The sequence below is a fragment of the Euphorbia lathyris genome, chromosome 3 (assembly GCF_963576675.1).
Source record: "Euphorbia lathyris chromosome 3, ddEupLath1.1, whole genome shotgun sequence".
NCBI classification, from domain to species: Eukaryota; Viridiplantae; Streptophyta; class Magnoliopsida; order Malpighiales; family Euphorbiaceae; genus Euphorbia; species Euphorbia lathyris.
Genome location: NC_088912.1, coordinates 52,292,058 through 52,547,993, shown reverse-complemented (window position 1 = coordinate 52,547,993; position 255,936 = coordinate 52,292,058). Strand labels below are relative to the sequence as shown.

The 255,936-nt window shown below is 36.3% G+C and overlaps 9 protein-coding genes across 17 annotated transcripts; 5 read left to right on the top strand and 4 right to left on the bottom strand.

Moving 5' to 3' along the window:
- Positions 1–49,308: 49,308 nt before the first annotated feature.
- On the bottom strand, positions 49,309–60,007 carry LOC136222066 (alanine--tRNA ligase). 2 transcript variants are annotated; one of them, XM_066009544.1, is made up of 23 exons: positions 59,659–60,007; positions 59,007–59,245; positions 58,609–58,749; positions 57,512–57,658; positions 56,642–56,794; positions 56,315–56,444; positions 56,093–56,189; positions 55,784–55,904; positions 54,906–54,965; positions 54,690–54,740; positions 54,518–54,613; positions 54,210–54,311; positions 52,323–52,445; positions 52,049–52,192; positions 51,882–51,953; positions 51,724–51,799; positions 51,493–51,635; positions 51,301–51,409; positions 51,002–51,186; positions 50,603–50,692; positions 50,284–50,466; positions 50,028–50,207; positions 49,309–49,810 (listed from the first exon to the last, which is right to left on the bottom strand). In XM_066009544.1, exons 1-23 carry the CDS (start codon positions 59,972–59,974, stop codon positions 49,739–49,741), a joined length of 3,030 nt encoding a protein of 1,009 aa, XP_065865616.1. In that variant the 5' UTR covers positions 59,975–60,007; the 3' UTR covers positions 49,309–49,738. The 2 variants fall into 2 exon arrangements, with proteins under 2 accessions (XP_065865616.1, XP_065865617.1); XM_066009545.1 differs by having other exon boundaries at positions 59,007–59,264; positions 59,659–59,789.
- Positions 60,008–69,398: 9,391 nt separating this feature from the next.
- LOC136224966 (uncharacterized) lies at positions 69,399–80,677 on the top strand. Of its 2 annotated transcripts, none has more exons than XM_066013394.1 (8): positions 69,399–69,649; positions 69,737–70,132; positions 70,223–70,278; positions 70,387–70,794; positions 72,475–73,756; positions 75,330–75,421; positions 78,100–78,241; positions 79,834–80,677. In XM_066013394.1, exons 1-8 carry the CDS (start codon positions 69,481–69,483, stop codon positions 80,517–80,519), a joined length of 3,231 nt encoding a protein of 1,076 aa, XP_065869466.1. In that variant the 5' UTR covers positions 69,399–69,480; the 3' UTR covers positions 80,520–80,677. The 2 variants fall into 2 exon arrangements, with proteins under 2 accessions (XP_065869466.1, XP_065869465.1); XM_066013393.1 differs by having other exon boundaries at positions 69,400–69,649; positions 70,205–70,278.
- A 4,002-nt stretch (positions 80,678–84,679) lies between these two features.
- LOC136222105 (serine--tRNA ligase) lies at positions 84,680–94,554 on the bottom strand. 3 transcript variants are annotated; one of them, XM_066009586.1, is made up of 10 exons: positions 94,338–94,548; positions 94,052–94,223; positions 93,909–93,979; positions 93,642–93,803; positions 93,414–93,519; positions 92,882–93,075; positions 91,908–92,011; positions 91,637–91,820; positions 91,186–91,365; positions 84,680–85,161 (listed from the first exon to the last, which is right to left on the bottom strand). In XM_066009586.1, exons 2-10 carry the CDS (start codon positions 94,182–94,184, stop codon positions 84,952–84,954), a joined length of 1,344 nt encoding a protein of 447 aa, XP_065865658.1. In that variant the 5' UTR covers positions 94,185–94,223; positions 94,338–94,548; the 3' UTR covers positions 84,680–84,951. The 3 variants fall into 3 exon arrangements, with proteins under 3 accessions (XP_065865658.1, XP_065865659.1, XP_065865662.1); XM_066009587.1 differs by having other exon boundaries at positions 94,387–94,548; XM_066009590.1 differs by lacking the exon at positions 84,680–85,161 and adding an exon at positions 88,847–89,490 and having other exon boundaries at positions 94,338–94,554.
- A 14,574-nt stretch (positions 94,555–109,128) lies between these two features.
- On the top strand, positions 109,129–114,205 carry LOC136223177 (protein S-acyltransferase 11). 2 transcript variants are annotated; one of them, XM_066011049.1, is made up of 4 exons: positions 109,129–109,344; positions 109,903–110,146; positions 111,542–111,840; positions 113,211–114,205. In XM_066011049.1, the coding sequence occupies exons 1-4, from the start codon at positions 109,342–109,344 to the stop codon at positions 113,688–113,690; spliced, it is 1,026 nt and encodes a 341-aa protein (XP_065867121.1). In that variant the 5' UTR covers positions 109,129–109,341; the 3' UTR covers positions 113,691–114,205. The 2 variants fall into 2 exon arrangements, with proteins under 2 accessions (XP_065867121.1, XP_065867120.1); XM_066011048.1 differs by having other exon boundaries at positions 109,130–109,377.
- Positions 114,206–142,140: 27,935 nt separating this feature from the next.
- Positions 142,141–144,966, top strand: LOC136224583 (pentatricopeptide repeat-containing protein At2g32630). Of its 2 annotated transcripts, XM_066012948.1 has the most exons (3): positions 142,141–142,237; positions 142,335–142,395; positions 142,519–144,966. In XM_066012948.1, the coding sequence occupies exon 3, from the start codon at positions 142,766–142,768 to the stop codon at positions 144,629–144,631; it is 1,866 nt and encodes a 621-aa protein (XP_065869020.1). In that variant the 5' UTR covers positions 142,141–142,237; positions 142,335–142,395; positions 142,519–142,765; the 3' UTR covers positions 144,632–144,966. The 2 variants fall into 2 exon arrangements, with proteins under 2 accessions (XP_065869020.1, XP_065869021.1); XM_066012949.1 differs by lacking the exon at positions 142,141–142,237 and having other exon boundaries at positions 142,253–142,395.
- A 730-nt stretch (positions 144,967–145,696) lies between these two features.
- Positions 145,697–146,943, top strand: LOC136221880 (large ribosomal RNA subunit accumulation protein YCED homolog 2, chloroplastic). 2 transcript variants are annotated; one of them, XM_066009354.1, is made up of 6 exons: positions 145,704–146,050; positions 146,118–146,207; positions 146,286–146,375; positions 146,446–146,526; positions 146,601–146,646; positions 146,721–146,943. In XM_066009354.1, the coding sequence occupies exons 1-6, from the start codon at positions 145,763–145,765 to the stop codon at positions 146,804–146,806; spliced, it is 681 nt and encodes a 226-aa protein (XP_065865426.1). In that variant the 5' UTR covers positions 145,704–145,762; the 3' UTR covers positions 146,807–146,943. The 2 variants fall into 2 exon arrangements, with proteins under 2 accessions (XP_065865425.1, XP_065865426.1); XM_066009353.1 differs by having other exon boundaries at positions 145,697–146,050; positions 146,118–146,375.
- Positions 146,944–147,741: 798 nt separating this feature from the next.
- Positions 147,742–155,590, bottom strand: LOC136223032 (protein NUCLEOLAR COMPLEX ASSOCIATED 4). Of its 2 annotated transcripts, none has more exons than XM_066010814.1 (14): positions 155,124–155,590; positions 154,887–154,979; positions 154,721–154,794; positions 154,350–154,411; positions 154,220–154,271; positions 153,736–153,836; positions 152,422–152,564; positions 151,487–151,545; positions 151,235–151,409; positions 150,563–150,736; positions 150,160–150,289; positions 149,283–149,340; positions 149,094–149,199; positions 147,742–148,201 (listed from the first exon to the last, which is right to left on the bottom strand). In XM_066010814.1, the coding sequence occupies exons 1-14, from the start codon at positions 155,553–155,555 to the stop codon at positions 148,007–148,009; spliced, it is 1,854 nt and encodes a 617-aa protein (XP_065866886.1). In that variant the 5' UTR covers positions 155,556–155,590; the 3' UTR covers positions 147,742–148,006. The 2 variants fall into 2 exon arrangements, with proteins under 2 accessions (XP_065866886.1, XP_065866887.1); XM_066010815.1 differs by having other exon boundaries at positions 152,422–152,561; positions 155,124–155,589.
- A 7,375-nt stretch (positions 155,591–162,965) lies between these two features.
- On the bottom strand, positions 162,966–182,729 carry LOC136223202 (alpha-1,3-mannosyl-glycoprotein 2-beta-N-acetylglucosaminyltransferase). The gene is made up of 19 exons (XM_066011082.1): positions 182,453–182,729; positions 182,291–182,341; positions 181,706–181,793; positions 181,329–181,391; positions 180,410–180,438; positions 180,245–180,321; positions 180,116–180,161; positions 177,186–177,248; positions 169,040–169,106; positions 168,900–168,968; positions 168,747–168,816; positions 168,580–168,641; positions 166,325–166,414; positions 166,131–166,225; positions 165,820–165,882; positions 165,696–165,734; positions 164,992–165,162; positions 163,454–163,572; positions 162,966–163,299 (listed from the first exon to the last, which is right to left on the bottom strand). The coding sequence occupies exons 1-18, from the start codon at positions 182,546–182,548 to the stop codon at positions 163,456–163,458; spliced, it is 1,356 nt and encodes a 451-aa protein (XP_065867154.1). The 5' UTR covers positions 182,549–182,729; the 3' UTR covers positions 162,966–163,299; positions 163,454–163,455.
- A 63,769-nt stretch (positions 182,730–246,498) lies between these two features.
- Positions 246,499–248,074, top strand: LOC136221638 (amino acid transporter AVT3B-like). The gene has a single exon (XM_066009037.1). The coding sequence runs from the start codon at positions 246,697–246,699 to the stop codon at positions 247,966–247,968; it is 1,272 nt and encodes a 423-aa protein (XP_065865109.1). The 5' UTR covers positions 246,499–246,696; the 3' UTR covers positions 247,969–248,074.
- Positions 248,075–255,936: the final 7,862 nt, after the last annotated feature.

Sequence of the window (255,936 nt, the reverse complement as noted above, 5' to 3'; positions counted from 1 at the left end):
ATTATAAACAGTAAACACAGTTGATGTATTTGAAGATACATAATAACATAATACTCAGCATCATATAAAATAACTCAAGTTTGGATAAAAGATGCAAGTATTGTATTGAAATAAAGTAGTCAGCATATACAACAAAAAGATAAGCAAAAAGAAACATAGAAACTACAAAGTAATAAACAAACTGAGTTAGCCTATTTCTATTTCTTCTTCTTATGCTTAGACTGACTACTTCTAGCAGCCTCCTGCTGAGTTCTAGCTTGTTCTTTCTCCCCCATTTTGTCAGCATCGGGAGGAGGAGGAATTCTAAAGGAGTCAGTTAAGGCCGTGTTGGTCAGTACGGCGGACAACTCCTTAAGCTTGTCGGCACTTTCATTGATGCCGTCGAAGACAGCAACGCCATCATCCAAGACCTCTTTAGGTATACTGAGTTCAGCTGCGCTGAGCATGCTCAGTATGTAGGCTTGAGACTTACCCACCCAAGTAATTATATCTGACAGTGCAGCAAAAACTTAATGAAATGTCTTCAGCAGGGCTGAGTCATAATATTGACGCTGGATATTGTAGTGACGCACATGGGTGAAAGTCTTTTGGGTAGTGACCAGTATCTCATTCTGCTTCATCTGGTCAGTGTCCATCTCTTGCTTATTCAAGTTCAGCAAACGAACGGCTTCGCTAATTTGCTCCACCGAGCATTGAGAGTAGGACGCCAGCTGATGGTTGGTCTTGTTTTGCTCAGTGTGAAGCTGGGCAAAGAGCATCTTAACTTCAGCAGAAGTTGCATATTGAGTGTTCGAAGTTGACAAGGTCTGGAATTGTCCCTGAAGGGTGTTGAGATGTTGATCCATTGTTAGTTGGATCTCAGCCAGCTTCGTTATTGAGTCCTGCTTGGGCTGTTGTGTTTGAATTGAGATCATAACACTTAGCAGATCCTTCGGTCCTTTAACTTCATTTAAAAGCTGAGTGACTTGGGACAGCTGAGTTGACTCATTGTTGGTAGACCCAGCAGTAGGTTCAGCATTTTGATGAAGATCCTTGATTAATGACTGCACCGAGTTGATGAGTTCTCTACTAGACTCGGTGGCATGCAGATAGCTGAGTGATCCTTCATCAGGTTGCCTAGTTTCCTCAGTCTGACCAGTTGATGGAGGAGTCGAATTTTTCTCAATGACGACATGGTCAGTGACTGGAAGGGGTTTTCAATCTGCACTTGGTTCTCTTGTAGAGATGATTGATCGGCAGGAATGATTGTTGGTGCAGAAGTAGGCTGAATGGGTTCAGTGCTGATAGGGGCAGGAGTTTCCGGAGTCAGCACAGTGCTTGGAGCAGCAGCATTAGCGAGAACTTGCTCGGTTTGGCTTGTAGGGTTGGCAGAAGCGTTCAAGTCGGCTTGTTCCTGTAGTGAAGAAACAGAGGCTTGCTTTTCAAGAGAGGCTGGCAGAGAAGAAGAAGTTTGTTTGATGAAATTTTTTAGCCTAAGTGTAGAAGGGTCTTTGGTCGGCTTCTAGACAGGAAGGTCAATGACAGTTGTCTGACTTGCCTTTACTAGTCTTCTTCTTCGAGAAGGTGTAGTGTCAGCTGGGATAGACTCTACTGAGTGAGGAGGAGAAGTCTCTTCTTGATCAGCATTGAGCTGGTCAGTTTGTTCTTGTTCTTCATTTGCAACCAACTCAGTATTAGTTGGGTCAACAGTTTCCTCTTCACTGGCTGTCTCCTCAGTGTCATCCTGACCACTTTCTTCTTCCTCCTGTTGATCATTCCCTTCGTCTTCTTCTAGCTCTTCTTCAACCTGTGTGATGAACTGATCATCCAGTTGCACATCGTCTTCTTGATGCTCAGCTTCAGTTCCCTAACATTGTGTGAAGTGAGAATCACCAGGAACAATGAAGTCAGTGGGGATAGCATCAATAGGGGTCAGCTCTGAAGACTTCTTCTTCTTCAGAGGTTGCTCATCAGCATCCATTCTTTCTTCTGTATCAGGCTCATCTTGCCTGCTTCTCTTCTTAGCTGACTTAGGTCTCTCATGACTTTTTTAAGCAACTGACTTCAGCTTTTTGGGCGGAGACTCAGCATCTTTCGAAGGAGTCCCAACAGCTTTCCTTTTGCGGGCAGCTGGAGCCTTTATTCTTTTGCCCTTTTTTGGGACAGTCTCCTCAGCAGGCTGATCAACACCTTTGGCTTTCTTAATCGGTTGGTCAAACTTCAAGGCACGTAGCGCAACAGCTGTGATCTCAGAACCTTAGGCCTCAGTTTCCTCGGATAGGTCAATCTGATGGTCTATGAGGATTCTGGAACTGAGTGAGCCCAGCCTTAGAGTTCCAGTGCTCCTTTGGAAGCCGGCGATTAAAGAATACTGGCATGTTGATGGGCTTGTATGTCAGCATATGCCATATGAAGCATTGCTCAAAGTTTGTTGCTGAGCTGGTGCAATTTATCTTTGGGAAGATATAAGTGGTCAGCAGGTAGTGTGCCATCTTTTGGTGCTGGCCCATTGAGGAACTGGAGATTTCTCCAGAATGGCCAGCGGGCTTGCAAAAGGTGGCAGAGTACCCAGTTCCTTCATGATCACCAGTCCTCCTCAGTTTTGTTCCTTCATTCTTCAGTTTCAGCAAGTTGGCTAGGTAGGTAGGGTTGACAAAAATTGTTTTCTCTTTTACCACAGTTACTAGGTGGTCCTGGTTATCGTCAGCAACCCACAGATTATGGTAGAATTCCCTTACTAAGTCAGGGTAAGTTGGATCTCTGATTGAGAACATCTCGGTCCAGCCATTCTTCGATATCCATTCACAGAATGGTTGCTCGGTTTCTACGAAAGCCTCAGAGAACCACCTTGAGTGGTCAATCTTCCACTCTCTAACGTTTTCGAAGACCTTAGTATAGGTTCTGACTTTGGCCGGCTTTCCTTTAGAGGAGGTGGCTTGGCCAGCTTTGCCTTTGCTCAGTGAAGTGGCCTCAGTCGTTCCAGGCGGAGTGGAATGCCTGGAAGGTTCATCGGAACTGGTCTTAGAGTGACCGGCACCGGAGATGTTCAAGGAAATCTTAGTCATAGTTTCAGAGAGGGGTTTGGAAGTTTTGAGAGTTTTTAGAGAGAAAGTATTTATGCCAGAGAATTCGGGAAGTGTAAAGAGATAAAAATGGGGATATGCCCATTATTTATAGCTGTGAAAGGTGGATCTTATCGAATCCATGTGTCAGTTTTGCCTTGGGATTCTCAACCGATAAGGATCCTGGCATTTATGACACATTCGGCGCATACGTCATCCTAGGTGGCTATTCGCGTGCTTTAGCATTAAATGCAACGGATCTTATACTCAGCGTTTAGAATCCTAAACGTTCTATATTCTGAGTAGACAGTTTTATACAAACGGATGGTTTAAGTAGTTGGTTGCTCAGTTTGAGATAACTACTCAGTGCGCATATTTGCTCAGTATGTGATATTCATTCATTTAGCATTAAACACTCAGCATACATCTATTCACTCAGCAAATAATAGCATAGATCATTCAGCATGTTAATTCACTCAGCATGAATCTATATTTGGGACTGAGATTTACTGAAGAGGATTAAACATACCAATGGCTTCTCTCAGTATGCTGAACTGCTCACGAGCCAGTGGCTTTGTAAAGATATCCGCAAGCTGCTCATCCATTGGGACAAAGGTCAGCTTTATCTCACCCTTGAGTACATGGTCTCTAATGAAATGATGTCTGATGCTGACATGCTTCATCCTGCTGTGCTGAATTGGGTTCTTTGATAGATCAATTGCACTTTTGTTGTCACATTTGACCTCAATTGTCTTTATTTGAACACCATAGTCTTCAAGCTGTTGCTTAATCCATAGGACTTGAGCAACACAGTGTCCAACAGTAATGTACTCAGCTTCAGTGGTAGACAAGGCTACTGACGCCTGCTTCTTGCTGAACCAGGATACAAGACAGCTCCCTAGGAAGTGACATCCTCTAGAGGTGCTTTTTCATTCAAGCTTGTCTCGTCCATAGTCAGCGTTAGTGTATCCAACGAGTGTAAAACCATGAGTGTTGGCATACCATAAACCTGCGTTCACTGAGCTTTGCAAATATCTAAGGATTCTTTTTACAGTTGTGTAATGAGATTCCTTAGGGTTAGATTGATATCTAGCACAGTAGCATACTGAGAACTGAATGTCCGGTCTACTTGCTGTTAAGTAAAGTAGAGAGCTTATGATACCTCGATACAATTTGCTGTCTACCGACTTACCATTCTCGTCAGCACAAAGGACAGTGTCAGTGCCCATAGGAGTAGATATTGGCTTGCAATTTTCAAGATCATATTTCTTCAATATCTCCTTGGCATATTTAGCTTGACTGATGAAGATGCCATTTTTCCCTTGTTTGATTTGAAGTCCAAGGAAGAAGTTGAGTTCTCCCATCATTGACATTTCAAACTCAGTCTGCATTTGATTGCTAAATTCCTTGCACATTGACTCATTAGTAGCACTGAAAATAATATCATCAACATATATTTGAGCCAGCAGGGTATCTTTACCCTTTCTCTTAATGAATAAGGTTGTATCAGCTTTGCCTCTGACATGGTTTCTAGTCAGCAGGAAACTGGTCAGCCTTTCATACCAAGCACGTGGTGCTTGCTTGAGGCCGTACAGAGCCTTTTTGAGTTTATAAACATGGTTTGGGAATTTAGGATCCTCAAACCCTGGAGGTTGATTAACATAAACTTCCTCGTTTATAACTCCATTAAGGAATGCACTCTTAACATCCATTTGAAACAGTTTAAAGTTCATATAACTTGTATAAGCGCATAAAATTCTAATAGCCTCTAGCCTTGCCACTGGGGCAAAGGTCTCACCGTAGTCAATACCTTCTTGCTGACTGTAGCCCTGAGCTACAAGCCTTGCTTTGTTCTTGACTACATTTCCTTGTTCATCCAGCTTGTTGCGGAAGACCCATCTTGTTCCAATGGTCTTCTGACTTCTTGGATGTGGCACTAACTCCTATACATCGTTTCTTCTGAATTGATCAAGTTCCTCTTGCATTGCGCTCATCCATAATTCATCGTCCTCAGCATCAGCGAAGTTCTTTGGTTCCTGAACTGAGACGAAGGCTACGTTGCTGAGGTATCTCCTGAGTTGATTTCTTGTCATCAGGGTATTCTCAGCGGCATCAAGAATAGCACTCTCTGAGTGTCCTCTTGGTATCCTTATCTCCTTTGGTAGATTGATGTCTTGTGCTATCTGTGTTTCAACAATCTCTACAGGTGTAGACTGGTCAGTGAAAACAATTTGAGGTTCACTTTTACCTTTGGTCAGCCCTTGAGGGACTGACTCAACGGTTGTATCTTGATCAGCGGGTACTGAGTGTGGATCATCCTCGGTCAGCGGGAGATATCTTCCTGCAGGGTTAGTTGCGTCGAACTCAACATGTACTGACTCTTCTAAAACTTGAGTTCGTTTATTGAAAACTCTGTATGCTTTGCTGTTTGTTGAGTAGCCTAAAAAGATAGCCTCATCAGCTTTTGAGTCAAACTTAGCTAAGCTATCTTTGGTGTTTAAAATGAAACATTTACAGCCAAAGGCTCGAAAGTATCCAATGTTGGGCTTTCGTCCTTTCCAAAGTTCGTAGGGGGTTTTCTTTAGTATAGGTCTAACAAGAGCCCTATTAAGAATATAGCACGTTGTGTTAACAGCTTCTCCCCAAAAGTACTTTGGAAGCCTATGCTCACTCAGCATTGTCCTGGCTATTTCAACCAAGGTTCTGTTCTTCCTTTCAATAACCCCATTTTGTTGAGGCGTCCTAGGAGCAGAAAAATTATGGTCAATGCCGCTGGCTTCACAGAATTCAACAAACTGTTGGTTTTTTAATTCTCCACCATTATCACTTCGGATGTGAGCCAATTTTAGGTCTTTATCATTTTCAAGTTTTCTAACCAAATTTGAAAATTTCTCAAAGGTCTCATCCTTGCTACTCAGCAAGATGATCCAAGTGTACCGAGAAAAGTCATCTACAATGACCAAGGAAAATCTTCTTCCACCCAGACTCAGCGGCTAGACTGGACCAAAGAGATCCAAGTGTAGTAACTCTAATGGACGCTTAGTTGAGACAATGTTTTTGCTATGAAAAGATTGTTTGATTTGTTTTCCATCTTGGCAAGCGTGGCATAATTGATCTTTTTCAAATTTAAGTTCTGGCAGTCCCTCAACCAATTGCTTTCTTGCTAATTTGGCCAGGAGGTCCATGCTTACATGACCAAGTCTCCTATGCCATAGTCAGGAAATTTCTTCCTTTGATACTAAGCAAGCATACAGTTTTTGAAAACTTTTTCTCTAAGTTCAGCATGAAGACATTATCAATGCGAGGGGCAGTTAAAATTAACTCATTAGTTTTACCCTCGAGTATTTTACATCCAGTGTCATCAAATATAACTTTTCTCCCATTGTCACATAGCTGAGCTACGCTGAGTAAGTTATATTTGAGTCCGCTGACTAGGGAGACAGACTCAATAGTAGGATTACCTCCAATGGTTTCTGACCCTACTATCTTACCCTTTTTGTTGTCTCCAAAACTTACGCTTCCTCCTCGTTTACGCTCAAATGTGATGAATTGAGTTTCATCACCAGTCATGTGCCTTGAGCATGCGCTGTCAATATACCACATCTTTGACTTCTCAGCACACCTCAGGCTTACCTGCAATGTAACTAGTTACTTTTAGGTACCCAATTCTTTTTGGGTCCTTGCTTGTTAGGTTCAACAGGTAAAGCATCATGTTTTATTTTATGGCGGCATACTTGGACAGTATGGCCATTCTTTCCACAGAAGTCACAGCTGACTTTCCGTTTAGGATATCTCACTGACTGGTCAGCACCCCAGTGCTGAGCGTGCCAGCACACCTTTGTGGTGTGTCCTTTCTTCCCACAGAAGTCACACTGGACATTTCGCTGAGGATTCCATCTCTGCTGACCAGTACTTCGGTACTGAGTATTCAGAGGAATATTTCTTTTGTTTGGAACCTTTAGTTGGTTCTGAATGGATGTGACGTCCTTCCTCAGTTTCTTAGAATCTGATTGGACCTCAGAGACAAACTTTTGCATAATTCCAATGTTACTATGCAAATCCGAGTTGTCTTGAAGAAGATATCGAAGGTCACTCAGTTTAACCTCCTCAACCTCGTCACATCGCTTGCTAAGTGCTCTAACCTTTTTATTACACTTTTTGACAAGTGTGTAGAGGTCACTCAGGGCATTAACCATTTCATTTCTGAGCAAGGGTAGTGATATTACCTCAGTAGAATGTTCCTCATCGTCAGAAGCAATGGAGGGGTCAGCATTCTCAGAAACACATGGCTCAGCAAGTTCATCAGCCATGAAACAAATCTTTGCTGACTCAGTGGCATCAGCTTCAGATGATGATGAATCATCACTATCACTCCAGGTTGCCACCATTGCATTCTTGTCATTCTTTCTTTCTTTCCTCAGCGAGGGACAGCTTGACTTGATATGGCCAGTTTGATGACATTCAAAGCATGTAATGGGCTTGAGCTGTCCTTCTTGTACTTGTTGTCGCTGGAGTCAGCTTTGTACTTATCAAACTTTTTATAAGGCTTCTTAGAATATTTGTCATTCTTTTTGAACAGCCTTTTCATCTTTCTGGTGAACATAACCATCTCTTCATCTTCTGTTGAGCTTCCATCAGTGGAGTCAGCTTTCATGACAAGAGACTTTTGCTTCTTATCTTCAGACTTTTCCTTCACCTCGAAATTCTTCTTCGAGATCTCATGGGTCAGCAGTGAGCCGATGAGTTCATCATACTTATAGGTGGTTAAGTCTTGAGCTTCCTCAACAGCGGTCTTCTTTGCTTGCCAGTTTTTAGGAAGACTCCTAAGAATCTTCTTGACTTGTTCTTCCTCAGTGAAGATCTTCCCAAGTCTCTTGAGCTCGTTGATGATGTTTGTAAACCTTGCATTCATGTCAGAGATTCCTTCATCATCGTTCATTTCGAACAGCTCGTATAGTCTCATCTGCTAGTTCACCTTGGACTCCTTCACTTTGTTGGTTCCTTCGTAGGTGACCTCCAGCTTCTTCCAGATCTCTTGCGCTGACTCACAACCTGATATCTTGTTATATTCTGCAGCATCAAGCGCACAGTGAAGCATGTTTATAGCCGAAGCGTGATTTTGTAGCTTCTTGAGATCATCCTCTGTCCATTTGGCCTCAGCTTTGACAAAAGTTTGGCCAGCCACAACTTCAACAGGAACAAATGGGCCTTGGACTATTGAAAGCCATGCACTCATATTTGTTGCCTGAATAGAGTTTTTCATCCTATTCTTCCAGAAGATGTAGTTAGACCCGAAGAATAGGGGAGGCCGAGTAATGGATAGCCCCTCAGGTAAGATTTGAGTTGTCTGGTTTCCTGGAAGAAACCGAGTACTGTTTTCAGCCATAGTGGGGATCAGCTCAAGGTAGTTAAACCTTTCACAGTGAGCTTTTAAGCTCTAATACCACTTGTTGGTCCCTTATAACGCAACAAGTTAGTTCCAAGGGGGGGGGGGATAAGAACTATTTAAAATTTGAGTACGTTAAGGCTGACTTCTTTTTCTTTGAAAAAGGATTACACAGCGCGCTGAGTAAATTAAGACACTAGCTTAGTCAACTGGTGACTAAGTCAGCTTCTTTCTTTGAGTCAGGAGATAGCACTTGAGTCTATTCCTGAACTCAGATACTCAATTCACACAACTCAGCGTGACCTCTTTACTTGGTCAGTTTTGTTTAAGCAAGCAATATATATATTAAGGAGTTTAACGTTAGAAAGATGTTACTCAGCAGATTTATCCAGGTTCGGCCTCTAAGCCTACGTCCTGTCCCCGGAACACGTTCCGAGCTTTCGAATTCTCTACTGAGCTCTTTAACGGTAGAGCATCAAACCTTTTACAACTTAGAAGTTGATTATAACAAGAGTACCTTCCTCTATACCTCTACTCACTCCTAATCTCTCGCTGAGTACTATAACCGAGTACTCAGCCTCTCCTTTCTAATCTCTAGAAATGATAAAAATTTGTCATAAACAACAATTGCTAAGACACCTTAGATGATTGTTGAGCGATTTCCGCAAGTGCACGGTATACGCTTGTAGTAATAAAAGATATCGATCCCACAGGGAACGTTTTTTAACAAAACTTATTTACAATCGGTTTAAGTTACTTTTAGGTTTATAATGTGGAAAAATCGTTTAATCGGTTTTGGTTTTGAAATTGCTAGAATGAGAATTAGATTAGAGTATGAAAATGTTAGAAAATATTCTGATTTAAGAATGAATTTGCAAGATAGGAACGTTTAGTACTTTTTAGAAAAGTAAACGAATGTATTTGTTTGCATTAAGCAAAGAAAACAACTTTAAACTTTGTACGAATTATAAAGATGAAATAAATGACGGAACCTCTAATTAATTGGCTTTGAACATGACAAAACCCTTTCGGGATAGTTGCCCTTAATCAAATTAAAACTCTTTCGAGATAATAATTTGCCTAAGTGTTCAACAAAGTTTCCTTGTAAAGATTTTGGATTAAATACGTTTTAATGAAAACACCAGCAGTCACTTTAGTGGATTGGTTACCATAAGTGCTGCATAAAAATCTATCGAATAGAACGGACTTTATTAGATGAAATATAAATTGATACAAGTTTACAGAGAACATGGAGCATTGAATTCTTCGACGGCGTGCAAGTGAACGGGTTGATCAATCCTTTCCTTGGGTTTCGTTAGAGTTTGTCAGGCTTAGGGGCGAATCCTCTACTCAATCTTCTCGTTGAATCTTCATAATAGAGACTGGGTCGGTCCACTATCAAAATGAAAATTAAATTGGAACAATGTCTAAACGCTACTAAACTTGTTATTATTGAATAAACAATGTGTGTACATCATATTGTTTTGAACAGAAATGAACTTTCTAATCTCTGACTCATTTCTGAGTCAGAGTTTCTGCATAACTCTTGCACTAATCTTAAAATCTAACTCTCTCAACATTATGTTTTAACTCTCAAATCAATACTTTATTTATAGATGTTGAAGAGTCGTGATTGAAGTGTCGTGTCTGTTGTGAAGGATCGTGTCCGTTGCGAAAGGACGTCTTTATCCACCCGAACGATCGCGTTTCTTGGATTTTAACATGTGTTCATTGTACTTGGCAGAATTTCTGCTCTTACCGAGAATGGAAATTCTCTGCCGAGAATGAGGAACTGATTTTTCATCCTTCGGATGAAAGGGCGTGTCACGACCGAGAATTTGAGATTCCCTGTCGCGGCCCCAAATTCTCTACCGAGAATTTTGGATTCTCTGCTGAGAATTTGCATTTTTCTCTGTTTCTGACTTCGTCTTTGTCCTCGTTTTGGTGTAATTGATCTTTGTCGTTTTTGACTCCTTTTGTAAGGTTTTTCTTCTATTTTTGAGCTCTTTTCGTTCCTGTTTGGATTTTACCAAATATTTATGTACCTTACAAGAAAGAAACATATTCGAGAGTAAAAGCATTCTAAACAAGTATAAACAGCATGAATTCATAGCAAAACTGATGTAATTATTGATGATATATTAGGTATATTTTGGGCTTAACAAATCTCCACACTTAATCTTTTGCTAGTCCCGAGCAAAATTTCACTGAATTTATTCTCTAACTAATCTCTTTATGAAAATAAAACATATATCTCTGTATTACCTTTTGAATTAGTTAAGCCGAAAAGACTAACTTCGCATGGCAAATTTATACGCAAAATATCAATCTAACTTAGTATAAATACGATATATCATTCGTCTTGTATTTCCAATTTTGAATTGAAGCATTCAGGACGATATAAGCACGCATGTTAATGAATCTTTCATCTCAAAGCATTTCAAAGCACTAAAATTTTCTTTCCCAAACCTAGACTAATATACGAGATATATTAGTATGAATAAGTACTTAATTTTAATTTTTTTGCTTGGTTACGCCCGAAATAAGGGTGGTTTCAACCGTAACCTTATACGCATTTTTACTTTGCTTAGTGTTTGCTTAAGAGGTACCGACCATGCCATGGGTGGATGCAATCGTTACTTTAAACTTATACACGCTTATTATTATTTAAACGTTCCTTCCATACCTCGATTGTGATAAGGGTGGTCGCAACCGTGGCCAAAAGTAAACGGTACTTAATTTTCTTCCCTTTCATACCTCGATTGTGATAAGGTTGGTCTCAATCGTGGCCAAAAGTTAAGAATTCAACTAATTGATTAATTAATATGAAACATAATATTGAAATTGGGAAAAAGAAAGATAGCACATTCATCCTATATCGACTTAAAATTCAACATGTATTATGGCTAAAGTTTCCTTAAAAACTTCAATTGGTGTTAATGTAAGACGAAATCAAATCAAGCTAAACATTGTTAGTTCAATTTAATGCCTATAAACCTAATTGAAAACTTAAAATAAGATTTATTGTATCATGAATTGCATGATATAAAATAGAGATTGAAAATAAAGAATTTATTAACTTAAATACATTCACTCGAGACAATTTTATTAAAAATCGTTTCGAAGATTTGTGAAAAATTTGAAAAATATTACCCGTATAGAAATATTATTTCTATAGATAATGATAACCTAAAATAATCATATGTTAAAAATATTTTAAACATATGAAAATGTATGTTATGAAAAATAATGTTAAATACATTGTGTTGCAATATATGTTGTATTTGCATAAAACAAGTGTTGCATTTATAATTGTTGCTTAAAAATTGCTCGTTGCATTTATTCGTACTAAAAACAAAATGATATATGCAATATCTCCTCCCACACTTAAATTGGACCATGTCCTCATTGGTGCAAAAATTGATAAAATACGAAAAATTGTACGAAATATAGAAATATGAAATGGATTTTATCCAACAGAAATAGAAATTGAAATTGTAAAAAAAACATAACATAAGAGATAAATGAGTGGAGAAAAGATAAGATAAAACCTATTCTTGTGAAGGGAACCCGGTGGAGATGGTGTGGTCACGACGCCTTGACGACGGAAGCAATGATAATAACCGACATCAAGTGGACGTGTGCTCGCTCCTTAAATTATGGATATTGGCATCTACCGCGAAAATCCTCGAACTCATCTCTTCATTGTTTGTAATAATATCAGCTAACCGTAAATTCATTTGACGGTTGTGTGGAGGCATATGGTTCAACATTGTTGCAAATTAACTTGATCATCAATAGTGTGCTTTTCTTCAACATCCGCCTGTGCTTGTGCTTAGGCTTCAACATGCTCCTCCGCCGCACCTTCATCATCCTCTGCATCCTCATGCCCACTAAAATCTGTGTGCGCATGATCATCCTTCTGAATATCATTGCCATGTGAACTTGAAGTACCAACATCGAACTTGCAAAACTAGCCAACGGTGGCTAACCACTATGGATGTGTAAAATTGCGGCATAAACCAATATCGAACAACACTCGTAGCATCCATAATACTCGTAGCATCCAAAATAATACTCGTAATCAAAGTACGCATATGAACGTGCTTATTGGTGGAAACGGAAACATGGACTCAATTGTCAAAAGGTAATCCAATTTAATCTATCACTAAAACCAACGATCTTTAATGAGCGTGCTAGTAGCATGCTTGGGATTAAATCCATCCAAACTAGTCAAAGTATGTCCAAACTGGATTGGTTGGAAAATGGATGACTTAACAATAAATTATTTTTGTATGATATCCAAACCAAATACTCATCTTGTCATCCCCAACTTCATAAATTTAACTGAAATCCCTAAATATAATCCTCTCATTCCGTTGGAGCATGGGAAAGAGTAACCAATACAAGAATATCTGTGTCACTAGGCACTATGTCCATAATAGTGCTTGTACCATGTGCCCAACCCCATCTGAAATAAGGCTGAATGGAGGTAGAGGAAACCTGATGAGTAACCTTCTTATGTTTAGGCATGGTGTGGAAAAAAGGGTTAGGTTATGGATGTGGTGTTTGGGAAAGATGTATTTTGGAGAAGTAAAAATTCGTAAAAAGTAAAGGTGATATGGTGTGGAATTGAGTTGTGAAAAAGAAAATGTGTTTGAAATAGAGTTTATGGAATGTGTGTATAAGGGATAGGCTAATAGAGGTATGAATTTAAGGGTTAAGAATAGAAAAAGGTAAAAATTTGTTCAAATTCGAGCCAAACCCCGCCTACAGGTCGCGTGTCGCGACCGAGAATTGCCTAGCCGCGGTCGCGGCACGCGAAATTCAGAGAATTTTTCACTCTGATTTCGGCCTGTTTTCGCTGGACTTACCGAGAATTTTTAATTCTCAGTAGAGAATTGGTCAAAAGTGCATGATTTTGTGCATTTGGACTTGGTTTGTGCAATTTTGTTGATTAATTGTGTCTTGAACATAATATAAACTGTACCTGCACTCAAAAACTAAAATAAATAACATTAAATCCAAGGAAAATCAAAGGTTTATCCTTATGAAATTTTGAGTAATGAAACATTAAATGCTGAATTAGAGTTAATGTAGAACCAATGTTCATTAATTCACAGAAGTTGAATGAACAAGCATTTGAATGGAAATTAATCTTTTAAAAGGTAATAAATAAATAGTGAATGTATATCATCTCTTAAATACGAGTAATCATTTAATCATAGTAAAGTTTAGGTATTGGCAATGTATGTGAAATAATCAAATTAACACAGAAGTATTTAAACATGATAAACAGATTCATTGAAAAGATATACTGTTTCATTTTGATAAGTGCATACGGATATATGTTAAATAATTATCATGATTAACATAAATGAATCAACAAATAAAAAGTAAACTTGAGGATTTAATTTAAAATGAAAATTCACTATTATGTTCAATAGTTAATAATGATTATAACTTATTAGCTTTTAAGATATATGGATAGATTTATCTGCTAATAGTCTATAAATTGTAACAGACATAAACCAGAATAGAAGATTAAAGTATGAAATGAAATGAATTCTTATTGCAGGAACTCATATGTACATAAATTAACAAGAACATATATACAAGGACAAGAAAAACAAACCTATATACAGAAACAAACAAAAAAAAAGTAACCAAAACAAATTATTAATCATTTTAGTCATATTAAATCTGAAGCATTTGAAACTTATGCAGATGAATGAAATGATATACAGAGTCATTTTAACATTATATACATACACATTCATGTTTGAAGGTTATACTGATTCATGTGAACATATAGATAGAGTCATTCAAATAATTTGCATATATACTAATAATAAAAAAAATAACCAAAGAATCAAAAGTGGATATGTTTATCAAAATTGAAAAACATATGTACAGAACAAAACTCAGAATTATTATATAGAATGAATGTTCATGAACTTGTTCAATAGTTAGAATTATCGTATAAAATGAATTAACATATACTGTTCCGTATTAATTTGTAATATAATGAAAAGGTCAGATGTGCAGAAACATTTCTGAAATGAATTCAGATTTATGAAAAATAATTGCAGATTCTTGGACAAGGTTCAACTGTTTGAAGCAAAAAGAATTAAAGAATCAAACTTGACAGTTTTATAAAAATTAGAAGAACATATATACAAAGAACAGAAAGAACAAACACAAAAATAAACCTATATACAAACTATATACAACAAATAGTTTTATAATATCTTCGTTCTTCATTATGTGTGTAAATGGAAAATGGTGCATCATAGTATTCTGATAAATCAGGACGCTTGTTGCGTGCAGCAGTAATCTTCATGGAAGATTTATGCTTGGTAGTCATGTGTTTGGGTTTAGAAGAAAAAGTTTCTGTAACTTTTTGAAAGGTTGAATAATTGGAGAAGAATATCAGATTTTGTCTGAAAGAGATGAAAAGTATTGAAATCTGATCTTCTCTAATTATTTATAATGATGTTAGGATGAAATAAAAAGAAATCAGATTCTGCCTGATAGAGATGAATAAAAAATGTAAGAACAGAAGTTTGAACTTTGTCAATTACTTTATAATCAATCCAGGACAATTCAAGGTATCTGTTGGGATTAAAAAGGTGTAAATTCACACCATTTGAATATGAAGAAACTTAATTTTTCAAAACTTTCAGCAATGGTGCATGAACTGAAGAAGAAAGAAGAATACAGGTCAAAAAATGACCCGTGTCGCGACCGTGAATGGCGATTCGCGGTCGCGACAAAGTTCTTTTTTTTTACTCGCTGAAGTTACCGAGAATTTTAAATTCTCAGCAGAGAATTTCGATTCTCGGTAAGTTCAGAAATTTTTCTTCCTTTCCCTTGAAATTTTGAAAATTCTAAATTCTCTACTGAGAATTCATATTCTCAGTAAGTTCAGAAATTTATAAAACTTCAAAAAATAAAAAAATACTGTAGAGATTTCTAAACTAAAGACTAATGTATAAACTAAAATGAAATGAAATGTAAAAATTAAAATATGAAAAACTAAAAACTAAAAAATGTGATAAACCTTAAGAATTCTCAAGGAGAATCAAAATTCTTGACATAATCAATTACTTAGACCGGTTTTTAAATAATGGTTTTGTCCATATAACTTACCTGGGAATAATTTCAAGCAGTAATAAAAAAAAGTAGAACTGTACCCCAACTTGAAATTATTAATGTATATATATATATTTTTCTTCTTCTTTTTTTTATATTTTTTAAGTGCTTTCTTTTTTTTAGCATTTTCTCAATTTAAGGATCTAGTGATTTCGGTTAAATGCCCGAACTTCTGGTTCTGGCCTCAACAAAAACTACGCACATAAACTGAAACTTTCAAAACTAAATTAAAAGTATACAATTCCTTCCTGGCGGATAAGATAATTTCATCCTACTTCTGATATATCTGTCTGAGAAGAGTTGATCGGCTATTTCTTAGAGAGATAAATGTAGGTGTTTTAAGGAAATGATAAAAAGGAAATTATTTGGGTTTAGTGTAGGAATTGATATCTTCTTAACAAAAAGATATGATATTTTGGTGAAGGACTAAGTGTATAGAAAAGAGGTAAATGTGTTTGGGAAGAGGTAAATTTTCTGGAAAAATCATCTGTCACGTCTGACATCCTGTTTCATAAAATTTTCTTTTCCTTCTGATGTAACTGCATGCTTAATTTCTTTTCTGTAGACTCCTTCTGTGAATTTCATTGATAATCAAATCTCCAAGTTATCTTTGAAAAAACTTGAATTTTTTTATCTGCAAATATCTAATTGCAAACGTTAAATAACAACGAGGATTTAGTCCTAGTGAGTATCCTCAAAAAAAAAAAAAACTATAAAATAAATAAATACATATACTATAAACCAAGGTTCGAAAAAAAACACGAAAAAACATAAATTTTTGTTAAAAATTTGGCGTTCCCCGGCAAGGGCGCCAAAAACTTGTTGAGCGATTTCCGCAAGTGCACGGTATACGCTTGTAGTAATAAAAGATATCGATCCCACATGGAACGTTTTTTAACAAAACTTATTTACAATCGGTTTAAGTTACTTTTAGGTTTATAATGTGGAAAAATCGTTTAATCGGTTTTGGTTTTGAAATTGCTAGAATGAGAATTAGATTAGAGTATGAAAACGTTAGAAAATATTCTGATTTAAGAATGAATTTGCAAGATAGGAACGTTTAGTACTTTTTAGAAAAGTAAACGAATGTATTTGTTTGCATTAAGCAAAGAAAACAACTTTAAACTTTGTACGAATTATAAAGATGAAATAAATGACGGAACCTCTAATTAATTGGCTTTGAACATGACAAAACCCTTTCGGGATAGTTGCCCTTAATCAAATTAAAACTCTTTCGAGATAATAATTTGCCTAAGTGTTCAACAAAGTTTTCTTGTAAAGATTTTGGATTAAATATGTTTTAATGAAAACACCAGCAGTCACTTTAGTGGATTGGTTACCATAAGTGCTGCATAAAAATCTATCGAATAGAACGGACTTTATTAGATGAAATATAAATTGATACAAGTTTATAGAGAACATGGAGCATTGAATTCTTCGACGGCGTGCAAGTGAACGGGTTGATCAATCATTTCCTTGGGTTTCGTTAGAGTTTGTCAGGCTCAGGGGCGAATCCTCTACTCAATCTTCTCGTTGAATCTTCGTAATAGAGACTGGGTCGGTCCACTATCAAAATGAAAACTAAACTGGAACAATGTCTAAACACTACTAAACTTGTTATTATTGAATAAACAATGTGTGTACATCATATTGTTTTGAACAGAAATGAACTTTCTAATCTCTGACTCATTTCTGAGTCAGAGTTTCTGCATAACTCTTGCACTAATCTTAAAATCTAACTCTCTCAACATTATGTTTTAACTCTCAAATCAATACTTTATTTATAGATGTTGAAGAGTCGTGATTGAAGTGTCGTGTCTGTTGTGAAGGATCGTGTCCGTTGCGAAAGGACGTCTTTATCCACCCGAACGATCGCGTTTCTTGGATTTTAACATGTGTTCATTGTACTTGGCATAATTGCTGCTCTTACCGAGAATGGAAATTCTCTGCCGAGAATGAGGAACTGATTTTTCATCCTTCGGACGAAAGGGCGTGTCACGACCGAGAATTTGAGATTCCCTGTCGCAGCCCCAAATTCTCTAACGAGAATTTTGGATTCTCTGCTGAGAATTTGCATTTTTCTCTGTTTTTGACTTCGTCTTTGTCCTCATTTTGGTGTAATTGATCTTTGTCGTTTTTGACTCCTTTTGTAAGGTTTTTCTTCTGTTTTTGAGCTCTTTTCGTTCCTATTTGGATTTTACCAAATATTTATGTACCTTACAAGAAAGAAACATATTCGAGAGTAAAAGCATTCTAAACAAGTATAAACAGCACGAATTCATAGCAAAACTGATGTAATTATTGATGATATATTAGGTATATTTTGGGCTTAACAATGATTGAATAATCACTCTAGACTTTTACACAAAAGATATAGAATTTGGTGTAAGTATTTGCTTTGCTTTTTCTCACAGAACTTTGAGTAGAATTTTGGTCAGCGTAATGGCTTGATAAAGTTCTGTGTCAAATGAAGCAACTGAAAGGCCCTATTTATAGAGACGTCTGAGGCATCAGTCATTTCGAATTTCGAAATAACCGTTGGAGGGAAACAGCTTCCTGTCGTTGTCACTCAGTCCTGCTCAGTGCTCTTGGCCAATCAGATTCAAGTATCTCCTGTCTTCGATCAGAGCTGAGCAGCTGTTAGTTAGTCCGGCAGAATGTCTTTCCATTTATGGTAAGGTCAACTAGACAGCTTTCTGTGTCTTCTGAACTTTACCCAAAGTAGAAATACTTTGTCTGGAAGTTGTTCTTGCTCAGCTGCTGTCTTGTACTCTTTGTCGATACAACTCAACAGCTTCTTTCCGAAGTTGTTCAACGAAGGTCTTCTCGATCCTTCTTTCGCTGAGCTGCGTTTTGTACACAACGGCAGCGTTTTGCACACGCGGGCCGAGTGGTCTTGATCTGTTTGACTTGGGCTTTGACTTCCGCATTGGGCTTTAAGCCTTTTAGTCTTTATGTCTTATAAACAATTTAACTCAACATTGAACAAATACATTAGTGTAATAAATCAAAGCATTTAAACTTAGTGTGTTTAGAATATATTTAATTTTACTTAAATAATTTTGTCAAATCAAAATCATGTGGAAAGGTGTTTCAACAACCCTTAAGTACGTATATATTAGTGTGACAAATTGAAGTTTGTACACCAAAGTGTGATTTAGGGTAAATGTTGTACACCATAGATGAAATTTACCCTTGCTTTTGGGGTTGGACCAAACGAAAGCAATGAGGCATGGACTTGGTTTATGACCAAGCTTAAAGAGGGAATGTAGAGAATTTTGCCATAATTTCGGATAGGCACAAGGGAATTGATTATGTCGTGAATTTAGTGTTTCCAAATGGGATACATGGATGTTGTTATCAACATCTGAGAATGAATGTGAAAGATAAATTTTGGAAAATTAGAAAGATAGATGAGGTGTAATGGCGAGTTGCTAAAGCTTATAGAGTTTCTAATTTTAACGAGGCATTTTCTCGACTTCGGCAACTACATGGCCATGCAATGGAATATTTAGAGCAAGGCAACATCGAGAAATGGTTACGTGCATACTTCCATACTCGTTAGTATAACATGATGACCACAAACATAGCAAAATCATGGAATGTAATTATCATGGCAGGAAGACGTTTACCTAACATAATGCTGGTATAGTACCTTAGAGCTACTCTACAACGATGGTTTTACGAGAGACAACAATTGGCATATACACATTTCAAATATTGTAATTTATGAACCTTGAATGTTATACGTATATTACATCATCGTCCGTTACCAAATACAAGTCAGTCTCCAAGTATAGTAGCAAGTTCTGTAAGTTCTAGGACGTGATGTACTTTTAACGTCATTGAACTCATTATGTGAAACTTTCATTTTGTGTATATTTCATTGAACTCATTAAAATTATTGTGTGAAAATTGTACTCATATTTCATTTTGTGTATATTTCAAATTGTACTCATATTTCATTATGTAAAAATTGCAAATATATTTCGCAATCGGCTACATAACTTCACAGTTAGTGTAACTGCGTATTAGCATTAATCTTATAATGTGAAACAAATATTCAACTGTGAAGCCATATACTTCGTAGATCAATATTTTCTTTCGCATATATATGAACTGCAAGGTATAATATACTTCGCAGTTAGTATAACTGCGAAATGGTATTTGCATAAGGTGAACTTTCAAACCAAACAACATCAAATATATATGTACAAACAATATCAAACATGTATGATGTATATACAACCAATACAATAAAACTTTACAATATATATATTGAAAAATTTACAATGTATATTCAAAACTTTACAATGTATATTTAAAACTTTACAATGGATATAGTTTTTCATGAAATACCTCAAGCCCAACACGATATCTCAAAAAAGCTCATTCCTTTGGGCTAAATGTAAATGGCCTTCTAGAAGAGAAATATTGAGCGAAAATATAGATGAATAACCCACAATCGTTCGAGGATGTCACCTATTATGGATTATCCGCAATCCTACTCCAAGTGATGGGTCAAATATCATCATGTGTTGGCCAATATCCGGATTTTACAATGGCCTTCAAAAGGATTGAGAGGTGCTTCGCTAAGAATTCGAAAAGGTTCGCATCACTATCGGTTGCAATACAACTATCGTGTACATATAGATGCATAACCGTCATATCAAGGGCCCTTATTATCCAATGATTTCCCTTGATATAGATGGACCAGAACACCAGCTTTACCTCTTTCTATGGTCTCATATACATGTCCTCCTTACCATTGATCGTTGCCAAAATAGTCCATATCGGGGTTCAAACACTGCATCCATCCAGTGAATTGGCTATCACTCATAGTCCATCCCTGGGTAAACCAGATTCTGCCGACTAACGCGTTAAAAGCCAAAGGAACACATCGATGTGCTAATTTAAGCAAATAATAATCCATCAATCACAATATATAAGACAATAAAATATACATCACAACAACATCTAATTTGAGATTCCACTTACATCTCCTTCCCAATAGGTGTCAGACATCTCAAGAGTCTCAAACCATTTCAAGTTTCGAAATACATATGATAACCCTCTCATCTCTTTGGTAGTATTTGAATCAGCTTTACTTTTTTAAGTCTCATATAGCACAATATCTTGATAATCAAACTGATTTATTCATTCTTGGGGTTTATTTTTTACTTCATTAAGCACACTCTGATGGATCTTTTTCACATCCTTATTTTTCTTTCCCGGGCCCATTTAATCGAGTTTTCACCTTTTCCTCTTACTTTGAACTGTTTAATATCATCCTAAATGCTAATACACAGTCAACTAAAACATTTTAAGGAAATCGATACACAAAATATCAAAATCCTATAAGTAAATTATATACCAGCACAACTATGGATTGCGTAGAATAAAAAAACACAAATCTTTTATCGCTCATGTGTGTCATATTGTCAACACATAATCAACAAAAGTAGTTTAAGACATAATCAATGAAAACAGTTGAAGACATAATCAATGAAACAATTTAAGTCATAACTAATATTCAACATACCGAAAGCACAACTATGGATTTTGTTGTATCGTCACTACTCGGATTCATTTATTGCTCCAAAGTATCATCATGTCAAAGCATAATAAATGAAAACAGCTTAAGCGATATATTCTTCATGAAAAAATTAGTAAATAGTTTAAGTCATATACCATCATTAGAGTCTTTTGTTGCGTTTTGGTGTCACCGTCAACTTGATATATCTCGTGTTGAGGATTTTCTTCTTCTACATTTTCTTCCCTCCGTTCTTCCATCTGTTCTTGATATATAACTCTGCATCCTTGCCCTTTTAAGTTCTTCAATCTTTGATTATGCTTCCTCACTTGCATCTTCATTCTTCTTAAACCTCTTCTCGTTTTCCCTATTTTCCTCATACTCTACCTCTGCATCGTGTCCTTTCACTTGTTGTACCTCCTCTCCCTCTCCTCCTCCTCCTTTTACATCATGCTTCATATCCTCTATCTTAAGATCTATATCATGATCATCGATATAATCCTAGAGTGACTTATACCATTCATATTGCTTTTCAATTTCGTCAACCACAAGTGCAGCTTGTGGATTTTCGGCTGACTGAAAAACACAAAACCAATAAACACAACACCAATAAACATAAAACCAATATTGAAAACTATATTACTTATAGTAAAAACGTCTGATGCTTCTTTAAATGTTGGGTTTTTTTGTTGTTATCATCTACTTAAGTGTGGGAGTACGCCACTTTCTCTTGTCATATAGAATTTATGAGGCTCTTTCCATACCTCGAGGGTCCAAACCTGTAAAACAATTCAATTCAATTCAAATACAATAAAAATTTAAAAATCAATTAAATCAAATAAATATACAAAGCAAACCTGGAATGCTTATGCTAAACCAACTCATGTATCTATATTGGTAGAGGCTATGCTTACTTTGTTTTTGACAAAGTAAACTACTTTGTCAAAAACAAAGTAAGCATAGAAGACACCATCAATATTTTATTTATCATTTTTATGTTTGAATTTTTTTCTTAATATATATATATACACGGATGAATAACCAAAGAAGGGAGGTATTTTTTTTTTTGGTAGGTTTAATCTTTAAGTGTTTTGGGTTCAGAGAATTAGATATGCTATATGAAAAAGAGGGAGGTTATTTTTCTCTTATTATTCAAAATAAGTTAGAAACATTTGAAGATAAATTGGTATAAGGGATTTGTGACAGTTCTCGAGCCCATGGAATGTTGTCGTCGGTCCAAAGTAGCTATTTCAGTCTAAGACTTACTAATCGTAACAGTCCGGTAAGAATATTTTATGCTGTTTATATATAATTTTGAGTAATTTTAGGTTAAATTATTTTCTCTTTAGACAGTTATATATTAAAATAAATGATTTTTTTAAGGTTTCGGTTAGGGAAGGAATTGACATGGAAGGAATTAACGGTAGCTAATTATTAAATTATCACAATTTAAATTTTATATATTGAAAAATAAAATAATAATAATAATAATATAAAGAAATTGAAAAGAAAAATTTGTACCGATAGACTCGTAGTAGTGTCATGAGTCTAACTGAACCTTCGATCGGAATTAACGATACCAGTTTAGTGTTACACATTACAATTTCAGTGACGAACATAAATAGTCTGGTAAAAATGTTTGGTTAAAATTTTAGTTTTATATAATAATTAAGTGACTTTAATTTATCGAATTCAAATAAATTATAAATTAGAAGGACTAGTACCGATATTTGCCAATTAGAGTCGGTATAAAATTTATACAAAAACTTGAATATAAAATTAGTACAAATAGAATTATGACAATGTAACGAGTTGAATGTTAGCAACATTTAATTACTCTAATTTAGAGTTACTAATCCAGTGCTTAAGATAGTCGATAAGAATGTTTATCTAATTTTAAACGATATTAGATTTTATCGATACAATATTTTGAACAATCTAATTCTTGGAGTTGGATTAAATTATGAATCGGTGATTTTATACGAATTTTTGACAATTTTAGTTACATTAAAAGAGTATTTGATTTTTTTTATAAATGATTTTGTATTTTGATTGTACACTATTTTGAGCAACTTTAAGAGAATATTTGAATAATTGTGGTTATTTTTGCAAAAGAGCTAATTGAAGTCAAATGGTTTATGGTTATGAAATCATTTGGAAATTGATTGTGAAAAGAAATTTGAGCACGTTATGATTTTCTGATTTTTATATCCATCTAGGGTAATCCGGACCGGTGGTTTTGATATTTGAAGATCATGTTCAGTGAGGGACATGACTTGTGTACACAGTTGAAAGACCTATCTGGTATGGCAAAGAAGTGTTGGGTAAGACCATGCGGGATATGCAAGGTTAAAGAGACGTCTCGACTATATATGTGGTTTGTGGATTGATACATAAAGAGGAGAAACTCTAGGATGGATATAATGTTACGTTTATTTGATTCCGAGTTGGTTTGATAAAAAGTTTATTTGATTCCGAGTTGGTTTGATAAAACGTTTATTTGTTCATGAGCTAGTTTGATAAAACGTTTATTTGATTCATTTTGACAAAATGATTTGTATATGTTAGATTTTGTTCGATAAAATATTCATATAAAAAATATATATTTTAAGTAGATTATTAAATAAATTCGGAATACTAAACAGTGGTATGCGGTCAATAACACTAATATAGTGTAGTGATAAAATAAAATAGTAACTAAGTGAAGTAAACAATTAAATCATTATTGAGTCAATCAACGTCTTAATAAGTTAAGAGAACTACCTAACTTAAGAGAACTACCTAAAATAGGTAGAACTACGTGGCTTTGATTCTCGATTTAAAGATTAAAAGACGTCCAGGATACGTAGGAAGCTTGATAGAATTATTGGGTCCAAGCCAAATAAATAAATTTTTTTAGTCCGAATAAATTTTTATTTAATAGAAAATAGGTTCGTCTTTTCGAATGATAGGCGTTCGTTATTCTATCTTTCGTTCATATCTGATGCCGTTTTGGATCGGGTATGACAGTTTCATCCAACTTCCATCCTCTAGTACACTCCCTGCCTTCAGAGTCTAGATGGCAGCAAAAGAAGAAGCAAGACGATAGTTTCAGGCCGATCGCGACTCGTCGTTAGAAATGGTGGAGGACACAGAGTTCCTAGACGCCCAACAACAAAAGCTCTTAGTCATAATCTCTCGATGTCTAACAGAAAACATAGGATATTTCTATGACGTCATCAACATTATGCGTCAAGAACACGCCATTCACATTGTTAAAGTTACAGAAAAGTCGAAGATTTAGAGTAAACTCAATTCAAGGTACACTACTTCATTCATTTATTAAGCTTACATTATAATTTTGATTTATTGTTGTGTTCATACTCGAGTCTTACCTCAAACTGACTTAGGCATCAGAGCGGGTTAACCGCACAACGGCCCCCTTTCACCTTAAATTTGTCCAATTATAGGTTTTCAACTGGACTTTTAGGATTCAACTACATCACATGTAAACAATTTGACCCTTAATCGCTTGGAACTTGAAAATATGTACAATTTCCAAGAATATTCTTCATACTCATTCATTTATTTTTTTATCACTAAAATTACAATCCATTATTATATTTACTAATAGAAAAAATAGACTCTTTAATAATAAATTACTAATAAAAAATAAAATATGAAAATGAGAGGGACTCTTCCATAATAAGGAGACTCTTTGAGAACGTGCTAAAAAGACTCTTAGAGTTGAATTTTGACAAACTCCTGAAAATTTAACTTAACCCAACTGCAGGCTCGTTCTACACTTGGACAAATGGCAGGCATGGTCAAGCCAGGATTGAGAGCAGATTGGATAGAGCTATGGTCTCAGAAGAATTTTCTCAATTATGGTCTTATAACTGCACATCTCTGATCAGACACCATTCAGACCACCATCCTTTGTTGTTCCGTTTCTATTGTGATCAACGAAGGGTCTCAAGGTTTCGCTTCCAATCGATGTGGGTTACTCATCCGAGTCTAAGGGGTGTGATAAAAACTTCTGGGAGGCCGAACATCCACCCATGGGTCCTATGCAACTTCATAGTCATAAATTAAGAGGGCTCAGGTATGTCTTAAGGCAGTGGAACAGAGATTGCTTTGGTCATCTAGATCGGAACATTGAACACAACGAATCTGAGCTAAACGAGATTCAGTTACAGCTAGCAAATGGGTTTATGGAGGAGTTGCATGCAAAGGAACTTGAGGCTCACTCGAGACTTGATTTTCACTTGCTGCAAAAGGAAACTTACCTGAAAGAAAAGAGCAAGGTAAAATGGTTATCTATTGGTGACCGCAACAACACCTTTTTTCATCGAATGGCAACCCAGCGGAAGCCTTCCAGTGGCATTACGGCTTTGATGATTAATGATGCCATAGTTACTGATCAGAATCGGATTGCTAGTCATATAACAGATTTCTATGGTAATTTATTTGCTAATCCTGTCACGGGTTGGCCGGTGGATACTTCGAAGGTGGCGGAGGTTATACCGGGGTCAGTCAGCAGTGAAATGAACGAAGAGCTTCTCCGCTGTCCGTCTGATTCAGAAATTAGGCAAACCGTCATGGGGATGAGCCTGTCTAGTGCTCCTGGTCCTGACGGCTTCACGGGCCAGTTTTATCAAAGTTTTTAGGGGATTATTGGTCTCGATGTCTGTCACATGATTCGTTGGTTTTTTGAGAATGGGGAATCAGTACCGGTTTAAACTCAAATGTCCTATCTCTAATTCCTAAGATTGATGGCGCTCTCCGCATTGAACAATACCAACCGATAGTAATGAGCAATTTCAGCTTCAAAATTCTATCTAAAATCCTCGCTGACAGGTTGGCTGAAGTGGCAAATGTAATTGTCTCCCCTAATCAATTCGGCTTTATTAAAGACCGGAATATTCACTAGTGCATCGCGTTGGCCTCAGAAGGGATCAACACCATACGGAAGAAGTGCTTCGACGGTAACATAAGCCTGAAAATTGATATTGCCAAGGCCTTCGACACCCTGGATTGGAATTTTCTCCTCGCTGTTCTAAAAGCATTTAGCTTCTCTTTGAAGTTCAGGGATTGGATTCTTAATCTTTTATCATCGGCTAGGATATCAATTATGACTCATTCTGGTCTTCATGGATATTTTGCCTGTTCCCGCGGTGTTCGTCAAGGTGACCCGTTGTTCCTGATTTTGTTTAGCCTGGCGGAGGAATTCCTTAGCAGGTGGTTGGATCAATTGGTTGCAGAAGGTAAACTCACTCAATCAGCGTACTCAAGCTCTTTTAACTTCCCTACTCATCTTTTATACGCGTATGACATTTGACCGTTTTGCCGTGCAAGCATGGAGAATGTGAAGTCTCTTGCCGCTGCTTTTGATTATTATGGTACAGTATCTGGTCAGTGGGTGAATTGGCAGAAATCGGAGGTGTTCTTCGCTGACTCAGTAATAGCTAGGAGAAAGAGAAAGCTGACGGATGTGACAGGAATTCGTCAAGGTGAGCTACCTTTTAACTATTTGGGCATTCCGTTGTTCGTCGGAGTCCCTAGATCCTCTCTTCTAACCCCATTGGCGGATAAGATTGTTGGGAAATTCTCAAAATGGAAAGGTTCAGCTCTGTCCATGGCCGGGAGATTAACGTTGGTCAAAGCAGTGATCCATGGCTCTTTAACACACTCATTTCTGATTTATAAATGGCCAAGCAAATTGATCAAGAGAATATCCAGACAGATTCGGAATTTCATATGGTCAGGCTCTACTTCTGGGAAAAAGATAATAACTCCGCGTTGGATTGACTGTTACCCGTCGTTTAAAGAGGGGGGCTGGGTGTCAAAAAACTGGACATTTGGAATACTGCATTATCAGGGAAACTTGCTTGGGGCGTGTTGGCTGACACCTTATTTTGTTTCAGCATTCTTCGTTCAAGATTCATGAATACAGAAGGCCTTGTTAGGCCAATTGCCTCCTCCTCTGGCTGGTCTTCTATTAAATCGGCCTATAAGGCGCTACGGGATCACTGTAAGTGGTTCATCAGCAGCGGTTTAAATATTAACTTCTGGAATGCGGATTGGATTTCCCCAACGATGGCGGAGCGTTTTGGTTTAAGCAAAGCGGCAAGGGATAAATGCCGTGAGACAATTTCAGATTTTAGACATAATGGGGTATGGACCGAATTACCGGATATGAGTGATGAAAATATGGTGGCTATATGCGATGTGAAGATACACAGGGACACGACTGATATGTGCGCTTGGAAGCCTAGCTCCGATGGCATATTCACGGTTCGCCTGTTTTATAATTGGCTCATGGGCTTCAGACCAACGAACATAACACGACACCTCTGGCACCCTTTCATGCCCCCGTCCTATTCGCTAACCGCTTGGAGAGCGGTACAAAACAGCCTACCTACGCATGATCTGCTGAAACGGAAGGGTATGCTCATTGTTTCAAGATGTTGCTTATGCCGGATCAGCAAAGAATCGACAACTCACCTATTTATACAATGTCAATTCGCTGCTCAGCTGTGGGATTCGGTCTCGTCCCTTTTTGTTCGTAGGATGGGGGTTGCCATGGACCTCAAAACCAGATTTACTGATACCTTAGAGGCTCGGTTTAGCCCTCAAATTCGTACTCTCTGGCTTAGTGCTATAATAAACATTGTTTGGATCATTTGGAGAACACAGAATGATTGCTTCTTTGAGAACGTCGAGCCAAATATACACCGGGCGTTGAGAACTTTATGGACTAGGCTTCGACAGGCAGATTTAGTCGGGACTGGTACTGTTTGGAATTCGGAGGTTGAGAGAATTATTATGAATTCTCTGGTCGTTCGCCCTCGTCTTCGTCATATATCACAGATAATTCCAGTATGCTGGATGGCTCCTCCAACTGGGTGGGTCAAGGTGAACTCTGATGTGTCGGTCACTAGTAACTTGGCCGGCGGTGGTGGTGTGTTTAGAAATTGCATAGGGGCGGTCATCGGGGCTTTTGCAATGCCGTCTAAATACAGTTTCGCGGACATGGCTGAGCTTGAGGCAGCAATCATTGTAGTTCAATTAGCGGCAGAAAATAACTGAAAGCAGTTATGGCTTGAATGTGACTCGTCTTATGTTGTTGCAATGTTCCGTTCTTGTTCGAGGAGGGTTCCTTGGATGCTCCGCGGTGACTGGTTAGACTGTTTAGACTTGCTGTCTGGCCTCAGTATTGTGGTTTCTCACATCTTCCGTGAAGGAAACCAAATAGCGGATAAATTAGCTAACTACGGTAGTCTGTAGCCCCAGATTGTTCGTTGGAATACAACCCCGGACTTTTGTTTTGGTCTGATTAGAGATAACATGTGGAAGCGACCTTCGTTTCGTTTCACTTAGTTTTTCATTTTCTTTCGTCTTTTGTATGAATTTTTCTTTTTATCCTTAATAATATATGGGTCTGAGTTTTAAGGGAGGTGCCAACCTAGTTGGGATCTCTCTGCTCCCTCTCCATCATTAATCAAAATCAAAAAAACTTAACCCAACAAATAAACCTCTTGAAGGTGCTCTTATAATAAAATCGAGTCTTTCCAATTCATAATTATTTTTTTAGGAAAAAGTACAAAAATAAACATTGTGTCTTGGTCGATTTGCAAATATAATCCATTAGGTTTAAAAGTTGACAAACATAGGTTGGTTTCATTAGCAAAAGGATCCAAAATGCTGACAACGTCAAAAATTGCTTATGTATCAAATTTAGTCAAATGGTCATAGGGGTATTTTTGTAAATTAATTTTATACTCAATCAAGTGAAACTCACATTCAACACTCTTATTAACCATTCATATGCATTCCCCTCGCATATTCCTCCACCTCACATGACCTACTCCCTCCCTCTCTCTTCTTGTACCATTGAAGTTTTCGATCACCTAGATGTTAACATTGTAAATGCAGATGAGAGTCTTAGAGGTATCCAAAATGAGATTTTCTCTCTCGGTTTTTCTGATAGCCTTCATAGATAGAAAATGGAGGCGTGTGAGGTGTTAGATTATGCTTTGAAGACAGAAAGTGGAGTTGAGTTCGCTAGCTGGTAGTGGGGGGATTGAAACGTTTCCTTTTTCCATCCCGTTGCTTCTCCCAAAAATTCCAATTCGGGTATTTATTCTGTGAAGATTGACATAGATGCGAGGTTTTTATTCAAATTTTTTCTGTGATGATGTTACAAGGGGTAATTTTGATTTTTTTCATCAAAGTGTTCCAATTTTGGTCACTCATGTTGATAATGATTTTCTCACCTCCTCAAAGTTTGATTGACGGTGACATTAGAGCAACAATTTTCAGCATAGACCATCAAAGAAAAACACACGTAAAAGTATCGAATCAACTATAAATACAAACAAGTAAAGTATCAACTTGCAAAGTACAATAATAGGAAACCAAATAGCAATAAAATAGTAATAGACTCATGGTTGGAAGAAGAAAGATAAAAGGGGATTGAGGAGAGAGATGGAAGAGAGAGTAAGTTATTTGGATCAATGACATTGATTAATGTGAATGTTAAATGTGAGTTTTACTTGTGTATAAAATTAATTTACAAGAATATCCATTTCATCATTTGACTAAATTTGCCACATAAGCAATTTTTGACGGCCTATACATTTTTACGCCTTTTACTAATAGAATCAACACCAAGATCCTTGTTTATCAACTTTTAAACCATATAAATTATATTTAGAAATCAACCAAATCACAAGTTTTATTTTTATAATTTTAAAAGAATCTTTAGAGTTAAATTTTGACGAACTCTTCAAAACTCAACCCAACAACAACCCAAATAGTAAACCTCTTGGAAATGCTTTTATAATAAATAGTGTCTCTCCAATTCATACTTATATTTTTTTTATAGATAAAGAATTTATTTAAACCCCTCGTCTTTGTAACTTTTTGTCATATATACAAGGTGTAAGAAAGTTTAAGGACCAATTATGTTATTGGTCATTTCAATATTCTGATGTGGTGTTAGTTTAATTAGTTATTTTTTCATTTCTATTATAAGAATTATGCTTGCAGTGAAATATAGTTGTTATTCCTAGTTGTTAGACCTTTTTTGCCCTTAGAGAGTTGTTATGCCAGCTATCCTAGGAGGACCTGTATTGTAACTGTTTTGGCAGTACACTGATATATTAGTGTCTGACCTTAACTCATTCAAGGCATCAATTAAATTATACCAATTATCTTTCCTCATATCTCTTCTATTCTCTCTTCTACTACCTTATGCCTTAAATTCTTCTTTTCAACTAGTCACCAGATTACAACCCTGACATTGGTATCAGAGATTTCCTTCCTACCGCCACCCTTGTATGTTAAACACCCCTTATCTAAAACCAGAGCAACACAACAATGATTTAAGGCTTCCATTGAATCGCTGGAGAAACAACTTAAGGAACTCACTACTCAGTTCCATGATAGATCTGAAGCAACTGCAGAGAAGTTGGAGAAGATACATGCCCATTTTCAAGAGGAGCAAGCGATTTAGCAAAAGCGATTGGACTCCATTCTTATGGAGCAACATCAACTCCGGAAAGATCAAATCGATTCTCAACAGTCCTTGGAGGATCTGTTTCACAACTCCCTTTCCACTTTAGCCAAAATTATCCCAAACAATTCTGAATCACTTGTTATGCCATAAAACACTTTTGTTTCGGCTATTAACACTGATAAGGGAATTCTGGGAAGGCCACCTCTTAGTGCAATCACAGAAAGAACAACCCAATCCTAAGACTCCATATTTCCAATAACTCCTTCCAAAGTGTGAGCTTCTGATTTTTACAGGAGTTGAGGTTGAGAATTGGATCATCAAAAGCACTAAATACTTTCAACTCTTTGAGGTTGCAGAAGAGAAGAAAGTGGAGTTGGTTGGTCTATAGATCTAGGGAAAAGCTGAGAAGTGGTTAAAAAATAGATAACTTCTCACCCTGGCATTAGATGGAATGAGTTTGCAAAAGAGATTGGCAAATGATTCCAGGATACTAAAGTGACTGAGGTAGTGGAGAAATTAACTCAGTTACGCCAAAGAGGAACTGTGGTTCAATACCAGTACCAGTTTGAAGAAATTAAGTTGAAACTAGAGAAGAAGCACCCCAAGATCAAGGAGTCCTTTTATACCAAGAGCTTCATCGCTGGGTTAAAATCGGAGCTCAGAGCTGCGGTCAAGAAGCCTGCGCCTATGGAGATTTATGCAGCCATTAAGGTGGCCAAGTTAGAAGACAATTATCTAAGGGAAATTCTAGAAGTTCTCAAACACAAACATGCATTCAGATCACCTCTCACTGCTAAATCATGGACTTCAAATTCAGGCTCAACCTCCAAACCTAATTACATTGTCCCTAACCAAACACCTAAACCAATTGACACCAAACAACCTCCTAATCAAACTACCCTGAAAAGTGTTGAAACACCTTTCCACAAGATTTTGATTTGACAAAATCATTTAAGTTTAAACCATGATTAAGAGACAATTAAATTTAAGTGCTTTGATTTAATTGTACTAATCCGTTTGTTCAATATTGAGTATAAATGCAAAAGGAAATAAAGATTAAGACAGGACAAAGTCAGCATGAGAACACAATACAAGCTGAGTGAAGAGCGACTCAGCATAAGAGAAGATAAGTCATCTTCAAAACAACAGCTTAAGAAAGAAGCTGATCAAAAAAGCTGAGTGGAACGGAACTCAGCATAAAAGAAGTTTGCTTCAGAACTAGATCTTGCAGAACGAAGCTGACCATGGAAGCTGAGTGAAAAAGAACTTAGTATGAGAATTGGTGACAATCAAAGACAATGACTATCGAAGTGAAGCTGAGTGATCTTCAGGACAGCATGAATGATCCGTTAGCTAAAAGACAAATTCGACAACTGTCTGCACCAATAATAGAAGCCTTGGAATTACGCAAAAGCCAAATTCCGAGGTGTATGGGTCAACTGTTCTTTGCTATAAGACAAACTGCCACAAGAAGACAAAGCTTATAGGAAGAAGACAAGCCTGACATCTGAGGAAATCAGAAAACATGATAGGCCTGCACATTTGAAGCTGACCAGAAGCTTGTCCCCCAAAAGAGCCGTTTTGGATTCAACGGACAAATCAAATTCAAATCATTTGATCCTCAAAGTTTAACTATAAAAGGACAAGCAATCCTCTTGGATCATTGCCGAATTACAGAATATACAAGAGAGAAAAATACAAGTTCAAAGCACTCAAAAACAAGAAAGAAATCTTACACCCACTTTCTATTCCTTGTGTAAATGCTAGATTGATTGTTTTTGTAATCATCTAAAGTGTTCTTATTCCAAAAAGAGCAAGTTGTATCAATTGTGAATTGAGAGTGTCAAGCTGAGTGTTTAGTTGTAAAGACTCAGTGGTAGAGAAATCTAGGTACTGGGTTGTAGCACTTAGTAGGAGTTGAGTAGACGAATAGAGGAAGGTACTCTTGCATATTCAACTGCCTTGTAACCGGTTTGTGCTCTACCCTTAAAGAGCTCAGTATTGGATTCTAAAAGCCCGGACGAGTCTGGGGACTGGACGTAGGCAGAGAGGCCGAACCAGGATAAGTGATACTGAGTAATTTCTAACTCTCTTGAATTTGTATATATATGTGCATGTGTTGCTTGTTATATTTACTCAGCATATAAATCGTTTAAAGCTGACACTGAGTAAATTAGAGTGATGAGCTGGAAGCTGACCACAAAAGTGTCAATTCCCAACTCTCAAGTGAAACAGTCTTAGTCAGCATCTGACTAAAGCTGTCTTACATTAAGATCGGCCAAGCTGACAAAAGCTGAGTTAATAAACTCACCAAAATTATCAAGTCAGCAAGATTAATTAGGATAAAAAGTTATATTAGTTCCTAACCCCCCCATTGGAACTAATCACACGGAACCAACAAGTGGTATCAGAGCCTAAGTTCACTACTCAAAGATATAACTATCTTGAGCTGATCCCGATAAATGGCTGAGAACAACACTCGTTTCCTTCCCGGGAACCAAACAACACAGATACTCCCTGAGGGATTATCAATTAGTTGGCCTCCTCTATTCTTTGGATCCAATTATACATTCTGGAAGAATAGGATGAAGAACTTCATTCAAGCCACAAACATGAGTGCATGGCTTGCAATAGTTCAAGGCCCATACGTGCCATATAAAACTGTTAACAATGAGAAAGTTGTTAAGAGTGAAACTGAGTGGTCAGAAGATGACCTTAGAAAACTTCAAAACAATGCTTCGACTATCAATATGCTTCACTGTGCTTTAGATGTTGCAGAATACAATAAGATTTCAGGTTGTGAGTCAGCACAGGAGATTTGGAAAAAGCTTGAAGTGACCTACGAAGGCAAAAGCAAGGTCAAGGAATCAAAAGTAAATCAGCATATGAGATTATACGAGCTGTTCGAGATGAATGATAATGAGGACATCTCGGGAATGAATGCTAGATTTACCAACATTATAAATGAGCTGAAAAGACTTGGAAAGAACTTCACTGAAGAAGAACAGGTGAAGAAGATCTTGAGAAGTCTTCCCAAAAGCTGGCAGGCCAAAAAGACGGCAGTAGAGGAAGCTCAGGACCTGACTACGTATAAGTACGATGAGTTGATCGGATCGTTGCTGACTCATGAAATATCAATGAAAAACTTTGAAGAAAAAGAGAAGTCAGAAGATAAGAAACAAAAATCACTTGTCATGAAAGCTGACTCCACCAAAGCTGACTCATCAGATGATGAGGAAATGGCAATGTTCACCAGGAAAATGAAGAAGCTATTCAGGAAGAGTGATAGGAACAGCAAAAGGTCATTCAGAAGAAATGACAAATACAAAGCTGAGCCCAGTGACAACAAATATAAGAAGGACAGCTCAAAGCCTGTCACATACTTTGAGTGCCACAAAACTGGGCACATCAAGTCAAGCTGTCCCATGCTGAAGAAGGACAAGAAGGGCAACATAAAGGCTATGGTAGCCACATGGAGTGATAGTGATGAGTCAACCTCATTAGAAGCTGATGTAAATGAAACAGCAAATATATGCTTCATGGCCGATGATGCTGACCGCACTTATTCTGAGCAAGCTGGCCTCTCTGATGAAACTGACCAGGAGGAACAAAATAATGAGGTAACATCCTTACTCTTGCTTAGAAATGAGATGATAAACGCCCTGAGTGATTTATATGCGCTAACTAAGAAGTTCAATAAGAAAGTAAAAGCACTCAGCAGGCGATGTGATGAGATTGAAGAGGTCAAGTTGAGTGACCTCCGATATATTCTCCAAGACAACTCAACTTTGCATAGCAACATAGAACTTATGCATAAGTTTGTCTCGGAGGTCCAGTCAGATTCAAAGAAACTGAAAAAGGATGTCACTACCCTACAGAGCCAAATAAGAGGCTCAAATAAAAAATCCCATGCTGAGTACTCAAGCACTAGTCAGCATAAACAGTTCACACAGTGTGACTGTTGCGGGAAAAAGGGGCACACAAGAGAAGTGTGTTGGTACAATAAGCGGACTGTCCAATGTGACTTCTGCGGAAAGAAAGGACATACCACTAAGATATGTTGGCACGCTCAGCACAATAATGCTGACCACACTCAACATCAACCTCAAAGGGTAATTCATTGTGACTTCTGTGGTAAAAGTGGCCACACGATAAAAGTATGTCGTCATAAATTGAAATATGACTTTGCACCTATTTATGCTAACAAACGATGACCCAAAAAGAATTGGGTACCTAAAGATGAATAGTCTAAAATGCAGGTGAGCCTGAGATGCGTGGAGAAATCAAAACTGTGGTATATAGACAGCGCATGCTCGAGGCACATGACTGGTGATGAAACTCAGTTCATCACACTAGAGCTTAAACGAGGTGGAACTGTAAGCTTTGGAGACAATAAGAAGGGTAAGATAGTCGGCTCAGGAACTATCGGAGGTAACCCAACTATTGAGTCAGTCTCCTTAGTTAAAGGTCTCAAATACAATCTGCTGAGTGTAGCTCAGCTTTGCAAGAGTGGCAGAAAGGTTGTATTTGATGATACTCAGTGTCAAATACTCGAGGGAAAAACAAACGAAGTGATTTTAACTGCCCCTCGTGTAGACAATGTATACATGCTGAGTCTAGAAAAACAGTTTTCTAAAAATATATGATTAGTGTCTAAAGAGGATAACTCCTGGCTATGGCATAGAAGACTTGGTCATGTAAGCATGGACCTTCTTGCCAAACTAGCTAGAAAGCAACTAGTTGAGGGATTGCCCAAACTTAAATTTGAAAAAGATCAATTGTGTAATGCTTGTCAGCAAGGCAAACAAACTAAGAAGTCATTTCAAAGTAAAAATATTGTCTCAACCAAAAGACCATTGAAATTACTACACTTGGATCTTTTCGGACCTGTCCAGCCACTCAGCTTGGGAGGTAAGAAATTTTCCTTAGTCATTGTAGATGATTTCTCTCGGTACACTTGGATCATCTTGCTGAGTAGCAAGGATGAAACATTTGAGATGTTCACCACATTGATTAAGAAACTTGAAAATGACAAAGACCTAAGAGTAGCTCATATTAGAAGTGACAATGGTGGAGAATTCAAAAACCAACAGTTTGATGAATTCTGTGAAACCAGTGGTATTGACAACAATTTCTCTGCTCCTAGAACACCTCAACAAAATGGGGTTGTTGAAAGGAAGAACAGAACAATTGTCGAAATAGCTAGGACAATGTTGAGTGAAAATAGGCTTCCAAAGTATTTCTGGGGTGAAGTTGTCCACACAGCATGCTACATTCTCAATATGGCTTTAGTTAGACCTATTCTTAAGAAAACCCCATATGAACTTTGGAAAGGACGAAAGCCCAACATTGGCTACTTTCGTGCCTTTGGGTGTAAATGTTTTATACTCAACACAAAAGACAATCTTGCAAAATTTGATGCCAAAGCTGACGAAGCGATCTTTTTAGGGTACTCAACTAACAGCAGAGCATATAGGGTGTATAATAAACGAACTCAGGTTGTAGAAGAGTCTGTCCATATTGAGTTCGATGAAGCTGACCCTGTAGGAAAGTCAACTCAGCTCGTTGAAGATGAACCAAGCTCAGCTTCCGCTGATCAAAATGGAGCCTCTGAGTCATCAATACAAGGGCTGATCAAAGGTAAGCAAGAAATTGAAATAACCTTTACTGACCAATCTATTCCTATAGAGATTGTAGAAACACCTGTTCCAAACAACTCAACATTGCCCAAAGAAATAAAAATTCCAAGAGGACATTCGGATAAGTCTATTCTTGATGCTGCTGACAACAAGCTGATGACAAGAGATCAGCTTAGGAAGTATCTCAGCAACGTTGCCTTCGTCTCAGTGCATAAGCCAAAGAATTTTGCCGATGCTGAGCACGATGAATATTGGATCAATGCTATGCAAGAAGAGCTTGATCAATTCACAAGAAATGAGGTATGGGATTTAGTGCCTAAGCCGAGGAATCAAAAGACCATAGGAATAAATGAGTCTTTAGAAATAAATTAGATGAGCAAGGCAAAGTAGTCAGAAATAAATCCCGACTTGTAGCCTAAGGCTATAGTCAGCAAGAGGGAATTGACTATGGTGAAACCTTTGCACCCGTTGCTAGGTTAGAAGCTATACGCATACTGTGTGCCTATACAAGTTTTATGAACTTTAAATTATATCAAATGGACGTTAAGAGTGCATTTCTTAATGGCTTTATAAACGAAGAGGTATATGTCAGTCAGCCTCTAGGGTTTGAAGATCCAAAATTTCCAAACCACATTTATAAACTCAAAAAGGCCCTATATGGGCTAAAGCAAGCTCCAAGAGCTTGGTATGAAAGGTTGACCAACTTCCTGCTGACCAGGAATTATGTCAGAGGCAAAGCTGACACAACCTTGTTCATTAAGAAAAAGGGTAAAAATACCCTACTTGCACAAATTTACGTGGATGATATAATTTTTGGTGCTACTGACGATTCTATGTGCAAAGAGTTTAGTAAACAGATGCAGACTGAGTTCGAATTGTCTATGATGGGCGAACTTAACTTCTTCCTTGGACTTCAAATCATGCAAGGTAAGAATGTCATCTTCATAAGTCAGTCTAAGTATGCCAAAGAAATGCTAAAGAAGTTTGATATGGAGGAATGTAAGCCCATATCAACCCCAATGGGTACTGACACTGTCCTTTGTGCTGACGAAAAAGGTAAGTCTGTAGACATCAGGTTATATCGAGGTATGATAGGCTCTCTACTTTATCTTACTGCTGGTAGACCTGACATTCAGTATTCAGTATGTTATTGCGCAAGATATCAAGCTGACCCCAGAGAATCTCACTTAATAGCTGTAAAAAGAATTTTCAGATATTTGCAGAGCTCAGTTAATGCAGGTTTATGGTATCCAAATACAAGTGACTTCACACTGATTGGATATACTGATGCTGACTGTGGACGAGATAAGCTAGAACGAAAAAGCACTTCAGGAGGATGTCAATTCCTAGGAAGCTGTCTGGTTTCATGGTTTAGTAAGAAGCAGTCATCAGTAGCCTTGTCTACAACTGAAGCTGAGTACGTTGCTGCTGGAAGCTGTGTGGCCCAAGTCCTATGGATTAAGCAACAGCTTGAGGATTATGGTGTCAAAACAGAAACAATAGAAGTCAAATGTGACAACAAGAGTGCCATTGACTTATCTAAGAATCCAATCCAACACAGCAGGATGAAGCATGTCAGCATAAGACATCACTTCATCAGAGATCATGTACTCAAGGGTGAGATCAAGCTGACCTACGTATCAACAAATGAACAGCTTGCGGATATCTTTACGAAGCCCTTGGCTCGTGAGCAATTTAACATATTAAAGGAAGCTATCGGTATGTCTAATCCTCTTCAATAATTCTATGTGCTTAATTGAATGTTGAGTGATTACCATGCTGAGTGATTTGTGATAAATTAGTAACTGTTGCATGCGGAGTTAAAAATGACATCACTATATGCTGAGTAGACATATATGCTGAGTGATTTTCCTAAGTTGAGTTACTAAGTCCACAAACAAATATCCTGCGTAAAACTGACTACACAGAATCATAAACGTTTGATATTCCTAATGCTAAGTAAAATCCATTTAAAACATTAAATGTTAGCACACGCATTAATAGCCACCTAGGATAACGTAAGCAATAATGAGAAAACCCATGCGCCGAACGTGTCATAAATGCCAGAATCTCTATCGGTTGATAATCTCGAGGTTAAACGGCTAGTTCAACGAATAGGATCAATTAGCACCTCTATAAATAGTGGAAGTATCCCCACTTATCACTCTTTACACTCGAAACCCTTGGCATTCAAATCTTTCTCTCTGAATCTTAAAATCCTCTCAAGGAATTCATAATCATGACGAAATCCCAAAATCCTTCCGATGGTGGTAACAACGACGACCACCCTGATGCAAACCCTAAGTCTCCTCCTCAACAAGGTCAGCATGATCAAACTCCAAACAAGAACCCTAAAACTGACCTCGCAACCTTTTCAAAGAAGAAGAAGAAGAAGAAAAAGCAGCCAAATGAGAAATTCTTCGTTAAGGTGTACCCAAGTGTCAAGAATCATGCGGTGCTCAGATGTCGATGGTTCTCTCCAAGCTTCATAACACATGAGCAACCATTCTGTGAATGGATTGCGAAAAACGAATGGGCTGGACTCTTTTCGCTTGCTGGAAGAACCTATCCTAGGTTAGTACGTGAATTTTACTCCAACCTCTATGTTGATGGAAGTGATGCTGACCATCTAGTAACTCACGTTAAAGGTAAGAAGCTCACCATTACCCTTTCCTATCTCGCAACCTTACTAAACCTTCCAAACACCGGAACGGAATTCAGGACCACTAAAGAAAAGCTTGACCACACTGTATCATTCTGTAAACCAAAAAGTCACAAAGGGGAATACCCAGTACATGTATGGGTCAAAACCAAAAGATGGCTCACTATCTCCTCACTAACTTCATCTTTCCAAAAATCAACTCAGCATCATCAGCTTCAAATTTCGAGCAGTGCTTCATTTGGCACATGCTGACCTACAGCCCTCTCAACATGCCCGTATTTCTAGTAGGAGCACTCCAACGGAGTACTATCAAGCTCAAGCTGGGTTCTCTTATTACCAGAATCCTTGAAGATCACCAAATCGACTTGATAAATGAAACAGAAACCATGGGAACTGAAATTACGGCTGCATTGTTGTTTGGGTTAGTATATGACCAACCTATCAAGCCCAAAAAGGGAAAAGGGGTCATCGAGGAAGCTCAGGAGGAAGCTGATGATGAGCAACCTCAGGAAGAAAATATCGATGTAGCCGAAGCTGCTGTCCAAACTAAGCGAGACAAGAAACGCAAAGCAATCCAAACCAGCTCAAAGGATGTTGATGCTGTCCCCAAGAAAATTCGGGTTGTCTCAAAGGGGAAGAAAGTTAATGCTGATCAGGGTAAGTCAGCAGAGAAAAGAAAGAGGCAAGATGAGCCTGATGACTTGGAAAGTGAGGAAACCCCTCTAAAGAAGAAGACGAGAACAAAGCAGAAGAACAAAGCGACAATGAAGGTCAGCATGATCATGATGAGGATGTTGAGCAACATCAAGAAGCTTATGCTGAGCAAAAACAAACAGAGAATGTTGAGGAAGTTGAAAGTCCAGCTGTACAGAATGAGACAGTTGATGATGAGCTCTCAGAACAAGAAATGGTCAATGAAGGACTCAACACTGATCTCGGCGTAGAATCATCTCTTGATTCCATTCCTGCTGACCCGTCTCCCCCAAAGACCAAAAAGTTGAAAAGGCTTAAGAAGAAGGCCTACAGATCTCCAGTTATTGACCTCCTGGAAGATTCACCTTTGAGGGATGAAATCACAGACCTTACAGATACTCAATTTAAGTTCTTCTCATCGCATCCTGAGCCCTCTACACAAGAAAAACAAGCCTCTGTTACTCATACCGAGCAACATGCCAAGACTCCAGAAAATCCAAACCAAGCCGAGCAAGAGCTCGAAGTCCTATATGCTCAAGGAGACAAGCAAGCTAAGGAAAATCCTGCTCAACCTGAGGTGCCTCTCCCTGCACCAACTCAAGTCTATGTTGAGCAGGTAACTATCTCTGCAGATCCACCTCCTTCCCATCCTATTTCGCAGAACATTGAGCAGTCAGCTCCTGCTTCTCATCAACATCAAAATCCAGCTGCTGACCATACTGGCACTTCTACTCAAGGACAGCACCAAACACCTCCTCAATCAGGTGCTACTAGAATTCCTGCCACTGAGTTAAATCCTGAGGCACAATTTGCCTATCTTCATGCAACTGAGTCCGGACGTCGCATCATTGACTCCGCTCAACATCTTCTCCAGGACTTAAACAATTCTCATGCCGATGCTGCTGGGTCCGCAAATGCTGAATCACAAGAGTTTTCGTCTGTCACTCAGCTTCTCAATGAGATCAAGAATCTCAAAGATTTAGTAAGTGTCATGACCTCAGTCCAAACCCAGCAACCCAAGCAAGAATCCTTTGTCAAGCTGACTGAGCTGATATTAATGATGGTGAATCACATGAATTCACTTCAAGGACAGATCAATGCTTTACCCACAGTCAACACGGGCTACGCTACCTCTGCTAAGTTAGATCATTGTTTTACCAAGTTGTCTTCTGAGCTGACTGGTACTCATGACCTTCTCTCTTCATCTTCCCAATGTACGATGTATGAAATTAGTGAAGCTGTCCGTCTTCTGAATCTGAGTAAAGAGTAGATGGAAACTGATGTGGTTAAAACCAATATTATCCTCCAAACCGCTCAAAGCCTATTTCGCTATGTGCGTCACACAAACGCTCAGCGTGACATTTACGACAAGGTTGTACTTAGAATGTACCATCAATCTTATGCCCAGCTAGCGGAAGCAATGTCATGGCTAGCTAAGTCACAGGAATACATGCTCAGCATGATCAGCTCATCTATTCGCGTCCCAGGTACAGTACTGGATGATGGAGTTCCAGTGCTTGATGGGTTATATGAAAGCACGAAACGTCTCAAGGCATACTCAGTCAAACTGACTCGTGCTGCTCTCAATGATACCTTCATCCCTCCTCCGCCTGATGGTGGCAAAACGGGGGAGAAAGCACAAGCTGATGGAACTCAGCCAACGGCAGGAGAAACTTCAGGTAGTCAGCAAAAGAAAGCCAAAGACAAAGGCAAAGGGATAGCTCAAATCAATAAGAATTAGATTAGCCTTTAGCTTTAAAGATTGACTTGTGTATTTTGTGCTGACCATTTATATCAACTTAAGCATTTTTCATTCATACTGTTTTGTTGATAAGTGATGCTTATTTTTATACTATATGCTGATCTGTCTAAAAATTTGAACAAACAAATAAATTCAAAATATATACTCAGTACACATCAACTCTGATACATCCACACATAAACTCTGATACCAAAACTATTCATATATCAGACTGAGTAAACATTAAACCCTTCTGAAAGTTGACCTAGGTTCATCTGAATTAGATCTTAGAAAGTCTAGGATTGAACTAAGTCAGTATAAACATGTCTTCCCTAATTACTCAATTAAATCTTGAGAAGGTTTAGAGTTAAGCTAAGACAAAATATGCAACCCTTACGGGGGAGTAATTTCAGAAGAATAAAAATTCAATCATGGGGAATTCCAATACTGAGTTCCATAAATTAAATATTTTGCCGACATCAAAATGGGGGAGTTTGTCGAAACACCTTTCCACAAGATTTTGATTTGACAAAATCATTTAAGTTTAAACCATGATTAAGAGACAATTAAATTTAAGTGCTTTGATTTAATTGTACTAATCCGTTTGTTCAATATTGAGTATAAATGCAAAAGGAAATAAAGATTAAGACAGGACAAAGTCAGCATGAGAACACAATACAAGCTGAGTGAAGAGCGACTCAGCATAAGAGAAGATAAGTCATCTTCAAAACAACAACTCAAGAAAGAAGCTGATCAAAAAAGCTGAGTGGAACGGAACTCAGCATAAAAGAAGTTTGCTTCAGAACTAGATCTTGCAGAACGAAGCTGACCATGGAAGCTGAGTGAAAAAGAACTCAGTATGAGAATTGGTGACAATCAAAGACAATGACTATCGAAGTGAAGCTGAGTGATCTTCAGGACAGCATGAATGATCCGTTAGCTAAAAGACAAATTCGACAACTGTCTGCACCAATAATAGAAGCCTTGGAATTACGCAAAAGCCAAATTCCGAGGTGTATGGGTCAACTGTTCTTTGCTATAAGACAAACTGCCGCAAGAAGACAAAGCTTGTAGGAAGAAGACAAGCCTGACATCTGAGGAAATCAGAAAACATGATAGGCCTGCACATTTGAAGCTGACCAGAAGCTTGTCCCCCAAAAGAGCCGTTTTGGATTCAACGGACAAATCAAATTCAAATCATTTGATCCTCAAAGTTCAACTATAAAAGGACAAGCAATCCTCTTGGATCATTGCCGAATTACAAAATATACAAGAGAGAAAAATACAAGTTCAAAGCACTCAAAAACAAGAAAGAAATCTTACACCCACTTTCTATTCCTTGTGTAAATGCTAGATTGATTGTTTTTGTAATCATCTAAAGTGTTCTTATTCCAAAAAGAGCAAGTTGTATCAATTGTGAATTGAGAGTGTCAAGTTGAGTGTTTAGTTGTAAAGACTCAGTGGTAGAGAAATCTAGGTGCTGGGTTATAGCACTTAGTAGGAGTTGAGTAGACGAATAGAGGAAGGTACTCTTGCATATTCAACTGCCTTGTAACCGGTTTGTGCTCTAACCTTAAAGAGCTCAGTATTGGATTCTAAAAGCCCGGACGAGTCTGGGGACTGGACGTAGGCAGAGAGGCCGAACCAGGATAAGTGATACTGAGTAATTTCTAACTCTCTTGAATTTATATATATATGTGTGCATGTGTTGCTTGTTATATTTACTCAGCATATAAATCGTTTAAAGCTGACACTAAGTAAATTAGAGTGCTGAGATGGAAGCTGACCACAAAAGTGTCAATTCCCAACTCTCAAGTGAAACAGTCTTAGTCAGCATCTGACTAAAGTTGTCTTACATTAAGATCGGCCAAGCTGACCAAAGCTGAGTTAATAAACTCACCAAAATTATCAAGTCAGCAAGATTAATTAGGATAAAAAGTTATATTAGTTCCTAACCCCCCCCCCCTTGGAACTAATCACACGGGACCAACAAAAAGGACCTTTGGTGCTTGTTGCCACTGTGGAGAAAGGTATTTTCCAGGGCACCAATGCAACTCTAAGAAGCTGTTCGCTATTAGTGTAGAGGATGAAACAGAAGAATTGACAGCAGTACAAGAGGAAGGTGGTAATGAAATGGTATTAACAGAAGAGCAACAAGAGGAGGAGCAGATCCTGGTTTCTATTAATGCCCTGGATGGAGGCATTACTGATTCAACTATGAAATTGAAAGGTGTTGAAACACATTTCCACAATGATTTTGATTTGATAAAATTATTAAATCCCATTGATAAAATATTCCAACACATTAAATTTAAATGCCTTGATTTATTTGTTACTAATGTGTTTGTTCAAGTGTTGAGTATTTAATTCACAAGTATTGAAAGACATTAAGACCAAGGCCCAAAGCCCATGAAGACAAGTCTAAAGCCCAAGCTACAAATCCAAGCTTATGGATCAACCCAGCCCAGCGGATAGAAGGATCCAGAAGGCTTGCTAACAGCTTCATAATGAAGCTGGTGAGTAGAACGGACAAGAGACAAGAAGAAGTTGACTCAACCAACTTGTAGACAAAGCTAATCCATTTAAGGAAAAGTTCAGACGCAATAGAAGGCTGTCGAGGAGACTTTGCCATAAATGGAGAGACAACCTGACGCTTACTGACCAAAAGCATCTGAGCACTGATCAACGCATAAAATGCAACGTTCTTATTGGCCGAAGACTCTGAGCACTGAGGAGCGAAAGGGACAACATGGCCGTTTCCCTCCAACGGTTATTTTGAAATTCGAAATCAATGAAGGCCCAGGCGTCACTATAAATAGGCCCTTCAATTGCTTCATTCGATGCAGATCTTCAAACAGTCGAACCGCTGAGCAAATTCTCACTTGAAGTTTCTGTGCAAAAAGCAAAGCAATCTTACACCACTTCCAATCTCTGTGTAAACGTTTGAACTAGATCATATAAGTGTTCTTTGTAATAGAACAAAATTATCAATTCTTAAATTGAGAGGAAACTCTGAGTTGCTGAGTTGTTAGCATTCAGAGGTAGCTAGTGCTGAGTGTAGGTAGATATAGAGGAAGGTACTCTGTAACTACTCTTAGTACTGAGTATAGGTTTGTAGAGGAATGTACTCTGTAAATCTATTGTAAAAGGTTTGTGCTCTACCTAAAAGAGCTCAGTAGTGGATTAAAGCTCGGAAGGATTCTGGGGACTAGACGTAGGCTGGAGGCCGAACCAGGATAAATCTGCTGAGTAACATTTTCTAACCTTCAACTCCTTATATGCTTGCTTTATATTGTGCCTAGTAAAATTCTTAACTAATATAACGCTGAGTTGTGCTTATTGACACTAAACTCAGGAATATACTTCTTAGTTCTATCTCTTGACTCAACGGTAGAAGCAGCCTTAGTCTTTGATCAACTAACGCTGCCTCTGACCTCACTCAATATCAAGTGCTAAGCATTAAAAGAAATATCTTAAGTGATATAAGAGCTAAGTCAGCCTTAAAGAATAAATTTTTTAAATAGTTCCTTATCCCCCCCCCCCCCCTTAGGAACTAATCCTTGGGTCACAAGGGACCAACAAAAGGTACATTAAATAGAAAACCAATCATGATTCTCATAGATAGTGGTAACACTCATAGTTTTGTTGATGCTCAATTAGCTAAGGAAATCAAACTCAAAGGATGGAAGGGAATAACCTCTAAGTTATTTCTGATGGTCATGACCACTGCAAAATCACCCAACATGCCTGAAACCAAACAAACACAAGCCTCACTCACCCCTACACCCATACAAACCCTATTTGACCTAAACCAACATCTATTCCAACCTCCTACAACCTTACCCCCCACACAGAAACTTAGACCATTCTATACCCTTAAAAATGCTTCTGATCATGTGAATTTAAGACCTTACATATATTCACATCATCAAAAAGATGAGATTAAGAGACTGGTGGAAGAGATAATGACTAGTGGAGTGATTAGACCTAGTAACAATCCCTATGTCTCTCTAGTAATACTAGTGAAGAAGAAGGATGGTACATGGAGGTTCTATGTTGATTTCAGGGAGTTAAATAAGGCCTCAGTGAAGGATAAGTTCCCCATACCAGTTATACATGAGCTTATTGATGAACTACAAGGAGCAACTCTGTTCTCCAAAATTGACTTCAGAGCTGGTTACCACCAGATTCGGATGAAGCCAAATGACATACATAAGACTGCATTCAGAACCCATTATGGACACTATGAATTTTTGGTTATGCCCTTGGGGCTTACCAATGCACCAGCTACATTTCAAGCTCTTATGAACTCAGTTTTCAAACCTTACCTAAGAAAATTTGTCCTAATTTTCTTTGATGACATATTGATCTATAGCCCAACCTTAGAAACTCATGGGGATCACTTGCAACTGGTTTTTCATCTACTCACCCAACACTAATTATTTGCTAAAGCATCTAAGTGTGAATTTGGGGTGGACAACATTTCATCCTTAGGTCACATCATCTCCAAAGAAGGTGTTGCTACAGATTGTGAGAAGATTTCTACAGTGCTCCAATGGCCACAACCTACTACTCTTAAGGGATTAAGGGGATTCCTGGGGTTGACTGGTTACTACAAGAGATTTGTCAAGGGCTATGGCACTGTGAGTAAGCCCTTAACTAACTTGTTGAAAAAAAGACCAATTTCATTGGAATCAAGCTGCAACAAAGGCATTTTGAGCACCTCAAGCTCCTCATGACTCAGGCTCCAGTATTGGCTCTTCCTGATTTCAACATTCCTTTGATGCTAGTGGCACTAGAATGGGGGCAATATTAATGTAGAATGAAAGGCATGTCTACTACTTGTCTAAAGCTCTGTGTCCTAGGAATCAGTAGCTGTCAGCTTATGAACGAGAATTTTTAGCCATCTTACAAGATGTCACTACTTGGAGGCCATATTTGGAGGAGCTCCATTTATCATCAAAACTGGTCATCAGAGTATCAAGTATTTGTTAGATCAAAGGCTTCGTACCTCCCTTCAACACAAAGGCATATCTAAGTTGTTTGGCTTGGATTATTCAATTCAGTATAAGAAGGGTAGTGAGAATCGTGTAGCTGATGCCTTACCTAGGCAATTTGACGACTCTGGGGTGAAATCTCGGATCTCTACTATCTCTATGGTTGCCCCCACTTGGATTACAGAAGTTCAAACCTCTTATTACCAAGATTAGGTAGCTACAGGTCTTATTCAACAATACGCAATTCATCCTGACCCTCATAGGAACTATACTTATCAAAAAGGCCTAATATAATATAAGCACAATATCTACATTGTGACATCAACTTATCTCCGTAGTAAATTAATTCAAGTTTGTCATGACTCCCCTATAGGTGGCCATTCTAGCATCGAAGGCACTTTGACTAGGCTCCAACATAGTTTTTATTGGCCCAAGATGGCTGAGATAGTTACTGCTTGGATAACCAGTTGTGACACTTGCCAGCGTTGCAAGCCAAATCTCTCTCCCTATCTAGGTTTGCTGCAGCCCTTACGATCCGTGACAATGCATGGAGAGACATTGACATAGATTTTGTAGAAGGCCTATCGAAGTCAAATGGCTATGACACCATCTTAGTTGTGGTGGACAGGTTTAGGAAGAGTGGTCACTTTCTTCCCTTAACTCACCCATTCAATGCAGTAGGGGCTGCAAAGGCATTTCTCAACAACATTTTCAAACTTTATGGTATGCCCCGTACCATTGTGTCTAACAGGGACATAATCTTCACAAGCACTTTTTGGAGAGAGCTCATGAAGCTATTAGGAACACATCTTATGTTTAGTAGTGCCTATCACCCCAAATTGATGGCCAGACTGAAAGGCTCAATCAATGCTTGGAAGGCTATTTGAGAGGAATGTGTTTCTTAACATCGAAGAAATGGGCCATATGGCTAGGACTGGCTGAGTATTGGTATAATTGCTGCTACCACAACTCTCTGAAGATGAGTCCATTCCAAGCCTTGTATGGAATAGAACCCCAGTTACCTACTACAGATTCCACTCTAGCGACAGTAGAAGAGATGCTCCAAGCAAGGCAAGAGATGAACTTGGCCATCAAAGACTACCTTACTCAGGCACAAAACTGCATAAAGCAGTTTGCTGATAAACACAGAGCTGACAGGGAGTTTCAGGTGGGGGAATGTGTGTTTCTCAAGCTTCAACCCTATAGACAGAGTTCTATGGTAGTGCGAAGTTCACACAAGCTATCAACTAAGTTCTATGGACCCTATCAGATTCTAGCTAAGATTGGGAAGGTAGCTTACATACAAGCTTCTATTACCAACAGGGTGCAAGGTCCATCTAGTTTTTCATGTTTCACTCCTTAAGAAACACAAGGATTCTACAATGCCTATACTCACTACCATTCCTCCTATCGAAGATGGTTTGGTGTAACTTGAGCCCTTAAAAGTCATCAACATCGGAATGCGGTGATTAATGGTCAATCTGTCCCTCAACTCCTCATCCTATGGGCAGGACTTCCTGCACTTGATGCCACATGGGCAGCTGCCTCTATGATTGAAGCTCAATGCCCAAATTTTTTTCATTCTTAAGGACAAGAATGCACACAAAGGAGGGGTATTGTCACATATGCAAGACGTAAGAAAGTTTAAGGACCAATTATGTTATTGACCATTTCAATATTATGATGTGGTGTTAGTTTAATTAGCTATTTTGTGATTTCTATTATTAGAATTATGCTTGTAGTGAAATATAGTTGTTATTTCTAGTCGTTAGGGCTTTTTGGCCTTAGTGAGTTGTTATGCCAACTGTCCTAAGAAGAGCTGTGTTGTAACTGTTTTTGGCAGCATAGCCTTATCTCATGCAAGGCATCAATGAAGTTATACCAATTATCTTTGGCTTAATGCATATTTATACCCTTAAACTTGACATGTTTTGCCTATTGGCACCCTGAATTTTTAAAATAACCTATCACATACTTATAGTTGGCTTTAAAAACCTCATTCAGACCTCATGCACACAAAATCGTTGATATGTCATCTTTGACAATTGAGGTGGCATGCGTGTTATAAGAAGAAAAAAAAGCGCGTAAATTTGTTTTGTATCCCGCCTTATTTATCAAAGATGACAAATCAACTTTGTGCGCATGAAGTCCGAATGGACCAACTATAGATGTGTGATAGATTTTTAAAACCAATATAGATGTGTGATATGTTTTTAAAGTCAACTATAAGTGTGTGATATGTTATTTTAAAAGTTCAAAATGTCAATAGGCACAATTTAGCAAATTCAAGGGCATAAATATACATTAAGCCATTATCTTTCCACATCTCTCATCTATTCCATTATTCTGCCTTATGCCCTAAGTTCTTCTTTTCAACTAGTCAATGGTTTGACACTTTTCTTGATTAAGCCCGTAATTTTTACAACTTTTCTTAATTAAACCCTTTTTTTTTTAACTGATTTCTTAATTAATTAAACCCTTGATGTTTAAGTTTACACAATTTGTTGTCCTTCCCTGACAGCGCCATTAAGTGAAATCAATGTGTAGAAAAAACACTAAAATCCAGGAACTTAATTTAGAAAAAAAAAAAGAATGATTAAGCAACTCAAATCTTAAATTGCTGAAAGTTTGAAAACTCAATTATAGATTTGACCTTCTATTTTTAAACATTGGTATCGATCATCTGGAAGACACTTGAACCAAACTCAAAACTCTTCAGCATAGACGACTTCAATGCAATGTTACTCTAAGAAGTCTCTTGCTATGCTAAATGTTTGGCAACAACAGAATGTTTTGTTAAAACTGATCTATTTATATTTATGCATAATGATAAGGCTTGTTTCGAATTCAATCAAATTATTAATCAAGTTACACAGCTAGATCAATAACATTGGTCATTTAACATAATAATAAGAAATGAAAAGATTATTAAGCATATGAACACGTTAACAAATTCAGCTAAAAAAAACATTTGTAAATTTCTAAAACATTACCATTTTTCTAACTCAGCTTATGCAAATGAAACAGACATTTAAGTAGATTTTTGAGACGATTCCAGTGACTCCAAAACAAGCAAAAAGTTACAAGTACCTAAAATCTTGACAGTTTCGCCCGAGGAGTTTCCCTTTCCCTTCATTTCTTCTTTTCATAATGAAATACAAAAACATGAATGGTAAAGTCAACTGCATTTCGTATAGATATGACCAACTTTGATACAGTAGTAACAGCTCAACAACTACCAGCTGTTTGGACCAGCAAATCATACCATCGTGTGTTTGAGATTAACCTATCGAAATGCCACATGATCACTTCAGAAACTAGACTGCTTTTCCCTGGATCAAGTAAAGACTACGGGTACATCCATTTCATTAGGGATTGATCATCTTCTATCATCTCAATTTCATTTTAGCAAATGTTGCACTCAATTCCATGGCCTTGTCCACGTGAGCTCCCTCAGTTCCCTGAATTCAAACATCATCATGATATTACTGCTACAGAATTTTATTTTAATAACCAAGATGATACCATGGCATCTTTGAGCAGTAACCTCACATCAAAGTTAGGTCAAACCAATTCATTTTAACACTTTGAGTTGAATGCATTGTTAGATTTTTGAAGAGACAAAAGATCAATTCATTTCATTACTAAATGGATAGAGAGCCTTTTAACACAGCTAACCTGGCCTGTAGCAAGACCCCCTTTTCCTTTACCACACCTCCCATTTAGAGGCTCCAAAGCAGCAGTCAACCACTCAGACACCTCTAGCTCTTTGATCTTGTTTGACTTTTCTGGCACTCCCGCACACACCACAACCTTGTTTGTGATTTCATCCATACTGAAAACCATGGCAGATAATCCCTGCCCAACCACCAATAGAACATTAGAAAAATACAAAACCATAGCACAGGGCCCAAGAAAACAAGTGGCTAACCACCTTCTTCTCTAATACTTTCAAAACAGCTTCACGGACTGCAGCAGCATCTAAGCCAACATCAACACGGGTGATGCAATACTGCTTCCCTTCTGAGACAGCTACTTCAGCTACCTCTGTAGCAACCTTGACAGCCTTCTGCATATTTTCCTCAGCGATCTTCTTTTGTGCTTTTCTTACTTGATTCTGATGAAATAATGTAGAATTAGTAACAAAGTTCGTAGTGGAGATATAAAAGCAGTAAAGCTGAAAAGAAAAATAAGTGGTAGCTACAAAGATGGGCCAAAATCAATGCCATGAATCATTAACCCAGCTGCAATACCTGAAGCAGAGAAATTTTAGCCCTAATGTCAGCTTTCTTGGCTGCCGGAATAGGTGCTGAGTCCACACGACTTTTTAGAGAAGCAACTTTCTGTTGAATACAGCAATATATTAAACTTTAAGTGAGCACATATGATAGTAAAAATTTCTGTTAAACCAGAATTACAATAAGGTAACAAAATCCTATTCCTAACATCATCTGCTTAATCAAGAAACCACTTCCAAGAAATAATAGAAGACAACCAGCACCACCATAGCTCAGTAACGGAGGCAACACTCATCTAGAATATATAATCATATTAACTGCATGTGCACCACAATTAACAGACCAGCTGGCATAGGGGAAGCGGAAAACAAAAGCAAAAGCAAATTCTGACCAAACAAATAAACAAAAGCCTACCTTTTCAAGGCTTCCTTCAATCTTGGATGCCTCATCAACTTCCTGCTCAAGTTCTGATGCTAGTTCCATTGCCTTAAAAGCAACATCAGTAGTAACAGCAGTTATCCTTCGAACTCCTTTTGCAATTCCCTCCTCTGATAAAAGAGCAAATGCCTTTGCCTCCCTTGTATTTGAAATATGTGTCCCTAGCATTTTCGGTTTTGGAATGAAAAATAGACCATGTCACTTGAAGATTACCTCCATCAGTATATAGAGACTTGCAGCATTCCAGGACTATAAAGCAATAGGTAAAAAATTACCTCCACAGAGTTCCGCAGATATTGATAGCCAATCTTTATTTTCTGGATCAGCTAGTAGTTCCTCAACTTTTTCTCCAATTGCTACCACCCTAACTGGATCAGGATAGACCTGCAGCAGTACAGAAAGCCATGAAGAACCTCACATAATGGAATTCCTTTTAGAAAACAGAGATCTAAACTATCAGGCCGTACTTCTCCAAAAACCGCTCGTAAACCATTGATTCGCTTGGCTTCAGAAAGTGTTACTTCCTTTGCATATACTTCCAATTCAGCTTTGATTTGATTATTCACAATAGATTCTATCTTTCTTAAATGGTCCGGATCCACAGGTTTTCCTACAAAAAAAGAAAATGCATACTGAATATGTAAATCCACACAATAAGAGAAAATCATAGTCTAAAGAATCACTACAAGAAAAGTTACCATGAGAAAAATCATATCTCAGCTTTTCAGGAAGAACAATTGATCCTTTCTGATCAACATGATTTCCAAGTACTTCCTGAATATATTTTGTTAAAAGAAAGAAATATCAATGAATACAGATAAGGATGTTCATGTGCGGATGGTAAATATGAGCATACCCTGAGAGCAAAATTCAACATGTGTGTGCAAGTATGGTTAGGAGCAATCAGTTTACGCCTATCATAGTCAACCTGGAAAAATCATTAAGAATGTTCAAAATTATGTATCTAATATCATTTAGATTAATCACAAGAAAAGGAACCAGAAAATGAGTTGCAGCCCATACCTTACAGACAACTTTATCACCTGCAAAAAATTTGCCAGTCCCTCCAGTAAGAGAACCAATATGAAGAACAAATCCTCCAAAAACTTGGACATTGGTCACTTGGAAGGTCCCAAAAGACCCTTTAAGTGATCCAATATCAAAAATCTACAACCAGAATAATAGTGAAGTTTTTAAGAAAGGAAGGGTGATTTGTGTAAGCAGTTAACTTAAGGCCCATATACACCTAGATAAATCTTATTGCAGGTGAGTTATCCAATTCTAGATGATACAATACCTGACCACCTTGCTCAGCATAGAAACTGGTAGACTCCAAAACTATACCAACTTCATCACCAGTCGTAGAGCTTTCCAAGAACTTACTACCATCATAGATAGCTTTTACTACAGTTTCATGCTCCTGAAAAGAGCATGTAGTACAGGAAAATCAGCAAGATAACACAGCATAAATTCACTGATAAAGGATTAGGGTTAGAGAAGCAATGGTCTAATAAACAGGAGGAATATACTATATGACATTTATTGCCCCCATAGACATGGCTTTAAGATAGTAGAAGCAAGTTCAAGGGGCACCCCGACACTAGGCTGGGTGCAGTAGCCTATGTTGTTTCCTAAACAGAAGAGCAAGCTATATTTTGGCAATATCTTTCATATAGGACTACAGATCATCAATAAGAATTAAGAAATAGAATGCCCTGAGACAACCCACTAAATTTTTTGCCTTGATCTATTGGCTCAAAGGAGACATTATTGAGAAATGTACTTGAACAGTAAAAATAGATTATAACCATCTGTGACTTCAAGAGCTCATTGCAATTAGTTTAAATGCTTTCTCCTGCGATAGAAGAAATTATAACAGTTCATTTCATGGCTGGCAGGTGTGGAAGTAAATTCACCAATCGATGAGCATTCTTGGTCATAAACCCTTCGCACATTCTCAACCAGCATGGAAAAGATTTTGGGACAAAATGCCACCAGTTTCAAATAAGATTCATAACTGATGCAAGATCCCATTATTCATACATGTCAACAGAATGGGAATGCGTTAAGTGAAATATGGTGGTATTTGACCTGATCAGTCATGTAGTAACCTAAAAGGATCCAAACTTAAATTATTATTTTTTTAGAGTAAATTGCATCGATGGTACCTAAACTTTACCTCAATTCACACTTTGGTACCTAGATTTCATTTTGTCCCAAAAATATAAAAGGCAACCGGACAGTTTAGTACGTTTAGCCGGTCACTGACAGGTCAACACGAGTTTTGGCCATTTTTAATTAAAATTTTGACTAAATTTTTTCTCTCTTACATTTTCTGTCTCTCTCCTCTATTTTCTCTCTCTTCGATATTCTTTCTCTCTCCCTTCGATTTTCTCTCTCTATCTCTTTGATTTTCTGCTGATTTACAAATGAGAAGATGAAGAAACCAAATTCATCTTAACAATTGCCATAAAATCCCAAACAAGAAAAAAGAACTATAAAACTAAGAAAGTAAAAACATTTTCGCAGATGGAAAAGGAAAAATCTCAAAAAGAGGAGTGTTGTTTTCGTGTAAATATGCAGAAAGCGGACAGAATCTGGGTTTGTTAATGCCATTTGAGTAATTGTCTCACCGGCCGGCAAGGAGAGGGTGGATACGTGGAGATTGAGGAGGGAGTTAATTGATATTGAATAAGATGAGTTATCATTCTCTGATTTCCTTGGGTCCCACCTTGAGTTTATGTGCATTTAATCAGGAAATTGTACCACCTAATCACTCTGAAAACATATTTAGCAAGCATAATTCTATCTTTCGAATAGATTTATGGGTGAAATAATAAAGAACCGACAATCATAAACCATTTGATGTGAAAGAGAACCAAAAGCTTTTTACCTTTTCACTGTTAACAAAGAATTTTTTGAAGAGATTAGTGAAAATAAGAAATAGAATTGAATGCCACACAAATGATTAACACTCACAAAACTTAACAATTCAAAATAAGAAATCAGATCTCAATTCTAAAGCAGCATTACTAGAAACCATAAAAAAACTTAGCCATAATAAAAAAGAACTTATCAACAAATCATGACTGGCATATTTGAAAACTGAATGCACCTTAATATAACAATAAGCACAACTCTCCAAGTAATTGGTAAAACATAAACATATTCGCTCTATCACTACCTGGAACCATATAAACTTGAAGGAATCATCTGTTGAAGATACATCCTTCTTGTGTAATGCAGACGTAGCATCAGCATCCATCACAATATCACCTCCAGCTTGCTGCCAAGAATATCAAGGCAGAGAGGTCATAACAAGCATCCACAATTAGATTTACCCACAGAAATCTAAGTGCTGCGATAGTCCTATTATTATACTAAACCGTTTTCTTGTCTCCTTTCATTTGAGAGAGGTATTTGGCAACCAAGCACTCTTGAAACAGTAACAACAAGTGATAATGGCAGATATTGCATATGAACTTCAACAACCTTATTTTGGGCATTCCTTGATCTTTCCCTTGCTTCATCCATGGCTTTATTGAAACCTTCGACATCAACGTGCAATCCCCTTTCTTCTGCCATTAACTGTTGGCAAACCAATCATTATGGTGCATAGCACATGAAAGGGATGTGCGAGGAAATAAGAAAGCACTTTAGATACCTGAGTCAAATCTAATGGGAAGCCATATGTATCCCACAAGACAAATGCGTCCTGCAACCAAGAGATGAACATAGTTGGGTGTTGATGAAATAATTTTAATGCTACCCCCAGTGCACCAATCATCAAGCATGTGATGAAAAAATTTATATGCCAGTTAGTTCATTGCAAATGAGTACAATATTGCAAACAAAAATTAAAAAGCAAAGAAAAACTTGCCTGCCCACTCAGAAAATTACCCTGGACCTCCTGAGCAGCCTTCTTAAATTTCTCAATGCCCTGAAAAAATGTAGTGTTGGTCAATATTTTGCATAAATTCTGGTCCAAAGTTATAGCATAAGCTCTTGGATGGGCAAGTCTTCAAGATGCCAAAGTGACACTATAGCCCATTTAATACCACAAAAGCAAATGGTAATTTCTGCTGAATATATCTTTCTTTCTTTTATTTATTCATTATTTTATTCGGGGTAGGAAGTGAAAGGAAAATGGGAATACATTTGTAAATTATATTATGTACATCGGCTACCTCCCAACTACGCATTCGATCACTTCCAACAATATAGGTTCAAAAGTGATGTAGAAGCTATAAAATAATTTGAATAGTTATCAAAATAATATGAAGCAAATTAAGACTGGCCCTAAGGTTTGGCCCAATATAATACACACTTTGCAACTCCACAGGCTAAGAATAGATTCAAAATTAACACAGTATTGTATTAGACGGAACATTGTTTTGCTAATAACAGATTTCAATTGCAAATAGAAAAGTAAAGAACCAATGTGTTCTATTTTAAAAGAGCAGAACAAAGTGCATTACATGTCACAGCACAAAGTGTTTTCCATGAAAGAACCAATGTGTTCTATTTTAAAAGAGCAGAACAAAGTGCATTACATGTCACAGCACAAAGTGTTTTCCATGAAGATCCCATACTGAAATAAAAGGACTTTCATGCTAATCAGTTGAAATAACATACACATTATGTACAGATAATTGACCGATCATACAGAGTATTAAATCACAAAAAACTAAGATGGTTGTCTAATAATAAGAAACGGAAGAACCACGGAAAATAGTAAAATGCAGCATTAACTCTTACCTTGAGCAAAGTTTTGCCAAAACTTGCCTCTTCTTCTGCAATTATATCCTTGATGCGATCTTCATTTTGCTTTAACTCAGGGAAAACATCACCCATCACTTTCACAACAATATTTACAAGACTGCATCCACCAAAAATAATCAAATCAAAGTCCGCCAAGACACCTATGGTTAATAACATCAAAGTTCAAGGTTTAAAAGTAACACATTTTATGCTTCATAGAAGAAGATATTAGCAGAGCATTGTATACTTCTAACAGATATGGTACCCAAGAATCAATCACAAAAATAGAGATTTTTTTATTCATACCCGTTAAAAAATCCTTCTTGAGCTTTTAGGACCTCATTTCCATATCGAACAGCTCGGCGGAGAATCCGCCTGAGAACATATTCACGACCCTCATTGCCTGCAGACCAACAGCAATATTACAATTATTATAGGCGTTAAAATAATTTGAGCACAAAATTTCCAACCTCCATTAAACACACAGACGCATATGAAATTCCTGGCCTCGATTCTCAAGAAGTCTACCTGGACAAGAACCATCAGCAATGGCAAATGAAAGGGTTCTGATGTGATCAGCAACAACCCTATAGGCCATATCAACCGTGTCCACGTCATCAGCTCCAACTTTTCCAGAATAAGGTCGCGCTCCTGTTGCCTACATAAAATATTGAAGAAAAGGCAAGCATCACCAACAACTGAACTTTTTCCCTCCTACCAAGCAAAACAAATGACCAACCCCTCTATAATGACCAAGAATAACATGTTTTCAGCAATCTATAGAAAGAACCATCTTAAAGATGTAAAATGTTTTCCTCTGATGAGTAAGGAGACACAGAGGGAAGATATTTTTACCTTCTGGATAGCATCAAAGATTGGCAAGAACACATCAGTATCATAGTTGCTCATCTTATTCTGTAGTATAGAAGTCAATCTCTCGAAACCCATTCCAGTATCAACATGTTTAGCAGGCAGAGGCTTCAAGGAACCATCGATTTCCCTATTAAACTGAACGATCGTAGAAACATTAGAAAAAAAGAGAAACCTATAGCATTTCATACTATGTTGCACGGAAACGGATACCGGGAAACGTAATTTCTAAAAAAAATAGGAAACGGAAACATGGGGGAAACATGTAAATATTAAAAGTATAAGGGCATATTTATAAATGTTAAAAATATAATAATATATTTAAAAAAACAAGAACCAAGAACAAGATCAAGAAATTCCAAGCTCAATCGAGATTTAAGAGAAGGATTATAGGAGAAAGAAATATAGGTAAGTTCTTTAAATTGAAGCATACAAGGAAGGAATTGTCAGTCAAATAGGAAGTTTCAATTTTCCTAATCTTAGACCGAATAGGAATTGCAAAATAGAAAGTTTGAATTTCCAGAATTTTAATCGAAATAAGCAGAGAAAAACATTTAAAAACTGAGAGACGGGTTCCATATTTTGGGTAATTACAGAAACATGCCCGGAAATGTTTCATATCAGTTTCTGAGAGTTTCCCACATCTGCCGGAAACGGTGAAACAATTGTTATGAAGAGTTTCCGTGCATCATAGATTTCATATTATCAACATTGTTAACAAACTTCCTATATATGATGCCTTTCAAATTTCAAACTCTTAGATATGGTCAAGGTCGTTCTTCAAGTTTCATGAGGTCAATGTGAAGGATAACTCTTAAAGCATGCAGTACTAATTTCCAAGAGTAAGAACTATACCTGAATAAAGACGAGATTCCATATCTCAATGCATGTAGGATCGTCATTATTAACCAAATGTGCTGCATCACGATTACCAATTCTATCATAATGAATTTCAGTACAAGGGCCACAGGGACCAGTATCACCCATCTCCCAAAAATTATCCTATAAGGTCAAGAAAATTAATAATCACGTACAAAAGTAAACTCAAGAAAATCAATACTTGCATACAAAAATAAAGCCCAACAACAGCAGTAAAACAAGACATCTAATTTGCAGCACCAGATCAACATAATCAACAGTCCATGATAATACCAATTATAAGTTTGTACATTTTCCACCAAGTAGTGATAGGAGGTCCGCTGGTCCAGGGTTCAAAGCACTAGCCTCCTCAAATGCCCCACAATTATTTTCAAGAAAAAAATATATGCTAATAAATCATATTACATAAATGCCAAAAAGAAAATTCCAGCAAAGTAGCCTATCAGGAATGACTAGCAGCAATGTGCTTTGCTATCAATTGCTTCTACCAGTAATTGCATATTAGCACAATTATTAACATCCTATGTGCTCTCACTATTTCTTAATGTTCCTAACGTATTTTTCTCGTGAGATTATTAATAAATAATATTGCCTCAAGAAAGGCATTATCTGACGTAATCTCAGCTTTTTTGTGAAGGAGATGAAAAAATATAAAAAACAATAAAACTTTGAAATAGCATGCCTCATTTATCAAATGGCAAACAAGATTTTCAGTATATATTAAAGTTTACCATTACTATACTATCAAAGTTTCAAGAAAACATTTTTAAAATATATACTATATGGAGTTTCGAGGGTGAGCCTTGGCGCAATGGTAAACATTGTTGTCGTGTGGCCGAGAGGTCACGGGTTCGAGTCTTAGGAGCGGCCTCTTGCCAAAAAATTGGCAAGGGAACGCTTGCCCCCAATACACCCTTGTGGTGGGACCCCTCCCCGGACCCTCGCTTAGCGGGGACGCGTAGTGCACCAGGTCCCGCTTTATACTATATGGAGTTTGGAATAGATTGACATTATCATGGCAGTAATACCATTCTCTATACAAAAGTAATGGAAATAGATAAAGAAAGGCATACTTTACAACCAAATGGAAGCACCCGTGCAGGTGGCAAAAATTGGAGCCATATATCTCTAGCTTCTGTATCAGATGCAAGACCAGCTTTCTCATCACCACCAAAATAAGTTGCATAGATCCTATCAGCAGGCAGTTTATACACCTGCAAGTGAACAAAAAATTATAAAATTACAAAGGAAATGATGGGAAAATATCATACTGCACATAAAAAAATCAACAAGTATTTTCTAAATAGAAAGCCAGATAAAATCAATAATAATGCCAAACTGCATTTGCTCAAACATATTTTGGAGACGCAGCTCAGTATCTCAACTTATGATAACCAAAAGGAATATAGAAAATATTAAAAGTAAATCAATGGAAAAACATAAACTACAAGTATCTTAGGCATCCAAGTACCTTTGTTAAAAGATCCCAAGCCCAACCAATTGCCTCTTTCTTGAAATAATCACCAAATGACCAATTTCCCAACATCTCAAAGAATGTATGGTGGTAAGTGTCCTTCCCCACATCATCAAGATCATTATGTTTCCCTCCTGCTCGAATGCACTTCTGGGTATTGCACGCGCGAGTTAACTTGCTCAAGGCAGTATTGGGATCAGCAGTACCCAAAAAAATAGGTTTGTATTGATTCATGCCTGTAGAAAAGCAACAACACTTAGATATATATATATATATATATATATATATCAGTAATTTCAGCACCATTCCTAGCCTCTTTCAAATACATGGACATCAGAAGGTGTAGCTGAATAAATATTTGAACTCAAAGATCACAAAAACAAAAATAAAACAAGGATATGAAACAAAAGTCCGTGATTACTGAAAGTTAAACAGAATTCCAAAGAAAATATCGGATAAGTAAACAGAAATACAATCAAAGACAAGCATAGAATTCCACGTAAGCAATTAGGGAGAAAACAAGCAAAAAAACAACATTAAACCAAAAAAAAAAAACGAATTTTCCATTCTAACCTGGCAACAAAAAGATAATTCAGCACAATCCTTAAATAATAAAACATGAAATGAAGAAAAAAGGAAAACTATATACCAGCATTAGCAAAGAGGAGAGTGGGATCATTAACAGGAACAACAGGACTGGATTTCCAATTGACATGATCTTTGTGCTCAAAATAGCTAATGAAAGTATCTCTGACTTTGTTCGCCGGCCACTCCATCTCTTGTGGATCAACGCCCGGCATGACTGCGACAAGAGATAACGGAGAAGAGGAAAAGGAAGAGAAACCTGTTGGCGGGGGATTCAGGTAAACCCTAGCAGTAGCCGCCACCAGGAAAACGGGAGAAAGAAGACTGGCCTTGTGTGCGTAAGAGTGAAAGCTGGGACACAGAGATGATATTCTCTTCATTCATTTTAAACGCTTACAGTGGTTTCGCCAATCTATTTGTATTTTGCTTTTAACTTTTCGCTTTGATATTTACATTTCCTATGGCTTCCTACAAATAATAAAAAATTATTTCCAAGACTAGGCACATTTTTTAAAAAGTCCCAAAATTATGTAAAGACCAAGTAAAATAGAAATTATTAAAAAAAAAAATTGTTTGGAGAAGACATCAAAGTGTTAAACCAAATTTTCAATTGAATCAAAAGCACACAAAAAATTTTTTTGATAAAGGGATGTTATTGCATTTGGATTTTAAAGAAAAACAAAATTAATTAATTTAAAATTATTGTCTTATTCAATTCAAATTTTTAAGAAGTCTATAAAGTCAAATATTGAATAAATAAAAATTTACAAAAATCTAGTTTTATTCAACTATAAATTTTATATGTTTGGGAATTAGGTGTTAACCGTTAGCTGTTAGCTGATTACATTAGCTGGTAGCTGTTAGCTGATTACATTAGCTGATTTGATTAGCTGTTTGTGTAGACATACTAGTTTTTGACTCGTGTGATGCACGGATTCATCTTAATATATAAATATTAACAAAAATATAATCTAATAATTTCAATTAATGATATAAAAGTGTTATATAAATTAAATATGGCTTAAAACACTTTTTGGCCTCTGACCTATCCAAAATTTGTGCATTTGGCCTCTGACCTATTATTTGGTCATATTTGGCCCCTGATCTATCAAATTAGATAAAATTCAACCCATATTGAATGGAAAATTAACTCTGTTGGGAAATTAACGGTAGTAACCAATACAAAAATGACACATGACACATAAATAAAATTAATTTTCACTCTATCGGAACACTAGAAAAAGTTTTTAGGATTTTTTTACTGTGTAAAATAGTTACGTTGCCATCTCCAGTTGAAAATTAATTTTATTTATGTGTCATGTGTCGCTTTTGTATTGGTGACTGCTGTTAATTTTCCATTCAATATGGGTTGAATTTTATCTAATTTGATAGATCATGGGTCAAATATGACCAAATAATAGGTCAGGGGCCAAATGCATAAATTTTAGATAGGTCAGGGGCCAAAAAGTGTTTTAAGCCATTTTAATATTGCAAAACGCTAATTGAAAAAGCTCCTAAAATGAGCTTTTTCTAAATTAGCGTTTTCATCCCAAACCTCTCTCCCAAACCTCTCTCTACCAAACACTCCAATCAGCGGTTTCAGTGGTCAAAACCGCTCTTTTTATCCCAAAACGCTATTTACCAAACAGTGCCAAAGTAAGATACAGACTTTTTTATATATTTTGAATGACCAATATATATGTAAAACTTCTATCTCTTAATACGGTTTTTTAGATTTTTTAAGTGAGCTGCTATATACCGCAACTTTTTTTTCATCCACTGCACCCTTTTGACATTTATGCCCTTTTCGTTTTATTTTTTTCAAAAACTCAAATTTTTTTTTTCTCTCTTTCTCTCCCAAGCCTAAAACCCCGAATTTGACGAAAATGGACCCGAGTATTCCTGAAGACCATGATTTCGAATACGAAGTAATCTTACGATATAAATTTAAATTAAAAATTCGTGTTTTAAATTTTGAATTTTTTTTAAGGAATAAGCCTAAAAGTATGGCGCACCCGTTCCACCATCAGGTGGAACGGGTGCGCCACTCGTTCCACCTGATGGTGGAAAGTATGGCCAACGTCGTTGCCATCACGGGCGGAACGAACAGTTTGTCCGTTCCGCCCGTGGTGGCAACGGTGTCGGAGTTCCGTTTAGGAAAAAAAACGAGTTCCGCCTCCAATTTCGGAGGCGGAACCCGTGATTTCGGACATATTTAAAAAAAAAAAAACTTATCGGAAGATTCATTAAGCCTTTTCCCCTTCCTTCCTTTGGCGGCATGTCGTTTTAGGTCGGGTTTTATGAAAAGAGTCAAAAGCTAGAGAAGATTTGAGAGTTTTTGGTTATTGGTTTGAAAATGTTAGGAGGACATAAATGTCAAAAGGGTGCGATAGAAAGTATAACCTTTGCGATATATATATCCTTTTTTAACTTTGAGCTATTTGTATTGTTAATTCAATCAAATACGTGTGTTGTTTTTTATTTATTCTTAATGTTGATTATATAGCTTTTATGTTTAATTTCAGTAATTTTTTTTATTAATTTCATGTAGTTTGAATTTTTAGAGTTTTTTTTTTTTTTTTTAAACAATTTTTTAGAGTTAACTTTAATAAAGTTAACATAGGATTTCAAGTTTTAGCATTTTTTTTATTTAAATTCCTATAATCTTTTATCTTTAAATTAGGTTTAAATGTTAATTAATTACTTAGCTGAGATAATTTCAATTGAAGCTTTTTATTTAATTAAATTTGTTAGTTAATTTTTATTTTTGAGTTTAAGTTTGAAATAAATATTTGATTTACTGTTTCTGAAATCTATTTGATTTATATTTATGGTTAAGGTTCTGAAATCTATTTGATCACTAAATTCAAATTGGAAGGATGTGTGAAAAAATTAGAACGTCTCAAGAAAAAAAATAATAAATAAAAAGTTCAGTCACTTCATATTTGCTAAAGTTATTTTAACTTTGTTTTTGTAGCGCTAGAACTATTAACCCTTGTTGTACCTTTAACCCTCTTCTAACCACATTACAACCCCAATTCGATGTTGTTTTTGATATCATCGGAGTCATGTAGCATAGTAGAGGAACTCGGATGAACGTGCAAAGTCAACGTAATCCTAAACAAAAAACATAAGCCGAGAGTAAACACTTTAGCCACCAAAAATGTGTGAATTGAGTGAACTACCTATGGTGAGGTGTTTTACTTAGCTATCCCCTTAAGCTCGTTTAATTAAACATGTATCCTTTTCTTAAAAATATGACCTGTGATAATTGAAATGCGACGTTTGGATATCGTGTTTCTATTTTGTACTTCTGAATGCATGTAATTACAGATGCTCGAAATTGTGTCAGACACCTAGTAAACCCAGGAGGTTTTCTAGTTTGGCTTGTGATTGCGGGTTTAGTTTTTTAGTTTACTTGAGGACAAGTAAAACTTTAAAGTGTGAGGAGGTTTGATAGGGGTCAAAAACCCCTATCTTTTAGTACAGTTTTAGGGACTATTTTGTATCTTTTATTTTCTTTTTATTTACTTTAATAGCAATTTATTATTGTTTTGTCAATTTTAGGTTTTTAAATTACTTTTTAGCTTTTTATTAAATATTCCTAACTTTTGTCAAGTATTTTGTCACTTTTAATAAATTAATCTCTATGTGTTATTTTGATCTTTATCTGTACCCAAAATTAAGAAATTAACCTACCAAAAATAAATCAAATTTGACTTGGTAATTAAAAAGGATTTTTGGTAGGATAATTAATTAATTTTGGGTGAATTATCTAAATAATATTTTATGAGATTATGCGCAAATTTTTAGAGATAAATGTGGAGATTTTTAAGGATCAGAATCAGAGACTCACTCGGCGCATCAAAATCAAATAAAAGTCATGCAGAATATTTTGGCAGATTTTCAGGGATTATCTTTGGGTTTTTTGTATTTAAATAATTATATTTTATCCCCAAAGATAAATTAGTTTTTATTAGATAATAATTGAAGAGTTATTTTTCCATTGGAATAGCTTTTTATTAATTAGTCTTTCCTTAGGAAAGCTTTTTATTAATTAGTCTTTTATTAGGAATAGGTTTTATTAATTAGTTTTCCACTAGGAATATGTTTTAGTTTTTCATTATAAATAGTTCCATTTGTTAGGAATTATTTTCATCTTTCATTATTATAAATTACCTTAGCTTTCACCCTTGAAGAATCATCTCCACCTCCTCCATCTCCTTCAACCTCCATTGAAGAACTTCCGAAGCTCCATCCATCGAGGATTATTCAAGGTCCGTCCTTAAGTCATAGGAAGCCGGCTGTAGGGTAGACAGGTTCCCTGAAAGGGATTTTCTTATCTCCTTTCATCTAATTATGTTTTTATCCCTTGATACAGTCTATGAATCCTAGGCTAATTGTATCCTGTGACTTCATCTTTAATAATATTTTAGCTCTTGTGTTTGTTCATTGATTTATTTATTTAATCTTTGTCTCACGCTTTATTCAATTGGTTTAACTCATTCAAAAGCCCCAAAATCTAGTTGGCACATATTGTTAGCTGAATCTGACCTGGTCAGAGCCTAGGAAATTGACGACCTCTTAGTTGATTAAGCCCAAATTGCTGAGCCTTAGACCTAGTTTCGGCCTTACAAGGGAATCACGCACTAGGGACTTTAGGAGGGTAAGTAGGGTTAATCGCCTTGAATACAAGTGACTTAGATTAGGTTTTTAATCAATTGACCTAATAACCTATCTTCATTATTATCATTCATACCATGTTCCTTTAGGTAATTGCATTAGTGAAAGATCACCTAGGAGTAGTTTAACTTAATTAGGCGTAGTTTAACTTAATTAGGAGTAGAATAACTTAATTAGGCGTAGAATAACTTAGCTAGGAGTAAAATAATCCAACTAGGAGTAGATTAACTTAAACAAAACCAACTCAAAACCCACACAGCCTAGATAACACCTGAGACCAAGTAGCTTGATACTTGCAGGAATAAATCCTATGGATTGGATACCTGGACTTTTCCAGATTTTATTACTTGATAACTATTGGTCCCGTGTGATTAGTTCCAAGGGGGGGTTAGGAACTAATATAACTTTTTCGTTTTAGTTAAGCTGACTTAATATATTCTCTTGAGTTAGTTAACTCAGCTTTGGTCAGCACGGCCGATTATAGTGTAAGACAGCTTTAGTCAGATGTTGACTAGAGCTATTTTACGTATGAGTTGGGAATTGACACTATTGTGTCAGCTTCCAACTCAGCACTCTTATTTACTCAGTGTCAGTTTAAACAATTTATATGCTGAGTAAATATGACAAGCAACACATACAGATATATATACATATATATTGAGAGAGAGAGAGTTAGAGATTACTCAATACGACTTATCCTGGTTCGGCCTCTCCGCCTACGTCTAGTCCCCAGAATCCCTCCGGGCTTTTTAAATCCAATACTGAGCTCTTTAAAGGTAGAGCACAAACCGTTTACAAGGCAGTTGAATATGCAAGAGTACCTTTCTCTATTCGTCTACTCAACTCCTACTAAGTGCTATAACCAAACACCTAGATTTCTCTACCACTAAGCACTCAACACCGAGTACTCAGCACAACACTCTCAATTTTACAATTGATACAAATTGTTCTTTTCGAATGAAGAACACTTTAGATGATTACAGAAAATCGATCTAGCTTTTACACAAGAATAGAAGTTTGGTGTAAGATCTCTTTTGGCTTTTGTGTGCTTTGTATGTATACTCTTTTTTGTTCTTATTGTAATCGGCTTGTGATCCAAGAATGATCATATCCTTATATAGTTGAGGTCTGAAGCAGAAATTGTTTGAACTTTGGATTTGTCCGTTGATCCAAACGGCTCCTTTTTTAGACAAGTTCTGGTCAGCTTCAGTTTTGCAGGCCAATCCTGTCGTCTGAATTCCGCAGGCGTCAGGCTTGTCTTCTTCTTGCAGATTTCATCTTCTTGTGCCAGTTTGTCTTTTTGCTAATCGAACAGTTGACCTATTCATCTCGAAATTGGCTTTTGCGTAATTCCAAGGTTCTGGATTGGTGTAGACAGTTGTCGGATCTTGTCTTTTAGCAAACGGATCATTCATGATGTCCTGAAGATCACTCAGCTTGACTTTGATAGCCGTTGTCTTTGATTGTTGCCAATTCAGATACTGAGTTTTCTTTTTACTCAGATTCCATGGTCAGCTTCGTTCTGTAAGACATAGTTCTGATGAAGACTTTTATACATTTGATATTGAGTTTCGTTCCACTCAGCTTTGTTTATTAGCTTGATCTTTAAGCTTCTGTTCTGAAGATAACTTATCTTCTTTCACGCTGAGTTCCACTCTACTCAGCTTGTGCTGTGATCTTATGCTGACTTCGTCCTGTCTTACTATTTATTTCTATTTCAATTTATATTTATACTCAACATTGAACAAACATATTAGTACAATTAAATCAAAGCACTTAAATTTAATTGTCCCTTAATCATGGATTAACTTAAATAATTTTGTCAAATCAAAATCATGTGGAAAGGTGTTTCAACAATAACGACGGAGTACACTTATCCCTTAGTGAGCCTTGCGGTACCGAACGCCGTGAGGCGCATCAATTCCGAAGAGGCCAGAGAATGGTGAAAAATTGATTTGTAAGTTTGATAATCTACACCTTTCCAAAGTGATTGGTGTGTGTTTTCTGTTATGATAACACCATTTCCTCATTTACAGTCCATACAAAACTTCTCTATAAACCCTTGTCTTCTTCCTTTTCTTCAATTCTCACTCACTGAAGAAGCTTCTCTACCTCTCTAATGGCTATTCCCTTACTCACTCCTCTTTCACCTTCCATTCTCTTATATTCCTCCAAACGACTTTCTCTCCATTCACTCCACATTCATCATTTCGCGCTTCCAATGCAGGCGTTCGTAATTTCCATAATCACTCCAAGTCCTCTCACTCTTTCTCACTCGCTACATCTCCCACCCAAAATTTACACTTCTTTGAAATGGATTCTGACTCTAATCGAAGAAGAATTTCCACTAAATCATCGAGTTCAGATGGCAGTAGCATTAAAGATATCCCTGCTGCTTCCGGACTCAAGATTTGCTACATTATAGGCAAGTAAAAGCTCTGTTATTGCTTCATTTTTCTTTAAAAATCTCTCAACTAGTGAACTGATTCAAAATTGATTTTTAATGGTAAACATCCTAATATAATCATTTAGAGCTTTGATTTCTCGGTTGTAATTGATACTGCTGCTGCTGCATCTACCATCTGTAATTGTGTATTGGTTATTTTTCCAAGCTTTGAAGAGAGGTGTCCTTGTTCTTTGCTGTTTGATTCAATGAGAAGAGAGGCTAAGACATGACAATTACACCTTGAGCTATACACTGATTATTCGGAAAACTGATTTCTGATTCTCGACCGGATTTGCACCTTAGTTGGGACAATACTAGCGTTAATATTAACTAAAATTGTAGAATCACTTGGCTTGGAAGAGTGGTTATTTTCTCTCTGTTAAAAAGAAAATGATGAAATGTAATTACCATTATAATACTTATATTTTCCTATTAAATGTAATCATAAAATTTTATTTACATAATTAAAATCAATGAAAAACATGAAAAACGTGAAAAACACGAAAAATGTGAAAAATCGAATCGAAATCAAATACAAAATTAAATTAACCGAACTCAATAATAATTAGTGTATAGTTTTTCGCTTTTTCATATATATTTTTTTTACATTTTTCTCGTTTCTTTTAATTTCCATTTTTAACATTTTTCACCGTTTTTCTATTTTCTCATTTTCTCATTTTTCCGGTTTTTCATTTTTTTTTTTCAATTTCGCATTTTTTTCATTTTTTCTTGTTTTCAATTCATGATTTTCTACTTTTTGCGTTTTTTTTTATAAGAATGAGAGGTTAGATTGAGATGTGAGATTTAAGAAATGAGAGGTTAGATGACCATGTAATGAGAATTCAAGTCATTTTTTCTATGTAATGGGGATTACAAGATTTGTTCAACAAAATTTAATTCAATGCTTTCTCATTCCATTACAATAATACTTGTAAAATGCAACCAAACATGGTACTGAGCATTCAATGTAATGATCATTCCTTTACGAAGGTCATTACATCTTACCAAACGGGACCATAATGTTTTCTATTTTAGATTTTTTTAGTAATGTTGAAAATAATATTTTAGTAATTTTGAATTTTATTTTATCATATTTAGAATATTTTTAGGGTGTTTTGTATTTTTAGAAAATAATGACTGTTTATTGATGTTAAATAAAAACTATATTGAAATTTGTTCCAAATACATCAAATGGTTAATTCCAAATAAAATACTCAAATGTTGATTTGAGTGGCTAAGAGCTTCAAGTGGCTTAAATTAGAGACCTCGAGTTCCATTAGTGTCCGTTTGATTCCAATTTTCGGAACTACTTTTTGCCTTTTAATTCTAAAAGCAAGAGATAAAAAGTGTTTGGTAAAATTTCGAAACAACCGCTTTTAACAGAAAAATCAACTAACATCTATTATCTATCAACAACAACAACAGACAATAAACAACAAACAGGAATAAGTGAACAACGAGCTTTATGTTTGTTTCAAGTGTTAATAAGGTAAGATAACGTAAGTATACAAATAAATATATACGTTTGTTTTAAAGGTTAAATGATATGTATGTTTTTTTTATGGTAAAATGGTGGTTAAAATGAGTGAGTTTTCTAACACTTTAAATTGGAGAGTTTTCATGGTAATCCATGATCATGTAACTTTATATTAGAAAAATGGCCTATTTAACTTAATATAAAAATAATTCTCCATTATGTTTGTAAATTGGGTGGAAATTACATGTTCTCGTCAAGGAGAAGGAATCCCTAATTAGGATCCCCACGGGGCCGGGACGAGAATATGTATTCACGTCCCATGAAGATCCTCGTATTTGTCCTTGATAGGCTCCGATGGGGATCCCTTGATTAATTTTCGTTTAACATTTTTTTTTTGTTTTCATATATATATTTTTTATGATTTTTTTTATAGTTATTAGGTTAGTTCAAGTTTTTTTTTCTTGCCACTCAAATCAAATTCTATCTTTTTTTTTTGTTACACTACGTCAAATGCCAAGAAAAAAAAGAATAAAAGTTAAAATAGAACAAAATAGGGAATGTGAATCCTAAAGGGATCAGAAATTCACCGTGGGATGGAAATAGAAATAAAATTGTTCCTTTTTAAGTTGTAGGGCCGGAAATATCCAATAGATTGAAAAGCGGGGGATGGAGAATATTATCCACAACCTACCTTACATCCCTATTCTCTACCCATTTTATTGAACACTAGGAAGAAACGGGTGATCCACCCGTTTCTACATAGGCGAAATGGTGTGAATCACTCGTTTAATATATTTTTGATGAATTTTTTTTTCCGAATCCGAAGAAGAAACTCGTGTTTTCGATTTGATTTTCAAATAGAAATACTTATCCGGGGAATTATTAGTCTTTTTTCTTTACTGTGTTTTAGTACCATGAATGTTGTTCGAGTTTTTCAATTTCGAAGAAATTTGAGAAAATTTCAGTTTTTGAGTTAAAAAAATTAAAAGGGCAAAAGTGTCTAAAAAAAGACGGTAATAAATAATTTGGAACGGTAAATAGTAATCCACTTCATTTAACTTACCATATTACAAAAAAAAAAAAAAAAAAAAAAATCACTTTTCGTACGGCTAAGAGCTTCAAACTCTTTGATTAAGAGAACCATCCGGATTTAAAAAAAAAAAAAAATGATGGAAAGTCCTCCTCTCTAGCAACGCGACCTTTATAAGCAAGCACAAGTCCAAGTTGTTGTGGACTGAAGACGGAAAACTGAAAAGGAGAGACGCTATTTGTTTCAACTTATGAACCGCCTTAAGCTCTTCTTCTCATTGCTTTTTATCCTCTTGTTATCATCATCCGCTGCCAATTCCCACTCCGGCGGCAGCAAACCATGGCAGATCCTTACCAACCACAACTTCTCTTCTCAGATCAGGCTGCATCCTCACATCCTCCTCTTTCTCTCCGTTCCCTGTACTTACTCCTCTATCTTAACTTCTTTTTTCATACACTAACAAAATTACATTTCAATTTCTGCTCATTTTCGTGTTTTCCAATCAGGGTCAGGGGAATCTCGATCGCTAATGAAGGAAATAAGTCGTTTGGTTAGCGACAGGGAAGATGATTTGGGTCCTCTTATGCTGATGTATATGCAAAGAAACAAAGAGAAGATTCTAGCTGATGCTATTGGAGCTACAGATGGAATCACGATTATATACTACCATCACTCTTTTGCTTACAAATACCAAGGCAAACTTGTTGCCAGGAATATAATCTCTTCTATTCTTCCTTACATCTCTGCTTCTCCAGATGACATTCCACTCACGCCGCTTACTTCTGAGGAGGACCTGAAAACTTTCCTTCAATCGACTGATAAGGCTTTGCTTCTCCATGAATTTTGTGGATGGACCCGCAAGTTACTGGCTAACAAGAAGAGGAATGGAACTTCTGTATTTGGTGGGTCTTCCTTTATAATGAATTTATAGGAATTTTTGTTTGTACAAAATTGAAATACAAACGATTTCTCAGGATATTCTGCCGAAGCAGGCTTGGATAGTGATACTGTTAGAATTTCAGAATCCCAAGGGAAGGAGAACCAGAAGGTGGCTGGTATTTTCTAATCGCACAATGTTTGGAAAATGATAGTGGTACGAAAGGAAATTGGTTAGTTAAATGTTTAAACATTTTATTCTTTATATTTCAATATTCAGGAGGCAGAAAAATCAAGTTTTCAATGTGACACCCAAGATGGGTTCAGTGTAATTCCTGGGATTGGGGAATTTAGCGCAGATAATGCCAGTTCTGCTTTTCAGTATACTGGAAACATTGCGACTGCTAATTCAGGGGTATCATCTTGTACCTTTGAAGAGTTTAAGAAGTTCGATTCTTTCTTTTCAAGCTTCATGAATGTTGCTAGAGAGCTCTTCCTGCCTTCAGAAAGGTATAGGTTTGGCCTGGTTTCAGAAATTCCATTGGTTTCATCTCTTCTTGCTGAAGATTCTGGCTCATGGTCAACAATGCTGTACTATAATGGATGTCCGAGTTGTTCAAAGATTCTAAAAGAGGGAGATGATCTGAAGACGTTTCTACTGAAGAATGATGAATCAATAGTGAAAGAGGTAAGTTTGAAGGATCTGCTGTGCTGCCAACTTCTATTTACCTTTTTCTTTTAGTTTTGTGTTGTTGAAGTCAAGATGAGTCATTATCCGTTGGGAGTCTAAGAAAGAGTAGTTTGGTATATGAGTCTTCTAGTAGTTGCATCTTTGAAACATAATGTTACAAAAAATCATATGTTTACAATATTATCAACATATGATTCGTATGATTTTATATACTTCTGTACCGAACTTGAATATGCCAACTTTTCCTTATCACAGTGTAGAACGCATTGTGGCACCAATGCTACCTTTATAATTTCATTGTTACTCCCTCCATTCCATTATATAAGTCTTTCTAGGTTGTTTCACACAAATTAAGAAATACAATTAATATAGAATCAAATTAATGAATTTACATTCGTTAACTAAATTTTTTCTCTCTCTCATGTAATGGTAATGGTTGGGGAATAAGCCTTGGAATGTTAAAAAACACATGGACCAAGACAAAAATGTAATGCTTGGACCGAAAAGCTAAACTAGAAATTCTTGGAAAACTAGAACAACGTATATTTGGCGAAAAAACTCACTTGCTAGAATAACTTATAAGGTGGAATGGAGGGAGTATCTTTTAGTAGTTGGCTCTTTGTATGCATATTGTGCTTGGTAGGTGAGTTGTAGTCATGGTTTTACAATCTTGAAAATTTAACCTTAAGTTTTAAAAAAGTGATAGTTCTAATATTTGACAAAATACATGCATATTTGCCTGGAAAGCAATTAATAGATTAAATACTCATCATCCCTTCCAGTTGAGATGGAAAACCAAAGAAAGGCCAACTTGTTTGCGGATATATATATATATATATATATGTATATTATTTCTCTTATCTTCATGGTGATAAAAAGGAAAAGGAAATGGTATGAACTATATTATGTTTATTGTTTAGTGATTGATGACGTGTATGGAAAAATAGGCATATGACCCTCTCAGTTTATTTTTGAATCTCTTGCTCTATACTTTATGGACCAATATGGTTTTATACATGTGGCATTACACCGTTCGGTAGTAGGATTGCCCCAATGAAGAAGGAGACAAATTATGAGCAAAGGAAATGTGTGCTTGTGTGTGTGTGTTAGAGAGAGAGAGAGAGAGAGTTGGTAGGGCAGAGAGGCCGAAAGTTCTGTCAGAAACAAACTCTTCCGAAGTCCTGTGTGACTTTGTCATTCTTTTGAAAATATCTGGACATTAATGCATATATGGAGATTGTTTTAAATATTTATATTTTCACTGTTAAAAAGAACTCGAAGTTGTTGTAGCTTTGACCTGACATTTGTTTTTTATCTTATTTTTTGGGAAAAGGCTGTTTTGATATACCATTGCGATGCAGTGTAATCTTGGTACAAATTTGAAGATGAATCTTGTAGGTAATTTAAATTAAGATCTATAAGCCTCTATGTGCCACATTTTTTCCCTGAATTTCTTTCTGATGTTTACTTAGAGCACTGATATAAGTAATAAAATATTTCTAAGTCCTATTAATATGGAGAGTATTTTATAGCCGCTAATGGCTTCATGTTTATTTTTGTGCGCTAATTTCCTTTTATCTCTTTTATCTATGATAACGTTTTTGAAGTTTTGCTTTATTTTGGTTCACCAAAGCATGTTTTCTATTTTATTGACTGGATTTCGTTTACATCACTTAGCTGGAGCGTGATGGACATGATCTAGATCCAGCTATACATGCAAATAAGCCATCGGTGCTTCTGTTTGTAGACAGATTCTCAGACTCATCAAAAACTAAAAGGAACAGCAAGGAAGCTCTTGATATATTAAGAAAATTAGCACTGCAGCATAAAGTGTCAGACCAGAAGGGTCAGGAAAATGGTAACAAGTCTCAGAAATCTTCTGCTCAAGCTTTACAAGATTATAAAAGTATAGCTGGACATCCTAAGTTAAAGCTATCTCCAATGGCTCAGAAGGTTAAATTAAAGGAGAAAATGTCTGTCATGATCGTAAATGATGGGAAGCATGCTATTTTAGATAATTTGGCTTCAGATTTACAGGGCAGTTCCTTGCAAGAAATCTTGACATACCTTCTTCAGCAAAAGAAGGAAGTAAAATTAAGTTCAGTTGCAAAAGAAGTGGGTTTCCGCCTTTTATCTGATGATATGGACATTAAGCTTGCAGATAAATTACCATTAGAGCCTCAGGTGGAGTCTACACAAGTTTCAGCTCCACCATCAGAAGAAGACTTTGCTAGCACTGGTGGTAATATGAACAAAGATTCTGCTTCAGAACATAAGAAAGAATTGCATTACACTTCTCAGGATGTAAGTGAACCCACTCTTTCTGAAACATCTGATCAGCTTGTGTCAGATGAGGGGCTAGTTATTTCTGAAGATGTAAAAAGAACTGAAGAAAAAGGTTATGTCCAAGTGGATCTACCAGAGGAAGAAGAGCTTAAGTTTCGTAGTTTTGGGGGTTCTTTTTATGTTTCTGAGGGAAACTATCGGTTACTAAGAGCTTTGACTGATGGGACAAGGATTCCATCTCTGGTAATAATTGATCCCATTTCGCAGCTGCATTATGTGTTCCCCAAGCATGAAATTTTCAACTATTCTTCAGTAGAGGATTTTCTTTACAGATTTCTTAATGGACTTCTTATACCATACCAACACTCTGAGTCTGCATCTGAAAACTCTAAAGAAGGACCTTCTCCACCATTTCTTAATGTCGATTTCCATGAGGCAGACTCCGTCCCTCGAATTACGTCTCAAACTTTCTCTGAGCAGGTTCTTGGTTTTAATGAATCGGACAACGGCAATGCTTCTGACCCTTGGAAGGAGGATGTGCTGATTCTCTTTAGCAATAGCTGGTGTGGATTTTGCCAAAGAATGGAGTTAGTTGTTCGTGAAGTATGTCGAGCCATAAAAGTATACATATTGAAGACAGGATCTTTGGATCGGGAAATATTGCATAAAGATGGTACATTCTTTTCTAAAGTGCCATTACTTTTTCTCATGGTTAATCATGTTCTACTACTTCTGAAGTTGTTTGGCTTTTCATAAAAATGCTTCTCTACTTGCTTGATTAGGGGACATAAAAATGGATGGGTTAGACATCTGTTGTAGTCTAGATCGAGAAATTATTTTAACTTTCCTTCAGAATTTTTTTAGGAATAAGCTTACGTGCAAGCTTTATTATGCATATTCTGAAATCTGCTTAATTGTTGAGTTTCAATTGTTAGGCAAGGAATCCCTGTTCCCGAAATATGATAAATTGGAGGTAAATTACACCCATGGCCCCTCAACTTTCCCCTTACTTCCATTATGGCCCTTGAACTTCAAAACTGGACGTTGTGGCCCCTGAATTTTGCACTTTACTAACATAATGTGCCCTTTTAACTCTGCATTGTAGAGCTAAAGGAAATAATATTTTAATAAACTTTTCTTGAACCTTTTGGTGTTGAGATTATTTAGATGTTGTTTGATTATTAGAAAGAAAGCTTCGAAAATGGTGATTTGAAAAATCGAAAACAATGGTTCCATGGAAAATGTGATTCTAAACAACTTTAATTCTTGTACTTTCCATTTTGAGGTCTTCATCAGTCATTTTGACTTGATCAACGGTAAAAGCGGCCATGATGTTAGTAAAATGCAAAGTTCAGGGGCCATAATGAAAGTGAGGGCAAAGTTGAGGAGACATGGGTGTAATTTACCCGATAAGTAGAGGATTTTAAGCTGAACAAACTACAATGTTAAGTATGTCCATTTGTAGTGTGTGTCCTTTGGTTTGGAGTGAGAGCCAAGGATGATTTTCTTTTTCCTCTTTTTCCCGTGTTTGATGTTTGAAATGCAAGATTAGTTTGACTGCTTGCAATTTATTTATAAATAAAATTTTTTGCTTATTGAGGTGGGAGAGGAAGTTCATACACTTACTTAGAGGTTTTGGGAGTGATGGAGAGGGAAATAAATTGGTCAAAAGGAACAAATATGGACCGAAAGCATGAAAGGGTGGGTAGGAATGAGTTGACCTCTTTTCAAGGAGGTGTGATGTTAAACATTGTCATGGAACCAATTGAACTAAAAGTTTAAGTTGATAGTTAAGTCCTAATTCATGTTAATAACACAGGACTTGAAGAGTGTACAACACAGGGCCACTGGATTTGAAGCGTGTACAACAAAGGCCATCTTACGATGTGTTGAATTTAAATCAACTAATGGGGTTGTCAGGATTCGAACCCTCGATCGCTTGGTCTAAGAGACCTTATACAATGTCATGGAACCAATTGAACTAAAAACTCAAGCTGATAGTTAAGGCCAATATCCATATTAATATCTGACAAACATGAGTAAATAACTTCAAAACTTTAATACCCTTCTATCTGACTCCATCGAATCCCCGAATTGGTTAGATTAATGGTTGTAACTGATTACCTTCCATTTATATCCCACCCTTCTTTCAAATGCACTACGAAGTAGTTCAGCCTATTACCCTCTTTTTATCTATTTTTCTTATGAATTGATATAATATTTACAGATTTGGTAACATGTGGCAGATAACCTAAAGAATGCTGTGAAGTTCCCCAAAATCTTCCTTATGGATTGCACATTGAACGATTGCAGTTTGATTCTGAAAACAAATAATCAGGTATCTTTCTCGCCAAATCTTACATCATACATTCTCGCTATAGGACATTTTTGAAATTATATAGTAGTTAGTGTTCCCTGATATAATTGACCTTCAGCTGATTGGGTGTGTTTAAGTTGTATATGATTGTGGTTTATGCTTCTACATATTAAATGTTATTGAATTATATAATGTAAATACATTTGTGGGAATTACTCCTGTAGCTGATAAAATGAAATCTTCCTATAAGGTCTGTTATAAATTGAATAAAAGTTTCTTGCTTTTGTAGAAAAAAAGGAAATAGTTCTTGTATAAACATTTAGCTAAGGTACCTCTTGAAGATGACTAATACTCATTCTTGCCATCTTTATGTATTACAGTTTGACAATATGTTTTAGAGATCCTAGATTGTAGGTTGCTCATGCACTCCATCTTACAGAAATTGGCCATCAACTGATGATAAGCTTGAAGGCATAAGCTCTACAATATAATTGCATTCATTCATGAAAGAAGCAAAAACCATTCATCAATAACTCTTTGCTTTGGATTAATTGTAAGGCTGGGCTATATCATTTATAATTTTGGACGTATATGAAATTCAACATTTTACTTTTCCTTCCTGGGATTTAATCACTGATTGCAATTATTCAGTTACTCATAGATAAATATTAACTATGAGTTGATAATCTCTTGCTCTACTTGCCCTTTCTTTTCTTTTTTTTTTGAGAGATACTTGCTTTCATTTATTGGCTAGTTTTTAAACTTTGATCTGGTGCTTATTTTTTACATTATATTTAGAGAAATGTACAAAAATAAACCAGTGGTTTGACCGATTTGCAAACTCAATCCCGGTGGTTTAAAAGTTTGCAAACGGGTACCTTGTGTTACACTCCGTTAGCAAGCACAGGGAAAATCAGTTAACACCGTTAAATGAGTAAGGGCAATTTTGTTTTTTTGTTTAAATCCTATGAAGCACGGACTCTTCCCCGGGGTCGCCGTGGCTGAGTCGGACTCGCTGGACCTGGGGACTCGGCGGGGACACGACGGGACACGGCTGGGGTAAAAAAAAGTTAAAAATTAGGGTTTTTTTAAAATTTTTTTATAAAATTTAAGGATCAATTATGCAATTTGTCAAAAATCCTAAATTCTAATCTCTATCGCACGAATTAGAATTAGGTCTTCTCTCCTTCCTGCGCAAATCGCGATTTCAACCCCTGTGCTGCGTACATCGCAGTTCTCCTAATATCACGATTTCGTTTTTGTTTGGGAATAATCAGAAACAATTTCTTCTTCCTGGGTTCCTTCTCATGCGCTGCGATTCTTCTCCTGCGTTCTTCTCCTGCGTTCTTCTCCTAACATCACGATTCCGATTTGTGATTTAGCATGTTTTTTTATATATTTTTATATCTAATATATATATAATTAATTATATAAAATTTGCCGTGTCCCCGCCGCACCCTGTCTCATATTTTCTAAAAATGCCGTTTGCCGTGTCCGCACCCGCGTCTGCACCCGTGTCCGTGCTTCATAGTTTAAATCATCTTCCTTGTACCTCTCAATCTCATTCATTTCCATGTCTGCAAAACATTTTGTTCCATGTCTTTTTGTTTAAATCATTTTCCTTGTTCCTCGCCTGATGCAATAAAAAAAAAGTGTAATCGATTGAAGTAATAACTAAACAATACATTAAAATATTGAATTAATTATTGAGGAAAATTAACAGCAAAAATATCCAGAATAACTTCATTTCTTTTATAATTCAAATAATAACAAATCGAAGAACATTAAAGAAATCGAATTTAAACTGAAGAAAAGTGTATGGCCTACTGAGTACAAACGACTAATCCATGAGAAATTCCTAACTTTTAATTAAAGGCTGGAGCTAGAAGAAGTTTAGGAGGCAGAAGATTCCAACAAAGTTGACACCAACCGCGAACCAATCAAAACGACTAGGCCCAAGTATTATTAAAAGAGAATCAAAGAAATACAAGGGAAAGAATTTAGCGAAAACAAACTGATCCCTCCCAGAAAAATCATCTGAAATGAAGGAATTACAAAAAACAGGGTGGGAAGACCACCAACAAAAATCAAATTTAATTAGCACTCAGAGATCCACAAATAGAATTGAATCTCAAGTAAAGCGATGAAGTTGTTGCAATATAAAATCCATATGCTCGTGGAGATGGCGCAGCGCTCACAATTTTTTGGTGGAGATATTTTGCTCCAACACTTTGACAGATGGATTGGTCAGATTGCGATTTCGATGAAGGGACCTGATGGAGATGTTGTAGAGGGGTTTTCTCTAAAGGTTTTCCTGAATCCATCTTTTTAAAATCAGCGAAAAAGCAACAAAACAGTTGATTTATATGAAGGAGACAGAGAGATGGTGGTAAGGAAAGGGTGAAGGAGACAATCGCGAGAAAAGAGAGGACGATGATGAGGAGAGAGAAACAAAATTGAATGGTAAATATTAAAACTAAAATAAATCGAAAAAAATGAAATTACCCTCACTAATTTAACGGGGTTAACAGAGTTTTCCCATGTTTGCTTACGGAGTGTTACACCACGTACCTGTTTGCAAACTTTTAAACCTCGGGGACTGAGTTTGCAAATCGTTCAAACAACAAAGTTCATTTTTTTAGCTTACCTTTATATTTAACCTGTGAAATCCTCACTTTATTTTTATGTGGGAAATGCAGAGGGAGGTTTATCCTGCTTTGTTGTTATTTCCAGCAGAAAGGAAAACCCCTGTCCCTTATGAAGGAGACATGGCAGTAGCTGATGTTATTAAGTTTGTAGTTGATCATGGAAGTAGCTCACATCATCTCATCGGTGATAGAGGTAATCTGTTTTATAAAGAGCTCGTTTTTCATGCTCAAATTATTCTTCGAATGTAATGACTGGGAGTTAAGGACACCTCTGAGCTGTTATGTTGCATCTATTGTGGACTACTAATTTATGAATATTTCTTGAAGTCTTGAGCTAGTAGAAATTTGTTAAAGCCACCATCTGTTCTTTCTCAGTGCCAAGAATCAGAGATGATTTTTTTTATTAATAGTGAGAATACAAAATAGTTACAAACACATCTTGTTTTTTTTGGTGTTGCAAACACAACTAATTTTTGGAAATTGATAGCTTTGAACTCGGAAGCTATATCATGAAGTTATAAAGTAATTGATTGTACACAATTTGAAAGAACTGCAAATATACATGTTAACAGATTTTGTCAGGACTTGCACTGAGATTTGTTTATTTGAAGAAAAATCGTAAATAAGCATATTCTTGCTCATTTCTCTGGTTATGACTCTGGAGGAAAAAGAATTTTCAAAATGTCCTAAATACCTTTTATTTTTCGTTTTCTTTTTGCAATTAGTTGAAATATGTAAAATGAAAGGGTATATAGGTTGTGAGGAATAACAATTGTTTCAAGGTTGCCTGGGGTACGGCATGTTCTGACAGCTCTCGCCTGATGCATTAGAAATGGGAAGTATTGGGGACGTCTTTTCTCCTGGCTCTTTTAACCTTTTACGGTTGCCTGAAGTTACTATTCTGTTCCTGTGCACAGTGTGCCTGGCCTGGTCCTTATCTTGACTGATCCCGCTAATTTTTTTATCTGTAGAATATATTATCAGTTTCCTCTTTTTCGACATTTCTTATCAGGATTATCATAATCATGCACATTTGCACACACACATGGATTCTTCATTGTAAAAGAAAAAAAGGTGATGCATATGAAGGTCGGTCTTGATTCCAAGTATTTCTCATACACAACATATTTAATCAAAGGGCCAAGCTCGATGTATCAAATTGCATAGGATTTCTTAATAAATTTGTGTTTTGGTTCTTATTTTGAGCCATACATTTTCATTCAGTTTTAGAAGTAATTTTTTTCATTTTATTATGGTGGATAGTGAAGCACTAGCAAATACAGTTCAGCATCAGCACAATAAACCTTGTCAATCTTACATAAGAATAAGATCACGCGCAGACCTTTCAGCATCCTATTTGAATTCATATCTAACAGTTACTTGGATCAATTGTGGAAATTGGATTATATTTCTATTTGATTCTCAGAATGCTTTCTGAAATGAAGTTATTTTGCCTTTAATATGGCTCATTCTGTTTGTTCCGTTTCTCGAATGGTCAATTCTCCAACTTATCCATTTGAGTTGCATGCTGAATTCGATATTGGTGCAGCTTGGCTAGGAGGCATTTGGTCACTTAGCCAACATTTGAAAAATTCTTTTTCATAGCTTTACATTTTAAAGAAAAATTACATTTTTGAGATAATTGCTCTTATCATATTATATTTAGTTTAGACTCTGGTATACTCTTGGAGGAGCTAAGCTAAGCATGTTATCTTTTTCGCTTCATTTTCCCTGTTTTTTTTTTTTTTTTTTTTTTTCATAACTTTGTTCTTTCTGATGATGTAGGGATCTTACCTTCTGTAGCTGAAAAAAGAGGCAGGAATCAATTTAAGGATGCAGCAATTGCAACAGCTGAAGGAGAAGCTTCGATTAAAACGGACAAATCTCTTGAAATCCAATTAAAAAACCAGATGGGGAAAAGAACTGTATATTATAGTCAGATGAAAGCTTCCAGATCGAAAGACGAGCATGATCCTGAAGTTTTGATTGGTTCAATCCTTGTTGCCACTGATAAACTCGTCCACCCGTTCGATAAATCAATGGTTGTTATTATAAAGGCGGATAAATCCACAGGATTTCAAGGTCTGATCTTTAATAAGCTTATAAGATGGGATGCTGTAGAAGATCTGGATGAAGGTTCAGAAATTGTGAAAGAGGCTCCTCTTTCTTTTGGGGGTCCGCTTATAAGACGAGGAATGCCGCTTGTTGCTTTAACTAGAAGAGCAGTTGGAGATGAATACCCAGAGGTTGCAGCAGGTATACACTTTGTTGATCAAACAGCCACACTGAACGAAATAGAGCAACTGAAATCGGGAAATCAGAGTGTAAGTGACTACTGGTTTTTCTTGGGATTTTCGAGTTGGGGATGGGATCAATTGTTTGATGAGATTGCAGAAGGAGCTTGGAATATTAATGCAAACCAGACAGGGAATGGGAATTTAGATTGGCCCTCCTCCTCACTTGATATGTAGACCGACTCCAGCAAACAAAACTGTAAATTTTGTTAAATCTTTTTGACTGATTTTGATAACATTACATAAACTGTGTTTGTATTTTCCGGGTGACTATAATTTCAATCCAAATCACAGTCGATTAAGAGGAATATTATTAAAAGATATTTAAAAATAAATTGGTGTATGATTTAAGTATCTACATGGAAAATTTTGTTAGGCTAGTTAAATGTCAAAAGTTCTATACATCATCTGTTAATATTAGCATGTGAGAAATTGAAATATATTAATGTTACGTATTTAAATAATTATATACTGTATTAATTTTTTAGACGAATAATTATAGATAAAAAAAATCTATGATAAATCAGTAATGGTTAACCGGTTGGTGTGTCGTAACGCAATGTAATGTAAATAGTTATTTTATTACTATGTTTGGTTGACAAATAAAAAAAATGATGAAATGTAATTACCATTACAATAATTATGTTTGCTTAGTAAATATAATCGTAAAATTTTATTTACACAATTAAAATCAACAAAAAAAACATGAAAAACGCGAAATTAATATATAGTTTTCCGTGTTTTTATACTATTTTTTTCACATTTTTTTTCTTATTTTTCATTTTCCACTATTTTTTTGTTTTTTTTTTTCGTTTTCAGTTTTTCAGTCCTAACTTGGATACCCCTCCTTCTATTTCTTGGAAGAATATTTGGGCTTTAAAAGTTCCTTATCGCATTAGGAGCTTCCTATGGCTTAGCGCTAAGAATAGGTTGCTAACTAATGTGGAAAGGAAGAGACGCCATTTAGTTGAGGCAGATACTTGTTGTAGGTGCAAAGTTCAGGCAGAAACCATCTGTCATGTTCTCAGGGATTGTGCGATGAGTAAGAATGTGTGGAAGAAAGTGATTCCGAGCGAGTTGCTACCTAACTTCTTTGCCCACTCTGAGAACGATTGGTTGTTAAATGGTGTTAATGGTTTGTTATTGCCTCAAATGGAGCATGGTGCTATCCTTTTTTCCGTTGTTTGTCACCAGCTTTGGCGGTGGAGGAATACTGAGGTGTTTGGAGAAAAAGCTATAGTGATTCCTAATCTGTCTGACTATTTTTCCAAGAAAATTAACACTATTATCAATAGCTTCAAAGGGGATTATTTAGCCAGTACTAGCCAGAGACCGGTGGAGCATCTTCTGGGTTGGAGTAGACCGGGGGAAGGGTTTGTGAAATTAAATACCGATGGCTCGTGTCTTGTGGACGGCAGAATTGCGGCTGGAGGGGTTCTGAGAGATGCTGGAGGGCAATTGGGTGTCTGACTTTACTCAGAATTTGGGGATGGAATCTTCCTTTTCTACAGAGCTCTGGGATATCTTCTCTGGTCTTAGATTGGCCATTGATCTGGGGCTAAAAAGGCTGCTCGTGGATTCTGACAACCTTGAAGCAGTTAATATGATTGCTAACAACAAAGTTATGTGCTTGAGCAACCAAAACCTTGTTAAAGAGATCAGAAGATTGTGTTCTTCTTTCGATACCATCTCCTTTTGTCATGTGTACAGGGAGCAGAATAGAGTGACTGATCGCCTTGCTGCGGAGGGCCATGATAGGATGCCAGGAATTTCAACCTTCTCTTCTCCTCCGAACTTCCTTTGTTCGATTCTGTCGGATGATCGGGTGGGGGTTAGCTTCCCTAGGCTAATCCTGGGTTAGGTGTTGGTTTTTTGTTGTTTTTTCTTTCCCTTTCCTACCAAAAAAAGAAGAAGTGAGATTTGACAAATGAGAGGTTAGATTGAACTTTAAAGATAGAAATTAGGATTACATGTTTACGATGTAATGACAATTCAAACCATTTTTTTTTATGTAACGACGATTTGTTAAACAAAATTTAATATATAGATTTCTCATTCCATTACAATAAAATTTTAATATGCAATCAAATATGGTTATAATAACCTTTTTTAATATAATGGACATCCCATTATAAAACTCGTTACAAACAAACGGTCCTAATAGTTTTTTCTTAGTTAACTGTTTATATGTACTCGTTTTTAGGGTTGTCAACTTAATTTATTCTAACAGTTGTGAGGAATCAAAAAACAAAAAAAAATATTCCACAAGCCAAGGAAGCTTTTTAACCCACAAGTTGGGACACAGACGGGAATGAAAAATATCCTTTCCGCCCCGCAATAATCCTATAATAATAACAGGAATTTTCACATGCACCTTAATGAGCAAGTGAATTTGCTCATTCACCGTTAGATATAGGCTTATTAAATCTAAGCCTCAGGATGCTTTGAATCTCCACCTTAGGATTCTAATAAGCTTAGATCTAATGGTGAATGAGCAAATTCTACTTGCTCATTAAGGTGCATGTGATCAAGACTTAATAAATATAGTAATGTACCACCTCTATCCTACTCGTTACAACCGTACCCAGTAATGTTTTTTTTAGGGATAACTAAATTTGTTTTTAATGTTTTCGGAGAAATGTAGATTTACCTCTAACATATGAAATTATGTAATTTTATCTCTAATATTATTAAGCAAGTTAAATTTTACCACTATAAAACATAAAGTTTGAACGGACTGATTTGACAATTATGTGACCATTATATCGGATCTCCGAACAAGTTTAGAGATAAAATAATACAATTATGTGTATTTTGACGGGTTGTTTATACCTATTTTAATAACATAGTAAACATTTTATGTAAATATCTCTGTCATTTTGACATTTTGTTTATAACTGTGTTAGTAACAAAATATATACATAATTGATGTTTGCAAATTCTGATGTGATATTAAATAACGAGTTAACTAATAATAAAATAGACTTGTTTAAATTTTATGTTATGTAGGAACAAAATTGATTTTGTTTGACAACGTTAAGGGTAAAATTGATTTTGTTTAACATTGGGGATAAAATTGATCTTGTTTGATAACGTTAGGAGTAAAAATAATTTTGTTGACAAAATTATGGATAAAATTGGAACTGCCAAAAACTCGATGACCCACACTGATCAAACAGAGTTTCATTTGTATTTAGTAAATTTTTGTTTCTTTCAAATAATTTAATTTTTGTTTCTTTCAAATAATTTAATTTTTAATCTCAGCCTATCTGAGGCCATTGTAATTTAGGAAGCTTTTTACTAGTTGAAGAATTTCTTTCGAGAATCTGTGGAGATTCAATCTGACTGCTTGCAAGTTATTAACTTATTAAATCACTCTCTGCCATATAATTCATATTTTTTTGAGGTAATTTTGTCTGGTGTTAGTATCTTAGAAGAGCTAGGCAATCTCATTCGGCCGCTCATCTCTTAACTAAGGCAGCCAATTCTCAATCTATTCATAGTGTGTGGGCATGTCCACCACTCTATCTCATTGTTGTTCTTTCTTCCGATTCTAGTAATTAAGAAGTGTTTTATTTCAAAAAAAAAAAATTTATGTTTTCTTTTTTATACTTAGTAGTTAAACTTAGATTAAATATGACATAATAATAATAACAAACTAAATAGTTTAGTAAGTCTCCAAATGAAATAAATTCACGAAATTACTTAAATTATCTAATATTGAAATTCAAAATATGAAATTATACAGATTTCTTAATAGTAGACAGGGGTTTAATAAATCAAAGTAGCTGCGCAAACTATTCGACCTCCGCTCACTCAAAACTCAGTTTAAGAAGACTCAACTCAATCACAGAATCAACATAAGATATTAACGAGCCGAACCGAGCCTTAACTTCCTTAAGCTCGACATCAAAATTGACTAATATGCTCTATTTTTAAAAACTATATATATTTCATTAATTTTTAATTCAAAATAAATTTGTTGCAAATTATATGTAAATTTTTTTTTAAAAGTTTAAAGTCAAAGTTTCTAATGAAAGCTGAAATTAAATAACAAAGTATTATAGTTAAGTACAAATTTGAGTTGAGTCGAACCTACCCAAACTCTGTCTCAGTTCAGCTTGTTAACGCCCCTAATAGTAGATATCATGCTAAATTTTTATTATATTAAACTGTTTTAGCAAATATATCTATATTATAACAAGAAAATATATATTTTCTTTAAGAAAAAAAAAAGAACTCTGAAGTAAACTTTGTCAGTCCTTTGAGTAGCCTGGTTTGGTAAGCATGATAGGAAGTTTCCTAACAAATTCAGGGCAGAAATTTGACATGAAAAATTCCACAATAAAAACTTGAAAAAAGCCAAGGCTTCATGCAACTTCAACTTGACAGTGATGTTGCAATTAACAACATGAAATGGATACTCTCTAGTAATACAAAGATTATTCACTATTATACTCTTATGAACTTGTTTTAAAATCCTACACTGTTACAAATGTCACAGATGACAAGATGGTCTTCAAAATAACACTTCCAGTAACATTTTTTGTTGCAAATTTGAGATGCTAAACCGGACAAAAGAGTAATGAAGAGACGTTGGGTCGGGAGGCTAGGCCTTGGATTTCTTCCCCTTGGCTTCAGTTGAAGGGTTATTTTGGAAAGGCATGAAGGATTTTCCACCCATATATCCTCTCAAAGCTTCTGGGATCTCTACACCATTTTCCTTCTGGTAGTTCTCCAGTATGCAGCATAGGGTCCTCTCTGTCGCAGTCAGGGTAGAGTTCAACAAGTGAACATATTGCTTCGCATCTTCATTGCTCTGCAACCATCATATTTTATCATTAACATACTACCAGTTATTAATCATGGCAACAATAATGCATCCTATAATATTTTGAACAGGTTTGTTATTGGATGATCATCACATTCAGGCTGCACCCAAAGAACTACTGGATTTTAGTATTTCACTTGGTGGCCTTTACAGCCGGTCCCAAGCCCGGACAAAGGAGGAGGGTTGCGGTAGGTTTGTGGCGGCCAGCGTAAAACTTAGCCACATCTTATGACATGAACCATGATATAAATACCGTTGGGGCGTTCCCTACTCAGCGACGCGCTGCACTTCCTAGACCCGGGTGTAGTGATAAATGTGCAAGGGTTGCTAGGTCGTCGCCCCGAAGCGGCGCGCCACTCCAGGACCCGGGGGTGGTGTCAAATATGCAAGGGTTGCGGGTAAATAAGCTAGTCCACGGTAATGGTAGGGGTAGGGGTAGGGGGTGCTGAAATTGTAGATGTTATGAAGAGGAGGAGAATAAATATAATGTGCCTACAAGAAACCAAGTGGGTTGGAGCCAAGGCTAGAGAGATAGCTCCTTGGGGTTATAAGCTTTGGTACTCAGGAAAGGATAAGGGTAGAAATGGCTAGGTATTCTTATTGATAGGGAGTATATTGATGATGTAGTAGCGGTGTCTAGGAAGAGCGATAGAATTATGAGTGTTAAGCTAGTGATAGGGGATGAGGTTGTGAATGTCATTAGTGCATATGCGCCACAAATAGGATTAGATGTCTCTATAAGACAAGCTTTTTGGGAGGACTTAGAGGAAGTGGTGCAACAGGTTGCTAGGGATGAAAAAATGGTACTGGGGTGATCTCAATGGACACGTGGGTTCTAGGCGGGATGGGTTTGAGAGTGTTCATTGAGGGTATGGTTTTGGAGATAAGAATGAAGCAGTAAATGATATTTTGGAATTCGCATCAGCCTATGACTTGAGTATCATGAACACATGGTTTATGAAGAGAACATCCCACTTAGTGACTTATCGGAGTGGCGGTAATGCGAGCCAAATTGACTTCTTCTTAGTAAGGAGTGCTTGGAGAAAGAGTTATATTGATTGTAAGGTGATCTCTGGTGAGAGTACGACAACCCAACATAGAGTAGTGGTGCTTGATTTTCGAAGTAGGAAATGTATAAGAAAACAAACACCACAAGTAGAGACTAAGATTAAGTGGTGGAAATTGCAAGGGGAGAATTAACAAAAATTTGTGGATGAGATGACCAAAAAAGATATTTGGACTTGTAATATGGATTTAGATATAGATTCGATATGGACTAAGATGGAGCATAGTATAAGGGAAGTAGCGAAGGAAGTTCTAGGGGAATCTAAAGGTAGCATGCCACCGGGGTAAGGACACATCTTGGTGGACAGAAGAAGTACGACAAGCAGTAAAGAGTAAGCGAGAATCCTATAAAATATTGGGGAAATGTAGGAGTAACGAGAACTACGAAAAATACAAAGAGGCTAAAAGGGAAGTAAAGAAGGTCATACGATATGCTAGAGCAAAGGTGAATCGGGATCTGTATACAAGATTGGATACGAAAGAAGGGGAAAGAGACATATATAGAATTGCTCGGATGAGAGATAGGAAGACGCGAGATCTCGGAAAAGTTAAATGTGTGAAGCATGTGGACCAGAAAGTCCTAGTTGGAGATAAGGATATCAAGGAACGATGGAGGTCCTATTTTGATGACTTATTTAATGGAGATCGCAGACAAGATGTTGGAGATATAAGTATCCATCACGATATGATAAATCATGAATGCCTGCGGAGAATTCAAAAGGGTGAAGTCAAAATTGCATTAAGTAAGATGAAGTTGAAGAAAGCAGTAGGACCTGATGGCATTCCTATTGAGATTTGGAGATGTTTGGGAGAAAGAGGAATCGAATGGTTGACGACGTTCTTCAACAAAATTTGGAGAAACAATAAGATGCCATCAGAATGGAGGAAAAGTATCTTAATCCCTTTGTATAAGAACAAAGGCGATGTCCAAGATTGTGCCAACTATCGCGGAATCAAATTAATGAGTCACACTATGAAACTTTGGGAGCAAGTGATCGAACAAAGGCTAAGGAGGACGGTGAAGATCTCGGAAAACCAGTTTGGCTTTATGCCGGGAAGATCAACTATGGAAGCCATCCATCTAATGAGACAATTAATGAAGCACTATCGAAATAAGAAGAAAGACTTGCATATGGTTTTCATTGACTTGGAGAAAGCATATGATAAGGTACCAAGGGAAGTACTTTAGTAGGCCTTGATAAGGAAAGGCATTTCGCGGAAATATATTGACATCATAAAAGACATGTATGAGGGAGCATGCACGAGTGTACGTACTAGCGTTGGGAAGACTGAAGAGTTTCCTATTACGATTGGAGTGCATCAAGGTTCCGCACTAAGCCCATTTCTTTTTGCTATCGTTATGGATGAACTAACAAGTTCACTTCAAGATGGTATACCATGGTGCATGCTGTTTGCAGATGATATTGTGTTGGTTGATGAGACGAAAGGAGTGGAGAGGAAGTTGGAACTATGGAGACAAACTCTAGAATCTAGAGGCTTTAAGTTGAGCCGAAGTAAGACAGAATATTTGGAGTGTAAGTTTAGCGGCCATAGGAGTAGGGAGGCAGGGACAATCACCCTAGATGGGAGAGTTGTTCAGGCCTCGGATTGCTTCCGGTATTTAGGATCTATTATCCAAACGGATGGAGAAGTAGATGGAGATGTTGCTCATAGGATTAAAGCTGGTTGGTCGAAGTGGAAGAGTGCTACGGGTTTCCTTTGTGACCTCGACATACCTAATAGATTGAAGGGAAAATTCTACCGGACGGCAATTAGACCAGCATTGTTATATGGTACGGAGTGTTGGGCAGTGAAACACTGCCACATCCATAAGATGTTGGTGGCGGAGATGCGTATGTTGAGATGGATGTGTGGTCATACAAGAAAGGATCGGGTGAGTAATGAAATAATTAGGATAAAAGTAGGGGTCACATCTATTGAGAATAAAATGAGAGAAAACCGACTAAGGTGGTTTGGCCATGTGAGACGTAGAGCGCTTGATGCGCCGGTTAGGAGAACCGAAGAGTGGCAAAGGGATGTAGTGGTGAGGGTTAGGGGAAGATCTAAGCAAACTTGGAGGAGGGTGATCGAGAGTGATATGAGTTTATTGGGGATTGCGGAAAATATGGTAGTGGATAGGAAAGAGTGGAGGGAGAGAATTTGTATCGCTGACACGACTTGATTTCACGGTTTTATATGATGGTTCATGTTAGCCGACCCCGAATCATTTCGGGACTAAGGCTTTGTTGTTGTTGTTGTTTGGAATAGTACAACTGAAGATAGAATGCAGATTTTTCATACCTGGCCTTGATTATTCGAGTTAACTAATTTCACCAACTCTTTAGTAAATGGAACAACTTACAACAATTAAGGGTGGACTTAATTAAGTTTAGGTACATGCATTGAAATTTGTAATTTCCATCCTTCCCCCATTCCTTCATACCAAAAATGGCCTAACTTTCAAGGGAATATTGGTTTGCTAATGGGATACCAACCAAGGATAAAGGACAAAAGAAAAGGAAGAGAGGATTTCAGTCCGCAAACACCCTTAGAAGTAAAAATTCTAAGTCCATTTAGTTTTTTTTTTTGGTAGAAACAGGAAAAGAAAAAAACAAAACAACAAACACCTGACCTGGAATCAGCCTAGGAAAGTTAATCCCAATTCTATCTTCTTTTAAGAGAAGAAAGAAAGATAGGAGGGTCAAGAAAGGGTAGACACGCCTAACATCCCCTCGTGACCAGCCGCCGCCAATCGATCCGCAACCCGGTTTTGCTCTCTGAAAATGTGGCTGAACTTAAGGAACTCAAAGGAAGAGCAAAACCTTTTAATAGCTTTAATAAGGTTGCGGCTATTAAGACAAATAGCATGATCCTCAGAAATCATCTTGATGGCCTCCATGTTATCAGACTCCACAGATAACCTCTTAATGCCCAAACTCTTGGCAAGCTTGATACCAGAGAGAATGCCCCAGAGTTCCGCTGAAAAGGAGGAGCCCACCCCCAGGTTCTGGGTGAACCCAGACAGCCAAGCGCCCCCCGCATCTCTAATAACACCACCGGCGGCAATCTTCCCACTTTTAAGACAGGAGCCATCCGTATTCAGCTTCACCACCCCATCTCTTGGCCTACTCCATCCAACGAGGTGGACATCTCTCTTCTGGGTAGAACTGGCAAGGGAATCCCCTTTGAAACTCTCAATAATAGTAGAGAATTTTTTGGAGAAACTCCTTTAGTTGATTGTTCAAGAAACTCCTTATAAAATAAATATGGGGGAAAGTTAAAAAATAATACTGATAACTCACAAAAAAAAAAAAAAAAAAAAAAAAAGATTGAAGTGGAACAGCAAAAATTCATGAAATTCTATAAACTATAGGAAAATAGGGAGGCAATAGGGACAAAAGTACATAGATCTTGCAAATCGATCAGTACATAGATTCCACTCGTGAATCGAAATCCACATTTTGTGAATAGTGACTCATGAATCCTAAGATTCATTTCAAATTCATAATATTATTAAAAAAATAAAATATTTACCCTGTTGAACTCAAAATATTATCAAATTTAGTCTAGAAATGCAATTTTAATATAAAAAAAGAAAGCATATCAACCAAGTACTTATAATTCAAATCTAATGCAATCCTAATAAAACTAATTGACAAATCGGACTCTGTTTAATAACTTAGTGGAGATGGGAGTTTGAGCTTCTGACTCTTTTTTTTTTTTTTTTTTTTTTTGCTTTGTGGTCAACTTGATAATGATGAAATGAACCTAGTTTGAGTTGATAACTTGATCAATAACAATCTGGCTAGAGGATAGTGGATTTAGTAGTTAGTGTTGTTGAAGTTTTAGAGTCATCCTATAGATTCGGCTCCAAATAGAGCTGAATCGAATCGTATGATTCAAATCGCAAACCATAAGATTCTGTTACAATTTAGATTCACCCCATAGAGCTGAATCGAATCTTACAATTCGAATCGTGAATTGTAAGATTCTAACAACAGTGATCAGTATGGATATGCTTGAAGTCACTTCAAAGGAATGTCTTCTAGTGCAACAAAATATGTTAAAGGGGAGCTAAGTTCTTTTCTGAGTTTGTGTGCTTGCTCTTCAGTTTTTTGGTAACTGTATGGGGACTTTCGATCCTTTATCCTCTACTTCAGTTCTTTCTTCTTTATTAAAAGATAGTTCCGATTAAAAAAGTTTCAGGCAAATGTATGTCAACCTAGGACCAAGGAATAGTTCAACCTGCATTAGCTTGTGATTCAGTTTACAGCTTTCATCAGGATTACAAGCCTTAGTAATTCAGGATTACAAAAGAATGGACTTGTATAGGTCAATCTCTCTAGACCCCAGGGAATAGATTGTACAGAAAAGAAAAAACAACAAAAAAGAAAAAAAAAAAACCAACCACTTCCTGCTAATCTTTGGGATCATCATGCCATTCTAGGAGAAGTGTGATGCCAATTGATTAAGCAAATAATTCTTAGATGTGAAATTTAAGAGGTTCAATGTTCTCATTCGACTTTGCATTACTTTGCAAGAAGTTTACATAACTTTCAAGCCAGATTTCTCTGCAATCCTCGAGATCTCTTGGTGGAATTACTGTATAACACCTTTGGATGACTGACAAAAATCTCCAAATTGTTCACAGCCCTAATGTTCTTCACAATTCCCAATTTTCCTTAAAAGCACAATAATGATTGCATAACCTATGTTCTTTGACAAAGAAATCCAGGGAGCATAATATATTGAACCATTTTTCTCTTCACAGGATTATTATAAAAAAATCAAGGGTCACATCTATAGTCACAAGTCGCAGATAGAAAAATATTTTAACCATTCTTTATCATCTTAATCAGACATACTAATATCTTAAAAAGGTAGGCTAAAGAATAAGAAAGGACGTGCCACGGTAGCATAAGAGCCAAAGAAATATACAAGGCATACCTTTTTCTGGCCATATCGAATCTCCATTCTCCTTGACTGGTAATCTGTGCAATTGGAACAGGAGACCAACTCTCTGTATGTATTTGAAGCAGGAAACCATGCTTCCAAATCGTACTTCTTTGCAGCTGCATCATTCAATGCACCAGAAACAATAGCCACAATTTGGTAGGGAAGATTCAGCTGTTTCAGATTTTGAAAAGGTAGTCAGAACACTTCACTATTTTCATATCACTAAGATCGATATAATGTAACTGAGGCCTTTCCAAGCACATTGGATTCACATTTCTTTTTCCTGAAGCCATTTGTTCATGTAAAAGAAGCTTATGGGAAAATATACATTTCTAGGAGGAGCATGCGTCAGGTAAAGAGATGGCCCTCAAAAATGAAGAACCATAAAAGAAACAACTAAAACCAAGCCGAGTCTATAACTTCTACAGAAGGGATATCATACCATCTTGTAGAAGTCCTCAGAATTCTTGATCATTTCCTCATGCATATCCCAAGAGTCGTTGCCATTTGGGCTGGTAAGACAGAACTGTTCCACTTTCTCAAATTGATGAACTCGGAAAATGCCCAGAGTATCACGACCATGAGAACCAGCTTCCTTACGGAAGCAAGATGAGTATCCAGCATACCTGGCCACGCATTAGAAATTATTAAATTAATGAAACCAACAATCATACTCTCTACTATTAAACCACTCGTTAGCCCAGAATTACAACCTGATCGGTAGTTGTGATGGATGGATCCAATCATCTAAATGATAAGCGCATAATGGTTGCTCGGCCGTAGCAATTAGATATTTGTCATCTCCTTCACCAGTCACCTATCAAAAACTAAGTCAGTAATCCTTGCATCTACGAGTAACTGAAGAGCAAAGATACAAAATAAAGAAATCCCAAATACATCACCAGTAAAGTTATTTTTAGGGGCATAAATTATTACTGGCATTAATTTTCAATGATTGAGCATATTTCCTACAAAAGGACCTCAAACAGAAACGTTCTAATTTCCTCCCTCTCTATCTGTTGACTCACTTCTAAGTAGTAAAAAGAGTAAGCTCTTATGGAAGGAGAACAGCACAGTAGAAGACTGAGGTTCAATAAGGACAAAAAAGTGGCATTAGTGTTTACCGATTAAACAACAAAGAGAAGAGAGAAATACACCAAGACAGGAAATATTTTATTGAATTATAAAATAGAAGCTCCTTATGCAAGAAGGAAAACATAATCACTACAGTATAATTAGTTTATTTCATACAAGTGCTCCCGCACATGACATTAAGAGGATTCCTGCCCATTAAATATACACAACAGTAAAGAAATTCATTTTCACGCAAGGAAAATATCATTAAAAGCTTCAAATGTGTTACTTCATGAGAAAAATATGCCCATTCTTATGCAGTTAACAGATAGAACTGGAGGAATGAAGAGAGAATGTTGCTGCAACAAGCAAAGTTCAAAACTTTCACATTTTTAATTCTAAAAATCAAGAGATTGGAATTTGAGAAATCCTAATTTCTCTGTCCGTTCCCAGTTTGAGATCCTAATTTCTCTGTCCATTCCCAGTTTGAAGTATCATTTATAGAAATAAGATATCCTAATTTTAAAGGATTTCTTTCGTTGTATAGATAGATATAGAACATACAGTGCAACTGAATATAAATGTACCACATAATTTCTTTTAAGAAGTATACCTTGTAAAGTTCTTCATCAAATTGGGCTAACTGAGCACACTTTGCCATGATGTCTTGTCTCATGAAAAAGGGAGTCTGCAAAGCAGTGTAACCTCTTTTCTCCAAGAAATCCAGACCAAAATTGATCAACGCTTGATTCAGTCTAACACCGTCACCTTTCAAATAGAAGCCTCTACCTCCAGCTACATTGGCACCTAATCATTTCAAGCACATTGGCATTAGCATGAGTTACATAATCAACAAAAAACAGAGGACACACGAGCTACTACCAGTACTAATACAAGAAATTTTATTCATAGTGTTCATTTTGGCAAAGACAAACAATTATTCCATTTAAGATGGAAATTTCATACAGTGTTTCATTTATCATAGTAATCCACAATGCATTTGAACTTTATCAATGCAAAACCACAATAATTTGGACAATGCAAGTGAAATATTACTGCACATACATGGAACAAGAGAAATTAATAGATTGGTTACTAGTTATTTTTGTCACTAATAAAATACACAATCGAAGTACTTCTGATACCTTTCTTGATATCTGCAATTCCTAAAAGCTCAACAAGATCAACATGGTTTCTTAATTTTGGCTCCGATCGCTTCTCACCCCATGTACGAATTATGGCATTATTTTCCTGCAGAAAAAGAAATTAACAACAAATGTAAAGGGAAACATAACATTTTTTTTTTGTGATAACATCAACATCACAACAATCTTAGGGATATGAAAATGAAGGAAAAAGAACATAACACCAACCTCATCCTGACTAACAGGCACAGAATCGTGCACAAGGTTCCCAACAGATGCCAATTTCTTATACAAAATTTCTTTGGCCTCCTCCACCTCAGTTTGTTTTATAGCAGCCAGCCGCTTGTTCTCATTGGTCTTTTCAATAATTTCAGTTGCATCCCCACCCGCCTTATTTAGATCAACAAGAAAATAGAGGAACCAGAATACTTAATTTTCACAATAAAGCAATTTAAGGTGAATTATTTAACAAAAAATAAAAGGAAAAGGACTCACTATTTTGATCTTTGCAACTTCCTTGTTTATCTTATTAAGTTCTTTTCGCAAATTATCAAGCTCAAATTGACCTAAAGAAATGAACAAATATAAGCATAACCGGGCATCATAAGAAGAAAAAGTAGATAAATTGAGATGATTACGCGCTCTCCACTCCTCGTCAAGGACAATAATCTCGTCGACGACATCAACATTGCCAAAACGGCGTCGTTGAGATTCGCGGATAATTTCAGGGTTGTGGCCCTTGCTTGTCCTGAAGAGATTGATGTCCAACATAACTATTATCTTCTTCCTTTTCTTCTTCTAAAAGAGAACCTAAGGGGGAAAAGCATCACTAGTCATGAGAATGCGATTGAAGTTAAAGAGGAGAGTGATCGAAAAGCAACAAACAAAGAGTATGATGAGAAGAAAGTGTACAAGTAAACTCACAATGGAAGAGAAATTGAAATCCAACAATGATAAAGAGGAAAGGTATTACAGTTCTGGGAGTGGCGGTTGCTGCTCTACTGGTTACTGGTGAAGATGCGGCGCAAGGAGCTGGAGGGAGAAGGTAGGCTGAATACACGAAGCGTTTCAGGGTTGAATATGCTAGTGCGAGATACATACGCTACACAGTAGCAAACTTCAAAACAAATTAATTAATCTCATAATTTACAAGATTTAGATTTCTAATTCCAAAAATTGGTGAAAAATAAATAAATACATCAACAATTGGTCAATGATAGTTAAAACCGCATTTTTTTATAAAAACAAATAATATTTATGATTTATTTAAGGGAAAATTACAAAATTGGGTCAGGTGAAAGATTTATTTACATTTTTAACACATTTACTCAACATACTATATATTTAGACTATATTTGTATGACTTTCCCAAAATACCTTCACCCTTTCATCTTCTCCCTTCCCCCTTCTCTTCCTTACGCGAACGGTTGCACTTCCAGACTTTTGATCTCCATCTCTTCTTTTAAATTTCACGAAATCTGCACAATTTCTCCACATCACCGTATATTTTTCCTCTTTCTCTCTTCATCTCTTGATTCTTCATCTTCCTAATCATAGAAAACGAAGCCATGGTTCTTCATCTTCATGTTCCTGCTCGTTTCTTGGTTTCTTTCTTCTTGTGACCATTGAAGAAATGGTTATTCTACGTTATTTTCATCGTTTTTCCAAGTTTATCATATTGTTATTGTCGATTTTAATGGTGAAAGGCGCAAAAAATATAAGTATCTACTGTTTTTCCTCCGTTTTCTAGAAAATCACTTCGCGTAGTCTGGTTTCGTGAAGATCTGCGATGAGAAATAGCCTAAAACGTGACGATCTACTTCGTGAATCGATGATTTAGCGAAGTCTACGAGTAGAAAAGTTCATGATTTTTCACTCGTAGACTTCGCAAAATCATCGACTCGCGAAGTAGATCGTCACATTTCACACCTTGCAGACTTTGCGAAATTATCGATTCGCGAAGTAAAATCATCCTCTTCCCTCCACATTTATATTCGCATGCTTCGCGAATCCTCATTTCGCGAAGCCAAATCGTCCTTTTCTGCCTAACACGATTAAATTTTTCTAAAGGTGGTTGAATACATAACATTCCATTCTGGAAGGCGGCGTACTAGGATGCAATGAGAGACATCCATCCCAAAAGGTATGGATTTCCATTTCAAGATGGGTCACATTCAATTTAAAATGATTTGTTAGGAGTTATTGTGGCAATCTTGTTGTGTACCATGTGATACGTCCATCCCAAAAGGTATGGACTTCCATTTCTCATCCCAAAAGGTTTGGACTTCCAATACAAGGAGAAATTTCCGTCCAGATTCGTCACGTTCGCTTTAAAATGATTTGTTAAGAATTTATTGTGGTAATTTTGTTGTAAATTTTGACAATGTTATGATTTTAATGTTATTATTGTAGCAATCTTTTTGTAAATTTTGATAATGTTATGATTTTAATGTTGGAATCCCTTATTGTTGTGCCTTTTTGTTGTTATATACCACTTTGCAAAAACTCGTTCGGACTTCGCATATTGAGAAATTTGCGAATTGAAGTCATCTAATAAACCAAACATTATCTTCGCAGACTTCGCATAAGGTGAATTCTGTGAAGTCAGACGAGAGGAAGACAGACGCGACGTAAAATTACAAACATATTAAGGGTATTTTGGAAAAGTCACACAAACATAGTCTAGATATGTAATATGTTGAATAAATGGGTGAAAAATATAAATGAGTCTCCCATTTGATCCAATTTTATAATTTTTCCTCTATTTTATTTGTACAGTTTTTTTTACTAGGAAAAAGAATGATATTATTACGGAGAATCAATGAATACATCTTGTAACACTAGAGGGAAGATAGAGGAGGGCCTTTGTGCCAAAAGGAGGGACTAGCCACGATTAGATCTCGGTATGGATCGGGTTGGGCCGGGCTCGGATCGGGCCTGTCGAGCCTGTGATCAAATCTGATAAGCCCAAGCCCAGCCCAAGTCCACACTAATATAGTCGGGTTCCGGCCTAAAAAAGGAATCTCAAGCCCGTCCGCCCAAGCCCGTCTATATTAAAATAAAATACTCATTTTTTTAATAAAAAATAATAAACATAATCGATTCAGATCTGAATTAGTGGATACTCTGAACGAATACCAAATGATTTTTTCAAAATAAAAATAAAAATCATTAAGCTTTAAAACACCAAACCCAACATTTATTCAAATAATTGAAGCTATTGCAGTCTCTACAAAACCCATAATACATTACTGCTATTACAACACATAAATAATTAAACATTATTTCACCTTTTACTGATGATCCTTCAACTCTTTTATTTTTCCACACAGCACATTAACATATTTCACAAAAGCTTTTTTTTTTTTCAATATGATGTTCACTAATCAAATGTTCATATGATCTAGATTTATACATATTTAATTATCTATAAATTTATTACTTATTTAATTATCTATAAATCTATATATGTAGGGTTTTTATGGACTCATTTAATTTATATAATTAAATTTATAAATACATATATATATCACGGGTCAGGCCCGCCGGGTATTTACATAGCCAGGTCCGTCCATTTACTAGACGGGCTTAATCGGGCTTGGGTCGGGCCGGACCTAACACTAATTTTATGTGTCCAGGCCCGACTAAATGGGCATGGGCTCGGGCTGGCCGGCCGGGCTCATCGGCCCATGGCAAGGTCTAGCCACGAACCGAGCTCCTTTAGCTAAAGGAAATGATATTTTTTTCTCTCTCTACTCAACTTTTTACCTCCAATACTCATATATCCCTACTAACTTGATCATTAGAGCTTATATAAGGGACCACTTTTGACACAGGATATCCAACTTAGTTGAACTCAACACGAAACAAAAAAATTTATTTGTAATCCTATTGTAAATATAAATATTTATTCATTTCTACAAAGTTATATTTATTAATTAGCAGGTCACCATTTAAATATAAATTATTAAAGAATAAAATAATAGTCATAAAAACAATGTCTTTACTTATCATTTTACACAAACATCTATCATATCATCAGTTAATTTCTATCAAATATATTTACACAAAAACTAATCAAATTAGCTAGTCAAATATACTAAACTAGCATTAATACCCGTGCATTGCACGGGGTTGTCTAATCATTTTCTTCATTCATGATTTTTACTACATATTATGTTAATTAAGAGAAATTTAATTCTTAAAAATTTATACCCTAGCTCTTCATATAAGGAAGATTATATATTACTCGTTATGTAAAATAATAATTTGAATGCCAATTTTTCTTTCAATTGTATTTTCCACCAACATATTTTTTCTTTCAATTGTATTTTTCACTAATATATGAAAGTTAAAAATATTTGAGGGTCCATTTGTTTCACCAGCTCATGTTTGTTACTTCTGTTTGTTGTTAGACAGTAGATATTAATTAATTTTTCTATAAAAAACAATTGTTTTCAATTTTTTATTAAACGCTTTTTATCTCCTGTTTAGACTTAAAAGACAAAAAAAAAATTCAAAAATTAAAAACAAACGAACGCTGAAAATCAATTTTACTCTTAATTGAAATTGAGCATCAAAATGTAAAAGCTATTTTTCTTTTACTTTTTTACCTAATAATTATTATGAATGATGAACAAACAATTTTCTCCAAATAAAATTGCTACTTGATGGTAACAAAGTAAGACAGGAACGAAAATTGTGTTTATTAATTATTTCAGCTTATATTTTATCAGTTAAGTTACTATTATACAATCCAAAAAATCATTGAAATAAAACAGAGATATTATAATTCACTAAATCAAAATAATTAATAGTAAAAAATAGATACTATATACCTCAAATACCTTATGCTTATCATTTTTTAAGACCTCTGTTTTTTCAGTAATTGTTTTATTTCATGGTATTATTATTAATCTTTATCCTTGTACTAATAGAATCTTAGTCTTACACTCAATAATGATAATTAGAAAAATGAAACCATATTCTTTATCCTTTAATTACCTAGAAGAGCCAGCAATAAATTATTTTTATATAAAATATAGTCACATTTAACAATTAACCAAGTGTTAGAGCTTGTTGTTGATGATGTGATGCTGCATTTAACTGAGGCAAAAAGCATCATTACGGCTAATCTTTCATTTTTTTGGTTCATTAAACCCTTCATCTTTTATTTGGATATATATTATCATTTAGTTTTAGTCTCATTAAATCCTCTTTTTTTTTGAAGAATCTCATTAAATCCTTAATAACCAAAAAATTAATTTTGAACATAAAATCCGGTTAACAGACTTTATTCATTGCACCTGCATTCGAAATTTATATTGTTAGTTAAATAAGTTCATGATGGTTTATCAAAAGATAAGTTATCAAAGTACATCAATTATAGAACCTGATGGTTTATAAATACTAAAGCCTACATCCCTTTGTGTACAAAGATAAATGATGCTCTTCAGTTTAATAGTGGATAGCAGTGTAGGTGTATGTGAATTTATATTTTCTACTAAATGTTTCTTTGGAATTAACAGCTTCAAATGTACTTGTCAGCTCAAACCATCCCATTGTAACACATACTATCTCTTTTTGTGCATGTTTATCCTGCTACCCCCAATTTTCTCTTTCAATCTGACCTGTACATGCCCAAGAACAAGAATCAAAGCATAAAATAACCCCAATCCAAAAACTACGAATATAACTACCAATATTACCTCTTCCAAATATATGTGATGGCTGAGAAAATGTTGGTAAAACCAATGATAGGGGAATCGAATATGGAGAATTAGATGATGAAAGATCAAGAGATGGAGGGCAAACAGAGGAAGAGAGACAGTATGCTTTCAACGTAGAAGGAGCCGAAATCCATTTAGTAATGAACATCAGATCAAACTTAATTGGAGCTTGTTGTCTATCTCTTGTTGAGTCCTTCCTTACATATACACAAATCCAATTAGTAATGAATTTAATTTGAGCATAAGGCATCCAATAAAGCAGCAAATGATTTTAAAACCTACACAATTCGTAGATAAAAATTTGCAAGGAAGGACAATTTATCTAATCGAATAACCTATAAATAAAGCAAAAGTTGATGAATTTACCTCTTTGAAAAGTCTTTGATGGCCGAACAAAAAATGGATTAGCCGACGAACTTACGTGAAGCTGATAGTATAGAAAGGAAAAAATAACTGCCTCGAAAGGCACTTGATAGGGTGCATTGTGTGAGAGATGTGCATCGTGTGAGAACTGATAGGGTGGAAAGAAAAAAATAACTGAAAGTGCAGCAGTTGATTTGCAACATCCTGTTAGAACTGTGAGGCAAAAACTATCAGAAAAACAAATTTAACTCCAGACATTTTAGAAAATGCAAAGTCAGTAAGCATTTAACTGATTTAAGTATAGTAATAGATAGATAGAGTTAACAAAGACAGAATTAGGTAAATCAACATGATCTTAATTACACCATAACAACACAAATAAGCAAATGTACGAAAAAAAAACCTTATAGAACCAAGTAATGGAAATTAACCTGAAACAAATGATATAGTCGCAAAAGATATAGGTCGACTCAATCTCCCCATAGATCTGCAAAGAAATATCAGGAAACGGGGATGACGACGATGCAGTTCTCATCGTCGATTTAGAAGATGATTGAGAAAAAACAGAGAGAAGAAAATGGGGGCTTAAATTAGAAAACGAAGAAGAAAGAGGTTAGATACTAAACCATTTGTGGGAAGCAGTTGAGAAAGACGTGGAGATTGAATGGAGCAAAAACTCTTCATAAACCGTAATCTATTAATCTGTAACCGAAAAGGATGTTATGTTACTTTTTTCTGAAAAATAATTTTTAAAAATCACATAAATTAACACATCAACATAGAGTGTCTTAAACGAAGACACATCAGCATACTAAGTTACAGATTTAGTATATGTAGTAGATGTTCTATCCACTTATTCTACACAAGTTACATATAAGTTGATTTAAAAAGTAATTTTTTTATATAATTTTAGAATATGTTTGAGAATGAAAGTTTTTAATCTCGACAAATATTTGAGTTATTTTATTTTTTCTCCACAACTGTATAACTTTTAATAAGAATATGAACAAGACGATATTGATGTAATACCACGTGTATACATATGAGTTTAATCTATTATTAATGAGTAATAACATTACACAATGATAACAAACGTCAAGCGTAAGACTTGTATATTCTTATCTTAACTAAAGAGATGGTCAAGTAAAAAGTTCATTTCTTACCAACGATTAGGTAAGCCAAATTCCATTCAGAAAGAATTGTCTAAACCTCGGATCACTACTTTAAAAATGATATTTGAAATTTACAATCTTATCAATATTAATCCTTTATTTATATAATTTGTAACATTGGGCTAACATCTATTTTTCGCTAAATGATTTTTTTTGTCACTTATCCTAATGAAAAAATAATATTAACAAATAGAAAAACTAAATTTAATAGAAAAACACTATCTAAGACAACTTTTATTTTCCTATATCTTTATTTTTTTAAATAAAAATAAACTTTAATCAAAGTATTAAGAAGAAAATCAGAAGGTCCATAAGACCAAACTGTGAACCTTGATTTTCGATGACCTAGCTCCCCGACCTCTTCCTCGATGACGATCGCTGGAGACTCTGAATCAGTTGCCATTGCGCATCTTTTCGACAGAAAAGCTTACTCTTCCTTCACGAAAGCTACCGCTGAAAAGAAATTTCACGCTGCTTCATTTGCAGAAGTGGTAAAAAACTCATCCCCAGCCACGGCCATTCCCTCGAAACCGCAAATCTCTCCCAATCTCTCTCTACCGTTGGTCACCGAGGAGGGGGGTTTCAAAGCTATCAAAATCCCCCAACAGATTTATGAAGAAAGAATCAAGGCAGTACAACACTCAGTTATTGGTCGAATCACTCTTAGCAAGGGGGACAAACCATGGAAACACGCAGAGCTCAAGCAGAAGCTAAACAAAGTGTGGAAACGCAGCATGGACTGGAAGCTAATATCGCTGGGAAAGGGTTTTTACCAAATTGTCATGCCGGATGAAAGGGCTATTCAAGATGTATGGGGACAAGGAGCAATTGCATTGAGGCCAGGAATTATCAGATTTTCGCCATGGAGTCCAGGTTTCAACCCAGAATCACACAAATCCACCTCTGCGCAAGTTTGGGTAAGATTCTACAACTTACCATGGGAATTCTGGGACACTAGAATTATTGCTAGCATTGCTAGAGCTGTAGGGGTTCCCATTCGATTTGATAAAAACACAGTCAATGGCGAATTCGGACACTATGCTAGGGTTCTGGTAGATGTTGAACTATCAACGGATATTCAGGATAGGCTTCGAATAGATACTGATAGTCAGAAGATTTGGGTGTTCTTAGAATATGAAAACCTTCCGACTATTTGTGGCACTTGCTCATCACTAGGACATTCATCTAATATCTGTAGAAGAAATGATATTCCACAAGCTAAGAACAACATTCCGAGCAAGAAGCCTATCAGCACTGTCTGGCGTCGAACTCAGACAGAGGGTAAAAAAACAACAGAAACAGAACCGAAAAGTACTGAAAAGGAGGATATCTGCGAAACTCACAAAGAAAACTCTCTGCAATTGGTAGTGCATAATCCTGAGAAATCACAGCATAGTTACAAAGCAGGAGGAAAAAACTCAGATGCCTGGGGGGATAACAGTGATGAGGATAAGAGATATACAGATGGTGCTGAGTTTCATTTCCCTGAGGCGTTGCCTAAAGAGATAAACTACCTAGCAGAATCTGAGGAGTGGACACAGCATATGATAAGATCGAATAACAGAGAATTATGCATGGTGAAGGAGTTTGCTGCAGAGGGAAGTGAATGGATAACAGCCCGCAAGAAATCAAGAAGCAAATCTCGAATGACAGGGCAAATCCATCCTCCTACAAATTCCATATGAACATTCTATATTGGAACTGTAGAGGAATTCTGAATGAAGGCACTCAGTGTGCTCTTAAATTGCTTTGCAAATCGAATCATCTTGATCTTCTTTGTCTGGCTGAGCCAATGGTGAACTTTGACAGAATTCGCAGCAGCTTCTGGAATTTGATTGGAATGCAGAGAATTGATTACAATCAAAACAACTCTATCTGGGTTTTTTGCAGAAATGGTTTAGCTAGCAGATGCTCCACGGTGATCATTCATGAACAACAAATCACTATCAGGTACAGTATAAACCTTACTGATTATCATATCTCTTTTGTATATGGTGATAACAATGCCAGCAGAAGAAAGCTTCTCTGGAGCTCAATCCTCAATGATCAGGTCTGTGACAAGAAATTGGTTATGGGGGACTTCAATGCAATGACGGGAGCCCATGAGAAAACAGGAAGATGTCCTCTTGAGAGTAGTTGCCGGGACTTTAGAGATTTTATCAGGAACGGAGAGTTGACAGAGGTCGAAAGCACTGGGCTCTATTACACTTGGTCGAACGGAAGAAGGGGCACTAACCACGTTGAATGCAAGCTGGACAGGGCCCTAATCTCTGAGAATTGTATTGACAGCTGGGACAAAGTTAATTGCTCCATTCTCCCCAGAAACAAATCTGATCACTGTCCCATCTTACTTTCCTGTGCCAATGGAATTATTAAGAGAAGCAGATTTCGCTTTCTTTCAATGTGGACCACGCATGATTCTCTGAGAAAGCTTATAGCAGACCACTGGGTCTCCTGCAATCTCTCTCTCCCGCCGGCTCAATTACTCAGTCATAAGCTAAAATCTCTCAGACAGAAGATTAGAGTGTGGAATAAAGAAGTTTTCGGTTATGTTGACAGAAATATTTCCGATGCATTGTTAAAACTTGAGGAAATCCAAGGAATTATCTCTCGAGATGCTCTCACACAAGCTAATTTTGAGCAAGAACTGGCAGCGCAGAGGAACCTTGACCTGCAGCTTCACAGGCAAGAGCTCTTCCTCAGGGACAAAAGCAGGGAGAAATGGCTTGCTGCTGGGGACAGAAATTCATCCTTCTTCCACCGTGCTGCTAAAATCAAAAAGGTGCAGTCCTCTCTTGACAGCCTTCTGATTGACAATGTTCTGGTTAATGATGTATCCGTTGTTGCTCAGCATGCAATCAGTTACTATGAATCTCTTTTCACTGGCAGGACAAGACAAGTGAATCTAGAAGTCATTAGCTCGGTTATCCCCCATAGTGTCACCCCTCTGGATAATGAAATTCTTACAGGGAGACCTTCAGCCGATGAAATTCGCAAAGCCGTGTTTAGTATGAGCAAAGATAGTTCTCCTGGCCCTGATGGATTTGGAGGATTGTTCTATCAGCATTACTGGGATATTATTAGCTATGATGTTTGTCAGATGGTTTTCAGCTTCTTTGATTCCGGCTACATACTGCCCGGGCTTAACTCTAGTATCATTGCTCTTATTCCCAAAGTGGAGGGAGCTCAAGAAATTCAGCAATTCCGTCCTGTAGCAATGGGAAATTTCAGTTACAAAATAATTTCTAAAATTATAGCTGACAGGTTAGCCCCAATAGCCTCCAGGATCATATCTGACAACCAGTTTGGTTTTATAGCAGGGAGAAGCATCCACCATTGCATCGCTGCAGCTTCTGAGGGGATAAATCTCCTTAAAAAGAAGTGCTTTGGGGGAAACATGGCCCTCAAGATTGATATCAGAAAGGCTTTTGACACACTGGATTGGAAGTTTCTGTTGGCTGTGATGGATTCTTTTGGGTTCTCCTCAAATTTCAGAAACTGGATTTCGGAAATTCTAAAGTCTGCCAGAATTTCAATTGCCATTGGAGGAGGGATCAAAGGGTATTTTGGATGCTCTTGCGGGGTCAGACAAGGGGATCCACTCTCCTCTATTCTATTTGGGATTGCGGAAGATTTTCTTAGCAGGTGGATATCAAAAATGATTGAGGAGGGCAAGATTGATCCTATAAGTTACACCAATGCAGCTGCTTTCCCCTCTCATCTTTTTTATGCTGATGATATGATGGTCTTTGCCAGAGCTACCTCAAAAAATATGAAATGCATAAGAGATATTTTTAGAAGGTATGAAGATCTTTCTGGTCAGGCTGTCAATTGGAACAAATCACAGGCTCTTTTTGGCAAGTTCGTCACCACTGCACGCAGAAACAGTCTTTCAGGTATTCTGGGCATCATGCAAGTAAACCTTCCGATTAACTATCTGGGAATTCCTTTGTTCCAAGGAGCTCCTAAGGCCCGATTTCTGAACCCTTTGATAGATAAATTCCTCAGCAAATTCAGTCTTTGGAAGGGACAGACTCTTTCTTTTGCTGGCAGGCTAACCCTGATCAAATCATCGCTAACTGGTGCTCTGGTACACTCTTTCCTTATGTATCGCTGGCCTGTTTCTCTAATATCAAAGGTAAACAAGGCAATCCGAAATTTCCTTTGGACTGGAGATATGGATAAAAGAAAACTCATTGTTGTTCCTTGGAAAATTTGCTGTCAGCAAATTGAAAATGGGGGATTAGGAATCAAAGACTTCAGAATTTTTAATTCTGCGCTCCTGGCTAAGCTCAGTTGGGAACTTATCCAGGGAAGTGGATTCATCATCAATTTACTGCGAACCCGATTTCTTGAGGATTCCGGAATACCCAAAAAATACATCTCAACTTCCTCAATTTGGTCCTCGATACGGGCAAACTTTGATTCAATTAAGGAAGACACAGTTTGGTGGTTTGGAGAGGGATCAAATCTGAACTTCTGGACGGACAGGTGGATCGTGCCAACTGTAGCAGATCAACTTGAAATTCCTAAAAAGGTACAGGCTAAGACGTATGAGCCAATTAATGCCTTCAGATCAAACGGGGATTGGATAAATTTGCAGGACATACCTATCCATATTCAAGCAAGCATTAGACAAGTTGATCAAGTGGATGGAAATGACGTCTGCATCTGGAGGCCGTCAGACTCTGGTCGCCTCACTGCACGATCGGCTTACTTACATTTTGCTCAGGGGGATACAGTTGGATGGAGTAAATTCATTTGGAACACTATTGTTCCACCGTGCCGGGCTGCCACCTGCTGGAAACTTATTCATGGAAAGCTCGCCCTTCAATCACTTCTGCAATCCCTCGGGATCTCAATGGCTCAACGATGTGAGCTATGTAAAGGCAACAACGAGGATGCAGCGCATCTATTCATGAGTTGCGATACAGCGATGCAGCTTTGGGATCTTATTTTCAGAGTTTTCAATCTATCCTACAGCTACAGGTATGATTTTGATGACTTTCTATCTATGATCTATAATGTAAGATTCAAAGGCAGCAGAAATAGGAAATGGAAATTCGCTGCCACAACTTGTATTTGGTTCATTTGGCGAACTCGTAATCGGGCAATCTTTGACGGAGAGCTTCCTTCAATCCAAAATCTTAAATACAAACTGCTGTTACTTATCTATGAGTGCTGCGCTTTATCCACTGCTAGTATCAGACAACCCCCTGATCCTAATTACACGGTGGTTCGCTGGATTGCTCCGCCAGCTAATTGGGTAAAAGTTAATACAGATGGAGCCTCTAGTAGTTCCGGCAATGCAGGGGCAGGAGGAGTGTTTCGCAACAACAGGGGTTTTGTAACTGGTTGCTTCGCTTTTCCTATACAAAACAGCTCGGCTCACATAGCAGAACTAGAAGCGATCGCCTATGCAATTAAAGCTGCATGGGAAAGAAATTGGCGAAATCTTTGGATTGAATCAGACTCCCTCTACGCGGTAAATCTGTTAAACAGCAATAACAGAGAAGTCCCTTGGAGAATCAAAAGGAAATGGCAAGCATGCTTAAACATCCTCGAGTCTATGAATTGGAGAGCCACACATATTTTCAGGGAAGGAAACCAAACGGTAGACAGACTAGCAAGCCACGGACAATCGGCTTCTTCTATTTGCTGGTGGCACTCGGCTCCTCACTTCTGTCAGGCCTTTGTGTTTGACGACATTTGCAATGTAGCCCATATTCGTTTTCTGTAATTTTCGTTTTTTTCTTTCTTATTTTTTCCTCTTCCCCTTCTGTAATCTTTTTATTTTTTTAATAATATTCGGGATGTTGGTTGTGCTGGGGGTGCCAACCTAGTTGGGATGTCCTGCCTCCTTCGAGTCCCAACCTTTATAAAAAAAAACTGTGAACCTTGACATAAAATAAGTTACGATAGCCATCTGGTGAGCAACCTTATTCACAAAGCGACTAACATAAGAGACAACAACGTCATTAAAAGAGCTAAGAAAACCTTTACAATCATCCAAAAGAAGTCCATAATGAGAAACGAAAGAAAACTGCTACAGATGATCCGCACGAGTAAAAGCGCCCGACTCCACCATACAACTATCTAAACCAAGATATTTCAGCTATATGATCTGAGCGCTTCCCCAATCTCCAAAGCCTCACAATCTTTAAAAGAGAAATTACCTTGTATTAATTTTGTAAAAGCTTTATAAAAAACACCATTACAATCACGAATAACCGCTCACAGACCCAACAACGCAGAACCTTGAACAATAAACGCATCGACATTCAGTCTAAAATTGAAATTCGGAGGCTTCAACCAACGGTTGGTAACACTATTTCTATCCCTTGCAAGACCAAAAAGCGCTACTGCTTTTATGTGCATCCCTCCACTCAATTAGTTCTAAACAGACCAAACGAAACACAACACCTGCAGAAAATCAAACCCTATTCCAAACAGACTTATTCTAACCATACCAAATACCCAAACCGTCATACCCCAAAACACACATTGATCAATTGGAAAATCGTTAACACAAAACTCATCCAATCTAAAAACTCAGTAAACCGAACCTTTTTAACACGACTAACCCCAGTAACGTCCCAGATCGTCATAACATGTTGACAATAACATAAAGAATGTATAATAGACTCAGGGTCCTAATGACACAAAGAGCAGAAAGGACAAATATTCACACGCTTTTATATCAAAGTGAGAACAGTAGGCAGAATACCTTTAGTAGCTATTCAAAGAAGATTTTTGACTTTAGGAGGAATCTTCAAATTCCAAAGACGATTCTAGCAACCACTCATAGCATCAGGCATAACAGAACGGAGACATTTATATGCACCTTTAACGGAATAAAAACCATGATGCTCAAAACACCAGTAAAAATTATTACCCATAAATGTATATGTTATATGAGTACCAAGAATGTTACGACAATTCTCTTAATTGAATAAGTCGCGAATAATCCCCACATCCCATCTTCTACGCCCAACCTCAAAAAGCGACGAAACAGTAGATTCAACAATATGAGAAGGAAGGATATAAGTAATTTTACCATTTTGATTTCCGACCACCCAAGCATCATGCCAAATCTTTATATCGAAACCATTACCAACCCGACATCTACAACCACTCTTTAACAATTCTCTAGCTTCCCAAATACTTGACCGCACGAAACTGAACTCGAACCTTTTTGGATGAAGTGTAATTAAAGTAAAACAATGTAAGATGAAGTAAGTGAGGTGTATAAAATAATTTAGTGTGTTTGGATAGAAGGTAATGTAAGTGATGATTAATAATATAATTATATTTGGCTTGATGGTAAATTAAGGTAAGATTATATATAAAAGGCTTAAAGACTTTTTAGTCCCTGACCTATCCAAAATTTATGCATTTGGGCCATTACCTATTATTTGGTCATATTTGGCCCCTGACCTATCAAATTAGATAAAATTCAACCCATATTGAATGGAAAATTAACTTTGTTGGAAAATTAATAACAGTCACCAATACAAAAACGACACATGACACATAAATAAACTTAATTTTCAACTGGAGATGACAACATTAACTATTTTACACAGTAAAAAATCCTAAAAACTTTTTCTAGTGTTCCGATAGAGTGAAAATTAATTTTATTTATGTGTCATGTGTTATTTTTGTATTGGTTACTGCCGTTAATTTTGCAACAGAGTTAATTGTCCATTCAATATGGGTTGGATTTTATCTAATTTGATAGATTAGGGACCAAATATGACCAAATAATAGATCATGGGCCAAATGCACAAATTTTAGATAGACCAGGGACTAAAAAATACTTTAAACCTATATAAAATTATTGTTATATCCTTATTCTTATAACTTCTATTTCTCTATAAAAAAAAAAAAAAAAACACATTTGCAAGTGATTTAAGCATTTCTACATGGAACTATAGTGCTTTGAGTTAGAGATTCCATTTTTTTGTAGCTCTGTTGTTCTCCTTGAGCATTGTTAAACAAAGCTTAATTTTTGAAAAAATATATCTTTACCATATGCTTTCTCTCATATTTAGGATGTAAAGAAACCTAAAAAAAAAAAAGTTTACCCTCATCTACCTCTACTTACTATTCTCCTTAATTACACCTCAAAACAAATAAAATTATCTAATTACACATTCAATAACTTTAAAATACTTCATCCAAACAAACATAATTTTTGAAACACCTAATCTTAAAAAGAGTTAAAAAACTATAATCGACCAAAATCTAAAAAAACCCGAAAGTCAATTAAAAACTGAAATTTTAATATTTTTTTTTTTAAAAACTGATTTTTTTTTTTGTTGACAGTGAAAAAAAAAACTGAAATTTTGATATTAAAATAACAAAACACGCATTTGATGACCTAACAAAAAAAAAAAAAAAAAAAAAAAAAATAAAAGCATATACAAAAGTTGAAGGCGGCATTTAAAAAAGAAAAGAGGAAAAAGTGTTAATTTGCTTGAAAAACATTCGGACATTAAAGCCTAATCCAAATATTTGAACTGGATTTACTCTCTCTGGGCCTTAATAATTCCAAGTACATGCTTTGCCGGCCGATTGAACTCTACCGCTCGCCAAAAGGAAAACAAGAAGACAATCCTGTGACTTGCTTTGCTTGTCCTTCGTAATTCCAGCTCAGAGTTTATGGTAACAAATCTAGACATGGCTGACTTCACTAAGGTCTTCTGCTTCTCTTCTTCTACTTGCAATAGATCATCTCTTCAACCTGCTCTTTTCTTTTCTTCATTTCTTAACGATTTTTGTATTGGATGTTCTTTTCAATCTTTGCGGTTTAGAAGAATCTTTGGAGTTTGTATGTGTTTTCTTTTAATCAATTTCGCAGCGAGATGAAGCAAGCAAATTCATCTGAACTTTGTTGCAGATTATTTGTTGAATAAAAATTATGAAAGAATTTCTAAATCATGAGAAATTGATGAAATATCCATTTTTCTCCCTGTTTCTACATGGCCCTGAGCAAATTTTTAACTGCTTAAAAGAAGTTTTGGATTATCATTGATGTAACTCAAGAAGGCTTGTAATTTGATCGTTAACTATTCCATGTGGTTGAGATTAGTTGTCGTTCCTTTTAGGAATTTGCTCATTTGTTTCACAATGATTGAAGATTCTTGGGCTTTTGAGTTCGATTTAGAGAAAAAGTGGTCATATGTTGTCAAAAAAGGAAATTGATACTATTTTTCATTTCAGGAAGTTCATAACCACTTGCAGGAGCATTTTGTGACAACCGTTGTTGAAGATAATGAGAAGGCATGCTGGGGCTGTGGATTACGCCTTCTTCTTCCATCATACTCACCTGTTTTCAAGTGTGGCTGGTGTGGAGCGATAACAAATGAAAACGAACAGAAGCCTGAGAACAAGGGCTTATGGTGGAGACGTGTGCGTGATCGTAGCTTCGTATGTGTACTCTTCGGCTTCATGCTTTTTGTAATATGTATGTTGTTATTTGATTTCTTACTTTATAATCTATCACTATGTATGTTGTTATTTGATTTCTTACTTTATGATCTATCAATTAGCTCTCTGAACTCAATGTGGGTGTGATCAATAAGTGAAACAAGTGCATTGTGTAGTGCCAAGAGTGAGCTAAGCTGCCAACTGTAATTAATAGAAGGAAGCTTATCTGACTTCCTGCAGATGGAGACAGTCACATACACTAAAAATGCAAAATATATATAGCTTCCTGAGCCGGGATATATAATTATTGATTTTTATTGCTATACCTGTATATTTTATTGTTATTATGATTCTTGTATGGTCGTCTTTTGAAAAAAATAAAATAAATATGAAGTTATATTTCTCTAATATTTTTCAATTATGTAATTTGTTATGTTTTACTATGAAGAGTTAGATGATGAGGAGAATTATGTACTTTTGAAGTAATTCACTTTTGGGCCATAGTGTCCTTGCAGTATCTTAAACTAACTATAAGGACTGGGAATGATATTGTCAAGTTAGATTTTCCAAATTAGCATTCTTCATATAAATTCAATTCATTATAAAGTTCATTACTGCTAAAACCATCCTTGCTTTTATCAGTTGACTTCAGATAATTTATATGATGCTGAATCTTGACTCCATCTTCTGCTATGCTAAGAGATGTTTCATTGAACCATGGTTTTGGATCAGGAGAAGTTTTATCTGTGTTCCATTGACTCCATCTTCTGCTATGCTAAGAGATGTTTCATTGACTCCATCTTCTGCTATGCTAAGAGATGTTTCATTTATATGATGCTGGTATCAGTTGGCCTATGCAGTTTTATCTGTGTTCCTGTCTCCTGTCCGTATCAGCTGGATGTAGTCTGTAAGTTCTAGTGTGGAGCCATTTGTGGCTGTTATGGATGTGTTGTATTTATTCATGCACTAGGTTTTCTAGAAGTAACTTCCTATGGACAGAAACAACCAGAGGTCACTTCCACACTGAGCTTTCTCATTTTCTCTAGCCTTCATGATCTGGAATCCTTTTAAACTTCTCCTGATCAATCTCCAAATTCTAAAAGGTAATAGAAGGGGTTTTAGAAATATGAGGTAAAAACTTACAGCATCACATTTGGCCCTTGAGTTCATTTGTTTTTGGTTTAATATGGTATTGATAGCAATAGCGGTCCCGATTATATGTTCTCGTCGACCACCACGGCCTAAGTCCTTTATTGTGATTGCTAAATATCTGAAGTGATGTGATTAATGAATAGTTATTTAGGTTTTGGAAGTACTGATATGTTCCATGGTAGTTGATATTTGGTCAACATATTTTGTGATGTCATTCCAGCTTTCATTTAAAATTTCTGGAATCTTTACTTGTCTCATTGTGAGTTTTTTGAAAGTACAGGTGGTGGTGTATGGGCAGTGTACCCTGTTGTCTTTTCCATCAGCTTTGTTAATGCAGTTAGCCAGTCGCTCATAACGGCTATCTTGTCCATAACTACTGTCACAATGTTCGGACTTGCGGCTTTTAGATGTGCTGGAACACCACCAATTGTACAATGGGGTAGCTATCCAAATGTGGGAAAAGGTTACCTTGAAAACTACACCTTCTGTCATTATTGTTGCAAGCCAAAGTCACCCAGATCCCATCACTGCCGTTCATGTGGAATGTGTATATTGGATATGGATCATCACTGCCCTTTCGTAAGCTTTTATTATTGTTAACATTTAGGGATAATTTAATGCACCATACATGCTTATAAAATCACTTCGCTGTTTGCTTGAAACATGCAAATGTGTCATATTTGCAATTTGACATATTATCTACTGAAGCGCATTTAATAGAAGAAAGAAGCTTCTAGTTAATCTTTTGATTTATTTTTCTCTGGATTTAAAAACTGTACTTAATTTTGCCAAGGTATGTCTGAAAATAACTTTGATGGAAGCTAGAATCAGTTTCGATATTGGCTTGATGCATCTTGTGCTTTTGTAGAACTTCTATATATGTATTCCTAAGAAATCTTGTTGTCCAGCTAAACAAAATTGAATAAAGATCATTTATAACAGTTGTCCATAATATGATTTTTTTTGTTTTGTTTTGTATCATATGAACCCAATAAGGAGGTTTTCTATAACTCATATCAGAAAAAAGAGGATTTGCTTTTGAGAAAGTTAAAGCAACTTTATGTGCTCAATATTCTGGATGTTGTACCTTAGTTTTGGCATTGACTCCAATGATCTTTTTTGGAAGCTTGGATAAGATTGTTGTAGTGTATTAATGCCTGTAGTCCTCTCATATAGTATATTTTTTCAACTAATCAAATAATAAGAATTTACTTCTTGGTAACTTCTAAAATTCCTGTTTAACCTTCATACCTTTTCTATTGGGAAATGATATTCTTGGCCCCTGTACTTGGCCAAATTTTGACTTTAGCCCTGAACTTTGATTACACCTTATGGACTAAATCATGGTGTTCACAAAAGTATAATATTTAATGGATAAAACTTTGATTTCCTTCATTCTGAATGCGGAGTTAAGGGTGTGTGGCAGGGGCCAAAATTTCACCAAGCTAAAGTTCAAGGGCTGAAAGTCAAAATTTGGCCAAGTTACATCCAAAAATACTGTCTTTGCCTTTTCTATGAATTTCCTCTAAATTTTCCATAAGACTGCTATTCTAAACTAGTATCAGAAGTTTTATTCTTGTGTAACTCACAGTCACTGTGCTAGATTCTAAATTCTATTCTGTAAACAGAGTTTGTACTGCCGTACTAACACTAAGGTTCTGTTTGTTTTAAGAAAATTAATTTTCCCTGAATAAATATTTTCCAAAGAAAATATTTTTCCTTGTTTGGATACGAGTATAATTCTGAAAGAGAAGTATAGTTAAGTGAATTATGGTAGTTGTTTGTGTCTTCTATCTCTCGGAAAATAACTTCCCCTTTGTAAGACAGGAACTAGGAACTTATTATCCTTTTTGACTTGATTTTTTTTAAGTCACAGACAATAGAAAATAAGAAAAATATTTCGGTTGAAACAAATGGAGCCTAAGACTGCTTTTAAAATCTTTGTGCAGATTGGAAATTGTGTAGGCGCAGCAAACCACAGGCACTTCATTGCCTTTCTTATCTCTGCAATCATCAGCACTATATATGTTTCAATCGTGAGTGCATATACAGTAATACATTTATGGCCGCCATCAGAATCGAGGTCTCTGGGAAATTTAAGAGGAATGGACAGTCACGTGGTTTGGAGAATATTGAAGGAAGTGATCTTTACATTTCTGAGCTCTGCCTTGCTTCTTTCCACAAGAGGGCTTGTGCTTGTTTATCTATTTTTTTCTAGTATTTCTGTGGAGATAGGATTAACTGTGCTTCTGTGGCAACAACTTTCTTACATATACCAAGGTAAAACTTACATAAGCCACTTGAGTTCTCAAGGAAGTGATGAGATTGGTGAAAAAGATTGCAAAAATATTTTCCGTTTCTTTGGTTGCCCGTATTCTATTTCGAGATACTTGCCTGTTTGGAATTCTCCTAAGAGACACAATAAGTGAAATGAATGATTAAAGATTTTCATCATTGTTTTTAGCACATACGATTAATCAGTTACTCAGGCTTTTCTGACAATATTGTCGAAATGAGATTCTGGTAAGTTCTCTGACTGGATTAATGCGTTAGTAGACGGAGCATAGTGAAAGTCAATTGTACATATGTTGTGAGTTTGATTTGATCAGTTTCCAGATATTTGTGGAGAAACATGAAACTTTGAGGGACAAGATTGTGAAGGATTCCTCGAGACGCCTGGAGAATTTACACCGGTAAATCTTTCATTCTATTTGCATTGGAATTTCTATACCATTGTTCAATTTCTAGTGTATGAGATTTGTCCAGAATATAGGAGCTGTTTATTGTGATAAGAGTTGAGATAGGTTGAATTGATATAGAATCTCAATTACCATACTGAATTATTATATTGTATTTTCCACATTCATTTAGGATTATTTGCACAGTTGGATTGTGAAGTAATTTGAGAATACTGTGACATATTTATGATATGTGGTTTATGAGAGTTTATCTTGTAAGCAAATTGGATAAAATTCATTGCCAAGTAAAAGTGCTCTTTTGTAATAATATACTAATAAATAAAGTTGTTAAACTTGTATTTATGCCAACACAAGTGATAATTTAAATAGAAGTTTGATCCTTACAAAGGAAAGTATAGAAGTGTTAATAAGAAGTTAGGGACACAGTAAAATGGAAATATATCCAAACAAATTGATTGAATTGAGGTTGTTGTAGATGATACAGACTACAGAGATATGTTAAATTAAATGTTTTTTTTTGTTTTCCCCATTAATATTATGGGTTATTAATCAGTCCGGCTTAACCTATGCCTCATGGCATAGGTTAAGGTATAATTAATATCTCTTAATATTTAGTTTTTCTAGGTAATCATATACTATTAATAAAGGCAAAAAACATAATTAAGTACCCAAATTTTACCTTAAAACAGGATCAAACCCATAATCAATTATTTTTCCACATTGAGTCATTGATCATTGATTTTGTTATGGATTTGATCCTTATTTAAATTTTGGGTTAAGGTACCAAAATAGGCTTAAGGTTTTTAGGGAAGTACCAATTTAGGCTCAACGTTTAAAATAACACCAATATAGGCTTAACGTTTACAACATAATATCAATTTAGGCTTAATGTTTACAATATAGCATCAATTTAGGCATCACGTACAAAATAGCACCAATATAGGCTTCACGTTTACAAAATAATATGAATTTAAGCTCAACGTTTACAAAATATATCCAATTTAAGTTAAACGTTACAATTAAATTAACCATATTATATTCTTTTCCTATTAACTTTATATGTTATCTTTTTATTATAATACAATTAGTTAGTATTCTTGCCCATTAAAACCTTATATTTGTTTTTCATCAACCATTCCATGACTTCTAAATTTCATGGTTCATGTAATATATGCAAACTAAAAGTAATTGAATATCCACAATATTTCGAAACTAAAACGTTAAGCTTAAATTTGTATTATTTTGTAAACGTTAAGTCTATATTGGTGCTATTTTGTACGCGAGGCCTAAATTGATGCTATATTTTTAACGTTAAGCCTAAATTGATATTATGTTGTAAACGTTAAGCCTATATTGATGCTATTTTGAACGTTGAGCCTAAATTGATACTTCCCCAAAAACCTTAGGCCTATTTTGGTACCTTATCCCTTAAATTTTCCGTCGAGTTTAGGAGTTGAAAAGATTGATTTGGCGATTCTAATGTTGAAAATCACAAGCCGAATTCTAATTTCGTTTTAGTTTTTAATTTTTATCTATCCTAGTCAATGAACTCTTATTTTTATTTGTCCATGTCAACAAGCCGAGTCGCCCTAGCGATGTATGCAGTCCAAACTCGACGAAAAAGTTAAATAAGGGTCCAATCCATAATAGGATCAATGATTAAGGGCTCAATGTGGAAAAATAAATGATCAGAGGCTTAACCCTTAAAACAACTAAAATTCAGGGGCTTAATTATGCTTTTTGCTATTAATAAAACATAATTAATATTTTCACATAAAAATAATAAACACTATACTCATTTGGTTATTTTGCAGAAAATTGTATTATCTCAAAGGTAATTTTATCCTAAATTTTCAGTTCCATGCAATAAAATGGAGGAGGAAGAATGTGTAATTGAAAGAAATAGAACATAGCGTGATTGTTATGAGAAAAAAAACTCTGATTTTAATGAAGTTTGGGAAGCGCATATGCATTAATTTTTTTTTAAAGGAATAAACCTGTGCCTTATGGCACAGGTTAGATTTGCCGTTCTAAATAAGATCAACTTTATTACCATGTAACGAAAATTTCAAAAGATTTAATTATTATTTAATCATTGCATTGAATCTTTAAATACCAATATATCTATAATATTTAATATGTTACTAAAAAAAATACAAATAATATATCAAGATGTCAACAACTAAGTGTTTAAAACCGTTGTCGGCTTGAACAGCTTCAGGTCGAAACCACTGAGGTGGAGGTAGTAGCATATGAAACTGCCAGAAAATTGCTTGTGCAATTGTTATTCAAGGAGGAGGATCATTGATGTCAACGCTCTAAGGCTCATTGGCTTTAGAATGGCGATTTAAATACATGTTTCTTCCATTATTTTGCTAACGAGAGGCGGAAACAGAACTATATCAGTAAATTACAACAGGCCGATGGTGTTTGGATTTCAGATGAGGAGGGGCTGATTCACATTGCGCAGGCTTACTTCTCGGATGTTTTCTCCAGCAGTAACAGTGATTGGCATGAAGTTGTTTCGTTGGTCACACCACGAGTTTCTCCCAGTGATAACGATATGCTATTGGAGCCGTTTACTAAAGTCGAATTTTGAAATGCACTCTTTGAAATGCACCCGGACAATGCCCTAGGGCCAGATGGTTTTAACCCAGGATTTTATCAGCAGTTCTGGGACTTGATTGGGGATGAGATCTTTGTTGCTGGAACCTCATGGATTGATCAAGGTAACTTCCCTCCTGGTTTAAATGACACTATTATCTCTTTAATTCCTAAATGTGAGAATCCTATCGATATGAATGATTTTCGACCTATTGCCTTGTGTAATGTGTTGTTCAAAATCATCTCTAAGGCCATTTCTAATCTCCTTAAGTGTGTGCTGCCTACTATAATTTTGGACACTCAGTCTGCATTCATCAAAGGCCGTTCTACTCACGACAATGTTCAGATTTCTTTTGAGATTATCGATAGCTTAAACCGAAATGTTACAAAGAAAAGTGGCCATGTTGCTTTAAAAGTAGATATGAGTAGAACTTACGACAGGGTAGATTGGAACTATTTGAAGGAAATTATATTGAAACTGGGGTTTGCAGATAGATGGGTCCGTTTGGTGATGCTCTGTGTCTCCTCGGTTCAGTATATGATCAAGCTTAACAATCAGTTGGTTGGGCCAATCACTCCAAAACGGGGGCTAAGACAGGGAGATCCATTATCTCCGTATCTCTTCTTGATATGTGTGGAGGGGCTATTTACACTGCTAGCTAAGCCCGAATCTCGGGGTCTCATCCATGGCTATCGGGTTTCTAGGGCATCCCTGTTTATTTCATGAGCGTCTTTCTTCTCCCGGCTTCTACAGCTGATGAGCTGTAGAAAATGCTGAGCTCCTTTTTGTGGAGAAATAAGAAAACTAGAGATCGAGGGTTCAATTGGATGGCGTGGGATAGGATATGTGTTCCAAAACTGTTTGGCGACCTTAACTTCAGGAATTTCACGGCCTTCAACTTAGCAATGTTGGGAAAATAAGGGTGGCAACTCTTCACGGATCCCACAACTCTTGCTGGTAGAGTTTTCAAAGCTAAATATTACCCTAAAGGGGATTTTTTGAGTGCCTGCTTGGGTCTCACCTAGTTACATATGGTGGAGCATATGGAGTTCTCAACTTTGTTATTAAGGAATCCATAAGATGGAAACTTGGAGATGGGTGCAGTATAAATGTTTGGAATGACAAATGGCTTCAGGATGACTCAAATCACCATGTTATTACACCAAGGATTATCGGGAGATCATCTCAAAGTTTGTGACTTGTTCATCCCAAATACAGTGGAGTGGGACATGGAGCTTTTAGAGGATATGTTTGTTGGCTATGATATGAGGGAAATGGAGAAACTTTCATCAAGGCGGACTGATTGCCTGGATGTTGTTATCTGGCATGCTGATTCAAAAGGGTTATACACGGTCAAGAGCGGTTATCGCCTTGCACAGTCACTGAAGGTTCTGAACAGAATCATTCAGTCGGAGAATGGAAACGTCTTTGGGGCGCTATAGTACCACCGAAGGTCCGATACTTTGGATTGAAGCTCTACTGCATTTTAGTTGATAGTGGTTGTGTTCTGTGCGGCGGACCGTGTGAAGATATGTGGCATTTGTTCACTGAGTGCACGGTGGCAAAGGAAGTCTGGCGAATCTCCTGTTTGCACGATTTGGTCCGTGATGTGGCAGCACATGCTGATAACTTCTCACATTTTCTCACAACAGTAATGTCTTCATCTTTGTCTGCCATCACCGATCAGTTCCTAACCTTGCTTTGGAGCATCTGGCACTTCCGGAATGATCGACTATGGAATCAGGTAACTGTTAGCCCCTTACACATTCACTTTGTCACTCAAAATGTTTTATGCGATTGACTCCACGCTCAACATCTCTGTGCCTCCTCCGTTGTCAAAATAACATCTGCTGACCAAGCTGGCACCTCCACTTCTGGGCAGCACCAAACACCTCCTCCATCCGGTGCTGACAACAATACGGCCCCTGAGCATAATACTGATGAATCCTACACTTATCTGAATGCTTCTGAGTCTGGAAGGAAAATCATCCACTCAGCTCACGCTCTACTTCAAGATATTCATCAGTCTCACGCCGATGCTGCTGGGTCTATTCCTGCTGAGCCAACACAATTCTCCTTTGTCACTCAACTTCTGACCAAACTTAAGGGTCTCAAGGAACTGATGAGTGTCATGACTTCCTTAGTCTCTCAGCAGCCCAAGCAAGAATTCATAATGAAGCTGGCTGAACTCCAGTTGATGATGGTGAATCACATGAACTCCATCAAAGGAAAACTTAATGCCTTATCCAGCTACGAACTCAACATCTGCAACCCCTGCTGAGGTCAATCAACTTTTCTCCCAGCTATCATCCGAGCTGACCGGGGCTCGTGAACTTATCTCCTCCTCTTCTCAGTGCTCCATTGAACAGATTGGTGAAGCCATTCGCTTACTCAACTTGAGCAAAGAGGAGATGGACACTGACCAGGTCAAAACCAATGACATCTTACACTGCACCCGGTCAACCCTTGCACATGTCCGACACATTAACATTCAGTGTCATTCGTATGATTCTGCATTGCTCAAGATGTATTATCAATCTTATGCCCGAATGACGGACTCCATTACTTGGATTAGGAAGTCTCTTGAGTATCTACTCAGCATGCTCAGCGCAAATATTAAGATCCCAGCTTCAAGTATGGTCAATGGCGCGCAAGTTTTTAAGGGTCTTCGCGAAAGTACGGGTCACATGCAACACTATTCATCCATACTGACTCGTGCTGTTCAACAAGAGAAGTTCCTTGCACCTCCCCTTCAATCAAATGATGCTGGCAAAACGGGGGAGAAAGGCCACGCTAGCCAAGCTGCCGGAACTCAGCAGAAACCAGGAGAGAAAGGTAAAGCTAAACAGCTAGCTGCCGGAACTCAGCAGAAGCCTCCTGGCTCAACTTCTGCTATCCCGAGCATCCATACTCAGCAACAACAGACAACCCAAACCAAACCCAAGTCAAATCAAGTTCAAGCCAATATCAAGAAATAGACCTAGCAATAGTCTATAGTCTTTGCTTGTAACTTATAAAACTTGTGAGCATAAAGATTAAACAAGTAAATCATACTCAGTACACCCCAACTTTGATAGATAAATCCAACTCTGATACTTGAACTTAACGTAATATCTCTGATACATAAAATAGATAAATATCAAAACTGAGTAATGACCATATGTTCCAAGTATTGACCTTCTTCGGAAGCTGACCTTAGGCTCTTTTCAATTAAATCTTAGAAGTTTTAGAATTGAACTAAGTCAACAGATGCAACCCTTATGGGGGAGTAATCTCAGAAGAATAAAAAGGTCATCAATCATGAGGGATACTCAACACTGAGTTCCTTGATTAAATACTTTTGCCAACATCAAAATGGGGGAGTTTGTTGAAACACCTTTCCACATGATTTTGATTTGACAAAATTATTTAAGTTAATCCCATGATTAAGACAATTAAATTTAAGTGCTTTGATTTAATTGTACTAATGTGTTTGTTCAATGTTGAGTAAGTAAACTGAAAGGGAAAGGAGTTGTGACTGAAGAAGATGCTGCTGAGGATAATATGGTTGAAGAAGCAGATGCTGAGGTAACCAAGAAAGGAAAGAAAGTTATGGTTGAAGAAGCACCGACTGTGCGAACCAGAAAGGAAAGAAAGAGGAAAGCTGACCAATCCTCAACCCCTAAAACCAAAGACATTAACATAGCTCCAAAGAAGATCAGGTTAGTGGTTGGTTCGAAGAAAGCTGCTCATGCTGAGTCAGCTCAAGGGGAACCTAAGTCAGCCGAAGGCAATAAGAAGAGAGATGAGCCTGAGGAAGAAAGTGAGGAAACACCAGATCAGCCTCTAAAGAGGAAGAAAACCTCCGGGTTGAAGCCAATTGATGCTAACCCACTTGACTTTGTAATTACAAAGGAATCACACTTCGTGCGAAGTCAAGAAATTGATTTGGAAAAGACTCTGCGTGATCGGGAGGAAGAGCTGAACACATACAAGAGAAACAGACAAGCAAAATCTTCACTAAGTCAAAGAATCCAAAAGAGAAGCTGTCTGATTAGAAAAAGCAAGTTCTTACACCCAATTCCAATCATTGTGTAAAAGTCTAGAGTGAATTCGTATTCATATAAAGTGTTCTTCGTTTTGAGAGAACAATTTTGTATCAATCGTAAAGGTTAGAAGAGTGGTGCTGAGTACTTAGTTATAGTACTCAGTGGTAGAGAAATTCTGGATACTCGGTTATAGTATTCAGTGTGAGATAGGATTGAGTAGACGAATAGAGGATGGTACTCTTGCATACTCAGTTGCTGTTGTAAACGGTTTGTGCTCTACCTTTAAAGAGCTCAGTAGTGGATTGAAAAAGCCCGGAGGGATTCTGGGGACTGGACGTAGGCGGTGAGGCCGAACCAGGATAAGACTGCTGAGTAATCTCTAACCCTTTCTCTTGAGATATATGTATGTGTTGCTTGCTTAAATTACTCAGTATATAATTTGTACAAGCCGACGCTGAGTAATCAGAGTGCTGAGTTGGAAGCTGACCTAAAGTGTTATTTCCCAACTCACAATTGAAATAGCTCTAGTCAGTGTCTGATTAAAGCTGTCTCACACTTCACTCAGCCTTGCTGACCTAAAGCTGGGTTAAATTATCAAACATTTAATTAAGTCAACATTATTAAGCGAAAAAGTTATATTAGTTCCTAACCCCCCTTGGAACTAATCCTATTACGTTACACGGGACCAACAAGACTTACCAGTGTGATCTTTGAATTAGATTTGCCGCATGTTGTGAACGCTGTCAATTCCACTGCACTTGATCAATCGGAGTTTGGGGTTTTGATATCCCACTGCCGGGACTTCCTACAATATAATGACTCATACTTAGTCAGATTTATTCGGCGACAAGCTAATGGGTTAGCTCATGCTATGGCTCAAGCCTCCCGTTTTACTACTTGTCCCATTGCTTATGTTTCTATTTCGAGTTTCTTTTTGTCTGTAATGTTACATTCTTGCCAATTTTTGACTCATTAATCTATAGCTCTGAATTAAAAAAAAAGCTTTAAAAAAAGTGTATAAAATATTGGGGAAAGTACAAAAATAAACCTTGTGGTTTGTGTCATTTTCAAGCATAGATTATGTGGTTTAAAAATTGGCAAACAGGTACATTGAGGTTGATTCTGTTAGCAAACACGGTCCAAATTGACTAATGGTGTTAAAAAAAATCAAAAGTCAAACGGAAAAGAGTTAATTTTGTATTTACATTTATTTTATAAATTAACCCCCTTAATTATACAAACAAACCCCAAAATAAAAAATAAAAATCAAATACACCATCTTTTCCATCTTTCTTTAATTTCTTGTTTTTCTTTTTCTTCTTTCTCTCATTTCTCTCTCCTCTTTATTAATTTCTCTCTAAGAGCAATATAATTAACAAAAGAAACAAAATGTATTTTTTAGACATTAGTTATTAATTTATCTCTAAAATCAATTGGATTTGAAATTAACAAACTAATTTCATAAACAAAATGTGCACCATCGAAGATACATTTTTTCCCTTACATTCAAATTCTTTTATTTCAATTCTTGTCTCATTTTAGGATCTTCTGATTTTGGATTTCCTTGTTCTGTATCTTTCTTTCATATCATGTACCTTTTTTCTTCTTCGTTTTTCTTTTTCAGTATTAGAGCAATGTGTGGGCTGGATTCACAAAAGAATTGTGTTCATGGTTCAGACTCTGTTCAATCAGCTCAAAGGGAAATTTCGTTTTTCTTTTGAGAGAGATCCTCAGGTCAATTCCCAATTCCTACCCTTTTTTTTTGTTCTCATACTACAACGCACTTATAGGGTTCGCACGTGGCGAGATCTGGATAGTTAGTGACCGAAGTTTGCATGTTAGACATTAGATGAGTCTCTTCGATGTTTTTGATTAACAAAAGAAACAAAATGTGTTTTTTAGAAATTAGTTTGTTAATTTCCCTATAAAATCAATTGGATTTAATCCATTATGCACCATATAATCAAAGACCTTTAGACCATATCAGAGAAACTGAAATAATGTAATGCAAATGATAGATAATATGTTCAGAGTATTAAAATGTAATATAAATTCAGGGCATATACTTCACTAGAAGTAAAAGAAAATAGTTAAAGAAAGAAATACTAAGCAAATTTATACTAGTTCAGCTTATTGCCTATGTCCAGTCCTCAAGATACCTTCTTTTGAGCTTTAATCCACCATTGATCTCTTTCACAAATAGAGAACAAGCCTTTTATAGAAATCTCTAAGTTTGATTGAAATACCCTCTTTCACTCAACAATTACTCTATTTCTCTATTTGTTACTTAAAATCGATGTAACAAAACTACTAAATACAATAGAAAGATTACAGAGTTTTTCAGATAGAAACTTGTATGAACTAATCTCTCTCAATTCGATTACATAAGTATGGAATTTTGTTGTGTTTTTGCAATTGCTCTGTTTATCTTGTATATGTCTCTTTTGCTTTTCTTGCGCTGATTACTCTATGTGAATTTGAGTTGGAGCTTACATTAGGCAATTCCTCAAACTCTTCATTTGAATTCAGAAGATGTCCGTTGAGAAGTTTTGTCCTTAATTCTTCTATTGGATTCCGATCTGTTTGGAGAGTTTTCATATTTGGAAACTAGCCATTTGACTTCAGAACACCATTGAGAAGTTTTGTCCACAAATCTTCTATTCAATTCTAGTCTGACTGGAGAGTTTCCATATTCGTGTATGGATAGAGAGATGGATTGTTACAGAGATACCAGTTTCTCCGCAGAACCATAATGGGTAAGTTTGGGGAAGACAACACTGTTGTCTCTTCTGGTGTGTTGGGCTTCTGGTTCATTGGGCTTTACTTCTGTCTGGGCCTTTATTTGGTGAAAGCCTTTTGCTTCAGATTTGCTAATGAGACAGAGGCAATCTAATTGCCTTAAAAAATATTTCATACTAATAACAATTGTTAATTCATAAGGGAATTATTTAATTCTAAATTTTAATCTATAGAGGGATCTTATTCCTTTAATGTTATTTTTGTCATAATCAAAACTTGATCAAAATTGAGTTTAAACAGCAATGTCCTGGAAATCTTCAAGGGAAACAATTATAGCTAGATCCACTATAGAGTCTAAGTTTGTAGCCTTGGATAAAACCGGAGAAGAAGCCGAGTGGCTACAAAACTTCTTGGAGGAAATTCCTATATGGCCAAAGCTTGTGCCCACAATTTGTAGACATTGTGATAATCGAGCAATGACTAACAAAGCACAGAAAGTGATGCATAATAGAAAAAATCGACGCACATCTTGTCGATATAACATAGCTACGAGTGTCATCTCTATTGATTTTGTACGACCACAGGATGATACCATGGATTTGCTAACCAGTGTTTTAAACCGAGATCAAGTTGAAAAGACATCAATAGGAATAAGACTTAAGTCCATTAGAATTTAAGGTTTATGTGAAAGAAAACTCAACCTTGTTGACTGGAGATCCCAAGATCTAGGTTCAAATGGACATCGTAATTATGTAAAACATTATGAGATTACTGTGGGAGTCGACCTTAGTCCATTAATGTAAACAGTGATATAAAACGAGAATAGTTTTTTTTAAATAAAAAACGAGAATAGTTAAGATACACTTTTAATGATTCTTTGTGTGTCAGAATTCTGAACAAAAGAAATTAGCTATGTGAGAGTGAAGTGCATTCGCTTCAAATTATTCCTGTAATACCGTAAAATTTCTCTTTATTTATGCTCGTGACTATTTACGATGGTTGTTAATCTCTATGTTATACGCATGTTTAGAAAAGTCACGAAATTTCAAGTAGAATACAATTGTTTTATATGTTTTAAAAAATATTACAACGATTTTTTTCTTACACATACACGTTATCATTTAAGTAGTTTAAGACCAAATTTTCCGTACCACCGTAAAACTTTTCATAATTAAACTAGATGTGAATTATAAAAGTAAGATTTGGTTATTTTAAATAAATTTAAGAAAAAAATATTCCCTATCATGTATGAATTAAGTTGAATTTTATAATTAGATACAAACTTCACGAGTAATTAAGTTGGAAATAGTTATGGCAACTCTCATATGTTATCCCCCGTAGTGGCGCATACATGATAGGAAGAAATCAAAGAATTCATTATATGTTGATGGAAGGCGGTAGTATCTATTTAACAAATTTCTTTCTTCCTCATAAATTTCTTCAACAGTAATGGGATTTACTTATTTGCATTCACTTTCGAGTTTTTCTAGTACAATTGAATTGACGAGGATCGTTTTCATGTTAATCACTCCTGCATAATTGAGATTCATCACTACATAGAATGCTCGGTTAATAATATTCAAAACTGGCCAAATTTTAAAGCATTAGGAGTAAATTGGCTAAACTTGTAAACATTAAGGGTATAATTGTACCATTTATAGTGTTACATATTTTTTTATTATTATTTTATATAAATGCTTATAAATGAATGAAAAAGTACACCACGAAAACAATAAGAAACATAAACTTACACAAATACATGTTAAACTCAAGATAAGATCCACGAAGAAAAAAACAAAGATTACAAAGAAGTAATAAAAGGTAAACTAATACAAACGAATTATAAATCATATATGTCACACCCGACCCTAAACGACCTCAATCGGCATCGGGCGTGAAATAGAAAGATCACAATCAACACTTAATAGTCTCCAAATATCCAAATATCATAAATTTCAAACTTTTCAATTATTCCTCTTAGATATATATTCTAAATAAATCAATATCCTTACTACATTAGTTATTAAAGAACCTCAACATATTTACCAACTCCATTACATTACAATTGAAATACTAAGGTTCTAATGATAATTCTAACAATAAGCAACCACTTCCGATCCTCGCCTAATCGGTTGGTAACCTTCTCTCTATCATGTACTTTCTCACCTAAAAACATTAAAACATTTGAAAATGGTGAGACAGAAATCTCAGTAAGCAATTATCAACTACATAAAATACTTATACTCAAAATAGCTATATATATATATATAGTTAAATTTCCAAAATGCTTCATATAAAATTCATATTCTTAAAAATGAACACTTTATGGATTAAACCATAATAAAATACTCAAAGTAGTACTTTTAACCAAATATGCACTTTAAAATATCATAAGTTTGCTATCATTTCTCAAAATACCACACATAGTCAAAACGTAAATCACTGTATTAAAACACTTAATATAAAACTCATATCCAAAATAGCTATATATATATATATATATATATATATATATATATATATAGGGGTGAGATCCAGCGTGACAAGGCCTTAAGTTGTGACAAGGAGCTTATTGTGTGACATAACAAAACTACGTCGTTTTGGCAATAAAATTAAAAAAAAACACGCGTCAATTCTCCTCTGTTCCTCACAAAAAAAACGCGCGAATCAAAGATCATTCTTCAAAAAACTTGATCGATTTTATTCTCTCACAATCATCGATCGATTTCAAATCTCTATAGAGATTAAACTCTGATTTTCTTCTCGGTTGAATTATTGATCGATTTTCTACTCTCAACATTACTGATCGATTCTCTTCACATCAACATTATCGATCGATTTCTCATTTGCATTCATATAATTCAATCTGAATATGGAATATGAACACGAAAATATGGAATCTGAAGACCACAATCAGTGCAATATGGCACACAACACAACATCATCTCCAGGTATTTTGCTTATATCTGAAACTTTACATTTATCTGATATATATGGATTTGTTGATAATAGATTTATCTGAAATTGATCTGATATATATGGATTTCTTGATAATAGTTATTCTAAACTTATTCTCAAACTTGAAATTTATCTGATATATATAGATTTCTTGTTCCATGTCACTATATCATTTGTTCCAAAATCTTATATTATTTGTTCAAAGTAGATATACTATTTGTTCCGAACTAATGTACCATTTGTTCTAAGTACATATTTCTCCTTATATATGAAACTTTACATTTATCTGATATGGCTGGATTTGATGATAATAGATTTATCTGAAATTTATCCGATATATATGTATTTCTTTATAATAGTTGTTCTAAACTTATTCTCAGACATGAAATTTATCTAAGACATATAGATTTCTTGTTCCATGTAACTATATCATTTGTTCCAAAGTAATATATTGGTTGTTCAAAGTGGATATACTATTTGTTCCGAACTAATATACCATTTCTAAGTAGATATTTGTCCTAATATCGATTCTCTTACCTGTTTTGTAGATTTGCTTACGCCTAGTTACTCTTCGACTGCAATTGTACCTTACACACCAGAAGTAATTACAAGACTCAGCCCTAATGGAACAAAATTATGGATTCCTAATTGTTCAAATGAGTTAAAACCTACTCTTGGAATGATATTTGAGAATTATGATAAAGCTCAAGAATTCTACAAATCATATGCATGTGCTGCTGGATTTAACAGTAGGATATCAACTTCAAGAAAGAAACAAGGTGTTATAAAAGAACAATTTTTTGTATGCAATAAAGAAGGTTACAAATATCACAAAAGAAAAGAAACATCCAGTGATATAAAAACCAGAAAAGGACACTCAGTCGCGTAGGATGCAGAGCCAAAATGATTATCAAACTTTCCGACAATGGAAACTATGAAGTGACACAGTTTAAAGAAGAACATAATCATCTTCTATACACTCCAGGATGTGTACAATATCAAAAAGAGGACAGGAACATGAATCTTCTACTAAAAAAAATGGTAGTTAATAATGCAAAGGTAAAAAATCTTCTTCATAATTGTTATGCATTATAAATAATGTATTCTGTTTACTTATAGAATTTTACTCATTTCATCTAAAAATAAATGAATTCTGATTTGGTTGAACAGATGAATGTTGGTCCTCTAAGAACTTATAGACAAGCAAAGGAACTTTATGGAGGATATGAAAATATTGGTGCATCGAAGATAGATTTTAAAAACTTCCAGAGAGACTTGAAAGCATATATTAAGGATTCAGATGCACAAATGTTTGTAGATAATTTTCAGAAAAAAAAGGAGTTATGGAGTGCATTATTTTTCGAATTTGAAGTAGATCAAGAAGGCAGACTCTGTAGAGCTTTATGGGCAAACCCTGTATGTATCAAAAACTACGCTCTTTATGGCGATATGGTCTCATTTGACACAACATATAGCACAAACAGGTACTACATAATAATCTTTGGCATAAAATTTTAGCTTTCTGCATTTCATATACTGATTTTGAAACACAAAAATTGTATCATGTTCTTCAAATAGAAAACTTATTTTTATGTTACAATGAACAAGTATAATATGATATTTGGACCATTTACTGGGGTTGACAACCACAAAAAATGTATTACATTTGCATCTTGTTTCGTGGCTAACGAAGATATTGCATCATTTGAGTGGGTTTTTAAAACATTTCTGAAAGCAATGGACAACAATGAGCCGACTTGCTTGATAACAGACCAAGATCCAACAATGATAGTTGCAATAAAAAATGTTTTTAAAAACAGAACACAGATTTTGCATGTGGCACATTATGAAGAAGATGTCAGACAAAATAGGTACGAAAAATAATTCTATACTATTTATTTTCTATTGTCCCATTCAATAAATACAATGTTCAAATATAATACATGTCTTGTTCAATATGAATACATAAAATGTTCCAAAATGATATATGTGTTGTTCAATACGCATACATTAATTATATTCTAAACTCTATTCTTACAAATACAGGAAGACAAATAATGCAAGAAACAGATTTTATTACAAAGATAAATTCTTGCGTGTGGAGTGTAGAATTGGAACTAGAAGAGTTTGAACAAAAATGGATGGAAATTATTTTGGAATTCAATTTACAAGAACATGGATGACTGAAACACATGTATGATATAAGATCAACATGGATTCCTGCTTATTTCAGAGACTCATTCCTAGCGGGCTTAATGAGAACAACCTCAAGGTCAGAAAGTGAAAATCACTTCTTCACTTCTTTCACAAAAAGTCATTTGACTCTCATTGAATTCCTCCTCCGGTTTGAGGGTGCAATGGAAGCACAAAGACATGCACAAGGAAAAAATGACAATGATTCTAAATACTCAATACCTATGACTCAAACACCAATTCCTATCGAAAAGCATGCATCAGAAGTATTTACAAGAACAATTTTCTATGAATTTCAAAAACAAGTAATAGATGCTTCATTTAAAGGTGGAGTTGATGATATACAGAAACACATTGACAAATGCAGAATCACTGTAAGAGAAAAAAGTAAAAAAACAACATATCAGGTTGTTTATAATATAGAAAACAGTGACACAACATGTTTGTGCAAGATGTTCAATAGAGCAAGAATTCCCTGTAGACATATGGTGCTTGTATGGAAGGATAGGATGCTGGAAAAAAATTCCTGACCAGTATGTGCTAAACAGATGGAAAATATTACCAGAGATAACATTGCAAAATAATGTTATAGAAGAATGTGCTAGAACAATGGGAAAGAAAATAATGTTGAATAACTTATGGAGTGAGATTCACATGACTGTGTGTTTGGCTGAAGGGGATGAAGAGGACCTAAATAATCTCACAAGAAACATTCAAACATTGAGGACAGAGCTGGAAGCAAAGAAAAGAAAGAACATCAACAATTCTACTAAAATTCAAGACATAGAGATGTTGGTTGGAACAAGTCGACCCTCTGAAGTTCTAATCAAAGAACCTAAAATTTCTAAAAACAAAGGAACTGGGATTCAGCTTACAAACAGTGAGAAAAGATTGAAGGGAGAAAAAGAGAAAGCAATTGAACAATCACAAAAAAAACAAAGGATGTGCAAAGGATGTCACCAATTGTGCAACCATGACATTAGAAACTGCCCAGAAAAAGCAAAGAGATAAGGTAAAATCCCTATATCTAAACTTTCTTTACTCTAACAGTATATTTTGTTATTTCACTTCACTTTGAAACCTGTGATTTTTAATTGGAACAACTTATTATTATATGTCTTGATAATACATTTCTTACAAAGATCAAATAAGATCATTATTGCAACCTAAAACATCATTGTTACATTGCTCATTCTTGTCTTTCAGATTCTTCTTCACTTCCTTCAGCTTCTCCTTCAATCCACTTTCTTCTACTCTCGTTTCAGAATAAAACACATCACAGACACACAAAATAAAGAAATAAAAGCGTTTATGCCCTTCAGCTTCACCATGATGCAATCAACATTCCCCTCCATAAACGTTTCCTCCATATCAACAATGACCTTAAAAAGTTCATCAGGAATATAACTACCTCCTTTACGTACTGAACATGTGTGTTAATTTCAAACAACATATCTTTACACTAACAAATATATGAACATCAATAATATATAGCAGTACAAAAAACATAACAAAAAAAATATATCATTAAATAAAAAAAAACATACAAACATAAACAGAAAAAACATAAAAACATAAAAATAAAAACAATTGTTCACAATTATAAAAAAAAACATTAAAATAAACCATCATTAGGACCCGTAATATCATTGTTATATTTCTTAATCTGGTCCTTCAGATTCATCTTCACTTCCTCCAGCTTCTCCTGCAACTCCACCTTCTCCTCCACTTCTTTCTCAATGAAACACATCATTGAGTCACAAAATAAAGACATGAAAGCCTTCATGCCCTTCAGCTTCTTTATGATGGAGTCAATATCCCCTTCCATAAAAGTTTCCTCCATATCTTTAATAACTTTAAATAACTCATCAGGAATTTCACTCCGTTCTTTAGATACTAAAGGTTGAACATGAGAAGAAGACCTCGATCTCTTAGACGAACTGGAACTGCTTCCTGACATATTTCCTTCAATCCAAATTCTACTAAAAAAATACGATCAATAAAGAGAGCAATACTATTTATAGAATTTTATTTAGTCTCTTCAACTTCATACTATCAAACACGCTTTCTTTCATTCAAATGATTATCTATTGGGAAACTCAAAAGCTTTTATTAATTTAGACTCTTCAAATTCTACTTTTCCTGCAATGAAACACGCATTTTCATTAAAAGTAAATGTATATTGTAAATCTCAACAGTATTAAGAATATTACGTAGATGAATATATTTATTAAATGCAAACTAAATTAAAACTGTGAATCACTCTCTTAAACTATTGGTATTATTTCCTATATAAATATGTAAATCAGTCTCTTAAACTATTCGTATCAGAATCAATAAGTATTTCCTCATTTATTTATTATTGCAAAGGGGATGAATTAAAATCAGATTAAAATAAATCTGTATTCATTTTATTAACAATTATTCATTACAATGAAAGTATTTCCTTATTTATTCATTAAAACTTTAATGAAACATATACCATGTATTAATTATATTCAAACAAACAGTGATTACTTATTGATCCCTTATTACTAAAAAAAAATGTAACTATATGATTTCATTTTCTATTTTATAGGGTGAATCCTCAAAAGCAAACTTACTGATCAATTGGATATATTCTTATATTCTTCCAACGGTATACATACTATGTTCCATTCCATGAGCTGTATTGTTCAATCTGAATACACATGTTGTTCCGGAATAAATATTACATTGTTCCATCAGAAATATTTACATTCTTCTTATTTACTTTAATGTGATCTAAACTCATTTCTCATTCCAAAATAATTACTACTATGATCCAACACAATTTGTTTAAATGGCTAATGTATATAAGGTGGTTGTGAGTCCAAACCATTGAATATGCTCTTATATTGATCCAAAGGTATACATAAATTGTACAAATTCTTTAATATAACTATATCATTTGTGATGAGTATTGAAAAATGATCTATACTGAATTCTACAAAATTGTACCACTTGTTCAATGTAACTATATCATTTGTTCAGAAATATTTAACCATTTGTTCCATTCCATAAACTGAATAGTTCCATCAGAATACATATGTTTTTCCGGAATAAATATTACATTGATCAATCAAAAATAGTTACATTCTATTTATTTACTTTAATGTGATCTAAAATCATTTCCCATACAAATATATAAAGTGGTTGTGAGTATGAACCATTGGATATGCTCTTATATTGATCCAAAACTATACATAAATTGTACAAATTGTTTAATATAACTGTAAAATTTGTTCAAACTTAATGTACCATTAAGGGGTTGCGAGTATTGAAAAAAGGCTGTGGATGAATTCTACAAAATTGTATGACTTGTTCAATGTAAGTATATAGTTTGTTCCGAATCAATATACCATTTGTTCAAATAAAATGTAACATCTGTTCCAAATGAATTATATCTCCTAAATATTGAATATATTGACATCTGTTAAGAATAAACAAACATAATTTGAAAAACCTTTATAAATGTAAAATTTTATATACAAATTCTAAAGTATATTTACAAATTCTAAAATATATTTACAAATTTAACATACAAAATATACTATTCGAAATTTAAACCAGCACCAACAACCCATTCTTTTGACTTCTCATCAATTTCTTCAATAAGTTGATTTATTGGATTCAAAAGAATGTTTCAGCAATAAAAAATTCTAAGCTTTCTAAACTCTTTTCCCTGAAAAAAAAATGATATAATAAAATAGAATAATAATAATACAAATTGTTACATAAAGAATTTACAACACATACCTTAGAATTCTTTGTCAATCCAATATTCCACTCCTTCACACTCTAACCAATGTAAGTTTCCATATGCTTTAAAAGAAAAACACCACAACCATTGTGGTTATTATTGCTTCTCCACTTCATCCTCAGGATTTGCACTTTGTATGCACACATTTGTTTTAATGAAGAAGCATCATTTTTGAAAACAAAATGAGCATAAGATTTTAACTACAACAAACAAATCAGAAAATATGTTATCACATATACAACAAAAACAAAGAATGAAGTAAATCAAGTTACAACATACCAATTGTTCTAGACAATTATCATACTTATCAGCACGACTGATTTTTCGAGGAAGTGTCATATTATCCAATATTTGAACACTCTTTGAAACATTGTTGACAATAATCAGATAAAAATGTCCATGAGAAATAACAGGGAAAAACACCTAATAAACACCAAAAAACATTAGTATCTCAATACATTTAACAGTATTCAACAGCTGATGTTCCACCATAAAACTTACCAATTCAACATTAGCCAAGTTTTTAAATTTGAAAAACTTAAGTTCATTCTGAAGCCTTTCATGAAAATTATATTCTCTTGTTCTACTAGCTCCAGAAAACAGAAGATTCTACAAAATAATCAAAACAACATTTAGCAAAACAATTATTTACAGAATGAAAACAAAAAACAAACTTACAAAGTTAGGAAACATACAAAAGCATATGTACTGAAAAAAAATCTTTTCGGTTTTCCATTATATTTTTTCAATTCTTCAGTGTTCAAAATTGAACTCCAAGCATCCACAATATTATTGACAATATGATCATGACCAGACATTGATAAAATCTCCCGTTTATCAATAAAGGTTTGTCCGTCACTGAAAAATACATCACTTCAAAACAAGGAAAAAAACTATCAGTATATGCCAAAATAACATATAAATTCATATAACAAACATAACTTCAACTTCTTAGCTGCTTAAAACAGGACTCAGAGCATATTCAACAATCCTCCTTTTACGACTATCCATGTTATCAACCAACTTTGGATGCCGAGAAATAAAAGGAGAACGGAGGTACTTCGATTCCTTAACAATCCTCCTTAAACGATCTCCTCCACAACTTTCATTATCAACACCATATCTCAAAATAATATTTTCCAAATCTCGACGTAATTCATTCATTACATCTACACTGAAAGATGACCTCCTAGCATACTTATCCCACTAAAAAAACAAATCACAATTAACATAATCCATCAAAACTAATTGTTCCAAAAATAAAAACCAATTGTTCCAAAAATAAACACCAATTGTTCAAAGAATAAACACTTACAATATTGTCAATTTTCAACACTTTCTCAGACACTATATCATACATATACTTCATTACATAATACCCACAGCTTTTTGTATCTTTCTGAGTTGGAATATTCTGCAAAATAAAATACAAACAACTTAAAAACAATAAAAAAAATTACACAAATATACATACAAATTAAACACGTACCACAGGGCAAATCCAATTTACCAAAAACTTCTTATGATAAAAAGAAAAAATAGATCTGCAAAACAATATCATATATATGTCAAGCTATTGCATTCAATAAATAAAATACATTATAAAAGGGCATTTGATTATTAAACATACTCATCAACAACATATCTCCATTCATCATTTTCCACGTCCAAACGAGTTTTCAATGGATCCAAAAGAAAAACACGTTTCCGCTCAAGATCAACGACAGTCAAAGTCCAATGATAACTGAATAAAACAAACACATTAGCAAAACAATAATACATTATTAAACAAATAAAATAAATCATCAGTATAGACAAATAATGCATACCGTTTGTTTCGTGGTATCAAATACAAACATTTGTTGCCAGACTGTTCATATCTCTCTGTCAAAAACTTGATCTTCTCCCCAATCTCATGAACTCTTTCAAAATGATTAGTTATGTTTGGATCAACAAGGGAGAAGGTGGTATCCAATCTATCATTATTCACAATCACATCATAAAGGTGCCTGTACAAAACACACACAAAACATATACACTAAACATGCCATTCAAAAAAATAAAACAATATAACCACTAATACAAACATGCAATTATAGACAAAAAAATACCTCATGTAATACAAAATTGGGCCACAGCCTATTGGATCTAGATCAGCCAATTCACGAATATCCTTCCTCAATATAACTGCTTTCACCGAATGACCAAAAATGTAATCTTCAAACGTGGTAAAAACTGTCCTCCCATTACATAAATAATTGTTAGCCCATCTACACATATCGGCAAATTCATCTGGAACATCTCCAGGCAAACACTCCAAGTCTATATCATCATCAGAATCAGAATCAGACACCTCTGACTCAATCGCATCATCGATATCACTGTGTGAAAATATAAAACAACTTAAATATATAACAAAAAAAAATAAAAAAATAAAAATGTTCCATACATATACAAGAAAGGTTCCAAAAAACTGAACCATTTGTTCAACAAAATAATAACTTACACAATTTCATCAGCAGGATCAACAAACTCATCCCCTTCATCTTGATTTACACAAACTAAAGGACCAGCCCCAGAAACTATATCAGCAGCCCTACAAACAAAAAAAACATCAATTAAGCCACAAATATTAAATGACATGATCCAAAACAAAAAACAGGAATTATTCAAACATAAATAAATTACATTTCAGATGAAACAGATTGATCAGCCACACTCTGGCTTAACAACTCAAATTGAGGAGCAGAATTCATCTTTATTCTCAACCTCAGACTTTCAGATGACCCTACTTTCCCTCTAACTTTATTCACTACTCCTCTCTTCTTTTTCTTATCCTTCTCCTTCTCTACTCCTCCTCTCTCTTTTTCTAAACCTTCAGCTATCTTTCTCTCTACCTGCTTGTTATATTCTTCATTAACAGCATTATATTCTTCCCAAAAGCCAGGCAGATTAAAAAATTGATTATCCTCATCAGATTCATTAGATAATCTTCCCGAATGCTCACTTGCTGGCATTCGCTCAGAACGCTGGCTCATCCTCTCTTCCTTACTAACTCTGTACTTAGTAAAAATGTTTTCAACAAATGTATTCATCCGTACAGGTAAGTCATTCTCATCAAACATATTTTCAGCTTCATCCACCAACATAAACATCTCAGTTACAGCATTAGCTAACTTTCTATCCACTGATTTAAACCTGACAGTGAATTCCTGCATTTATAAAAACACTATTTACTAATCTATCAAAACGAAACACAAACTTCTATATAAAAGAAAAACACATATGCATACCATGAAGGGACTGGGACAGTCAGAAACTCCTTCTTGAGTATCTTCTTCTTCTCCTTCTTCTACATGCTTCTTCTTCTTCTTCTTCTTTTCTTCTCTCTTCTTCTTCTTTTCTTCTCTCCTCTTCTTCTTCTTACCTTCAACATTAGGGACTTCACATTCTACATCTGCTTCAGATGTAGATAATCTCTTTAATACAATGCCCTTGCCAAAACCACTGGCATTTTCTAACTTAATTCTTTCAGAAATAAGAACATTATTCCAAACAGAAGTTAGCGGAAAGGAACGTGGCCTCAAATCAACCCCACGTTGCAACCGATCAAAATAACATATCTACAATAAAAAAAATGAGAAAAACAAATTATAAGCTAATACATAAATTATTCAAAATAAATTCAAACATATTAAAACAATTACCAGAATAAATGGAAGAGGGCCTGTGAAGAAATATGGATTGGAATCGTTCTTGAAAGAACGAACTGAATCGATAAGATGCTTAAAGCAAAAACGGCACCAATCTAACTTTGAAATTTCATTCACATTCATACAACTAAATAAAAACTTATGGTACAATGCCCTGTTCTTGTTTGAACGAATGCAAGAATTAACAACAATAACGATAAAGTTCCAGATGAACTCATCACAAACATCAACTTCCAACAGACTTTTCAGCCTATAAAGCACATCCTTATCCTTCGGACTGCCAATACTTAAACCAAAAGACTTCCTCTAAGTGTTTAAAAAATTACACCAAACATCCCCACTCTTACTATCAGCTTCCAGAATTTCCTTTCCTCCACAAGGCAGACCATAAACACAATTAAAATCCTCTGCACTCAAATCAATCCGGTCATTACCAGAAAGAATGAAACATCATCTATCAGGATCAACAGAATCCACAACCTTGCCACAAAAAATTCCATTAAGCTTCCCAATATCCAAACACAAAAAACCACCAAAACCTATCTTCCTAATGGCAGCTTTGTGTGTCTCTGGCATAGTTTTCACAAATTTAATAAAGGCTGTTGGACGAACCCTTTGATTCAATACTACACCAGATAAACCTTGCTCTATCCTTCTTCCACAATCATTGTTCACAGATCTAGCAGAACCAACTCCTTTCACAACCTCAAATTTATTCCTTCTCAATCTAGAAGCAGCAGATACATTCAAAAAATCAACATTCTTCATCTTCAACCTAGAAGAAACATCACCCTTCAAACTAACTCCAACTCTTCTTTTCTTTGCAACAGAACCAGAAACAATATATTCATCATCTGCTTGTTCTGATGGTGTACTTGCACTGATAACAAAATCAGGATCATTAATATTATCACGATCATCAGAAGAAGTCTCATCAGCATCAGAACAACTTTCAACATCCTTGAGAGCATCAGAAGAACTTTCATCAACACGAACACAACTATTTGATGACTTCTTCTTTAAAGAATGATATTTCTTAACAAATTTCTGTTTACTTGCTCCTTCAATATTCTTTTCAGAGACCCTTGAAACATAAAAAATAACAAAATTAACAACAATACTAGATAAACAAAATACATATATAGTTACAAACGAACTTTACAAATGTTCCAGACGAATACATATATTGTTCAAAACGAATACATATATTGTTCGAAACGAATACATAAATAGTTCCATACAAAAACATAAATTGTTCCAGACGAATACATATATTGTTCATAAAGAATGCATATATTGTTCCATAAAAACATAAAATAGTACCTGTCGTCATCAACCTCCATATAATCAGAGTTTATAGCACGAAGCAACGCAGGATCAATAACATGATCAGGCAAAATATCTTCCCTACTAGAAGTAGCTTTCGACATTCTGATATATACTGAAAAACAACAAAAAAAACACATATACAAGTCACAAAACTAACAAATGATAGACGCAAAGAATGAAAAAACACAAAAAAATGCCGTTGAAACCCTAAAAACAACAAACAAAACAAAAACAAAATACAAAACCGAAACAAAACATATAAACAAAAAAACGAAGAACATGCATAACACAAAATCTAAAATGAACAAAGAAAACACAGAGGAACTCACCGATAACTTCAAAAATACACAAACAGAGAGCCGAACCTACCGATAAAGAAAAAATATAGGAAATCAGAGCCATAAATATTCAACAAAAAAAACGAAGGGAAATGAAAAAACATAAAAACGATCAAAACAAACAAAAAAACATACAGGAACTCACCGATATATTCCAACAAACACAAAATGCGAGACGGAACAAAGAAATCCAACCAAAAACTCAACAAAAACACGATCGGAAATGAAACGGCGAAACCGAAAAAACGAGAGAAATATCAGAGAATCACCGGAGAAGAAAGAACGAGAGAAATATATGAGATTACAAATTTACCCCTAACATAATAACTATTTATACTAGCGCGTAAAATTACAAATATACCCCTCCGTTTTTTACACAATTACTAAAAAGCCACTGTTGTCACACAATAAGCCTTGTCACATCATAAGCAATGTGTCACACCTGATCTCTCCTCTATATATATATATATATATATATATATATATATATATATATATATATATATATTAGTTGTTTAAAATCTCAACTATACAAAATAAATAGGTTCGTAATTAACCATTTACTCAAATCAACTGTAAATCAATAAATACTTCATAAATCGTATTTCGATAAATACTTCATAAACTGTATCTTAATAAAAGCTCCATCAACTGTATCTCAATAGATACCTCACAAATCGTATGTCAATAATTACTTCGCAAATCGTATCCATCTGAGAGATAATCCCCGTATGTATCAATCCCCACAATATAATAGAATCGAGATATCTTATAATTTGCCTATCCCGCATGGTCTTACTCAACACTTCTTTGCCATACCTGATAGGTCTTTCAACTGTGTACACTGGCCGTATTTCTCACTAAATACGGACTTTAATAAAAACCACATATCCGGATTACTCTTGATGGATACTAAAAATATTATAATTTCATAATATAATTTAAAATCAGAAATATATATATATAATTCATAAATCAACATCATAGAACTTTCTCAATACCTTTACTCAATCAATTTCCAAAATATTAAATCATACTTTATTATTGAACTAAAATCACCAATAAATAATTTCAAAATATATTTATCAATAATAACTTCAATTTCTTAAAACTAAAGACATAAAATCATCATATATATATATACTTTATTTCAATAAACCATAATTTCATCAAAGCTACTATTTTAACAATCTTTAATTAAAACTAAAATTTACTTTGAGAAATAAATTTATTGAAAATCACTTAATATATAGACATATACTTTTGTACATAAAGCAATTTCAATAAAGTTTCTCAAAACTCTTTTCTTTAAATTCTACTCTTCAAAATATCAAATCTTACACAAATATTAATCAAATATACCAAGTTCATCAAAACAAAACCCAAATCATGTATACATTAATATATATTATAGGTTAAAATTAACATGCAAATACATATATAATTACTTTGAACTTAACTTTAAGCTCATGTTAAAAACTAATTCATAGAAACTCCAATTAATCAAATGCATGTCAAAAATCACCACAAAAATTCAATTTTCTGGAAATATAGTGTTATATATACATATATATATACATAAAAACTCAAAAGGGTAGTTGATAATTACTTACATTGACCATAATTGAGAAAATAAACACATTAAGGCTCAAATCTTCCCCTCTAATCTGCTTAGGACGAATTGATGCTACAAATCTCCAAATCAAAATCACACCGTCCACAATGTGTATTAGGATGTCTAGAACCTACTGTAAAAATTTCGGCTCAATCGGACGGTGCAATCTCCGGATATCTTAAGATCACTGAATTTGGGTAATTTTGGATGAAGAAGGAGATGTTAGAGATAATGTTCCTATTATCTCTGTAAATAGATTTTTATCTAGTTAGAGTTTCAATTTGTCTATAACCCTAGCTAGGTAGAGTTCTAATACTGTTACGGGGCCCGAGTAAAGATGGGCTTTATGTGCTTACACCCACCCTGAAGGAGGCGCTAGTTGGAGAGAAGGTGTCTTTTGAAAGGTGGCATGCACGGCTTGGACATTGTCAGAATCAGACAGTCAGCTCAGTTCTCAAAGGAAACAATCTATCCTCTTCAAAACCAGTTAGCAATTGTTCTTTTTGTCCATTAGGCAAGCTTGCTAGAAGCCCTTTACCCTCTATTAGTCGCTCTAGCACATTTATTTTTGAGAACTTACATCTGGATGTTTGGGGGCCAGCTCCAGTTGTTTCTTGTCTTGGCCACCGTTATTTTTTAATAATCATTGATGAATTCACTAGATTTGGATGGGTTTTCTGTTTAAAGAATAAGAGTGATGTTTTCTCAACCTTCTGTGATTTTTATGCCATGATCTCTAATCAGTATAGTGCAGGGGTTAAAGAATATTTACTCTGATCTTGGGGGAGAGTTTCAAAAACTACAACCTTTTTTCAAACGACATGGCATTATACACAAAATTGCATGCCCTCACACTCATGCACAAAACGGTATAGCTGAGAGATAAGTAATAACACAATTAATGGTTTGAATCACCTTAGTGATTATGGCTCAGAGGCCTTGTATTTATAGTGAGCCAATAGTAGTTTGTATAGGAATACAATACACAAGTATAATCGTATTAGAACTCTACCTAGCTAGGGTTATAGACAAATTGAAACTCTAACTAGATAAGAATCTATTTACAGAGATAATAGGAACATTATCTCTAACAGGAGAAAGAAGATGTAGATGGAATTGGTAATGAAAATCAAAAACTTGGGAATGTAAATGGTTTTGGTATGCACGAAAATAACACTTGGGAATGAGAAATTTAGTTTCCCAATAAGGAAAAATATCCATTTTGGTCCCTCTAAACTTTAACTTCTTTTAAAACTTACCCTAGACTTTTAATTTTGCACTTAAAGCTTAAAATTAGTCTCCAAACTATATCCATAATACTCAATTAACTCTCTAATCTATAAATAAATATAATGTAATATAATATTAGGATATAATAACTAAAATTAGGGACACGGATGTGACAATATACCTGTAAATCCAAACCTGCAGAAGTTTGAACGAACAACGAACGAGCTTAATCAACTTTTTAGCAACCCATAATAGATTGCCTATATTAAAGTCCACATGAACGTCGAACGAAAAACAAAATCTAAATACAAACTATTTGATTTTCGGTTAAGTTTTTTTTTTTTGGATAAAAATACCATATTTCATTCCATTATATTAAAATAGATACAATAAATAAAACTTCCTACCAATTCAGGCTACAGCCAGTACAAGATCCACAAAGGGAAGATAATAGACTACAAAGAGCAATAAAACAAAAGGTACAACTACAATAAAAGTAGAAATCATATCCTTCTCGTAAGTCGATTCCCATTGAAAAAACATTGTAACCCATACTTCATCATTTAGGCTCTTCCGGACGTTCGGATTTGAGTCCTTTCTTTTTTTTTGCAACCACGTAGATCTATAGATCTACGGACAAGATGAACCTTTTCCGCTCTTGCTAAAACCGGAAAAAGAATAAATGAAAAAAATATACTCCCTCCGTCCCATTTTGATAGGCAATTTTTTAGTTGCACGGTAATTAAGAAATTTAGTTAAAACCATACATGTTTACTAAAATACCCATGGAATAAATATGATTTAATTAATGATGTTAGTCAACTTGTTAGTCTTGATTCAAAGTTTCTTGGTATAGTATTGGTTGAATGCAATTAATTGATATTGGGATAAAAAAAAGTTAACCTTGTAAACATGAAAATGAAATTTATTAGAGTGATAAAACAAGGGTAATTTGGACTATTTAACACTTAACCACCACTTAAAAATAGAAAAATGTCTATATTATGGGACAACTAAAATAGAAATTTTGCCTATCAAAATGGGACGATGAGTAGCTAACAAGTGCAGATCTGACGGAAAAAGAAGTTAAATAAGGAATATGGATTTCAAGCTAATAAGAAAAAGTAGATCTAAAACCTAAATGGGAGGAGGAAGAAGGAAGAAAACTTCCTTCTTCATTCTCTATGAGTAAACTTGATAAAAAGTAAGATCGAAAATATTGAACCGCAATGATGATGGTGGAAAGTTGCAAGAATGAACTATTTAGAAGAGAAAAAGAAGTAGAAGATGACGAAGAGTTAGAGCAACTTCTCTCACCGAAGAATGTGAAGAAAAAAACAAGTGATTTTTCGGTTAAGTAGTTGAGAAAGAAAATTACGGGTGTGCTAATGAAAAACTCGGATAGCTAGCTAGGCCGAAAATATGGGAATATGTAGGTTTTATTTTACTGATTTGTTTAAATTTAGCTAAATCAAATATATATATAATTAAAAGTATAAATACTACGGTTTGCCCTGAACTTGGGAGTGGGTAGACCTACCCTTACCTAAACTTTAAAAAAAAATATATATATATAAATACTACTCATTCAAAAAAAAAAAAAAAAAGTATAAATAGTATTAGTATGATATTCCCAAATTCAAACAATTCTTCTCTGCCGACTCTCCCTTTCTCGAAGACTCGAAGCCTACTAGCTGTCTCCATCGTCTGGGACTGGCCTCACTCATTCAATCTTCTGTTTAGTTAAAGTAAAAACTCTCTCCCTAATTCTAATTAAGATTATATCTGAACCATATGTCAATTTGTTTTTTTTATTTAGATATATACACGGGCTTCTATTTGCAGATGCTGGGTTTCACATTTCATATAGAACTATAAATTGGACAAGGATTCCTCAGCTTACGAGGTTAGTCATCTACAATGGAACTTCTAATTTTTTTGTTAGTTGTTGGCCTGCAATTTCTTACGAGGTAAGTCTCTCATCTTCTAATTTATGTAGAATTGTATATTCAAATTAATTATTTTGCAGGTCGTTGGAACACTAAATTCTGATTGTATCCACTGGAAATGGTTGAAAGAATGCCTGAGTTCCCTAAAGATCAATTCTTGATGGTTAAAGCATCTTCCAATTTCGCTAATAAAAGACTATAGTAAATGGAAATTGGAATATATGTTATATCACAAGTGGTTTGAGAAGAAACCAGTAGCAGTGGGGAATCTGAAATACTCTTCACTTTCCCAAAGCTGATGCCGCCTTTCTTGTAAACTTGAAGTTGATGCAATCTAAAATGGCAAATCATAAGCTTTCTCAAGTATTCAGCATACCCAAAACTGCAATTTCCACTTCAATATCAAACCAAGATGCTGCACAAAAGATATCAAGAATCATCACTAAATCAGGCCTAAAACCCCTTCAAAGGACACCATCTCTGCTTTCCAATCTCGATTCTCAAACAATCAACCTTGTACTCTCAAACCCAAGTCTCCCATCTCACTATTGTTTGGCTTTCTTCAACTTTCTTCAACGAAATCCTTCTCTTGTTTGTCATAAACCTAATCTTCAAGCCCATCTAACCCTAATCTCAAGATTATATCAGGCAAGAAAATTTGCTGAAATGAGGAATATTTTGACTTGTGTTGCTACGGGTAGTGATCTTCAGTGCTCTGTTTCGGACTTGGTTTCTCTGGTTGATAGTGCATCTCATGATCCGAAATTTGTTGAAAAATTGTGTGATATGTTGTTTAGAGTCTATGCAGATGGGAAAATGTTTGGAGAGAGTCTAAAGGTCTTTGATTATATGGTGCATAATGGATTAAAGTTTGATGATAGGTCTTGTATAGTGTATTTGCTTGCGTCGAAGAGATGTAATAAGATGGTTAACTGTTTGGGTTTCTTTAAACGAATGATTGAGTTGAATGTGGGTATTGATGTTTATTCTATGACTATTGTGATTGATGGTTTGTGCAAGGAAGGAAGCGTTAAGACAGCTAGGGGTTTGATGACTGAAATGGCTGGTAAAGGTATTAAACCAAATGTTATCACCTATAACACTCTTATAAACGCATACATTAAAAGCATGGATTTTGAAGGCGTTAATGAGATGTTGAGATTAATGGAAATGGATGAAATTGCATATAATGCAGCCACATATACAGTTTTGATGGATTGGTATGGAAATTCCGGGAAGTTTGATAAAGCTGAGAAAATGTTCGAGGAAATGCATGAGAGAGGTGTACAAGCAGACATTCATGCGTATACTTCGATTATCAATTGCCAATGCAAGATGGGGAATATGAAAAGGGCATTTTCGTTGTTTGATGAGCTGACTGAGAGAGGTCTTGTTACAAATGCTCACACTTATGGGGCTTTAATTGCCGGAGTTTGCAGAACTGGGAAGATGGATGCAGCTGAGATGCTGTTAAATGAAATGCAAAGCCGAGGTTTTAATGTGAACCGAGTAATATTTAATACGCTTATAAACGGGTATTGCAAAATAGGAAAGATAGATGAAGCTCTAAGGGTGCAGAGTGTAATGTGGAAGAAAGGAATTGAGGATGATATATTCACCTATACCACAATTGCTAATGGCTTGTGTAGATCTGATAGGCATGAGGAAGCAAAGAAGTTGCTATTTGGAGTGGTAGATAAAAGAAGTGACGCTAATGCTGTTAGTTTTACTATTTTAATTGACATATATTGCAAGGAAGGGAACTTGGTTGGAGCAGAGAGGCTTTTTCAAGAAATGAAGAAGAGGCGAAAGAAGCCAAATGTTGTTACATATAATGCTCTAATTAATGGATATACAAAAATAGATAAGTTGAAGGAAGGTTATCGGTTAAAAGACGAAATGGAATCGAATGGATTGAGTGCAGACGTTTGTACGTATACATCACTTCTGCACGGGGAGTGCATGTTCGGAAAGATAGAAGAGGCTCTGAAACTGTTTAAGGAAATACGTAGACAAGGGTTTGAGATGAATGTGGTAAGTTATACTGCAATGATATCTGGGTTGTCAAAGTGTGGAAGATCAGAAGAAGCATTCAGACTGTACGATGAGATGATGAAAGGGGGGCTTACGCCTGATCACAGAATATACACTTGTCTTGTTGGAAACCTTCACAATGCTCACTCTCAGTCCTGAGTGAATGGTCATTTATGCTTACTGCTGCTGCTGGAGGGGAGAAGAGGAAGACACACAAAAGCAGCTTTATGTGCTCTCCTCTCAAGATGTTTTGCATTGCCTCCAATAATCATTTCATGGGAAACATTCCCATCTTTTATTTTTTTTATTCCAGATATTTTATTTGAATACATTAAGTTCGTATTAAGTTATTGTATGCTAAATTAGTTAATTGTGAATATCTAATTCATTTAAAAATGTTTTATTTGTATTAGAAATTATATTTTTTTGATTTTGAAATAAGGCTTTTACAGTTTCTAATGCACATTTCAAATGCAAATGAAATGTGTTAATTTCGTTTTTATGTTTAAAGCTGGCATTTTTTTTAATCATACGGGGCTTAATATTAGAATGATAGATCAAGAGCCTCTTAAGACACTCTTTTAACTATGTTATTTATATATTACATAAACACACCAAAAGGAAAGGAGTAGTATTAACCATATAAATTACAACCCCTTCAATGTTGTATTGTTTTGATTCTCATCTGGGTTTGAAGAAGCTGCTTCAACCTTGAAACTGTCAAAATGATCTCTGATAATAATGCTATTTGTTTAAGTAGCCAGAATTTAATCAAAGGGATTAGAAGGGTGGGTTCTTCCTTTGATTCCATCAGCTTCTGCCATAAGAAGCTATATATTCAGGGAGCAGAATCAGGTGGCGGACCGTCTTGCGGCTGAGGGCCATGTGAGGATGTTGGGAGTCTCAACCTTCTCTTCACCTCCTGAGTTCATGTCTTCCCTTCTTTTGGATGATGTGGTGGGGGTTAGCTTTCCTAGGCTAATCCCGGATTAGGTTGTTTGGCTGTTTTTGTTTGCCTTTTTCTTTCCTTTTCCTACCAAAAAAAATAAATATACAATAATGTTTGTAAATTTATAGATATTAATTTATAAAAAAATCTACTATTATTTATTCTCATAAAATTTATATTCTTATTTTGTGTGCACGTTATTTTAGTAAATATTAAGCTATTGGTGGTATTAATGAGTTGGAAAGAAAACCAATAAAATTAAAAAAAAGGAAAATATATATGGCAGTGAATGAATTAAGAATGGATATGAAGATAAGGTAGGTGTATTGTATAGAGAAAGAATGATAGGCAGTATCAGTAGAAGCATTCCCATTTCTTCACCATCAAACCATTACCATTACCGCAGTGTTGTTGTTTCCAGAAAAAAAGATGTGCAATTGCCCAAAACAAGAAGCAGAAGTCCCAGACGTCGTTTGGTTACAATATCCACAGGAGATGGGAAATGGCAGGGAAATTGGACTTGTCAATTTCTAATTTCCCTTGAAGATCTTCATTTGCAAGATTTGATAGAGGATCATCATCAACAACACAAAGATGCTCAAGTTTCTGTTACCCTCACTGTTCAAAAGGTTCTTTTCTTTTCTTTTATTTGTGTTTCGAGAATGAGAATGATATTAATTTAATGGATTAGCATAGCATGCGAGTTTTGGTTTCTCAGTGGATGGAAGGATCCTCACCTCCTTCATCAGAAATTGTACCAACTGTTTTTCTCCATATTGCAGAGAGGTATTCATGGATTTAATATTTATTAACTTTAAATTTCAGTTGGTATTTGTTCTCATTTTGTATGTTATGTTATCTCAGATTGATTCCAAATTTAATGTGTGGGTTCTAATGTCTAATGAAGACAATGATCAACTCCACTTACCAGAAATTGGAGGAGATGATCCATCAGTAAGTCTCTTCTTCTTATTAATTTTGGATTATTTCCTAAACCAACTAATTTTTATAATTGTGGGTGCAGGTTATCTATGTGAAGCCTGGATGTGAAGCTAATCTTGATTCTTTAATACAAGACACTCTCAGGCTTACTGTTTCTGTCCAAGTAAATAAATTTCTATTTTCTTTTTATATATATATACAAGTATGATGATGATATTTCGCTTGATTTTTGGTTAGGATTTCTGCTCAGAGGCTTGTGAGAAATCCCAGCCCACCTTCCAATGTAAGATACCATTTTGGTGACAATTTCAATTCGTATTTGATTGATTATATTCAATTCAATTGTATTTTGGGCAGTTATTGGCAGACAAAGCACAGCTTCCATTGACAAGAGGTGGTCTAGACTGTTGGACTTTAAGAAAACAAATCAACTTCCTCAATGATGTTATGGAATGAATCACAATATAACATTCATACAAATATGCCTCTGTTCCCAGATATACTTATTGCTCTTCACATTATGTAAATCCCTAGTGGACAATGCACAAAAATTCCAAATTACAAGAGTTTGTTATCATAACTTAATTCCAAGTGTTAATCTTAACTTTTAAAAAATAGTTCAACTTTGACCCATGCTTAAAAGCTGTTGCTCAATTTTACACTTGGAATGAAAAATCTAGTTCAATTCAATGTAATCCATTTATGTGCAGATGCCAATGAAAATTAGTAACAAAGGACATAATTCAAATAATCCCAATTCCATATGATCATTATGTTATACTTCTTAAAGTTGGAGGCATAGTTATTAAAGGCGCGCCTCGGCTAAGGCTCCAGCCTTAGCGCCTCTGGAGCCCAAAGGCAGGCGCGGTCAGTCAGGCGCGCGCCTTAGTGCGCCTTAAGCCAGGCGCAAGGCGCACGCCTTGGCACGCCTCAGCTACCTTAGGGTATTTTAGGATCGAGGGTACTTAGAGTTTTGAGAGTATTTTAGGGTTAGGGTATTTTAAGTTCAGAAAAAAAAAAAAAACACATGGATAGACAAAGATCAACAGTTTTTACTTCACATATCGTAACAGTTAACTCATGCCTTAGTAATTAACTAGAACTTATGCATTTTATGGTTTTATTGTTGTTATTTGACTATTTGTGACTAGTATTATGAATTTATGATATTTTTTTGTGTGCGCCTCGAGTCGCTCGGGCGCGCGCCTTAAGTTGCGCCTTGCACCAAGGCTCAGGACCCCCCTTGCGCCTTAGTGCGCCTTGCGCCTTTAATAACTATGGTTGGAGGACTTTTTCTATACAATTCCTAATACATTTTTATTTTAAGCTTTAGTTTTATTCAGATGAATAATTCAGATATTTTGGCGAGATAAATTACTAAAGCACGCCGAAAAGGGAGAAAATAAAAATGAAAAGTCTCTGAGCTTCCCAAGCATTCCATACTACTATACTAACATTTCTAGACCTTACAGAATGATATATAACCCAAATACAGCACCAAAATTTGCTCATTTATATAGAGCACCAACTGTAGCAGGACCTGGAATGGAATGCTGCTGCTGAAAAAATAATTCTGAATAAAGCTAACTCATCGTTCCAAAAAAGAAAAAAAAATCATATCCTCTTTCTAGAATCAACCAACTTCAAGAGCACTCTATGCGCTGTCGTTTTGCATGATTACTTTCATCTTCTAAGTTGTTAGAGATCCCATTCACAAAATCCATTTCTTGGTCATCTTTGTACTCGAATGTCCAACCACTGAAATCAGACTCCGAAAACAAACATGTGGGAATTGCTTTATAGAATGCTAATGGGACTTGTTTTACTCTTCGTCGAAGCTGCAATTTATAAATAAAGCAAAGTCTGTTTAACTTTCAATAAAAAAAAAAAAAGGACAGCCCAGTGCACTACGCGTCCCCGCTAAGCGAGGGTCCGGGGACGGATCCCACCAGAAGGATGTACTGGGGGCAAGCCTTCCCCTGCCAATATTTTGGCAAGAGGCCGCTCCTAAGACTCGAACCCGTGATCTCTCGGTCACACGACAACAACGTTTACCGTTGTCTGTTTAACTTTCAATAGAGGGCGGCCCGGTCGCATTACGCGTCCCCGCTGAGCGAGGGTCCGGGGAGGGGTCCCACCACAAGGGTGTATTGGGGGCAAGCCTTCCCTTGCCAATTTAATTGGCAAGAGGCCGCTCCTAAGACTCGAACCCGTGACCTCTGGTCACACGGCAACAACGTTTTACCGTTGCGCCAAGGCTCGCCCTCGTCTGTTTAACTTTCAATAATAAAGAAAAATCAATTACTCCAAAATCTGCACATTGCAGATTCAAGAACAAGAAGCCCTATCCTAAATTTTTTGGCATGCATCAGATTTTCCTTTGACACGTAGATGCACACTCCATACAGCCATGATATATCCCATCGCAAAATTACTGCTATTGGCTTGTAACTATTTTATTCCCGGAGCATACTATAGTACCATCTGATTAGGTCATGCAAATAAAATAACTGACCCCTCATAAATATCTTCAGACAATTTTGATTTCAAGATTTTGTACATCAACAATAATTCACCAAAATGAGCTAAAAATCAGTGGCACAGATTCTTTATATATATATATATGTGTGTGTGTGATTTCAGGATGGCATAATCCTGCATGTTTCAGATTCACTTATATAATGAACTATTAAATATTTTTTCAGCAAATAAGAGAATTTATAATATTACCTCCTCTCCGAATATTGTTGCATATGAACTAGAACAAAAATCATTGATGTTGACTTCAGTGGTTTTGTTTCTAACTGTCAAGTCATTCTCTAGCGATAGAACAAATCTAAATTGTGGATGAAGTAAAATATCAGGAGACAAGTAAAAGTGTGATACTTGGTTTTAACTGATTACTAATGAAATAATCACCTTGAAACAGGTGGGCAGTAGTGATGACGAAGGATGTCAATTTCCCATAAAGAACTTCCTGTTTCAAGATAATTGTTAGTGCACAAAATGCAAAATAATTTCTCACTCACCATTTGAGAATAGAGCAGTTTCTGAAGAAATTAAGTGCGACAAAAAACGGGATATAATGCTATGCTGAAGGAGAAGCCATTAGTCAACTCAAATAATAGGTCCAGAATACAATTACACTACAAAGTTAACTAAAATAACAGGTTAAGAATACATATAACTGAATTAACTCAAATAATAGGTCCAGAATACAATTACATAAGTAGATATAAAATGTCCTGAGAGTATCAACTTGTTTGTTCTAGAAGACCCAGAAGGAGATGTGGCCCTCAATGTAATCAGATCAGTGTCTATTATGTCAATCTTTGTGGAGAGTTGTTATGATAAGTCAAGAAGCATAAGTTTCACAGTTACTTTTCAATTTATATACCTACTCTACTGTATATGTGCCAAAGAAAAAAGAAAAGAAACCAGGAAGAAAAAACCAAGGAGAAGAATAGATAACATCATATATCCATAATTAAGAAAAAATGTGGAATGCAATTCTAGTTTAAACCCCCTTCCTGTGAATGAATTAACAGCAGAAGTCTATCAGGCTGAGCATTCGAATTTTTAATTCGTTGCTGAAAAATTTGCCTTATGAAGGCATTACTGACAAGATATCACTGTTTCCTACCAAGCAAACCAAATGAAATGAGAATATTGCTTGCACAGAAAACTCTCACATCTTAAGTCTTATTATATTGGGTTGCTTTAGGACTGTCAACCAAAAATGAGTTCCCTCTGGCACAAATAACTATATCTTAATTAACACGAAAACAGTACTTACTTAATGCACCAGACTTTACAGGGTTGCTTTCGCCATTGTTAAAGTGATCAATGCCAGGTCTGTTGGCAGAATTATTTGCATTGACAGCATTCTCCCCTTTGGGAGCTGCATTATCTGTTGCACTATCTTCCTGAAAAGAATAACCCAATATAATATGTTATCCAGGTTTGTCATGCATAGAAAAAAAAAGTCATAGATGGATGAAAACATTGAGATTTGAGATGCATTTATTTTGGTGGAAATGCATTACTTAAGCATCGACCAGTGGAAAAAAAGAATATTGGGACAGAACACTTCCATCTCCAAAATACAGCAGACTTACATACAGCCAGTGCATTTAAAAAACATAACAGACAGGATTATTTAACATTCTATTCAAAGTACAGTAAGACTGTATTGTTACCCGATGAACCAAACAATTGATTGATGGGTGCCTCCTAAGAAGATTGTGAATTAATGCAATAATAACCACTGCTCCTGAAGGAGGGACTGAAAGTGCTAGTCTGCTCAATTTCTTAGCAAATGCAGCAGCCAAATATGCTGGGAGAAGAGGTGACTTCAGACAGGAATCAAGAAGCTGCATCAAGAAAATTACATCAGTGGTGATATTTTTAAAATTACCAATTTTTAGCATGCACAGGTTTCATTTTGAATTAATTTTTTATTTAGGTTACTTGCCTTTGTTCACAAAACTAACTTACATCAGCACCGTGAAGAAGCTTATCTCCACTATCCAATTTTTTTCTGATTTGAACATCTATATATCTATAGATTCCAATAACAATCACTTCCACATCACTTAGATCAAAATTAACTTCAAATAATGGATTACACATACATGCATTATTAGAAGTACAAGTTAATGGATAAACCCTATATATTATTATCACCTATTCATACATGTTTGGATAAGCAAAGTTCGTGAATTCACAGGATCTAGTATCATGCTCAGTACACATTCTTTACACTTTTTATTTAAGGCTTTTTGTTTGATTGTACCATGGTTCACCAAACAAATTCTCATTCATTATTTCAAACACAATCTAAGAGATTCAGATCTATGTTCGAATAATACCTGGAAAAATTTTGCCCTGTGTTTTGCCATAAAGATGGAAGGTAACAAGAGAGCATACAATTTCTCATAAAAGTTGGGATACTCCAAGCCATGCTGAGTCATGAGAATGAAGAGACTGCTAAGGGCCATTGCACTGACCACACCACCAATATCATATGATCTTGTTAAGAAGTCACTGCAGGTTGTCAGATATTTATTAAAATTCATCATACAAATGGACAACATATTCTTAAGGATAAGTAAGCAGTATACCATAACATTAGAGGATTAGAGATAAAAGGAATGACAGCCTGATGGAGAGTAACTAGAACCTGAGCATAAAATTATAGGTGAGCAGAGAGGAGGAAAAAAAAAACGAAAATATGCATAGCAAGGAAAAAAATTTCAAATAAAATACAGGCAATGGCAAATAAACAAAAAACTGAAACAATCATAAAGAAGAAAGGCTAATATCCCATAGTGATCCTTGATTGCTAAAGCGCATGATTTCTCTATTTAGAAATTAGGGTAGCCCCCACCTTTTTACGTAACACACTGTTTAGTCCCCCTATTTTAGAAAACACATTATAAGGTCCCTATCTTTTGTCAATATTAACCCTTTGGTCCTTTTGTCTATATTTTTCAAGACTGCCATAGTACGATACAAAATGACCCTGTTACTCTGTTATTTTCTGTCTGTCTGTTTATGCCAAATATAATCTTTAAAAAAAAATAGACAGAAGGACCAAAGGGTTAATATTGACAAAAGATAGGGACCTTATAATGTGTTTTTCAAAATAGGGGGACTAAACAGTGTGTTAGGTAAAAAGGAGGGGACTAATAAATTATTTACCCTAGAAATTATATAGCATAATGTTGCAGAAATTTAGTGGCCAAAGCAGAAACAAGCTGCCAAGTGCAGTAAGCTGAAACTGGGTTAAGTCACAGAATCCCATGTTTTTAACTAGAATCCATTCTAAATACCATAACATCAAACTTTGGGGCATCATATGCCTCTGAATGAGTTTCTTGGCATATACAAATTAAACAACTGAAACAATTAGATCATAGGATTTCTTCAGTCTGAAGCCTGTGTGTGCAACCCAACTGACCCTTGCTCGAGCCCTCAACAGTGCAATCCAAAAGAAAGAAAATACCTTCAGCATTTACAAATATATTCAAATGTAAATGCAAGAATCAAGGCCTACCTCTTTGTACACATCAACTGGGAGTGATAACCTCAGAAAAGATATCCATGCCTTAGTGAATTTTAATTTCATCTTTTTGCTGATATTTGCAGTAGATAAACCCTGAATTGATCCAGACTCCCCTTTTTCTGATGTGAAACCTTCTAGGAATAGAAGCTATCAGTATATCAAACTTAAAGTTGTAACTACCAAAGTAGCTAGTTATTAAAGGAGCACTTGATCAAGTAAAAGGCTTAATAGATTTTCAGTCCCCCTCAACTTGTCCAAAAATGTTCACTAACCCCCCTGAAATTTAAAAACAACCTATTAACTCCCTAAACTTGCTGGCAGAACAAGGATTTGGACCGGAAAGTGAGAATCACACGCTTCCTGATCTGTTGATTATACAACCATAACAAAAAAACGGAAACATGTTTTTTTAATATTTATTAGAAGTCCAATAGTTATAGTTTTACTTCTCCTTCTCATATTTTCAGTTTCTTTTCTACTTTCACCATCACTGACACCTCCTCCATCTCTACCACCGCTTCAATTTCCGGCTCCTTCGCCACCTTCAATTTAGTCATACAAGCCGCAATATTCTAAAAATGCCTCTTTCTTAAATTGTTTCTTGCTTTATAATATAGAAACATAAAACTGAAAGAAATGGGTTAATAGAGACACAGTTTAGATCGTTAATAGAGGAAATAAGAAAAAAGGGTTTATTGATGAGATATATTCCTATTGAGGTTGTGTAAGAAAAGGTGAGAACTGAAAAATGTGGAAGATGGAGGTGGGGATGTTGGCAAAGAGGCACTGGATTTGGTTTGTCTAAAGAAAATGGACATGGTTCAGGATAGAAAGGAGGAGATGAAGAGTATGAGTGGGAGGGTATTTTTATTATTTTTACCGAGATATTGTTGTCAATTCGCACATCCTGCCATGCAGGATCTAGGGGGTTAGTCGTTCATTTTAAGCAAGTGTAGAGGGTTAATCGGCCGTTTTCAAAGTTCAAGGGTCAGTAGACTTTTTCGAACAAGTTAAAGGGGCTACATATGTATTAAGTTAAGTCCAAGTAAAACAATGTCCTCAGTGGATGTGGCTCCCAACATAGCATACATTGGACATGATCATCTACTATATGCAATAGTAGTCTCTCTGCTTTCTGCATAGAAGCTACTTGTATGAATTGAAATTATAATTCGTTGATCACAAAAAGAACCCTACAATACAACCAGATAGTATCTCCATGTTCCTTAGGTTGCATCGCATGTGAGCTCACAAATCCAAGTTCTAAGGCAACTGAAAAACGTTAATATGAAGACTAGAAGGTACCTAAGGCACTCCAGAGCTCAGACTCTGAATTATCCTTTGGTTCTTCTAGTGGGGGAACATGTGATATAATATAATGTATCTTGCGAATAGACAGATCCATGCTGCAAGAAGAACAACACAAGTTCAATCTTTAGCTAATCACACATTATTACTGAAAAATAAGATGGAGAGAGAGAGATGGACTTCATAAAAACCACAACACCACATGTCAATTAGTTTAAGTTATTAACTGCTTAAAAACAGATGCAACATTAGCTGCACCTCTCCTGCATTCCATTTATATGATGAAGAAAAAGGGGAAGGGCAACAAAATGAGAGAAAGTTCTGAAAACATATAAGAAAAGGGCAGAAAAAAAACTGTTGCTGAATTTACTTATCAATACCTAAAGCACTAATAGTTGCTAAATTTATGGAGAACTTATCCTTATTAAGAGACAAAAGAAAAACAAATATTCCCTTTAAAAAATGCATACACCATACTAACCTTGCTCTTGAATGGCTCTCATCATCTCCATCTGCACTCCTAGTATCACCATCTAGAACCAACAAACAAATAAACAAAAAAGAAGATTCGATAATCCACACAACAAAATTGGTTGAAAGAGAAGCAATACCAGGGTTCTCTCTTTCCTCCAAAGTTTTAGCGAGTCTTTCAAGGCTAGTGTAGGTAAAATAACTGAACCAAGCACAAAACAACAATTCCTCAGTAAAAGAAGTGATATTGCCCACTAATTCATTAAAGCCACAAAAAAATAAAAAGTAAAAGAAAAGCACCCAAAAATTAAAGAACTTGATATCAAAACAAAATGTCTCTAACAAAATTCAGAAGCATAAGTTAGCATTCGTCCCAAACTAAAAGAAGATCATTGGCAGTTGAAGGTAAATCTTGAGAAACAAAGCAAAAAAACCATTTGGTCCAAAAATAAATCCAGGAGAAGAGAGCTTAAGGAATAGGAAAATGAAACTTCAGTGGCCTTCAACATACCGGATATCAATGTACTTGAAATACTTGGATGCAAGTAGCTCTAATGTAAAATCAACAGGTGCTGCGGAATGAACCTGCGAGTTAAAAGGGCTTAGAAACAGCTAATCGAGTGCATAAAGCATATTTGATTCACCACTGTTATTATTGTATAAACAATAAAACTTACAATATTGTGAAGTATTTTGTGATATATGGACGAATTGAATCCTCCTCCATTGCTGAGCTTCACGAATTCCATAAGGGAGTCGAGCACAAATTCCTATTAAAAAAACAATCATCAGAATATGGAAACCTAATATTTTCAAATTCGGAAAAGCAATCAACTACAAACTAAAAATAATAATAATAATAATGAAAAAATTGTTGTTCATTAAGAAACCAAAACCTAGATAAAGAAACTCACTCTCAAAGCCTCCTCCGCTTGGGTAGAAAAAAGAAGATTGATAAGCAAAGTGACGAACTCATCAAACTTGGAGCGAAGCCAAGTTCTAAAAATAGCTTCAGCATCATCATCGTTATCGTTATCCTTGGTGATTTTTCTCTTCTTGTTAAAAGAAGAAGAAGAAGGGAGGGAGGGGAGAAGCGGAATGAAGAAGGAGTGAAGAGAGAGGAGGGATTCTAGAACATACTGAGGTGGGAAATCAGGGGAAACGAAATTGAGAAGGAGAGGAAGGTTGTTGATATGCGTTCTTGAAGAAAGCAGCTGTTGGCCTAAGGTTTTAACCTCCTTGAGCGATTTTGATTTTGATTTTGATTTGGTTTTCGAAATTTTGCAGGGAGCCATTGCTGAGTGTCGGAAACCAACCAGGGTTTCAGAGAGGGTTTTGTGATACATGAACAAATATGAGCAGCTAAGTTATTTTAAGGCCGCAATATTTGATTGCCCCTTACCATCAACTTATATAAAATTTTATATATTCAGTTAAACTCATAAATTTACGGAAAATGTAATTATTTGATCACTCCGTTACAAAAAGATTAGGATGCCTTCTATGTTACTTTATTTTGGTATATTTTCATCATTGAATGATGGAGTATAAAATTAATTCAATGGTGAAAATACACAAAGTAAAGCTTACTTTATAAAAAATAAAATAAACATAGCATTTATCAAATATTAGTTAAATACGAAAAATGTATTCCACTCAGCTTAAAATATCATTATATAATTGAAAAATAGATTAAAAATAAAGTTATTACTTACTCAACTATAAAACTTATCTTCTTTAATATTAGAACCTCATATCTCGATCTTGGTCGTTTTACTTTTTTTAAGACGTATGCAATACACCTTTCGCATTTAATTTTTTTTTGCAATCGAGTGATCAATTGATTACATTTTACGCAAATTCATGGACTAACTGAATATTTTATACAAGTTGATGGGATTATCAGAATACTTTAAAAGTTTAGAGAGCCAATCAAATTTTTTTAAACAAGTTGAGGAAACAAATGATGTATTAAACCTTTTAAAAGGATGAAACATATAACAGTTAAAAATATTGGTTTGTAAACTACATATTATAATCTCATCATGTATCATCTAACTTTTTGTTTCTTAAGCCAAGTGATCTGGTCAAGTAGTAGGAGCTCCTCCATCCTAAACCAAAAGTGTCTATTGACAAAAAAAAAAAAAAAAAGATAACTTTTTTTAAATGTAGCATCTAACTTATTTTAACTAAGAAACACTATTAAATTATCAATCAATTGGTATATCCTTTCGGGAAAAAATCAATTGTTTTAATTAGTATAATATGTTTACAAATATTTATTCTAAGGTATTATTTAAGAAAAACTATTCTCAGGGAGTTGAGAATAAGAGATAGATTTTCTTGATAATAATATACTTTAAATATTCATAGTCTTGAGAATTAATAAATGAACATTATTAATTCATAGATCATCACCTTTAGTCATCTTCATATGGAAGTAGTGAATCTCATATTATTTGACATGAGATATTCGGATGAATATGTGGGTAATCATAGAGATGAGTGGACTAAACTGTGGTGTTAAATCACAGTAACATGGAGCTTTTTAACTTGTCAAATATTTATCATTTAGGGGGTAAATTACATATGTGGTGTACAACCTTTACCCCAAATCACACTTTGGTGTACAACCAAAATTTTGTCACACTAAACCGTACGAACTTCAGGTGACCTCCCACTAAAGTGTACAGCCGGTTTTTATGACCGGTCAACGCTGGTCAACTATGCCACATAAGCATTTTTCATTGTAGAATTAAAAGAAGTGGGACCCACTTTTTATGGAATGACTAATATAGCCTCATTCCTTATAAAATTACTAAAATACTTTCATCTTCTTCATTCAACCCCTCTCTCCCATTTCTCTCTCTAGATCTTCTCTCTCACTCCTCTCTCTACATCTCTCTCTCACTCCTCTCTCTATCAAACTCAATTGATACAAATAGTGATACTTCAAATTCCTCAGGTAAATATCCTTATCCTCCATCATTTTTTGACAAAGAAGTATCCATCTACTTGTTTTAAACACAATGAACTTATACCCATTACAGAAAATATTAATTCATAAATTTTTCTTCATAATTTTGGAAATTATGGCAGCATTATGTAGTTTATATGGGAAGTTCATCAAAGGAAGCCATAGTTTCAGAATCAGCTGATTTAGAATTACTATCTTCCATAATTGGTTGGTGGGACAAAACAAAAGCCCAATTTCAAGTTAGCATCTTTTTACAACTGGAAATAGCTTGACTTAGGCATAGAGAGATTCTATTGTTAATAACTCCAAACTCGAAAATTAGAAATTGTATTGTTAATAGCGGATTTAGCCAATTCACTTAGGATAGGATAGGAGGTCTCTGAATGAGTTTTAAAATTCATGATTTCATAAATTTACAGTGTTAGTACGAGTCGGAATATCACAAACACAAACTTGGTTTAGCCGATCGAGTTACTTGGGGATAAATGACCTGTTTATTATTCCAAACATTAAAATAGAAATAGAAATGTTTAGTTATCCCAATAAGACAAGAGGGATGAGATTATTTGTATTGCAAGTAGAATTTCTGGTAATTTTAGTTAAATATTAATATGAAAAAATATATATACAGCTAATAATAAGATGGGGTTGTGAATGTGATGTGTAGTATTTGATTTTTCAATGAAAAGCATCCAAAGAGCAGTGAGAGAGAAGATGTAGAGAGAGAAATTGTAGAGAGATGAGTGAGAGAGAAGATCTAGAGAAAAATGGGAGAGAGTGATTGAAGAAAGAAGATGAGGGTGTTTTAGTAATTTTATAAGGAATGAGGCTATATTAGTTATTCCATAAAAAGTGGGTCCCACTTCTCTTAATTCTACAATGAAAAATACTTATGTGTCATAGTTGACCAGCATTGACCGGTCATAAAAACCTGTTGTACACTTGAGTGGGAGATCACCTGAAGTTCGTACGGTTTAGTGTGACAAAATTTTGGTTGTACACCAAAGTGTGATTTGGGGTAAAGGTTGTACACCACATATATAATTTACCCATCATTTAGGTCATAATAGTACATATAGTCCTTCGACTTGAGGTGACTATGTTTCCCTTTTATAGGAGATTAAGGGTTATTACTGCTTTGCACCATATTACCCACATATGGTATCCGACATGTGATGACCTTATTTTGTTATGTGTGTGGCAAGAGATCAGCTGAGATTAGGATTTCATTATCCTGCAAGAACATGGATAAACAGGGATAAGATCTTACGACTTCTAATATTCTTTGACACAGTAAATTTTGACCAGGTATAAGAGATTTTAGAGAAAGTCTTATCTACTCAAAGAATCAGTATTGAGGGTGAAATCCTATCATCTTAACAATTAGGATTTTGACAAACTGTGATCCTAGTTAAGATCAAAGTTTTGTAATGAAAATGTTATAATTGTGGTTCATTTATTATAGACCGTGAGTTTATTCATTTTTAGTTGGGTGTTATATAATAATTCTAGACGTTAACTTTGATCATTAAAAAACTAACTTATTGTGAAGTAGAAAGTCATACACTATAGATGTCTGACGCTTTAAAATATAGATAGTTTGTTAATTAATTGAATTGGGAATTTAATTAAATAATAAATTATTGATTATTAGACTAAATTTGCTATGTGCACTAGCATGTTTCGAAATATAATCTAAACAACTTTTGATAATTTGGGTCAAATTATAAATTAAGAAACCAAATTATAATACTTATAATTAGGTGTGACTTAATTGTAAATGATTGTTCTTGATGGATTTAAAATGATGGCATATTCCATATGCATAATCAAGTGTTGATTATTATAATTAAGAGGTGTTTTATACTAAGAGTATCTCCAACTTAAGAGGTGTTTTATACTAAGAGTATCTCCAACTGCCTTTTAAGTTGGTTCTTAAATTTGAGAAGAGAGAATAAAAAATCAGCTCCAACAGCCTCTTAGTGACTCCTCAAATCACTAAAAACCTCACCATCATCTCTATTAATAGAGAGTATACACCTCTTAGTGCCTCTTAATTTATTTTTTATTAATAATTTATTATTGAGGAGTCTATCTCCTCACACTATTAGTAAATATAACAAAAATTACTAATTTTAATGATAAAATAATAAATCAGGAGTAAATATAAGGATTATTGTTGGAGATAAAATGTATCCATCACTCTTACATCACTAAGGTGCCGTTTAGTTTGCGGAATAGAATGGAATGGAATAGAATTGTTGTTCCAAATGAATAGAATAGCAAGAAATGAAATAGAAATTCTTTAGGAATAACTATTCATATGTTTGGTTGGTGAAATAAGATTGAATGGAATAGATAAATTGTTTATTCAAAATACAATATTACCTTCAAATGTAATTTTCTATTTCTTTTAAAATTTTAATTATTATTAAAAATTGTTCAAATATTTAATATATATTATTTTAAAAATATATAAGAAAAATAGAAAAATGCGAAACACGGAAAAAAAACACGAATAATAGAAAAATGAAAAAATTGCAAAAACAAGAAAAAAGAGAGGTGGAAAACAGTAAACACAAAATGTAAAAGCACAAAACAAAAAAAAATGAAATAAAAGTGGAAAATGGTGAAAACGCGAAAACATATAAACTTGTTAAAACACAAAAATTAAAACACGCAAAACATGCAAAAACACACAAAAAAAATGCAAACGATAAAACACAAAAAATGTAGAGACGTGGAAAGCTATGAAAACGCAAAAATAGGAAAAAAAATATAGAAAAAACCTATGAAAACAAGAAAATGCAAAAAAAAAAAAACGCAACATAAAAAACGTGAAATGGAAAACACGAAAATGTAAAAAACATGAAAACCTAGAAAAATATGAAAAACACACAAAAACGTGAAAATTTGTTAAAAACACTAAAACGTGAACAAAAAAGTGCGGAAATTCGAAAATCATGAAAATCACGAAAAGTAAAAAAATATTAAAAACATGAAAAATATGGAAAAACACAAAAATATGAAAAAAGCGAAAAATATAAAAAAACGAAAAAGTGAAAAAACGTTAAAACATGAAAAATGCGTTTATAACGTTTTTTTCATATTTTCATGTTTTTTTTTACATTTTTTTTTACGTTTTTTTCGTGTTTTTCAAGTTTTCTTGTTTTCCATATTTGTTCACATTTTCGTGCTTTGTCACGTTTTCGTGTTATGTCAAGTTTTGGTGTTATCACGTTATTGTGTTTTTTTTTTTGCATTTTTTCATTTTAGTTTTTCCCTTTTTCGCGTTTTTGTTTTTTTTTTTTGCATTTTCGTTCTTTTCGCGTTTTTTTTTGTATTTTTTGCTGTTTGTTACTTTTTCGTGTTATTCACGTTTTTCGTGTTTTGTCACGTTTTCGTGTTTATTCACGTTATTGCATTTTTTTTGCATTTTTTTGTTTTTTTGTTTTTTCGCTTTTTCACGTTTTAGTTTTTTTTTTTCCTTTTTTCGCATTTTCGTTTTTTTTCGCGTTTTTGTATTTTTTGCATTTTGTTACTTTTTGTGTTATTCACGTTTGTTTTATGTTTTTCATATTTTTTCACGTTTTCATGTTTTTTTTATGTTTTCGTATTTTGTTTGCGTTTTCGCATTTTCATGTTATCAAGTTTTTCACGTTTTTGTGTTTTAGCATTTCTCGTGTTTTTCGTATTGTTCACGTTTTTTGTATATTTCATACTGTCACTTTTTCGCATTATTCATGTTTTGTGTTTTTTCGTGTGTTTATTTTTTTGCTTTTTCTTCTTTTTTCATGTTTTCGCGTTTTTTTTTATTTTCTTGTGTTTGTAACGTTTTCACGTTTTTCGTGTTTCATATTTTTATATTTTTTAACGTTTTCCTTAATTTTCCATTTTTCACGTTTTTTATGATATAAATTATGGATTCGCCAAAATTTATAGGATTTGAGAAATTGGCTAGAGAGAAGATTGAGGATTTAATGGAGGATAATTTTATAAATTACAAAATATAATATTAGAAATAGGTTATTCCTGACTAAATTGAAGAATATCTATTCCATGAAAACAAGGAATATGGATTCTATGTAATTGCTATTCCATCCAAAAAATTCAACCATGGGTGGGAATTGTTATTCTTTAGAAATAGCTATTCTATTCTCTCTCCATTCCGCGAACCAAACGAGCCCTAAGAGTCTCTTGGAGATTCTAGTTCCAATTAGAATATAATAATCATTAGTTAACTTGTTAATTAAATATTATTATACTTATATATAATTATTGTTAATTTTATATATGTCAGAGCTTTTATATGTTCACATAGAAAGTGAATATATCACCCACACGTATTAGGTGAAGGATGACATGGTTGAAGCTTGATATGTCAAGCTAATAATGTTTTAGTGACACAGATTATACATGTGTTGAAAGTGAACTTTATGTGTCATTATTTTAGTTATGGAGATTAATCCATATAAGAATCCTACCTCCATAAATATTCTTATTAAGGTGATAAACTCTAAACCTAAATAAACACTATAAATAGACAGATATTTAACACAAAGTTCGGTACGTTAACTACTATCTCTAAATTCATTCTTACCCTCTTATTCGATCCTAAAATTATAAACTGAATTAGATATCGGAACGGGTTCATCGGACTACGATCTCGTCTGACCTACATACTGTTTTTCAGATTTACTACGACGTCACCTCATCGTTGCGGCTTTGACACATGAGCAGGATCAAGTAACAAGTTATCAATATATAAAAGGTATAAAAGGATGAGATATAAAACTTGAAAGATATATAAAAATTAACAAAGTGCAAATTCTATTATTTTTTAAAAACGAGGTAAATTATTTTTGATAAGGATATATAGTCCTACGAATCAAAAATAATATTAGATTTATTCTTTTTTAAACCTTCAACAAAGCAAGAACAAAGAACTCGTGATTAGAAAAAAAAAATCTCGTGCAGACTGACAAAAGGTGCAACATTTGATGCACTACATCAAACTCTATAGCAATCTACAAAAAGATAATATTATTGTCGCTTTAATAAAATTAGATGGTTATAAATATGAATAGACGGCCCTATAAAGGTTTGGTTCATGAGATAATGTTAGTAAAAGTTTACTAAATAACTAAAATTTTGAATTTTAGCTAAAACACATTACCGGCACCTCCATAGTTTTCAATTCAGACCTTGAATTCAACCTTTTTGATCCATTGTTCGATTTGGTGAATGTTTTGGTTTCACTTAATTTTTATTCAGTTTCATATAATTTCAGTTTATTTCACTTCAATTTCAGTCACTTTCATTTATATAAATATATATTCTCTAATCACATTTATATAACAATATTGGCGTATCTTTGTTTATATCGTTCGGACTAATCATTTTCTACACCTTGAATGATTGGATTAATCTCAGACTTACATATTCGAAATTTGTGATCATATTATTTGAAAATTAAATTTCCAAGTTGTGGACAAAATTATATACACTAAATTTTTATATATTATTTTATACTAGTTATTGTTTGTTGGAAATACTAACTAAATATATTTTCCAGTTTGAAACAATGACTCGTGTGAATGATATGGTGATTGAAGACGCGCCTGTTCCAAAAATGATTCTAGAAACAAAGACACAGAAACTCCATTGAATGAAGATGGTTCCGGTTCTAACAATGTTTCCAAATCAGGAACACGGAAACTCCAGGGGTTCTAACCTACCTATGCCAGTGGCAACATCCGTAATATTAATACCAAAAAAATGAAGGTTCACCTCAAAATTATTAATCAAACTCTCAAATAAAAACAAAACCATTGTGGTGACGGAAGAAAAAAAAAAAAAAAAAAAAACAATTCTATACAGTGAGAGATAATTCTATTAACCACTAGTACATCTGAAAACACTAGAAAACTCATGGGCCATTCTTAGCCTGCAGAAATGAGAAAAATAAATTGGTCTAAAGTGCTAAGAAAAACATAAATTTTATAGCTCGTTCCTCCAGGATCAAATCATGCTTGTATCTCACGTCTCCATGTCCATATACGAATTGTTTTCACTGTAGTTGGTCCATTGATTGTCGATCCATCACGGAAACTCTATTAACTAAGACAGTTAGAGGAGCACATCGAAATTGATAAAACTTTGCTATCCCTAATTTATTTTCACTAGTGGTATTATTGAGTATGAAATTAATTTATTTTTATGAATAATAAAAGATGCAAAATGGTTACAGGAAACTAACTCATCTACCTTCAAGCACCTTCAATTCCAAGCTGTTTTAGTGAATCCAAACCAACAAGGAATACACGTCTTTGTGTTTGATATCGGAAGACTACTATTCCCTTATATGCTGTCCTTGGTACTCCATCCTACCAAAAGTAAAACAGAAAATCATACATGCTGCATATTGCACAGAGCCAGATGGGCATAAACAGATCTCTTTTTAGACAAGCATATATACTGATGCCTTTATCAAACACTGCCTCGGCTCAGACTCAGACAACCACACACGTTGACAAGCTGCTTAAACACAGGAATAGTCATCACATTTGGAACATGCATTCTAGTGATACGACTCAGGTTCAGCTCATTCATAATGGAACTCATGAATTATAAGTAAATTTTTAAGGAGTACAAATCATTTGGATACATTGTTTAATACAGTATTAACTTTTCTAGTTGACACTCATATAGAAGGAAATATATATATATATATATATATAATTTTTTGGAATAGTTAAATTAAGTAAAATGAAGGCTTGATACATCATTTGCCCCTTGAACTTGTTCAAAAAGCTTGATTGACCCCCTGAACTTTCAAAGTGTCCAATAGCCCTCTCACTTGCATAAAATGTTTAGTTAGCCCCCTGAACTTGCGCAAAATGTAATCAATTGATCACTTGGTTGCAAAAAAAAAAAAGTAAGTTAAATACGGAAGATGTATTGATTACATTTTACGCAAGTTGAGGGGGTTAACTGAACATTTTATGCAAGTTGATGGGGCTATCGGCACACTTTAAAAGTTCAGGGGCCAATCAAGCTTTTTGAAAAAATTCAAGGGGCAAATGATGTATTAAGCCTAAAATGAATATAGCTATATTTTAGCTTACCATTATCTACATATAAATGCAATGACTTCTTAGGTGCATATTTTTAGGAGGGGCGAGTTTTCGAATTAGAATTCAACTTTCCACTAGAACGGGTTGAACATTCAAACTGAATTATTGCAATCTTTATTTTCCTACCTTTCAAAACACATTGTCAATGTGTGATAAGTTAACTAGGATTTTCAATAATGGACAATTCAATAAAAATGATTTCCTACAAGAATTCCATTCTTTCGGGATGATATTGAACTTGAATAAGTAATTAATTAAACTCCAATAACATTTAAATTTTACAGTTTGGTCTTCGCAAGATAATTAATACATAAATTTGCAAGAAGTTGACGCAAGGGCATAATTTTTAACTCAGTCAAAACTCTGATTCATTCCTCATGTTTTCTTTGATACTTAAAATTATTTTCATTTCAATCTAAGCTTTTATATTTAGTTTGTTAACTTCACAAGAAAAACAAAATAACGTATATGTCAAGCAAGAAACAATCTAGAAGACCCGACCTTTTACTTTAACGAAAAATAAAAAGGAAACCTTTTTTTTTCTCTTTATACCCCAAATGTATCTTCAGTCCCAAAAGAATCAAATATATGTACCACCAAAATATTAAGAATGATATTTCTCCACTCTATTATCATCCAATTTAGTAATGTGACTAAAGAGCATAATACCTTCCATTCTTCAAAAATGCCAAACTGGCGTGCAATGCTTTCAAAATCTGATTCATCTTTGTACTGAATACGCACATCACCTTCTATGTTATATGCCTTAAGAACAACATCATCTCCACTGATAGCTTTAGCTTGTCTTAAAATGTCACTGAAATATTTTGGATACTTGTCCTGATTAGAGTAAAGCACATGTCATTAAACAATTTATTATTTATGCCTATGTTGAAATGGAAATGGATACATACATCGAGAAATGATATTTGTAAGAAGTATAGGAAATGCAACACAGGGGTACATTTATAAATTTTAAAATTATAAGATGTAATTATAATTCTTTTTATATGTAAAATAAGAAAAATTACATGCAAGTCGCATAATAGAAAAAAATAGGATGTTTCATTTTGAAAGCTTTGACGAGATGGAATTTTAGGGATTTAATACAATGTGATTGGCACATGATGAACTGATTATTTCCTTCTTCTTTTTTGTATTTTAAAGATAGGGGTTTTGAAATTCTAAGAAACAGAGTTTCAGATTTTCTTAAATTACAGAAACATGACCAGGAACGTAAAGTTTCATTTCCATGAGTTTCTGAAACGTTCCAAAACATGGAAACTATTCAAAATTAAGGTTTCTGTGCAACATATATATGTACTAAGAAAATAGATGCTCTTAAATATTAAATCAGACAAAAAGCAAATTACCTCCATCAGGTAGCTCAAATCCATTGATTTCCAATTGACCTTTTGAAAGATGAAAAAGTAAACAATTGTGTAAGATATTCACAACCTTAAAAACGGTAGGATTATATAAGAAATTGGAAAGTACCTGGACATCATTCATTTTAATTGGCTCAAGATACTGTTTGAAAAACTGCCCCATACTGGAACCCTGAAATTACAAATCCAGAGTGCTAATATTGAGATGATGTTGCTACATTTGGAGACAATCATAGTTATGACCTTCAGCTTGGGGTCTATTAAAATAAATTTCATGTGACTTCTTTTATGGCAGAAAGAAATGATGTCAGTTGTATGATTTTGGATTGAATTTTTGTACACAATAAGTAAACAATGCTTGTATATATCATTTATAAAATTCTTATAAAGAATATTCTCATGGTGATATAGATGACGTACATGCTCACCAAAGTTATATGTCCTGCAGACTTCTGGACGAATAAATTGACGGCCTTTATGATTCTCTTTTAGTCTCAGCCAATCATCCCAGTAAGTGCAACTTTTGTCAAGGAAAATGACAGAAAAGGATCATCAAATGACATCCACTTGTGCAACCTATAATAATAGTAATATAATAAAACCAAAAGGATATGCTTTAGGCCATTTAGGGGATAGTTCATCCCAGGTTGATCTAGTAAGCATCCATCCAAGTCCAGGAAAAAAATCTGACCGATAAAGTGCATCTGCAGAACAATCACATAGACGATCAAAATTTCAAACCCACCCTCAACATTTACTGATCAAATTACAAGCAAAAGGGATCTATTATTAGATTAATACACATACATTCCAAGAATCCTATTTGGATCTGAATCATACGTAAAGTCCAAGACATTAGTTCGATTGAATATCGGCTGTACCAAACATCGACACAAATAATCAAATATCAGAGTGCACTTCATTCGGTCATGTCCATCACAGCCAACGGGGGGGAAAGGAAAAAAAAAAAAAAAGCAGACAACTCGGAGTCCATATGAATGTAAGAACATGCAAAGATAAATATATGCGAAAACCTCTCCATTCGCCCAGACAAAGTCCTGCCTGACGACACAAGCAAATGGCTCCAGACTTGCTCTGACGCGTTATGGCGCGACGAGATCCGCACGATGATAGTCATAATGTGGTTCATTTGGTTTCGGAGAAATGTGTTCTACCATGAGCAAAAATGGACAGCAGCGGATAGATTACTAGGGAAGGCTACGACCTATATCAGGGAACTCGACAAAACAGCAGAAGACAACCAAACAAAACTGCCCCTGCCACGAGAACCGAGCACATTACATCCGCGCCCTACACGAGTATGGTGTCCTCCCCCGAGCGGTGTTGTCAAAATTAATTGCGACGCCAAATTCAGTGCTAATGGCCATGCGAGTAGAGCGGAATTAATTGCAAGGAACTCGGCTGGCGAAGTTATGGTTTCTGCGGGAGTACCAATTGGGATTGTTCGACAGTAGAAGAAGCGGAGCTTCAAGCGATCCTTGCTGGGATCGTCCTAGCTCAAGACTGCTGCTTTAATGCAGTAATTTTTGAAACATATGCCCAAAATGTAGCAGCAGCTCTTCAATCCCACAACTTCCCACGCTCCGAGCTGCGGTTCCAATACGAGGATGTCTCTGCCTGGAGTTCGATCTTTAGTAGCTGCGCTTTTTCATTTGTGCACAGAGAGGGTAATAAGGCAGCACATTCCCCAGCAAAGTGGGCAGCTGATATTAATACAACAATGGGTCTTATTGAAGATTGTCCTTCTTCAATTTGGTCTATAGTTTGTAACGATTTACACCCTTCTATTTATTAATACAAAGCTACTGTTTTTCTCAATATATATATATATACACACACATATATATATATGCGAGAACCAAGCTTACCTTGAGGTTTAAAAATAACATACACTTTTTCGCTGATTGCTATAGAATTATTTATTCAGGTTCTTGAATTTTATCAACTTTTCTATCCTTTACTTTTCAAATTATAAACTCATCTTTCAATCTACCTAAATCCCAAAGATTTTAGGTTCACTGCAACTTAGTTCCTGAATTTTGAGATGTTAATTGGACTCTAGTCCTTGAATTTTATTATTTTCATATTAAAAAGCATCTCAAAATCATATATTTTTCACCAATCTAGGAAAATTGATTACTTTGGACTTACAATGACTGGAGAATCTATCATAAATTGACCTCAAGCTTGTCTTTAATTAACATCTAAAATGTAGAACAACTTCAAGATTAAGAACTTAAAGATATCGAATTATTTTGGAAAATTTAAGAAAAATAAACTAGGTAAAGCCAAACAAAATAACATTGGACGTCAATAGAAATTTAAGAACACCAATGTTTTCCTAGATCAACATGGACTACAGAAAAAAAATTAGAGAACAAGGACCCATAATATCCTGAAGAAATCCAGCCAGCCTATTTCCGTAAATATGGAAATTATTGAGTACCCCATAAAAATTAAAATTGAAAAAACTGGCCCAACAGCTTTTTATTCATCCGTATGTGTATGCAGCCATACAGGCATCTGAAGCTATTTCATTGCAGCCATAAACAAAAACAATACTGGAGTTATTTCAACACAGGCACCAGCAACCAAGTTGCTAAATCCGTATTAACTCACGTACCAATGCAAAAATGACCAAGTGAATAGAAAAAAGAAGATAATTCTACAATAACTATCATCTTTAGTCTTCACTGCAACAACATAAGCAATTTCCACACAAAAGACGATCGCCCAATTATGTGTGGGAAAATATAGACATAGAATGCAACCAGAGCGTTGAAAGGAATCATTTCCAGCTACTGGAACACATGATATATGTATGAAGAACAAAAAGGAAAGAACTTACGGGGATCATACACAAATTGCTTTTGCCCATTGTCATTCCATGAGGAAACAGCCATAATGGACCTACAATGTTATATACCGATTAAGAAGAAACCAACAAAATCAAAATATTCAATTTTTATCAGAATTGCAGTTTATGTCAAGGATCACTTCATGAAGAGGACGTACTTATCCTTGTCCATGAGCATTGATGCAGCCTCGAAGTAATCGAAAAAATCAGGAGCAATTTCCATGTCATCTGTTTGAGAATAGCATAAACTGTCTTCCTTAAGTTGGTGAATACATGGAGTAGAATGGATATAGCTTCAATGGATAATTTACCTTCAAGTATGATAACTCGGCTAAGCTTGTGCTTGTAGAACAATTGATCCAACGCCCATTTGTAATGCCCTGGAAAAACACAAGCATTGAAATAAATGAAGTTTTTAAGAGCATATAAGCTTGAAGAAAGCATTGCTTACTTGCAATCTTATAGTATGCAATAAACTCTCCAGGCCTCTCTGTACGCACTGGTTCAGAATCCAAATGCTGCAATCGGAAAACAGATTCTTATTATAGACTTCAAAACTATTATCAAGTCCCTAAGATTTAAAGTTCTGATCTATTCCTAGTGTTCTAAGAATCATTATTATTCTACCAATCGTATGAATACAACTATAGACTTTATGCATCTATAACCGTTCCTGTCCCACTTCCACTCCCCATTCCCCAAGTCTTAACATCTCTTGGATGAAAGCCAATTCCACATAGTTCTCTTTCCAAATACCTTAACAGGAAGCTCAAACATGTTCTTTCTTAATAAATATTTTACTATATTGAAGCAATCACTTACTCTAATGTATCAATAAAAAATAATAGCAAAGTTCTCTTCTATATAGTATTGATTTCCGCATATGTGGCACCTTCATATAGGCTGCAGATTTCTCGTTACATGTGAAAATGCATGTGCTACATTTTTGCACATTTGGGGTATGTTGTTACATAATAATTCAATATAATAAATGTAAGCATACCCAAGTCAACTAAAGCATGCTTAGGCTGCTATAGGACTGTTGTAGGCTTCTGTAGGCCACAATGTCTCCTTGACTGTTGTAAGCTTCTGTGGGCTTGTATATATATGCGTATTGCTCTTAAGTAAAATATATCAATGTAGTCTCTTAATCTACATGGTATTTCATGTATTCCTAGTGTATTACATGGTCTATAACACAGTATCAGAGCCTTGTTTTGGCTTCTGTTTTGGGTTTCTGCTTTGTGAGCAGAATTTCTGGGTTTGTACTCTTGGGCTGTTTCTTCACCATTACTGTCTCCCTTGTGAGAAGACTATTTGGAGCTGAGGTTCCAAGCCTCAGTTCTTCTTCCGCTTCTTCAGCAAGCTTGTATATATATGTGCATTGCTCTTAAGTAAAATATATCAATGTAGTCTCTTAATCTAAATGGTATCTCATGCATTCCTAGTGCATTACATGGTCTATAACACGGTATCAAAGCCTTGTTTTGAATTCTTTTTCTTGTGAGCAGAATTTTGAGCAGACGATTTGGACCTGGGGTTCCTCATAGGGGCCGGCCAAGTCAACAACTGGTTCTGGTTTAGTACATATTAGTTAGGATAATATCTTTTATTTATTAATTATTTGTATTTGAATTAGAGATATTATTCAGTATTTCCTTAAAAGCTCATCTTCTCCATTAATGAAAACTACCTTAAACTTTCATGGTATCAGAGCTATCTGAGGTCTAACCCTGCAAATCCGAAAATCACCTTCCCAATTTCTTTTCGGCAAAACCATGTCAAATGGAACCATCTCCGCCACCCCATCTCTCACAATATTCTCACTTCTCAGGTCTTCAAAAAACTCACCTCTACAAACTATCTGCTATGGAAAACTCAGATAATGACGATTTTAAGAGATCAAGGGTTAGCACATCACATCGACACAACCGCAATTCCCTCTACCCGCCGAAGCTGCTAATCCGGCTTACAAAATCCAAAGGATGTTTTGCCTCAATTTAAAGCGTTATAATGATTTTGTCATCTCCTGTTTCCAAACCGCAAAGCACATCAGTGATCAACTCACTACACTTCAAAGCCCCATTTCAAAAGATGATCTTGTTGAAGCATAGATGGTCTTGGTATTGCCCAACGACTCTTTGTGCGTGCTCTAGAGGCTTAGATGGAGTCAATTACTTTTGATGATGTTACAGGTCTTTTGCTTAGTGAAGAGCGGCAACTTGCTCATGATACTCCACGCACATCATTTACACCATCAGTCAATTTTGCTTCACGCAACAATGGAGGGCGCGACCGATTCTCTAATAATCGAGGTCGTGGTAATTTCTATGGCTAAAATTCCAATCGTCAAAATTTTACAACCACTTCTCCCATTGATGTCGGTAGATTGACATGCCATAACTATAAAGGAGACGGCCATATAGCGAAGCAATGCTCCTTGCCGAAGCTAAATCGCAATTTCATAAACAACTACTGACCTGCCTCCAACATGGCCACCACCTCTCTCCCGAGCCTGACTGATTGGTTGATGGACTCCGGAGCGACTCATCATTTCACCGCTGATCTAGGAAATTTATCTGATTCATTCTGAATATGACGGACCCGAAAATGTTACAGTAGGTAATGGAAACACAATTCCCATCTCTCATGTTGGTCATTCTAAATTCACTATTTCTGATACAACAATTCAATTTCGTGATATTTTACATGTCCCTAACACAATCAATAATATATTATTTGTTTCATTTTTAACTCGTTCAAATCCTATTTATATTGGGTTCTTCGCTAATCATTTTGTTTTGAAGGATTTGGCAACAAAGAGGGAAACACACCGGGAGATCGAATAAGGGCGGCCTATACACATTATCCATTCCAAAGTCATTGCCTCATAATATCCAAGCTCATCATGTGTCTCTTTCATTGTGGCATGCTAGATTAGGAGATTGCTAATTTGCAAGTTGTTAAGAAAGCATTGTCATTGAATAAAATTTCGTTTAGTGATAATAAAAACAATGAATTATGGGATCCTTGTTGTGTTAACAAATCACATCCTACACCTGTTAGCGATACTATGTGATTTTCTATGATCATATTAGTAAATTCTCGTGGGTGTTCTTTGTAAATACAAATTAGAAGTTATGAGTGTATTTGTTAAATTTCTAACACTTGTTGAAAAACATTTTCAACGTCCCATCAAAACCTTTCAGTCTGATTGGGGCGGAGAGCTTCAAGCTCTTTAAGGTTATCAATAAATGGCATTAATCATCGTGTCTCTTGTCCATATACACCCGAACAAAATGGTTGTGCGGAACGTAAACACCGACATATTGTTGAAACAGGTCTCACTTTTATATTATGCAAAAATCCCTAACTTCTTTAGGACATATGCATTTGAATCTGCTGTTTATGTTATTAATCGTCCTTTAACTTCCAGTATCAAATTTTGCACACCATATGAAAAATTGTTTGACTCAACACATGATTATGCCATTTTTTCGACCATTTGGTTGCTTGTGTTATCCTTGGTTACGTCCTTATAATACACATACATTGTAGCCTTGCTCTCCAAAGTGCGTTTTTCTTGGATATAGCAAAGTTCCTAAAGGCTATAAGTGTTTGGATTTAATTATGAATAAGATTTTCGTCTCACGTCATGTTGTGTTTAATGAACATGTGTTTCCTTATCAAGAGTTAGATCGTGAAGCTTGCTTTGTGTCCATAGCAAATCAGTACCAATCCTATTTCCTTAAGTAACCGAGCCACTTACTACAATTCTAGCAACATGATCTATCCAAAGCACTGCTACTGATGTACCCGAATTGCCAGCTGCCCTCGTGCCATTTGTTTCATGTACTGATTTTTTTGCAACGTTGTGTTGCCAGCTACGAACCATCCGATCAGCCCACAATTCCCGAAACAGCAGCCCTCACAAATACCAACCCCGCTACCTCTACTAACCCGCCACATTAAGTCCCAAATTTACAAACACCCACCGGCCCACAAACACAACCTTAGTAGCCCCCTCCATTCACCACGGCCAAGAAAACTCAAAAAATGGTTACTAGATCACATATGGGGAACCTTCGGCCAAAATCTCACAATGCATTAGTTACAATTGACACACCAACTTGTTATAGCAAGGCTATGCGGAAACAAGAATGGAGAGAGAGGCGATGAGTGCAGAATAGAACACCTTAATTGATAAATGGTACATGGGAGCTTGTGCTATGATACAACAAATGTCATTGGTTGGAGATAGGTCTTCTATGTGAAATTGAAAGCTGATGGTTCGGAAGATCGATACAAGGCACGCCTTGTTGCCGAGGGATTTCATCAACGACCGGGACTCAAATTCAAACAAACCTTTAGTCTCGTAATCAAACCCACTACCATTCGTGTCTTATTTTCCATTGCAATATCTTATAGTTGGAACATATGTCAACTAGAAGTATCGAATACTTCTTTACATGGATCATTTGACGAGAATATTTTTATGGAACAACCTTCTGGGTTCATTCAGTCTCAATTTCCCACATGTATATAAGCTTAAAAAGAGCTTGTACGGACTCAAATAAACGCCAAGGATGTGGCACAAATGCTTAACAATTGCTCTCTCCGAGCTGGTTTTCAATGTTCAAGAGTTAATTCATCTCTATATTATCTTTGTACAAAAGGTACTCAATTGTTCTATTTAATTTACGTTGATGACATATTGATTATGGGTTGTCCAAAAATTAATCAACAAACTTCAAAGCAAATTTGCCATCCGCAACCTTGGCAAACTCAGTTACTTTCTCGATCTTGAAGCAATTTGGGACATCACTACTCTTCATCTTAATCAACAGAAATACAATCGCGATCTTCTTTCAAGAGCCCAAATGCTTGGTGCAAAAGCAATATCGACTCCGACATGTTCCTCCATAAAGTAAACTATTGATAGTAGTGAGTCATTTGATGATCCGTATTTGTATCGAAGTATAGTGAGTGGGCTGCAATATGTGACAATTACCTGACCTAGTGTCAATTTTTCTGTCAATGAAGTTCCTACAACTGAACATTGGAAGGCAGTAAAATGAATCTTGCGCTACCTTCAGTCAACACCAACTCATGGTTTGATTTTTCAAAAAGGACACTCATCAGCTCTAACGAGCTTTACCGATGCCGATTGGGGCGGGTTTCACGATGATCATAAATCGACTTTCAGATTTGCCGTATTTCTCGGTCCAAATTTAGTTTCATAGGAATCACGCAAAGAGCGTACTGTTTCGAGATAGTCGACGGAGGCGGACTATAAAGCACTGGTCTGCTTCCCATCAGAAATATTGTGGTTACGCATGCTACTAAGAGAAATCGGACACTGTTCTTCTCAAACACCTGTGTTACTATGTGATAATTTGGGGACAACTTATTTAACAGCTAATTCGATCTTTCATTAACGCTCCAAGCACTTGGAGATTGACTTTCATTTTATCCGAGACAAAGTCGCCAACAATGAACTTAAGGTATTATATATTTCAATAATTGATCAAACAACTGACATTTTCACAAAGCCCTTGCCAAAGGCATAGTTCCTAATGTTATGAGACAAGTTGAAGGTCATACCACCATCAACTTGAGTGGGGGTGATAGGGACCAGCCAAGTCAGCAAGAATAAGTCAACAACTGATCCTGATTTAGTAAATATTAGTTAGGATAATATCTTTTATTTATTATGTAATTATTTGTATTGGGATTAGATTAGATATTATTCTTCTGTTGTAACAAAAACCTTCTGTATCCTCTTGAAAAGCTCAGCTTCTCTATTAATGAAAACTCAGTTTAGACCATAAACTTTCAGTTCCAAGTCTCAATTCTTCTTCTGTTGTCATCGTCTCTCTGTTTTTTACCTGACTGCCCGGTTAGTTTTCCCGTGAATCTCCTTCTATGCATTGACGTTGCTGGCAGCCTCTTGCGTTTTGCTTCAACTGAGTTTTATTTCTCTATTTTTGACAAAGCTTGATGTTCCGTTGTCGTCTCTCATGTCCGATTTGTTCTTCTAGGCTGCGTTTACCGGATTATATTTTTATATTCTAAAGCATCTTGAATGTATTGCCTTTAAGATTATGTTATCTGTATCAGTAGCAAGCTGAGCATGATTAAAATCCATGCTTTAGCTTGAGGGAGTGTTACATAATAATTCAATGTAATAAATGTAAACATGCCTAAGTCAACTAAAGCATGCTTAAGCTGCTATAGGACTGCTATAGGCTGTTGTAGGCCTATAATGTCTCCTTGATTGAAAGAGAACCTTATATATATATATATATATATATATATATATGTATTGCTCTCAAGTAAAATATTTTAATGTACATGGTATTCCATGTATTACATGGTCTCTAACAGTTGTAAAAATAACAAATCCATGACAAAAGTTGTATGCTTATTTTCTATTCTCACATAAAGGTAACCAACAAATTTGAGTATAACTTGGAGCCAAAGCAATGGAAAAAAGGCATCTTACTAATCTTTTTCTCTCAATTCATCTTCAATTGATGCCACTTTGACCTTCTGATTCTCTGTTCACTTATTATCAAATATTTTTTGTTCCATACGTCTCTGTTGGTATGATTATCTAATGCATAAGTATAAGATGCTACTAATTCTCCATAACATTGACAAACACACATCATAATCAAGCATTATTTGTCAACAGCACATAATTCCTTCCCAACCTAGCAAGGATTTGACATTTGTGTCACTATTTTCTGTGTCTAAGTAGTTTCATATCCAAATGTTTGAACTCCGTTATATTTTTGTCATCATGATCGCCCTGCTTGTATTTTGGGAGATATTTCTTCTCTACTGCCTAACTTTGCTGAAATACACAACCAACGACATGGCAATCAAAATGTGTTTCTCCTTCAACTTAGTAGAAATTTTAGAATTATATTAGAACCAAATGCAGAAGTAAGACGGAATATTTGGAGTGTAAGTTTAGCGGTGACAGAAGTAGGGAAGCAGGGACAATCACCCTGAATGGGAGGGTTGTCCAGGGCTTGGATTGCTTCCGTTATTTAGGGTTTATCATTCAAACAGATTGAGAATTGGATGGAGGTGTTGCTCATAAGATTAAATCTGGTTGGTTGAAGTGGAAGAGTGCTACGGGTTTCCTTTGCGATCCCGGCATGCCTAATAGATTGAAGGGAAAATTCTACCGCACAGCAATTAGACCTGCATTGTTATATGGTACGGAATGTTGGGCAGTTAAACACTATCACATTCATAAAATGTCGGTGGCGGAGATGCCTATGTTGCGATGGATGTGTGGCCATACGACAAAGGACCGTGTGAGGAATGAAATAATTAGGACGAAAGTAGGGGTTACATCTATTGAGAATAAAATGAGGGAAAATCGACTAAGGTGGTTTGGCCATGTAAGACGAAGAGCGCTTGATGCGCCGGTTAGAAGGATTGAAGAGTGGCAAAAGGATGCAATGGTGAGGGATAGGAGAAGGTCAAAGCAAACTTGGAAGAGGGTGATTGAGAGTGATACGAGTTTATTGGGGATTGAGGAAAATATGATAATGGATAAGACGGAGTGGAGGGAGAGAATTTATATCGCTGACACGACTTGATTTCACAGTTTCATATGATGGTTCATGTTAGCCGACTCCGAATCATTTCGGGACTAAAGCTTTGTTGTTGTTGTTTTATATTAGAACCAAATGCATTTCGCAATTTCAGCCTTTGCTGCTTTTATCCCACAAGTAGGATTTTCTTCACTACCCTTGTTAGAAGCTCAAACTCAAAGATGACAATATAATAGAGAAATAGTGATATATTGATATATAGAAGGAAGACAAAGATGAACAAATTATAAAATGGATAGAATGAATGCCCTGTCCCCACTACTAAGTAGAGCCACTGCTAAGGAGCCAAACAACAACCCCAGACAATCTCCCCTTTCCCTTTTATAGCCCTAACTTATATACTAATGAATTATACCATAAATACCCATGTCCTATACAATTCAACCTTCCAGAACATTCCTACTAATGGGCTAGGCTAGGCCATTCTTTGTCTTCTTTCTATTGGAAGCATGTATCCTATAGAACTTCTAGCCCATTTATATAATATTTTGTTTTAGTTGTACTAAGTTTGAAACTCGAGACAGTGGGATGTTAGTCTATTCACATCATTAACACTTAAAATTGATATAGCAAACTACATTCTGGAGAAAAATAAAGACCAAGTAATATCCTCTTCTTTATGTGATGTCATCATATGCACATACGGTGAAAACTATGTTCAATATGATTGAAAAACATCAAGAAATAAGAACATATTATTTGCATGCAAGAATAATAATGGAAGAAGCAGTCTCATAGAGTATCTTTGATATTTAGGCAAAACCAATAATGCACCAAGCTGGTAAGACAACAGCTATATCTCTGCATTCTCTTGTAACTGACTTCATAATATCAAGAGATAGAATAAATATGATATGAACCAAGCTTCTAGCATGCTCATTGTAATCAAGCCTACATTGATAGGCAACATAGTAGGAATAAACACTAAATTTAGTATGCATAAATTTATGAAGCACAGTTTACCTGCATGTAAAATAATTGATCATAACTCATAGCCTTGCTTCGAACATCTGGGTTGGGTCCATCCTAAAATCAGAAAAAATAAAGGAAACAGAAAAACAGAACGTGAATGTAAACCAAATGGTTATTATGTAAATTCATAATGTAATAAGAAACGCCAAATCAAGGGTTCATAGTTTAGATAACTATCATATTCATTATAAAACTCAAGTGCTTGGTTAAACAGAGTTATGAGTATTTCTTTAACTGCTCCAAACTTGTCTTGAAACCAGTTATATTTATAGAGTTCATATTTATCATAATATTGGTAAAGTGATTCTCGAGATGATTTGTAGAAGGTAACATGTCATGAATTACATGAGCAGTTTGAAAAATAAAGCTTTTAACTGCTTGCTGCAACATAAAGCATGTGTTTGATATTGAAATCTAGGATGACAAGAACAGACAGAAAATTTTGAACCTATTCTAAGAGAGAAAAATAGAAACACCTTAGAGAACAAAATGGACATAGCGAACCTAGGTGACATTCTTTTTCACGGTAAACTGTGAACCCAAGAGTGCTTCAACATTTGCAAGTTGTAATCGACTTTATGTCTGAATAACTTGATCTAAAATGAGAAGAATCATAATTTCACTTTTGTAGCCATAACCCATGAAGCTACACCCTTCAACTCACAGTTTTTAATCTTCATCCTCGTTAGATTCAATTTGGAGTTTTCTCCATCCAAAGGAGAAAAATGCACCCTTGAAAGTGCATTGAAAAATTAATTTGAATTAATTCCAAATCAAATTCAGAATTATCTCCTCAATGTTTTGCTTAGGAATTTTCAAGGTTTAGTTTTATTAGAAAATTAATGTCATTTAAAAACCTTTACCTTAAAATTCACTTGTCTCCTGTCATATTTAATATTTTTTTCGAGATTTTCTAGTTTAGGAATCTCAATCTAGTAGCAATATCAGTTATTAGTCTATAACACGTCATGAAAGAATGTGCTCTTGTGGAGTAATGTGATTTTCTTTTTTTTTAAAAATAAGTACACCATAGTTTCTGCTGTTAACAAAGGCAATACATCGTCACTAACATGGTCAGTATACTAATGTGGAACATATAAAATCTTATGAATATAAGAATCTTGTGTTTTTAATCTTTTACATAATGAGAATTGGCATTACTTTTTGTGATAAAATACTAAAAGTATCCTGTTGTTGCATTAACGTACACTAACTAATGGTGTTTAGTACTTTTTTGCCTTCTGCAAAAAAATTAAAAAAAAAATAAAAAGAAAGAAACTATAGGTAATGGTAGATATATCCTCATTTCAGCAAACCAAAATCTAGGATCAGAATTTGTTGGAGTCCATCTTACAGGACCAAGTTAATCAGTCTAAAAATGATAATTGTTGCTCTGGAGTTCTATGATACAATTCTCTCCTTAGGTATACCTTCCTCACACTCTTAGGAGTGACGAACTTGAAATAAGCCGGCTGAAGCCTAAATTATATCATCCTCCCCCTATTTTCTTCCGTAAGGAGCCTCTTCATTGCCTTAATAGCAAAACTTTATACGTTACTAACTTTATATCTACCATAACTACCATATAAGACCATAAATCCAGTAAGCTTTCATAAGTTACTCTTCCTTTTATTTTCTTGCATGAGGTTCTTATACAGCAATAAGGAGCATCCAATTTCTTTTTGCTCAAATAAGATCTGAATCAAATCCTTATGCTTAACCTTCTTCTATCTTTAAATAACTACAATAAATTTCAAATCATATAAACATCAGAAGCCTGGTTCCTCGATCTATACTGCATTAGATCTTTACAAGATCTGCTTAAAGACTCCTACCAATGCCATTGTGTTACTCTTGACTTGTCCGCTTTCCACTATGATCATCTAAAATTGATAGATAAAAATAGCATGCCAAAAACATCAGCAGCTCCATTACAAATTGCATTATAGAAAGGCTAAATGCCCAACATATTCCAAAACCTTGGAGAGCATACCAGTTTAACAATATATAACTGGCATACCATCATGGGGTGAAAAAGAAGGAAGCAAAGAGAGCATAAAACCAGAGCTAATAATTCAACGGCTGAAAACGGAGAGAGGAAAGCGAAGCACAAAGGAGAGAGGAACATGATGCACAAAATACAGCGAAGGTGAGTAATTGATAATGAAGGAAATTGGCTGACTTTTGCCAAAAGACAGAAAAGTAAAAGGACAGAGAATTGAAGTAAAATTGGGGGTATATACAATTTTCAAAATCAGTTTTAGCCATCTCAACCAAAAAAGGTAGAAAGTGAACCAATAAATAGAATCTAAGGCTATACTTACTTTTTCAAATTTAGCCTCTTTTATTTGTCACTTGACGATTTAACTATATAAATACACTCCCTCCCTCACAAAAAAAATGTCTTGAATTGTCTTTACATGCATGCGTTGGGTTTTGTACAACCCACCCCTCTCCTCCCCCCACACATCCTTCATAACAAACCCACCCCTAGTTCTCTAAACTATATGAACTCCTGTTACTCAATTGTACATTTGGACAAACATATGTAAAGTTTATTTTAATTAATTTTTCTGCAAATGGAAATAAACTATCCTTTCAAAGAGGAAGGAGCATAAACTATTAGTAAAATGATACGATACCAAATAAATATTAATTAAAATGTTATTAAATATTAATCAAATCGCCAAAACTGATATTGATGTGAACAAAATTGGCTATATTGAAAACATGTTCACAATTTTGGACATTTTGTCATCTTATTTTGTCAATTGCCTAACGTTCACACTGAAGTGAAGTATTACATACAAAGTTGATGAACTTCAAAAAACTAGCTAAAGCTGAAAGTTCAAAGCATAAGCTTGGATTTGTTTAACCATTAGTCCTTAAGAAAAGTAAAAACATCAAACAAAGATAGGTACCTGGGATACAAAAAGCGGGAACTTTGAAGCAACTGATGTCTGGTACCTGTAAAATTACTATCAATTGAATCAATACAATTGCGCTATATGACAAGATCAGTAACACAAGAGGCTCAACACAATGCATACTTCAAGACAGAAGTAATAGTCCTTTCCAAATAATCAGCACGATTGCATGCCATAATAACAACTGCTGCAACTGGTACCTAAATAATCCAGCAAAAAGGCAGATTACCAATGGGGACTTAAAAGAGAAATATGATGAATAAGCTCCAAACCTTGTTAAACATATACCTTGTCAACCACTTTTTTAAGGCCTTTTCCTGAAAGCAAACAAGAAAATGCTAAGTCCCTTTGGCATATACAATAGCAATAGTCATCCAAAGAAAGTACTTTTTGAAGAAATATAATCACAGTGACAGTAAATGACAAAAAATAAGCAGATAAAAAAATCATAAGTAGAAGGAGGAACACAATATTGAGTCTAGGTGACCCTGCAACAACAATTGCTCCCACTCTACCATACAATTAGCAGTAAGAATTCAGTTCCTTTGCTTTCTTCTTATGACACCGTTAATAATTTGACTGCGTAGTGCATATGAATTTGAGTAATTCTGATGAAACTGTACATATTTTATGATTGTCTTGCTCCAAAGACGAAAGCTAGGATTGCTAAAGTATGACTTCAAATATTTAGAGCAGAGTACATTGATGGAACAAAAGTTGTTATATGAACTCAAATAAATTCCCACGCCTTCAAACATTTAAATTTCTGCGTACATGAGAATAAATCAATAATACATCTGAGCTGAACCCCATTTAGACAATTTAATGCATATGCAAACAAGAAAATTGAATGATACACCAACATCAGATCCATTTTCAATCTGAACAAAGTCTAGCCTAGAACTCTACATTCTTAGAAGAAAACTACACATTTTTCAATGTATCAACAGGCAAGGCTAAAAAGAAAAAGGAAATGTGAAGTTGAGACAATGAATCATGTCTAACAAAGATTATTCACACATCGTACTCCACATGAATTTATGAACTCAATTAGAAGTGCCAATATTTGTGATGATTACTTGGACTTCGAAACAACAGTTTCTTTGATTGATTATACAATATTTTCTAGAACATAAACATCCTTAAATGCTGCTGTAAGTTAACCAAAGAAACCAATTATATAAAAGCAGTAAACAACAAAACTTACTGTCAATATCTTCAATAAGAGCCTTTAGTTGTGCACATTCATCGGTTTGGCGCTTCCTTTCTTCTGAAATAATGGTAGAAAGGACTAAGTAATAGAACTAAGATAAGAAAAGGCTATTTTTCAAGTCACAATGTAAAAGAAAAACACAAAAAAATCTCAAAGGTAACACTTTACAATTAGCCTTTGCACATGCAAAGAATTTAGCATCATAAGATTTAAAGATTTGCATTAAAGTAATATTTGCTCATAAGCAACATGTTAATATACAGAAATGCTCTGAGCATAATCAAGAAATCTAGGTTTTAGATGCAGAAGGTTCATAACTAATTCCTTATGCATCATTTAAATGAAAAAGGAAAGAAAAGTCACTGCAAAACCTTCAAGAGCCACAATCCGTCCCTGCTGTGTGCTTATTTGATCAATGAGCAATCGCATTTGGTTTGTACAATGGCTCTCTGATTCAACCTGTTAAAAAAACATAAAGTGATACCAGAAACTTTATCAGCCCATATCCTCCATGAGAGTGTGAAGTACTGTTAAAAATATCAGCTAAAAGATCCGTGGAAGAGAAAAAATATGAGCCCATGAGGGAAGAGACAGCTGTAAAATCAAAGTATAGGCTAGTTACATTTTGTACAAGTTCAGTCGAACTAGATACAGGAGGTCCTCATAACTCCTAGCTGTTTGAATACTTTGTCGATTTCATTATTTTCAGTGAGAAATGAAGTTAAAAAATTAAACCAGCACAAGAAAAATGCAAATTTCTCATCATCTGTACATCAACAACTACAGTAACGCATATTTAAACGCTCCCTACCTCATTTTAATTTCCATAACAATATTAAACAGTTAAAGTGAACTAAGATATTGGCATTTCAGCTAAAACGAAGCAAGATAACAATCGCATTCAAGCGATAGAAGAAAAAAAATATAAAAGAAAGAGAAAAGCTGGATACACCTACAGCAACAGCAAGACGATCGGCATACTCTGACTGAGTAGAAAAAAGCCGCATCTACAGAGAATAAAAATAATCACTTAACAGTTAGCACATATAGTACAATTTCCAGTGAAACTCATGATAACTTTCACTTGAATTCACCAGAGAGACAAGGCAGTGGCGAACCTGTAAGTAGAAGAATGCAATTGCCGCAGGAATTAGAAGACATCGGAAATCGCAACAGAATTTAGGCATTTTTCTCCTTTTCTGGAGAGGATACATCAAATCAACTTCAAAGTAGCTTCATCGCTAAGTGAATTTGAGTTTATCAATCAGAGAAATCCAACCATCTGCTACAGCTCCTTCGCATATCACTGGGAAAAAGTTTGGCTTGCACAGGTTCGCTAAAATGAGCCGATCTGTACTCTCATTCTTCGTTTGTTCCGTTCAATTAGGGGTGCACAATGTTCGTTGGTTAACCAAGTCCATTAAAATTAATTTGGTTCATTAATCGGTTAATTAATTATTTGCTCGGTTAATTTTTTTATTTTTAAAACATAAAAATAATAAAAGAATTCAAATTAAAATATATTGTTAAATAAAATAACTCATATCAAATTTTAGTGTCAAATAAAATTAACTAAAAGTTCGGGAAGATGGAGAATGGGAGTCGTGCGGGACATAACTAATATAGGGACAGATAGGGGAGGAAGAGGGGAATCGTCTAAGATGGTGACAAGGGTGAGGGAGGTGGGTATATGTCCTTTTTCTGGACCTGGAGTTAATAGAAGTGAGGAAGAGGAGAAAGGATGGGAAGAAGAGGGAGGGGGATCAGGCAGATGTGCAAGTAGTAGGAGCTTCTGTTCCATATAAGGATGGAGAGTTTCCTAATGTAAACTATTCGGCGAGCCCTAGTGCAGAGGGCCACCGGGGGGAATGAGTTGTATAAGTTGGAACTGTCGCGGCCTGGAAAACCACCGAGCAGTTCGTTCATTGAAGGAGTTAGTATCTTCCCAAAGATCAGATATTTTATTTTTAATGGAAACACTTGTAGAGGATCATCGTATTGTGACTATTAAACAACAATTAAAGTTTGAAGGGGTATTTTCTATTAATAGAAGAGGGGGGAGTGGGGGATTAGCATTGTTATGGAAAGCAAATATTCAGGTGGTTGTCAAAAGCTACTTTGAACATCACATCGATGTGATAATTACTGATGAGTTGGGTGGGGATTGGAGGTTGGTGGGATTTTATGGGTTAGCAGATCGGAATAGACATGAGGAATCATGGGAGTTGTTGAGGAGACTTGCTGGGGAGTCTCAGCTTCCTTGGGTGGTGGTGGGAGACTTTAACTGTATTCTGAGTGCAGATGAAAAGCTTGGGGGAGCCATTTTCCCTAACTATTTGATGCAGGATTTCAGTAGAGCAATTAAGGACTGTGGTCTGTCAAAACTGGAGCTGAAAGGTAGTAAGTTCACATGGGAGAGGGGCAGGGGCTCAGAGGCATGGGTGAGAGAAAAATTAGACAGGAGCTTCACCTCGGCCGAGTGGCTCAGCCGTTTTGATAGCTATCATTTCAAATCCTGCATATCGGGCTATTCTGATCACCTTCCTCTATTACTTAGATTGGTGCAGGAGAATACCCAACGAGGGGCCAAAAGATTCTATGTTGAGGATAGCTGGTTAAAGGAGCAGGAGTTTAATGAACTGGTGATTAGAAATTTGGTGGGGCCAGGGAAGTAAGCCTGTACCTGAGAAGATGCAGGAGTATGTGAGGAAGATGGCTGATTGGGGGAAGAGTTTCAATGTGCGGTTTAAGAGCCAGATCCGGAGATGGAGGAATCAAATGGAGTTATTGCATGGGAAAAATGATGGGGCTTCAATTGCTCAATTCTATTTGGCCAAGAGGAAGCTTAATGATGTCTTGGAAGTTGAGGATAGATTCTGGAAACAGAGGACTAAGGTTTTCTGGTTGACAGAGGGGGACAAAAATACTCAATTTTTTCATGCAAGTGTGAAAGCAATGAGACAACAGAATTCTATTACATCCCTTAGTGATGAATCGGGAGTGGTTGTTGAGGATCAGAATGAGATGTTGGATCTTGCAAAACAGTATTTCCAATCCATTTTCTCTGGCGTTGGGACATCTAGGTCTGAGACAGTTAATGTTATTGAAGCAGTGATCGATACGCCGACAAAAGATATGTGCACGACACCTTTTGATATTGAGGAGTTTAGGAATGCCTTGTTTTCAATGAGCCCAAACAAATCGCTTGGCCCTGATGGGCTGAATACAGGTTTTTTCCAATTTTTCTGGTCTACAATGGGTATGGAATTGGGATCGGCCTGTGCTAAATGGTTAAATGATGGGGATTTTCCACCGGGTCTCAATGATACCACAATTGTTCTTATTCCCAAGATTGACAACCCTAAAATGCTGAAAGATTTCCGCCAAATTTCCCTCTATAATGTGCTTTACAAAATTATAGCAAAGGCCTTGGCTAACCGACTAAAAGGTGTCCTTCCACAAATAATTGGGGAAACTCAATCTGCTTTTGTCCTTGGAAGGTTGATAAGTGTCCAAAATGGCAAGTTTATTAGGTTTTTTTTATGAATATTCCCTCTTTATTTGTGTCATTTTGGGACCTTTTTAGTTGTTTTGTTGCATAAGTGCTTTCAGGGATCATATTGGAGAAAAGAAGGCTTGGAAGGCTGTTTTGGACCTTTTTCACTCAAAGTTCAACTTTACGGACGTAACTGGTTTAGTCTTGCCCAATACTAAGAGGGTCGACTTATTCAAATCGCCAAGCCAGCAGAATCAGAAACTAACTTATCTCTACAGTCTCAACAACATGTTTTGAACGAAGGAAATCCCTGAAATCAAGGAAGGAATTAAGAAGATTGAGGATTTTTGAATTAACATTATAAAAGAAACTCACCATTGTTTTTGGAGGATACTTTTGAATTGACAATTTTACTTTCCTTGTTAGGGTTTTAGAAGCTTTTACCACAATTTCTCATTTCACTTTACGTTCATCATTTTTACCTTTGTAAGCTATCATAGTCGATTCATGACTATGCGTAGCTAATTTCCTCTATCGATTAACGGATTAATCAAAGGCTAGCATTATTTCCAATTGTGAGATTGTTGTTCTTAATTTCATTAATCTAATTTTATATGATCTGTTTACATATTTATTGATCTGTGAAATCAGACCTTCAATGATAGTTTAGGTTACAGTTCGGTCGGGCTTCGGCTTTTTCATTCATGAAACAACATTAGGCTATAGGATTCGTAATCATCTGAAATCCTAACTATGATCAAGTGTATGAATATGTAATTTGGTTTAAATCGGAATCGCTAAGAATTCGGTTAACTTAGATTGGGTCCCTCTAATTCCTAATGCTTTCGACAAATTAAATTCTAAGCGCTAAGCTAGAACTGTCTGCCGAATAGGAGTTTATCTTTAGGTGCTCTAGGATTAACTTTACAATTAAGGAAGGATTAGGTCAGGAATGAATAAGGAATGACTATAACCAATCCAGGTCACGTTAATTATGATGTTTTCACACTTTCAATGATCACCAGGAAATAATTGTTATGCCTGCAGATATCCCTTGATCGGTATTTTCTCATATAAGAGTAACACGATTTAATTTCGATTCAACTTTACGAAGTTCACCCCAAGATAATTACCAAACAATCATTTCCCTCCCCCCAATTTACATTCACTAGATTTAGTCATAATACGAAAATAATCAATATTAATCCTTAGGGTACGATCTTTACTTACCATTTCTACAAATCAGTAGTCGGTCCGTAATAATTATTTATTTGGTGGATTCGACACCCATCAAATTTTGGCGCCGTTGCCGGGGATTAATCTAACTTGATTTTATTTCGTATATGACCAGGTCTGAACCTTCTAAACAACTCCTTTTCGAATCAGAAATAGAGTTATTGGCAAGAAGAATCCGTAAAGAAGTAAGGCTACAAAAATCACGAGCCATTGGAATTCATAGTTCCAGCGAAGAAGAAGAGGAATTTTCAGGCGAAGGAAGTGAGATACCTGGAACTGAAACAATGGAAACCCTCAGACAACTACACGCCCCTCAGGCTGACCATCAGCCTCTATGTGTAACATATCCAAATCTGGACGCAACATTCGAACTTAAATCGGGATTGATTCACTATTTACCCAAGTTCCACGGGATGGAAAGTGAAAATCCATACAATCATCTGAAAGAATTCCACGCTGTTTGTTCAGGTATGAGCCCACAAGGAATTACTGAGGAACAAGTTAAATTGAGAGCTTTTCCTTTTTCTTTGCAGGATGTTGCCAAAGATTGGTTCCTCAATCTACCTTCAGGATCCATCACAACATGGGTCGAAATGACCCAAGCATTTCTGGAAAAATATTTCCCAGCTTCACGGGTAGCGATGATCCGTAGAGAAATCAGTGGCATCAAACAAAAGGATATAGAGACACTCCATGATTATTGGGAGAGATTTAAGAGGCTTTGCGCAAGCTGCCCCCAACACGATATAACTGAACATTCTCTCATTCAATATTTTTATGAGGGAATGCTGAGCATGGAAAGAAGAATGGTAGACGCTGCTAGTGGGGGAAACCTCATAGATAAAACTCCAGCAGCAGCTAAAGAACTGATCCGGAGCATGGCAGCGACATCACAACAGTTTGGAAAACAACAAGAAAGCTCGAGGAAAGCATATGAGGTAAGTACTTCAGCCATTGAAGAAAAACTTAATTCTCTGACCTCTCTTGTTCAAAATTTGGTTTTAGGAACAACCGTACAGGTAAAGGCATGCGGGATCTGCGCAATGGCCGGACATGCTACAGACGAGTGCCCCACGTTGCAAAAGGACACTCCGGAACAGATTAATGCTGCTCTCGGGTATCAAGGACAGTCTCAGCGGAGGTATGATCCATACTCAAACACGTACAATCCCGGATTGCATGATCACCCGAACCTGAGTTATAAACAACAAAACAATGTCCTCCAGCCAAATCCCCCACAACAGTACCATCGGCCTCAACAATACAGACCCCCCCAGTCCGACCCTAACTCAGGTATGGCATATAGTTCTAATGATAAATCTGTCATCGCTAACTTGGTTAAATTCCAGGAAGAACAAAGCAAGGTTAACGCCAGTCTTCAAGCAAACTTACAAAACTTAGAGAAACAGATGGGCCAAATTGCAACCTCGTTGAGTGCAATTCAGTCACAGGGGAAGCTGCCTTCACAAACTGAAACAAACCCCAGGCAGAACGCAAGTGCAGTCACACTGCGCAGTGGGAAGGACTTGGTCTTGCCCAAGGCTAAACCACCCTGCGCCCAGCAGCAACCTGTTATGAAAGAACATGAAGTGACTGGAAAAGAGACTGATAGTTCCACGAATGATAACTCTCCAGAAAAAGGGATTACGGACCAGGACCCACCTTTGGTGATCAGACCACCATTTCCTAGCCGTCTGGCCAAATCGAAGAGAGAAAAGGAAGAAAGGGACATCTTCGAAACCTTTCGAAAGGTGGAGGTAAACATCCCTTTACTTGATGCAATTAAACAAATACCTCGGTATGCAAAATTTCTGAAAGAATTATGTGTGAATAAGACTAAGCTTGCCGGTCATGAGAAAGTGGTTGTGGGAGAAAATGTCTCTGCCGTTTTACAAAGAAAAATTCCCCAAAAATGCAAAGATAAGGGTATGTTTGCTATTTCGTGTCTAATCGGTAATACCAGTATCAAGAGAGCAATGTGCGATTTAGGCGCGTCAATTAATGTCATGCCTATGTCTATTTACTCTGCTTTAAATGCTGGTCCACTGACGGAAACGGGTGTAGTGATACAACTTGCCAATATAGCTTTGGTCTATCCAAAGGGTGTTTTGGAAGATGTTTTAGTTCAGGTCAATGATTTAGTTTTTCCGGCCGATTTTTATGTGTTAGATATGCAAAATGACGACAATACTTTGGAATCTTCCGAAATATTGCTTGGAAGACCTTTTCTAACCATGGCAAGAACAAAAATCGACGTCTATAAGGGCGTACTGACCATAGAATTTGACGGTAAGGTTGTCCAATTTAATGTGTATAATGCCATGAAATACCCAATTGATGTATCGTTTGTGTGTGGAATTGACATAATTGAACCTGTAACCCAAAATGTGTTAATTTGAGTGGAAAGGATGAGTTGCAGGTAGCGCTAAGCGAAAGCCTGACCGCGGACAACGAATACATGGAGGAGAGCATAAAAGAAATTTTCGACGCCTTAGAAAAATCTGACCAGCAAGTAGGAAATGTTTTTCATGTTCAAAAAATTAAAGCTAATCAGCACCCTTTACCATCTATTGTGCATGCACCTAAATTGGAGTTGAAAGAACTACCCAAACACCTGAAATATGCCTATTTGGGGGCTGAAGAGACGTTGCCGGTAATAATTTCGAACGAACTAAGTCCGGACGAAGAGGAACAGTTGATTGAAGTGTTACGACAACATAAAAAGGCTATAGGTGGACAATAGCTATGGAAGGTCTGAGCCCATCGACGTGCATGCATAAGATTCATCTTGAAGAAGGAGCAACACCAAAACGTGATGCTCAGCGGCGACTGAACCCACCCATGATGGAAGTCGTGAAGAAAGAAGTCCAAAAGATGTTAGATGCAAACGTAATATTCGCAATTTCGGACAGGAAATGGGTAAGCCCGATCCATGTGGTGCCAAAGAAAACAGGGATTACAGTAGTTCAAAATGAGAAGGGAGAAATGGTCCCCACTCGTGTTCAAAACGGATGGCGCATCTGTATCGACTACAGAAAGCTAAATGCCTCTACAAGAAAAGATCACTTCCCGCTCCCTTTTATTGATCAGATGTTGGAAAGGTTGGCCGGTAAGAAATTCTATTGCAATATGGATGGTTATTCGGGTTTCTACCAAGTTCCGGTGGCACCCGAAGATGAGGAAAAAACGACGTTCACATGTCCTTTCGGTACATTTGCCTACCGACGAATGCCGTTCGGATTATGCAACGCACCAGCAACATTCCAACGATGTATGGTAAGTATTTTTTCTGATTATGTCGAGCAAATTATCGAAGTATTCATGGATGATTTCAGTGTCTACAGTGATTCCTTTGATGAATGCTTAATTAACCTTGGTAAAATACTGAAACGATGTTTAAAGTTTAATCTAGTCCTGAATTATGAGAAGTGTCATTTTATGGTCAATCAAAGTATAATTCTAGGACGTGTGGTTTCAACTAGGGGTATTGAGGTAGATAAAGCAAAAATTGATGTAATTCAGTCTTTACCTTACCCCGGAAGTGTTCGGGAAGTCCGTTCTTTTCTTGGCCATGCAGGTTTTTATCGGCGTTTCATTAAAGATTTCTCCAAGATAACACAGCCCATGTGCAAATTGCTGCAAAAAGATGTCGCATTTGAGTTCGATCAGACTTGTAAGGATGCATTTGATGAACTGAAAGAAAAGCTAGTGTCAGCACCTATCATCCAACCACCAAATTGGAATTACCCTTTCGAGATTATGTGCGACGCTAGCAACTACGCAATCGGTGCTGTTCTCGGACAAAGGATGGATAAGCTACCTCACGTTATATATTATGCATAGAGAACACTTGACAGTGCACAAAGCAATTATTCGACCACTGAAAGAGAACTTTTAGCTATTGTCTTTGCTTTAGAGAAATTCTGTTCCTATTTACTTGGCACTAAGGTTATTGTGTTTTCTGACCATGCAGCATTGCGGTATCTAATGAAGAAGAAAGACGCGAAACCTCGCCTAATTCAGTGGATACTTCTGCTACAGGAGTTCGACCTTGAAATACACGACAAAAAGGGGTCTGAAAACTTGGTGGCAGATCATCTTAGCCGACTTCTCTCGCCGGACAATGACAATGGAGAACTCAAAGACGAATTTCCCGATGAACACTTGTTTAGCATTAATGCAATTGAACCTTGGTATGCTGACTTGGTAAATTACATGGTTGCAGGGGTAATGTCGGAAGAGTTCACCCGGAACGAAAAGGATAAATTAAGGAAGGAAGCCAAATATTACATCTGGGACGAGCCCTATTTGTGGAAACACTGTTCTGATCAAATGATTCGGCGATGCATTCCAGAGACCGAAGTCGAGTCCATACTCCAGTTCAGCCATTCAAGCTCGTGCGGTGGTCACTTTGGACCAAAACGAACAGCACAAAAAGTACTCGATTGTGGTTTGTTTTGGTCCAACATTTTTCATGATTCATACTTATTTTGCAAATCTTGTGCCAATTGTCAGAGAACTGGAAATTTAAGCCAGCGGAGTCAAATGCCACTTACGTCGATTTTAACTTGCGAAATCTTCGACGTATGGGGCATTGATTTTATGGGCCCATTACCAAATTCTTTTGGCTATCTTTACATCTTATTGGCAGTGGATTATGTTTCGAAATGGGTGGAAGCAATTGCCACCAAGACTGATGATGCTCAAACAGTTGTTAAGTTTTTGCAGGGAAACATATTTAGTAGGTTTGGTATGCCCAGGGTGTTAATCAGTGACAGAGTGACTCATTTCTGCAATCGGATAATGGTATCCCTGCTTAAAAAGTATGGAGTCAATCATCGTATGTCCACAGCTTATCACCCATAGACCAATGGTCAGGCTGAAGTTTCGAACCGTGAAATTAAGTCTATCCTTGAGAAAACGGTGAATTTCACAAGAAAAGATTGGAGCGCCAGACTCGAGGACGCCCTATGGGCATACAGGACAACGTACAAAACCCCAATTGGGATGTCTCCCTACCGAATGGTTTATGGAAAACCATATCATCTCCCCGTGGAATTGGAGCATAGGGCATTTTAGGCAGTTAAAAAATGCAACATAGCCTATGATGAAGCAGGGGAAGAGAGAAAATTACAGCTGCAAGAGTTGGAGGAGCTTAGAACTGAAGCCTATGAGAGTTCAAGAACCTATAAACAGAAGTCCAAAAATTACCATGACAGCCTACTCACACGGAAGCAATTCCAAGTCGGGCAAAAAGTCTTTTTATACCATTCTCGACTCAAGATATTTGCGGAAAAATTACGCACTAAATGGATTGGTCCTTTCGTGGTAAAACATGTGTTCTTACATGGTGCGGTGGAAATTGAAAGCTTGAAAAATGATAAATGTTTCAAAGTAAATGGGCATCGCCTTAAGCCGTTCTACGAGGGATTCCAAGCTCAAGGGACTGAAGAAGTTTGCCTTGAAGTTCCCAAAGACTGAATACTGAAGTTCAGTTACGTCTAGCTTCAGACATAAAATAGCAGCGCTATAGGGAGGCAGCCCTAAGGCTAGTCTTGCCCAAGACTAGTCACTCTTTTCATATCAGTTTTTCTTACTGTTTTTATTCTTCAACTAATTTAACTAACTTCATCCCTTTCCTTGGATGATTTCTGGGTTTTATTTTGTTAATTGCAGGTACATGCATTGGCTTTTATGGAGTTGGGCTAAGGAAACTAAAGAACATAGGGATAATGGGCCTGAGAAAGGTTAATTTTTAAGTGAAGGATAAAAGGTTTTTACCTTTACTTCACTCAAACCTAAACCAATTTTTTTTTAAACCCTTTACCCCTAAAACCCCTCCCACTTCACCGAAACACTCAAACACCCAAAACCTTTCATCTCCCTCTCCAAGCTCTTCTATGGATGGCTACTTCAGTGACGTTCCCAGGCGGAGCCGCTACCATCAACCGCCATCTCCTCCCCGCCAGTACCATACAGACGTAGAATCACCTTCACCGCCGGCGAACCTTCGCCGATACTCAAGGAAGGAGAAAGGGAAGGCTCCGATGGCGGACCAAACTCCTCCACCAAAGGAACCTTCCGATAACCCGTACTGCCTCCACTCCCCTTCCGCCTCAAAAATCGTCGCGATGTTGGTGCGGACTCACAAGACCGACTCCACCGGTGATATACCTATGGCAAAACACCAGTCACCGCCTCTTGTAAGTTCGGCACCCTCACCACCGGCAGTTCCCACCTCCCCATATCGGTTCCACTCTCCTTCCGCCCCCGAAATAGCCGCAATGTTGGTGCGGATTCAAGAGACCGGTTCCGTCGGCGACATACCAGAGGCGGACCACCAATCACCACTTCCAGCAGGTTTGGCACCTTCACCACCACTGGCGGACCACCAGTCGCCACTCCCTACTGGCTCGAACTCACCCCTACCTACGGCGAGCATCCAGTCGCTAATTCCAAGAGGTTCGGTGCCCTCCTCACCTACGGCGGATCCCCATTCACCACTTCGTATAGGTCCAGTACTCTCACCTCAGGTATCTGACCACCGCCCTCCACCACCAAAAACTTAGAGGAAGAGAAAACCCCCGCCATCCAGGAAACCGCCCCCGTCTCGGAAGTCCCAGCGACTTGCCCCTCCTCCAAAGAGGACCATCTCCATTGAACTCTCCGAGTCAAGCTCCACTGACTCCATGGAGACCGATTCTAGCTCGCACAACAACTCATTCGAGCAAGCAGAATATGAGGCCTCAGACACTCACAGTGAACAACCCGAGCAGGCCGTAGCTCCAACTTACTCCACACGACCAAGGAAAACGACCCGGGCTCGCCTAGAGAAAGGACCACAGCGATCCAAGCCCATAGTCGTCGACACCGAGATGACTTTCGACTTGCCGGCGCATCAACAGAGGTACAATTCTTTGAAACTTAAAACTTTTGTTGAGGGTCATTGGTTGCAAGAGCCCACTTTAATTGCTCTAAATATCAGGTCTGATGTGCATGATTTGATGGATAATATTGACTGGAAGCCATTTTTGCTGTTAAATTATCCTGTTTATAACTGTCTAATGCATAAGTTCTTTAGCACGTTCACTGTGGATAAGAAGAAAATGAAGAAATCACAAGCCTCATGCATTCAATTTCAATTGTGTGATAAAATGCATAACCTGTCTGTAGCTGAATTTAACATAGCTTTGGGCCTGTTTGATAAAGAATTTTGCTCAACTGATGCATATTCTAACATGCTTTGTGATTATCCTGCTGAGTTTAATGCCGTGAGTGTCTATTCTGAGTTAACTGGTTTAGCCAACACTATTTTTAGCCCCTCAAAGTCTAAGGCCAATTTAATTTTAAGTGAACCTTTACGTTTTATGCATAGATTTTTGGCTATTAACTACTCAGCTAGGAATGAGGACCCGACTGTCGTGTCAAAGGAGGAATTATTTTTCCTATGGTGCATGGTAACTGAGAGAAAAGTCAATTTAGGCTATTGGCTAGCCTTGAAATTTTCTGAAATGATGAAAAAGGTAGCTAAATCTCACCTAGGGCATATCATCACTTGCTTAGCTGTTAACCTATGTGAACTTGATGTGAATGAATGCCCTTTGCATGTTGCTTGTCGTATGCTCCCTTTTGATTTGAAATTGTTGAAAGCCATGAAGCTAATCCAGACCGAGGAAGGAGGTTATGTTTCTTTTATCCCTGCAGGAGACTTACCCCCCTACGCAGGACAGATTCCCAGAAAGTTTGCGTCTTCAGCCGCACCTCCTCCAGAACAGGGACAAACTTCAGCTCCCAACCAGCAACCTGATGACCCAGCCGAGCAACTAGCTTCCTTGGCTGCCATTATTGGCACAATGGCAGCGACCATTCAGAAAATTTACCAGAACCAGGCAGCCTATTCCAAGGAGGTTGGATTCACTCCTCCGCATCCCTTCGCTCCTTGATTCAGTTAGATTCACCCCTCCACAGGGCAGTTATTTTTATCCTTTCTCCTTTCCATTTTTATTGCTGCCTTTAGTTCTTTATAATTCCGTTTTCTACAACGAGACGATGCATAATAATAGTGGGGGAGGTATGTTGGTCCCGTATAACGTGACAAGGTTAGTTCCAAGGGGGGGGGGATAGGAACTATTTAAAATTTTGTCCGTTAAGGCTGACTTCTTTTTCTTTGAGAAAAGATTTACACAGCGGCGCTAAGTAGTTTTAAGACACAAGCTTAGTCAACCGGTGACTAAGTCTGTTTCTTTCCTTGAGTCATGAGATAGCACTTAAGTCTATTCCTAAACTCAGCTTCTTAGTGCACTCAACTCAGCGTAAGTTCGTTACTTAGTCAGTTTTATAGCAAGCAATATATAAAGGAGTTTAAAGGTTAGAAATATGTTACTCAGCAGACATATCCTGGTTCGGCCTCTCCGCCTACGTCCAGTCCCCGAAACTCATTCTGAGCTTTTTGAATCCTCTACCGAGCTCTTTAAAGGTAGAGCACGAAACCTTTTACAATAGAAGCTGAGTATACAAGAGTACCTTCCTCTATTCCTCTACTCACTCCTATAACTACCGCTGAGTACTATAACCGAGTACTCGGCTTCTCCTTTCTATTCTTCTAAAAATGATAAGTGTTTGTCCTAAACAACAATTGCTAAGACACTTTAGATGAATGAAATCACTCTAGACTTTTACACAATGATTGGAATTGGTGTAAGATTTGCTTTGCTTTTCTTACAGAACTTCAAGTATGAATTTGGTCAGCGTTTCGACTTGATTGAAGATCTGCATCGAATGAAGCATTTGAAAGGCCTATTTATAGTGACACTTCAAGCACCGGTGATTTCGAATTTCGAAATAACCGTTGGAGGCTAACGGCTTCCTGTCGCTTTCACTCAGGACGTGCTCAGTGTCGTTGGCCAATGAGATTCTTGTATCTTCTGTCTACGGCAGTGCTCAACAGCTTTTCATCAGATGAACAAAATGTTTCGATATTTATAGTAAAGTCTTCCAAACAGCTTACTGCGTCTTCTGAGCTTTACCCAGAGTAGAAATACTTTGTCTCTAAGTTGGTTCTGTTCTGCCGCTGACCTGACTACCTTGTCGTTCAACTCAACAGCTTCACCTTGAAGCTATTTGGTCGAAGGCTTCTCGATCCTTCTTCATGCTGGGCTGGCGTTTTACTTGATACGACTGCGTTTTGTCTTCCTGGGCCGTGAGGTCTTGATCTGTTGACTTGGGCTTGACTTCCTCTTATGGGCCTTTAGGCTTTTTATCTTAATGTCTTATAAATCAATTAACTCAACATTGAACAAACACATTAGTGTGAATAAATCAAAGCATTTAAATTTAATGTGTTAGAATATTTTTTATCATTCATATAAATAATTTTGTCAAATCAAAATCATGTGGAAAGGTGTTTCAACAAGAGACAATTGAGTCTTACAGGAAGGGTTTGCTAATTGCTAGGAGTTTGCTCTTTGTTTTTTGTCTTTTGCTAAGTCTTGTGAATCTTATGTGCTCAACTTGTGCAGATTTTTGTTTTTGACTAAGTGTGAGGTGCCCACCAAATTTTGTTTATAATTACAGTTTTGACTAAGTGTGAGGTGGGCACTCAAATGCATGTTCCTAAGCGTCATTGTCGTCTTTACTCCACACTTGGAATTGTTGACTAACGAAGCTAGTCTAGTACTTAGACCCGCTCGTTTTATGAAAATTCACCACCTTTGATTTGAAAAGATCCGGGATGAGTAGATAACCCATCATGCTTTGTTTAATTGTTTAATCGATTATGAAGTCTTTCAACTCGGACTCGAAAGACGTTTTGAAACCTGTACCACCATTTTTACCCCAATTTATGGAAAGTTTTTTGAGCCGAATTGCAAGAACAAAAACATTACGCTTTGTTCTATTTTTCTGAGTGTTGTCCAATTCTAGTTTGGAATTCTAGAAGATGCCATGTTATGCATTTCGAGACCACATTGATGGATCCAAGTACTAACCATGATAAGGGCAGTAGGTTTTCTTGTTTTCAGCCACTTCAAATAAACTTTGAACCCTTAGTCTTGCTCAAGACTAACAAAATAACAGTACCAGCCCCTAGTTAGCCACATTTGAGCCTTTTCCCCATTCTTGACACATCCCTATTCAAGTCCCTTGGCCAAGGACATGCTAGCCACCAGAGTCTGTTCTCAGCCATTGTGGGGATCAGCTCAAGATAGTTATATCTTGCTCAGTGAGCTTTTAAGCTCTGATACCACTTATTGGTCCCGTATAACGTGACAAGGTTAGTTCCAAGGGGGGGGGATAGGAACTATTTAAAATTTTGTCCGTTAAGGCTGACTTCTTTTTCTTTGAGAAAAGATTTACACAGCGGCACTAAGTAGTTTTAAGACACAAGCTTAGTCAACTGGTCACTAAGTCTGTTTCTTTCCTTGAGTCAGGAGATAGCACTTAAGTCTATTCCTGAACTCAGCTTCTTACTGCACTCAACTCAGCGTAAGTTCGTTACTTAGTCAGTTTTATAGCAAGGAATATATAAAGGAGTTTAAAGGTTAGAAATATGTTACTCAGCAGACATATCCTGGTTCGGTCTCTCCGTCTACGTCCAGTCCCCGGAACTCGTTCCGAGCTTTTCGAATCCTCTACTGAGCTCTTTAAAGGTAGAGCACGAAACCTTTTACAACAGAAGATGAGTATACAAGAGTACCTTCCTCTATTCCTCTACTCACTCCTATAACTACCGCTGAGTACTATAACCGAGTACTCAGCTTCTCCTTTCTATTCTTCTAGAAATGATAAGTGTTTGTCCTAAACAACAATTGCTAAGACACTTTGGATTAATGGTCAGCACAACAAAATACATCAGGAAAAGAATACAAGTTATAATAGCTAAATCTAGCAATCCTAGTCAAGCTATTTTTTCTTGTAGTTGATGTGGGCAGAATGCTCTTTGGCTTTTCCCTTTTGTTTCTGCTGACTTCCAGATGCTTCTCCTGTATGCTGAGTTCTATCAGCTTGTTCTTTCTCCCCCGTTTTGCCAGCATCGGGAGGAGGAGGAATGAAGGTGTTGTCGAGAGCAGCACAAGTTAACCGTACAGAGAATGCCTTAAGCTTTCGTGTGCTTTCATTTATACCATCAAAAACAGGAACACCATCATCCAAGACAGAACGGGGAACCCTGACCGAGGCACTGAGCATACTCAGAATGTATTCTTAAGACTTCCCAAGCCAGGTGATAGTGTCAGTCAGCATAGCATAAGCTTGATGAAACATTTTAAGCAGAGCCGAGTCATAATACTGATGCTGAGCATTCGAGTGACACACATGTTTGAAGATGGATTGGGAGTATTACAGAAGCTCATTTGTCTTGAGTTGGTCAGTTTCCATCTCTTCCTTACTCAAGTTGAGTAGACGGACAGCCTCACTAATTTGCTTAATGGAGCATTGGGAGGAGGAAGAAAGTTGAGCATTGGTTCTGGCTTGCTCAGAGTGAAGCTGGGTAAAGAGTTGATGAACTTCAGCAGAAGTTGCATACATAGAGTTCGCAGATGACAGGTTTTGGAATTGACCCTGGAGAGAGTTCAGGTGATTTACCATGGTCAGCTGGAGTTCGGCCAGCTTTACTATAGATTCCTTCTTGGGCTGTTGAGACTGGAGTGATGTCATGACACTCAGAAGATCCTTAAGACCTTTGATTTCTGTGAGAAGCTGAGTGACAGAGGAAAGTTGAGTTGGCTCAATAGGAATAGACCCAGCGGCGTCGGCATTGGTTTGATGAAGGTCCTGGAGTAAGGTTTGAGCTGAATCAATGATTCGTCGACCAGACTCAGTGGCGTGTAGGTAAGCGTAGGATTCATCATTGTTTGGCCCAAATGCCGGAATATGAGTAGAACCATAAGGTGGAGGTGTTTGGTTCCTTTCATTATTGGAAGTGCCAGCATGGTCAGTGGCTGGACTTGAGTTCAGATTGCCAGTAGAAGCTGACTGGTTGATATTCTGCACTTGAGGATGTGGAAGAGGGTGATTGGCGGAATTATCTACTTGCTTAGAGTCAAGCTGAAGCTGACTAGATTGAGGAGGTTGAGGAGTTTCAGCACTGACCTGAGCAGGTGTTTCCTTAGCTATCTCAATGTTTTGAGCAGCAGGAACCTCGAGGATTCGATCGGTATTATCTTGACTTAGAGTAGCAATTGAGTCGGCATGTTCCTTAGGTTGAGAAATAGAGGCTTGCTTTTCCTGGTGCTCTCTTGGAGGAGACTCAGTGGGATTGGAGAAGAATTTGAACTGCATATCAGAGAGATCGGTGATCGGATCCCGCAGTGGTGAGTCATCCATAAGGTCAATGACTGGGGATTTATGAGCCTTCTTCTTAAGTCTCCGTAATCTTTTAGTCTTTGGCGGAGAGGGGTCAGCTTGAATAGAGTCAATTGAGTCAGTAGGTGAAGGTACCCCTTGATCAGCATGATCCTTTGTTGTTGGCTCAGCTTGTTCTTCAACCAGCTCAGTGTTGGTTGTTTCATGTTGCTCAACATCTGCTGTCTCCTCAGCATCAAACTGACCTCCCAATTCTTCTTCATCTTGGTCAGTGGGATTTTTCTCAAGATCAATGCCCTGACTTCTCACAAAATAAGAGTCTTCAGAGATAACTACACCAAGTGGGGGTACATCTATAGGACTTAACCCAGAAGAGATCTTATTCTTCTTTCTCAGTGGTTACTCAAGAGTGTCCTCTTTTTCTTCTTCCTCAGGCTCAGCTTGCCTTTTGAGGTTTTCTGCTGACTTAGGCCCAACCTGACCTTGTTGAACTTGAGGCTTAGTTCCCTTAGACACAAACCGAATCTTTTTCGGTGGAGCATCAGCGTCTTTGGAAGAGGTTTGAACAGCTTTCCTCTTTCTGTCCTGCTTGTCAACTTGAGCTTTCCTCACTTTCTTTCCTTCTCTGGTCAGCATCCCCTCTGGTTCCTGAACAGCAAACCCTTTTCCTTTCTTGGGCACAATCGGTTGGTCATAGACCAAGCCGAACAATGCAGCTGCGGCAATTTCAGTCCCCCAGACATTAATTTCCTCAACCAAATTCACCTGGTGATCTTTGAGGATTCTGGTAATAAGGGAGCCTAACCTAAGGGTTCCATTACTTCTTTGAAAACCACCGATTAGAAAAACTGGCATGTTGATCGGCTGGTAGGTCAGCATGTGCCAGATGAAGCACTGCTCGAAGTTCGACGCTGAGGAAGTGGAGTTGACCTTTGGAAAGAGGAAGTTGGTCAGTATGTAATGGGCCATTTTTTATTCTGACCCATGGAGGTACTCGAGATTTCCCCAACATGACCGGCAGGTTTGCAAAACTCAGCGGGATAGTCAATTTTTTCGTGGTCACCTATTTTTCTAAGTTTAGCTCCTTCGGTTTTCAGTTTTAGCAGTTTGGCAAGGTAAGGAGGGTTGATGAAGTTATCTTTCCCTTTAACGTTGGTGACCATGTAGTTCTGGTCATCATCAGCGGCTCTTAGGCTAGTGTAGAACTCCTTCACTAACTCAGGATAGGTGGCTTCTCGAGTCGAGACCAGCTCGGTCCAGCCGTTCTTTGAGATCCATTCACAGAAGGGTTGCTCAGCTTCCATAAATCCCTTCGAGAACCAGTGGGAGTGGTCAACCTTATCTCCCTTTATGCTGTTGTAAACTAAGGAGTAGGTACGTTCCATCGGTTTCTTTCCCTTGTCCTTCTGTTTCTTTGACGATGTAGCTTGGTCAGCCTGGGGTTTCTTGCTCGAGGTAGTGACCTTAGAATGGTCACGCTGACCAGGTTCTTGAGACTTCGTGGGAGTCTCGCTATATTCCTGCTGAGCAGGAGATGGAGGGTTTTCATCGGAGCGGTTATCATCGTAATCGGCCCCGGAGACATTCTGAGAATCGTTAGACATGATTCTTAGAGATTTTTGAGAGTTTTGGGATTTTTAGAGAAATAGAATTTGATTTCCAAAATTTCTAAGTGTAAAGAGGTAGAAGTGGGAAATCACCCGCTATTTATAGGGGTGTCGAGTTGATCTGAAGCGTTGAGGTGGCAGTTTGACCTCGAGATACTCAACCGACAATGATTCTGGCATTTATGACACAATCAGCGCATGTATTATCTAATGATTGCGCTTACGTCATCCTAGTTGGCTATTTAATTCGCGTGTTTAGCATTAATTTGTGCAACAGATCTTTTACTCAGTGTTAAGAATTCTAAACGTTTAATGTTCTGAGTAGTCAGTTTTATGCAAAGGAATTATTCGTGTGCTTAGTAACTCAGCTTAAGATAACCGCTCAGCGTGTATATCTACTCAGCATGTAATAGTTATTGATTTAGCACAAATCACTCAGCATGGTAATCACCTCAGCATGCATATATCACATATTATACTTGGAATTTATTGAAGAGGATTAAACATACCAATGGCTTCTCTAAGTATGTTGAATTGCTCACGAGCCAGTGGCTTTGTGAAGATATCAGCAAGTTGCTCATCCGTTGGGACATAGGTCAGCTTGATCTCTCCCTTGAGTACATGATCTCTGATGAAGTGATGTCTTATACTGACGTGCTTCATCCTGCTGTGCTGGATTGGGTTCTTTGATAGGTCAATGGCACTATTGTTGTAACATTTGACTTCAATTGTCTTAGTCTGAACACCATAATCTTCTAGCTGTTGCTTAATCCAGAGGACTTAAGCAACACAGCTTCCAGCAGCAATGTACTCAGCTTTAGTGGTTAACAGGGCTACTGATGACTGCTTCTTACTGAACCAAGACATAAGACATCTTCCAAGGAAATGACATCCTCCTGAGGTGCTTTTTCGTTCAAGCTTGTCTCGTCCGTAGTCAGCGTCAGTGTATCCAATGAGTGTGAAATCATAAGTGTTAGGATACTATAAACCTGCATTCACTGAGCCTTGCAAATATCTAAGGATTCTTTTTACAGCTATGTAATGAGATTCCTTAGGGTTAGATTGATATCTAGCACAATAACATACTGAGAACTGAGTGTCCGGCCTACTAGCAGTTAAGTAGAGTAGAGAGCCAATCATACCTCGGTACAGTTTGCTGTCTACTGACTTACCATTTTCGTCAGTGCAGAGGACAGTGTCAGTGCCCATAGGGGTAGATATTGACTTGCAGTTCTCAAGTTCATACTTCTTCAATATCTCCTTAGCATACTTAGTTTGACTGATGAAGATGTCATTTTTCCCTTGTTTGATTTGAAGTCCAAGGAAGAAGTTGAGTTCTCCCATCATTGACATTTCAAACTCAGTCTACATCTGCTTACTAAATTCCTTGCACATGGACTCATTAGTGGCACCAAAAATAATGTCATCAATATATATCTGAGCCAGTAGGGTATCTTTACCCTTCCTCTTAATGAATAAGGTTGTATCAGCTTTACCTCTGACATAATTTCTAGTCAGCAGGAAACTGGTCAGCCTCTCATACCAAGCACGTGGTGCTTGCTTGAGACCATACAGAGCCTTTTTGAGTTTATAAACATGGTTTGGGAACTTGGGATCCTCAAACCCTGGAGGCTGATTAACATAGACTTCCTCGTTTATAACTCCATTAAGGAATTCACTCTTAACATCCATTTGAAATAATTTAAAGTTCATATAACTTGCATATGCACATAAAATTCTTATAGCCTCTAGCCTTGCCACTGGCGCGAAGGTCTCACCGTAGTCAATACCTTCTTGCTGACTATAGCCCTGAGCTACTAGTCTTGCTTTGTTCCTGACCACGTTCCCTTGTTCATCTAGCTTGTTGCGGAAGACCCATCTTGTTCCTATGGTCTTCTGGCTTCTTGGATTTGGCACTAAGTCCCATACTTCATTTCTTCTGAACTGATCAAGTTCTTCTTACATTGCACTCATCCAGAACTCATCGTGCTCAGCTTCAGAGAAGTTCTTTGGTTCCTGAACTAAGACGAATGCTACGTTGCTGAGGTATCTCCTGAGTTGATTTCTTGTCATCAGGTTGTTTTCAGCAGCATCAAGAATGGCACTCTCTGAGTGTCCTCTTGGTATCCTGATCTCTTTTGGTAGAGTGATGTCTTGAGCTGGTTGTGTTTCAACAATCTCTGCATGTATAGATTGGTCAGTGAAAACAATCTGAGTTTCACTTTTACCTTTGGCCAGCCCTTGAGGTAGTGACTCAGCGGCTGTTTCTTGGTCAACAGGTGCTGAGTATGGATCATCTCGGTCAGCTGCTTGTCTTTTCCTGCAGGGTTAGTTTCATCGAACTCAACGTGTACTGACTCTTCTAAGACCTGAGTTCGTTTATTGAAGACTCTATATGCTTTGTTGTTTGTTGAGTAGCCTAAAAAGATAGCTTCGTCAGCTTTTGAATCAAACTTAGCAAGGCTGTCATTTGCAGCCGAAGGCACGAAAGTATCCAATGTTGGGTTTTTGTCCTTTCCAAAGTTCGTAGGGAGTTTTCTTTAATATGGGTCTGACTAGAGCCCTATTAAGTATGTAACACACTGTGTTGACAGCTTCTCCCCAAAAGTACTTTGGAAGCCTATGCTCACTCAGCATTGTCCTGGCTATTTCAACCAAGGTTCTGTTTTTCCTTTCAACCACCCCATTCTGTTGAGGCGTTCTAGGAATAGAAAAGTTATGGTCAATGCCGCTGGCTTCATAGAATTCAACAAACTGTTGGTTTTTGAATTCTCCACCATTACCACTTCGGATGTGAGCCAACTTTAGGTCTTTATCATTTTCAAGTTTTCTTACTAATGTTGAAAACGTCTCAAAGGTTTCATCCTTGCTACTCAGCAAGATGATCCAAGTGTACCGAGAAAAGTCATCTACAATGACCAAGGAAAATCTCCTACCACCCAAGCTCAGCAGCTGGACTGGTCCGAAGAGATCCAAGTGTAGCAACTCGAGTGGACGCTTGGTTGAGACAATGTTTTTACTATGAAAAGATGTTTTAGTTTGTTTTCCAGCCTGACAAGCATTGCACAATTGATCCTTTTCGAACTTAAGTTCTGGCAGTCCCTCAACTAATTGCTTTCTTGCTAATTTGGCCAGGAGGTCCATGCTTACATGACCAAGTCTCCTGTGCCATAGCCATGAATTTTCTTCCTTTGACACTAAGCATACATTTTTCGAAAATTTCTTTTCCAAGTTCAGCATAAAGACATTATCAATACGAGGGGCAGTTAAAATCAATTCATTTGTTTTTCCCTCGAGTATTTTACATCCAGTGTTATCAAATATAACTTTTCTCCCGTTATCACATAGCTGAGCTATGTTGAGTAAGTTATATTTAAGTCCACTGACTAGGGAGACTGACTCAATAGTAGGATTACCACCAACGGTTCATGAGCCTACTATCTTACCCTTTTTGTTGTCTCCGAAACTTACGCTTCCACCTTGTTTACGCACAAGTGTGATGAATTGAGTTTCATCACCAGTCATATGCCTCGAGCATGCGCTGTCAATGTACCACATTTTTTGCTTCTCAGCACACCTCAGGCTTACCTGCAATATAGCTAGTTATCTTTAGGTACCCAAGTCTTTTTAGGTCCTTGTTTGTTAGGCTCAACAGGTAAAGCATCATATTTAATCTTATGACGACACATTTGGACAGTGTGTCCATTTTTCCCACAGAAGTCACAACTGACCTTCCGTTTGGGATATCTCACTGACTGGTTAGCACCCTAGTGCTGAGCATGCCAGCACACCTTTGTGGTGTGTCCTTTCTTCCCACAGAAGTCACACTGGACATTCCACTGAGGATTCCATCTCTGCTGACCAGTACTTCGGTACTGAGTGTTCAGAGGAATACTTCTTTTATTCGGAATTTTGAGTTGATTCTGAATAAATGTGATGTCCTTTCTCAGTTTCTTAGAATCTGATTGGACCTCTGAGACAAACTTGTGCATAGTTTCTACGTTGCTATGCAAAGTTGAGTTGTCTTGGAGAAGATATCGAAGGTCACTCAGTTTGACCTCTTCAATCTCGTCACATCGCCTGCTGAGTGCTCTAACCTTCTTGTTACACTTTTTGATAAGTGTGTAGAGGTCACTCAGGGCATTTATCATTTTATTTCTGAGCAGGGGTAGTGATATTACCTCAGTTGAGTGTGCCTCATCGTCAGATGCAATGGAGGGGTCAGCATGCTCAAAAACACAAGGCTCAGCAAGCTCATCTTCCATGAAGCAGATCTTTGCTGACTCAGTGGCATCAGCTCCTGATGATGATGACTCATCACTATCACTCCAGGTTGCCACCATTGCCTTCTTGTTATTCTTCATTTCCTTCCTCAAGGTAGGACAACTTGATTTGATATGGCCAGTTTGATGACATTCAAAACATGTGATGGGCTTTGAGCTGTCCTTTTTGTACTTGATGTCGCTGGACTCAGCTTTGTACTTGTCAAACTTCTTGTAAGGCTTCTTGGAATATTTATCATTCTTTCTGAACAGCCTTTTCATTTTTCTGGTGAACATGGCCATTTCTTCATCGTTTGTTGAGCTCCCATCGGTGGAGTCAGCTTTCATGACAAGAGACTTTTGCTTCTTGTCCTCAGACTTCTCCTTCACCTCAAAATTCTTCATTGAGATCTCATGGGTCAGCAGAGATCTAATGAGTTCATCATACTTGTAGGTGGTCAAGTCTTGAGCTTCCTCAACAGCAGTTTTCTTGGCTTGCCAGCTTTTGGGAAGGCTCCTCAGTATCTTCTTGACTTGTTCTTCCTCAGTGAAGATCTTGCCAAGTCTTTTAAGCTCGTTAATAATGTTTGTGAATCTTGAGTTCATTTCAGAGATTCCTTCATCATCATTCATTTCAAACAGCTCGTACAACCTCATATGTTAGTTCACCTTGGACTCCTTAACTTTATTGGTTCCTTCGTAGGTGACCTCCAACTAGTTTCCAGATTTCCTGTGCTGAGTCACAACCTAAAATTTTGTTGTACTCTGCAGCATCTAACGCACAGTGAAGCATATTTATAACCGAAGCATGATTTTGTAGCTTCTTGAGGTCATCTTCTGTCCACTTGGCCTCAGCTTTAACCATCGTTTGGCCGTCAACAGTTTCAACATGAACAAATGGGCCTTGGACTATAGAAAGCCATGCACTCATATTTGTTGCCTGAATGAAGTTTTTCATTCTGGTCTTCCAAAAGGTGTAGTTAGACCCGAAGAACAGAGGAGGCCGAGTAATGGACATTCCCTCAGGAAGAATCTGAGTTGTCTGATTTCCTGGGAGGAAACGAGTGTTGTTCTCAGCCATTGTGGGGATCAGCTCAAGATAGTTATATCTTGCTCAGTGAGCTTTTAAGCTCTGATACCACTTGTTGGTCCCGTATAACGTGACAAGGTTAGTTCTAAGGGGGGGATAGGAACTATTTAAAATTTTGTCCTTTAAGGCTGACTTCTTTTTCTTTGAGAAAAGATTTACACAGCGGCGCTAAGTAGTTTTAAGACACAAGCTTAGTCAACTGGTGACTAAGTCTATTTCTTTCCTTGAGTCAGGAGATAACACTTAATTCTATTCCTGAACTCAGCTTCTTAGTGCACTCAACTCAGCGTAAGTTCGTTACTTAGTCATTTTTATAGCAAGCAATATATAAAGGAGTTTAAAGGTTAGAAATATATTACTCAGCAGACATATCCTGGTTCGGCCTCTCCGCCTACGTCCAGTCCCCGGAACTCGTTCCGAGCTTTTTGAATCCTCTAATGAGCTCTTTAAAGGTAGAGCACGAAACTTTTTACAACAGAAGCTGAGTATACAAGAGTACCTTCCTCTATTCCTCTACTCACTCCTATAACTACCACTAAGTACTATAACCGAGTACTCAGCTTCTCCTTTCTATTCTTCTAGAAATGATAAGTGTTTGTCCTAAACAACAATTGCTAAGACACTTTAGATGAATGAAATCACTCTAGACTTTTACACAATGATTGGAATTGGTGTAAGATTTGCTTTGCTTTTCTTACAGAACTTCAAGTATGAATCTGGTCAACGTTTCGACTTGATTGAAGATCTGCATCGAATGAAGCATTTGAAAGGCCTATTTATAGTGACACTTCAAGCACCGGTGATTTCAAATTTCGAAATAACCATTGGAGGCTAACGGCTTCCTGTCGCTTTCACTCAGGACGTGCTCAGTGTCGTTGGCCAATGAGATTCTTGTATCTTCTGTCTACGGTACTGCTCGGCAGCTTTTCGTCAGATGAACAGAATGTTTCGACATTTATAGTAAAGTCTTCCAGACAGCTTACTGCGTCTTCTGAGCTTTACCCAAAGTAGAAATACTTTGTCTCTAAGTTGGTTCTGTTCTGCCGCTGACCTGACTACATTGTCGTTCAACTCAACAGCTTCACATTGAAGCTATTTGGTCGAAGTCTTCTCGATCCTTCTTCATGCTGGGCTGGCGTTTTACTTGATACGACTGCGTTTTGTCTTCCTGGGCCGTGAGGTCTTGATCTGTTGACTTGGGCTTGACTTCCTCTTATGGGCCTTTAGGCTTTTTATCTTAATGTCTTATAAATCAATTAACTCAACATTGAACAAACACATTAGTGTGAATAAATCAAAGCATTTAAATTTAATGTGTTAGAATATTTTTTATCATTCACATAAATAATTTTGTCAAATCAAAATCATGTGGAAAGGTATTTCAACAAGGGACAATTGAGTCTTACAGGAAGGGTTTGCTAATTGCTAGGAGTTTGCTCTTTGTTTTTTGTCTTTTGCTGAGTCTTGTGAATCTTATGTGCTCAACTTGTGCAGATTTTTGTTTTTGACTAAGTGTGAGGTGCCCACCAAATTTTGTTTATAATTACAGTTTTGACTAAGTGTGAGGTGGGCACTCAAATGCATGTTCCTAAGCATCATTGTCGTCTTTACTCCACACTTGGAATTGTTGACAAACGAAGCTAGTCTAGTACTTAGACCCGCTCGTTTTATGAAAATGCACCACCTTTGATTTGAAAAGATCTGGGATGAGTAGATTACCCATCATGCTTTGTTTAATTGTTTAATAAACTATGAAGTCTTTCAACCCGGACTCGAAAGACGTTTTTAAACCTGTACCACCATTTTTACCCCAATTTATGGAAAGTTTTTTGAGCCGAATTGCAAGAACAAAAACATTACGCTTTGTTCTATTTTTCTGAGTGTTGTCCAATTCTAGAACTTGCCATGTTATGCATTTCGAGCCCACATTGATGGATCCAAGTACTAACCATGATAAGGGTAGTAGGTTTTCTTATTTTCAGCCACTTCAAATAAACTTTGAACCCTTAGTCTTGCTCAAGACTAACAAAATAACAGTACCAGCCCCTAGTTAGCCACATTTGAGCCTTTTCCCCATTCTTGACACATCCCTGTTCAAGTCCCTTGGCCAAGGACATGCTAGCCACCAGAGTCTGTACATTCTTTTCATTTGTCATAGTGTTTAGTTGTTGTTTCAAGCAATCTCCACATTCAAATTAGCCACGTTTATATGTGGTTGTGCTTCAAAAGTGTCTAAATGGTTATTAGCTTGAAAAGTATTAGCTTTCTTATTCTAGTTTGAAGTATTATCTTTAAAAAAACAAAAAAGAGCCTCAAAAAAAAATTAAGAAAGAAAAAAATAAGAGGCACAAAAAAAGAAGAAAAAAAAATGTGTTTTCGTTAAACTTATTCATTTCAGTATGTCTATAGTTGTTTAAATTTGTCTTAAACGTTCATTATGAAGTTTAAGAATTGTGAGTCGTTTGTAAATAATTGTGTCTTTTTTTCCATTTTGGCCATTTTCAGAGTAAATCTCTATTTTATTACTCTCAGTTTCCCTTTCTTCCTCATTTTCTATCCAAACCTTAACCCTAGCCTACATTACACCCTGTTTTAAGCCCTTTTGATTTAGTGCCTTGGATTCATACTAAGTGGTGGAGATTTGATATATTGGCAAGGTTATGATAATTCCATTCTAGGGTTGTGATTTGAGCGATTCCAAAAATAAATCATTGCCTAAACACTTGAGCGATATGAGAGAAATCCGGCGAGGGTGGTACATTTTTCAAACTGTTTTTCGTAAAGGGTTGACTGCTTTATTCTTTGTCATACATGAAGCAAGCATGCTTAGGATAACAAAAGTCCCTTTCTACTTGACTTGATGGTTTGTGTTCTTCATAACGCTGGGGGGGATTGGAAAGATTAGTGAGTGCGTTTCAATAAAAAAAAGGGGAATATTGACTTACACATAGACATGCTTAGGGACAAGCATTTGGCAAGTGTGAGGTAATTTGATAAGTGTCCAAAATGGCAAGTTTATTAGGTTCTTTTTATGAATATTCCCTCTTTATTTGTGTCATTTTGGGACCTTTTTAGTTGTTTTGTTGCATAAGTGCTTTCAGGGATCATATTAGAGAAAAGAAGGCTTGGAAGGCTGTTTTGGACCTTTTTCACTCAAAGTTCAGCTTTGCGGATGTAACTGGTTTAGTCTTGCCCAAGACTAAGAGGGTCGACTTATTCAAATCGCCAAGTCAGCAGAATCAGAAACTAACTTATCTCTACAGTCTCAACAACATGTTTTGAACGAAGGAAATCCCTAAAATCAAGGAAGGAATTCAGAAGAATGAGGATTTTTGAATTAACATTATAAAAGAAACCCACCATTGTTTTTGGAGGATACTTTTGAATTGACAATTTTACTTTCCTTGTTAGGGTTTTAGAAGCTTTTAGCACAATTTCTCATTTCACTTTACGTTCATCATTTTTACCTTTGTAAGCTATCATAGTCGATTCATGACTATGCATAGCTAATTTCCTCTATCGATTAAGGGATTAATCAAAGGCTAGCATTATTTCCAATTGTGAGATTGTTGTTCTTAATTTTATTAATCTAATTTTATATGATCTGTTTACATATTTATTGATCTGTGAAATCAGACCTTCAATGAAAGTTTAGGTTACAGTTCGGCCGGGCTTCGGATTTTTCATTCATTGAAACAACGTTAGGCTATAGGATTCGTAATCATCTGAAATCCTAACTATGATCAAGTGTATGAATATGTAATTTGGTTTAAATCGGAATCGCTAAGAATTCGGTTAACTTAGATTGGGTCCTTCTAATTCCTAATGCTTTCAACAAGTTAAATTCTAAGTTCTAAGCTAGAACTGTCTGCCGAATAGGAGTTTATCTTTAGGTGTTCTAGGATTAACTTTACAATTAAGGAAGGATTAGGTCGGGAATGAATAAGGAACGACTATAACCAATCCAGGTCACGTTAATTATGATGTTTTCACACTTTCAATGGTCACCAGGAAATAATTGTTATGCCTGCAGATATCCCTTGATCGGTATTTTCTCATATAAGAGTAACACGATTTAATTTCGATTCAACTTTACGAAGTTCACCCCAAGATAATTACCAAACAATCATTTCCCTCCCCCCAATTTACATTCACTAGATTTAGTCATAATACGAAAATAATCGGTATTAATCCTTAGGGTACGGTCTTTACTTACCATTTCTACAAATCAGTAGTCGGTCTGTAATAATTATTTATTTGGTGGATTCGACACCCATCAAAGGTCAATAATTGATAATGTGCAGGTTGCTTTTGAAAGTATACACTTCATGAAAAGGCAGAATAGAGGAACCTCTGGGTAGACTGCACTAAAGATTGACATCAGTAAGGCTTATGATAGGATGGATTGGGATTTCTTGAAATTGGTAATGGTCCGCATGGGTTTCCATGAGACATGGATCAGATGGATGATGCTTTGTATAACAACAGTGAAGTATAGGGTGGCAGTGAATGGAGAATGCACCAAGCAAATTGTTCCAGGCAGGGGTCTCAGACAGGGGGACCCGCTATCTCCTTATCTGTTTATCTTGTGTGCTGAAGTCTTATCCAAATTGATCATAAGGGCTGAAAGGGATAGCTTAATTTCAGGTTGTCATATCTGCCGAAGGGCTCCGTTTGTTACACACTTATTTTTTGCAGATGACAGTTTCTTGTTCTTTGGAGCAACAGCAAACAAAGCTAGAAAGGTGTTGAGCATACTAACTGAATATGAGATAGCTTCAGGACAAGCTTGAAATTGAGCAAGTCTGGCATCTTTTTTTAGCGTCAATATCCCCACGGATTTGCAGATTGAGATCAAAGGATTATTGAGGGTTAATACACCTTTGGATACGGGTTGTTACTTGGGCCTGCCTTAGCTAATTGGGCGGTCAAAGCATCGGATCTTCAATTTTTTGGTTGATAGGCTGCACAAAAAGTTCAGAGTCCGTAGCTTCGGGTTCTTATCACAGGCAGGCAAGGAGGTGTTGTTGAAGTCAGTTGCCCAGGCTCTTCCTACTTTTTGTATGAGTATGTTTCTTTTACCCTTGTCTATTTATGATGAATTGCAAAAAATGATGAACTACTTTTGGTGGGGTTTGAAACCTGATGGTAAAAGAGGTATTCATTGGTTCGATTGGGCTAAATTATGTCAGTCCAATGACCTTTGGGGGATGGAATTTAAAGACCTACACATGTTTAACTTGGCTTTACTAGGCAAGCAGGGATGGAAATTAGCTAGTGACCCAAATACTTTATTAAGTAGAATGTACAAAGCAAAATATTTTCCAAATGAGGACTTACTATTCTCTGAATTAGGCAATAATCCTAGTGTGGTTTGGAGAAGTATCTAGAGTGGGCTGAGTATTCTTAGAAAAGGGTTAAGATGGAAAGTGGGTGATGGTAGATCTATTAGGGTGTGGAAAGAAGCATGGGTACCTAAGCTGAATGGATTTTGTATAAATTCTTTTATGGTCCCTAGGATGGAAGATCTAAGAGTCGCTGACTTGTTGCTTGAAAATGGTAGAGGTTGGGATATGGATAGATTGAATGGTTGTTTTAGTGACGCTGAAGTGCATGATATATGTGATATCATCTTATCTGTCAGCGCCAGTGAGGATACGAGAGTTTAGAATTGGTCAAAGAATGGATTCTATATTGTGCACTCGGGTTATATTGTTGGGATGGATGGAGATGAGGAAGGATTGGTGAATGAAGGATGGAGAAGGATTTGGAAGTTGGAGATACCCCCTAAACTTAAGCTTTTCATATGGCGGGTTTGTTCGGGTTACTTACCCACTCGTACTAGACTTGCACAACGAAGAGTTGCCATCACAATCGAATGCCCAGTGTGTGTTGATCAGGATGAAACGGATAACCATTTATTTGTTGATTGTTGCTTTACAGGTGACCTTTGGCGGATAGCTGGAGTTCCAATTCCACAAACTAACGGGTTAAATTTTGCAGATTGGCTATTGCAAACTCTATGTGGCCCGAATCAGGAGATCATTGCCTGACTTTGTTGTGTCTTGAAGATAATATGGGATCACCGGAATAGAGTCCTTTGGCACATGACACGGTGGCCGGTGGAATTTAGCTGGCGTCACAGAATTGATGAGCTTCGTGATTGGAAGGCTTATCAAAAGCATTCGACTGTTATGCCAAAGCTGATTGCATAACCAAACGTCCTCATTGCACCGAATCGACATCTGCAGCAACACATACCAGGGTCAATTCGCCAAGCTCAGCGTCAACTGGGCAGGTGTTCCTCATTGCACTCCTCGTCAACACCCAAGTGGAAACCGCCTGCAATGGGTTCAGTAAAATGCAATATTGACGGTGCCATTTTCAAAGAAATAGGGAGTTGCGGGATAGGGCGGTAATTAGAGATGCAGCGGGTTCATTATTGTTCTGCAGCAGTAGCCTTATTGCAAGCATCAGAGAACCACGAGTAGTTGAGGCACTTGCTATTCGTACGAGTCTGCTATGGCTAGCATCCATGAGGTACACGCATGTTGAGTTTGAATCTGATTCTAAGCTTGTTGTCGATGATATTAACTCTTGCAAAAAAGATATCTCGAAGTTTGGAATGCTTATTCATGATTGTCGAGTTATCCTTCGATCCAATCATACTTTTTCAGTATCTTTTGTTAGTCGTTTAGCGAATAGGGCTGCACATTTGGTAGCTAGGCAGGCTTGTTCCAATGCTACCGATTTTTTATCTACTATTGTGCCAGAATGGTTGTCAAACACTATTGTTGAGGATGCAAATCCCATTTTTATATGAAATCTCTTATTTCGGGTTCAAAAAAATAAATTAACTAAAACATTATAAAATTTATGAATTAATGAAATAAAAAATATTAAAATGGATTTTTTTTTACAAATAAAACTTCATAGATTAAATAATTTTAGCAATATCCTTATAAAGAGCAGAAGTAAAAAACTCAGAAATCTCTAAAGTGCTAAAATAATTAGTATTGGAATGAGACTGACGGGCCATTACATGAGCCACCTCATTTGCTAATCGTGGAATAAACGTCACAGAACAATCTGGACGTGTCTGCAAACCGATGTGTGTATTCTCTATAACACATCCAAACTCTGTCACATCCATGCTTTGTGAAAGAATCACATCAACTACCATCTTTGCATCACACTCAAATATAATGGTAGCATATGGGAATGAGAACGTCCAAACTATACTATCTCGTAGTGATATCGCCTCTACCAACTTCGTCGAGGGGACTCTGCCTGAAACCGAGCTAAACCGCCTAGAAACTCATCATATTCAGTCGCATATTTGCAACCTGTGAACAAATGACACCTGTGTTCAATGTCACCCTCACATAGTACATAGTTGCTCGGGACACTCATATGATAGGTGGTCAGTCTAATCCTCAATGGTAGTATTTTCGAGGCCATCTTCCACACAAAAACCTTGACTTTTGGCGAGACATTCAGGTTCCATAATTGCACCCATCCATCCCTAGGCAAAGTCCCATCCCGCATATCCTCAAGTAATTGATACCCTGACTTAATAGAATATAGCCCATCCCTAGTAAAATGTTAGACCAATTTATCATCACTGTGAGACACTGGAACCACTATATCTACAATATGAGCCACTTCCCCTTGAGCAAACCAAGCCATTAATTTCCCTCGATCCTAGATTCGTGTCCCTTAGGATAAATAACTCTCCGACTTTGGCACTTTCATTATCATCCGTACTCCTTGAATTGATGAAAAAGTGAGATTCATAACAACCCTAGGGATCCTTCCAAACTGATATAGAGTCACATCGACCAATACGTCACCGCACTCATTGACCAATTAACTTCTTGGAACTCCACACACTCCTCCAAAGAAAACTAGGGTTAGTGTCCAATTTAGAGGGAAGGAAAGATCTACTAACAAAATATTTAGCCTTCAACATTCGACTAACCAGTGTGTGAGGATTTTACATGAACTTCCATCCTTGATTACCTAATAAAGTCAGATTAAAGTTGTGCAGGTCCCGAAATACCAACCCACCTTTTTCCTTATGTTTACATAATCGATCCCAACTACTCTAGTGGATATTCTTCTTTCCATTTTCCTTCATACCCCACCAAAAATAGTTCATCATCTTTTGCAGCTCCTCACAAATAGACCTAGGTAACACAAACATACTCATACAAAACGTAGGTAGCGCTTGAGCTATAGATTTCAGTAATACTGCCTTGCCTGCCACTAATAGGAATCTGAAGGTCCAACTACTGAATTTTTTGTCCAGCCTTGCCTTTAAAAACCCAAAACTGACTTTTTTGACCTGCCAATTAATGACGGAAATCCAAGGTACTAGCCCATATCTAACATCACATGGAAACCCAACAACTTTTGAATTGCCAACCTATCCACCTCCTTCACATTTGCACTAAAATAAAGCTAGATTTATCAAGATTTACAGATTTCCCAAAAGCCATTTCATATTTATGCAAAACATCAACCACCATCCTCCTTTCCGCGATTGTAGCCCTAAAAACAGAAAACTATCATTAGTAAAAAATAAATGGGTAATGTTGGGCATTCTCGGGCATACTCGACATCCTATGTGTTGGGGTTTAGTGTCCTATAGACAATTGTTCTAGGATACAAACTTAATGTAAATGAATTGTTCTTTATATCATTTGTTTTAATGAGATATATGTTTTATAACTATATAAAGGCAATCCCTTTTAAGCACTAAATAAAGTCTAATAAAAAGGAAATCCGTAAGTTTGTTTAAAGTGATTATAAAGTGTTCATACAAGCATGAAGTGAGACAAAACTTTATAATAAACTAATAAACTTAAAACCACCCCAAGTCAAGTGATATGTTTAGGATTGATATATCACTGTTGAGACTTGCATGTAACAATGTCTTCTGTCCGACAGAAAGCTGATCTCACAAGCTTCATATATACAGATATCTGGACAGTTACATGGATCCGATGAAAAGTAGTTCATTAGGATTGGGGATCCGATTTGAGATAACAGGATGGGTAGATTCATCCTTGTCACCTGTTCATCTCATTGGTATTAATAGGTATAACTAATCCTCAGACTCAAAGGAATATTAATTGGTATTCTGGATTACGGAATGTGATGCTTTGACTCTGGTGTAACACGATCCTTAACAGAGATGACTCTGGGGTGTGAACAGTAGACGTTGGGTATCACAGGAAGTGATTGCGGGATCGTTATATATTGGATTGAGCATTTATCACTCCCGATAAATGGGAGATACATCCAAGGATCGCTTGTGGAAGACTCGACTCTAAATCCTTGCAAGGTGATAGCTTAAGACTTGAAATACAGATTTCACTTAACCTATCTATTTGAGTTGACTCGGCCTGTACAAGTAAAATGAACGTCTCGCTATATGTGACTTGACATCATCCATAGTCATAAGATTCAGTTCAAGGATGTAGTTGATAAAGGATCGAATTATACTGTAACTAATACGGAAAGGTTAACGACAGAATCAACCTGTCTTCTTATAGCTCTGGGGGAATGATTACGGACTTGCTAATCACATACTCTGTACATCATTCCATTATGCAAAGATTAAATATAATTCTTTGAAAATTATTTAATAACGTTGCATACGGCTAGAAGCAATAAGAACCTAATGGGTCACACATAAGACTTGGAACCTAAAAGAGAGATAGATGTTAATTAATTGATGGAAGCCCAATTGAGCCCAATAAGGCCCATGGACCATGGGGGGGGGGTCAAAATTCATGTAATAGAATACATGAATAATTAATTTGATTTTGTTAATTCTAATTGGATTAGGATTATGAATTAAATTAATTAAGAGATAAATAAGTTAGGAGTTTTAATTAGATTATAATACTCCTATTATTATCCAATAAGGTTATTATTATTATCCTTGATATATTAGATATATAATGAGATAATAATTAGGAATTCTATTCCGAATTGAATTCATATTCAGTAACCTAATTCTATCTAACTATGGATTAGATACAAGAGATTATAAATACCCCTCCCCTAGGATTTTCGAAATCAACTAGTGAAAACCCTATTGAGATTTTCGAAATACTCAGTGCAACCGGGAGAGAGAAAATTTCGACACCCCTAGTTCGAAGACGAGATTTTCTACGGCTTCCTTCCGATCAATTGATTTCATCTATTTCTTTTATCCTTGATCTTGTGTTGATTAGTTAGAGGCAATCTACTTTGGTTGCTATTCAACGGTTGATTCTAAATTAATCTTGATAGGGGTATTTTATCCCTATCTTTTAGTGTGATTTACGGGTTAATTTTAGAAGAAATAAATAAGTTTAATTACAAAAATAGAGTGTTTTGAATAAAATAACGAAATAATAATAAATTCCGTATTTGCGGATAAATCCCCTTGTTTTTGATATATTTAGGAAATAAAAACATCAAGCTAACTCGGCCCCGAGATTTGTATTTCAGGTAAGAGCAAGGAGTGAAAATCCACTCAAATACGCGAGGCGCATCATCCCTTATGCGAGGCGTATAAACATATGTCAGAAATGATTGCTAATCCTGAAAGTCAGACTGCATTGTCTCCTGAGTCAACGATCCATACGCGAGGCGTACCACCTTACACGCGGGGCGTGTAAGGGAGTTCGTCAATACAAAAAGTTCAGAGACTCATTTACGCAGGGCGTGCCTCAAGCTACGTGCGGCGTAAAAGGCTCAATTCAAGCAATAAAATCTCAGAGACTCAAACACGCGAGGCGTATCCCAATCAACGCGGGGCGTGTTTGAGACAACAAGATCCGAATTGGTCCACATGCAGGAGATTTCTGACGGAATGGGCATACACGCAGGGCGTACACCACCATACGCGGGGCGTATCATGGGATTTCTGCACAAAATAATGTTCCTCCATGCTTGCACCTTATGGAATTACAATCTTGCCCCTAGCTTGATCTATAAATAAGAGTGTCTAGCACTCATTTGATATACCATAAATTAGAGAGAGCAAAAACTATACTTGTTTTGATTGTTGTAGTTTAGATTTGTTTTTTAGGCTTTGTGTAACTAAACTCTTCCATCTCGAGAGCTTGTCCGTTGCTCCCGACATTTCATCCAAGTCCCGCTCCATCTCCGCACACCAAGCTCAAGAGCTCCACCATTCAAGTCCTTAGAGACGGCTTTTGAGTCCGGTTAGCTAGTTCCAAGGGTGGATTCTTCCTTTTACACTTGCTAATTAGCTTCATCTCATCCTATGTACTAGGCTTGTTTGTAATCCATGTTTACACTTTCCATATTTATAATTTATGATTCATAATCTTCTTTTCTATATATGTGTTGATGTTTGTTACTTGTTTTGATATTTATAATTGATTGTTGTGTAGGAGAACGCGACTACCGACGCCATTCGGGCTATTTTTAGGGATTCATATAGGTGTTGCCTTACCGGAAGTGACAAACCGGAAACCGTAGGAATTGACAAACCACGGAACTTACGGGCCCTAATTTCTGGTCCCAAGCATTAGACACGCCTTGACTAGGAACCACGTAGTCTAAGTACTTCAAGGGTCGGTTTCTCTACACGTAGTCATCTTTGCACGAGCAAACCATCAACCATATGAACATTAGAAGTCATTATTTGTCATAGTTATAACTTATCGCATTCATATCACTCCATAGAGTTTCGTTATATAAATTCGCCTCACACGTAGTTAGGAGTAGTTTGTAGTTGTGTCTCACACCAACCTCAAAGTATTCACCGCTTAAATAACGTATAAAGCCGAGTCATTTAATACTTGCAGTTATAAATGCCGTGGATTCGATACGCGGTCTTAACCGGATTATTACTTGATACGACGGGGTACACTTGCCCCTAAGTAGTGACATCTAGTAGATACAAAGCACTTAGAAAGACCACATCCATAGTCATAGCGCAATCATCGTAATATACATTTCGTGGTTAAAAAGAACACTACTAGGTGACACGCATCAAGTTTTTGGCGCCGTTGCCGGGGATTTATAACATCTTGCAATATTAGACAAAAACGTTTTATTGTTAGTTTAAGCATTCTTTTTGTATAAATGGTTTATATATACTTTTACTAACATCATTCTTTCTTGTTGATATTATATTTTATTTCACTTATTTTATGCATACCCGATCTCGGAGTGATTCTCTTATTCCTATTGACCTCGAAATTGAACGTACTCTTTGTAGGATTCGAAAAGAGAAGATGGCAAACCCCAACGCTGAGGTCAACCAACCCGAAGAAACCAAAGGCCACACGTGAACAACATTCGCGAGGGCAACGACACACGTTCGATGATGGAGATCCTTGCTCCGCACCGTCCCCAAAACCGTAACGGAATTATTGCCCCCACAATACCGGCCAACACGTACGAGATAAAGACCGACATGATCTAGCTGATCCAACAATGCGGTCAATTCGGAGGGGAACTCCACGAGAACCCTAACGAACATCTCGATAAATTCCTTATGTGTGCCGACAACTCTCGACAAAATGGTGTTCCCATTGAGGCTGTTAGACTAAAGCTGTTTTTTTTTCTTTGACAGGGCAAGCGTTGGAATGGCTACACTCTTTGGAGGCGGGATCCATCACGTCATGGGAGGAGCTCGAGAAGGAGTTCCTTTCCTACTATTTTTCGCTGTCCAAAACAGTCAAGTTACGGACCGATATCATGTCCTTTAGGCAGTTGGAATGCGAGGCCCTTCATGCAGCTTGGGCTAGGTTCCAGAAGTTGCTCCGAAACTGCCCCCACCATGACATCCTGAAGCACGACTTGGTAAGCACTTTTTACCACGGGTTAACCCCCACTAACCGTGCGACTGTTGATTTCGCTGCAGGTGGGGATCTATTTCGGAAGTCAGCTAGTGAGGCTTACGAGCTCATTCATGAGCTCGCGAGGAAAAGCGTGCAATGGCAAGAGGATCGGCTTGCCGGCCCGTCGCGACACCAAATGTTTGCTGTGGAGAAAGAGGCTCTGAAAAGCTCCATAGCAGAAATGCATAAGAAACCTAACTCATTAATTGCCCAGCTAAGCCTCAACAAAAGTGCACAGGTCCTGATGTGCAATCACTGTAGTGGAGACCACGACGGACTCAACTGCCAAGCCGGTAGCCCTTTCGCCGGTGACATCGAGAGTGTAAGTTACGTAGGAGGAAATCCAAGGTATAATCCTAATCCGAACTCCTATCACCACCACAGTAATAATAACAACGGTTGGCGGCCTCGGTACCAACACCCGAACTTGTCATATGGCAATAATAATAACATGTTGAGGCCCCCATCCGGCTTTGAGTAAGAATATCGAGAAAATGGGCTCGGGCAATCATAAGCCGCGCCCGGTAATCGGAACGCTCTACCTCCCAACAATGTATACGACCAATCGGTCACGTCTTTGTTGAAGGATATATTAACCCATCTTTCCGATAGCAAGGTGTTTTGCAGGGATCTTAGCCGCCAAGTAGCCCATCTGAACCGTCAACAATAAGAAAGGCCACTAGGAACCCTACCGGCGAACACCGAACAAAATCCGCGGGGCAAAAATCGGGAATACGGACAGGCGATAACGCTCATGAATAATGGAGGTTCGGACCCGTCAAGTTCCAACTCGGGCAACTTACATTGAGCCGCCGCACGAGAAAGTCGAGCTACTTCGACTCTAAACATAGCATCGGTTTGAATTTCTCAAACCCTTTGTTTATATGTATTATAAACTTATTTTTATTTCTTTTCTCTTTTATTTATTTTTTCCCTTGAATTGTTGCTATTTTATTTTCATTTCTATATTTTGCTCTACTTTTCATCTTTCCTGCTCTTCATTTTTATTTTATTTTATCTTATTTTCTTTTATTTTCATAAAATCAAAAGAAAAACAAATCCCATATAAATCCAAAAAAATTTATGACACGCGGGGCGTATACACCTGTACGTCCCGCGTATCTACGTGTCTGACCCTAATCCCTAATAAAAAGACACGGTACGCGGGGCGCCCCTCCTATCATGCCCCGCGTACACTTTAATTTTTTGGACACTCTTTAATAAACGCCACGTGGGAAGACACGCGGGACGTGCCCCAGGGCACGCCTCGCGTATCTTCGGGAGTTGTGAATCACAACTCCCCATGGCAACTCCCTCTCTCTCAAACTTCCCATCACTCCTCTTCTCTATACAACTTTTCCACTTCCACACTCCACCTCCTCTTCCATCCAATCAATTTCCATCTTTTCAAATTCAAATTTTCAACTTCCCTCCACAATAAATTTTGCACTAACTACCCCCTTAATTACAAATTAATAGCACATAAAAATTAAAAAGAGTTCATAAATAAAACATAAAAATCATAAAATCAATTAAAAACTCATTAAAAACTCATAAATTAAAAAGTCAAAAAATCAGAAAACTGCCAAAACCCGAAAAAATCCTTCATCTTCCATCTTCTACGCGGGGCGTAACCCCATTTACGCCCCGCGCCCTCACCCTTTTTTGTCATAAAAAAGGAGCAGGAGGTGCGATACGCGAGGCGTGACCTCTTTCACGCCCCGCGTATCACACCATTCTTGCACAAAATAACATCAGGGGGAGGGATACGCGTGGCGTGGCCCCTTCACGCCCCGCGTACCCCTTTGGGAATCCGAGCTTTGCTTGGATTCCCCACTTCTCCCCTATATATACCTCCCCTTCTCTCCCTTTTCTTCGTCACAACTCACACCAAAATTCCCCTACCCTTCTTCTACTCCTTCTCCCTTGCTCCCATCATGACACGAAGCAAACGCCCCGCTGCCGAGCATCCCCCGCGGGCCACTCGTGCTCGCACCCAAAACCAACGCCAATGACCACCACCTCCCGGAAGGGAGGCAACCCCACCACTCACCCGCTGATACCGAGCCCCCTTTCACCTCCTCACCGAGGTCGAGGCTCAATTCTACCAAACGCTTTCCGCCGCCCACATAATGGAGCTTCCATATATTGATCGTAGCATTCTTGATCGCTACAACGTTGGAGGTGCCTTCGAGGACCGTCTCCGTGCTCTCAATTGGCTCGATCATTATCGGGCACGACACCACGTCTACTCTTCGTTAGTCGTGGAATTCTACACCTCCCTAGAATCCAACAACGTCCCGAGAGCCGCCCTCTTCAACTTCCGCCTTCACAACCGCCCCTTCACCATTGACACTCAATGGATCCGCCATCATTTCACCAAACAAGCGGAAGATGGCATTGCACATTGGCCCGACGGTGTCTCCCCCCGGGAATTTTGGGCCTCCATCACCGGGTCCGATGATTACGACATATCCAACCTCCGCCCATCTCTCATCCACGACCCTATCCTCCAACTTCTCCACCGCTTCATCTCATTCTACTTCTCGGGGAAGTCCGAGTCCACAAAGGTCAACAAGCATGAGCTTTTGGCCCTTTACTGTTGTGCCAATGGGATCGCTTACGATCTTTCCTACCTAGTGGCCGTCCAACTCCACCACATGCCTACCCGAAAACGTGGCAAGATCGGGTTAGGCCATCTCATCACCATCTTCGCCACTTCCGCCCTTAGCACCGCCGCCCTCAATCGCCTTCCAAGTCTTGAACCCCGGCCCTTAGAGAAAACACTTTCAAAGCGCTCAAACGTCCTACCTCCGGCCTGAGTGAGACTTCGGGGGCGGCCCACTCTAATGAGGAGGAAGGAAACTCGGATTCAAGCATGGGTCTCAATTTTAGTCCTCCACCCCACCCCTCCATGACTTCAACTCTCTCTATGCTCGGTTGGATATTTTGGAGGATAACCAACGTCGTGATCGGGCCCATTTCGACTCCCGCTTCGATGCCCTAGATGCTCGTTTTGATGCCTCCGAGGCTCAAAGGCAAGCGGATAGGGCTAGCTTTGACGCATTCACCAACGCCTTCTACACCCACTTCAACATCCACGAAAACCCTCCTCCACCACAACCATAGCCCCCCTTTTTTTCTTTATTTTTGTATTTTCTTTCTTTATGTTTATTTTAGTTTGTGTTATTAGTTGTTTTCGTGTTTTCTTGTAATTTCCTTTCCCTCTAATATATTAACTTTCTTTATGTTTCGTGTTTAGTCGGTTTCTTTTCATGGTTATTTTTGTACATTCCATAACATTCACGCAGGGCGTACCCCTTGGTACGCCTCGCGTGCCCTTTATTTTCTTGCGCAAAAATACTCAGAAACTCAAACACGCAGGGCGCCCCACTTCACGCGCCCCGCGTATTTGAGTCTCTGCCCAAAAACAGCCTAAATCGCACCTTTTACGCAGGGCGTACCTCCTTGTACGCCTCGCGTAATTGCCCTTTTCTTGCATAAAAATACTCAGAAACTCAAACACGCAGGGCGCCCCGTGTATTTGAGTCTCTGCCCACAAATAACATAAAACGCACTGTCTACGCGAGGCGCCCCTTTGGGCACGCCTCGCGTAGCAGCTGACCCCCAAGGGTCTCACTTTTAATTCACCATTTGTTTTTGTTTTTCTTTTTGCGACGTCCTTGGAATAGACGTCATTTTAATAACGTGGAGGACCGTGCAACCCCGCACTTTCAGTTTGTTTTGCACTAACAAAAACAAAAATAAAAAAATCAAACAAACATAAAAAATAATTAAATTAATTTATCAATTCGTAACATTTTTCCCGACACACTAACCTCCCTCGGAACTAATCTAAATGTTCAGTTATTTGTCCTTAAATGTAAATACCGTCGGAGCACAAAGGATCGGTTTTAATAAGAAATTTTAGTCTTAATTTTGAAGTTGTAGAATTTATGTAAAGACTAGGTGATACTAAACAAAAAGCATTGAGCCCTAACCCACATGTCATCTCCATAATGAAACTTAAAAAGGCAATAAAGACGGGATGTTTGAAAATTGAGCGACAATTCGATAGTACACAATTCAAACCCGAATTTTTGTGAGGTATTTTTGAGCCTAAAAGAGTTCGTACGAGAACTCTATTTCTTTCACAATTCTTCGAGAGCTTTGACTTCACTCGAGTCATAGAGTTTGCATCTAATACCGGATTAAGTACACCTATTTTGGTTAAAATGGCAATAGATGATAAAACGAACCCACTTAGTCTAATTCTTTTCTTAATTTATTTTTCTCGTTTTTATCAACCTCTAGGAAACCCCCTCGAGCCTACTAACCGACTTTTCTTGTCAACACCCTTTTAACAATTAACCTTCTTTTTCCTCTTGTTTAAATACCAACGAAATCAATTTACACCCGAAATAAGTCAAGGCCTTACTAAGTAAACACCTTAAACCCTCGAAATCGTTTTTGTGCCACTCTCAAAACAAAAAGAAAAGAAAAATACAATAAAGAGAAAAAGGCATTCTCAAGCTCCACCTGAGCAATTTCGAGTATATCTTATGAACTCGCTAAGGCCAAAATAAAAATACGGTGCGATCACCAGAATGGTATTTAAACTCGAGTTTCCAAAAATTAACTACTAAAAAGCCACCCACATTACAACCCCCCTCCGGGTTCATTTTTAATGTTGTCTAAACCATAACTTAGGAGGAAAAACCCGGATGAAAATGCAAACTCAAAAGTGATCTGGGGTAAATGCAAAGAAGAGTGCTAAAACAACGACCCACCAAAGTTTGAGCGTAAGAGTGAAATCCCTTGGTGAGGTACTATCGGGTTCTCAAAAGATAATCAACCCCTGTTATTATTGCCTATTAATTTTAATTATGGAGGTTTCAAACAAGTTTTGGTCGATCGATTGTTTGCGTAGGTACTCGCCGAAAACTTTGCATAAAACTTTAACTTTGAAATCACGCACTTGGTAAAACCAACCGTCGGTTTGTTTCTTAATAATCTCAATCCATTGTCTTTCGATTTCTTTTACTTGAGGACAAGTAAAACTTTAAAGTCCGAGGAGGTTTGATAGGGGTATTTTACCCCTATCTTTTAGCGTGATTTACGGGTTAATTTTAGAAGAAATAAATAAGTTTAATTACAAAAATAGAGTGTTTTGAATAAAATAATGAAATAATAATAAATTCCGTATTTGCGGATAAATCCCCTTGTTTTTGATATATTTAGGAAATAAAAACATCAAGCTAACTCGGCCCCGAGATTTGTATTTCAGGTACGAGCAAGGAGTGAAAATCCACTCAAATACGTGAGGCGCATCATCCCTTACGCGAGGCGTATAAACATATGTCAGAAATGATTGCCTAATCCTGAAAGTCAGACTGCATTGTCTCCTGAGTCAACGATCCATACGCGAGGCGTACCACCTTACACGTGGGGCGTGTAAGGGAGTTCGTCAATACAAAAAGTTCAGAGACTCATTTACACAGGGCGTGCCTCAAGCTACGCGCGGCGTAAAAGGCTCAATTCAAGCAATAAAATCTCAGAGACTCAAACACGCGAGGCATATCCCAATCAACGCGGGGCATGTTTGAGACAATAAGATCCGAATTGGTCCACATGCAGTTGATTTCTGACGGAATGGGCATACACGCAGGGCGTACACCATCATACGCGGGGCGTATCATGGGATTTCTGCACAAAATAATGTTCCTCCATGCTTGCACCTTGTGGAATTACAATCTTGCCCTTAGCTTGATCTATAAATAAGAGTGTCTAGCACTCATTTGATATACCATAAATTAGAGAGAGCAAAAACTATACTTGTTTTGATTGTTGTAGTTTAGATTTGTTTTTTAGGCTTTGTGTAACTAAACTCTTCCATCTCGAGAGCTTGTCCGTTGCTCCCAACATTTCATCCAAGTCCCGCTCCATCTCCGCACACCAAGCTCAAGAGCTCCACCATTCAAGTCCTTAGAGACGGCTTTTGAGTCCGGTTAGCTAGTTCCAAGGGTGGATTCTTCCCTTTACACTTGCTAATTAGCTTGATCTCATCCTATGTACTAGGCTTGCTTGTAATCCATGTTTACACTTTCCATATTTATAATTTATGATTCATAATCTTCTTTTCTATATATGTGTTGATGTTTGTTACTTGTTTTGATATTTATAATTGATTGTTGTGTAGGAGAACGCGACTACCGACGCCATTCGGGCTATTTTTAGGGATTCATATAGGTGTTGCCTTACCGGAAGTGACAAACCGAAAACCGTAGGAATTGACAAACCACGGAACTTACGGGCCCTAATTTCTGGTCCCAAGCATTAGACACGCCTTGACTAGGAACCACGTAGTCTAAGTACTTCACGGGTCGGTTTCTCTACACGTAGTCATCTTTGCACGAGCAAACCATCAACCGTATGAACATTAGAAGTCATTGTTTGTCATAGTTATAACTTATCGCATTCATATCACTCCATAGAGTTTCGTTATATAAATTCGCCTCACACGTAGTTAGGAGTAATTTGTAGTTGTGTCTCACACCAACCTCAAAGTATTCACCGCTTAAATAACGTATAAAGCCGAGTCGTTTAATACTTGCAGTTATAAATCCCGTGGATTCGATACCCGGTCTTAATCGGATTATTACTTGATACGACAGGGTACACTTGCCCCTAAGTAGTGACATCTAGTAGATACAAAGCACTTAGAAAGACCACATCCATAGTCATAGCGCAATCATCGTAATATACATTTCGTCGTTAAAAAGAACACTACTAGGTGACACGCATCAAATCTTCCTGTGTTTTATTTCGTGTTTGGGAACTCGGAGAAGAGTTATGGGCACTTCATTAACAACGGTAGATTGATCATCAAAAGGTAATTCTTCTTATCCTTCTTTATATGAAATAACGATTAACGGATCCTAGGGTTAAATGGAAATAGGTTAAAATTTTTATATTTCCGCTGCTATACCTTAGCCTAATTTCCAACACTATGATATCGCCATTTCTCTCTACATGAGATAACATATGTGATAAAAACCTCCGCACACACAATGAATAGATAAGGCGATAGCGGGTCCTCTTGTCTTAATCCCCGCCCAAGCAAATGCAGGCTAACGATCTCAGAGTTCATAGCAACTGAATATGAAACAACACTGACACATAGCATAATCCAGTCAATCCACTTCTCGTAGAAACCTATACGAGCCATAATAGTTTTCAGGCAACCCCATTCCAGCCTATCATAGGCCTTGCTTATGTTAATTTTGAGAGCCACCTCACCTGATCCTCTTCGCTGTTTTCTTTTCATATAATGTAAAGATTTAAATGCTACTTGCATAGTATCAATTAATGACTTGCCATGGACAAAAGCAGATTGGCTCTCTAACACTACATTATGAAGGATAATTTTTAACCTATTGGCCAAGACCTTTGCAATTATCTTATACAACACATTACATAAAGAAATTGGCCTCAGATCCTGTATTCTTGTAGGGTTATCACACTTAGGGATTAATGCAGTAATTTTACCATTTAGATTTTCCATTATCTCAAACCACCCCATACATGCCTTGAAAACCTCATGACCAATCTAGGTAAAATAGTGCTGATAGAATCCCGGGTTAAGCCCATCAAGGTCCGGTACTTTATCAGGGTGCGTTTGGAACACAACAATCTTAAACTCATTATAAGTAAAAGGAGCAATTGGAGCACTATTCATCTTATTTGTCATAGAATATGGTACAACATTGATAGCCGCATAGCTAGGTACTTGAACCGCAAAGAATAGAGTATTAAAATAATGTTTTGCAACATTGCACATACTGTAATCATCACAGTGCTTGATACCCGAATCATCCACTAATGTAACTATTCGATTCACCATCCTCCTGGCATTTACACATGCATGGAAAAACTTCAAGTTTGTATCTCCTTCCTTCAACCAAAACTTCATCGCCCTTTGTTTCTAGAAAACCTCCTATTGTTCGAGCAGTACTATAAGTTGCTGATTTATATATGCATAAATATGGACTAAACCCTCATCCCTCTTATCTCATAAGTTTCCCAACTACTGTTTGCACCGATCGATTTTCCCTAAAAACAGAGCAAAAATTTCCTACCTCGTTGCATCATCGAGGCGCTGCAAACCTCAAGTTTTCACACCACAGATGCTCTGCCTTAACTAGCCCATCACGACATCACCAATTCATCAAAACCCTCCCCCTTAGTCCATATCTCTTCGAAATAAACCTTCTAGGTCGTGTAATCTTCTGACATGGAATTAGTTCCAATAGTAAAGGAGAATGGTCTGAATAAGAGGACGCCAGGTTTGATAAGTTGTACTTGTCAAACTGTTGCATCCATAGCCCTTACCCAAAAGCTGAATCAAGTTTTTCTCGTACCCAATTCTCCGACCCTTTACCCCTATCCCAAGTAAATTGGTTGCCCCTCAGCCTAAGTTCATGGAGATCATTTGACATTATAGCCTCAGTGAACTCGGATATGAGGTTTACCGGGTACCTAGGCCCTCCTATCTTCTGTTCCTATGCCAATATACAGTTGAAATCACTGATAATACACCATGGTAATGAAGACCTACGATCAAGCCGTCCAAGAAGTTCCTAAGATTCCATATGCATCCTTCTATCCACGAACCCATAAAGTCCAACCAATTGTCAATCGCCTTCTACTGAATCTGCAATAACTACTTCGATACGATCATTAGAGAAAGAAACAATCGAGACTCTGTTAGCCCCTCGCCACATCATCACTAACCCCTCACTATGACCTTGTGCATCCACTACACAATGTTGAACGATTTCCGCAAGTGCACGGTATACGCTTGTAGTAATAAAAGATATCGATCCCACAGGGAACATTTTTTAACAAAAACTTATTTTGAATTGGTTAAATTTACTTTTAAGGTTTATAATATGGAAAATCGTTTAATCGGATTTGGTTTTGAAATTGCTAGAATAAGAATTGGATTAGAGTATAACAAATGTTAGAAAACACTTCTGATTTAGGGATAAATTTACAAAACAGAAACGTTTAGTTCTTTAGAAAAGTAAACAAATGTATTCGTTTGCATTAAGCAAAGAAAACAACTTTAAACTTTGTATAAATTATAACAATGAAATAAACGTCGATTCCTCTAATTTTAGGGCTTTGAAAACTGCAGTCAATCCTCCTACGGTCGGGTTAGATCGCTACCTTAACCAAATTGATACTCTACTGATGATATCAATTTGCCTAAGTGTTCAACAAAGTTTCCTTGTAAAGATTTTGAATTCAACTACGTTTTAATGAAAACACCAGAACTCACTTCAGATCATTTACCAAGTGCTACATAAAAATCTATCGAATAGAATGAACTTTATTAGATGAAATATGAATTTGATACAAGTTTACAGAGAACAAGAAGCATGGAAACTTTCGACGGCTTGCAAGTGAATGGGTTGTCAATCCTTTCCTTGGGTTTCGTTAGAGTTTGTCAGGCTCAGGGGCGGATTCTCTACTAAATCTTCTCGCTGTAACTTCGTAATAGAGATACGGTCGGCTACTACCAAAATGTAAACTAATATGAACAAATCTAAATGCTGCTGTGTTTGTAATTATTGAATAAACAATGTGTGTACATCATATTACTTTTTACAGAAACGAACTTCTAACTCTGAATCGCTTGACTCAGAATTTCGGCAAAAATTCTATACTAATCTTCTCTTTTTTCTATATCACCAACTCTCCATCAACTCTTTATTTATAGATGTTGAAGAGTCGTGATTGAAGTGTTGTGTCCGTGGTGAAGGGTCGTATCCTCTGCGAAGGGATGTTTCTATCCACCCGAACGAACGTGTTTCGTCGAAAACGAATGTGTGCGAATGGCTCTCCAGGAATTTCTGAACTTGCCGAGAATGCAAATTCTCGGCCGAGAATGGGGGAGCAAATATTTGGTCTTCGAAATCATCAAGGGAAGAAGCTGGTGATGCGTGTCGCGACCGAGACCGAGAATGGAGGATTCTCGGTCGCGACACGGAGTATTTTCCGTTTCTTCGACTCCGTCCTCGTCCTCATTTTGGCGTGTTTGATCTTCATCGTCTTTGACTCCTTTTGTAGGGTTTTTCTTCTGTTTTTAGGCTCTTTTCGTTCCTATTTGGATTTTACCAAATATTTAGGTACCTTACAAGAAAGAAACATATTCGAAAGTAAAAGTATTCTAAACAGGTATAAATAGTATGAATTCGAAGCAAAACTGATGTAATTATTGATGATATTTTAGGTATATTTTGGGCTTAACAAATCTCCACACTTAATCTTTTGCTAGTCCCGAGCAAAATTTCACTGAATTTATTCTTTAACTAATCTCTTTATGAATTTAAAACATATATCTCTGTGTTACTTTTTAAATTAGTTAAGCCGAAAAGACTAACTTCGCATGACAAATTTATATGCAAAATATCAAACTAACTAGTATAAATATGATATATCATTCGTCTTGTATTTTTATTTTAAAACTGAAGTATTTGGGACGAAATAAGTACACATGTTATTGAGTCTTTCGTCTCAAGGCATTTCAAAGCACAAAATTTCTTTTTCCAAACCTAAACTAATATATGAGATATATTATTTTAAATAAGTACTTAATTTTAATTTATTTGCTTAGTTACGCCCGAGATAAGGGTGGTCTTGATCGTAACCTTATACGTATTTTATTGCTTAGTGTTCGCTTAAGAGGTACCGACCATGCCATGGGTGGACGCAATCGTTACTTTAAACTTAAACACGCTTATTAAACGTTCCTTCCATACCTCGATTGTGATAAGGGTGGTCTCAACAGTGGCCAAAAGTAAACGGTACTTAGTTTTCTTCCCTTTCATACCTCGATTGTGATAAGGTTGGTCTCAATCGTGGCCAAAAGTTAAGAATTCAACTAATCAATTAATTAATATGAATTATGAAAATTGTAATTTTGGAAAAAAGAAAGATAGCACATTCATTCTATAAAGGGCGGCCCGGTCGCATTACGCGTCCCCGCTGAGCGAGGGTCCGGGGAGGGGTCCCACCACAAGGGTGTATTGGGGGCAAGCCTTCCCTTGCCAATTTTAATTGACAAGAGGCTGCCCCTAAGAAAGATAGCACATTCATTCTATATTGACTTAAAATTCAACATGTATTATGGCTAAAGTTTCCTTAAAAACTTCAATTGGTGTTAATGTAAGACGAAATCAAACCGAGCTAAAAATTGTTAGTTCAATTTAATGCCTATAAACCTAATTGAAAATTTAAAATAAGATTTATTGTATCATGAATTCATGATATAAAATAGAGATTGAAAATAAAGAATTTATTTACTTAAATACATTTACTCGAGACAATTTTACTTAAAATCGTATCAAAGATTTGTGAAAAATTTGAAAAATAATGTTGCCCGTATAGAAATATTATTTCTAACGATAATGATAACCTAAAAATAATCATAAGTTAAATATATTTTTTTTATAAACATATGAAAATGTAACGTTATGAAAAATAATGTTAAATAAATTGTGTTGCAATACATGTTGCCTTTGTAAATGTTGCTTTAAAAATTATTCTTATTCGTTGCGTTTATTCGTATATGTATAAATGATAAATGTATATCTCCTCCCACACTTAAATTGGACCATGTCCTCATTGGTGCAAATATTGATATAACATGAAAAATAAGCACGAAAGAAAGCATACGAAATAAAATAGAAATTTAGCAAAATAAAAAGCATTCAACATAAAATGAAAATTGTACGAAACATTATAAAATAAAAATATTGTACCAAACTAAAATTGAAAAACAACAAAATAAGAGAGGCGAATAAAAGAAAAGATAAAACCTAAGCATTAGGCGGGGAATCCGGAGGGGTTGGTGAAGTTTCCACATTTCAGCGACGGAAGAATGAAAGCATCCGATGCCATGTAGACTTATGCTCTCTCCTCAAGGTATTGAGGTTGTCATTCATCACCATATTATTCTCCACCAAATCATCAATTCTTAAATTCATTTGGCGATTATTGGAATTGATTTGGTTCAAAATCCGCCTTAAATCCACCGGATCATCATCTTGAGGTGCTTGGGCTTGTGGTTGTGCTTGCGGTACATCTTCCTCGCCTTCCGCCGCGCCTCCTTCGTCGGTACCTACAAATTGGGAACTTGAAGCTCCTCCACCCATAGTGCCACGAAGATGGGCAATACGGAAAGCATATGAAATAAAAACGGGAGGAACCGAAGTAAGCAATAAGTGAGCCCGCTCAAGCGCCGAAATGTCCAAAATCGGAACATACCCATAGTAGGTGGACATGTCATAATCGGCTAATTCACCCCATGCTCCCAAAACAATTGCAGTGATAAAATTACCGAGAGGGACTTTGTTGTCCTCAAAACAGACTCTAGCAAGTGCACTAGATACAAGTAATAAAATGATAAGTAGAGTATCGTCTCCTCAGGGATTGATGACCAAATTTTACTAGAAAAACCTTGCAGAACAGGGTGTTCGTGGTGTGTGATTTTCTTTAGTTGAGAAATGATTTGATATGGTGAATATAAATACTAATGATAAAGATTCAGTCTCAGAAAACGTGTTTTGGTTATGATAAAAAGAGAGAACAGGCTAGGCCACAGCAGAACAGGTTACTTTCAGCCTTTACACATCCTATTTATTCATGAATGACATAAAGTGAAGTCAAGGTCTCTGTTTTAAAGCTCACTTAAGTTAACTTTCGTGTGTTCTTAAGATTCTAAGATGTACTACAACATTAAGGGCCCTTAATGTTGGTTCTTTCTTGCATTACCATCTAAACAACATTTCAATGAAGAAAACCCTTGATTCAACTCTCTTACCGAATCGAAGTCAAGGAAGTGCATATCCACAAACTACTGCTTGGAATTGGAAAAGTGAATGAATCGAGTGGCTTCTTCCTCCGTTTCAATGTCAAAATAGGCTCCGCAACGTATACGAAGGCGATTAGCTTCCGTAACTTGAGGCTTGTGACCAACACGCTTTGTTCTAGGCATATTAATGGTGTTTAGGCTTGGCAAAGAAGAAGAAGAAGAAGAGATGAAAAGAGAGAAAATCAAAGGTTGAAGATGAAGTGGGAGTTGTAAGGAGGAATTGAATTGATAAGTGATTAGAGAGGGTAAAGAATAAATTGGGAAGAGTAAAAGTAATGTATGGGGAAGAGTTTACAGTAGGCGATTGGGTAAAAAGTGAGGTGATGTGAGGTTTGTGTAAGTATTAGGGTTATATAGGGTGAAATAGGGAGATGTATAGGTAGAGTAGGAATAGGAATAGGCTAAAAATAGTGCCAAAATCCGGATTAATTCGCCCTACAGGTCGCGTGTCGCGACCGAGAATGTCGATCCGCGGTCGCGGTACGCGAATTTCAGAGAATATTTTGCTCTGAAATCGGCCTGTTTTTGCTGGACTTACCGAGAATATGTAATTCTTGGCCGAGAATCGGTCCATTGTGCTGTTATAAGTGTATTTTGACTTGGTTTGTGCAATTTTTTTGATTAATTGTGTCCTGAATTGAATTAAAACTGTACCTGCACTTAAAAACTTAAATGAAAAATATTAAATACAAGGAAAACCAAAGGTTTATCCTTATTAATTGTAAAAATAAAGAGAAATAAATGTCATATTAAGATTTAATGAAACATTAATGTACATTTATGCATATAAGTTAAATGAATCATGTTAAGTGAAATAAATACAAGTTCATGTATTAATTAATTGAGTTAAACCTAAAGTTAAAATGGATTAAATGTATAATGTGAGAAAAGTATGAACATATTTGTTAATTAATAAAAGCCTTATTAGTGCATTATAACCATTTTTATTTCCATTTGAGCAAGAATGACTAGAATTGGTCAACATGAAGTTATTTAGTATGGATTGATCCATGATCACATAGGAAATAGAGCAAAAATATGTTAACTATAGTCAAAACCAGAAATGAACGAAAATAAATAGAAATTTTTATTGAATCAACATATATGTACAAAAATTGAAACAAAACATAAAAACAAAGAATGAAATGAAATAACTCAAAATACATAAATATTTACAAAATATTAAAAGAAAAACTTATAAACTTGAACTATTCTATATACTCATCCCTATCAATCGGGATTTCTCTAGCCCTATAGCGTTCAATTTTCAATTGCACGAAAGCTTGACGTTCTGGCTCAGAAAGAAAATGCGGGCCTGCTCCAAAAACACGTTTCACTAGACCTTCATATTCTAAAAACTCATAGTCTAGTGTCGGAAAAGATTCATCCTCACTCCAAGGAACAGTAATAGTACCCTTGGTACCTAGAATTATTCCGCAAATTATATTCCCGAATCCAATATTTTTATCCTTGGATCGAGAAGTGGCAACAAGACCCTCCATCAGAATTTTTGAAGAATCAACTGTATTCCCTTGGAATATATCTCCAAGGACATATAAGTCGGTGTCGCGGACCACACTGCTAAATGTGCGACCGAACAGACTGTGACACAGAAATTTATGTAGATACACCATTGAATTGGAGTGAAAGGATTGATTATAGGCGAGTCGAGGATTGAAACGCCAGAATCCAGTGAGCATTCTCCATATGTCTGTAGATGTCATATCTTTGCCAGGATGACATTTGATTGTATCCCTCGGGGGAAAACCAAACCAGGCATGCAACTCGGGATATCCGAAAGTAAATAGTTTGCCATCTCGACGAAAACTAAGACGCACCCTTCGTTTGTTAACAAAACGACCGGTACAGAAAAATTCGAGAATCCAATCGCCAATTATAGGAAATCTCATGTTGGCGAATTTTGTCCAACCCAATCGTTCCAATAGTGACTTATGTCATTGCTTATGCCGAGTTTTTTATTCAAAAACTCGTCCATATATAACATTCCAACGAAGAACTTGTAACGAAGCCTCCAGTAGCGCATGCCTTCATCATGATTGAAGATAGGAAATGGCGCACCATATCGTTTTGATAAGTCGGGACGCTTATTGCTTGAAGCAGCATTTTTCCTAGGGGATTTGTGTTTAGTAGTCATGGTTTTGTGAGGAACTAAAGAAACAAATGTGTCTGTAACTTAGTTAATAATGGTGTTTTGAGAAAATCAGAATCTTGTTCTGACAGAGATGAAAATAAAATAATGTAACAGAACTTTGATCCTCTAGGATTTATTTATAGGAAAATAGGACGAAAAGAGGTGTTGTTTTGATGCGAAAATGCATAAAATCATACCTCTAAAAGTTGAAGAAACTCAATTTTTCGAGTTTGAAAGGCCATGTCTGTAGGATGAAGAAGAAACAGGTCTGATGGTGCAAAAAAAAACCCGTGTCGTGACCGAGAATCCCAATTCTCGGTCGCAGCACGCTGATTTCCTCGCGGAAATCAGGCGTTGAAACCCTATATTTCTGATTCTCGGCCGAGAATATAAATTCTCGGTAAGTTCAGAAAATTCCTTACCTGTTTTGGTCAATTCTGAAAATGTGAATTCTCAAGTGAGAATTCCAAATTCTCGGCTGAGAATCACCAAATTTCTCCTAATTCGAACTAAAGACCTAAAATTAAAATAAAAGCATGACTTAAACATATTTTTAGGCATCTCAATCTTAATATAGAGTCTATTAATAATTAAAAATCATAAAATTTGCATGTGTAAAAATTTTAAACTAAATCAAAAATCATCAAACTAAATTAAAACTAACAAAACAAAATAAAATAAAATAAAATAAAAATAAAGTACATTAAATTTAAATGAATTAATCTTCAGAAAAATGCGTTACGAACGCAATTTCTTTGTGTGAAATATTTTCATAATAGATTTTGCATCTATTACCGTTAACTTTGAAACGAACTCCGTCAGGTCCTTCAAGTTCCAAAGAGCCATAATCAAATACTTTAATGACTAGATATGGTCCTGTCCATCTGGACTTAAGTTTACCTGGAAATAAACGGAGTCGTGAATTAAATAACAGCACCTTGTCCCCAATGTTAAAGCTTTTGACTTTAATCTTGGCGTCGTGCCATTTTTTCATTTTTTCTTTATATATTTTTGTATTTTCGTAAGATAGATGACGTAACTCGTCTAACTCATTTAAGTTGAGCAAACGTTTCTTACCTGCTTGTTGCAAATTAAAGTTAAGTTCCCTAATAGCCCAATAGGCTTTGTGTTCTAATTCGACTGGCAAATGACATGCCTTCCCATATACTAATCGGTATAGAGTCATTCCTATTGGTGTTTTAAATGCAGTACGGTATGCCCATAATGCATTGTGGAGTTTACAAGACCAGTCTTTTCTTGAAGACGAAACTGTTTTCTCTAGAATCCATTTGAGTTCTCTATTTGATATCTCTGCCTGACCATTCAATTGAGGATGGTATGGCATTGACACGCGGTGGCGTACTCCATATTTTTTCATAAGTATATCAAAACTTCGGTTTACAAAATGGGTACCGCCATCACTTACAATGACTCTAGGACAACCAAATCTACAAAATATATCTTCAAGAAAACCAACAACAACTTTAGAATCGTTCGTCGGGGTTGCAATTGCTTCAACCCACTTCGAAACATAATCTACGGCGACCAATATGTAAGTTTTACCATTAGAAGGGGGAAAAGGTCCCATGAAATCTATTCCTCATATGTCGAAGACTTCAACTTCTAACATGTTCGTGAGGGGCATCTCATCTTTTCTTCCTAAATTTCCTGTTCTTTGGCACTTGTCACAACGAATAATAAATGAACGGACGTCTTTAAACAATGTAGGCCAAAAGAATCCACATTCTAATACCCTGGCTACTGTCTTACTAACGCCGTTATGTCCCCCATACGAGCTAGAATGACATTCCGACATTATAGACTTATATTCATTTTCACTAACGCATCTCCTAATTATCCCGTCACCACAAGTTCTGAACAAAAAAGGATCTTCCCAAAAATAAAGTTTAATGTCAAAGAAGAATTTCTTCTTTTGTTGGAAAGTTAATCCTTCCGGAACAATGTTGGCTGCAAGATAATTTGCAATATCCGCATACCATAGCGACATGAGACTTTTTATTTGATAGAGATATTAATCAGGGAAATCATCTCGTATATTGATAGTCTCACCTATAGGACCGTTTTCATCTTCGAGTCTTGATAGATGATCGACGACAAGGTTTTCTACTCCCTTTTTGTCTTTAATTTCTATATCAAATTCTTGTAACAATAAAACCCATCTAATTAGACGTGGTTTTGCATCTTTCTTAGCAAATAAATATCTTAAAGCTACGTGATCGGTATAAATAATAACTTTTGAACCTAAAAAGTATGACCTAAACTTATCACATGCAAAAACTACAGCTAACATTTCCTTCTCAGTTGTGGTGTAGTTTAATTGTGTACCGGACAGTGTGTGACTTGCATAATAGATGACATGAAGTTTCTTATCCTTTCTTTGACCTAAAACACATTCGACGGCTAAGTCGCTTGCATCACACATGATTTCAAAAGGTAAATCCCAATCGGGTTTAACAATAATAGGTGCACTGACTAAAGCTGTATTCAATGTTTCGAAAGCTTTAACGCAATCTTCATTAAAATCAAAGGTTGAATCTTTCATGAGTAAATTAGTAAGTGGTTTGGAAATTACAGAGAAGTTTTTAATGAATCTCCTGTAAAAACCTGCATGTCCTAAAAATGACCTTACTCCCTTAACAGTAGTTAGAGGGGGTAATTTTTCTATTACTGAAGTTTTTGCTCTATCCACTTCTAATCCTTTTTCAGATATTTTATGTCCTAAAACAATTCCCTCGTCAACCATGAAATGACATTTTTCCCAGTTTAATACTAAATTTGTTTCTTCACAGCTAGACAAAACTTTATCCAAGTTCTGTAAGCATGAATCGAAAGAATCTCCATAAACGGAAAAATCATCCATAAAAACTTCCATGATATCTTCAATGAAATCATTAAAGATCGCAGTCATACAACGTTGAAATGTTGCTGGTGCGTTACATAGACCAAAGGGCATTCTCCTATATGCAAATGTTCCATAAGGACATGTGAAGGTTGTTTTGTCTTGGTCATCCGGGTAAATATATATTTGAAAGAATCCGGAGTAGCCATCTAGAAAACAATAGAAAGCGTGACCAGCTATTCGTTTGATCATTTGATCAATGAAAGGTAGAGGAAAATGGTCTTTCCTAGTTGCTTTATTAAGGTTCCTGTAATCTATACAAACTCTCCAACCGGTGGTGGTTCGTGTAGGTATTAATTCACCTTCGTCATTCCTTACACAGTTATGCCTCCTTTTTTAGGTACACAGTGGATTGGACTAACCCATTCACTATCCGAAATAGGATAAATGATTCCATTGTCTAGAAGTTTAGTAATCTCGTTTTTTACTACTTCTTTCATATTCAGATTTAAGCGTCTTTGCCTATCCGCTTTAGGTGGCTTATCTTCTTCTAAGTGAATTCTGTGCATTACAATACTAGGATTAATTCCTTTTAAGTCTGAAATTTGCCATCCCATACTTCCTATTCTATTTCTAACAACTTCCTTTAATTTTTCTTCTTGAACCTGTGTTAGTTTGTTAGAAATAATTATAGGTAGAGAATCGCCTTCGCCTAAGAAAGCGTACCTGAAATGGTTTGCTAATTCTTTAAGTTCTAATTTAGGTGGAATTATAATTGAAGGCGGAACTGGTCCATCTTCTCGAATCAAAGGCTCTGGGTCCTTATCTTCTAATTCTTCACTCATTATAAGTTCTATTATTTCTTCTTTTTGAATAATGTCATTTACACATTCTTCAACTAAATCAAGTTTCATACAAGCGAAATTCTCCATAGGATATTTCATTGCTTGGTTCATATCAAACTCGATCTTATCTTCTCCTATTCTCAAAACTACTTTCCCTTCCGACACATCAACTAGAGCACGTCCCGTGTTCATGAACGGTCTGCCAAAGATTAGCGGACAATTAACGTCATATGCAAAATCTAATATAACGAAATCGGTAGGAAAAATAAATTTGTCAACTTTAACTAAAACATTCTCGATTATACCATATGGTCTTTTAGTGGTTTGGTCCGCCAATTGAAAAACCATATTGGTACGTATGATATCTTCTTCTAAGCCTAACTTATTAAAAATAGATAACGACATCAAGTTTATGCTTGCTCCTAAATCACAAAGACAACTTGAGAATTCAATATCTCCCAACTTACACGGAATAGTAAAACATCCGGGATCTTTGAGTTTAGTGGGCAAATTACTTGACACAATTGAACTACAATCTTCAGTTAGCGAAGTGGATGAAATTCCTTCCCAACTGATTTTCTTTGAAATTAAATCTTTTAGGAATTTACCATAATTGGAAATTTGCGTAATCGCATCCATAAACGTTAAATTAATATGCACATTTTTAAGTTTGTCTAAAAACGTTAAAAGTTGCTTGTCATAGTCCTTATTTCGGACTTTGTGTGGAAAAGGTGGTTTGGGTACAAAAGTTTTTGTACTTGAGTCTATTGGTGTATCTTTATGGTTTAATGTATCTTCTTTGGATTTTGGTAAATCAGTTCCTAGTAAAGTTGAATTCCCGGGCATCTCCGGACCTAAGTAATTTTTCCCTGAGCGAAGAGTGATAGCCTTTACATGCTCTTTCGGATTTTCTTCCGTATGGCTTGGAAGACTTCCCTCTTTGCGGGATGGAATTGATTTAGCGAGTTGTCCAATTTGAACCTCCAAATTATGGATGCTAGATGATTGTTTTTTAATAAGCTGATCGAATTTATTCTCAATCCGTTTAAAACCATCATCGTGATTACTTATTTTTTCGCTCATAGCATCAATAAATTTGTCGATCTTAGAAGATAAAGTGATAATCGTATCTCTTGATTGATTTTGAAAATTGGTGGTACGATTTTGATTAGCATTGGTAGTATTATTATTATTATCTCTCCAATTAAATTTAGGATGATTTCTCCATCCAGGATTATATGTATTTGAATAAGGGTTATTAGTTTGGTTTTGCCCTTGGACAAAATTTACCTGTTCAATTTCGCTCATACATTCATAATCCACATCCGTTTGGATTGGCTTACCATTAGGATCACACGGTGCCATAAACCTATCAATTTTGTGCAATAAGGCAGAAAATTGGGCTTGCAACATCGCAACTGGATCAAGATTCACTATACCTTTAACTGATGACGTAGTTGAGGATGATGGTTTCGCCACTGGTATATGTCCACGCTCCGCGGGCCACATACTACTGTTAATTGCCATTTCCTCCAAAAGTTCTCTTGCTTGGGCCGACGTTTTCTTCATGAATAACCCTCCAGACATAGCATCTAATGAACCTCTAGTTGTAGGATTTAATCCATTATAAAATGTTTGCATTAAAAGTTCAGCGGGCAATTGGTGGTGTGAGCATACACGTTGAAGTTCTTTAAAACGTTCCCAAGTCTTATAAAGAGTTTCATTATCATTTTGAGAAAAAAAGATGTTAACTCTTTTATGACTCTTGTGGTTTTTGCTAAAGGAAAATATTTTGATAAAAATGCTTGGGCTAATTGCTCCCAAGTTTCAAATGTTGCGGCTGGCATAAAAGTTAACCATTCTTTGGCTCGATCCTTCAAAGTGAAAGGAAAAAGACGAAGTTTGATTGCTTCCGCAGTCACATCTGTTATTTTAAAAGTGTCGCAAATTTCTAAGAAATTTGTCAAATAGGTGTTAGGATTTTCGTTAGGTAACCCGTAAAATGTTACATTATTTTGCAACATATTAAGCAATGCTGGCTTAATTTCAAATTGGTTTGCATTTATTTGGGGTCTAACTATGTTGTTTGTTACACCGGCCACTCCTGGCCTAGCGTAATCCATAAGTGTGGCCATAATTTCTGGCTCAGTAACTCTAGTTTTTATTGGAGTCTTGTTTTTGTTTTTCTTTTCTTTCTTGTTCTTTTTAACCGTTTTTTCAATTTCTGGGTCTAGCGGTTTTGGTGGAATGCCTGCACTTCGAGAACTGCGCATGAACTTGAAATTTCGCACGAACCGAAACTACCTTCAAAACAGAATTTGAAAAATAAATATGCTAGTAATTTGAAATAAATAAAATACAAAATTTTGAATAAGTATAAATAAACCTAGATTCGAAATAAAACATAAAAAAAATCTAAATTTTTGTCAAAAATTTTGGCGTTCCCGACAACGGCGCCAAAAACTTGTTGAACGATTTCCGCAAGTGCATGGTATACGCTTGTAGTAATAAAAGATATCGATCACACAGGGAACATTTTTTAACAAAAACTTATTTTGAATTGGTTAAATTTACTTTTAAGGTTTATAATATGGAAAATCGTTTAATCGGATTTGGTTTTGAAATTGCTAGAATAAGAATTGGATTAGAGTATAACAAATGTTAGAAAACACTTCTGATTTAGGGATAAATTTAAAAAACAGAAACGTTTAGTTCTTTAGAAAAGTAAACAAATGTATTCGTTTGCATTAAGCAAAGAAAACAACTTTAAACTTTGTATAAATTATAATAATGAAATAAACGTCGATTCCTCTAATTTTAGGGCTTTGAACTGCAGTCAATCCTCCTACGGTCGGGTTAGATCGCTACCTTAACCAAATTGATACTCTACTGATGATATCAATTTGCCTAAGTGTTCAACAAAGTTTCCTTGTAAAGATTTTGAATTCAATTACGTTTTAATGAAAACACCAGAACTCACTTCAGATCATTTACCAAAGTGCTACATAAAAATCTATCGAATAGAATGAACTTTATTAGATGAAATATGAATTTGATACAAGTTTACAGAGAACAAGAAGCATGGAAATTTTCGACGGCTTGCAAGTGAACGGGTTGTCAATCATTTCCTTGGGTTTCGTTAGAGTTTGTCAGGCTCAGGGGCGGATCCTCTACTAAATCTTCTCGCTGTAACTTCGTAATAGAGATACGGTCGGCTACTACCAAAATGTAAACTAATATGAACAAATCTAAATATTACTGTGTTTGTAATTATTGAATAAACAATGTGTGTACATCATATTGCTTTTTACAGAAACGAACTTCTAACTCTGAATCGCTTGACTCAGAATTTCGGCAAAAATTCTATACTAATCTTCTCTTTTTTCTATATCACCAACTCTCCATCAACTCTTTATTTATAGATGTTGAAGAGTCGTGATTGAAGTGTCGTGTCCGTTGTGAAGGGTCGTATCCTCTGCGAAGGGATGTTTCTATCCACCCGAACGAACGCGTTTCGTCAAAAACGAATGTGTGCGAATGGCTCTCCAGGAATTTCTGAACTTGCCGAGAATGCAAATTCTCGGCCGAGAATGGGGGAGCAAATATTTGGTCTTCAAAATCGTAAAGGGAAGAAGCTGGTGACGCATGTCGCGATCGAGAATGGAGGATTCTCGGTCGCGACATGGAGTATTTTCCGTTTCTTTGACTTCGTCCTCGTCCTCGTTTTGGCGTGTTTGATCTTCGTCGTCTTTGACTCATTTTGTAGGGTTTTTCTTCTGTTTTTAGGCTCTTTTCTTTCCTATTTGGATTTTACCAAATATTTAGGTACCTTACAAGAAAGAAACATATTCGAAAGTAAAAGTATTCTAAACAGGTATAAATAGTATGAATTCGAAGCAAAACTGATGTAATTATTGATGATATTTTAGGTATATTTTGGGCTTAACACACAACAACTTTCAAACATAAACTTTCTTCTCAAACCCTCGATCTTAGCTTTATCAACCATCATTTCAATTAAAAAAACCACCATCAGCTTGTGAGATTTAATGAGCTCACCTAAAGCCCAAATTGCTTGAGGGTTGCTGAGACCCCGACAATTCCAACTAATGCAACTCATAATGATCGACATGTCTGTTTTACACACCTTGTCGTTTCTGTCCCGATAGAAACTGATTTATCATTGCTTAGCAAAAAAGAAACTGGTGCCAATACTTCATTCTCACCTCCAGTACCTTCCTCCGTTCACCTCATTTTTCTATTATCCTGGACCTCCAACACAACATTCTCACCCACCAGTACATCTTCCTCTATTTCAAGCCCGTCCAACTCATTACCATTCTCGCTCCCTGCTTGATGCGCCCCTGACACACTACTGCTTCCTCGTGCTAGCCATGAATTACCATTACCAACCCCTCTTGATGCTCTTAGCCATTGCGATATTGGTTACAGACTACCCCTTCTCACTAGCGCTACTAACCATGTCCCCCATTCTCGCTCCAAATGCGGTCCAAATTTTTTGTCACAGAATCTCTCTGTATGTCCCACAACTCCTCATATGAAATAAAAATTACATAATCGTTCATATTTAAAGGTAATTGTCGACACTTCCATCTGTGACTGTTTAACCCGCTTCACTCTTTTTAACAACTTGCGTACGTCTAGTGCAACATGAATTCGTATGAAACTTAGTCTGGTATTATTCATATTGTTCTTAGTGTCATACTCTAAAAACGTACCTATAAAATTTCCTAACTGGCTATTAATCCCCTATATCATATAACCCGGTGGTAAATCATATATCTAAACCCACATATCCATCGTATAAAAAACCACAGTCTTCGGGTGCACCCCTGGTTTCAACTCCTTTAGCAGTAGCATTTTGTTATCAAACGACCAAGGACCTCCATCAAGAACTCGTCTCTTATCCACCTCGTGATAGAAATTGAAAATGAAAAGATTATAATCAATGTCTACCATCTAAACACCCTTTTTCGGCATCCAAATATCTGCAAGTCGTGTCTTCATCATCATGAAGTTTACCGATTCTCCATAAGGAACCGACCCACCATCGCCAGTTGACAATCCTATAAAATTGTCGATGCTTCATGGGGGCAAGACCATCGCTTCACACTCCTCGTCATCTAGGGTGAGATTCCTCAAATTCATCTCCATTCCATAGTACAACGGAATCAAGAACTAAGAAAACCAGTCACAACAAACAATAAAAGAAACCACAGCAGCAAGAACAAAAAACCTAGGCAAACATCTCGCTCCGAGAAGACAAATTGCAGCAAACTTCTGAAAAGAAAACACAACGACAAAGAAACAAAGACAACCCAAGCAAAATTGTCACTCTGTGAAGACAAAATAGCAGCAAACTTCAAGTTCAGAAAATGCAGCAAAAGAACATAAACTACCTAAGCAAAAGTTCTCGCTAATTGCAGCAACCTTCTCAAAAGAAAAAGCAGGAGCAAAGAACAGAGACAAATCAAGAGAAAAATTCTCACACCGAGAGAACAAGCCACAACAAAAGTAATCAAGAGAACAGAAAAACCAAGTAAAGGATTCTCACTTCGAGAAGACAACTCTCACATTGAGAGACGAGTTTCCGGTGACGACATCCTCAGTTCATTTGCACAGTTGCGGTGGCGACGATTTTCTTAGAAAGAGAGAAAAAAGCTTATGGTCGCATGGAAACTCTTCTGTTAGTAAAGTATATGGTTTTAACTTAATGAAAACATATACGGTAAAACTATGTAAGTAATAGAATAATAATAATTAATTAATTGTTAAATGTTAATCGGTCTGATTCTGCTACCCAAAGGTTGTTTGCATGCTTAGCAATTTGAGTTCGAAAAACATTTTACCTGTTCGTTGGGCATTTCCTTATTTGTTATTTGATTTCGTTGATTCTGTATTTGATTTTGTAGCATCTTTGTATGATTTTTTAAAATAAAAATAATAATAATAATAATAAGTAATAAATATATAGGATTAAAGCACTATTTGGTCCATACGCATGACTTATAAAAGAACTAAATGGATTAACATTGGAATGAGCATGATGGGTCATAACATGAACCGCCTCATTCGCTAACCGTGGAACAAATTGTTGAAACACCTTTCTACATGATTTTGATTTGAGAAAATTATTTAAGTTAATCCATAATTAAGGGGCAATTAAATTTAAGTGCTTTGATTTAATTGTACTAATATGTTTGTTCAATGTTGAGTATAAACATGAATCAAAACAGAATCAAAAAGTAAGACAGGACGAAGTCAGCATGAGAACACAGCACAAGCTGAGTGGAGTGCAACTCAACATAATAGAAGAAAAGTCATCTTCAGAACAAATACTCAAAGATGAAGCTGACTAAAGAAGCTGAGTGGAATGAAACTCAGTATCAACGAAAGGAAGTCTTCCTTTTAAGCTAATGCTTGCGGACAAAGCTGACCACGGAAGCTGAGTAAAAATACAACTCAGAAACATGGAACAAAAGCAACGTCAACACAGTCAAGCTGAGTGTTCGTCATGACAGCACGAATGATCTGTTTGCTAAAAGACAGGATTCGACAACTGTCTGCACCAATAATAGAAACCTCGTAATTACGCACAGAGTCAATTTTGAGATGCATGGGTCAACTGTCCGTTAGCTAAAAGACGAACTGGCACTAGAAGACACTCCTGCGGGAAAAAGACAAGCCTGACGACTGCAGAATTCAGACGACAGGATTGGCCTGCAAATCTGAAGCTGACTAGAACAATGACGCAAGCAAATAACCGTTTGAATTCAACGGATAGATCAGAATTCAAATGATTGTGTCTTCAGATTTCATCTATAAAAGGACAAGTACACTTCTTGGATCTTTTGCCGAATATACAACTGAAAAAGAGCATACATACAAAGCACATCAAAACAAGAAAAAGAACTTACACCAAATTTCCATTTCTGTGTAAAAGCTAGATTGATTTTGTAATCATCTAAAGTGTTCTTTGTCTGAAAAAGAACAAGTTTGTATCAATTGTAAAATTGAGAGAGTTGTGCTGAGTACTCGGTTTTAAGTACTCAGCGGTAGAGAAATCTAGGTGTTGGGTTATAGCACTTAGTAGGAGTTGAGTAGACGAATAGAGGATGGTACTCTTGTATATTCAACTGCCTTGTACACGGTTTGTGCTCTACCTCTAAAGAGCTCAATATTGGATTGAAAAAGCCCGGAGGGATTCTGGGGACTGGACGTAGGCGGAGAGGCCGAACCAGGATAAGTCGTGCTGAGTAATTTCTAACTCTCTCAATATATATCTCTATGTGTTGCTTGCTATATTTACTCAGTATATAAATTGTTTAAGCTGGCACTGAGTAAATCAGAGTGCTGAGTTGGAAGCTGACCACAAAAGTGTCATTTCCCAACTCGCATGTAAAACAGCTCTAGTCAGTATCTGACTAAAGCCGTCTTACGCCTCACTCGGCCGTGCTGACCAAAACTGAGTTGTGAAACTCAAAGAATTATATTAAGTCAGCATAATTAAAAAGAAAAAGTTATATTAGTTCATAACCCCCCTTGGAACTAATTACACGGGACCAACACAAATGTCACAGAACAATTAGGATATGATTGAAAACCAACTTGAATATCTTCCATGGCACGTCTCTCAGATCTTTACGTCTAGAGTGAAATGCATCAACCACCACTTTCGAATCGCATCCAAAAATAATATTGACATACGGGAGTGAGAACACCCATTGCATACTTTCTCTCAAAGCTAACGCTTCCGCGAGTTTGACCGATATAATTCCATTTGATAGTGAACTATAACCTACAAAAATTCGCCTCCATATCCTCGTAAAATTGCACGTGCCCCAATCTACTTTCATTCACCGAAGACCACTACATCCACGTCACATTTCACCTCGCCTTCCCTTAGTCTTCTCCATTTAACAGCTGGTCTTTCGACTCACCAGCCTCTGCTACCGCAGCTCCTGCCAATCTGCCAACAACCCGAACGCACCAGCCACCGCATCCGCCGACGTCCTACACGAACTCGTCCGTAACAGCTGATTCCGTTGCTGCTAGATGCACCAAATGACCATTGCTGCTCTACTCGCAAAACTCGTACTAAGTCGCACCATAACCTCCAATCTCCATTCTTTAATCCAATCTCACTCTGATCCCGGTTGTGGAAAAACAGCCATGTCCCAAAACTCCCCTGCATATTTGCAACCTGCGAAAACATGTCAGTCGTGCCCCACATCCCCACCAAATAAGACACAAATAGTTAGTGTATTAACCCTTTGATTTGCTAACCGGATTCGTAACTGTAGTGTTTTGGATGCCACCCTCCATAGAAAAGCCTTAAACTTTAGTGTCACATTAAGGTTCCACAACAACTGCCAGCCTTCCCTACTTGCCTCCTCATTCCACACCCTCATAATCAAATGGTAGCCTGACTTGACCGCATACACATCGTCCCGTGTAAGTCCCACACATATCCGACATAGGAACTAGGGGTGCAAATGAAATGAACCGAGACCGAACAGAGGCAGGCTCGGCTCGGCTCGAGAAGTTCAGAGATCGGGCTCGGCTCGAGCTCAAAGCTCACCGAGCCTAGAATTTTGGAGCTCAGCTCGAGCTCGACATAGGTTCGGCTCGAGTTCGAAGCTCATCGAGCGGCTCGTTTTGTATTTTTTTTGAAACAGATTTGAATATACTTAATTATACCTAATTAACATTTTATTATCTAAAATCAACCTTCTAATGAAGGAATACCAAATTTAAACTCCGAAAAACAAATATAACATACAGTTTACAACAAATTTAAACAAAGTAATAAAATTAAACAAATATAGAATCTAACAATATAGTTTCAAATTGAGTTTTGGACCAAACGTTTATGTGTGACTCAAAGTTACTACTTTAAAAAACTAATAAAAATTACAAAATCAAAATGTATTTAAATTAAAAAAATAAAAATCAATAATATATATAATATTAATAAAAAAAATTTGAACCTAATTATGAATTTTCGAGCTGAACCCAAAGAAGCTCAGACTCGGGCTCACTAATACTCGAGCCGAACTCAATCGATCTGACATTTGATCAAACCGAACTCAAACAGTTTGTGAATCAAGGTAGACTCGTTTGCTAACCACCAGATCCACAATCCTATCCAACGCCTCCGGACCAAACCACTCATCTAATTTTCCACAATCCCAAATCTTAAATCCCGAGATAAAAAGATCACAAACTTTGATATCCGCATTAACCATAATGCTAACCGATTGAAGACAAATTGTGATCCACTATGCACCCACCGGTCATTGGTTTCTATCTATTAACTTTTCTTTCCATATGATTTTAGTTTGGTTTTTTAATTTTCCGATTTTAGTTTTTTTTTCTTTTGGTGCAGCCCTACACCCAATTATATGCTGCCACGATCGCACGTAGACTGACTTTCAAACGATGCCGTTTTATCATTCGTGAATGAACTAGGATCCTCCCCTCCCTTCTTTCCGGTTGTTTGTTTCTTTCTCTCCGATTCTCTCTGATTCTCTCCGTTCCTTTTGGTAGCAATGGTTGATTCTGATATCATTGCCTGCATGTATCATATGAATTAAGCTCCTAAGCACATTTCTTTATCCAAATTCTGTATATTCTTTGTTCTTTTTTGGTCAGGAATCAGAAGATAATCAGTCAATCATGGGATTTGAAAAAAATGAAGCATCATCGTCCTCAAAAGCCTTAAAACAATCCATTCCAAAAGAAGACACCCCTCTTATAGGTAGGCCCCAAGAACTCTCTTCCCAGTCTAAGACCTTCGCTAATGTGTTCATTGCTATTGTTGGCGCCGGCGTTCTTGGTTTACCCTACGCTTTCAAACGCACCGGATGGGTAATGAGTCTCCTGATGTTGTTCTCCGTTGCTTTCTTAACCTACTACTGTATGATGCTTTTAGTCCATACCCGCCGCAAGCTTGGTTCTTTCTCTGGTGATTACAGTATGATCACTTCATTTGGTGATTTAGGTTTCACAGTCTGTGGTTCTATTGGTAGATTGGTTGTGGATGTTATGATTGTGTTGTCTCAGGGTGGGTTTTGTGTTGGGTATTTGATTTTCATAGGTACCACTTTAGCCAATTTGTTTAATTCCTCATCTCAAATAATGGGTTTCTCTGCTATGAGTATGTACATATGGGGCTGTTTTCCTTTCCAATTAGGATTAAATTCCATTGCTACTTTAACACATCTGGCTCCTTTGAGTATTTTTGCTGATATTGTGGATCTTGGTGCAATGGGCGTGGTGATAGTACAGGATATTTTGATAATCATGAAGAACAGGCCGGAGGTGAAGGCCTTTGGGGGTGTATCTGTGTTTTTCTATGGAATGGGTGTGGCTCTTTATGCATTTGAAGGTGTTGGTATGGTTTTACCTTTAGAATCAGAGACACAAGAGAAGGATAAGTTTGGTAGAACTTTAGGGTTGGGTATGGGTTTTATTTCAGTGCTTTATGGGTGTTTTGGGGTATTGGGTTACTTTGCCTTTGGAAATGAAACTAAGGATATTATTACTGCTAACTTAGGAAGTGGAGTGATTAGCAGCTTTGTTCAATTAGGGCTGTGTATCAATCTGTTCTTCACATTTCCTTTGATGATGAATCCGGTGTATGAGATAGTGGAAAGAAGGTTTTGGGGTGGGAGGTATTGTTTATGGCTTAGATGGGTTATGGTATTTGAAGTGAGTTTAGTGGCTTTATTGGTACCTAATTTTGCAGATTTCATGTCCTTGGTGGGTAGCAGTGTATGTTGTGGACTGGGATTCGTTTTGCCAGCTCTGTTTCATTTGCTTGTATTCAAAGAGGAGATGGGATGGAAAGGATGGTCTGTGGACGTGGGAATTGTGACAGTAGGTGTTGTTTTTGCTGTTTCAGGAACTTGGTATGCTCTTATGGAGATTTTCTCTGTTAAGGTATAGCATCATTTACAATTGTCAATGTATACAAATATTATTTGATTGAATTGTGCCACCTCATCAATGATGTTGCCTTGATTCTATACTGCACTTACTTAGTATTTGTTAAGATGATGCTGGTTGTATTGTTAAGTATTGAATGCCAAATCATAACCTCTCTCTCTCTCTCTTAATGGCTTGACTCAATGCAAGCATTAAATCCCATTTATCTCTAATCCACTCATTGTAAAATATTCTCCCATGAAACTTCAGTTTCTTAGATTTCTATTGACACTTCAAATTAAGAATTCAGTTTGTTGATCACCAACTAGAGGTTGAATTCTATAGCAATAATAACCATTGATATAATTTCCCAAGCTCAACTGGTTTTTGACTTTGTAGGAGTGGAAGTAGTGACTGAGCTTCCTTTAACTCCTGCTTGTTGCTAGAAATTACCACAAACATTTCTACCAACAATCATGTAGTAACATATATCCTACTTATACTTTATAATTTTACTTGCCACAAAATACTAGTATATATTTACTATTTTTATTTAATCAATAACTTTTTATCAAACAAAATAATTAATTGAATCTTATCATTAACTCAATAAAAAATATTGATTGATTATTTATTATTGATTGAATAAAAAATAGGGTAAATTACAAAACTAACCTAATTTGAAGCTCCATTTACATATTTAGACTCATTACATTATCCATTATATATCTAGGATTTTCTCAAAACCCTTCATAGGTGTCGTTTGGTTCGCGGAATGGAATATAATGAAATAAAATTATTATTACAAAGGAATAGAATAGCAAAGAATATAATAGGTATTCTTAAAGAATAAGTAATCCTAAGTTTGATTGGTGGTATGAGATAAAATTGAATAGATAATTTTTTTATTCAAAAGATAATATTGCCCTCAAATGTAATTTCTTATTTCTTTTAAATTTTAATTATTACCATCAATTCAAATATTTAATATATATTATTTTAAAAATATAAAAAAACAGAAAAATGGAAAACATGAAAGACAGAAAAAAATATGAAAAATGAAAAACAAAAAACGGTAAAAACACGAAAAAAAAGCAAAAGGAGGTGGAAAATAGTAAACACCAAAAAAAGCGAAATAATGATTCACGTTTATATAAGTAAAAACTCGAAAAACAACAAAAACAAAGGTCATGTTTAGGAATTAGCTGTCAGCTGATTACATTAGCTGTTAACTGTTAGCTGATTACATTAACTGATTTGACTAGCTGTTTGTGTAGACCTGTTTGGTAAAAATTAGCTGATTAATAATAGTGGTTTGTGCAAAAAGACAAATAAGGGCATTTCTTTTTTAATTTTGGCGCAGGAGAAGAGGAGTCTATCTCTTAGGATTAAAGAAGTCCATTAATTTTAATATTGCAAACGCTAATTGAAAAAACTCATTTTAAGAGCTTTTTCTAAATTAGCGTTTTCATCCCAAAACTCTCTCCCAAACCTCTCTCCACCAAACACTCCAATTAGCGGTTTCAGTGGTTAAACCGCTAAAGTTGGTCAAAACCGCTCTTTTTTATCCCAAAACGCTCTTTACCAAACAGGGCCAAAGTGTTTCTTTAATGTCGCAACTTTATACAGAAGTACCACAATCACTATTTCAAATAATTCAAAGAGCATATAATCTAACAAAAAAAATCTAACAAAAATAACAAAAACTATTCCACGGTTGTGATACATCATTGTAATAATAAGGGTAAATAATTTATAGTCTCCACCTTTTTACGTAACACACTGTTTAGCCTCTTATTTTGAAAAACACATTATAAGATCTCTAACTTTTGCCAATATTAACCATTTGGTCTTTTTGTCTATTTTTTTAGATTTTTGACCGAACTTATCTTAGCTTTCGAGACAACTATAGTACAATACAAAATGACCATGTTTCTCTGTTATTTTCCTATTTATGCCAAATATAACGGTTAAAAATCTAAAAAAAAAATAGACAGAAGGACCGAAGGGTTAATAGTGATAAAAGATAAGGACCTTATAATATATTTTTCAAAATAGATGGACTAAATAGTGTGTTAGGTAAAAAGTATGAGACTAATAAATTATTTATCCTAATAATAATAATAATAATAATAATAATAATAATAATAATAATAAAAGTCTATCACATCAAGATGATCTCGCTTAGAAGACAAACTCAGTAAAAAGAGACCCCATGCCATATTTCCATAGCTATATCGATATTGTAGACTAATTAGTAATGATTCAAAGAAAATAAATACTCAACAAAAATTAACTCTAAAGTCTCAACTAAAAATTTCCAAAACAAAAGAATTGATAATGCATAAAACATGAAATTTCTACTTATAACCAAACATAAAACCATTTAGTAATATTTGGCTAATCAAACTGACTTTGTACTTCTTCAAGTACTTAACCGACTTTAGCATTAGAGAGGATTCGTCAGAACTCCGGTCCCTTTTCTGACGATGGTTGTCCTTTCAGATCATTAGAGACGGTTGAGAGTTATATTTCAGAAAGAAAGACATCAGATAGTATTAATTTGAGCAGGGAGAGCAGTATTCATTTATAAAAGTGAAATTTAATTTGGCGTTTTTGTGTAATACGTACGAATGATGTATAACTCTTAATTGGAGGGTTTTTTCTTTTCTTCTAACCTTATACCTGTTGGAGATAATTATTGTTAATTATCTATTTGTCTATCATCATATCATCAGATACTAATAAATAACTATTAGGCTTGTTTAGAGTTATTTAATAATTAGTGTTTATATTTATCTATATTACGTATTGTCAATCCTAGTTAAACTCTAACTCATGTAATCTACTCTTACCAAAAAAAAAAAAACTCATGTAATCTACTATATATATATATATATATAGAAGGCTATATTATCAACTCTGATTGAGAGAAATTATTCATTAAACAATATATCTCTATTATATATTCAACATGGTATTAGAACTACGACTTTTGCTTCAGCATCCTGTTCCTTAGCATACCTCCATAGGTATCCGATCAGTCGTCCCTCCGGTCGGTAACGCTGCTGATTTTCTTTCTCCCTCCTTCACATATATTACTTAAAGCCAAATACCTAAATTCAATTTGACCGTTTCCTTTCTCTCACTCATTGTCTCCTTCAAACTTCATCTTCCTGTCATCGTTTTCCTGCAATTACATTGTGTTTTTCCTGGAATTCTGTTCTAGTGTGCTGTTAGTTGTCGGTCTGTGCTCTCATTCGATTTCTTGCATACTGTCTCTATGTCTGGTTTGCTGTTTGTAGCCGATCTCTTTTCTTATTGGTTTTCTTGCGTTCTGATTTTTTTTCAATCTTTCTCTTTTTAAATGCAGTATTCATGTCATCTGAAAACCAAACATCTCTTAATCTATGTTACCCGGACACGGACACGGATACGAGAAACGTCATTTCTATAAAACACAAGACACGGATACGCGGGGGACACGTATAAATATTAAAAATATTGGGGCACATTTATAAATATTAAAAATATAGTTTTATATATGATTTTTTGTAATATAACTAAATAAATACATACAAACGAAATTATAAAACTCTTAACTAAACATAATAAAAGCTTTCCTCCTTAACACTAAAAACCTATTTCTTCAATGTTTTCATTCCTATCTTCAGCAACAAGTAGGGATTCTAGCTCCGGTTCATCTAAAGTGAGTTCAGCAAACTCAAGAACACCTACATCATCCATACTTTCAAATTCATCTCCACCAACATCCCACGTTTTTGTCTTTTCACTTTGATATTCATCATTGCTCCTTGATAAAAGGTGAAGATTATTGTGGATATATACCAAATCTTGTGCACGTTGTGGGGTTAATTTATTCCTTCTAAATGAATGAATAAATGAGTAAGTGCTCCAATTTCTTTCAGAACAGGATGAAGAACTAGGTTGTCCAAGCAATTTAAAAGCCAACTTTTGAAATAAAGGGGCGTTTGAACCAAAACATGCCCACCAACGTCTAGGATCTTGATCATATCTACTAGAAATAGAATCTGGATCATTAAATGAGCCAGTCTTAAGAGAAAAGTTAGCAAACTCATCGTTGGCCTTCTTTCTTTCATCACCATTAGCAAAGATTCTTCGAAAACATTTAAGTCTTTCTGTTGAAACTTCAGGATCCACATGAAGAGCCATTCTACCTTCTCCCTCTTCAAGCCATTTTTCACTATAGTACCTTGAAAAAATAAAATTTCAATAGTTAAGAAAACGGCATGTAACAAGGAAAAAATAAATATGAGAATTAATTTAGAAAATCACCTTGGATTTAGTGAGTGAGCCAAACAATGGAGGGGAGTATTATTCTTTGTCCAACGATCAATAAGAATAGAATGAACCTTATCATAGAAACTAGAAAAATTGTTGAGTCGCTTCTTTTCATGCTAAAAAATAATCTTCTTCACTTTTTCAATCATGGAATCCCACATCTTGTAAACTAAGTGAAGATATGGTTTGTTTGTATCACAAACTCTAATCATGTCATACATAGGTCCAGTGAAAGCAACTATATAATTAAGTTTTTCCCACCAATCATCCTCAACACTTTCTCACGAACAAATTTAGCTTTCTCTTGATCATCGTCTCGATATTGTGCCCATTCATCACTTAAAACCATAAACTCTAAAGCATGTCTTATAAGTTTAAATCTTTTAAGCATGACAATAATAGAAGCAAATCGAGTATCAGCAACTGCAAGTAACCTCAAAGAGCTTAACTTATTAAACATAGCCAATCTCATAGAATGATTCATTATGAAATTCTTAATCTGTATAGCATCTCCATGAATCACTGTTTCCAATGACACTCTTCGTATGTATCTTGATTAATTTCCACATTTTTTGCATCACATATATTATTTAAAGTAAGATTTAGTGTATGCACAACACATGGAGTCCAATAGATATACGGAAACATACCTTCAATGATTTTCCCAACACCTTTACAATTTCTGGCATTATCAGTTATGACTTGCACTACTTTCTCATGACCAACCTCATTAATAACTTCTTTCAAAATATCAGAAATGAATTTTTTATCTTTCACTTCACTCGAGCAATCCACAGATTTATAAAACATGGGACTAGATCCAGTAACAACCATTACATTAATTAATGGTCTCTTTTGTGGATCACTCCATCCATCACTCACGATGCTAACACCCTTCTCAGACCAAGTACTTTTGATAGAGATTAGTTGTCTATCTATATTTGCCTTCTCTTGTTGAAGCAAGGTGGTTCTCAATTTCTTGTAACTTGGGGGTATATATCCACCCAAACTATGATTAGAAGCAAACATGTAAGAACTCAAATAATTAGGATTTCTTGCCAAATTAAATGGCAAACCTGTTGTATATAACATTCTTGCAATTTCAGCATCTAATTCAGCTCTAGTTTGCAAGTCAAAAGCCTTTTCAAGTGGAGAATCATCAACCCGTTTTCTCTTTATAGCATCAGACACGTTTTGATTAGTTAAATATGAAGGGCTTGAAGACATACCAAAGGTAGAGGGAGGCAAAAGAACTCTCTTAGATTGAGAATTTAAAACTGCATTTGCTGCTGCTTCTTCCACTTTTTGCATTTCAAATATATGTTCAGTTTTAACAGCCCTACAAGACCCAATCCCTTGATTAGAAATCTTTAACAGATGAGCTCTTATTCTAGTATAGGAGCCTTGCTTTTCTTCACCACAAAAATTGCATATCCATCTACAATTGCCCCCTCCTCTTAATTTCCCAATTTTTTTAACATATTTCCACAGAGTGATGTTTATCTTGATCCTTTGCATTTGATGCAGTACTACCGACAGGTTAGCTAGAATTCGAACTTCTTGTGCTTTCTGAATCCATAATCCAATCTCCAAACAAAACAGAGGAAGAGATTAAAAGTTTGGAAAACACTTAGAAATTTGAGTAGGAAGAGGAACGCAAGAATAGAGAAAGAATGTGAATGAATTGTGAAAGATTGTTAGCAGCCCTATTTATATAGATGGATGGAGAAGTTTGAGAGTTTTTGTATTAATGGAATTAATTCCCTCTGTCCTTTGGAGTTTCTGGCTCTCCAAATCTATTTGGAATAAGAATCGATGATTGAAGAATTACTTTGGAGTTGAACGGATGTTTTTTCAGATTTGAAGAATCGGAGTGTTTTTTTTTTCTGGGACACGCGTATCCTTCACTGATACGCATGTCCAACTTTCCGATATCACGGAAACGGCCCCGACACCGCGTCCCAGGCGTTTTCGGCCGTTTCCGTATCGGACAAGCGATACGTTGGGTTGCCGGCGTGTCCGTGCTTCAGAGCTCTTAATGATCCCACGAATTCTTCTCCTGTACTGCCGACAGAGAGCTCTAGTAATGTGCCGCAAGGCTCTCCCCTGGCTCCCGACTCACTATTTGTCGAGTCCAATCCTATTCTATCTCAGAACTCACCCTCTCCGATCAATTCTGAATTCACCCTGGTTAGGGCTGATTCATTGGATCATTCCTCTCTTCTTAGTCAGTCAGTTATTCTTTTCTTCTGATTCGCTCTTATCTCTAGTTCTGTCCCAGTTCAGACTTTCAATCTGAGTTCTTCAATCGGTTTGTGTTTTTCAATTGCCTGTCCAGTTCGTGTTCTTCCCATCTGGATGGATGCTTTCCCTTCAATTTCAGGTTGTTTTATTACATTAGATCTGGGCAGAGTGGTAGGAATTTTGTGGCTTTTGGTTAATTATACTTGTATTTTTTTCATATGATTTAAGTATTTATACTTTTTTGAATCGAGTATATATATATATATATATATATAAAGAATATGAATGATGTATAATTATTGGTGTCAATGCAATGCAAGCACTTAAAGGAAAGTTGAATTGAAATGGTAGGAAAAGGACAAAATAGATAAGAAACAAAAACATAACAGGTCAGCTTAGTTAGGGGTCCATTGCCAGCCATGTGGATAATGGCAAAAACACCAATAATAATAATAATAAAACTCAACTAACTTAAAATGGAGATTGAAATGAAAGCAACAATTTCATTTTTGGCATTGTAGATCAAGGAGGAAATTTACCAATATGAGCTTATTTTTACAATTAAATCCTAATAATCGATCAGAGACTAATTTAATTTATATATCTTTACAAATGCAAATAACTGAACCTCACATCAAATTAATTAGTCATTTTAATTTTATCCAACCCCTTTAGCGGTGTTTTTCTCTCCCACCAATTATCACATATTATATGTATATACCCAGATCAATTTCTTTTGAGCCACAGTAAACTAATTTAGACATGTGTAACTCAATAAAATGAAAGATAAACTGTTCTTCAATTATCATTTTAAGGGTTGATTTTCTAACTATTTGCTTTTCTAAATTAAGTCTTCCAACTTTAATTTCCATATTCATTGACGGATCTAAGCCGGTAATGAATGGCTCAATCTGGATAAAATGTATTAATTAGGGGTTTAATCTTTAAACTTTAAAAGTTTGGGACTTAATATGAGATTTGTTTACTTAATTATTTTCTTATTATTAAAATATAATAAATAATCTCTTCCAAAAAAATTGAACTTTTAAAAAAAAAAAATCAAATATATATACGTCAACGGATTAAAATGAAAAATAAAAAATTTATGAAATTGACTTTATGTTTATTTTAAATAATACCATTTGAATTAATGAAAAAGTACAAATCAACCAAACCACAAATAAATTTTGTATTTTCATTTTGACTTAATTTACCATTTCCAAACTTATATATAAAAAGGCCTCATATATTCTTTTTTTTTTTGTTATATTAGGTTAACAATTGACGATATATAAAAAAAACAAATAAGAAAAACAGAAAAGACGCTCTTCAAAGACGAACGCGTTCTTGAAATCCCTTGCCTTACTGTTCGGGATGGCTGTGCCGCAGCGGCCGCCAGTTGGCGTCTTGCACCAATCATTT

Bases quoted from the DNA above. Each gene is read 5' to 3' on its own strand.
- LOC136222066 (XM_066009544.1), bottom strand. From the start codon at position 59,974: ATGAAGAGAATATCATCTCTGTGTCCCAGCTTTCACTCTTACGCACAC. The intron at 52,193-52,322 runs GTATTGTATCAT...TTCTGGTTGTAG, and splicing joins ATGCTGAGCAAGGTGGTCAG to ATTTTTGATATTGGATCACT. The intron at 50,208-50,283 runs GTGGTTAGCCAC...GTGGTTGGGCAG, and splicing joins TGAAAGTATTAGAGAAGAAG to GGATTATCTGCCATGGTTTT.
- LOC136224966 (XM_066013393.1), top strand. From the start codon at position 69,481: ATGAACCGCCTTAAGCTCTTCTTCTCATTGCTTTTTATCCTCTTGTTA. The intron at 73,757-75,329 runs GTACATTCTTTT...AACATGTGGCAG, and splicing joins GGAAATATTGCATAAAGATG to ATAACCTAAAGAATGCTGTG. The intron at 75,422-78,099 runs GTATCTTTCTCG...TGGGAAATGCAG, and splicing joins TTCTGAAAACAAATAATCAG to AGGGAGGTTTATCCTGCTTT.
- LOC136222105 (XM_066009586.1), bottom strand. From the start codon at position 94,184: ATGTTGGACATCAATCTCTTCAGGACAAGCAAGGGCCACAACCCTGAA. The intron at 93,804-93,908 runs GTGAGTCCTTTT...GATCTAAATAAG, and splicing joins AAGTTGCAAAGATCAAAATA to GCGGGTGGGGATGCAACTGA. The intron at 85,162-91,185 runs GTATGCCTTGTA...TGATGGTTGCAG, and splicing joins TTCGATATGGCCAGAAAAAG to AGCAATGAAGATGCGAAGCA.
- LOC136223177 (XM_066011048.1), top strand. From the start codon at position 109,342: ATGGTAACAAATCTAGACATGGCTGACTTCACTAAG. The intron at 109,378-109,902 runs GTCTTCTGCTTC...TTTTCATTTCAG, and splicing joins ACATGGCTGACTTCACTAAG to GAAGTTCATAACCACTTGCA. The intron at 110,147-111,541 runs GTATGTTGTTAT...TTGAAAGTACAG, and splicing joins CTTCATGCTTTTTGTAATAT to GTGGTGGTGTATGGGCAGTG.
- LOC136224583 (XM_066012948.1), top strand. From the start codon at position 142,766: ATGCAATCTAAAATGGCAAATCATAAGCTTTCTCAAGTATTCAGCATA.
- LOC136221880 (XM_066009353.1), top strand. From the start codon at position 145,763: ATGATAGGCAGTATCAGTAGAAGCATTCCCATTTCTTCACCATCAAAC. The intron at 146,051-146,117 runs GTTCTTTTCTTT...GGATTAGCATAG, and splicing joins TTACCCTCACTGTTCAAAAG to CATGCGAGTTTTGGTTTCTC. The intron at 146,376-146,445 runs GTAAGTCTCTTC...TTGTGGGTGCAG, and splicing joins TTGGAGGAGATGATCCATCA to GTTATCTATGTGAAGCCTGG.
- LOC136223032 (XM_066010814.1), bottom strand. From the start codon at position 155,555: ATGTATCACAAAACCCTCTCTGAAACCCTGGTTGGTTTCCGACACTCA. The intron at 150,737-151,234 runs GTATTATTCGAA...TTCTTGATGCAG, and splicing joins ACAGGGCAAAATTTTTCCAG to CTTCTTGATTCCTGTCTGAA. The intron at 149,200-149,282 runs GTGATTATTTCA...TCCACAATTTAG, and splicing joins TACTGCCCACCTGTTTCAAG to ATTTGTTCTATCGCTAGAGA.
- LOC136223202 (XM_066011082.1), bottom strand. From the start codon at position 182,548: ATGTATCCTCTCCAGAAAAGGAGAAAAATGCCTAAATTCTGTTGCGAT. The intron at 177,249-180,115 runs GTACCTATCTTT...TTCTGATTTTAG, and splicing joins TCCCGCTTTTTGTATCCCAG to GATGGACCCAACCCAGATGT. The intron at 165,163-165,695 runs GTAATTTGCTTT...TACTCTAATCAG, and splicing joins ATTTGAGCTACCTGATGGAG to GACAAGTATCCAAAATATTT.
- LOC136221638 (XM_066009037.1), top strand. From the start codon at position 246,697: ATGGGATTTGAAAAAAATGAAGCATCATCGTCCTCAAAAGCCTTAAAA.